Source organism: Serinus canaria, chromosome 3, assembly GCF_022539315.1.
Source record: "Serinus canaria isolate serCan28SL12 chromosome 3, serCan2020, whole genome shotgun sequence".
Lineage (NCBI taxonomy): Eukaryota > Metazoa > Chordata > Aves > Passeriformes > Fringillidae > Serinus > Serinus canaria.
In genome coordinates this window covers 7799135-8018472 of record NC_066316.1, presented here as the reverse complement: position 1 = coordinate 8018472, position 219338 = coordinate 7799135, and the positions used below count along the sequence as shown (strand labels likewise).

The 219338-nt window shown below is 45.0% G+C and overlaps 7 protein-coding genes and 2 long non-coding RNA genes across 12 annotated transcripts; 5 read left to right on the top strand and 4 right to left on the bottom strand.

The window, feature by feature from the left end:
• The first annotated feature begins 19007 nt into the window (after positions 1-19007).
• On the top strand, positions 19008-50797 carry PARP1 (poly(ADP-ribose) polymerase 1). The gene is made up of 23 exons (XM_030235904.2): positions 19008-19161; positions 23005-23167; positions 23659-23777; positions 24513-24727; positions 30044-30140; positions 31535-31651; positions 33816-33992; positions 34414-34555; positions 36056-36196; positions 36921-37163; positions 38093-38161; positions 38955-39087; positions 40265-40460; positions 41733-41861; positions 43425-43508; positions 44281-44403; positions 44890-45018; positions 45723-45821; positions 46372-46524; positions 46793-46920; positions 47290-47351; positions 48429-48543; positions 49963-50797. The coding sequence occupies exons 1-23, from the start codon at positions 19042-19044 to the stop codon at positions 50042-50044; spliced, it is 3036 nt and encodes a 1011-aa protein (XP_030091764.2). The 5' UTR covers positions 19008-19041; the 3' UTR covers positions 50045-50797.
• A 5690-nt stretch (positions 50798-56487) lies between these two features.
• On the top strand, positions 56488-94588 carry LIN9 (lin-9 DREAM MuvB core complex component). Its single transcript, XM_030235348.2, has 15 exons — positions 56488-56575; positions 66173-66205; positions 67238-67332; positions 69844-69948; positions 71787-71920; positions 75896-76021; positions 80893-81050; positions 82176-82309; positions 83522-83641; positions 83814-83915; positions 88650-88730; positions 92014-92139; positions 92463-92645; positions 92752-92849; positions 94141-94588. Exons 1-15 carry the CDS (start codon positions 56497-56499, stop codon positions 94244-94246), a joined length of 1680 nt encoding a protein of 559 aa, XP_030091208.1. The 5' UTR covers positions 56488-56496; the 3' UTR covers positions 94247-94588.
• Positions 94589-97979: 3391 nt separating this feature from the next.
• On the bottom strand, positions 97980-98763 carry MIXL1 (Mix paired-like homeobox). Its single transcript, XM_050971960.1, has 2 exons — positions 98476-98763; positions 97980-98396 (listed from the first exon to the last, which is right to left on the bottom strand). The coding sequence occupies exons 1-2, from the start codon at positions 98761-98763 to the stop codon at positions 97980-97982; spliced, it is 705 nt and encodes a 234-aa protein (XP_050827917.1).
• Positions 98401-107162, top strand: LOC127059357 (uncharacterized). The gene is made up of 3 exons (XR_007777046.1): positions 98401-98526; positions 99381-99574; positions 105932-107162. It is a non-coding gene; the product is annotated as an uncharacterized LOC127059357 (long non-coding RNA).
• Positions 107163-120556: 13394 nt separating this feature from the next.
• On the top strand, positions 120557-136607 carry ACBD3 (acyl-CoA binding domain containing 3). The gene is made up of 8 exons (XM_030235347.2): positions 120557-120831; positions 127823-127964; positions 128993-129133; positions 129853-130011; positions 131396-131570; positions 133925-134117; positions 134786-135070; positions 135913-136607. Exons 1-8 carry the CDS (start codon positions 120573-120575, stop codon positions 136122-136124), a joined length of 1566 nt encoding a protein of 521 aa, XP_030091207.1. The 5' UTR covers positions 120557-120572; the 3' UTR covers positions 136125-136607.
• A 24644-nt stretch (positions 136608-161251) lies between these two features.
• LOC103819290 (histone H3.3A) lies at positions 161252-168183 on the bottom strand. Its single transcript, XM_050971961.1, has 4 exons — positions 168033-168183; positions 166477-166631; positions 164499-164652; positions 161252-161910 (listed from the first exon to the last, which is right to left on the bottom strand). The coding sequence occupies exons 2-4, from the start codon at positions 166602-166604 to the stop codon at positions 161782-161784; spliced, it is 411 nt and encodes a 136-aa protein (XP_050827918.1). The 5' UTR covers positions 166605-166631; positions 168033-168183; the 3' UTR covers positions 161252-161781.
• A 16738-nt stretch (positions 168184-184921) lies between these two features.
• SDE2 (SDE2 telomere maintenance homolog) lies at positions 184922-191142 on the top strand. Of its 3 annotated transcripts, none has more exons than XM_050971958.1 (7): positions 184922-185088; positions 185934-186051; positions 186589-186700; positions 187378-187547; positions 188866-188977; positions 189587-189983; positions 190852-191142. In XM_050971958.1, the coding sequence occupies exons 1-7, from the start codon at positions 184963-184965 to the stop codon at positions 191068-191070; spliced, it is 1254 nt and encodes a 417-aa protein (XP_050827915.1). In that variant the 5' UTR covers positions 184922-184962; the 3' UTR covers positions 191071-191142. The 3 variants fall into 3 exon arrangements, with proteins under 3 accessions (XP_050827915.1, XP_050827914.1, XP_050827916.1); XM_050971957.1 differs by having other exon boundaries at positions 187324-187547; XM_050971959.1 differs by lacking the exons at positions 184922-185088; positions 185934-186051 and having other exon boundaries at positions 187260-187547.
• LOC127059358 (uncharacterized) lies at positions 187477-200624 on the bottom strand. 2 transcript variants are annotated; one of them, XR_007777048.1, is made up of 3 exons: positions 200240-200624; positions 198253-198403; positions 187477-187588 (listed from the first exon to the last, which is right to left on the bottom strand). It is a non-coding gene; the product is annotated as an uncharacterized LOC127059358 (long non-coding RNA). The 2 variants fall into 2 exon arrangements; XR_007777047.1 differs by lacking the exon at positions 187477-187588 and adding an exon at positions 191263-193688.
• Positions 200625-202625: 2001 nt separating this feature from the next.
• On the bottom strand, positions 202626-205637 carry LOC103819350 (left-right determination factor 2-like). The gene is made up of 4 exons (XM_030236374.2): positions 205394-205637; positions 204279-204516; positions 203276-203515; positions 202626-202965 (listed from the first exon to the last, which is right to left on the bottom strand). The coding sequence occupies exons 1-4, from the start codon at positions 205635-205637 to the stop codon at positions 202626-202628; spliced, it is 1062 nt and encodes a 353-aa protein (XP_030092234.2).
• Between the last annotated feature and the right edge of the window lie 13701 nt (positions 205638-219338).

Sequence of the window (219338 nt, the reverse complement as noted above, 5' to 3'; positions counted from 1 at the left end):
ACCAGATATTCCCCTAGATAAAAACAGAGTTTGCTGTGTTTAAAAAAAAAGAAAAAGTTAACTCAGATGGAAATCTTCACACTTCACAGTACCGATTCACACTGAGGCAGGGTTGGGAAAGGGATACAGCCTTGGGGATTCCTGTTAACATTTGTGTGCCCTCATGCTAAGAAAAACTTGACTATTCAGCTCTGCTGCCTGGCTGCTGGTGGTGTTTTGCATTACTATTGCTTCTTTCAGCTCACAATCTCAGGCCTTTCCCTCAAAAAGGTGGAGGTGGACAAGATCAGGTGAGTGGGATCTATTCCCATCTGGCAAATCCTTGCTGTTGAATGTAGTCCTCAAAAGAAATCCTGGCATGTGGCAGCCTGTGCCTTCCAATAAACAGTATTGTGATGTTAATAATAACCCTAATAGAATAATAGTGGTTTAGAAGAATGTTTCTCAGCCAGGTCTTGCATCAGCCATCAGGCTGCCATGGGGTGGCAGGAGATGGCTGAAATCTGGAGATGGCCTGGACTGCTATGGAATAGGAGCAGTGCCTCTGATGGCCCTGATCCTGCAAAGACTGGAGTTGCTTTTTCCCAAAGCATATGCTTCCACTTGAAGTCTGCAGTCGAGGAGTTTAGGCAGAGACACAAAACTAAACAAGTGTTCCACAGATTTGTTATCATTTCAAGCCCTCTGTTTCAGAGGGCCTGGCATTCAGTGCTGCCATGCAATTTTAATGCCTCTTGCTTGCTCTGTGAAGTTGGAGAATTATTTAGCTGGGGAAGAATGTCAAACATTGATTGCATGCATTGGGCAGCTTTCCCTGACTTTGGACAGGGGAGAGCCACAGGCCTGCCAGATTCAGCATTTCTTTGAGTGGAGCATGAGGATGCTGGGGGCTGTGGGTGCTGGAGGCAGCTCTCCCATCACTCAGAGTCCTTCAGGAGGGACTGGATGGGAAAAGCTCCTTTCAGTTATAAAATCACCTGTGGAATAGGTTCAAATCCTTTCTTCTGCAGGGCAGGAAAGGGAGGCACAGCCTGCCTTTTATTTCTCCTGATGAGAATCTCTGTGAGTCAAGGTTTCCTCTGCAAGCCAATATGGAAACTTTAATGCCTGACATTAAATATTCTTTTTAAAGCTGTGCTGAACTGAGAAAAATAAAAGTTAATTAGAGCTTCTTGCAAAGGAAATAAAAATGTATATTAGTTAAAGTAGTGACATTTCCTTTTGATAGAAAGCTGGTGTTTCCAAGAGTCTGAGATAAAGGCTAATAGGCAGGCTAATCAAGGAACACAGGAACAAGTCCTTATGCAATACCTCTCCCTTCTGTTCAGTACAAATCCATTTGATCTTCACCATTAAGCAAGGGAATTTAGCTTCATGTCCCAAAAAAAAAAAGAATATCTGAGAGTAGAAGAGAAGAATTTTGTCCAGGCTACAAGCTTTCTGTCTGGGCACCTTTCTCCACAGTCAAGTTGCAGTGAGATGTGGAGCTTGTTTTGACCTGCTGTAAATCCAGTCACCAGCCATAAATGTAGGTCTCAGATGCTGAGGATCTCTCAGAACTCAAGAAAGTACTAGAGCCTGAGCCCCAGACTCAAATTTATTTCTAGGATGTGGGGAAGTGCTGCTCTGCAGCCCAGCTCTGCATCTTACATTGTCCTTCCTAGTTCTCTTTTTTCTGTGTTTCTCTTCCTTTCCTTTCCTCCCTCCTCCTATTGATCCTCTTCCTTATCTGCTGCCATGTTTCTCTGCAGCATCTTGCTCTCCATATTACCAGCACCAGAGCCCCTACTTCTAGAAGCCAGAGGTGATAATTTCTTACTCCCAAAAAGCATTGCATCTGCCATAGGAGGAATGCTGTGCTAGAACTCAGCTTTGTGGACAAGATTCACCCGCTGGAGAAGTAGGAGCTCTTGTTTTTCTGCAACCAGTGGTGCTTTGACTACCCACAGAGCACAGCATCCACAGGCAGAGTGTGAAAAATGTGTATTTTATGATTGGCTTTTGGCAAATATTGAAATGAATATCACATATGTTATGTTAGAAAGTAATGCTGTATAAATTCTCTTAAGTAGTGTGCTAAATAGAGTTTTAGGTTATAACATAATGTTTAAATAGAGACTGTGCTATGTAGGATACTTTTTAACTAGCTCAAGAAAGAGATGAAATAATCAAGAAATTCTTCACACACAGATAACAGCAACAAGACACTGAGATCCCAAAGAGAAGAATTATTGCCTCCTTATTGGGAAGAACTATCTCATGTATGAGACATTTGAATATGCAACAGGCTATTGCTTTTAACAGTTAATCCTTTGTTAGTGACCCATGCTTTCAAGAGGAAAGGATCCAAACATTTGTCATTCTTTGCTTTTTTATTGTCCTTTATTGTCCAAATTCTTATTGCTCTAATTTGTATTACTATTTTTATAACCATTTTATTACTGTTAAACTTTTAAAATTTTAAAAACAAGAGATTGGTGTTTTTCACAAGAGCATCAGGGCAGGGGTCAGGCTCAGAAGGGCAGAACCATGCCTTCTGCAAGTGTGGGGATTTTTTCTTGCAAGTTCTTAAAAGATTGGAGTTCTGCTGTTTGTAAAGCAAGCTGGGGAAGCTGCTTTTAAAGGGCTTTCCTCCTCACCCAGGAAGGAGATGTCCAAAGAAGCATTTGGGAACTTCTGGGGCTGTATCATTCATGGAATGCTGGTCTGATTCTGAGTTCAGGCAATTTCTGTTTCAAATACCCGGTGGATTTTCTTTTCTAATTACACTAATTAGCCCCAATTGAGAATAAAGAATCTGATGCTTCATGTCTGGCACTGCATGTTCCTTGACAGAAGAGAGACAAGCTGGTGTTTGTGTCTTTTCCCATGAAGAAGAAAAGTTTGAACAGGTTTTGAAGCCCAGAGTGAAAATAGGTTTTGCTGCAAAAGTCACTGGAAGTCAGAAAGCCACCCAGGACAGCTGAGGCCACCAGGGAGGGAAGTGAAGGGGAATGGCTGCAATTTCAGCTTCCCTTCAGGAAGCCACAATGCCACCTTTGTGCACCTTTGGGCTTTCTGGTTTTAGCTACAGAAAGGGATGGGGTGAAGCACTCAGCACACATCTTTGTCAGACCCCACCACAATGCAGGGGCTGAGCTTGAAAATTGGGGCATTCACCCCTGCTTGCATTCACTGAGCCTGCTGGATGTTTTGCCATGCACATTAGTGTGGAAAGGATCTCATGTTGGTAAAACTGATATTACAAAAGGATGGGCAGCCTCAAATTCCATTAACCTCAAGGCATGTGCTCAGCTACTGATAGGATTTGATCTCTGAGCTCATATGTGGTTTATGTCTCTTTCTCCTTGGTGGCATATCAAATGCCATCTTACCCCCTCAGTTCTTCACCAGGAACACAAAAATTGATGCTCCATTAAAAAAAAAAAAAAAAAAAAGAAAAAAAAAAAAAAGAAAAAAAATTATCTCCAAGGATGGAGATCCCACAGCCTCTCTGTTCATCACAGTCATGATAATCCCTTTTTCCTCCTATCCAAACCACAAGCTCTTTTTTGTTTCCAATCTGTCCCCATTCATCCTTCTGCTGTACACCTCTCCAAAGGGGCTGGCTCCATCTTCTCCAAGCACTCCCAATTAACAGAGTCTGTGTCACATGAGGAAAAAAAGATGGGCAGAGTTGCAGGATGCATATCCAGACTGAGACTTCTTATATTATATTGTGACTCCAGCTGAGTGAGTCTGAGCTACTGGCTCAGATCATTGGTCCACTGAGGATCAAAAATGCACAAAAAATCATGTTTGATCTGAGAGTCAAACATGGCTCACGGCTTTGCACAGCTCAGTGAATTCAGACCAGATTTGTCACTGGGAGGAGCCAAAGGGAAACCTCTCCAGACAGGTTTCCAAGTCAATTGTCCAAATTCCTTTTGAAAAGCCCTGTAAGTGCCCCAGCACTTTGTGGTGGCCATGACTGAGATGTCCTTTTGTCCTTGCAGGTGGATTTGAGTGGGATGTTAAGTGCTGATTCCCTGAGGAATGCAGATCCCCTTGAGGACTGCCAGGTGTGATAAGTCAAAGCCAAACCCAGAATCAAGGCTGCAGTCCTGTCACTGTGCTCAGCCTTCAAGGGCAGCTCTGGGTTTGGCCAGAGCTTTGGTCACCTGATGGCAGTGGCAGCAATGTGGGATCATGAGAGACATCCATGAAACAGGAAACCTTCAGGAGCTGTGGGGAGGGGTCTCCTGGGAGCTGTACTCTGAAGAGTATCTCTGAAGAGCTGCAGGCAGTCTGTTCTCCTGCAGAATTCACACTTTGGGGTGCTGGAGTGACCTTGACAAACAGTGTGTAATGCACAGCTGGGAAGGAAATAAGTGCTGGGGGTCAGGTTTGAGGAGCCAGCAGACTTGTTAAGTGTATGTTTGACTCTGGACAGGCACGGCAGACTTGTGCACTCGAGCAAGCTCAGAAACATTGCTGCATCAGGAACTTCTGGGGCCTGTTTCAGCAGCTGAAAGTTCAGTCAGAGCTTTCCTGACACCTCAGAAGCTCTGACCTCTGAGTGTCAGGAGGCCAAAAATTGAGAAGCAGTATGAAAGCCATGCCACATGAAAGCTGGTAGAAACCAAAGTGCTGCTGTACCTTTATTTTCCTTTTTTCTGCTTTGCCCTGAGAAGCATGCAGTGGCTCACTCTGGCCTATTTTGATTCCTGGGGATGTAAATAGAAACATGATTCATGATAACTCATTAACACTAGTTGCAGAACAATTAAGCTAAACAGTATTTTCCTTTGGGAGAACCACAAGTATTTCACGCCCTGGTTAATTGATTTTGAAATGCTTCCCCTTGGCTAGGAAATGCAAGTTCCTTGATCCATATTCCCTGCTGGTTTTGGTCACTGAATTCTTGATGTTGGAAAAGGAGATTGTTGGGGAAGATGAAACAGGAAAGCCTTACAAATATGATTGCCTGGCAAAAGATTTTGAGAATATAGAAACTATAAGCGAGATTGAAATGAAAGCAAGCTTTGACATCCCTTAGTTACTGAACAACGGGAAAACAATGGTGTGGCCGGATGAAGGTAATCCCCTCTTGATGAAACAATACCCTCTGCAAGCAGGCAGGTCCAAGGGTCAGAGCAGACCCTGCCAGCTTGGCAGAAGGGGTCCGAAGAGTAGATTTAGGGTTTAAAATGTACCACAATATGGTAATGTAGTGATTCTTATAGGCTGTATGTAAATGCTATAAGATTTGTATGCTCTACTAGATTGGTTAGCAAGAATCAGAATATTCAACACAGAAGATGATTTATTGTATTGTAACGAGAACTTCGCTCTCTTGCTCTCTTGCTTTTGCTCTTGCTCTTACTTTTCTATGCTCTTATCTCTCGCCTTTTACGTTATTACCCTCTCATCCTCTCTCTTCTCTCGGGCCTGCTCCGAGCTGCAGCTGGCAGCTCCCAGCAGGGCCCTGTACCCACGCCCTTTGCAATAAACCGCAAGTTCCACGACTTGGCTTCAGAGATCTCTCGTCTCCGTCCGTCCCGGCCGTGCAACCCCCAGTCTCGCCTACAGATTGGCGCCCAGACGTGTTTAAAGGGCCAGTTCAGCTTTTCCACCTGTGGGAGACTTCTCCATGCACGGTAACTAAAGACCAGTTATAGCCGCCTTAAAAGTGTCGTGAGCACGGCGTACCGTTGCTGCGCAGCGTGAAAGCCGGAGCTCTTAAATTTTGCCGAGGCAAACCTCGAGCACGGGGAGTCGTTACTACGTAGCGATTACCTGGAGCTCTCGGAGGAAATTGCCTGGCGGTCCTCGAGCACGGGTAGCCGCTGCCGCGCAGCAGCTATCTGGAGCTCTTTGAGGAAGTTTGCCGTGGCATCCCTCGAGCACGGAGACGTTGCTGAGCAGCGCTGACCGGAGCTCTAAGGAGGGACTTTGCCACGAGCTGTGAGCTCAGGCGAGCGCTGCAAAGCACCGCCCGCACTGAAGCTGTGAGTGCAGACCTACCTGCGAGGTCCCGAGCACGGAAAGTCGTTGCCAAGCAACGCCTAAAACCGGAGCTCTGAGGAGGGACCTGAACGCAGCGTCCTGAGCCCCGACTGGAGTGCCTGGCCAGCCCCCCGCGACGGAGCTCTGATTGAGGACACTGCTTCTGCGACATCGAGGTTGGTAACACACTGGTCTAATAATGGGACAAACTCACTCTGCCCACGACAGAGATCTCTATAAGCAACTAAAGCATTTATTGAGTTCTATGCCAAGTCAATTACCGAAACAGGAGTTAAAAAACCTTTTAGAATGGACTTTAATTAATTTCCCAAATGCTGACCATTCAGCCGTCTTTACCAGAGACTTTTGGGACACAGTTGGAATTAAGCTCTTTAATAGTATTTCACGCCGGGATATGGCTGCCGCGGAGCTGGTCCCAGCTTGCAGGGCGCTGGTTGAGTTGTTTGCTGCACGGGAGATGCCCGCAGCGGTCGCCCGCCCGAGCTCTTCTCCCGCCGCGAGTCTAGAACAAGATACGACCCCCACCTCCCCGTCGGACCCCTCGGCTCCGGTACCCGCGGTCTTGCTCCCCCCTGCCTCCCCGCCCCCCGCCCTCGCGGTTCCAACACCCGTCCCCCCGGCCCCTCCCACCATCCCCGCCTTTGCCATCCCGTTGGTCCCTGCTACCGCGGTCCCCAACCCCGGTTTTGCCATCCTCGCGGCCCCGCCCCCTAACCCCGCCTCTACGAGCCCGCCCACCAGCGTCACTGCGACCCCACCCCTCCCTGCCCCCGCTGGGCCCGCCGCCTCCCCCCAGCCACCCGCGAGTGCAGCCGCTCTTCCCGCCCAAGTCCCCTTTGCCCCCGCCGACCCAGCGCCGGTGGTGGTCCAAGCCCCGTCCGCCTCCGCCGCGGACGCGCTGGCGTCCCCAGCGCCCCTTCTGCACGTTACCGCGGGAACCCTGCCCCCCTATTCTGCCGTTCAAGCGCATGCAGCACACCCCGAGCTACCCACGGTCCCCGCGGCAGAGCAGACGCCCATGGCTGACCCCGTCCCTGCCGGCGTTTCGGCGCAATGCCCCAGTCCCAGCGCAGTGCCGCTTGCGCTGGCACCGGAGCGCCCCAGTTCCCCAAGCCGTCCCGTACCGGCGCCGCGGCGGCTAAACCGGTGGCTGCAGCCCCTCCCGAACCTGCCGCCGCTCCAGCCCAGTCTCCCGTTAGCGCCGCCCCTGTCCGCCGGGGCGGCAGCTACCCCAGCCCAGCTTACGAGCTCCCAGCGGATGCACGCCGCGGTCCAGCCGCCGACTAGCCCACCGCTCGCCATGGCCCCCCCGCAGCAGATTCCTGCCGCCTCCATGCCGCTCCTCCTGTCTCCCGCCACCCAAAGATCATCTCCCGCTGACGAGGCTGCCCCGCCGCCGCCCGTGGTCGCCTTCCCGCTCCTGCCGCCTCCGCTCGCCACCGCGGCCCCTGGCCAAGCCGTGCCTTCCCCACCGCAGCCTCCCGCTTCCGAGCTGCTGCATGGCGCGGCTCCGCCGCCTACTGCAACCACTGACGGCCCATCGTTCCCTTCCACGACCGCAGTCGCAGCCCCGTCTCCCGTTTCCGCCGCTCCGCCACCTCCCGCACTCCCTGGTCCGCACGCCACCGCCATCATGACTCCCAACGCTGACCTAGTGACGCAACCTACGCTTGCGCAGTTGCTACAACACCCGCACCAGCAATATCACCCCGCGCCGCCTCATCCAAGCACAGCGCTGCTTCCGGGATCAGCCGCACGCAACATTTCCATCTCCACGGCCCCGCCGCCGCCGGATCTACAGACGGCACCACAGCAGCTTGAGTCTACGGCACCACAGCAGCTTGAGTCTGCAGCACCTTGCTTGTATCCTTCCGCGTCGCTCCCTCTGCCGGACCTTGAGGACGCGGGCACAGCCACATCACTGAGAGACCCCACCGCAGCGCGCAACCCTGCACAACCGATGCCTGATATGCCTCCGCTGCCACGTCCTGCACCTCCGCCGCCTGCCTCCCTGACTCCGCCGCCGCATCCCGCAGCCGAACAAAGCAGCACCGCATCACGACCGCGTCTCCTCGAACACCCAACTCCGTTTTCGCCTTCTACTCTCCCAGCACCGAGTGGCACTACCTTGTATCACGATTCGTGCGCACAGCCACATCCATGCACACAAACCGTGCAACGAGGAGGGGGAGGGTGGAATATGACAGCTGCTTTAATAAATCCAGGACAGACAGAAAATTATTTTGCTCCTGGAAATGTCAACTCTCTGATGGGTTCACAAAAGAATTTCGAAAAAGAACCGTTCCCAAATAGCTCCAAAGTCCCCCCAGTGTTTGGGACAGATTTCTCAACCCAAAATGAGACACTAAACCCTGAAAATCCGCTAGCATTAATCCAAAAATTAGAAAACTCACAAAAATCTTTTGATAATTTTCAACTAACAGACTGGCATGAAGTCAGACGCCAGATTTGCAAAGAAGAAAGTTTAAATCCTTTAGCTATGCCTGTGCTATTCAGCCAGCAAGCTGGTGGTCCTAGAACATGGGTGGCTATCCCACCTCATGAGATAAAAGAATTGCGAAAAGCAATAAGGGATAGTGGTATCTGCTCCCCATATTTTAAGCAACTGCTTAAAAGTACCCTGGAAGGACATACACTCACACCAAATGACTGTAAGAATCTCGCTAGTATAATTCTCACAGACTCACAATATATGCTATGGGAACTCAAATGGAAAAGACTGCTTACAGGGGTACTAGCCACTTATAGACAAAGTACGGATGCAGACCTTCGTACCCTTGTCATGTCTAAGCTGACTGGTGACCCTCCTGATGATCAGAATGATAATCAAGTGAATTTACCCAAAACAGCGTTAGATGACATTAAAAAGATGGCTCGCAGAGCCTTTTTGCAAATTCAGCCTGCAGGAAGTTTTGAAAAAGCCTATAATCTCATTAGCCAAGAGTTGTCCGAACCATTTACCACATTTGTGGACCGGGTAATCCAAGCAGCAGAAAGGCAATGTGGTGATGATATAGCTCGTCCAATAATGATACGGGACATTGTTGAAAATAATGCCAATGCAGAATGTAAAAGAGTTATCAAAGCCCTAGGAAAAGAAAAACCCACAGTGCCTGAAATGATTGATGCCTGTAATAAAATTGGAAGTCCACAGCAAGTGGCAACTATTCAGGCAAATGAACTTGGAAAAACTCTAGGAGAAAAATTGAAAGGGCTCTTACAGCTCAAACAGCGCAAGCAGCTGCACAGGCAGCACAAGCAGAAGCACGGGACCAAAAACTTACTGAAATCCTAGCTGCCTTGCATCTCAACTCTCGGCAACAAGGCAACACTATGGCTGTTATGCAGGCTGCTGTAACTTCAGGACCTTGCAACTTCTGTAAACAGCCTGGCCATTTCAGGAGGAATTGCCCAGAAGTCAAAAGGGGTGCACAAGCACTGAGTTACTGTTCTGCCTGCAAGAAAGGAGCTTGAATATTCTAATAGTAATAATTGTAGTTTTAGTAGCAGTACCCTGTATACTTCAGTGTGTGCAAAAAATTACGAGTAAGATAGTATCAAGTATTTTAGTTGTTCATCAGAACGGGGGAGATGTTGGGGAAGATGAAACAGGAAAGCCTTACAAATATGATTGCCTGGCAAAAGATTTTGAGAATATAGAAACTATAAGCGAGATTGAAATGAAAGCAAGCTTTGACATCCCTTAGTTACTGAACAACGGGAAAACAATGGTGTGGCCGGATGAAGGTAATCCCCTCTTGATGAAACAATACCCTCTGCAAGCAGGCAGGTCCAAGGGTCAGAGCAGACCCTGCCAGCTTGGCAGAAGGGGTCCGAAGAGTAGATTTAGGGTTTAAAATGTACCACAATATGGTAATGTAGTGATTCTTATAGGCTGTATGTAAATGCTATAAGATTTGTATGCTCTACTAGATTGGTTAGCAAGAATCAGAATATTCAACACAGAAGATGATTTATTGTATTGTAACGAGAACTTCGCTCTCTTGCTCTCTTGCTTTTGCTCTTGCTCTTACTTTTCTATGCTCTTATCTCTCGCCTTTTTACGTTATTACCCTCTCATCCTCTCTCTTCTCTCGGGCCTGCTCCGAGCTGCAGCTGGCAGCTCCCAGCAGGGCCCTGTACCCACGCCCTTTGCAATAAACCGCAAGTTCCACGACTTGGCTTCAGAGATCTCTCGTCTCCGTCCGTCCCGGCCGTGCAACCCCCAGTCTCGCCTACAGGAGATAATGAAAGTTATCACATCCCATTTATTCCTAGAGCCTCTCAGTTCAGTGGGGGGCCTGAGCATCTCTTGCCATCAGCAGGAACCATGGTGGGTCTGCCTTAATGAGCAGCCACTGGGACAGGCATGCACAGAACAACAAATTAGCAGCTACACTTGATAGAAGGAAGACCACAGCGCTCCAGGATCTCTCCCAGAGGCCATTGATTTGCTGGTTCTTCAGTGGAATTGGTGATTCCTGGTCCCTGCAGTGAGCTGGCACTGTACAGGGGGACAGCTCTTTCCAAAGGCAGCCTGTGAAATGGGACTGTGGAGCGTGGGGTGGGCAGAGGAGGCTGAGAACAGCAAGGAGGCCACTGCCAAAGCTGACCCTGGGGCAGGTGGGAATAACTCCCACATTCAGGCAGAGCTGCAGCAGGGATGGGACAGTAGCTGCAGACAAGACCTGCTGAGCAAACTTTGGGGAATGCCAAAGGTGCTTTGGGGAATGCCAAAGGTGCTTTGGGGAATGCCAAAGGTGCTTTCTCTGCAGCAGCAGCCAGTGCATCCAGGAGGGCAAGAGCTGCTCGTCCCCTGCATCACCCTCCACAGCACTGGAGCACAGCCAGCAGTGCTGGGGGAAGCCAGGGACATTTAAGCTCCCTGTAGGTAATTGAAAGTTGCTTGTACCTAAAATTAGCTGCCAGCAGCTGAATGTGTGCCCAGCCCTCCCCAGGTGGGTGCCTGGTCTCAGCTCTCCCACGGGCAGGGATGTTCCCCCTCTCAGCACGCCCAGCTCTGCCTGCCTGTGACCTCAGCAAAGAGCTGCATCCCCTCCTAGCCCCAGCAAGAGGTCAGTGTGCCCAGAAATAAGATGTATTAGTGGCAATACTGGCCTTGTGCTGCCCTTGTGCAGCTTTCCTCTGGGTGAAAAGAGGACTCTGGTTTTCCAGCACTGCTAATCCTCTGTAAAGTTCACTTGGTAGCTGGAGAGATTGCTGCAGCTTTACTGAAAACAGACATCTTCCTCTGAAATGTGTTGCCTTTGGGCAGGCTGATGTGTTTAACAAGCAGCTGTTATCATGGCTTGCTTTCTTTTATGCCATCTATCACCAGTGCCCTGTGTGCTTTTGTTCTGGGCTGTGTTTTAGGCACAGTTTTATTTGCAAAGTGCATAAAGTTCATCTGAGTGTAGCTGGTTTTGTTTAATGAGAGCAACACTGGAGCGTGGTTCCTCAGTGTTGACACTGTTCTCCAGGAGGAGGAGAGCAGACTCTGGGCTCCTGGGCTCTGCTGCCAGCCTTCCCTCTCTGTGCCATCCCTTGTGTAAAAAGGGTCTTCAGAATTAAAAACCTGAATAAATGAGAGCTACCCAGACTGGGACCGAATATTTTGCATGTTTGTGAATGCATCAGATGCACTTAGAAGGTGTATTTTTATTAGGACAAAGAAACCAATTATCATTTAATCAGGATCTGCCCTAGAAGTAATTAATCACCATGGAGAACTAAGATTGCCCATCATGAATACACAACTCAAAAGAAGACTGCCAATATCAAAGCCACACTCAGAGATACTTCATGTCCTGAAGCTGTGTGGTTGTAATAGAACTGAGAAATACTTCAGAAAGCAAATTATGTTAGGTGAGTGGTCAGTGCTCCTCGTGATGGCATTTACAAGCAGTTCAGGATTTTCTGAAAGCAATGGGTTACAGAGGAGCTGGATTGACTTTTTTTGCAAGTTGTGACTCAGGTAGAAATATTTAGCACTTCTAAATATTGTAACCACTGCTGAGCTCTTAGCTAAACCCAGGGGTCCATAGGCAAGCAGGACCATGCAGATTTTGGGGAATTGAGGAAAGAGGGCATTCACAGCTTCTGGGACTGGACACATTTCTGTCTGAAGGCAGCTGAGAATGAGTGAGAGAGCCTGTAAGGAGAGTGATGATGCCAGCTCTGCCTGGTGTAACAGGAAACCTTCTCAGCAAGAGGCAAGGGACATGAGTTATGGGGTGGTATAGCCTCCACTGTCACCACTCATTTGTTGCACCTAATGAATTACTGGAATCAGTCACATAATGGGTGTTCAAAGACCAGAAAAAACATCCTGGTGCTCACCTGGGCAGAGCTGCAGAGGACCCAAACAAATGCCTCAGGGACCTTGCCTGACAAAAGGAGCCAGTGTGGGCACAAGCAAAGTCTGTTTTCAGCTGCACTGGGAAAGCAAAGTCTCAGCTGCCTGTCTCCATCAAAATCAGATGGGATTTAGATTTTGGGTAAATTATGGGGACTACTGGGTCACTAAATGGACATGTTTCAATTCCCTGTGCAGTTTCACTGCTCTTTAACAGAATGCTGTAAGAAATCCCCATTTCAAAGGTGGATTTGTTTCAGAGGCTGTGGTATCTCTGCAAAGAGCCTGTGAAGCCTCAATCTACCACAGAGCAGCCACGGGACCACAGAAATGTAATTTTCCTCTTTAGCCCAATAGCACAACCCTACTGAGAGTTTCATGGGCTGCCCTGTCCCTTTTAGCCCTCTGGCTCTTCTGTTTTGCTTTCCTTTATTCATTTTCAGGGACCCAAACTGGGAACCACACACAGACTCTCCAGGTGATACCTTGTGCTGCCCAACATGTATTTTGGCAGCTCTTCTGGGCCAGAGGACACCCAGACTGATGGCACAGGTAGGGCAGGTATCTGCCACCCCAGGGATGTGGCCATCTGCCCTGGGGTGCTCTAGTCAGGAGTCACAGTCTGTGTGGAGACAACATGTGTTTGGGATTACAACTTCAGCTGGGGAAGCTGCCATCCTTAATTAAACTCCTCCATAAGGCTGGAGCTCGGGATTGGCACACACAGAGCTCTGAGAATGAACTTTCCAAATCTCTCTCCTTGTTTCTGCTCTTGAACATTTTCAGTGCTGCAGCTGCTGCCTCCTTCCTTTGGCAGCAGAGCCTGGTACAAGTGGCAGGCACACAGGCAGGATGATTAGAGCCCCACCAAGGGGAAAGATGGTGCTTGGGAACACAGGTGGGAGAACAAGCTAAGGGGCAGCACCCACACAAAAAAGGCAGCCAGGTAGCCCACGAGGGACTTTGCCATCCTTTCTCACAAGCTCTGCCAAAGGCTGACTGAATGGCTGAGGGATTGGCTCAGGGTTTTGGAGACTCTGCTTTTTCCTTGGGTGTGATTTCTTATTCTTGTTGGCAGGTAGCAGAAATCAAGAATGGACTACAGCTGGCCATGCAGCAAGTGCTCCTCTGTGCCCAGATCACTGGGCTGAGCATTTCTAGTGAAGGAGCCATGGTGAGACTGAAGATCATCTCTTCCCCAAGTTATGTCTCCTCACTGTCATCATAAATTAGGTATGGACTTTATCTCCAAAGCTCACTGTTTTATGTCCCTTTTAACATTTGCAATTAGGAGAACTCTAAACAATTCCTTTCAGCATTACTTTGCCACAACATCTGCCTTTGGCTGTAGGCTCTAGTTTAATTAACTTGCCATGAGAACAAATCTCCTATTACCCTTTTTTAATTTCCCACTCTCTAATTTCATTGCACAGTGATTTGTGTCTCAGCTGCCACATGGGGAAAGTAAAACAGGGATAATGTCAGGGTGAATAACCTCAAAGCCTGGCAAGCACCCAGGTACTAACTGTGGCAAGTGCTGTGGCTGCACTTGGCTCTACCACTGGCTTTGGAATATTATCTTGCCCAGACTCAGGATATGTAGTCACACCACTGAATTTACTGAGAGAAAGCTACTCAGTCATGTTCCCAGGCAATCTGAAATGCTGTTTCTCCTTTATCAACCCCTCCTCTTCCTACATCTAAGTTCCCAGGCATCTGGAAAGCTGGAAAAGCATGTTTATTGAAGGGACCTTTCTAAAGAAGAGAGGAACCATCAGAGCTGCTTCACACATATCTCTGTGCTGGTCTATAATGCAAAATTATTTAGGGGGACTGAGAAGGGGGCCAGCTCTGGGCACCTCTGCCCTGCAGGAGGAACACTAAATTCAGCCAAAGAGATTGCTTATGTTAATGATCATCCAGGAGAGAGGAACCAGGAGAAGTTATTAAGCTATTCAAAACATATTTTAGACCCCCCCAGACAGGCTGATAAGCTGATAAGCCCTCTGATTTATTCCATGGAAAGAAAAGGCAGTAGAATGCTCAGTCAGATGGGGGGGGTGCACGATCCCACATCCCTTTCCCACTGGTGTAGTCTCAGGGATGCCAGTGGGATGATCACTTGCATAAGCAAGAAGAAGGCACAGCTGAGCCACAGCAGGGGTTGCCTGTAGCCCCCTGCAGCCTGGATGCAAACAGGGTCACCCCAGCCACACTGATTATGTGCAGTGGCATGAAAGTGGGCCATCAATACAGACAGGGTAACCTAGCACTGAAGGGGGTTTTGTTACAAAACTCTCGAGCTATCAGATATTAAAAACCAGATAATATAAAGTCTCCTGCAGCAATAAATCCAGGCTTGAGTAAGAAGAGTTCTGACTCCCCCACAGGCTGTAAGCAATCGTGTTCCCTGAGAATGTCCAACATTTTCTCGCCCTTTGTCAGACACAGCAGGGTGGAAATCTTGCAGGGAGACATCTCAAGCATGTGTCAGAAACGGAGCCCAAAGCAAGACAGTCTGGAAGGTTTAGCACTCAGGGTTCTGTCAGCACAATCTGAGGGGAAGCATTTGGTCCTGTGACACTGAAGAGATAACTTATGTCTTCCTGGTACCAGAGTCTGACCTACTTCCCTCTGCCTTTCAGAGGAATCTAATGCAATATGGCCCAGAAAAGAAAATTTAATTCTTTGTGGTGCCCTGAAGTCACAAGCCAGGCACCTGAATGCTTGGCACTGAATTTTACAGTCTGAGACACTCAAAACTGCCAGGGCTGGGGTTCCTTGGGCCATTCTTTTCTTCTTTACCATTTCTGTGCAGTTTGACTCTGGAGAACAGAAATTGCTGGGAGTATCCTAGAGGTGAGACTGCAGAAACAGAGGCTTTAAGAGAATTCCAAATATCCTGACATTTATGCTGAAGCCTGCAAAGCAGACCTTTTGGTCACACTCTCTTCCTCACCTGCGCTCCTGTCCTCAGCACAGTGAGCTGTGGGAGCCCATGGGCATGTGTGAGATGTGGGCTGGTTTTCCTGGGAAGTGCTGCCCTGCAAGAACCAGCAGCCAGTCTGGCATCTCAGTGTCAGTCTATGGAGGTAATCAAAACACCTCTGAGGATAACTGTGGCATTCACATTCTCTGAATAAACCCCTTTGCCCAGGATTCTTCTCCTGGGAAGCCTCAGAGAAAAAGGAAAACAATTCTTATCTCATTTGCTTCTCCTGTGTTGTGCTCACATGTGGAATGTGTTTGGAGATTGTTTTCCCACAGGTGATTGTTCCATTGGATTCTGGTGTGAGTTGTTTTCACTCTTTGGCCAATTGGGGCCAAGCTGTGTTGGGGCTCTGGAGAGTCACGAGTTTTCATTATTATCTCTTTAGCCTTCTGTAAATATCCTTTGTGTATTCTTTAGTATAGTTTAGTATTCTTTAATATAATACAGTATCATAAAGTAATAAATTAGCCTTCTGAGAACATGGAGTCAGATGTGTCATTCCTGCCTTCTTTGGGGCATTCCCAGCAAATACAATATGGAAAACCATGAGTTCTACCTGGGTAGCAGAGAGGACAAACAAACCATTGGTCTCACACCTTGGTGCAGCACCTGTCATCCAACAGGATCCCAGCAGTCATCAGCCCACTGAGATGGGAATATTGTTAGAAAGGGATGTGAGGGATCACAGAGATCCTTCTCTCTTTAACTGCCCTTGCTCTTGCTGCATTCAGGCTCTGGTAAAACCCAGCAGCTAAATAGGAGGGCTCTGGGAGAACTGGATTTACTGAAAGGGATGATGATTCCCCAGAAAAGTGGCCTTGCAGATGCTACTTCTCTCAGCTGCTGCCAAAGCAATCCCTGTTTTGTAACACAACTTGGTATCTGTTTGTGTTAGCCTTGACTCATGGGTCCCCCACTGCCCAGGACAGAGGGGATGTGCTGTCATCCAAGTGTCACACTTGGGAAGACAGAGAGCAGGGCAGCTCTCTAGAGATCAATAGATTTATGGAAGGAACTACCATGATTTGGCAACTCTTGACACCACAAATCAGGATGACACTTAGCCTACAGAGGAAATCACACTGCAATAAGAAGAACCATAACAATCTAATTCCTGCTATTTAGACATTCCTGTTTCAAAGCAACACACTGGTTGTAGCCAGATAAACTCCTGTGGAATTCTCAAATAAGGCTGAAAGGGTTAAATACCCAGAGCTTTGAGCCTGATCCTTTAAAGCAGAACCACCTACCCCTTTCAAAAAAGAAAATCCACTAAACCCCATTTGGACTAGAATTTATGTAGTGTGCATTCATAACTGGGAAAAAAAAGGAGGTTCAGTTTAGAACAGCCATTTGTTACAGTCACTTTGCTTGTTTTTATGCTTACAAGTCTGTGAATGTCTGTGCACAGCTCTTCATGATATCCTACAGATCCTCTGCAAGTGTCTAGGCTGCAAGATGCACAGCAGCATTTTGGTGTTTGGGCTGCCTTTCTTAGGAGTTAAAGTGGCCCCAGCTAGAGGAAACACCACCAAGCAGTCATTGCTCTTTTGCTCAAACACTATAAATAAATGACATATAAACAAAAGAGGTTTTTTTCAGAGAAACTGGACAAATCCTTGGAAGAAAAATTCCCCCCAGGATAATGGCATGCAGGAAATCCCTGAGCCACAAATCTCGTGGGGCTGGGAAATATTTGGAAGATCAAGCAGTGGTTGGTTGGCCTTTCTTATGTCAGCTCCTCACAGAGGCAGGATCAGAGTTAAACAGTCCATTGACTTCACTTCTTCCCAGTCAACCCTTAATTGTTCGTTTGCTTTCCTGCTGGATGCCCTTGGATGGAGCAGGGTGGCAGCAGTCCTGCTGGATGGGGTGAATGCCACTCCACACCTCCCTGCTGGTCAGCTTCAAACAGGGCAAACCCCCTGGCAAAGGTGCCAGGCAGAGGGAGGGACAACCACCAGGTCATGCAGATGAACTCTCCAGATGAATGGTGTAATAGAAGCAGGCACTGGGAATAATGGGCTCTGACTCCATGATCCAGGAGGCTGAAAAATTGCTTTATTAAGCTATATTACACTAATACTATACTAAATTACAAACTAAAGAGATTACTATACTAAATAAAAACCCATGACTGTCTGAGACAGCCAGGACACAGCTTTGAGTGACTGGCTAATCACTCAAAACAACTTTCACCCCTGTCCAATTAACAAACCACTGTTGGTAAACAATCTCCATAACACATTCCACAGGTGCCAAACAACAGGAGCAGTGAATAGAAATAAGAATTGTTTTCTCTTCTTCTCTCTGTGCTTCTCCAGGAAAAATCCTGTGAGAGAGAGAATTATGTCTCTCTCTATCCAGAGAATGTGAGTGCCACAGAATGGAGTTTCCTCCCGTTTTTCCCATTTTTTGGTTGGGACCAAACGCACTGCTCTGCCTCTGAACCGCTGGTGTCTGGGCCAAGAGCTCCTGGAAGGAGTGATCAGCGAGGGCAGAGATTCCGCTGTGTGTCTGTGTGCTCGCAGCACCATCTAGTGCTTCGCAGGGATTTCTTTTCCTCCTTCCCCAAATCCTCAGTGATGGGAATACTCAGGACCTGTCCTGTCCTCCCGATAGTCCCAGGCTGGTGAGGGCTCGCTGTGAAGGCAGAGCCTGCACAGCACAGGTGTGACAGCCTGGGGAAGGGCAGCACAGGACGGAAGGTGTGTCAGCATCTCAGGTGTGCACCTCCGAGTGACACTGCGAGCTGCCTCAAGCCCAGCCGGGGCTGCACATCCTGCCTTAGCTGAACCTTCATTCCAGAATCTCTATGAAATTAATGACAAATACTTGGCAAGGGTTTTGTTCGCAGTAACTTCAGTGCTCTCCTCTTCCTTTTTCCAGGGAAGCTGCAGAGCCAATGCCCTCTGCTGATAGTGGAGGATAATTATCTACTGTGAGTAGGAAAAATAAAAACCCAGATTTAATTTATCAAGTCGCTCTTTGATTTTGTCAGCAGACCCACTGTTATCCCCAGGGGCTAGAGGACACACAGTGACAGAATTCTCAAGGTTGGCAGGGACCTTTGGAGATCACCAGTCCAGCCCATGCCCAGGCAGGGTCACCCGGGGCAGGTGACACAGGGAGGGGGTTTGAGCTGTCTCCAGAAAGGGATCCCACTACCTCCCTGCGCAGCGTTCCCAGGGCTCTGCCACCCTCGTGAAGAAATTCTTCCTCATGCCGGGGTGGGAATTCTCGTGGTTTAGAAATTCTCGTGGTTGAGTTTACGGCCATCGCTCCTCGTCCTGGAGCACCACCGGAATGCCTGCCTGGAGGTGGCATCACGAGGCCAGTATTTGTGTGCGGGAGAGCTGCTGAACCCAGGTTCTCCCCAGACGCGGGAGCCCGCTCGGTGTCCCTGGGGTGAGACAGGGATCCGGGACCGGGACCCGAACCTGCGGCCCTCAGGGCGCAGCACGAGCCGCGCCGCCGCGCCCGCCTCCCATTGATACACAGGAGGAACCTCCAGGCCTGCGCAATCGATGCCAGAGCGGCAGATCCGCCCGGCTGGTGAGGCGGGGGTGTGCGCTCGGCGCTCGGCTGGCGCTGCCGCGGGCGGGGTGGCGGCGGGCGCGCTGCGCGGGGCGGGGCGGCGGCGGCGGGCGCGGGAGCGGCGGCGATGGCGGAGCCGGCGGAGAAGCTGTACCGGGCCGAGTATGCCAAGAGCGGCCGCGCCTCCTGCAAGAAGTGCGGCGAGAGCATCGCCAAGGACTCGCTGCGCCTGGCGCTCATGGTGCAGGTACCGCGTGGCGGGGCCGCCGCGGGCGGGGCGGGCTGATCCGACCGCTCCGTTCGGTACCGCCGGCGGCGGGGCCAGCCCGGGGCTCCACTCCCTCGGCCCGCCGCGATGCTCCGGAGCCGCTCGGCCGCACCTTTCGCTGCTGCGGGGGCGAGCGCAGCCTATTTTTAACAGAGGCGCCTTCGCTCGCTGCCGTGTCCGCAGCAGCGCCGGTGCCCGGGCCAGCTCTACCCGCAGCGCTCCCGGGCGGGGGGAGCCGCTTTTCCCGCTCCCCCGGGCTGCAGGGGCGGCTGGAGCCCAAGCCGTGCAAAGTTCACCGTGCGGGGCCTGGGGGCGGCCCGTGGGCCCGTACAGAGGTGCTTTGTTGCCGTCGGGGGGGGGGCGAGGCGAGCTCCGCGGCTCGGCTTCTCCGTGCCCCGGGAAGCGGCTGCCGCTCGCAGCGCTCGGTGGCCGGGCCGGGCCGGGGAATCCCCGCTCGGTGCGCGCTTTGCATGCGAGGCTGAGGAACTGCGGCCGGAAAGCGGTGAGAGGGCTGGGGCAGCCCCGGATGAGATGAGAGGAGCGGCCGGGCCCCGGTGGTCCCTCTGAGCTGGCCGGCACACGGCAGCTGAAGCGGCTGAACCGCAGTTGGCGAGCGGGCCGCGAAGGGCGAAGGCACGGTGTGCGCCCCGCCGGCCTCACGCTGTTCTTTGCCTTTTGGGGAAGAGACTGCTCGGCTCACTTTTGGAAGGAAGGGAAGAGCCCCGTCCTGTGTTGGGGGTTGGGAGCTGTGCGCGGAGCCGGCATCCCTGCCTGCTGCGGGAGGATGCGGAGGGAATCGCCGCTCCGCAGGGAGCGCACGCCGCTGTCCCGGGAGGGGGGCTCTGTCCCCCCTGGCTGCAGCAGGACAGAGGGAGGGAGCGCCTGCAGCGTGCTGGGGGCGGGCTGAGTTTGGGGGTGTTGCTGTGGAAGGTAAGCAAAGGCTTACGTGTGTGTGTCTGCGGAAGGCGAGCAAGGACGTGGCAGCGCAAAGCCTTGCGGATGGATGGGGGGATGGATGGGTGGGTGGATGCTGTGGGTCCCGAGCAGCCGGGTCTGGAGGACGTAGCTCCACATTGCGTTATTTGTAGCTCGCTTGTGCCCCTGGGAGAGGAAGCTCCGCTGGTATGGGGTGGGGAGGAAGGGCCCGGTCCCCCCTCGCCCAGGCTGCTTGGCGGGGTTGCCGGGGTCGGAGGCAAAGCTGCTGTCCCGGAGGGGAAATACCTGCCTGTGCCTTTGTTGCCCAGAGCCTCCTCCCCCCGGGGAAGGTGCGGGGCCATGCGGTGCCGAGCTGCAGCGCTTGCTCGCACGTGTTCCCGCTGCCTGTCCTTTTGTCTCCCCTCCCGCTGCCCTCGGCCGCCCGCTGGAGCTGCTCCTCCTCCCCTGCTCCGGCTGCTGCTCCTCGGCTTCCTCACGTTTGTTACCCCTTCCTGTCTTGCCCAGCAGCTGAGGCTGATGCAGGGTGGGCTGCCCTTCATCAGTCCGGGGGGCAGGAGTTGTGTTCTGCTTCGCTGGGGTTTGCTTTATAGAGCGAGCTCCTGGGGACCGTGACATTCCTCACAGAGCCGCTGCCTTTCATTGCCAGACATCTCCCCAAAACTGCCGGTCTTACACCAAACACTTGTATTTTTATTTATTTTCCCCACAACCTCTTGAATTTGCTCGCTCTTTCCTCTGCCCTCTGCTAGTTTTTGTACCAGCAGAGCACACCCTGCTGCTGAGCATCCTGCTGTAAAGGCCTGAATTTCACCAGAGCACACAGGTCCCTTGCTTTTTCCTGGGGAAATGCCCTGCAGAGCAGCCTCTGTGCCAGCGTCAGTGCATCGAGCTCTTCTGCCAACTGTGCTGAAAAAATTAAAGGCAGATACAGACCAAGGCCGTAGTTGTGTCTGCTGTAACCTCCCTTTTGGTTTGGTTCCTCAAGTGAAGGGCTCTGAATGACAGTGGGATTCTGGGTGCTTGGCACAGGGCAAGCACCCAGGCCCTGCAGGACCAGCACAGCTTTGTCTTTTGCTTCCAGCTGGAACTGAGTGGTTTCTGTTATCTGAACCTGCACTATGAAAGTGAATCGGTCTCTTTTTTCCTTAGTTTGTTTAGGAAACTATGGCCTAGAGATAGGTGAGCTGGGAGAAGTTGTGTAAACAAGGCCCAGCTTGCCTAGAGGTTTCATTTTCCACATGGAGAAGAGTCTGAAACTCCATGTTGAGGAGATTACTCGCTGCTTGTATGGTTGTCTTTAAGACTGAGCCAGCTCTGCTCTCTTTTGTACTCCCCAGTGTCTTGTGCCCTCAAAGCTTTTGTGTTGGGAACAGCCTCGAGTCCTCCTGCACAACTCTAGACACAAGCCCAGAGTCCAGATTGCAGTGCCAAAATTGCATGTGACTTACATACACATTGAGAGCAACTGCAGGGTGGCTGCTGTGATGCTGGGTATGCAATCCTGGCTTGTGGGAAGGGCCCATCTAGAAATAGAAATGTCCTCTTACAGTTTGGGTGGATGGTTTGCTGTAGTTTGGGCTCTCAGATCTGGTTCTATGCTGTGGTCTTTGAAGCCCTTTCCTTTTCCTTCCTGCTCATGCACAAAGCTCTGCTGTTGGTTTTGGCTTGGAGATCTCCCTCCTGTTAGTGAGTGACACATGGAAGGCTTTCCTAGGTCGTTAGTTCTGTATCATCTGTAATTATAATTACACAGCACTGAGTATTATTAGTACAGCAGCTGTTTGTGTGTGTTATTTGGAGCCAAACCACTGTAAGGTTATTTTGCCTGGTGGGTAACTGGAGCGATGCCAGGATGGTACCCACCATGTCTGAGTTTTAAATAAGTGGGGTGCTTGCAAAACAAGTGCTTGGTGTGGGGCAGGGCACTCTGGAGCTGCCCTTCAGGAAGGACTTGGCTGATGCTTCTGTCCTGATCACAGGATCATGGAACAGTTTGGTTTGAAAGGGGCCCTGAAGATGATCCAGTTCCAACTCCCTGCAGTGGGCAGGGATGCCACCCACTAGATCAGGATATTCCGAGCCCCATCCAACCTGGCCTTGAACACTCCCACGGATGGGGCAGCCACAGCTTCTCTGGGCAACCTGTGCCAGTGCCTCACCACCCTATCACTACAAGCCCTTGTGACAACTCCCTCTCCAGCTTTCTTGTAGGCCCACTTCAGGTATTGGAAAGTGCTATAAGATAGCCCTGGAGCCTTCTGCAGGCTGAACACCCCAAACTCTCTCATCCTGTCTTCACAGGAGAGGTTCTTCAACCCTCTGATCATCTTTGTGGCCTGCTGTCAACTTCTGATGAAGAACTTTTATTGGGCTCTGGGTGTTCCCATTGAATTTTGTCCCTACCTCCTGCAGGCCACTCAGGCCACAATCCTTGGAGCTGCCCTTCTTATCTTGTGCCTGCCATGAGTTCTCCACTATACAGACTGTTTACTTGAGAAGTGGCTCTCAAAGGGATGGTGGAGTGAGGTCAGACTGCTGCACAGTCTCACAGGGGCTGGTGCAGCCATGCTGAGGTTGTGACTTTTTTTTTCTTTCAGTAAAACAGATGGGCTGAGCAGCAGGGTGGTGAACTGGTTAAGCTAGCTAAATGCTCCTTGCATGTCTATCTCCTTTGGGAACATCTCTCCAGCAGCTTGTCTGTCTTATTAGATTTTCTTCTTAGACTTTGTCCTAAATAGTATCCATCTCTTGATTTAAAGAAAAATAAAAAGAAGAAATTGCGTGTGTTTACCCAAATACTCCTTTTTATTTTGGGCTTTGTTTTGTTTTTCCCCTTGATTCTGCTTGAATTGTTTCATCTTGGCCTAATGTGCTTTTTTTTGCCAGTCACCCATGTTTGATGGCAAAGTCCCTCACTGGCACCACTACAGCTGCTTCTGGAAGCGGGCTCGAATTGTGTCCCACACAGACATTGACGGCTTCCCCGAGCTTCGGTGGGAAGATCAGGAGAAAATCAAGAAAGCCATTGAAACTGGAGGCCCTGGAGGAGGTAGGCAGAAGCCTCCTGGTGTTTGGAGGTTCATCTGGAGCTGTGCTGTCTGTTGTTGTGCTGTTATTATGGTGATTTGATGCCCATGTCAGAAGAATTGCTGAGATGTCTCCACTCTCCAGGGCAAGGATGCTGACAGTATCATCCAGCCTGTTAAATCAGTGAGGAGAAAAACCCAAATCACTTGGCAGATATATTGAAAAACACTTCTTGTTTTCATGGTTGGTGTATTTAATTTTCAGCTCTTTAATGTTAACAGTGCTGTTGTACTGTTTTCTTAGTGGTACCTTCAGTTCAGTGCATGGTTATGGTGGCTCTTTGGTGCTTTTGAGCATGGACTGCTTGTCTTGGTTTCTGTTCAAATTCTGGACAAATGAGTGGCTGGGATCCAGGAGGTTTATTAATGCAGACTGCTAACAATCTGGGACAGAGAATAAGAAAATAAGGGAATGCATGTTAAAGCTGAATTCTGAATTTTCTTTGTTCTCCAGGAAAAGGAGGGGAGCAGGAAGGAGGTGGTAAGGCTGAGAAGAGCCTAAATGACTTTGCTGCAGAATATGCCAAGTCTAACAGAAGTACTTGCAAAGGCTGTGAGCAGAAAATAGAAAAGGTAAAAAAGTTCTCCATCTCATCTTTTCTCCCACCAGTTTTAATTCAAACAGTGGCTTTTATAATTGCTTCCTGTCTGTCCTGCACATGGAAAGCACTTGCAGAGCTGCATTTCTAAGTCTGAGCAGCAGCTGTGTCCTGGACAGCTGACAGTAAAGGCATCCCTCAGGCATGGTAGCCTGAGCTTCCAGCCTGGTGATCCCTCCTTTCACTTGGGTCTTGGAGCAGGCTGGGAATGCTGCTCACCAACATTTCGGTGGCAAGAGAGCCACCACTAACTGCAGCTTTTCCTGCTTGTTGCTGCACTGCAAACCATCTATTTGTTGGACATCTAAAAGGCAATTTGTAGTAAAACAGGATAAGATCATATTAGCATTGGTGTTTGAGTGATAGGGGCATAAAGTTAATTTTGAGATGTGCCTTTATGAGGTTTGTTCACGTGAGTTTTACATGGTAAGCTTACTGAAAGTTGGAATAAAGACAACAGGATGACCCAGTTTGAGTGGATTTTGAACAGAAAACTGCCTTAAAAGGTGACTTTTTCAACCTAGCAAGAGTACATGAAAATGGTGGAGGAACTGTAGTGAAAGGGTTTGAACAAAAGTTACAGACTTTGATGGAGGAACTGTTTCTGCTTTACAGTTTTTTAGGAAGAACCATGTTGGTAACTTGTTAACATCCTGCACCTTCCAGAGCTGCCTAACAATTGCTCTTGTGTTACTTTCATCTCCCTCAGGGCCAGATCAGGATTTCCAAGAAGATGGTGCATCCTGAGAAGCCCCAGCTGGGAATGATTGATAACTGGTACCACCCCGACTGCTTTGTGAGCCGCCGGGCAGAGCTGGGCTTCCTCCCGGCCTACGGGGCCACCCAGCTCCTGGGCTTCAGCATCTTGAAAGCTGAAGATAAAGAAACTCTCAAGAAGCAGCTCCCAGCTACCAAGAGTGAAGGGTAGGTGGTTAGTGTAGGAAATTGTGTTTGGAGGAGCCGTTGCCTTTAAGTACATCCATGATGAATGTTGAGAGATGTTGTTGGCTCTGTTACAAGAATATTGGTCTTAGGAAGGTTTGGTCCTTCCTGTGACCTCAGGCAGGTGACAACAGACATTCCCTGTCCCTGGGAACCTGCAGTCCAGTTGCCTCCTGTGACTGCCTTGAGGCAATGCAGAGACCTGCAGCTGTGACTTGGAGGGCTGATTCAGGGCTTTCAACCATAAAATCATGCTTGCAGTACAAATGGATACTGGGCTCTGTGTCTCCTTGTGTGATACTGTTATCAGCAATGGTTTCTCTGCTCAAACCACTTGTTAGAGAATTGATTTGACATCTTTTATCTATGAGCTGCTGAACTGTGACAGGCACTGAATCTGATAATGGTGTTTATTGGCCATGTAGTGCTTACACTTGGATGCTTTTGTTTGCTGAATCTTTTATAGTATGTCTGAAATTTCATTGCCTTGCATTGAGATTTTCAGTGGAGGCTCTTGACAGAACTTGTACTGACAGAGAAGTGTTTCCAGGTGACTTGCTAGCTTTGTGGATCTTTCTTTTTCTAATGAAGGCTTTTGTTACTTGTTCTTGAAATGACTTTGCCTGGAGTCGTGCTTCATAACAGAAACCAGTGTTGTATTGTCCCCTTGAAGGAAGGAACGTGAGGTATTTTTGGATCCTGCAAATAAGGAAGATCTTGTCATTGGAAAACATTGGGCTTCTCTGTGTGCATTTTAGACTGAATTCAACTTTGCTTTTGCAAATATTTGCCATGAAAATGTCCAGTGAGGCTGATGTCTGTTCTGAGAAGCTATGGCCATGTCTCTGTCAGTATTGGTCCTTCAGGTATGCAGCTGATGTGTGTGGTGTGCAGTTCCTTGGCAAGCCACAGCTCCAGAAGCATTTGGCAGTGGTGTGGGTGCTGTGGGGAGAGTCCTGCAGCACCCCAGGATGGGGGCTTTGGCCAGAGCCCTGTCAGGTTCTGTTCTCTTCACCTAGCTCAGCTGAACTGGCAGAGGCCAAGAGGAGATGTGTGCATCTGTTGGGCAGCCTGCTGTCTTTCCATGCAGGGATTTCACCTCTGTGTGCATTGCTGAGTGTAAGCAGAAGTGCAGTGTTTTAATGCACTTGCAGGTTTTCAAGTAGTCCTTTGCTTTTTGTGCTGAGATGTGAGTTCTGCTTTGTCCTAGAACAGTGAGTTTAATAGGGTTATTTGAGGGTTATTTGTAGTTTTCTCCCATGTCCTCAGCAAAGCTCTAGAGATTTGACTGTGTAAGTGCTTCTCTTGTCTGCCCTGACTCTGCTTTTCTGGGCTACTTCTGGGATGCTGTGCAAAATATGAAGGCTTTGTAAAGAAAGGCCACACAGTAGTTTGCCAAGTCACTGTGTAAATAAAAGCCTAGAATTGCAGTGGAAAAAAGCTTGCACTGGTGATGGAGGGTAATGTGAACCAGGAGCTCATGCCAGAGAAGCAGCAGGATGTCTCATCTTTCCTGCTTTCTAAGCACTTCCTGAACAAACTCCTCAGCCTTGAAGTTGCTGGCTGGCTCTTGTGCTCCACTACCTTTGGCTCTTTGGGCTGTGCTTGAGCCAAGGGTGGTAAGGGTCAGTTGGGAAAATCCTTGCCTGTCAAATAAACAGAATGGGTGAGAATGTAAATAAACAGCATGAGTGGAGGAGGGGGGTGTGCTAACTGTCTGGTGGTTTTGCTGCCAAGAAAGCACAGGAGGAGTTATGGAGAAGTCAAAGGAAGAACACTCCAGAAACCTGAATGAGATGGAGTTACCTGGGATAATTCACCTTGTGCATTCAATCAGATAACAGAAATTACCAACAGAAATTACAGCCTCTTGCAGAAATTATATTAAAGGGTCTGTTGCAAGTGAGATTCTCAAAATTATCTTTAAAGGTATTTCTAAATATGCTGCATTAGAATTGTATCTTGACTCAGAAGCCTGTGCAATTCAGATGTGCCACATCCAAATTCAGGTGCTGCTGCTGCATGTCCAGCCCATACTTTGAGGAGAATCTCAGACCTGGGGACTGCCCTGTCAGCCCTTTGTGTAAAAGTGGCATTGAGATGTGCCTTTTTCAGATGGGAGAGGTGAGGTGTGGAGCAGGGCTACCCAGAATAAGTTGGAAAATCCTTTCTTTGTGAAGACCAAATATGGGAGGATTTACAGCAAGGATCCTGGCTCCTTTCCTCAGCCAGCTCTGGGTGAGCCATGCAGCCCTCCCTTGGGCTATGGGCTGTCCTGCCTGAGCACTAACACTTTGCAGACCTGGGAAAGGAGGATCTTGTGTCCTTGCCTGCAGCTTCTCTGTGGAAGGAGTGCCTGTATGCTGGTGTAGGAAATGCAGTAGCAGCTTGTGAGCTCCTTCTGACAGTATTCCTTTGGCAGTGTGTGTTTTGTCCTCCTGCTCTGAGCTGTAATACTTCCTGTATTTTCTGCCTCACTTGTTCAGATGGAATTGCTGCCCAGGTCAGGAGTAAAGTGTCACTCTGGAGATGTCATGCAGCACTGGATTAGCTGCAGGGGTGACCTGAGGCAAATGCTAAGTGCTCAGGTCACCAACAGTCTGGCTGTGCTTTACAGAGAGGAGGTGAAAAAAGGAGTTCTTGTTCCTCCCTGCTGGGCTGCTTGCTTTATCCAGGGCTGTTGTGACTGTCCTTTCCACCTTCTCACTGTAGGAAGGGGAAGAAGCAAATGTGAAAAATAGTGTGGATGGTCAGGAAGGGCCAGGCCACAGTGGGACAGCTCACTTCCCTCTTCATCTCCTCTGAAGCTGGAATAAATCTTATGTGGCCTCCATGAAGGTGAGAAGTGATTGGCATTGCCTGGGAAATGCCAGTCCTTCCAGGCAAGCTGTTGGGCTGTAGCTGTCAGAGATGGAGGCCTAGAGAAAGGGTGTACACAGTGGCACCCCACTGCTGTGGGCAACACATGGTTTTGTGACCCCAGGAAGGAAGATCCTTGTGTGTGTGTGTGTTCTTGTGTCAGTGAGGGTGTAGTTTACAGATTGTTTTAAAATGTGCTGCTTTGGAAAGCTGCAAGATAAAGTCAGCTTTGCCATTCCCTTCTCCAGGCTGTATAAAGTGATTGGTGTTTGCTGTAGCCTTGGGCACAAAAGAGAAGATGGTGATCCATAGCTTTGTGCCTCCCTGCAGTTGGGATGATCCCTCCCACTCCATGGTTTGTTCAGTGGCTGGAGCAGGTACTGTAACCACTCTGTACAGCAACTGCTGTCCCCTTGACTGTGAGGAGAAGCTGCCAAAAGAGTGAGTTGCTGCTGGAATTTGGCTGCATTCCCTAGGGTCACAGGTCTCTCAGCAGAGTGATCACCTTCCAGGGGCTGCTGTGCTGGATTGGCTTCTTTTGGAGACAAGTTACACTGTGGGAGTGAGTGCCAGCTTGCTGGAGGCAGCCTGGCTGTCAGCTGGCACTGCAGATACCCAGGGCAGGGCACCCCTCCTAAGCACTGACATCATTAATCCCTGGTTGGGGAAGGTGCTGCACTCTTTGCACTCAGGCTGGTAGGTTTTTCACAGATTCTGTTGTGTACCCCTGACTCTGTTAAAACTTAGGGAAGTCATTGTCCTCTTGACAGGGTTCGGTGGATGCTCTGGTCTTGCTCCCAGCAGGGGCTGCAGCCAAGGAGGAGAGAGGACTTGCTTGGCCTGGGGACTTTGTGAGGCACTGCTGTGTGTGTGCTGGAGCCTGTCCTGCCACACTGGTTGCTGCTTGCCCGATTCAGAACACAGGGTGAAGTTTTTCTCAAGCAGTGGCTGGCAGCACAGTGTGGCTGTTTCCCCCCACCAGGAGGCAGGGAGATGCAGAGCAGAGCCCCTGCCCACTGATGGCAGCTGGCAGGGGCACAGCTGGAGGATGAGATCTTCTGCCAGAGCAGTTCTCAAAGTGCTCTGAGCTGTGGTTTGGTCAGAGGTGCTGATGCTGGGCTGTTGTGGCCACTGCAAATAAAGTGAGCACTCAGCACAGTTTTAGGGCCAGGGAAGTTACTGGAACTACAGGTCTCATGCAGGAGTCTGGGAGGAGAGTACCTCCTGGCAGTCTTAGTGGGAGCAAGGTCCTAGAAAGAGAACTGTTTAAAATTGTGAGTAGGAGAGCAATCAGAAATGTCAACTTCATGGCTCAACTCTCAGCCACAGCTTACAAAGCTGAGAGAGGCTTTCTTAAAAAGAGAACTGGCTGATGTTTTGTAACAGAAAGCATCTCTGTCAAAATGGAATGTGTGACCCAGGCTGTGTTTGTGCTCTGCCTCGAGTTGCAGGCCTGTCCTATCTCAGCTGGGATAGAATTTCCCCTGGCATCCTCACAAGGAGAACACACACCCGGGCAGATGAAGGGGATGACATGACTCTGGAAACATAAATGATCTTCTTCTGAGGTCCCTTGTCACTCTGAAGCCTGCCAAAATCCCCCAGTTTTCATTTGGATTTCTAGTCTTTCTTGAGCAGTGTTTTCTGTAACTTCTCTCTTCAGCTCTAAATAGCAAATAGCAATAAATTTCCACAGATGCATCTCCCAACAGTTCATCACAAAAGCACTGTGAGCCTGGAAGCATTTTCCAATGCTTGCACCTGAAACTTGTGCTGCAATGCTTGCACTGAAATTTTCCAGAAACTTGCACCTGTTTGGTTTCAGAGGCCTGACTTAATTCCAGTCTGAAGAGAAACAAGGTGGGAAATACCCACCTAGGGAAATACTCCTAGAGAGTGGGAAATACCCAACTAGGGAAATACTTCCTAGTTTCCCAGTGTCTTAACTCATTAAAGTTACTGTGTTTGCTCTCCTTTATTTCAGTATAGACTGCTTAAGCTGGTCAAGCTGTTGATTCAGCTGAAAGACACTGTGGTCTTTTAACTTGCATTGCTACACCTCCCCAAATTTGGAGAGCTGTTCAGTGATCCTCAGGTATGCCTTTGGTGTATAAATGAATAGATGAGATGAATATAGATGAATATGCCTGAGAATGTTGCAGCTTTTCACGTGCTCTTCTCCCACACCACACAGTTACCCCATGGAAAACCTCTAAGTGTTCCTGACCTGATTGAGGCAGCTCACATTGCAGAGCCAAGTGCAGGTCTATAATCTAGCACTGAGGAATTTGAAAAATGGGTTTGCCTGCCAAAGCTTGAGGATATTCAAGCCTCTGCAGATACTGGCAGTCAGTAATCTGAGCTCTGGTAACTGCTGGACAGCCATTTCAACAACTGCCTTTCATGTGTGTGTGGTTTTGTTTTGGTTTTCCCTATTAGAAAGAGAAAAGGAGAAGAGGTAGATGGGAACGTGACTGCAAAAAAGAAGCAGAAAAAAGAAAAAGAGAAAGAATCAAAGCAGCAGAAACAGCTGAAGGTGAGTTTTGGCTGCTCACAACCTAAGAACTGCTTTGTTGGAAGAGTGCAGTGACACTGAAGAGCCTCTAGAGAAGGCAGTACCTTGTTCCCAGAGAGCAGTGGCAGCACAGACCATCCTTGTGCCCTGGCACAGGAGCTGCCCTGTCACTGAGGCTTTGCTGAAGGGAATTCACCCTGCCCCTTTCTCTCCTAAGACAGGAAGGATGTTCTCTAGGACTTGGGCTTATTGGATTTAAAGAGATTAGGTTAAATGCCTTTTTTCTGGGAGGCTGGTTCTGGGCTCCTTCTTGTATCATCTGGCTGTGGTGGCTGGAGCTTGGAGCCTGAGCACTATTGCAGAAAAGCTTGGAAAACAATAAATAGCTCACTGTAAAAATTCAACAGCTATAAAGTGTGCAACTAGATTACTGAAAATCAAATCTTTTTCACCCTCTGGGAAGATGTGTTCAGTTCGTGGGTACAAATTGTGATAGATCACAGCTTTTACCTGTCACCTTTTAGAATATTGTGGGAAGAATCCCCAGTAGAGCTTCAGGAATATTTTATTTATTAAAAGTTCCCAAGGAAAAAAAAACCTAACAATCTGTCTTTGCTCTAACTGAGGTCTTAATGGAGCTGTAGAAAAACGCTGGCTCTGGTTTTGTGCAAAAGTTTTTTTTTTATTGTTGTGTGGCAGCACCATTATTTTTTAAAAAAATTATTTTTAAGCTTTTGCTGCTGCAGTGCAGTTGTTTAGGACAAAGGAGGCACTTTGTGGATCAGGGTTAAGTTTGGGTTCACTTTTTTTAACAGCATTTCATTAAGCATGATCATTAACACTGAAAATTACACCACTTAACCCAGTAAAACACTTCTTCCAGGGCAGACTACATTTCTGACTGTAGATAACATTCAGAAACTATTTGAGATATTTTAGGATGCTTCTGTGCTTCCCAACCCTTTCAAGTTCTGTAGAAGAGCCCAAAAGAATATGCATGCTTCTCCACACTGCTGCAGGTGTCTGATCTGGGAGAAATTCCTCTAATGCTTAGTTACCTTGAAGAAAGAACAGTGGCAATCAGCATTTCTGATGTTTTATTTTTTAATAGAAGGCTCAAATGCAGTACATCCCCCTGTTCTCAGTGTCAGCTAGGTAGGTGAAATTTGTAAAGAGTGTTGAGAGCTTTCTAAGTAAGGGCACTGACATTTGGAGGATGTGACTTTAAGGGTCTGTTTTAGCTGTTTGGTAGAAGGTGTGACTTTCCCTTTTGGTGAAGTTACTGGTTCTTGGAGCTCTTAACTCACAATCTGTGTGTAAGACTTGCTAAAGCCTTGTGCACATGCTGCAGTTTGAGGAGTGTTCTTGGCTACTGGCAATGGATTGCTTTCTAAGCTGCTGGGTTTTGTCCACAGGAGCAGACAGAGCTGATCTGGGGCATCAAGGATGAGCTGAGGAAGGTCTGCTCCACCAATGACCTGAAGGAGCTGCTGATTGCCAACAAGCAGGAGGTCCCCTCAGGGGAGAATGCTGTGAGTTTGGTTGTAGTTGCTCTGTGTGTGTGCAGGGTCTTGGAATTGGTGAAGCTGACCTGACCCAATATTGCTGCAAGGTCCACAAGTCTGAAGAATGTTCCAAACATAACACTCAAGACAGAAATTTGGTGCAAAGCCCAGTCCTTCTGTCCCAGGACTCTGGTATTGCTGTCACACTTGCTTGTGAAGGGTGGTGTGGTGGTGAGTGATGCTGAATTCAGCATCTTAGTCCTGGTGTGGTGCCTTTATTCTGCTATGCTCAAAGCGGTCTGTGGGTTTTTATTTTTGGTGCTGGCTCTTCATGAGCAGGTTAGTTAAGGCACTTCACATGGCCTCCCTCAACTGTTAAATTATGCATGATGAAGCAAAAATTGTACAAATTCTTCCCCAGTTTCTTTTCTAAAACCAGTCAGTTTTGGTCTATGTCATTTGTGAAAGTCTGCTCTCTTTCAGAGCCACATACTGCTTCAAGTATTTGTATTTATCAAGACTCTTTGTGAGGAGTGTGGGCTGGCATGTGGGAAGTGTCTAGACTCAAAATGGTCATGGAATACTCTTAGGCAGGAAAACCTGGACTTGTCTGAGCCTACATCCCCACCTACCTCCTCATGTGCTCAGATGCAGTAGCTTGTCTTCTCCCTGGCTGTTCTGGCATGGCAGCCTGGTCAGGTGCTGTGTAGTAGGTGTGTTCTCCTGAACCACAGGATTGTAGAATGGGTTGGATTGGAAGGGATGTGGTATTTTTGGAGTCCCCCATCGTGGGGAGGAAAGATGAACCTGACTCCATGTTCTCAGAAGGCTAATTTATTATTTTATGATATTGTATTAAAGAATGCTATACTAAACTATACTAAAGAATAGAGAAAGGATACTTACAGAAGGCTAAAAGATAATAATTAAAAACTAATGACTCTCCTCAGAGTCTGACACAGCCTGACCCTGATTGGTCATTAAGTCAAAACAATTCACATGTTGGATAAACAATGTCCAACCACATTCCAAAGCAGGAAAACACAGGAGAAGCAAATGAGATAAGAATTGTTTTCCTTTTTCTCAGAGGCTTCTCTTTCCTGGAGAAGAATCCTGGGCAAAGAGGATTTTTCAGAAAATATGATGGTGACATTGGGACTCTAAAGATCTCTTTCCAACCCCCCTCGATCAGGTTGCTCAAAGCCCCATCCAACCCAGTCTTGAACACTACTAAGGATGGAGAATCCACAGCTCCTCTGAACGACCTGTTCCAGTGCCTCACCATCCTCAGAGTGAAGGATTTATTCCTAATATCCAATCTAAACATATCTTCTTTCAGTTTAAAGCCATTATCCTGTCACTACATGGCCTTGCAAAGTGCCTCACTGGTCTCTTGTAGATCCTGTTTGGGTTCTGGAAGGTCTTACAAGGAGACCTTGAGACCTTTTCTCCAGGCTGCACAATCCCATGTCCCAGCTTGTCTTCACAGGAGAGATGCTCAAACCCTCTGGTCATTTTTGTGGCCCTTCTTTGGCCTCACTTCTGCAGGTCTGTGTCCTTGCTCTGGTGGGAGCCCCAGATCTGAATGCAGCTCTTCAGGTGGGGTCTCTTGAGAGCAGAGCAGAGGGGGAGAATCACCTCCCCATTCCTGGAGAGGAAAGGCTGAGCCAGGGGGGTGGCACTGTTGAGTCAGGGACGGATGAAATGACTCCATGGTTCAGAAAGTGAAAAAGATACTTCATTAGGAGGTGGCATCCTTTTATAGCCAGGATTGCTAAGGTGAAACCTGATTGGTCTCCAAGTAAAAACCTTTCACCCCACTGGTGAACCATGAATAGCACACATCTATAAACAACACGAACAGAAAGCGAGATCATTGTTTTCATTCTTCCTCTCTAAGTTTCCCAGGTCTAAAGCCTGGGAGAATTCTCTTTGAACTGAGAATCTCCACAGGGGTGTGAGCAGGAGGAGCCTTGTGCCATGCCTCTGAGGCATCAAACATCCATCAGTGCAGCTGAGAGCCTTGGTTTATGTTCAGAGTGTGTGTGACATGCTGGAAGTGTCTGCTGGAAGTGTCTGTGCCAGCAGCCTGGCAGCTGTGTTCTTGTGCAGCCCAGGGTGCCACAGTGTGTGTGTGTGTGCCTCCAGCCTCCTCCTGCCATGACCTGCTCTGTGTTCTCTGGTGCTGTAGATCCTGGACCGAGTGGCAGATGGGATGGCCTTTGGAGCTCTGCTGCCCTGCGAGCAGTGCAAGGGGCAGTTTGTGTTCAAGAGTGACGCCTATTACTGTTCAGGGGACATCACTGCCTGGACCAAGTGTGTGGCTAAAACACAGACTCCCAACAGGAAGGACTGGGTAATCCCAAAGGTGAGTGTTCACTGCATATTTGATGTTCTGAAGCACATTTCTGAGCTGATTGAACAAGCAGCAGTCAGTGCAGGATGCCAGAGAGCAGAGTGTGCTGCAGCACTGAGCAGCTGTGACAGCAGGCAAAGCCTGTCACAGCCACATCCCTCCAGGAGCAGGCAGCTAATGCATAAATAAATCATATTTTTTCCAGTAACATTAAATTGAAAGAGTCGTTGTTGATTTGATTTGAAACTCATCATTTACCCTTTTCCAGCTTTGTTTTCTTAGTCAGTAAAGTGGGGTTTTGTCCACCTTAGTGTGAATCAAAATAATTTCCAGGATGTGCAATAAATGCCAACACCTGGCTAGCATTCAATTTATCCTTTAAATCTTATAATAATATTGTTGGTTTTAAATTGTTTATTCTTCCATCCCACAGGAGTTCCGGGAAATTCCTTACCTGAAGAAATTTAAGTGTAAGAAGCAGGACAGGGTGTTCCCTCCAGATGCTGCATCTGTGAACTCAGCACCTCCTCCCTCTGCATCTGCTCCTTTGTCAGAGACTGTGTCTGCACCCAGAGGTAAATGTCTGGCTGGGCATGGCTTGGTGGAGCTCAGGATGACCCCCAGCCAGATAAACATGCCACCCTGAACAGTCCCACTGTTCTCCTGCTCTCCAGCAGGTAGAGCTCTCCTGATAAACAAAGTGTCTCATGTGCTTCATCTTCCCAGCTCAGGTAGGCCCTGGTTCTCTGGGGTCATGGGCTTGAGGTTCTGTTGTTCACTCACAGATGATTTTGAGTGTTTCTTGGTTGTGAGGAAATGATGTGTTTGCAGTGAATCAGCAATGTAAAGGCTGATGCTGCACATTGGGTCTCAGGGGAGACCTGCTTCAAGGTGCCACCTCACTTGGTTTCTTAGGGACCATCCAGGGATGTTCATAATGCCAGATATTCCACATAAGTGTAGGCTTTGAGGGCAAGAGGGTTTTTCAGGGATTTGTTTTGTTTCTAAGTCATCCTCTGAGATTTGACTTTACTGATCACTGACTCCCCTTATGCAAAATAGATGTGCTGTCTCCAGCTGGCAAAAGGTTGGACTTAAGGAACTCCTTGTAGGTTGCTGGAATGAGTTGCATGCTTTGGTGATAAAGCCTGTCTGTTAAGTACTATGCTGACTTCTAGTTCTGGCCATAATTTGGGGTGCAGGGCATTATTGTAACTTGGTTAAAAAGATTTGAGTAATTCTGCACAGTTAACTTTCAGCCAGATCATGTTATTTTAGCAATGAAGACAAAGTAACCCAGGTCTTGTTTCTGATTAGCAAATTGATTCCAGCCCCAGTGTCCCCTGAAGGTAAACTCAAAAGGTTGGCCAGATTTAAAGCCAGGTTGCTTTGTTTGCTAACAACCAAACTGATCTGAGTTCAGAGGAGGAGAGGAAGCACAACTCTCAGCTGGTCAATTAGAGTTGATAGCATTTATCTTATAGCAGTGCAAATATGCTCTTAGGCACTTGCCATGTCCTGGACCAGCCTGAGTTGCAGTGTTAACACAATGGTTACCAGTTTGCTCCTGCCTTCTCATGGGGTTTGCATGGTAGAACCTTGTACTCTCTCTAAGATCAAGACTGGAACAGCGTTGCTTGAGAGAGAATTCTCTCTGCAGCCCCTCAAAAAAAGATTTCCTTTTGAAAAGGCAGGAGCTTTCATGTGACAGTGAATTTCTCCCATGCTATCTAGGCATCAAAAGAAACGGGAAGCAGAGCACAGTCCCTGGTAGCACAGTGCTGAAAGAAGGCTGGTTCTTTTTATTTAACAAAACAAACCAAGAAAAGGGCAAATATGCCTTCATACCATTTCCCTGTCTTCCATCCCTTCTGTTTGTTGGCAGCTGCTGAGCTTTGTTCCCTTTCCCCTGGGAAGGGGAACTGCCTCCTGCTTGCTTAGCACAGGTCAGACCTGCTTGGCCCCTCCTCTCCCTGCCAGCTGAGCTGATTGTGCAGAGCGGGGGGGATGCTGTCACTTTGTGCTTGCTGTTTGTCCCTGTGCCTGTGGCTAACGTGTCATTTCCAAACCTTTAGACAAACCACTGACCAGCATGAAGATCCTGGTTGTTGGGAAGCTGTCTAAGAACAAGGAGGAGGTGAAAAGCATTGTGGAGGACCTGGGAGGAAAGATGACCACAACAGCTAACAAGGCCACCCTGTGCATCAGCACCCAGAGTGAGCAGCCATGCTGTGGTTCCTGGCAGCAGTGGTAACAGAGCTGAGCAGATTACACAGGACACTTGTCCTCAGAGCTGTCTGGGGATCAGTGTTTGGATTAGGGGGAGTGTTTTGTGTGCACACATGGCCTGAGTGTGCTTGGAAAAGTAGGCAGATGTGTGCTGTGTGCTGTTTGAGTTTTGCTTACCCAGCAAGGTAACCTGGCAGGCTGAGCCTTAAGGCTCTCGTGGGTCAGTGGCAGCTGGGGTTTGTGTGCAGAGCATGGTGGTGTGCAAGCCACCTTTGTTGGGATGAGGGGTGCTGAGGGCTGTGTCCATGCTTGCCTTGGAGAATCCCCAGAGCTGACTGTGGGTGCCTGAGGGCACTGGTTTGCTCTGCTGGCAGCTTAGAGTCTGCTCTTGCTCTGTCTTGGAGCTGTGCAAACTGACTGCTGAGGTGGGAGATCTGCTCCCATCCATCAGAAAGTCCAGCTCCAGCTGAGATCTGGGAAAGGGAGAACTGGACCAGCCAGGTAGAACAGGAGTGTTCCTGCTCTAGCCCAAGCTGTATCTTTGAACCAAGGAGGAGCTTGGCTCTCCAAAGAACATGGTGAATCCAAAACATAGTGGAATTGTGTTTTCACAAAGTGTTACACAGCCCTGAATCATGGCCAGAGGGAGAGGCTGTGGTCCAAAACCTCATGGATGCATTTTTTTCACTCCTTCCTATCCTGCCTCTGCAGAGGATGTGGAGAAAATGAGCAAGAAGATGGAAGAAGTGAAGGAGGCCAAAGTCCGTGTTGTGTCCGAGGTGTTTCTTCAGGATGTGAAATCTTCCAGCAAGGACTTCCAGGAGCTCGTGGCTCTCCATGCCCTTTCACCCTGGGGTGCAGAGGTGAAAATGGAGCACGAGGAAATGGCTGTGGATGGGAAGAGCAGCAAGCCCCCAAGTACCAAGAGTGCTGGGAAGGTCAAAGAAGAACAAGGTGAGGAACAAAGAGGTTGTTTCTCCACAGCCTGTTCAGTACTGGGCATGCACAAAGCAAACCTGGGTACGGTCTGTCCTTACCCTTTCCTTGAATTTTCTGCCTTTTTTTTCACATGATTAGTTTATATAATGGTCCTCAGGGCAAGACTAGCTTTAAGGAAACATGAAACTGTCTTCTGAGCTGGCTCTTGTTTCCCCCACTTCAGTCTGCCCTGACTCCCTACCATCAATCCAGTCTCTTCCTCATAAAACATCAGCTTCACTGCAGTTTGGGTTAGTTTTGCAACTCCTAGGACAGCAAAATGATAGACACTACTCAGGGAGTGTTGGCAAGTGAGAAAATACTGAGGCCCAGAGCACTGAGTCTCTATGCTACTTGATTTAGAACATAATATTTTTGTAGCAGTGTAAAAATACTGATGGCATTGCTCACCAATGCCATTATTAGCCCTGGATGGTGAACAAAACCATCACATTTGCTCAGTTCTCTTCAGAATCTGTTTTTTGTGTCCTCTAAGTGGAGGTTTTTGTCATACAGTTGTGTGTGTTATTGCCAGACTGTCTCACCACAGTAGCATCCCCAGGGAATCCAAACACTCCCCATGCCCTGTGAGGTTTTTAAATCCCACTTCCACATTTGTGGTTGTGTTTATCTTCAGTGCAGGTAAAAAAATGACATGGTCCGCCCCTTGGGGCCAGGAGAAAAAAAAAAATAGATAGAATCTGGGGAAATGCAATTTCTCATTTAGTTGTGATTTGGCTGCTAGAGCTAAGGTTAAAAAAAAAAGCCACTGAAGTTGGTGTGCTCATACACTGGGAATCTGCTTCACCTTAGGGTGATAATTATGCAAATTGAGAATTTTAAGGTTGATTCAAGTGAGACTGTGTTGCTCACCTAAGAAAAAAATTACCTGTCTTTCACTGCAGGACCTAGCAAGTCTGAAAAGAAAATGAAGTTAACAGTGAAGGGTGGAGCAGCAGTAGATCCTGATTCTGGTGAGTGATAACAGTGCCTGTGCCTGCACCACCCACAGTCTTCAGAATGGCTGATGGTTTGCAAAAGGGTTTTTCTCTGAAAGGATGAGGATTCCATGAAGGAGCATGAATTTTTAAACCTTTAACATTGCTATCTGAGGAAGCATATTGATTGACATCCAAGGCTGAATATTCCAGGATTTTCTAGCACAGCTTTCTTCAGAAGGACCGCTTAAACTAAGGCATGCACCTTGTTCAGCTTTAGGATCTCCTGTCAGTGGAGTGAGTAAAAGCCCAGCCAGCAGAGGACACAGGTTTGACATAAGCATCTACTGATGCTACTCTCCAAACCTGTGGTGCATGGATGTTCTGACAATTTGTTCTGCATCCAAGGCCAGCCTTTGGTTTTCAGTCCATTTGCAAATGTGACACCTGCAGAGCTGCATTTCTCCTGAGGATTCCTTCAGCTGCTCACACAGTATTAGATCCTGGATTTTAGATCATCCTCTATCAAAGGTTACAGGTTTTTGTTCCTCTAGTTAGAATACTAACTAGATACTAACTCTAGTTTCTCCAGATACTGCGTGTTCCAATCCTGGATTTATCTAAAGTTTATCTAAAGGTGTAAGCTCACAATTCATTAATTAATTCATTATGCTCCAAGTGGTTTTGAATGAGCTGTGTGGTCACTGGTTTTTGAAGTATTTCTGTTAAATCACACTGCTGCAGGAAACATTTGGATGAGTGCAAATGCAGGAAGGAGAGCTAAAACAGTAACCTCCTCCTCTGTGTTCCAATTTTTTCTTCTCTGCAGGTTTGGAGGATTCTGCTCATGTCTTTGAAAAAGGTGGGAAAATTTTCAGTGCAACCCTGGGACTAGTAGATATTGTGAAAGGAACAAATTCCTATTATAAGCTCCAGCTGCTAGAGGATGACAGAGAGAACAGGTGAGTTTAGTTTTCCCTTTAAATACTTCCATTCACTTTTTTTCTAATAAATTCTGGATTTTTGACACTCCAAAAGCCAAGTGTGAGTAAAATGTCTTTGGGGAGATAACAGATTGGTGTAGTTACTTGAAGGAAAAAAAACCACTACAACACAAATGGAAAAAAAACCAAACCAAAACTAAAAGAACTCCTCCAAACCTACCAAACAAGCCACCTATAGAGAAATCTCTGCTCTGCATGGAGACATTCCTTGTGGGTGTTGACAAAATTTCAGGTGGGTTCCTCCCCCCCCCATATTCTCTAACTTAATTTTGTGTTCTAATTGCAGAGCTGTCACCTTGAGAAACTAAACCAGATTCTGTCTGTTCTACCACAGTGTTAGCCTGAACTGTGTGCCCTGAAGTATAACAAAATGCATGAAATAGTCAGGAGCTGATTGTGTGTTTAGCTTTCCAGTCTCACTGGGTGCATGGCAGAGCTGTTCAGTGGTTGCATTGCTGGTTAGATGAAGAGATTGAGAAGGTTCTTTAAAATAAAACTGCCCCTGCCAAACACAGAAGTGACACAGAAACCCAGGGTAGCAAGGACTGTGGTTCAGCTCCAGATTTATTGCACTTTACCATGTTTTTAATAAGCTTGGTTCCTGCCTCATTTGTGTGAGGTTGTATCAAGTCTGTGATTCAGTACGTGGAGGGCTTTCAGTGCCTGCATTTCATACCTGACATATTGGAAGGGCTGATTGATTGTATCCCCATAAATACTACAGAAGCTCACCCAAGGTGCTGTCAGCAGTGCAAACAAATATTTGATTTACTTCTGGTTTCTCTAAAATACTGAACTCTGGGGCCTGGGGCTTAAAGGTGCTTTGTCTTTGTTTTTCAAATATATGACCCCAATAGTCTGAAGATTTGTATTTGCAAAACATGAAGATTGAAGAGGTGTTAGCCTCTCTTTTCCTGCTGTTCACCCATTTATCCTCAGAGTTGTGGTTCTGGTGTGTTAACACTGGGCATTTTTTTATACCAGTTCTTGGACATACAGTGATTCCTCTCAATGAAAAAATTGTAGAAATTTTTTTCACACTCTGTGATGGAGGGGTTGTTCCATAAAGTTACTGGTATGCAAATAGCACTGGGGTGGCTGATGGCTGTTCTTCTGTCCCATTCCATTTCTCCAGGTACTGGGTGTTCCGATCCTGGGGCCGTGTGGGCACTGTCATTGGCAGTAACAAGCTGGAGCAGATGCCATCAAAAGAAGATGCCATTGAACACTTCCTGAATTTGTATGAAGAGAAAACTGGCAATTCTTGGCATTCTAAGAACTTCACTAAATATCCCAAGAAGTTCTACCCACTGGAAATAGATTATGGACAGGTAACCCTGAAATGCCCCTGTCCCAGGTGGAGCCTTGCTGAGGTTCCCTGTGTCACTGTTCTGTTCTGTGCTTGCCCTTGGATCTCTTGCACTTCACAAACCAGGGGAATTAAAATGCAGCTGTTGCATCTTCTCTCTGCTACAGGGGAAAGCTATAGATCAAGGAGTAGCATCCATTAAAATAGACTGTTGGGAAACTAAAGAGTTTTCTGTTATCAAATCCCTTGAATGCTTGTTCCTGTTTACTCTGTAACTTTAGGGATATTAATTTGCACTTAATCCAGCAATCAGTTCACATACATCCTTTCTGAAAACTCGATTTTTTAATATTTAAAATAGATGCTTTTCATCTGTCTTCTGCCTCCAAAATCCTCCAAATGCTGTAGCTACTCCAGTGCAGTATTCCACTTAGTGCACATACTGAGCAGGCTGAGAAAGAAATTATTCACTGCCAGTAAGATTTGGCTTTTTAGACAGCTAAGATAAATAAGGACTCTCTTCCTTCTTTCCAGTTGGGGTTTGTGTGTTTATTTAAGGACATACCTGTTACCTGAACTATTTTCAGACTAAATAGTTGAATGCTGTAAAATTGCCAGAGCACGTATTTTCAAGACATTGTGTTTTTCCCTGGCCAAATTAATGGATGTCATCTTTCAGTGCAAAGCACTCAAAACTTGGCTTTAAATCTGGAAATCTGAATATTGCAGTGGCAAAGTGTCTGTCTCAGTGTCATGTACAGTGTTACTGAAAGCATTTGGCTGATGATTTATTCGTGTGAAGCTGTCCCCATGAAGGCATTGAGATGGTATTATGGCTAATTGATGATTCCTGTACACATCTGTGGCAGTTTTTATTACAAAAACTTGGTGAAACTAGTTATTACATCTGTTTTGTCATAAAAGCAGCAAAGTAAACAGTCATTTTTTCATGTGCAAGTCTCTATGCAGCAGAAAGCTTGCAGAAAAAGTAATTAATACTTGCTTGAAGTGAAGCAGCAATGCAAAGAGAGTTCCTAGTCCCTTAATTCTACTTTCTGCTTATTTTTTACAGTGCCATCTCTTGAAATAGTATCTGCCAAATTACTGAATAGGTGTTTTTTTAAGACCATTTTGTTCCAGAATGTCAGAGCAGTGTCCCACGCTCCCCATGAACTTCAGGCTAGTCATAGTATGCACACACTAAATTGGTTTTGAGTTGTTGCCATGGCAGCCAGCCTGTTACTTTTTAATCCTTTGTGATTTTGCTAATTCTGATACTATTTTTACCTTCCAGGATGAAGAAGCTGTCAGGAAATTGACAGTAGGTGCTGGGACAAAATCAAAACTCGCTAAGCCAATCCAGGATCTTATTAAGATGATCTTTGATGTGGAGAGCATGAAGAAAGCAATGGTGGAATTTGAGGTGACTGCACACATTCATGTTTCTCCCTAACCTACCATCATGCTTGCACAAACAGAAGCAAGTTCTTAGTAAATCCAGAGTGCTTCATACTTCCCAAAAGCCAAGTGTGAGTTTTAGATCTGTCTTAAAATAAAGGCAAGAGTCTGACTGGAATTTGCCAAGCCCTGGAAGCTGTAACTTAGTTGTGGTACATGCAGTTCTTAAAACACAGGTGCATTTTTTGTCTATCAGTGTCTTCAGTTTAACAAGCCTATGAGAGAATTGTCTGTCAGTCCTGGGAGCAGTAATCATTCTGTGGTTTTGTTAGTTTGTGGTTTTTCCCAGTCACATCTGCATAGTGACTGCTGTTTGCTGAATGCTCTTAAAGTAGTAACACAGATAACCAGTGTGCTGGTCATGTGACACAGGTGACACTCCTTTTTTCTAAGCAGGGATCCACATTTTGGGGCTGGAGTACCATGGATTTTAGGTAGCAAATGAGATACACCTCACACTAGAGAAATGCTGCCAGTTAGTACATAAACTAATGGAGGTGTCTTGTCAGAGTCCAGATCCTCTTCTGCACAGGGTGGACTTGGGGTTGTTTTGGTTGTATTTCTCATTTGTTCTATTAAAATTCTTATTTTCATCCATTCTTCTTTTCTCCATACTTCTTGACCCATCCTTCTGGCAAGCTTTCAGAGAATGGTTTGGTAGCATGATATGTCTCTCCTTGCACTGTTTTACTGGTGTGCAGAAATCCTGCTGTTTGTTTTAATGCAGTCATTTGAACTAATTCTAAATAACAAATTTCAGTTTTCTTCAGCCAGCTCTAGTTATCCTGCCTAAGACTTGACATTTAAGCAGCTGTTCTTTGCCCTCTGTATCATTATTTGGAGTGTCTACCTTTCAGAATAGGCTTTGTACCATTTTCTGCAGCTTACCTGAAAGCTTTCAGATGGCTTGCCCAACATTTGGTAGTACCTTAAATTAAATTCCAGTACTCTCCCAAGATCCATCAATACACAAAGAAAACCAACATTAAAGGAAATCAGTGGATAAAAGCAAGACATTGTTTTTAACTTAGTTGAGGGGTTTTGGCTCATTTTTTATGAATGTGAAGCACCTCCTAGCATCTTTGCATTTGACCCTTGATAATTGTAGGGTAAAGTTGGAACAGGGTGTCTGGATTGTACCTAGACACAGATGAGCTTATGAACAAGAATTACTTAATTCAGTTTGCTTCTTTGCCAGCCTTAAGTATATGGTTACTTAATGGATTGAGAAATGCATCTGACACCAGGTTAATATTAAACTTCATGCCAGATAATTAATATCCTATTTCTGTGTTGCCCTAGCATGTGTGCTTAGCTTCCTATTGCAGTATTCCTTTGGTTATAGGATGTCCTCTCAATGGTGTGTCCTTCTGACATAATTCCTCAATCGTCAGAGTCTAAGATGTTTCCATTCTTTGTTGGTCAATCCTATTAGCATGGAGAAATTAGTTCTCTAGAAACCAGAGAGGGGATGCTGCAGTGGTTTGAATGTAGTGAAAGTTGGGTTTAATACTTCTGTCTTTATCAGATTGACTTGCAGAAGATGCCATTGGGAAAACTGAGCAAGCGACAGATCCAGAGTGCATACTCCATCCTGAATGAGGTTCAGCAGGTGAGCATGAAAGAGATGTTAGAGCAAAAAGGGAATTCAGAAGTTGTTTTGGGCTCAGTGGGGTCAATGTTGAAGAGGATGTGGCTTCCATGGGTAACCATTTAGTTCTCTTCGCTGTTGTACCAGTGTGGGCAGTACTTGTGTGTTCAGCAGTTTTGTAGCACAAACTTTAGGTGTGCCAAACATAAATGGAGCTGAGCAAATGAAGCTGGTGCCTTGATCTAGTAGTGAGCTGGTGTTTCCACCCCAGAGAAGTCTGTCAGAGGATTAGAATAAAGGTTGAGTTGACAGAGGAAAGGGTCTAGTTTGATAAGGTTGGTGTATTTACACATCGTGATCTGAACCATTCCACAATCACTACACAGTATTGCCTTTACAGATTGCAAAAATGTACCAGCATAACCCATGGCTTTTTGTCACAGGCTCCTTGGCAAAGCATTGACACAGGAATTTCTTCAGATTCTAGAATAGATCAGAGCCTTGACAAGGATATGCACCATTTAAATGTCCTGAAGACATTATTTTGCCCTCCAGAAACATAATCCCCGTTGAATTTTTCTCATACACAATTCCATGTATTGCTGTGCAAATACTGTGACTTGCTGCACACAAGACACTTAAATAGAATTGTTCTTTTGAGTCCTGTGAGACTAAAGCATAAGCATTATTTGCATTGCTGCTCCTGTGTTAGTCCCTAAGTATCTTTTGTGGTTTTATTGCAATGGAGACTTAGTCTTACTCAGTAATTTTCTTTGGTGCTTGTCTTGTTTAGGCAGTTTCTGACAGTGGTTCAGAATCCCAGATTTTGGACCTCTCCAACCGCTTCTATACACTGATTCCTCATGATTTTGGGATGAAGAAGCCACCTCTCCTAAATAACTTGGAATACATTCAGGTATTGATGAGAAACTGTTTTTTGCAAATGTTGGAAAGTGTTGTTTGCAGACAACAGGTCTTGATGTTAGACATCTAACATAGAGAATATGTGAGGTTTAACACTTACTTAACCTCATAAAAGCAGAGATTAAAGTAAGCATTAAAACCTCACAAGCCAAAAGATAATCTGAAGAAAAACAAGTTTAACCTCATGCTTTCATGAGGTTAAACTTGTTTTTCTTCAGATTATCTTCTTGTTTGTTTATGTGCATGTGTCTGTAAATACGTACATGCATAAGGTATTAGAAGATAGAGATGTTATGTATATATATGTATATTTTAATGTATTTGGGTATGTATATATATTTAAATACAGTATTGTTGTGTTATTAGATGGCACCATGTGGTCAGTGATTGTCAGATACTTTTTTAATTTGGGATATCCCAACATATTCTGAACATGTCAAAGGCCGAAGTAACAACATTTCCTGTTTCAATTCTTCAGGCTAAAGTGCAGATGTTGGACAACTTGCTTGATATTGAGGTTGCTTACAGCCTTCTCAGAGGTGGAAATGAAGATGGAGATAAAGACCCAATTGACATCAACTATGAAAAACTTAAAACAGATATTAAGGTAAAGGAAGTAAAAGGCAATGAGTGGCTGTGAATACAAGCTGATGTCCTGTTAGTTTGGAGTAAAATAAATCACCCAGACTATAACTGGACAGATATATGGAACTGAGGTGGGTTAAAGAACTGGAGCATGTGTTCAAAGAGATGCAGAAAGAGCTGAGCTGTTTTGACCTGGAGAAAAGAAAGCTCAAGGGATATTGTATCAATATCTAGGAAAAGGTGACTGGAGAAAGGAAGAAAGAGGACAGAGGCAGACTTTCCTCAGTGGTTTCCAGTGACAAGAGGCAGTGGGCACAAATTGAAATACAGGAATATGTGTTCAAACAAAAGAAAAAGCTTTTGTTGGTGGTGTGGTTTGGTTTGGGTTTTTTAATTTGTTTACTCTGACAGTGGTCAAACAGTGGAAAAGGTTGCCCAGAGAGGCCATGGAGGCTCTCTTCTTGGAGGTGTTGAAGCTGGACTGGACTCAGTCCTTGGCTCTCCCTTCTTCGAGTGGAATTGAACATCATCTCAATTTCCAGCACTGTCTCAGACATTCTGTGGCTGTCTGTATATCTGTGCATCTTCTCTAGCTAGGAATGTATTTCCACTTAAATGGCTGAGGAGGTTTAAAGGGTGCAGTTGCAGGCATAGGGTGCATGTTGTCATGTTATAAGATGGCTGCTAGTTTGTGTGCTGAGGAGACTTCTCATTGCTTCTTTGCAGGTTGTTGACAAAGATTCAGAAGAAGCCAAGATTATCAAACAATATGTGAAGAACACTCATGCTGCTACTCACAATGCATATGACCTCAAAGTTGTGGATGTAAGCTGGGCAATAATGGGATTTACCTTTGGGAAGATGGACTCTCCTAAGTTGCTTTGCTTGTTTGCAATTGCCTTATATTTTGGAGTAGCTTACTCAGTTTCCTCTGTTAAAGGGATGATTTGATAGAACATTTTCTTTTAATTAGAATAGCAAAAGTCTAGGCAGAGATGAATCTAATGAGGTGTTTTTGCTTTGTTGTTTTTATTTTGATTTAATTTGCCTCAAAGGGAAGGTGGAGGAGTAATCTGAAATTGAACCGTAGTTCATTGAATGATTTTTTCAGAAAAATAGAGCTCATGGAAATGCAAAAGAAAAGGTGGAAAAGTAATCAATAACAAGTGCTGCATGATTGCTGCTACCTCTGTTTTGCTAGCCTGACGCAGCCAATTACAAACACTAAAACCCATCCTGATCAATTTCCCTAGCAGATCAATGTACTTTGCAGATCGGATGATTTTTTTTTTCTTCTCCCCTCTGACGAGTTGCATTAAGTTAATGATTTATTTCCTTGGTTCTTCTTTTCCTCCTATCCTCTTGTGAACTGAAGATCTTCAGGATTGAGCGTGAGGGGGAGAGCCAGCGTTACAAGCCCTTCAGGCAGCTCCACAACCGCCAGCTGCTGTGGCACGGCTCCCGCACCACCAACTTCGCTGGCATCCTCTCGCAGGGCCTGCGGATAGCGCCGCCTGAAGCTCCCGTGGTGGGTGAAACAGCTTCTCTGGCTGCCTGCATCCCTGTGCCCAGAGATGGCCACAGGCAGAGACAGCCTAAAGAAGGGAATTTCTCTGTGGGGAGGGCCCTGTGTTATCTGCCGCCTTTTAGACAACACCGTGTCCCCGGAGTGGTTGTGCATTGCTGTCCACAAGAGTTTGAGTTGCTCTCCTGGGAGCCCAGCCAGTGGATTCAGTGCTGCCTTTGGGTTATTTTATTGCCCCAATTTTATTTATTTCTTTATTTCCTTTTTGCAGACCGGCTATATGTTTGGGAAGGGCATCTATTTTGCAGACATGGTATCCAAGAGTGCAAACTACTGTCACACATCTCAAGCTGATCCCATAGGTTTAGTACTGCTGGGAGAAGTTGCCCTTGGAAATATGTAAGTAACTTATAAAGAGTACTTGCCAAATGTGCTTAATACATCCTCATAGAAGGTGACACTACGATTGCAAGCCTTCTCTTCAGTGTGAAGAAGAAGCATGTGTTTTTTCTTCAAAAACAAGATCTGGTTTTTCTTAAAATAAGAGCTCTTGTTTCAGGTCTAGCTGAATCTTATACAAAATGCTAACATCATTAAAATTAGTAACCAAGACAAAGAAAGTTTGAGTTCCAGAAGACTAGAATTTAGATTAACTTTACATTAACTCATCATAAACTAAAGCCTGAAAATTTTGTGGTTTTTTTCTTCCCCACTAAGATAGTTTAAGACTAATGTAAAGTGCTATTTTGTGTTCTTTGTGCTGTCCAGGTATGAACTAAAGAATGCTTCCCACATCACAAAATTGCCCAAGGGAAAACACAGTGTCAAAGGTAAGCATTAGTAGTTGTCATTAGTAATCTGTAATTGATGGCAGACTTTGTTGTGGTGCTTAGCAAAGAGAGCTATAGTCACTTCTTAGCTGTACTTCCTTTAAGAAGTTGCATAATGTTGCCCTTTAGTTACATCAAGATTTGTATGGGGTGTTTTAAGATGCAAGTTAATACACTCTGAGTGTTAAGACTTAAGGTATTGAAGTTTAGGAGGAAACTTCTATTTGATGTTACACTGGAGAAAATATAAAGTACATTTTTCAACTTCTTACTTGCTTTCACCATAACAATACTGTGTATTTTAGAAGAGAGATGAATAGATCAGAAGAGTCATTGTTTAGCTTTCAAAGTGTCTTAGAAGCTTGGACAGAAGGGAAAAGCTAGGAATAAAAGTTCAGATGGAACAACTGCACTCATTACACTTCTATCTGCAAAAAGTGTCATATATTGAAAAAGAAGATGAGAGAAAAGACTTAGCTGTCTCACTCAAGCAAAAGAGATGGTAATCATGACTGAAGATGGAAGATTGAAAGTACCTTCAATCTTGGAAGAAAAGTACCTTCAGTAAGGAATGGCTTATCTTAAACTATTCATTTTGAGAGGCTTAAAAAATAGGTTGCCTAAAAGAGAATAAAAAGTGATTTTGCACCTTTTTCTATACATACTACTCATGTTGTTATGGATGTCAAATCAGATCTATATTGAAAATTTTATCGAGAATAAGAATTGGTTTGTTGTACTTGTCTGAAAATGCTGCAATGTGCATGTTTTCGTTCATGGAGTTAGGATGTGAGGGCTACAAATCTGTTCTGGTTTAGCTTTGATCATACAGATTAGACAATTAACAGTTGAAAGTCTGAAATTCTCATTTTTAATGTAGCAGAGTACAACTGTCATAAATATGGTGATGCTGAATTGAGTAAACAAACAGTATTTTTCATGTTCTGTTGAAGATACTTCTACACTTGATTTGAAAGTATATGTGAAGTAGTAGTTGGCTGGATGGATGATTTCCTTTTTGTGCAAATCTGTGTTTTCCTCCAAGATTTGTAACTAATGTTTTTTTTTCCTTTCTAGGCTTGGGCAAAACTGCTCCTGATCCCACAGCCACGACCACCCTTGGTGGTGTAGAGGTTCCCTTAGGGAATGGGATTTCCACAGGAATTAATGATACCTGTCTTCTGTATAATGAGTATCCTTTGCTGTTACCTTGGCTGTACACGGTGTTTGAGTGTCACTGCATTTGCAGGACCTCACTAAGGCCAGGTAGGAGTTTTGCCTCACTGTGTTTTGTTTGGTTTTGTTTAAATCTGCTTTGGGGAGTATTTGCAGACAATCTCTTCTGTAAGGGGGATGATTTTTACAGTTGCTGCACTTAAATTGTCATTCTGCAAAAAAAAGGAAATTATACACATTCCAGTAGCTATTCCCCAACAAGAACAGAAGTTATTGGAGTGGTCAGGCAAAACTGCTGTAGTGTTTTGCCCAGAGATGTGCCAGACAAGGGGAGGGGAATGCAGCCTGTGGTTTCTCATCACTCCAGTCTGGTTTCTCCCTCATGGTGCTATGGTATGCCAGCTTGGCCAGGAGGAGGTGGGGGAGCCAGCTCTGTGCTCTTGCACTCTCTCAGCACATCTTTTGTGTTCCCCAGACCTCTGCAAGTGTTGAAGTATGCCCCAAATGCCCAGCAGGGATGTAGCCATTAAGTCTCTTTCCAGGCAGAAGTGCCTTCAAATCATTTAGTGCTTTAAATCCACAGGAGGTCACAAGAATGTAAATAAGTGATGTCTAAGGTCCAGCTGGCTCTCTTCACTGCCAGTGAAGCAGATAACCCAGTAATGCAAACTTTGGGTTTGTAAAAACTGCCTTTGGCCTTGGTGCAACACAGCTCATGGCAATACTGGTTTTATCTTGAGTTTTCTTAAATACACCATCTGTCAGATGATGAGCTATAATACAGTTGATATTAGCTAGTTGAGATAACATGATGTGTATTTATTTTGTTTTACACTTTGAGATTAGAGGTAAGTTTGATTGTGAAACATATAGATGAGCTGGTACTGTCTCTGGAAAAATAAGACTGTGCAAACACTGACAGTCATTGTAGAGCTCTTCTCTGTGATTCCAGTTTGGGTTTTTTAGTGGAAAATTAAGGCATTAATAACTGTGCTGGAAGGTAGCAATAGAACTACAATTACAATTGCAGATGCTGGATCTGAATCTGTAGCTCTCATTTAAGCTATATGACTCTTCTGCCCAGATGTCAAGACAGATATGTGTTACTCTGACAAAAAAAAATTTTCAGGAGCCACAGCCCTGTATTTAAGTCAGTTCACCTGCCTGTCACTCAGGATTCCTGCTGCACTATTCTCCACAGAACTTAATTGCTTGTTCCTAACTATTGTATAAAACAATTTCAGATTTTTCAGATGGAAAAGTCAGATTTAAAGCTTTGTGGTTTGAGCTCTTAGAATTGGTTAATCACACAGGCACAGTGACTTAATCACACAGGTATGGTAACTTAAGTTCAAAGGTGAAGTTCACTGTGGTTTTAGGTTTTTCTGTGTCATTAATACCAACTACTATAATTATTCCTTAACATTCTTCCCAGATATATTGTGTATGATGTTGCTCAGGTAAATCTGAAGTACCTGTTGAAACTGAAATTCAACTATAAGACATCACTCTGGTGAACAGTATTTAGAAGCCCTGTTAGAGTTATACTGTAGTTACACTATAGCGTTGACTTCTGACATGCTTATGCATTGACTTCTCTTACCAAGATATCAAGAGCTAAACTGCAGAAGAAATTACTAAATCCCGTTTAGTACAACACTTAGTGAAAGTTTTATATAAAGTGTGGCAATACATGGACCTGAATTCTGATGAGAACGAGTACCTGGTTTTGTTTTATACCACTTCTAATTCTGGTGCTTTAAGTGTTTCTTTTAATTGACCAAACTGACAAGAAAGAAAAAAGGAAATTATTCTGGTGTTCTTAGCCAAACAGAGCTGGGCAAGAACAGGAGAAGGAACTTGAGCATATTTGTGGTACTTGCTCTGTTAAGGTTTCCCCCTTGTTTAAGAGACACTTTTTCAGTTTTCACTTGACTAAATGATAAATGTGCATTTATTTTGAGGTAAAAAAATAAAAGCTAATTTCATACTAACAGTTTTATGTTTCAAAACTTCCAAATTGTTTTGGTTTTGAGTCATAATTTAAATGTATTGGTAGAATGTTCTTAAACATGGTATCTCTCTCAAGGATCAAATGCCAAATATTGAAATCTGTAGTCATGTTTCAGGAAATAATGGTGAAATTAAAATTTGGACTTTCCACTGAGACTTCATCTGTCAACAGTTGGTGTGGTAAACATGGAAAATAAGCTTGTGCTGTTTGAATTTAGTATTAGCCCAAATAAACCTCCTTTAAATACCTCCTTCAACATGATGTAAGTTGGTTGTTGTAGACTCACATCCTAACAAAGCTGTAAGTTGATTTTGGGCTCAAGCTTCGTTCATCAAGGCCCGGAGTGAGGTCTGTTGCTATTTTGTTGGTGGTCTTGAAATGCCTGTCTCAAAACAGCAATACAAACTGATAAGTTCAATGTTTCATGATGTTTGTTACTTCTCACTTTTAGCCATTGAGCAATATGGGAGCACTTAACCATAGAGCAACATCAGATCATTCTCCTAAGAATTGCTTGATTTCTCTGGGGCATTAGGGAAAGTGATGGCTAATTCCCAAGACGGGGACAGTTCAAGCTGATTCTGACAGTTGTGGCTTCAGTCTTTAGTAACCTGTGTGGAAAGAGCAGATCTATTTCCTAAAATGTTGTTGTGTCCCAGGGCCTTTTGTAAAAGGAGTTAAAGCCAAAGTGTTGCTAATGGTGCAGGTCTTCCCAGGACCCCTGAATGAGAAGAGGATGAAGAGTGATAGATGAAAAATAAAGCTGCTTTCAGGGAGAGAAGGAAATGTAGAAGGACTGGGTAAGTTGTATGGCTTGAGGACAGCTCAGCAGAAAAAATTGATTGAGAATGGTGATAATGGATTTTGAGAGGAAGAGAGTAGCCTGTCTTCTGCCTCTTAAGTAGCTTAACCAGTGGCTAATCATTGTTTTGCTTCCAAAAAAACCCTTTTGGTAAGTCACTTAAGTATGATCTTGTCAGTCTCTGAAAGAGAACATGAGAACTTGTTCAATTTAGTTATAAGATAGATTATTTTTTCCCCCCTCTTAAAAGCAGTTTACAGTTCAGTTTGGAACCAGGAGTTGAAGGCAGCTGCTTTTGATGCTCCCTCAGAGGTGGCTGAAAGTTCCCTGTTGCTCCAACCCAAGCAGCACAAGGAGTGCTTTGTGCTGTATACATAGTGCTCAGTTACAAGTGCAGCACAAGGAAGTACATCCCAAGCTGTCCCTAAGTTCACAAACACAGCAGGAAAAGCTACAGGGCTTGCTGAAGAGGCAGCAGGTGCCCTTTGGGGGCTGTGGGAGAGCCCTGTCACCGTCCTGCAGGGAAATCTGATGTCAGCCCAGGCGCTGCTTCTGCTGCCAGCTTTGGGAGCGGAGCAGATCCGCCAGACCCAGCAGATGAGCAGCCTCTCCCCAGGGCCAGGCTGGCAGGAGCAGCGTGGTGACAGTCACTGAAAGCACTGCTTTGGCAGTACCAGCACAGAGCAGAGCTGGATGAACAGGCAGTCCCATTTCTGTCAGAAGCACTTGAAAAGAACAAGTTTTCAAGACATTAGGTCCCATGACATCCTGTGCTTTTTTTTTCAGGGGAGACATGTTGAGGAATGGCTTGTGATCTAAATGTTAAACTACCAAAAGCAGCAATTTATAAATATTTAACCATTTTATCTTTATTTAGCTTGGCTGCAGGCTCTGTTGTACAACAGCTCACAGACATTAAGATAGCCCGTGCAGTTAATTGAAGGAAGCCAGCTTACTGATTCACAGTCAGTGTAAATTCTTTCTGACTTGCCTGAGTTCATGAAGGAAAAAAAAAATTAAAGCACAAGTTTCCCATCCTGGTACTTTAGCCATTAAACAATGACATTCTGCCACTGCCCCCATTCAGTTTCTAATCAGAGGAAGGTGGGGGGGGGAACCCCAAAGCAAATAATTTGTATATGACAAAGACCTCTGGACACATGAAATTTTGTCAATGCCATAAATAATTGTACTCCTGTTCTTAAATGAGCCCTGAAGTGTTTGTAACTTCTGAAGTCCCTGCTTCAGCTTGCTTTCTGGGAGACTGTTACAGACCTCACTCTGTGAATTACATAATGATGTAATTGTCTGCTGAAATGTTATTGCAGCCAATTTATATCCCACTTTGTGTTTTACCTGAATTGCCTTTATGTATGTGTCGAGGCCCCTAACTTAGTCCATTATACTCACACCTCTGTTATGCCCATAAAAATAGTTTCCACTGTTGTGGACTATATGCATCTGAACAAGAACTTGTGTGTGCTTTCACTTTAAAATTAACACCAGGCTGCTTCTCCAAAAACGGTCATTTTGGAGATGAAGTGGCACCTGTGAGAAGAAATACAAATGTAGATCCCAGCTAAGATGAATTGCTGTGATGCTTTTCATTTGTTCTGGTGTAAAGGTAGCATGTGGGCCTGTTGTGGGCATTGCAGGTCACTTCTACAGAAGTGAGATATACAGGGACAGGCAAGGCGAGAAGAAGAAATGACTCCCAACAAGTCAAAAGGGAAACTACTGCTTCCTCCACACCATTAAGAAGTATGTGATTAATACTCGTTAAGAAGTATGTGATTAATGCAGCAGGACTCAGACTTCACAAGAAGGTGCTTCAGTGACTAAAGAGCACTCACTTCTGCCAGCTGTCTGTGCTTTTCTTCCTACTGCCAGGGCCTGCCTAGGGGAGATGAGAAAATGACAGGGTAGCTGTCTCCTGGACGCAGCACTACCTGCTCTGTGCTGACAGGACTCGGAATGCGTTGGTCAGTAGGTGGTGTAAGCCATGTCTTACTGTCATCTGCAGCAGCTGAGCAGCCATGGAGCAGGGCAGTGCTCTCTGCAGCAGTTCAGCACGCACCATTAGGAGCAGTTGCCTAACGTGACCCTGTCGAGATCCAATGGCAGCAGTGCAGCCATTCAGAGACCTCCCCCCAGGGTGCCAGCAGGTGAGTCAGCAGCACCTCAGGCAGGTTGTTGGCAGGGATGTTTTCAGTCACCCTGCCTGTCGGAAGAGTGGTGTCATTTCCACATCACCCAAGTGCAAACTGCAAATTTGCCAGAGTGGTAAAAGGATGCACTGAAAACATTGTGTGTTTGTGTGTACCCTGACGAATGGCCCTGGCTGGGGCTTTGTAAACAGGGTCGTGTTTGTGTGACTTGGAAACAGCGAGCACAGGACAAACGAAAACCCAGAACATGGAGATACTGCAGCACTCATTAAAGGCCAAGATGTAAAAGGTTCTTTATCCAGGAATCATAATACACTCTTGATTGTTACCCTTCTGTTAAATATTTTCCAAGTGCAGCTGTTGGAATGAAATGAAGGAATAATCATCATTGTGCTGTTGGGAGCAGAATTCTGCCTTCACACCTGTTAATTTGTGAGATGATTGGCAGGAGACATTTGGGAAGGGGGAAAATCTCTCTCACCTTTTTCATCTAGTTTTGTTTCAGTCTACAAAGACTCCCTGAAAGGCACTGAGTTTGATTCCTTTTTCCCTTGTAGAAATTCACATTCTTGAGGACTGTTGCGAAATGTGATTGTGTGGTAGAGCACTTTTCACCCCTCCTCCCTTGCAAAGCCCTTGCTCAGGGAAAGCTGTAGCACCAGGGTGGCTCTGGGCAACGCTGCTTTCAGCACAGCCAGACCTGATGACAAGGTTTACAAAGCACAGCAGTAAAAACCTCGCTGGTGATCAGTGTCCTCTGTCAGCTGTGGAAGTCTCAGTGTCTCCAGTCTTGGCTGAGCATTACCATACAGCCCTTGGAGCAAGGGGAGCACAGCTGAAACACAGAGAAATATTGGTGTTATTAACACCTTGTTTAACTGAGCCTGGAAGGTCTGGTCCGTGTCAGGCGTTTTGGGTGGTGGAAGTGTTTTATTAAAAGGGGAAAAATGTGCAGGATTTAATGTTTGGGGGAATTGGTGTTTGGAATACCACACATTACTATTGAGTTGGGTTTTGTTACTAGTTTCTTTACTTTTGTGCCTACAGTGCTTTGCAACTGCCTACTGTAGCAGCTTTCTTTGGAGCTGTGCAGTATGGAAAGCTCTGACTAAAGAGTCTTAGGCCCTTTGGGGGCTAAGGGGAGGGAAGGCTGTTTAAACAACCTTTCAAAATGTCCTGAAAAGGGGGCTGGAAATGCAAGCTAGGCTTTGTATTTTCTTTTTCCTTTTATTTTTTTCCTCATTTTTTCTTTTTTCAGCTCTGCTACAATGTACATAGAAAGCCCTGGGGGGAATTTCTAAAGCAATTCACTCAGTTTGTTTCTTCGCTTAAAAACTGGCTTTTTCCCCTTGAGCACAAGGGCAACGTTTATTTTATTTATTTATGTATTAAAATTGTTTAATAACATGACCTATATCCTGCCCCTCTCAGCCTGCTAGAGAGCCTAGTCATCTGAGTTCACTAGCAAATTAAGAACACAAATTATATTCTATTCCATGTCCCAAGATAAACATTTTCTGTGTTGTGTAGAATCTTTGGTTTAACCTAGGTGCTTTCAAAGAGCTACATACAACCAGGCATGGCATCCATTTTGCATTACACCACCCTGCTCTTGTTTAACATATGACATGGACTTCTTAGCCTTGACTAAGATATACTGTTTATTTATTTTGGGGCTCAATTTGCATTTTCATATTTATTTTTATATCTTAAAAAAAGCAATTTTGCTTGGTATAATAGCAGTAGATACTCAAAGCCAAACCTATGTAGAGAGTCTGGTCCATGAGCAATGAAGGTGCTTGTGGTTCATGGTGGTATTTCCATGCTTGTATTTCTTGCTGCAGAAGCTTTAGAATTCACTGTGGTGCCGAGACTACTAAGAAAACTACACAAAAAAACCCCACTGCTGCTGCTTGAAGAAAGCTTTTGGGGGTGAGATGGTAGAGGGCAGGCCAAGACAAGGAGCTTGTTAGGAAACAGCCACCCACTTCTGGGGTTTGTTGGCTTTCCCTGGCACTGGGTGAGAGCAGGTGAGACCTTGACCTTCAGGCCTTGGGCTGGGTGAGCATTTCAGCTGCCTCTTGGGCAAAGTGCCACAGACCGTGACAGCAGGGCCAGGGCTGGCTGGGCTGGGATTGTTGTGATCCCTTACTCCTCCTGGAGCCTCACCTCTGCAGTCCTTTATGAAAAGTGACAAGGAAAATAGGCACAGTTAAGTAAAACATTGTTACTCAGTGAAGGAGGATGGATATAATGTAGTGGGATTGTTTAAAGACTCAAAGCTAGCACAGCTAGCTTTGAGTGTGACCCTTTGTGACACCTCCACCTCCTTTCCCCAAATCCTGAACTGCCGGTCACTCATTCCCCTCATCCCACATCATAAGATTGACAGGGCACTGTTGGAGCAAGTCCAGAGGAGGACCATGATGGTGGTAAGAGGACTGGAGCACCTGCCCTATGACAACAGGCTGAGAAAGCTGGGGCTCTTCAGGCCTGGAGAGGTTTGTGTGAAGACCTCATGGCAACCTTCCAGTATCTGAAGGGAGCTCTAAGGAAGCCAGAGAGGGACTCTGTCAGGAACTGTAGTAGTGATAGGACGAGGAGTAATGGGTACAAACTGAAAGAGGGGGAAATTAGGTTAGCTATTAGGAACAAAGTCTTTACTGGGAGTGGTGAGATACTGGAACAGGTTACCCAGAGCAGCTCTGGCTAGCCCAGCCCTGGAGCCGTTCAAAGCCAGATTGGATGGGGTTCTGAGCAGCCTGGTCAAGTGAAAGGCGCCCCGGCTGTGGCAGGGAATTGGAACGAGACTGGAAGTAGTGTAGCGTCCACTCCGACTCCGGCCGGCGGTGTTCCCTGCGCTCCCGGCCGAGCCCGTTCCTGCGCCGGGAGCGGCGCGCGGGCCCGGCCCCTCACGGCCCGCGGGCGGAGGCCCCGCCCAGCGCGCGCGCCCGCCGCGCGCCCGGCCCCGTCTCCTCCCCCAGAATGCCCCGCGCCAGGCAGCCTTTGAAAAAGCGGCGCGGCTCGTTCAAGATGGCGGAGCTGGATCAGCTGCCTGACGAGAGTGAGTAGGGTCCGGTGCCCCCGCTCCCGCCGCCCCCTCGTCCTGGCAGGACACCCGCGCCGCGCCCCGCCGCCCGCCCGCCTCCTTTCTTCCCTCCTTCCCTCCCGCCGCGGGCGCTGTGCGGGGCCGGAGCCCGAGCCTCCTCCCTGGCAACCGGGCCGGCCCGGCCCCCCCACCACCACCCCCCCGCCGCCGCCCCTCCCGGGCGAGGCCCCGGCCCGAGCGGCGGGTGGAGAGCTCCGTCCCGAGGGTGCGACCCCCGCTGCCCTCGGGGGTGCCGGGGCCGGGCCCCCCGCCCCGCCCGGGCGGCACCTGCCGGGCCGGCGGGGCGGGAAGCGGGAGCCGGGCGGGGCGCAGTGACAGCCCGCCCTGCCCGCGGGGGTCGGGGCAGTGCGGGGGAAGGAGCGTCCTGGCCCGGGGAAGGGGTGAGCTGCCCGGCGCTCCGGACCCGGCTGGCGCTCGTGGGGGCAAGAAGGGCTGGTGTGTTCGTAGCCTGTGCCGTGCACGGTGCGAGCAGCTCCGCAGGGCTGAGGGTCAGGCCGTGCACACGCTGTGTCTGGGGGGCACTGATGAATGCGCAGGGAAGAGCTCAGAAACCTTGTGTTGTGTGTCAGCAGCACAAAGCTGGCTGTACAGGAAGACAGCATGTAAACATGTGTTTTCATGCATAGGGTTCTGCGTATCTGCCCCTCGAGTGCTGTGTCCAGTTCTGGGCCCCTCACTGCTAGAAGGACATTGAGGTGCTGGAGGGAGTCCAGAGAAGAGGAGTGGAGCTGGGGAAGGGGCTGGAGCATGAGTCTTTTGAAGAGTGACTGAGGGGGCTGCGGGTGTTTAGCCTAGAGGAGACTCAGGAGTGGCCTTATCACCCTCTCCAACTCCTGAAAGGAGAGTGTAGCCGGGTGGGGATTGGCCTCTTCTCCCAGGCACAAATGAGAGGGCATAATCTCAAGCTTCAGCGGGGGAAGTTAAGATTGAATGTTAGGAGGAATTTCTTCACTGAAAGGGTGATTGGACATTGGAATGGGCTTCCTAGGGAGGTAGTGGAGTCACTGTCCCTGGAGGTGTTTAAGGAAAGACTGGATGTGGCAGTTAGTGCCGTGGTTTGGTTAAAAGCTGGACTCGATGGTCTTAGAGATCTTTTTTAACCTCATTGATTCTGTGATCTCCATAGGGTTTGTGTGGATGTTGTTTTCCAAGAGCACAAGGATTTGATTAAAACTTTATGTAGCTAAAAACCAGACATGTGTTGCCATATATGTGGATTCCTGCACAAACTACTTAAGTGTTACAGAAGACGAAATTATTCAGTGTAAAATGTGTCCGGATGCCATCTTGATGTGTCCTCTTACAAACTGTGAACTCCTGCCAAGCCAAAACTAAGGCATTTACTGCTTTCAATGCATGTGCACAGAACGGGGCAGACATCTTTTGGTGACACTGTTTTGTTCAGCACCACACAAGTTCATCAAGATAGCAACTCTTTCCATATCCAAAGCCTCTCAGAGAGAGGTGACTCGGAGTGGAAATCTTGCTTCTGGCTGCTCCATGTTTGTCTTTGTTACAGCTCCAACAACTGTCAGGAGAAAGATTGGTTAATGTGCCCACATGGCCAGTGTCACTGTGTTTACCAAACAGATTTATGGAAGATCATCATAAATTATGGATGGAGCTGACACTCTCAGCTTGGTGCAGCTCAGTCATGGATGCTGTGCTGCATTTAGAGACTGATTAATACAAGTCATGGACTAGTTGATATGACTGTAATTAATAATTAGCTGTGGTTTATTGCTTATTAAATGAACTTTCCCTGTTCACTATTGCCACCAGGATGGGCAATGTTCAAGTTACTGTTCCTCCATTTGCCTTGCCCATTTTCCAGAGAAAGCATTGTGTGTTTCAAGAGGTTAATGTGAACCATGAAAAATAATTTTCTTCTCTGTCACTTTGATATTGCCTGCAGTGACATTGGGAAGGTTTGACAGGTCTGTCACTTCACCTGTGGCAGATACATAGTAGAGTGTGTGACTCAGTTTCCCTTAGGATTGGGCTATGCTGGCCACCCTTGCAGCAGTGTTAGTGTTACAATCTCTGCTTGGCAGGTGAGGCAGACACGGTGTGGTTGTTTGTAAAGGCAGTAAACTTCTGCTCTGACCTTGACGTTAGGGTTTGTATTTGCCTAAGTTTGGTGCAAGTCAGGGGTGTTTTCCATCAGACAGGGGGCTTCATGTTTTCTGTAGCATTGCTGAACTGCTGGAACTGTGAAAGTTTCAAGGTGGCTGCCTTGTGCTTCCATTCCTATTCTATCCAGTTTTGGTGATCTGGATGTTTTCAAATTACACTAGTTTGTGCCACACATAGTTATTTCATTTCCAACCCTATACTTAAAATGAAGATGTAAACTTAGTCCTGACTAATTTAGCACTGACTTCATGCAGCTTGATATATAAAGGACAATAACAGTAAGCATTGCAAAATTGGTTTTGGAGTATTCTTATGGTATGAAAAGAAGTTCCAAAAAAAGTCAGAATAGTTCTTTATTAAGAGACTTTCAGATTTATGCATCACCCCTCTGAATCTCCTCCAACATAGTTTATAGTGAAGTAGTGGACCATAACTGAGTTTTCACATAAAAATAATTGCAGGTAAACACAGCATACTTGGTGACAAGAAAGCTGACATTTTGCTGTATGGTAAGAACCACACAGTTTTACTTTCAGATTGGATGTCTGATGAAGTGGAATTTGTCCCAGAGTATTCTGATAGCACCTGCTTGCCGTCTGGCAGGTTCTGTAATGCAGCTGGGCCACGACTGTTCCTTAACCCAGGAGTGAGATGAATGTAATGCACACAGTTGTCTCTCATGACTTGTTTTACCTGCTGAAGTTACTACTCTGTTCTTCTCTAGAGCTGCTATTCTGTCCATATAAAACAGTGAGAGGCTTCATGCTGACAGCCTGAAATGATGTGTAAGTTTACATGCATTTCTTGTAGTTTGAGGCCTTTCCTGTGCTGCCAGGGGAGAGCCATGCAGTGATTTGGGATGCAGGTGAAGAAAGAACAAATCCTGTTCTTTCTTCACCTGCATCTGTGGCAAATCCTCTAGCTGAAAAAGTCCAGAATATTAAAGGTCCCAATTGCAGAAATACTTCAAATACTAATAATTTGATTTATATTTTGAAGACAAAAAAATTGTTTCTGCAGGCTGTTGGGTTGGTGCCCAATGAGTGACTAATTTTAGTCAATGCCTTTTTTTTCCTTCTTCTTATCTCCTGGTAACTTTGCAGTGGAGGTAAATTGTGGGCAGCCTTGGTGCTGCAGACCAGATGGCTTTTTCTCTGTGTCTCAAAAGAGGGAATCAGTGGATTGTATTGGAGCATACATAATGCTGCCCTGTCTCCTGCTACTGGTAATAGCAATCTGATTTGTGGGCTGGCTGGTTCTAAAGCTTGTGCAGTGCAGCTGAGGGGAGGCTCTAATGTGAAATGAACTTTCTGCTGAGGTGAGGCTCTGCTAAAACAAGCAGCACGTGCAGATGTGACCAAAGATTGTCCTGGTCCCGCTGGAGGCAGAGCTCTGCTAAGAGCAGCACAGGCAAAGCCACCTATTGGTGCATCCTTTGGCACAAGCTGCTCTGAGGAAAGAGGGTGCTGGGACCTGCTCTGTGAGAGGGAGAGGGAGGTGCCATTTTTGACAGGAGGGTGCTGATCAGGGATCAGGGGCACGGGCCGCTGCCAGCAGTGAATCCTCTGCTGCCAGCAGTGAATCCCGTGCTCCCTGCACACAAACTCCAACCAGCAGCAGGAGAATCGGAGAAAGAGGCACCCTCCTCATCCAGGGGTGATGGCTGTCAGGGTTCAGCTTTTACAGTGCAAATTCTGAAGTCAGTGTTTTGCCAAATATCATGTATTGGTAGGCATGGTTGGTGCTGTTCCTAAGGGCTTGTGTTTTAGGGCAGGCAGAAGGGAAGTGGGATAAGGATCATTCTGCATGGGTTTTTATCACATGGGGGAGGCTGCAGCATAAGGGCAGCACTTCAAGCAGAAATTGTTGTCTTTATCCCCAGCATGACCTTTTGCTGTGGTTCATGGGTCCTCTGCTCTGCTGCTGTCTTAGCGGCAGGAGGTTGTGGCACACCTCTGGCACTTCCAGTTTTCAGCCCCAAGGGCCGTGAGCCCAGCACTGCTGTGGCCTGGATGTTTGAGACAAAAATCAGCAGAACTGTGTGAGATTGCAATATGTGGGAGAAGGCTCAAGGTTTGCTTTGTGGCTGCTATACAGTACTCTCAGCTAATAGTTTTTGGGATTATTTTTGCTGCCTACCTTTAAAATTGTATGTTACCATGGTATCAGTGTATTGTCCATTATGAGAACACAGTTTCAAAAAGAGGGCTTTGTTATTGTGGTTATTGTCTACAGAAGTCCTGTAGAAGGGTTCACATGGCTGGAAAACCTACTTCCATCCAGTAGCTGAAGTATGATTTGGAAATATACATATGTCAGTTTATTAGTGGGTTTGTAACATGAGGAAAATACTGATTCATCTTGAAGTGAAAAGTTAAGTGTTTATTTATTTATTTCTTTACCTCTTCAATGAAACCAAAGTTTGGAGGAAGCTTTAAAAAGTCCCCAAAGCCAGTTTTCCCTCTTATGTGTGTGTTTTACTTTCAGAGTTTTCCTGAATAAGCTTTCCTTGCAGTGACCAATTGTTTGAGAGGCTTCCTCTTCTGAAGCAACTTGTGCCGTGCTTGTGTAGATGAATGATCTCTTGGAGGATTAATGACTCAGTCTATAATAAAGGCTCATGTTTTTCCCTTCTCCAGGAGTTTCTTCTGTCACACAATTTTTAGTGCTGGCAATGCAGACTAATTACATAGGTTTTTGAGGTAGTCATGCAACCAGTGTTAAAATAACTGCTCACCTGTGCAAATTTAGACAAAATAGTCTAACGATCTGGAGAGGAAAGGCTTTGGATAATGTAATTGCTGATCTGGATCCTAGAATTTTCTATATTGATTTAGATATGCCCCTTTGTGCTCACACATTAGTGAAATCAGTAGCTATAGAACAGCCCTGTGGTTACTTGTAACATTTATTTTCAAAATTATCAGCTGTTATAAATTTATTATTAAATTGAAAACACTTTCACAAGCCTAATATGCTTGTGTGTGTTCCTGTTTAGATTTTCAAATCAGTAGTTGGGAAGCCACTTTTAACCTGCTTTGCTCCATCTTAGTACTGAGGATGTTCATCAAGGCATTCACAGCTGCCCATATTGAATTGTGGACTCCTCCTCTTTTATTCAGTTACAGCGTTTTCAAATGAGGGGAGGTAGTAGTTTTAAACTTGATTTTAAACTTAAACCTGTCTTTTATTTTTGAAAAGAGTAAAAGCTTTTGCACTTTTCTCCCACTCCTCAAAGCCTGTCTCCACATCAGAAATACTTTCCAGAGAGTTCATAGGGCCTCGGGAGCAGATAGAGGAGGTTTTTAAGTTCTCTTTATGTGTGTCCTCCCTCCCTGGGAGCAGGAGGGGCGGGAGGAAGGATTGCTGGGGGCTGTGTGCTCAGCGGGAGCAGCAGTTCAGGACTGGAGGAGCTGTCCACGCTCAGGGAGCCGCGCTGGCCGTCGCTGCAGCCAGCCAGACACAAAAACATCAGGGCCCTTGGCATGCCAGGCTTGGCACACCTGGCATGGTTTTAACTTTGGTGGCTTTTTATCGATTTGGTTTCATCTGGACTTGCTGAAAATCATTTCTTGCAAGTGTTACAAAACACATAAATACACTTATTCCTGACTCTCGGTTACTGATGAGCTTCCTGTTATGATACTATTTAATACCTCATAATCTAGAACAGGGTTATTTTTATTGCACATCTGTGGTGTACATATTTTACAGAATCATTGGGAGTTTTTTTCAGAGCCAGGAAAGGCCATTATAATCATCTTAGATTCTTCATTAAACATGCTGGGTATACTTGTATTTGGAATTTCTGTGCATCAGTTTCCAGCTTCCTTTTTAGTTACAGTTCTCTTTAAAAATGTATTGAACATGGTTTAAGATTTTGAGTCACAGGGAGTTCAACATGCCTTTTCTTGGTATAGTTACCTGAAATCTGTTAAACTTTGTAATCATTGCTAATCTAAATTACTCAATGTGATCTTTCATTAAATAGGTCTCATTATGCCTTTCCATTAAAAAAAAAGGCTGCAGAGCTATTTTACCTATCTGAATTATCTTCATTTGCAGATACTTGTGATCAGTGTAGATCTTGACCTTCTTTGGGAAGAACAAGATTGGAGTGTCTTAATTTTCTCACAATAAGACATGTCTTTAGATCTTGAAATTTATCTCCTAGATCTCTGCTGAATCTTTTTCTAATTTTACAGACTTAGTCAAGTGTGAACACTGTGTTCAGGTAATTAATTTACTAACAGCATATGCAGAACACTACTCAGTAGGATAGTAAGACAAAGCTAAGGTAATTTACAGTTTGCACTGGAGCCGTGTGCCAGTGCCACTGCTGTGCTGAGCTGCCTGTGCTGCCTCCCTAGGTTAAGGGTTTTTTTACTCTGAGTATTAAGAAAGTCACCTTTGAGATCCTCTGAACCTGGAGGAGCTGGGAGTAGATTTTAGTTGTAATAACCTGTATGATTCACAGGCCTTATTTCTTGCTTTCCACCCATTTGGTTTTTAAGTGTTTCTGGAAATGAAGTCTGTGTCATTGTCATAATAGATATTTACATTCAAGTGTGTGTGTGTGTGTATGTATTCTACTTTAATCTCTGTTTATAATTAAAATGCAGGTTAAAAAGACTGTCTGTGATTATATATTTGTTATTCAGAACAGGAGTGTCCAAGATTACTGGCATTTAGTGTGAGGCTAATATATTATAAATCTAATAATTATTGTGAGTGAAGTTTTGTATAGTTTGAATAAACTTAACCTATCCTGCATCACTTAGCAGCTTTTATAGTTCTTGAAATGCTTCTGTCTGTATTTAGTGCTGGTTGGTTTTGATTGTAACACAGTATTGCTTAGATCATCATCCTGGTTTCTGGTTTTGTGGCCCTGGTAGTATTGACAGTACTGCCCAACTCAAAGGAAAAAGTGGGGAGATGTACCATATTCCTTGGAGTTTGGTGGTGTTGCAGGTAGCCCTAAAATCAGTATAGAAGGACTTGACAAGAAAAGCCATGTTGTGTCATATTGTTTACCTTTGAGGTAAAATGAAGCTTATGGACATCTCCATTGTCATTTTAGTATCCTACATGTATTCTACAGCTTTAAGCTACAGATGTGTTGATGTTCATGTTCTGTACTTTGCTACAGTAAAATAGTTTCATTTAACTTTTGAACTTCCACAGATCAGGAATATTTTATTTGGACACTTGTATTCCTAAATAAAGATGCCCTGGATACATTAATTACAGGTCAAGTGAAAACAAATGAGCAGCCCTCTTCTGACATGCATTTATGGAAGATTAACTATCCCATGTGGAAAACTCCTTAGCAACTAATGCTGTTTTGGAATGCTAATCTTGTAAAGCTAGGAAGTAGCACAGTAACCTTCTGCTGGCCCATCATCACCCTCACAGGTGAAGCATGTCATGGTTAGCAAAGCATCTCAGGCCCTTCAGCTGTGAGACTGACACCACCCCAGATAAAGCTTTGCTGCCTCTTGCTGAGTGTTTCTGTTCCATTGTTAACAGTGTTCATACTACCCTGGACTGGATTGATTGGACTTGATTCATATCAACAAGATAGTGAGAAAAAGAAGGAAATGCTTGTGTGTTCAAATGAAGTGCCTGAGATCTCTCAGAACAGTGATCTGCTCTGCAGAGGCAGCCTCTCCTCCTTTTGACAACCCTGGTGACCCTGCTCCTGTGTCCCCGTCCCCAGTGGTGTGTTCTTAAACTGTGTACTTACCCCTGCACACATTTCCCACCATCCTCTATATAAACTTGGGACACAGTAGTTCTTCCCTGTTCTTAATGTTACCTTTCAGAGCTGTTCATTCTTGGTTGATAGCAGACTACCCGTGTATTTATGCAAGCACAGTGTGTGGTATTGGATTTTTAGCATAAAATGTAAAAAAAAAAAAGGTGATACCTTGAACATACAGCTTTGTTTCAAAGGCTGAACTCCCTGTGACTCAGATCATCACAGAATTGTGTTCCTGTACCAGTCACTGATAGGGCTCCAACCCAACAAAGGTGATACATCAGAAAAGAAATGTGCAGGAGGTGTGACAGTGCAGCCCAGCTATGTCACCGTGGTTCTGACATGAAATCCCAGATGTGGTTGCTGTTGAAGATTTCAGTAAACCCTCAATGAGTCCAAGCTAGTTCTGTTTCATATCTTAAACCCTTTTTTTAAGCTTTTGGGGGAAAAGAAATAGAAACTTTATTTCCTTTTCCTTTCTTTTTTTATATTGAAATTTTGGTTTTTAACAGATGGCATAGTAAGATGGCAGCAAACAAAATGCTATGATGAAAACAAAAGGAATTAGGTTTTTTTTTTTTTTTTTTTTTTTTTTTGCTGTTGCTGTACCTGTATTCTCTGTGATAGTCCATGCAATGTATTCTCTTAGAGGGAAGTATCTGTGAGGTTAGTGAGGTCAGGAGCTAGATAAATGGCAGCTGCAAGGAATTTCTGGAGCTTTAGAGTCAGAAAGTTCTAGGAGCAGCAGTTTTGAAGAGAAGATGAAGGATGGAGCAGAGAAAGTGACAGGGAGAAGTGATTGTCACACAGGAACATAACTGGAAAGATAAAATTGATTTGAGAGAAAAGCATGAATCTGGGGAGGCATTGACATGCAGAAATATCTTCCCCTGTGCTAATGCAATTGCTTCAGACAGCTCTTCTTAGACATTTGAACATTTCTGAGCATGAAGGCCCACTGTAGTCAGGCCCAGTTGTGTTTTTCCTGGCCCAGGAGCATTGCAGAGGTTCTGCAGATGCAGTGGAAGGAAAGCAGTGAAATTTGCATGTGTTTATTGCACTGTTTGAACAGTTGGAGCAAAGTAACAATCCTGTCTGCATTTGAGATCAGAATCTGCTGCCTTTCTGAACAAAGAGGTACCACCAGGGGGCAACTAGCTATCCATCTTCTTCCTTTTCAGCATAAACCACTCCTTTCCTGGGAATCTTGAGCACTAAAGAATTTTGAATTGGTAGAAATAATAAAAAAAAAAAAGGAAAAAAAGAAGTGTTCTTTAGGTTTTTTGTCAGTTGTAAAATACATTTGCAACTGCATCAAACAAGCAGCCACATGGGAGAATATAGTTTGGACATAAAGCCTGTTGAGAATTTGCTGTGTTAAACCCAAGTGTTTAACATCTAAAGTTGTTTTGTAGGCATGAAACTAAAGGGAAAAACCAACAAGTGAATATGCTTTCAGGATTTGATGGTAATAAATGTATAATTCTATGCCTAGTGCCATGGAAGGTGTGCTGGGTTTGCTTATTCAGTTGTGAAAGATTTTAATATTAAATTCCACTTACTGCCTGAGAATTAATTAAGAATGAGTAGACTCTGTATAGGTTGTAGGGTTTGAAATAGCTTGTGATTTATGTGGACTTTTTACTATATTGCAGGTTCTTCAGCAAAAGCACTTGTGAGCTTGAAAGGTAAGAAATTAATATGTTATTTACTTGTACCCAGTCTGACTTTCAGGTGTATTTAGTTTATGTCTTCAGAAAGTTCAAGAAAATCATAGGCTTTTTTGTTGATATATGGTGGGGTTTATTGTAGGTATTTGTAGCTCTATAGAATAATAATCCTTGGCAGTTGAAACTACATATATTGTGGTGTATTTAGACACTGCTCTTCTGGGTGAAATTCCTGAAATGTGTTTTTTCTTCAAAAGTACTGCTTAGGCATCAAGTTTGATGAGAAGATTGGGGTAATCTTTCATCTCTTGAGCAGGAGGTACAGGAAGGATTCTTAGTGAGACCTGTACATGTGACACAATCTACATTAGGGAGGCATTTCACAATTTTATGGTGTTCTCTGTCAGCAAGTTGTGGGCTAAATCAAAAACCTACTGCTTGTATTTTTTTCTTTGAAATTGTCTTCATGAACATTCATACAAATTTTGAATACTTCTAATTTGCCCAATAATTAAAGCTTCTTTATGTATTACAAGGGCTTTGTTACACAAAGAAGGAGGCTTGGTCTGTTGAATATGTTGTCACTAATGCAGATCTGTTACAATAAAATTTTATTTACTTGTTGGTGTACGCCCACTTAATAATTTTCTAGAACTAGAAGGTGTCTGTGTCTTGTAGAGCTTTGCTTTGTCCAGATTTCAGTTACAGCCACAGTTCAACTATTGATTTATTTCAACCTGACAGTGGAAGTAACTGATTCCAGCAAAGGAAGTTTCAAGAAACCTAAATGTTGTCATAAATAAAAAATACTTGTTTCACTTGTAGTGAAAATCTCATTCAGTTTTTTTTTAATTACTGTTCAGAATTATTAAATAAAAATACTGAAATCTAAAATCTGTTTGTTACTGAATTCAAAGATGTTGCAAGTAAATATTTTAGTAGTTGATGATGTTATACTTGGTTTTGGACAAGTAGTTACATTAAAACATACACATAGATACATCCATCCATATATATATATATATTAATGATGTACTTTCTTCACAACAGAGGGAAGTTTATCCAGTTCATGGAATGAAAAATACAATTCACTGCAGAAAACACACATTTGGAAAAGCAAGAATGCTGGTTCTGCAGTGGAAATGGTAAGAAACAGTAAAAAGCTTCAGGATTAGTAAAATACCATACAGGAAGTCAAATGTGAGGATCACAAAAAAAGGCTGAGATTTGTAGTTTTGTAATGTCCAAAGGTGAAACTATATCCTTCTCAAGCACTTTGCACAGTTTGCATAAGAGATGAAAACATATTTTAAAAATGAATAATCAAACACATTAAATTGCTGACCTCATTCAAGATAGCTCAAAATAATTTCCTCTGTTTTTTTAAAAAGGTAAGTGCTGTGTGAAGTATTTGTACTGTACCTACCACCTTGAGCACAGGAATCACCAGTTCTGATCAACTATTTTTGTATCTCATGAGATATCTCACTTCTAATTATGGCTGAGAACTGAAGCGTAAAGGAAAGGAAGATATCATAATGCACTTCCATCATTGTGTCTTCTAGGGGGCAGATTTTAATAAAAGTGAAGGACTGTCAGTGAAATTTGTGCCTTCTGAGAACTTTCACAGGAGGCCTTCCATTAAAGAACAACCTTGGGGTTGTCATATGAAATGAGCCTTCAGCTTCCAATGGGGTGTCTGGTGTTTGGGTTGACCATTCAGCCTCGTGGTTTGTTTTTGCTTCACTGTTTGTTTCTTGTCCTGTGATCTCCCTGGTATTTATTTTGGTAGGATTCATACAGATGCATATATACACACACATGCTGCTATGTGTTTATGCTAGAGAGCATAAGGTCTACAAAATGCAGTTCCAGACAGAGACCAGAACTTTGTGAAGACCCTTAGTTCCTGCAGTTCATGTCACAGTATTCAGCTGCTTCCCAGGAATGCCCATCATCTCACAGAAACAAGCCTTACTGATAACTTAGAAGATCACATGTGCTAAAGACCCAAAGTGACTGACTGTAATATCTGTATAAAAACCTTGTCAGTCTTTAGGTATGGTGGCTGTGGGTGGTAAAAACACAGAGTCAAAACTTGAGTGTAGCTCAGTGTTCTGAAGAAAGCTGGGGGAAAGGTCAGAGCATAGTCTGACATGTTGGCAGTGACCCATGTTGCTAAGATGTCGTGGGATAGTTTGAGTTTACTGAATGCTGAAAGTTTTGAAGACATGTTTTACTGTTGGTTGAAAAGTCTTCCCAAAAATGCCTGACCTTTTTAGCCACTGTGGATATCTCTTTGCAACTTGTTATTTCACTCTGGTGTGAGGCACAGACAGTCCAGAGTGATGAAACACTCTTCTCATTTTAGGTAGTTCTTTGGAGTAGAGTTTGGCAGTTTCTGTTGAGGGTTGTAGACAGATTTCTTGGTCTGGCTCATGGTGATTTGGTTACCTTGACAATATACAGTTCCTCTGTCCAGTGGGTGTCTTTCCTGGTTTCTACTATCAGGAATTAATGTTTTCTTCTGTGTACTGCATGTGGTTAGATGTCTATCACATACAGAGCACTTCTGTTACTTAAATACTCTTGTGTAGTTCTTTTTATAAAATATATCTAATTTAGAGTAAGAGAGGCACATTTCCTGGGAAAAAAAAGCCCCATGTTCAGATGGCATGGGACAGACAGATTTTTAGCTACCACTGATTGCTTGAAAAGAGATATTTTCTTTTAAATTAGTCAGCCAGTCACAAATGTATTAAATGTCTTTCTAAAGTGCAAATGCTTGTAAATGAAATTTTATTTAACTGTGTTGGTTTATTTTGCCTCTGGTTCTGGGCCACAGAACCTTCATGGAAGGAAAAGGAAAAGCTGCTTCCCCTCAGTGCCAACAGCCAGTCACAGGTTGCTCTTTTGTCCTCAGTGAAAGCAGGAGTCTTTTGTCATAGGGTCAGATATTGAGGAATAACTAAATGAGTTTTTTTCATGACACATTTACAATATCATTTCTTGTTTTCAGTCAGCCTTCTAATTCTTTCTGAGCTATAGCAGCACACAAGTAAATTTCCCTTAGCATGAATTCTAAATTCTTTTTTCTGAGATTGTCACATAACTTATTCAAGATGTATTTTCTTCACACTCAATCTTCCTAGCTTTTTGCTATGCAGATACTTTCAATGAGTTAAAAAACCAGCAAACACATGTCACTTTATTAGAAAATTCTTGCTAAAATTCTATGTAGCTGAGAACATCCAAAACAAATACAGTTTGAATAAACCTTTTTTTAAATCAAAAATTCAAAACAAATTGTTTAACAGATGTACTACTTATAACCAAGGCAAGCTAAGATACACAAGTGTTTAGACACCTAACTCTAATGGAAACAAGTGGGAGTTAGGCTCTAAATACTTCTGTGAAACTGGGCCAGCAGTGTAGTAATGGTTATAGTTAGCACTGGAAAAGCCTGGAATCTTGAACTCCTTCTTCTCTCAGTCCTTAGATTTCTGAGTGCTGGGAGGCACTATTTATTGTTTACCATGGGCCTCAAAACCAACAGGGACAGGACAAGAGGCATTTCATTTCTCTCACTGTAAATTCTGTGTATGAACAGAGAAATCAGGTTTCTTGCTTGTAATTCTTAATTTTGTTCCCTACAGCCCTTCAGAAATTCAAAACGGAGTCGGCTCTTCAGTGAGGAAGATGACAGACAAATAAACACAAGGTCCCCCAAAAGAAATCAGAAGGTTGCAATGGTTCCACAGGTACCTACATACATGTATAGAGATATTTTTACCAAAAAGGGGAACAAGCCTATCTGTTCTAGTTGAAAATTTGAATATATTTGCTTTTCAAGTTGCATTTTTGGTTTATGAATCTTCTTGTGAGGAAAACTGTTGTTAGAAGTAAGCCACAATTCAAACCAGATTAATATCTTTCTTTCTTACCACTGGTTTTGTTTATGGGAGTACCTGTTCTTTGTGATCTTGAACACAGAGCTAAAAAGGATTCCAGACTCACTGCCCATCATGCTCCTGCAATCAATCACCTCCTGTAGTCAGCATAAATTTATTCAGCTTCAGTTTAAAACTGCCTAAGGTTTTTGCACTGATTATGTAACTGAGAAGGCTGCTATAGAATTTATTGTATCCCAGCAGGTTAGGGACTTGCTCTAGATCTGGCCTGGGTTCATGGCCAGCTTTACCTTCTTGATCCTGTAATGCTAAAGTCCTCAGTTCAGAGAGCTTGTTTTTCCATCCTCCACTTGCTTGTCCACTCCTTGATACAGCACAAAAAGGCAGCTGTAATTTGTCAGCCTTTATTTGTTATGATGGAAGGGGAACATCTCTCGGTCTCAGTGAGTTGGCTCTGTAGTTCTTTTGTTATCCACATCACTTCTCTGTGCCATCACCTTCTGAGGCTGAATTTACCTCACTGAAAAAGTACTGTTTGGATACTGCTCTGATTTGCCTTCTGAGCTGTGCTGTGCTGTGTCTGATGTGAAAAGCTTGGCACTCACCATTTAGCTGAGTCTGTTCTGCCAGAGCTGAGAACCATGACATTTCTCTTCATTACCATGATTTTTTAAGAGTAGAAAGACTTGGTAATGTTCTAAACCCAGTTGTTTTTTGCTTAAATGTCTGATTCTGGAGGTTCAGTGATTGCCAGATAAATATTTGCTGCAGAGACTGCAGCTGTTGTAGTTCATAGATCTTGCTGTCCCGCCAGGCTTTGTTTCCTGGAGTTCCAGTGGGAGAGAGGAACTTGTATCTAGGGCAGCAGCAGCCAACAAGGTGCCTAACTTATGCTTTATCCCATTATTGCTGCTCCTAAAGTCCAAAATATTTTGAATGTTTGGGGAAGGATAACAATTGATGATGGCATGGAGACCCTGTTAAACCTATAGTCTCAAAAAACTGTTATTTTTTGCAGAAAAGTTGTTCTTTCTGTCAGCTAAGACAGCCATCCTTGGAACAAAATTAGAGAATTTTTTTATGGTCTTGTTTAAACATGGGTCTGTCTATTATGCAATAAGTCTAAGACAGTGTCTTTTCCACGATTTATCAAACAGCTTTCATAAATGTAGTTAAAACTTGATTGCTCCTTTCACTTGCAGTTTTCTAAGCAGACACTCTGCTCAAGGCTTTGCCTGTGTTACATTCCTGTCCTAGCTTCATCCTCAACTTAAAAAGAGTGAGCAAGAGTAGAAGTTCTAGTGCAAATCAGGCAGGTGCTGTTGCTGGCATCTGAGCTGCAACACCAATTGTGCTCACCTGAGACATTCGTGGGGCCTCAAAGTTTTGAAGTCTGTATGTATTTTGGTGCCATGCTGGTGTTACCAATAATGTAGTTTTCAGTGCTGGAAAATGTTTCTATCACAAGAGCTTTGTATGGAGATAATGGTATTGATCCTGTTAAAATTTGCTGTCTGTTCTGTTTAATTGCATTGCTGATATAATGCAGTAAGGGTTGTTCTAGATCTGCAAGAAAAACATTGCTATGAAACAACATGTGCAGACTTCTGTCAGGAAAATCTGGTTTATTTGAATACTGAAAAATATTAGATTCTATTTAACAGTTTGTTTATTTTTTTACTACATAGAAGTTTAGTACAACAATGTCCACACCAGAAAAGAAAGTGTCACAGAAGATTGGTTTACGGCTTCGGAACCTGCTCAAACTGCCCAAAGCTCACAAGTGGTGCATATATGAATGGTTCTATTCAAATATAGATAAGTATGTTTGGTTTGTATAATTATCTCTTATTAGTGTAAAAACAAGTTATTTTCTAAAATTCAGGTGCATAGTTCCATATATTGGTTAGATACTCCAATTTATTCTTAAATTACTAGTTATGGAAAGCTAGTTTGTTTGGTGGTGATGGTGGTGGGTGTTTTTCTTTTTTCTAATGAGCAAGGTACGTGCTCTTGGTTCTTTGCAACTACCAACTTTAGAAAGTCTTCTATAGAAAGCCTGCCTTCATGGATGTGATTTTCTTTTTATCACCTCTGCCTCTACCAGATGCCAGATTTTATTCATAATGCTTTTAGCATCTGAAACATGAAGATACCAGAACACTTAGACTTTTCTGAGCCCTTGCATCAGTGCTTTACAGAGGAGATAGGAAGGACGCTGCTTCTTCATAAAGTGCTGCTTTCCTAAAAGGTGTAAATGTTGATATTAAATATTTTTTTCTATCATCCTGTTTTTATTGTGATCACTAACAGAGCTTCAGGCTGTGACTGTTCAACTCTTGTCCAGATATCAGCATCCTGCCTGGATCTCATAATTTCCTGGACTGTTTCTGCAGTTTGTGCCTCAGAGTTTTTGGCACTTGTTCTCTTAATGCCACTATCACAGTGGTGTGAATTGTTTAAAATAAATAATTTCATTTCTAAAATGTAAAAATCATTATTGACCAATGGAATATTAAAATCTATGGTGTTTGACTAATAGATGCAACACAAGTATTTAATATTCTAAATAATGGCTTCAGAGTTAAGCATTATTTTCCAGAATGTACAAACAAAATAATTACTGTTTTTCCTTCCTATTTTGATCACAATTGCTGTAGCTTTTTTTCCTTAACTGAGAAGGCAGTCATAGCAACAGAAAAACATTTTGGTATATATTCATCAGAAGTGGGAAAATTTCATGTCCATTTTAGTTAGTTTTAAATTCATCATCTCTAGGATTTAATTCCTTTGAAATAATTAGACTTTTCATGCTTCTTCCCCAATTACATGGAAAAAAAGGAATAACCCCAACCCTGCTTATTTCTAGGAGTAATTTTAATATGTGACATTAATTTTAATATGTGACATTTTTAATAATGATTTTTGCAACAAACCAAGAACTTTTAGTTTATTTTTAAAGAACTGTCTACAAAACTGTAGGTCTGTCAGTAGGCTAGAATTTGAGTTTAGCAGGTAATTCTGAAATCATCTTTGATAGTCATCCATATTATCCATGTATGCAGGTGTGGTGGGTTCTCCTTGGCTAGACCAGGTGCTCATCAAAGCTGTTCTATCACTCCTCAGTTGGACACAGGAGAGTAAATCTAACAAAAGGGTCAAAGGATGAGATAAGCACAGGGAGAGACCACACCACTCACTGTCATGGGCAAAACAGACTCAACTTTGGGAAATTAGCTTAATTTATTGCCAATCAGATCAAAGTAGGATAATTAGAAATAAACCCAAATCTTAAAACACCTCCCTTCTTTAACTTTATTCCCAGTTCTCGCTTCTCTCTGTCCAATCTCCCATAAGCACAGGGGGACAAAGAATGGGGGTTGTGGTCAGTTCATCACCTGTTGGCTCTCTGCTGCTCCTTCCTCCAGAGAAGGAATCCTCCCACTCCCATGGGAGCCAGTCCTTTGCAAAGTTCTCCAATGTCAGTCCTTGCCACAGGCTGCAGTTCTTCACAAACTGCTCCAGTGTGGGCCCCTTCCATGAGATTGAGGAATAGACTGCTCCAGTGTGGGGAGCACTTGACAGAAAACCTGCTCCAGTATGGGCTCTTCTCCATGGCTCCACAATCCTGCCAGAAGCTGCCCCAGCAGGGACTTCCCGTGGGTGCACAGCCTCCTTTGGCATCCACCTGCTCCACCGTGGGGCTCTCCATGCAGGGTCACAGCTGCTTCACTGTGGTCTGCAGAGCAAGCTGTGCTCTGGTGCCTGGAGCACCTCCTTCCCAAACCTTGGCTGGGTGCCTGCAGAGCTGTTGCTCTCAGACACTCTTGCAGCTTTGTCCTGCTGCAGTTGCACAGGGTTTTTTCCCCTTCCTAACTAACATTGTTTCATAGGCACAGCCACCATCACTGGTGGGTCCACCTTGGAACCAGCTGGTGGTGGTTCTGTGGGATATGGGAGAAGCTTCCAGCAGCTTCTCAAAGAAGCACCTCTGAACCCCACCTCTGCCAAAACCTTTCCTTGCAAAACAAATACAGCTTGTACTGCTCATAAGATATTAAGATAGTATAGCATAGTTTACTAAGAGACTGCATGTCTTTGGAAGGAAGACTTTGATGCATCTTGTTTGGAGTGATATGAGCCAGGCTTAATGAGAAGCTTAAAAAAGTTTAAATCATAGAGCTATCAACTGACAAAATATGGCTCACTGTACAAATCTCTGAATATTTAAATCAAATTATTGCATCCAAAATTGAAATAATCAAATAAAATGCCATGTCTGCTGTAAGTTTTTGAAATATTTTTATTTCTACAACTGTCATCTGTGGTTATTAGATAATTGAAGTTGATTCAGTTGAATTCTCTATATACTACTGCAGTGGACTGTTTTCTGTAAAATCCCATTGATTTTGGGTCACTAGAGACTTCTGAAGTGCTACTTACTACTGCAGTGATCACAGGCCCTCAGAAGCAGATGCACCTGTAACTTGCTTCCACCATTTTCCAGAGCTTCCAATCTTGTGGATGCTGTGGATTTAGAGTTTGCCAGGTTAAGGACAAGAGTTAGTAAGAATAATCAAATATAAATTATCTTTCTCAAAAAAAAAAAAAAAAAAACAAAAAAACCAAGCTAAATAGTTATTCTTTATATAGATATCTTATGTTAGCAGTAGTGAATATGCATAAAATGATATTGTTGTATACTCTTCTGTGTCTGTTTCCTGAGCCTCATTGCTCATTCTTTTTGTTTTCCTTTTCACTTCATGCCACAGCTGCAGATCCTCCTACTGCAAAACTATTCTATTCTATTCTTGCCTGGGTTTCCTTATATCTGTGCACCTTTCCTCTCTCCTGCCACCCTAGACACTCAGTTGAAAGCAGTGTTGCTTCCAAGGTCCTCTTTGTTCTGTGCTGGGCTATATTCCCCTCCAAACCCCAGTGCCCTGCACAGAGTGGAGAAAAGCAGCTTTCTCTAGGATGCAGTTATCCTTTTGTTCTTGCCAGGAGGGATTTATTTCAGTTGCACATAGTCTTTTATGATTAACCTTCTATTAGATGGGCATATCTGCTGCTGCTCCCTTTTCTCCTCAGCCTGAGAAGGATGTGGTAGTACAAAGAAAAAAGGCAGTCATAAAACAAAGATAGAGATAGGTCATAGCAACAGAGAGAAATTCCTCAGTTGTGCAGATCTGTTCTCTGAACTGTCACTTCTCTCATACTGATCCTGTGTTTCACCATGGAGTCATGGGGTGATGATACAAAGAAGTCTCACCTGTACAGATGTAGAGAATGATGAGTTGGTTCAATTTCCTGTGTTTTGGAAACTTCTGTTGAGAATCTGAGTTACAATTGAATGAATTGATGAAAAAAGGTACTTTCTGTCTGTTTCTCCGTACCATATTGTCCTTCCCTTTATTCTCAATATTTCACTCTCTGGTTTCCTTCAGTTGGTTGCAGTATCCTCGTGACACTGAGCTGACTCTGCTGAAGTTTCATTTGGTGCCTTTATATCCATTATAGACCAGGATGAATTATGTGTATTTCTCTGTAGAAACTAGAGAAAGGAGCATTTTTAAATGTCAGTGATAGTAAGAGTCAAAGAACAATAGTCCTGGAAACTTTCTGAATTTGTTTTTGTCTGAATTAAAATTGTTCTTTGAATTGAATGTGTCTTGTTCATGTGACTAATTTATAATAATTTTTTTTAATGTGTTTCTGACGATGGATGTTTTTTGGAATCTTGTGACAAAAGTTTACTTAGTGTGGTTAATACAGGACTATAATTGTGTTTCAACAGGCCACTATTTGAAGGAGATAATGATTTCTGTATATGCCTGAAAGAATCTTTTCCAACTTTGAAAACCAGAAAATTGACAAGAGTAGAATGGGGGAAAATCAGGCGATTAATGGGAAAACCACGGAGGTAATTGTTTCTTTCTTTTCTTTCAGTTATTACTTACATGTAGCTTTGATGTTACTGAAATTATTCCTTTTAAAAATTTTTGCATTCAAATAGTAGAACAAAACAATATCTTCAAAGTAGTAAAACTCATTGTATTGAGGTGTTCTCTGAGCACCTCTCTCCCTCACACACCCTATTCTTTAAATATGTCCCTGTAGCTTTCATGAGCCTATGCTTGAAATGTTCTCTTCCCACTCCAGATAACTAATTGTCCAAGCTAGGTTGTGTTAAAGTTGTTTTGTATCTTTTATACTGCAGTGCTTCCTGCCCTGGAAGAGCTGGCCAATTTTTCACTAAGGGGTTTTTTTCTGTCTGTAACCAGCTCTTCTTGGAGAAAACAAGTGTACATTTTCACCTCATTTATTTTATTGTTGTTTTTAAACCATTTTCTAGATCTCTAACTTTTCTTAGATTGGCTGTCAAGACAGAGAAAAGATAAAGTCACCCATAAAGTGTTGTCCATTGTAGAGAATAAACTAGAATTTAATGAAGGACAAGGGGTTCTTTTTCTATTTTAGAATTTTTAGTTCTTAAACCCTCTTATTAAGCTCAGGCTTTTCACAAAGCCTACACAATTTAGCCTAGAGAAGGCTAAGGGAGGATCTCATTTTTGTACATAAATATTTAAGGGAAGGTACAGAGAAGATAGGGTCAGGTTTTTTTTCCAGCATTATCTGGAGACAGGAAAAGAGGGAACAGGCACAAGTGAGGTGGTAGAATCTCCATGCTAAGATGTTCTCAAAGGCCCTCTGGATGTTGTCCTGGGAAGCCTTCTGGAGGTCATTCTGCTGGAGGGGTTGAAGGAGGTAACCTTCAGAGGTCCTTCCAAACTTGACCACCCTGTCATTGTATAAGTAGTGTTTCATAAATTAATCAGCCTTTTATTTCTGCAAATGCAAACACTAAGCACTGAGTCAATTTCTTCATATGGAAGATATGGAATATATTTCTGAGTATATTCACTGAATCCATTTCTTCAGTGATCACTGAGTCAGGTTGTATTTTGCATGATGGAGACCATTTCATCTTCTGTACCTGCAAACAACATAAGTTAAAATTGTCAGTCAAGGGAAAACAGCAGAACCAGTTTGAAAATAGCTCCTTTAGGAAAGATGTTCATGTAATTTGTGCTTAGCTTAGATAACTTTTCCATTGTTGTCATGCTTCCTACTGAGAAAGAAATGGTGTATTTGGAGGTTATCAATTTCTCTTTTGACTTTTGGCAAAAGTGTTACCTCTCTAAAAGATCAGCTTGCTTCATTCAGCAGTCTGGTGGACCATTGGTAAAACTTCAGAGTCTTGGAATGGTTTGGGTTGGAAGGGATCTTAAAGATTGGTTCCAACAGGGACTGGGGTCAGGGGATGCCCTGGGCAGGAGCCTTGTCTACATCAGATTGCAAAACCCCATCCAATCTGATGGGTTGCAAATTTTCTGTTGTTTTTCAGGGGTTCTTTGGGTTGGATTTTTACTTTTATTTTTTTAAGCCATGGGGAGAGTGGATTTGGGTTTGATTTGGGAGATTTTTGTTAACAATCATTGAGCTTTTAAAAAAGAAAGACTCATGCCAAAGGAACCAAAGGTCTAAATAGGCAGGAAATTGCTTTATCTAAATTCTGAAGTAGAAGTATTTGAGAAGCATAAAGTCTGATTGTTTGTTAATGCAAACTTTGAGTTAGTGCTTTATAGCAACATAAAATAAGCATTCCTGTTTGCTTTTTATTTCTATACTAGTATTTTTTTTTATTATGGTAGTCCCTTGCAAGATGTCAAGAGTGTTCTTTGGCCTTAGTTTTAAAATATTTTGAATTATTCTAAATCATTTAAATGCTTTTTCAAGATGATTTTAATCTACCTCTAGAGCAAAGATTTTTTTATTTTACCATTCTGTTAAAAATTTCTTCTCTCTGTCCTCATCATATGGAGGCAAGCTATATACCATGTCAATACTGTTATCTCCCCATGAGGAACTAATAATAAATAAGACATTTTGTAGCCACAATGTTGATGGCAGAGGATAATAGTGTCTCTGTGATAGTTATGCACGTTTGTCATCTTTTGTTTTGTTTTGTTCAAATACATTGTAGTATTTTCTTATGTCTGGTGCTAGCTTAAATGTCCTATCACACATCAACAGTGTGTTTGATTGGCACAGCAGTATTCTTCATGAGAGCCTGCAAAGCTTGTAAGATTCCTGTAGACTGTGGGGAAAGATATGCTCCAGGAAAAGGAAGAGGTAATAGTTAGTTTTGTGTACTCTGTGTAAACTTAATTTGGCTTGTGAAATTGCAGTGGATATGAATTAAGCTTGTCCTGCCACTCCATGATGGTGGTGATTCCTGTTAGTTCAAATTCTCACAAACAAGGTAAAAACTGAGAAGAATGTTCAACCTCTTAAGAAGTCTCTACAGAAAACTAATGAGTTTGTAGTTGTGATATGTACTGTAGTTTTAATCTTCATTTTTTCATAGGATGGCATGAAGATAACCTTTATTAAATGCATTTGGGGAATGTTGAGGTGGAGGTTTCCTTTAACAGAAGTCAGAAATATATTATAAATACTTTTTACATCCATAGTTAACAGCATTTGGGACAGAGACTTTTTAAGACCATCTGAGCTATCAGTAAAACACTATTGCTGTTGTAGAGACCTTCCAAGGTCAGTGATTAGTATATCAGCATTTGAATTTGTATTTCTAAGACTACAAGTCAAAAAACATCAGGTGATATTTGCTGTTCCTAGTGCAAGTCCCTGGACATTATTAGAAGGACTAATACAAAGTCTGTATTGCTTTTTTTCTTTTTTCTTTTTTTTTTTTTTTTCTGTTTTGTTGTCTCACTGTGGTTAGCCATTCTTCTCCTCAATGGACTTGAAAAGCTCTGACCTGCATTTTGCACTTGATATTCACAGCCCACTGCAAGCATTATTTCACACCTGTTCCTCCCCAGTAGTAAATATGAAGTCAATAACATCAATAAATGAGAATATCCAAGTAAGCTCTTCCTAAGTTTCCCAACCACTATCCCTCTCTATGTCTGCCACATCCCTTTCCAGATATTTTAATTTCCAAGAGGAGCACTGGAACAGTACATAATTCCAGGTAAACACATTCTTCTCTTCAGTGGTAAGGTGGTGAGTGGGACACACACCTACAGCCTCAATCTACAGCAGAATTTCTAGGTTATAAAACACTAGACTATACAAGTGGTGATTTTTGTCCTGATAGTGGTTGGAAAGCCTCATATGGGAGCCTTCAGTGCATTTCTGCATTACCTGACAAAAGTACCTCACAGCTTCAGTTCATTCTAGCTTATGTTTTTCTCCCATGTCTTGCTTAGGAGTAGGATCTCATTGTGTTAACACTGGGAGAAAACAGGTGGCCTATGCCCCATATAACTTAGAAAACTTGTATAAGATAAAAGGCAAGTGATGTGTGCATATAGAGTGTGAAACTGCTGGGCAGTGTGAAACAAAATGGTCTCAGCATCCTGGCACCTTGGTGCTTACAGTCTTCTTGTACACAATGCCAGGAAGAGAAATTGTGAGGAACAGTGAAAGGGCTTCATGGAACTCTCCCAGTGAGGGGTATACAGAAGAAAACCTAAGAATGTTTGTTTCAGCATATAATAGGAGAGCAGTAGAAGCAGACTTGGAAAAAGGAGCTGACTTCTTAGTAGTACTAAGTTGGAGATGGCTGAGGAACATCTTGAAGGGATTTAAGTCAGAAAATAATTTGTAGTGTAATAGAGGGAACCATCAGCAGAGTTGACAATGTTTTCTAAAATAAGTTTATAAAATAGAACTTCTTATTGATCAGTAATCAATATATAACTGTACGAGTTCCACAGAAAATGTTTAATCTGGCTTTGACTGCAGTAAAGCAATTAAGAAAGGTAGCAAATTATTTGATAAATAATGTTCTACAATCAGGCAGACTTAAAATAACATTTGTGCACCTTTTTAAAATTACTTTTTTCATTGACATAAGAATGAAGAAACTTTTTTTAGTAAGGAATGAAAGATAGGATTGAGTCCTTAATGTCTTTGTGCTTATCTCCCTCATGAATTTTGCTTATTCAGTAGGTTAGAAATGAAAATTAATACAAAGTAAGCACTTTGGGAGTGAGCCTTGCATCTTTTAGATTGCATTTTAAGAACAACCCTACCCCCCAAAATGGGGAAGGGGACTTCTACAGGTAATCTGATTTTTACACAGTAGCCCAAGATCAAATAGACTTTTACTGTGATCAATCTCAGAACAGTTAATCAGTGTAAGAGAGATTTTGGGGCTGAGCTGTGCTTTGCACAGGTGCAATGAGATGAGACAGAGAAAAGCCCTTTTATGTTCTGAGTCTGGTGCCCTTTCATACTCAGTTAGCTTAATTGAGCTAATAAGCACATGTGAAAGGAATCTCCTGTGTATCAGTAAGTGCTGGCAGCCAGGGCACTCACAGGGCACCCTCCTCAGTGCATTGAACTGGCATCCAGGGCAGACTGGGGCCAGCTTTAGCTTTGTTATGACCCTAGATGGATCCTTATAAACAGAAAAAAATCCTAAGAAGTTGTGCTCTTTAGATATACCACTGCAACAGTTACTATTCCTGAGTATTCTTTTAAAATAGCCTCTTATTTTAAGGGTGAGAATTCTGAGGAGTAAGCTTGTCTAAATGCATTAAATGAGATTTTTTTTCTCTTGAACACATCATCCCAAGCTTTTTCATTTTCTCACACTGATTTTTTAAACTGTGCCTATTTATTTGATGTGCCTTCACATATATATGTTTTGAGTGATTAATGTAAGTATAATATAAATTTTATCTAATGATATTGCAGGTGTTCCTCTGCATTCTTTGAGGAAGAGAGGTCAGCATTAAAACAGAAACGGCAGAAAATCAGACTTTTGCAGCAGCGGAAAGTTGCAGATCTTTCACAGTTCAAAGATCTTCCAGAAGAAATTCCATTACCACTTGTAATAGGAACAAAAGTTACAGGTAATTTCTTAAAAACAAATGAAATAAGCAGCCAAGTGTATTTTGCAAAGATTTTCGTAAGTCATAACCTACTTAGTACACATAATTATAATAAATGTAAAATATCAAAATTGTGTCGGTTTTTTGTTAGTTGATTGAGAAGGTGCTTGTGAAGATTAGGTGGTATTTTTAAAACAGTGGTAAGGTTTTGAGGTGCAAACTTATGCAGCAGAAACAATATGATTTATTATTTCTGCTGTTCAAATTGTAAGATTTTTTACATGTCTGGTATATCTAACACATTTTGGAGAGAGGGAGATGCTTGATTTCAAAATACTGTGTTGTCTGAGTTTAAAATCTAACCTAATATAAACTTGAGCTTTATTTTTCCATAAATAGAAAACTACCTGTTTTGAAACAGATATACAATTGATATTGCAGTGTAATTGAATGTGTATGCTGAACATGACATTGCCTTATTAAAAAACCTTACACATAGCTGAGGAAGGAATATTACTGAAAACATTCCACAGGTTTTGCCTAGTTTTATGAAAATTTGAATTCCTCCCTTCTGTCTGATTTTGGTCCAGGTGCTTTTCACTTCAGCATCTCCTATTCAAGCCATGACTGTTCATTGCATTTTTTTGTAGAACACTACTGCCCTTAGCTCTAGCTGAAGAGCACATATGCTCTATACTGCCTCTCCTCACTCTCCTAGATCTGTATCCTTCCAGTGTGGAAGGACCTGCCTTCCACACTTTTATTTGCTAAATATGCAGTCATCAGAGGAGAGGTTCAGAGAGAAGTGCTGTGCAAAATCATCTGGAAATTGGCTTTTGCCTGCAAAATCTGTCTGTCAGAACGTACTGGCTATGAAACAGTGGGAGTTTCTTAGACATAAGTGTAGTGCTAAGGATTAAATTTGGGAAATATTTGACCTTCACACTTGAATTTTGTAAAAAATTTGATAATATTTCTATTGCATACTTATTTTCTGGGTTTGCTGGGTTTTTTTTCTATTTAATATACAGCCTTTAAGTATACACATAAAGAATTACTTGCAAAAGAGGTAATAAACCTGGTTTTGTTATTTGTGTCTCAGCATTGTAATGTTTGGTTTCTTGGTTCTCCTGTTGTTCTTTTCAGCCCGTTTGCGAGGTGTCCACGATGGTCTGTTCACTGGACAAATAGATGCTGTAGACACTCTTAATGCTACCTACAGAGTGACTTTTGACAGGGCAGGTCTTGGAACACACACAGTCCCAGATTATGAAGTTCTTGTAAGTATTAATGACACATTCTAAAAGTAGCTGTAATAAGAAAATGAAATTTTAAAAATCTACAATGATATGCTTTAATCAAAAATAATAAATTACACCCAGGTGGTATTGTCATAAAGTAGAAACAAGCATAACAGATGCATGGGAAATTCCATGATAATAAAATTTTACTCTTTATGGTTTTACAGAACATGATAACCCTCTATGATTAAAGCAAAATGGCTCAGGGTGGAATCATTTACTAGACCAGCTATTGTAGGCTGTTACAGTAGCCTGAGTTCAACATGGAGAAATATAATGAGTAGTATAAGATCCCAAAGAGAATCCTTCAGTAGGATCCTGCCAGGATTTGCAGAAAATGTTCAAGAAAACCCTAGCCCTTTGTCATTTGCCAAAGTCAGGAAAGACCTGTGGGAGTTGCAAACAAGTATTGTGAGTTGATTGAACTTGATTATGAAATTTCTTGTGCTAATGAAACTACCTGGGAGGATGTTGTTTTGGTCAAACAATTGGAGATTATCTCCCAGCTCCTAGGCTTTGTTCCTGCCAGGCAGTCCAGCCTAGACTGTGAGATTTCTGGAGGACCTCACTTTCTTGTGTATCTTATGTGGTGTTGGATCTACATAATTCTTCTAGTCTCTGTCATTGTCACTATAGGACACGAAATAACATGATGCACACCCTGCTGTTCTCAAGGCAGAAAAAGGGAAGTTTATTTTCTGACTCCACCATTTAGAGATTTCCAAAAGTTACAGTGGGTTGGAGGGTGAAAGTGCCCCCTCTCCAATGACACTGGACAAACCAACAGTCCATCAAATTTCTCCTCCTCCATAAAAGAATGCAAAACAATAAGTTATTTACAGAAAGTGTGTGAGAAAGTTTGTTACAAGAATGTAAACTTCAGAAGGCTTAGAAAATCTTTAAAAAATCAGGGTGACACTGTCATGGTCTGAGTTTGGATTATCTGCTGAGTTCCCATTGTGATTTGCCTGCCAGTAGCATTTTTGGAAATGTTCATGCAGGTTTTATTTGATGTGATAACACTTTGAAAACTCCTAGACCAAAAGCAAAATGTTCATCTTTTCCTGCTGGTGGGTTGGGGTGCAGATAGGTACAACTAGTCCAGATCCCAGAAATAAATGAATTTCGTGTTCCAAAAGGGTAAAAATTGATCAGACACTGAATTATATCCTTCCTTTCCCTGTGTGGCAGAGTAACGAGCCTCATGAAACCATGCCAATCGCTGCCTTTGGACAGAAACAACGGCCATCGCGCTTCTTCATGACTCCTCCCCGATTGCCCTACACTCCTTCACTCCAGTCTCCAATCACAGTAAGTTACTTTGTACAAGTGCTGTTCATCACCAAAGTATTTTTTTTTGATACTTTAAGCTGTTACCTTAAAAAGTTTTTGAGATTAATTTTCTGACATTATTTAGCATGATCAAAATTTTAGCAAAACCCTGTGAAAAGAGGAATTCATTTAGATGTTTTATCCTTTATAGGACAGTGATCCTTTATTAGGACAATCTTCATGGAAAAACAAAATTTCAGGCACAGATAGTGAAACACTAGGAGGGTTTCCAGTAGAATTCCTCATTCAAGTGGTAAGTATTAACTGCACCTCTTAATTTTGTTGTTCATTGTCCTTTTGTGTTTATTCTGCCAATTCTTCTGTGATTCAATGACCTTCTGTTAATTTATGACAAGTATGATAATAGCCAAATTAACTTTGGAAGAGATGTTCATATTTGTTTTTCATTCCCCCCTTCTTAATTTTCTCACTTGTTTATAACCTTTGAAATATGCTGCTTTTCCAGCCACAGAGGTCCTCAAAAGTGTCTTATTTTCCCAGATCTACCATTTTATCTTTTAAAAAAAAGTATTATTTGTACATGCAGACTTTAATACTTACTTATTTATTTATTTAAAGTTTAGTTGCATTGTGCAAAGAACATTTACCTATATACATTATCATATATACTTTATATTATATAATGTTCTACCCTCTTGGAGAAGAAAAGCAACGCTCATTTCCATGCAAGCAAATATTCATTTTATAGATAAAGCTACACAGAAAGTGTTCTTTTTCTTCACCTTTATGAAATAATTTCTCAGTGGTTTTTGTGTACTAGTTCAGAAGAGCACAGACAAGTAATGTTAGGAAGCTGAGGTTCACTGAATATTAAAACACATTGAAGCATTTTCCAGGATGGTTGAGGAATGTAATTGCTCATATTGTCTTAGCTTAAGATCAGTGATTGAAGTCTTTAACAAGGAAAGCAGTTTTGAACATGCCAAAGGAGATTGGAATGATTCATGTTTAAAATATTAAGAATTGAGAAATAAAATGCCTCTCAGATTTTAAAGTCCGTGTAATTGGTCAAAAGAATAAATTTGTGTCAGAAGCTCACATGACACACTAACATTTGGGCCATTCAACATAGTGGATTTTGTTTGACAGTATCATCTATTCAGCTTTTTTAGAGGAAACTTGTATGAAGCTGATTTTGAAAAAGGTGGCATAGCATCTAGCTAAGAAAATTTAAAATAGATGTAGTTACTATAAGATTAATTATGGTAAAATTGAAATACACAAAAGATACAGTCTTTATGCAGCTAAACTGTATCTGCAGCTGTTGGAGTCACTGGGTATGATCAGTGAGACTTGGTAACTAAAGTGTATTGAGCTTTACATCTACCTAGTACATCAAATTGATCTGTTTATGATATTGTTTCTGCATTTTAAATATGAAAATGTGTGATTTGTCAGTCACATGTGGTTGTATGTTACTACTCAGTATAAGCAAATCTGAGTTTTACAAGTATAGGCCTCTTGCAAATGGTGGCATTTTACAAAGTTACCACATTAATATGTATTTTTGCTTGAAGATTTTCAAACTGCTTTGAACAAAATCAATCCACAGATTTTTGGTGTTTGTCTGTTTTGGTGTTTGTCTGTTGTTTGAGCAACAACAAAGAATCACAGGGCCTAAACATTTATTGAAGAACTCGAAGCATTGTTTTTAAGAATCAGTTTTTTAATTAGAAGTTGTAGGAGGTACTGAAATTTGGTATTGTGCAATACATGAGACTGGTGAATGCTGATTATTGATTGTGCTGTATTCACCAGTCCAGATGTATTTTTATGATAAGGGTTGCTGCTCAGGATGGTTTTTTAGCCTTTCTGATAGACTGGTACTTAAAAAAAGTCAAATCTCTTTCTCATTTAATGTTGATTCAGGAAGTAAATGGTCAAAAATGGTAAATGATCAGTTTGATTCCAAGAAAACTTTCTAAAAAACTATTGCCAGGCTTCTATAGCCTTCCTTTGCTATTTGTAAGACCACAAATAAACAATTTTGGACAAAACAGAAACTATAGAGCACACCTCAAATAAGGTTTCAACCCAGTCCTTTATTTCCCTTATCTTGAATTAATTTGGAAGAAGAGGAAGTGAATCCAAAATCACTTGCGTACAATGACAAATAAATGTTAGGGATATTCTCTCTAGTTTTAAGCAAACATTGGGACTTGTAACAACTATTATAATCATTGTTCTACACTGTCTTAGTTTTTCTAAATCTTTATATTTATTACTACATGTTACAGTTTGACATCTGAGACTGTGGACTGATGCATTAGAAGACTGGCTCAGAAATTAACATGATATTAAGAATAAAGTGAGCAATAAATGAGTAATAATTTTTTTAAGTCTTGCATTACATAATTAATTAAGCATGAATCCTTAAATATTTCATATGCTATATGACAGGTCAGAATCAATAGATTGCATTTGTACATTCTAGACATTATTTAAATTTGGAAGATGTTTTTTCCATGTATTCAGCTACAGCTTTTTTTTATTTTCCTTCCTCCCTGCTTCCTTTTTGTGTTTTGGGGTAAAGAATTCGGTTGGAAGGCAGCACTGTAGGACAAAGCACATGTTGGCAGGGTCGCTGCATGCCCGGTAGAGGGAGTGTGCTGATGCAGCACGGGCTCTGCAGTGACCTGGTGTCTGCATGTGGGGAAAGGAGGGATCTTCCCAACTTAAATGCACGAGGAACAATCTGATTTTTGGCTGTTTTCTCCTTATGAAAATTTTGAAAATATCGCATAGTAAATTAGCACACGCTGCATTTTGAAATGCTCATATTTTATGACTAACAAATGAAATCAGAAGTGAAAATCTAAACATTCTGGTAGGGTTGTCCCTTCGTTTCTTTTAAGGTGGAAAAGCATTGTACTAAAAACTTGTTTCAGTTTATTGAGAAGTATAAATTGCAGCAGTAATGGTGAAAATAGAGTTGTTAGGCAAGAATTTCTCAAGACAAATAGGGCTAGACTGAATTACAGCATTCACTGGTAGATGAAAATGGAGGTCGATGTAATAAAATGTACCCCTGAGAGAAAGTTGGTGGACATGATTGATACAGTGAAAATCCTTAGAATCAGATTATCCTGATCACTGGAATATATCTTGGAGTAGGATTAATTTAATAGAAAATCCAAGCTCATCCAATGGAGAACTAACACTGTGCATCTTCACATGTGTCTGCACATCAAAGTAGAAGTTAAGAATTAAATGCCCTCCAAATTTGGGGAACAGATTGTGTATTCTTCATTAATTTGGGGACTCATCAACCTCATGAAGGAGAAGAATGTGTTAGGCAGTTGCTGGATGGTGACGACAGCAAAGGTTGACAAGAACTTTTTGACAGTGGTGGCAGATGTTGTACAGTGCTTTTTTTCCTCACAGGTGTTTTATTGGCAACACAAACACTTGTGTGGTGTGTTAGAAACTGGATCAGAGAGGCAATCCAGCTCACAAGTAACAATTTTAAACCTTTTCTTTCTTGCCCCTTCTGAATTTGTTTTTTTGTCATTATCTCTTCTGTGATTAGGTTCTTCATGCAAAATGCAAAGAGCAAAAATGCAAGTGCTGTCACTGGGGGACAGCACAGGGACAGAAATGAGCAGCTGGAATTGGAGGCTGATAACCCACGCAATATTGCCTCTGTGCCTCTGGCCATGGCTCACCATCCATTCACAAGATGCATCTGGCAAAATATTTGGAGTAGAAAGAGAGAAATACTGATGCCATTTTACAGGTTTAGTTTCCTGGCGCGTCATTCCGAGTACTGTTACAAGCTTTCTGTGCTCACACACAGGAAAGATGGCAGTGAATGAAAAAAGATACAAAAAGGGTCACAAAAATTTTAGAGATGAAGAGCCCTTTAAGGGAGTGGAGTCTGAAAAGGCTTAGGTTGTGCTTAGTCTGGTGGAAGAACAGTGGAGAAGAGATGCTTTTATTGTCTCTGAATAAACAGGGATAAATACAGGGAGGGAACACTATATTTAGCCGAAAACCAGCTTTGGCTGTTTGGCAGTTTCAAACAAATTGCTATGAAGTGAAAAAGAATGCATTTAGCATGGAAATTCCCAGGCTATTCCTCATTAGCTGCAAGAGATCCTGGAACAATTTTCTAATTACAATTTGTGGGGGCAAGCAACCTGACTGCATTAGGACTGAACTTAAAAATCACAAAAGTGATTATATATAACTCAGATGTATGTTGAGCTAGGAGTTCCTGTTTCTCCCAGTCACATGTTTCACTGTTAGGATGCAGTTAACCCCTCTGGAATTTATAAAACCTGAAATTTTTGATCTGTTTACTCCAGTAATAAAAGTGTTGCTGGTTGTAGTGAAGCTAGGATTTCTCTCAGGGCCCTAGAGTAGAATGGTTTTGGGAGTGATGAGTATGTTGAAGGTGTTCCCAGTGTTTCCACTTCAGCCTGCTAGGTCCCCAGGGCAGGAGACACAGGGTATTCCCATCACAAAAGAGGGAAATGGAAAGCCCAGAGTTGTTCTGTATAAAATAGATCCAGTCTCTATACCAGGGTTTACTGCAGGGGTTTGCACAAAGGGCTGGTGCTCAGTGGAGGGCACAGCTGAGAGCTGTGTGGGAAAAAAGGTGCAGTAAGGTGAGTGATACTAATTGTAGTATCATGACCATAACACCCTTCACTCTCCTTCAGCCTATAAAAAAATAAAGGTTCTTCAGCCTCTAGCTGACCATAAATCATGTTAGTCTTCCTATAGGGAATTTCAGCTGATGGATTTTAGCACTCATCAATTTAGGGCTCTTGGAATCACTTTAAAAATCTCTGGAAATTCCATCATTTAATTATTTTTATTTCTGCTTCTTAACTTGATCAATGACTGAGAAATACATTTTAAATTATGAAAGAAACAGGTATGGTTTTTTATCTTGAATTTCTATGGCATTTCAAGACTGCTTAAGGACCTATTCTTTCTAAAAATAGTTCCTTTGTTTCAGACCAGGTTATCGAAAATCCTTATGATCAAGAAGGAGCACATCAAACAATTGAGAGAGATGAACACAGAAGCAGAAAAGCTGGTGAGAATGTTCTCTTTTTTGGTTATTAAAACAGGTTATGCTTTAACAGCTAATGCAAATAAGGAGTGTAGTCTAAATAAAATTGATTAAGAGTGTAGTCTAAATAAAATCTGTATTTTGTTTCTTTCTATGACATGAAATGTCTTTATTATTTTTAAAGACAAGTCAGAGAGATCAGTTGTTTCAAATACAATTCTCCTTTGAAAGAACTGTGCTTTGGAAACTGATTAATGTTAACATCAGGATGGCACATGTCAGTTAAGTCATAAAGTAAGGAAATACTCTGTACCTTGAGAATTTGGAGTACAAGTTTATATGGTAAGACATTTATGCTAAAACTGTTTTTCAGGTGGTAGATGGTTAATACTCATTTCAGAAATTTTTGTGTAAAGCTCTGAGTGCCCTTGACTGGCCTTTAAAGTTACAGTACCACAGCAGCTGCAGTGTAATTAGCAGCAGCAGCAGAATAGTTTTTCTTGCAAACTTTATTTAATCAGCAGTCAGTAAGTAAAAATTATAAGAGTGGCTCTTCTACCACCCATGGCTATAAATTAACTTGAGAAGGCTCTCAGTCTCAGCTCTCTGCCAGCATCCATCCAGGTTTCTGTCCCTGCAGTGTACAGAAGGCTAAAAGGTTTGTGAAGAAGGAAAAACAATTGGTTTATTTCTTGAAACAAAACAGTTGGGGTTTTTCTCCATGTAAAATACTTGAATGTTGAAAGATGTGATTTATTGTGGTGAGATTTATCTTTGTGCTTTCAATGATCACGTGCATGTGTGCATTCTGTTACACTGCTTCCTACTGCCCCATCTCTTGTGTCTCTGTGTATTTTCTTCTTCTGTGCCATGGTGTTGTTCTTCAAAACCTTGTTATCATTTCAGTTACTACATTATTTTTCCTGTATTTTGTGTGTTAGTAACTAAACTAGATGCAAAGAGAAGCAAGATTAAAACATGTCGTTACAACCTGCAACTCTGATTATGAAAAATTACCAACTCTTCTTAATTTTTTTTCTGAGTTATTTGTACTTTTGAATAGATAAGGAGGTCCATAGGAATGACAGTATCCTTCCTCTAGCAAGAACCTGAGTGTTAGCTCAGCTATTAAGTCATAAATTACCTGTATTGTTACTTTTCTTGGTCTCCTTTTTCCACAGAATTGAAAGAGCAAAAAAGCAACTAGGAAGGAAACACAGAATAGATGCTAAATTTGCTACATTTTAGCTCACTTGTAACCTGGCTAAGGACTTTGAGATACTTTGACATTCTTCCCTGCTCTATTTGCTTTGAAAACCAGCGGTCATAAAGCAACCCCCGCTACTGCTCAAGGCTGTCCTGATAAAAATAGAGGATGTGATACCTTCCTATTGGGCCATATTCTTAGCCCATCTTCTAATCCTCTTTGTCCCTTGGCAATCCCATCTGTGTTTGTGCCACTGAGTATGTGTTGCTTCTCCTTTAAAATATATTTTCTTTGAACAAGAATCTTTTTCTGACCCCAGTTCACTTCAATATCAATAACATACCTGAACTTGAATAAAATTGAATCCTTTGAGTTCATTCAGGTGTACCTTAATTGCCAGACTTTGGTAATAATTCATACATTTGTGTTTGATAATTGTTAAGAGTACCACTGCTGTTTGGTTTAAAGTAATCCTTTTGTGATGACTTCTGTTCAATGACTGATTCAATATAGAAATAAATGGAGCTGACCAAAATCAGAATTGGTACTGATTGTAGGCCATTCTTATCTGGCAAAAATAATAATAAATTTACACGAGTCAGGGGATGCCTTCAGAGGAGCTATTAATGTATATACAACTGTGCATTTTTTTGTCTAATTTTTCTTGACATCACTGTACTAGTCTGGCTTGCAGGCTATAAACAAATCACTGTGTACATAAACCAGTAAACGTTTGGATAAACAAGTATAAATTGAAAGGAGGTGCAATAAGAACAAGGTAAAGGTAATGCTGGTTATCTCAGAGAAGCATCTAGATCCTTGGTGACAGAGGTGTGACCTGCTTCCCTCTACTGAAAGCCATCCATCTCTTGTCAGTTTAGCTGTTCATCAGTGTTTCCAGGTCTTGGGTTGTGCCCAGGTCAGAAGTAGTGCTGCTGCTGCTGCTGAGAAATATTTCTTTTGTCACCACTAGCACAGAATGCCCTCAGCCTTTCCTCTCCAACAGGGAATTCATAATTGTCTGCAGCTTTCACAGCTAAGCTGGAGCAGTACAGTTTGCTCTAAGGGAACTGGTCACTGGATAAGGTCTGAAAGATCTGATTATTTTGTTCTACAGCTGCAGAAAGTATGCCAAATTTATGTCACTTTCCAGTGAGTTCTGAAATCATGGTGTTAGTTTAAAGCCCTGTTAAGTTGGTACTCAGATTTGTCAATCCCTGGAGAGCATCTCAGTGATTAGGTTTCATGGGGAAATTTGAACTGAACTCGTAATTGAAACCTTTTGAGGTTTTGACCAGGATTATCCTTATAGATGCTCTTGACTTTGCAATTTGCTTTATCTTGTGTGTGAAATCTATAGCTACAAGTTTTGCTTGTAGGAAGTACTTATATCTCAGTCCTATGGCTAAAACTACCTCTAGCTTCTCTTGCAAGAGGCAATTTGGAGAGGAAATTTTATAATGTATTGTATGTTTTGTTTCAATTTTATAAATATCACCCAAACAATGTCAAGCTGTATTCTGAAAAGAGTGTAAGAAAAAAGGTACTGTATTTTGGTGTTTATTCTTTTTGTGGAAAATGGTGCTTACAAAATACTGTCACCAAATATAAGCTCTAGTAACTTTCTTTTTTGGCAGAACTGTTAGCTGTAACAGCAGGTGTGTAGCACTGAGTCATCCTCAAGTGACCAATAAGTTGCTAGCCAAATGTGCCTCCCATCCTGCAGCAGAGGTGGTTGAGGCCATATTGTCCTGTGCTGTTCCTCTGCTGGCAGGATAGTTTTCTGATCAGCCAGCAGGGAGGAGCCATGCCCAGCTACTGGAGAAATAAGCAGGTCAGACCACAGTCACCTTCTGTAGGGTTTAACACCATAGATTATTGTAGCACTTCAGGAAGGGACTAAAAGCATGGTTGTTACCTACACAGTTTCATCTGGAGTTATAAATAGTCATGATGCATTTTAATATTTTGTATGTTAACATTTTTCTATTTGACACCAGGATTTCAAATATCTCAGTATTATTTTCAAATAAAAGTTCCTTTTGATGAGTTCAAAATCTGGTATTGCATTAATTTTTATGTGCTTTGTGTTTTCCACAGAAATCCTATTCCATGCCAATTGGCATTGAGTTTCAGAGGAGATATGCAACTATTGTTCTGGATCTAGAACAACTTAACAAAGACTTAAATAAAGTTTTGCATAAAGTTCAACAGTATTGCTATGAGGTAAGATTTTGCTGGAATCTCTGTGTACTTGGTGGTTTTGCTCAACCTAATTAGAAAACTGAATTTCCTGGGAATAGGGGGTGGGTGGGGGTCACACTAAAACGAAACTCTTGGTAGCTGTGTTGGATTCCTTCTCTGGAATTTGAGCTGCCTTTGAGCAACACTTGTCCTGATACCAGTGACCTGCTCTTAAGTAGACATACATAAAAAAACAACACTGTGTACTGTACACACACAAACTGTCTTTGAAATCATCTCATTTCACACATCCACCAAATGCAAAGGACATCTTCATTCTTAATTTCTCCCCTTCACACCTGCAGCTTGCTCCTGACCAGGGCCTCCAGCCTGCTGACCAGCCCACGGATCTGAGGCGCAGGTGTGAAGAGGAAGCTCAGGAGGTCGTCAGACAAGCCAATACCTTGTCAACAGGACAACTCTGTGTGGAGAGTGAAAATTTAACTGATCTTATCTCCAGACTTACAGCAATATTACTGCAAATTAAGGTTAAAAGTTTGCACAAAATTACTTCTCCTGTACAATATCTAGTATGAAAGCTCTGCCAGTTTTTGTGCTGAACTCTGAGAACATTTTTGTTTTCTTCTTCCACAGTGTCTAGCAGAAGGAGGTGATCTGAATTCCTTTGAATTTAAATCACTAACAGATTCATTAAATGACATTAAGAATTCAATAGACTCCTCAAATATCAGGTATTACTTTTGGAATATTTAATTCCTAATTGCACGCTTTGTGATAGTTCATACTGTATTTTAGAGGTGAACATTGATTATAATTAAGGGGTTCTGGTAACTTCTACTTATAGGAAGGGTCCCATCTAAAAGGGGGGCTTCCTAAAGGGATTGTGAAATGAGTTTTCTGTTTGAACCTATCAGTGAAGTAACATGATAAACATTAAAAAAAAGTTTAAAAGTGCTAAATTGATGCAGCAACAACTAGACTTTCTTGTTCTTTAGTAATTTATGACCAAAAAAAAATCTTATTTTAGAACATTGTCAGATTTTGAAATCTTACTAGTAATACAAGTGTTTTAAACTAAAGAACAGTACCATTTCAGTATTCTTTTAGCATACTCAGCCTCTAGTCTGTAAGTATCAAAAGGTGGGGTATGAGACAAGTAGAGGTTCTGAGCAGCTTCCATTGGCAAGATTTTAAGCCAGGAAACAGAAGAGCAGCCATATTGTGCCAGATCAAAGGCCAGTCTAGTCTAGATGGGCCATTTTTCAAAAGTTGTCGCAAGCAGCTGCCTGAGGAGGCATCATAAAAATAGCAAGAATGTGGTAGCAAGGGAGCAGTGATACTTGTCTGGAGTACCCTGAAGCCTCCAGCAATTTGTGACAAGTATTTTATGCTGCTAAATTATGTCATTTAGAAAATAAATCTAAATGCTACGTGGTTTTAATATCCTTACTACTTGTACTGCTACATGATAATGGGAGGCTGTACACATGAATTTTTAAATTTTTAAGTTTTTTTTCCCAAAGATAGTAGGATGGCCTTTTGATTTCAATATAGTTATTGAGAAATGCTGTTTTATAGGAATTTTCATAAGGAAAAACAAAACCAAACCTTAAACATTAGTGAAACTTCTTTATAATCAGCCCTGCAAATTGCATATTGGAATTGATTCGAGTAAAGGTTGATGTACCCAGCAAAGAAAGTGATGATGTTTCCATTTCATGGTACTTACTTTGGCCATTTTAGCATCTCTTCATAATATTTTAATTTCACTAACTCTGGTCATGTTAAAACCTTACTTTAAGTGTTTAAGTCAGTGACTCTTGATTTCTGGCAGCTGTTTGTGCAAGTTGTGTTTTCCCATATTTCTCTGTCAAGTTGCATTTGTATGTTCTGCTCTCTGATTCACCTGAATTTTTATACTGGCTAGGCTCACATCTTCATTTCTCACTGTAGAGATATTCAGACATAACTTACATATGGGGTTCAGCATTCCTTACTTTTGTTCTTTTTTTCTTCCCATAGCTGTTTTCAGAATAACGTTGAGATCCATGTTGCACATATCCAGAGTGGTCTGAGCCAGATGGGAAACTTACATGCTTTTGCAGCCAATAACACCAACAGAGACTGAAAAATTCCTTTCAAGTGTACAGCAAGTAGTTCTGGAAAATCTTGTTCCTTTCTATAGGCTTCACCAAATACCCTAACTGCCAGAAGATAAGGGAAGAGAAAATTTCTCAGAAAGGACCCTTTTAAATATATTGTATCTGCTTCTTAAGGAAACCAGCGTTCATTAGATTTCTCCATTTGTTATTCACATGCAGTAGTTTTGCTAACTGGTAATCTCTTAGTAATTGCATTGATTATAGTAAACTTGAAAGCATACTTTCATATAATTTGAACTTGGTTTTTAAAAGTTCAGATGAATTCTGCACACGTCTTGCTGTTGGATCTCCTGGTATGTTAGAAGTGCTGGAGAGGAAATGGCTGGAGTTAGTAGCCACATGGCAGGTCTTTGTTGTGTAAAGCTACACCTCTGTGTAGCTCTTCAGAGCTGCCAGCTCAGCCCTTGGGAAGCCCTGACCTAAGGAAGCAGCAGCAGGATATAGCCAGCAAACATAAGCTGTAAACTGGAGGATGCTGGGCAAGTCTATTGATCAGTCAATGTGTTGTTGGAACTCTTAATTTATCATAACTTATAGAAGGAGTCTAATGAAGGAATATAAAAATGTAACTTAACTTTCCAGAAAGAGATTGGTTATGGCTTTTTCCCTGCACACAAAAGGACAAAAGAAGTGTTTTAGGTAGTATTTTATATAAGTGACTGGTTAAACTTACTGTTTTTCCAAATTCTTGTTTGTTTTGCACAAATTTTAAATTAGATTACTGGTTATTCAACAATACCCACCATATACAAATATGAAGATTTTTATAATTAAAGATAACCAGTGAGGTAAACTGCAAAAATAAGAAGTGATAGCCTGCCTATACCTTTTGGAATGTTAATCTTGTAAAAAGTGTGTATTGGTTTGTTTAAATAGTCTTGTAAAGCTTCTGTGTAATGAATTGTTTCCAGATATGGATTTTCAGAGATAGCTGTAGAGATGTTTTTGATTCTTTTAGATGCCTCATTAAATAAGGTCTTTTATATGTTAATGTATAAAGAATATGTAAACAGGATTATTTTCAATTTTAAAATTTTGTATAGTTTAAAGATGCTTCGGTATTCTGTGTTGGTATTGTGCCACTGCAAAACTTTAGTGCAGAGTTTATATTTAGCTAAATTTGTTCTGTTAATTAAGAGAAATGCATAAATCTTTTATTCTCAATGAAATTTGTAACTGAATAAATTGACCTATGAGAGTTGATATATTTCACAAAAATGCAAAATTTTTTGCAGATGGTCTCAGGTAATTTTTTTAAGAGAAGCTAATTGCTGAAAACGAAATGTTTGAGGATGAGGTAAGTAGCTGTTTTAAAAGGTATTTTAAAAACTTACAAAGGCTACTATAGAATAATGATAGTTACCCAGGAAAACTTATCTCTCATAGTGCAGTAGAACATCACAGTGGTCCCTGCAGTTGCTTTTGTAATTATATCACTTGTTATTTTGTGGTGGTATGATCTGTTTGATAAAGAAGACAGAAAGGAGTCCTCTCCCACCACCCTTTTCATGTAAACAGAGAAAGGTGCCAAAGCCTAATTTCAGGTACATAAATTTAGTCAGGCAGGAAGGAATCTGCTCTACAGCTAACTCAGGAAGAAGGAACCATCCCTTTGCACCCCTGTACTCAGGTGCCTGCTGCTCCCTCTGCTCTGATCCCATCCTGCTGTTGGGACTCAAGCTCAGCATGTGCACTGACTGCTTTTGAGGAGCAGGACTCCAGTAGGAAACACCAGGAGGGTCATTTGACCCTGTTCACAGCAAACATCCCAAACTGAGGGGGAGACAAGTTGTAGACACTAGTAGATACCAGAGGATTTAGGAACCTACTTTTCATGACAGCCTTTTATCCTACTGGACACAGAATACATTGCAATAACCACCACACTCCAATCTTGATTCTGATTCCTTAGGTGTGATGGTTTTTACATGTGGATACTTAAATGTGCTCTCCAGCATGTTTTCTGTTGCTGTAGGGTTTTTTTTAGTTACTGGAGAGTAGTATATCATAGAAAGATCTGTCATTTGTGATTAGCCAATTCCCTTCAATGATATGTCCCATGAGTGGGACATATCATTTGTCTCAGTCATGTAGGCAATTTGAATATACACATCTTTTCTTTGAAAGGCTGCATTTCTCCTTGCTTACTGATGTGTTGGGTCAGAGTTAGTGTTGAATCTTGGTGACCGTAATAAATCCAACTGCTTTTGCTGAGTGTGCCTCAAGCATAGCAGGAGTCTCAAGAGTTCACTGCAACTACTATACATGAAATCTGCAGAACAAGTTACTTTGATTTATTATAATCAGTAAACTTGAATTTACCCTGAGCCCACAGGAAACCATGGTCTCATTTTCTGTCTCTTCCTGCAAGTGCTGCTCCCCTGGGGTTTGCCTGATCCCCAGCATAGCACCCAAGTCCACTTGGGACAGATGGTGCCTGAGGTAGGCTGGTTGGTTTTTGGTTCATGTTTTTTTCAAGGATAGCTCTGGGGTTTTTGGATGCAGAGTACTAACCAGCAACCCTGCCATGCCACTTCACCTTGCAGTCCAAGCAGCGATCAGTCCCAGATCTCACAAGCACAGGTATGTTACGGGGTGGGATTTTGTGCATTGGTAACCTTATTCTGTGGGGCATGATTCCTGGTACAGGGTATTTCTGTCACCAGTACATGGGTCATTCTTCCTGTGCTTCTGCCATTTGGGTGCTTTTCCATAACTTACAACTTGCTCTGCTAGGCTCTGAAGTACTATTTTGTAAACAGGAAGAATTGGCCCTATGCTCAAAATATGTGCTGAATAATGAGTCCTTTCTCGATAATTTGAATTAGAGGAGAGACTTCTGTTGTTACTGATTTTGCCATTCTCAGTGCAGAGCCATTCAGCCCACAAGTGATCATGTGAACAGCTCCTGCGTAGTCCCTGCCTACAGCTAAAGCACCCTTACAGTGTCCACAAAATACTCCCATTTCTCTTATTAACATTATCCTTGGCTGAAGTGGCAGACTGGAGGCCTTTGTTTCTGGGGGTTTGTATTACTTAGACCAGACATCTCTATTTTCATTTAGGGATGGGGGTGTTTGTTTAGGGCAGATTTAAGACAAACACTGTCAGAGAAAATTTAAGGCAGTTTCTGTAACCTGTCCTTTGGGCCCCTTAGGTCTGTTATCAACATCTGAACTGCAGCCGTAGCTCTCCCGGATCTGGGAGGAGAACCTGCAGCTGGTATCTACCACTTCTCTACCCCACCGTCAGCCAAGGTAAGAAACCTTGCCCCTGCACCAGGTACGCACACAAGCAGATCAAAAATGTAAACCTTTATTTTCCTTGGTCAAAAATCCCCGACAGACCATCACTTTTTTTAAGACCAGCCCCCCCCCTCCCCCCGAAACACAGTGGATTTGGGTTAGCTTTTTTTGGCTAAAGAAGGTTAAATAGATACACTAAACATGATACAAGAAAGCTTTAAATACAGTGTAAAAAGATGCCCTCAGCTGATGGAGCCGACCCGTATCTTTCTTAAATAAATAGGTACAATCAGTTACTACCGGATAAAGTGCAACAGTGGCAGAGCAGCAGTGAGGTAGCGCGGTGTGTGACTGCTCCCCGCCCGAGCACCGGGACGGGGTCCGGCGGGAAGGCTCCGCAGCCTTTAACCCGTGCGGTTAACCCCGCCCGGGCCGCGTCCCGCCGCGGCGGCGCTCAGAGGGCGCGGAAGGCGCCGAGCGCGTTCTCCTCCCACTCCGAGCCCGACTCCGAGTAGCCGCTGGTGTCCTCGGCGTCCGACACGGGCGAGTACTGCCCGCAGAAGGCGCGGGCCGGCGGGAAAGGGCCGGCGGCGCTCCCCGCGAACGGGCCGGGCTCCGCCCCGCCGGGCTGGCCGGGCGGGAACCCCTCGAAGCCGGGGCCGGGGGAGAAGCCGGCGGCCGGCGGCCACGCGTAGGGGACCGAGCCATCCTCCGTCCGGGCTGCCCCGGAGAGGGCGCAGCGGGGCCGCTGCGGGGCGCGCAGGGCGGCGAAGCGAGGCGGCCGCGGGCAGGCCGGCGGCGGCGCGGCGGGGCCGGGGCGGGGCGGGCCCCGCTGGCGGCGGGACTTGGCGCGGCGGTTCTGGAACCAAACCTGGGGAGAGAGGGCGGCCGTGAGCGCGGCAGGGCGGCCCCGGCGCGGCGGCGGGCGCGGCACGGCCGGCGCCCCTCACCTGGATGCGGGACTCGGGGATCTGCGTGGCGTCGGCCAGTTTCTCCCGCAGGTAGATGTCGGGGTACATGGTGTCCTGGAAAACCAGCTCCAGCGTCTCCAGCTGCGCCGCCGTGAAGCTGGTCCGCTTCCGACGCTGCGAGGCCGCCGGCGCCCCCTCCGACGGCTCCGCCGGGGGAAGCGCCCTGAGGGCGGGCGAGGCCGGGCCAGGCCCGCCGCCCCCCGCCCACCTGCCCGCGGGGAAGGCGGGCGGCTCCGCCGGGGGCTCCCCGAAGCGCAGCGCGGCCATGGCAGCGGCGAGGAGGGGGCTCGGACGGCCAGCCGCCCTTTATAGCCGGGGAGGGGGCTCGGCAGGGGCGGGGGTTCGAGGGGGCGGCACGGCCCCGCGGGAAGAGCTCCGGGCACCCCGCCGGGCCCCGCGCCCCAGGCTGCCGGTGGGGTGCCCGACTTGGGGCGGCCCCTGCCTTGCTCAGCCCAGAGGAGTCAGTGATGCCCTGTGCGAGCCTGACGGGGCTGGGTGATGGCTGGCAGCCCTCGACTCCCCGCCCGAAAGATAGACAGCAGGTGGGAGAAGGGAGCGGGCTTTGCATCCGCTCGCAAAACAGCTGGGTGTTGGGAGTTTGGCACCCTAGAGAGGACCGAAGCAGCGGTTGGTTTATTTCTAATACATCGTCTGGGCTGGTCGGGTTATAGAGTTCACTCCCTCCAGCTATTGGTGTGGAGGTAGACGTTCCCGAGCAGCTGTCTGCTTTGGCAAGTAATGGATCGTGCATGGTGTGAGACACAAAGCAAACAGGAGTTATCTCTTCCCGTGGTCGCGACTGCTCCACTTGCATTGCTTCACTGCCAGCTGTGCGGGTGGTGTACCGATTCCTGCTGCTGCAAAAACATCTCTTTCTTTTTAAGATGCACGTTAAATGCACCTGGAGAGCCACAGCAGAGGCAGACATTGTTGTCATCACCTTTTCCACCACTTGCTAATGCCTTTACACATCACACTGGCACATCCCGTGTGCTTCTGCCAAAACTGATTCCCAGAGGAGAGGTCTTATACTAAAACGCTGCCTGCACACCCCAACAACACCAAGGCACTTAAAATGGTTTGTCCTCGTATTACTTTTTACAAATGTCTCCCAAGAAAAATTACTTTGTACAGAAAATCATGTTAAAATTGTTAAAAGCTGTTTTTAGAAGTTTTGTTCCAAAAATATTTGTACCTTTGTGCTTTTACACGTGCAGTAGTCCAGGTGCTTTTATGACTGAAGTTTCTAGGTTGTTCCCAAAATCATGGGCTGTAGCCTGCAGACAGCAGTCAGATCCACGAGACTTGAACAGTGTTCTCAATTAGCAGCATAACGAGTGGGCAAAGTGGTGAGAAAGGGCACAGGTGAGTGGTGATCCAGAAAGCACAGACAGCATTATTTAAGGCTTTTAGTGAAAAACTCATGGAGGGTTGAATCACTCTTCAGATTGCTTGCAGATTTAGAAGATGCCACAGGTGGCAGCAAAAGAGAATTATTCCAGATTATATTTACATGAATAATGATTTATTGTATTTTACATCAAATAATATCCCATGAAACATAGCAGAGGTTTCTTTTCTGAAGGATTTAATTCTGCTTGGAATTATGCCATTATATGAATATAGTTTCTAGGATTTGGTTAAGGTTGATGAAGGCTGCCAGACAGAGAGAGCAGGTTTTTGAGGGAATGTGTTTTTTCACACACATACATGTGTTTTTCTTTCAGCAGCAGCCCAGGCTTAAGGAGCTGTTGGCACCTCAGGCCCCCCACTGTTCACCCCTGTCCTGATGCCTTCCCTTTAGCTGATCATGTGTCAGTCCACACAGTGTGCTCAGGGAATTAACCCAAGTTAAATTAACTGCAGGAACAACAGCTGGGGTGGGTTGGTTGGTTGGGTTTTTTCAATCCAGATCTGGGGTTCCTACCTGTGAGTTACCAGTACCCCCAGGATGGCTGTACAAGTGAGAGAACACTGCCAGATGGAGCAGGAGGGAAATGAGGGGACCCCATCTGGGGTGCTTCTAGGACTGCCCCAGCTGGATCTGATTCTGAGCTAGCAGAGAACAAAACTGAGACAGGCTGCCCAGGAGCATGGTGGTTTCCAGTGTCAGACTTCCCATTAAGACAGCTGTCAATGTATATTGAACAGATACTCAGGAAAGAGTGAATACTGGGAGCTAATAGACCTGTTCCCAACTCATAAATCTGGAAATGGGCTGACTCTTTGATCTCTGACTGCTGTGACATCCTTCAAACCAAAAGCCTCCTCAGTTCCCTTCCCCTTTATGGTTCCACAGGTGTTCCAACAGTGACTTGTGACGGCAGCTGATACCTTTCCTTGGTGAGGAAAAGAACAGTGAGGCTTCCCAGGCCTGAAAACTTTCATTGGGAGACACAGATGTAACAATTGTAACTTTTAAAAAGTCTACATTGTTACAATGAAAGTAAAATAACTTCCACACCCTCCGTTTTGTGGCATTCCGTGTTGTCCATGGATGCAGTGTGACCTGTGGCTCTGCCCGGTGGAATAGGAGAGACTCTGTGTGAGTGAATTGTGGGCAAAACCCTTGGTGCAGCCCAGGATTGCACACACAGGGCCCTGCATGTGGGGTTCCCACTCAGACTCTTCATTACCTTGCTGCAGACTATTGTATTTTCTGAGAGTGGATGAGACTGCTCTGAGCAGGTCAGGCTGTGCTGCCTGTCTGCAGGTGCTGACTTCTCTTTACTTCTAGTCTGCCTCAGTTTCCCTGTCTGGGCTGGCTGGCTATTACCAGCATGTTCATATATCTTGGTGATGAGTTTTCTGCAAAGCAATACTGGAGCAAGACCAGAGCCCAGGAATTATATTTTCCCTTTCCTGTTGCTCAGAGCATCACACACAAACTTTGTCAGTGGGATCCTTGTGGCCACCCTTCTGTATTGGCTTGGTTTGAAACAGGTCTAAGATTGAAAAAAAGCAAGGGGGACAGTACTGATTATAAAGGAGTGTGCTTTAGTGGACATCAGAATAGGAGGCTTCTGCCTCCTCCCAGGCAAGCAGGATGGCATGAAAGACAGCTCCTTTCTTCCTTCTGGCAGCTCTCTCCCCTTCCTTCTCCACAGCTCCCACAGAGAATCATCCCACTGATGTCCCAAAAGCTGTGCCTGGGAGGTAGTGCAGTGTGCCTCTTGCAGCAAGGGAATAGTGCTGTGTCTGGATTCAGTGGAGTTTCCTCTCCCTGACAAGTAGTTTTCCATCCTGCTGTGCCCCTTGTAGTCTGACAAAGACATTTCTGATGCCTTGTAGGTGCCAACATCTGCATGGAGTCATACCCAGGTAAGAGCTGGAAGTATTTAGAAGACATTCACATTTGTCCCTTCCTGTTTTGCAGACTTGCTTTTATTATTTACCAAGGCAAAAAGGGGGATTTTAAGTCTTCCCTCAAGAAGTAGAAGCTGTGACACAAGTCCAGAAGTGGCTTGATTTTTGAAATTAAGATGGCAAAAACTGAGAGAGCTATCTCAGAGGGAAAAGCAGACTGCCTTGTGTTGATATGAAAAATTACAGGCTGCTTCAGAAGCTCTTTACATTGATCTTCACTCTCTTTGTCAGGAGAGAAACTTCTTGTGCTTTTGTCTGTGCTGGGAGTGCCTCAGCACTGAGGCATCTGTGCTCGAGAGGGCTCACAAAATGTGCCTGTACCTGCAATAAAACAGTTTTAAACTTCAGCTGGAGAACATGCTCTCACATCACTGCTGCCAGCTCTGAGCATCCAGCAAGGGCAAGACAGGCTGTGAAACACCAAGGCTGTGGAGAAGCAGGGGGAGATAGGCCCTGTGGTGAGTTTTCCAGCTAGCTGGCTCTTCAACCTTTTACATGTCAAGCTGGGGATGTTCTCTCAGGCTCTTGGGGCTACAAAGTCATCTTTTAAATGTGCAGTTGAAGATCCTGCTTTATGTGACTTGAGGAACTGGAGCTTGGGAAGCATCCCAGAATGTAGTGTGACATGCAGTCATGGCTTTGCTGACAAGACAAACACACCCTTTGAAATAACTTAGACATGAGCAGTTCTGCTGCTCAGTCCTGGAGGGCATGGGACACCTGGGGTTTTGCCATGCAGTGGTTTGTAACCAGCTGTGCAACCTTGGCTGTGTCCAAACTCCTCTGGCTTGTCAGATGTCACATCACCCTGTTCCTTCTGGGACCCTGCAGGGACACAGTTTGTGCACTGTCTTTTGTCATTCCAGCAAGGTTTATTGTTTTTTTTCTTTTTGGTGGCTGTCTTCAACATGAATTCTCTGGTCACTAAACCCAAGAATGAGGTTTTTAGAAGTGGAGATTTAGCAGTCTCTTGTCGACCTGAGTAAATTTGCAAAGATTTGGTATCTTGGAGATCTCAATTTCTACATCAGTTTTAATTGAAATTGGCCAAAAAGTTCGAACATTATCACAGAATTATAGAAAGGTTCGTGTTGGAAAGGACCTTAAAGATCATCTTGTTCCAACCCCACAGCCATGAGCTGTGGGGTTGGAACTAGATGATCTTTAAGGTCCTTTCCACACCTTCCACCAGGCCAGGTTGCTCAGAGCCCCATCCAAATGGTCTTGAGCACTTCCAGGATGGGGCATCCACAGCTTCTCTGGGCAACCTGTGCCAGTGCCTCACCACCCTCACAGTGAAGGATTTCTTCCTAATACTTAATCTAAACCTCAGATCTCAGTTTGAAGCCATTCACCCTTGTCCTGTCATGACATGCCCTTGCAAGAAGTCCCTCTCCATGTATTAGGAGACTGACCAAGAAAAAGGGAGAGTAGTCACACAAACCTGATTTCATTTAGAGAAAGTTTAAGAAAAAATAAAACCATATTTTTGCTGTTAAGACTTAAGTTTAAGCTATCCGTGGATAGCTTGTCCCTGAAGAAGCAATCCCTGGATAATTACCCTACAAATTAAATTAATTGTAGTCCAGACACATTTTTATGGCTGCATATATAACTACATTTGCTCCAGAGTTTCTGCTGGCAGGAAAATACCGTATAATTTCCAGCTTCTCTAGCAAGGCCCTGATAGCAAAAAATTGTTAATGCATACTAGGCTCAGGTTTTGAGGTTTTTCATTCTGCCTAAGAGGAAATATTTATATGAATACCTAATTTCCCCTTGATTGTTTCTAGTCATTGTGACAAAGCTCTTTATGACCTTGAAATGCTTTTAGAGGTTTATCAGATCTTCCCAATGTGCAGACACAAGATCTATATATTGAGGCCCATCCAGGCTTTTAGGTAGAGTTGAGATCTTACAATGATGTCATGTTTTTAATTTAGAGTTGTCATTTTTCTAGTCCTCACGGCTTTAACAAGGAAGAGCTTGAGCAGGGTGGGCTATGTATAGCCCTCACTCTGGCGTGGTTTGCAGATGCCTTGAAATACATTCTTGAAAAGCCTAAGCTGCCTGTCCATTGTGGGTATTCAGCTGTGTCCCTGAGAGCCCCTCCTTGTGCAGGGAAGAGGAGGCTTGCCTTGCTGCTCAGCCCAGGGAGTGTGTTCAGCTCCAGCTGGGACACAGTGAAGAGGATACAGCCAGTGTCTCAGTGCCAGGTCAGAAATGGGACTTGGCCATGCTCCAGGCTGTTCCAGTGGGTGTCCAGGTGCCTGAGCACTGGGGAGTGAAAGGGAGATGGTGCTGTCACAGTGTCCTGAGTGTGTCCTTGACCAAGGGGCTGGGCTGAACCCCTTTCAGCACTTCTGTGCTGGTACCAAAGGTACATTGGGCACATCTCCAGTGCCATGGAGCCCGTGGCACTGGAGAACCAGAACCATGTCAGAGCCTGGTGATAGCAATCCTCAGCACAGGTTATTTCAGATCACCAGGCTTGCCCAGCAGCTCTGTGCACAGACATAAATGCAATGTGACAAGAGGTTATGTTCTCTCTGAAAGAAGCCTGCCTTGCTTGGCTCAGACCTGATACCTCTGTATAGGAACGATCTATTTTCCTTTGAACACTCAGCTGCCGTGTCCCCTTGGCTTTGGCCATGAGGAACTAATAGTATCTTGTGACTTTAGCCCTGTGCTTAGGAGGGGGATGTGACTTGGTGGGGTGAGCCATTTCCTGAGAGGTGTGAGACGTGACTTCAAGACCTGCTGGTGCCATTCGTGTATTCTGCTCCGAGGAGTTGATAAGAGCTTCAGACACACAGAGAGCCTTGAAGGAAGCCGTGGTGGAGGCGGGGAGGCGCAAAACCCCAGCAAATGCATATGAAAAGATCAAGGGGCTGTATTTGCTAAATCCCAGCAGCAACAGATTTGGGGCAAGATGCCCAGGTTCAGAGAGGACCCAGACACAGCAACAGGGCAAAAGCAGAGTATGTCTGATGGCTGGCAGCTGGCTCCCTACCATGGGAGGGAGAGGAAGATTCAGGATTTGGGAGTGGAAGGGAGATAAGAGCAAATGGTGGGGGTGGGAAGAGGGAAAGGGCAATAGGGAGAAAGCTACCTGGAGATAGGAGGGCCTGGTTGAAAGAGCATGGGATGTTTAGTGTTGAATTTAAATATACCTAAAATCTTAACTTGGGTTTTGAGATACCCTGAGAGTGGCAGGGTGAATGTACCTGACCCTCACTGATGCTTCTGTAGTGAGAGGACAGTCCCACTGAGTTTGCTGTGGCAGCAAACCCTAATCTTAAACAAATCCTTGTTGCAATTCCTCTGTGTGCCTTCTCTGATTTTACATTTATATTTAAATTGTGAGAGAACCTAAAGCTTCTATTTAATGGATTTTACTGTATTGCTTTGCCTACTTGCATGCTCTGAACAAGGTCATTCCCAGCTCTTAGAGATATTTTCCTTAAAGAAGATTTGCTAAGAACTGTTGGTGCAGGTGGTTGTGTATACAAAATTTCAACAGCATTATCCAAACTCCCAAAAATGTTTAATTAATTTACTGTGAAAGCAGAGGAATATATTTGCAGATGAACAAAAAAAAAAAAAAAAAGAAGAAGGAAGAAGATAAGAAGAGAAGAGCTAAGGAAAAAGACAGGACCATGTTTTTCTCCTTTTCATTCAGCACCTACTTAGGAGAGGCAGCCTGCCAGGGTGCAGCCAGAATATACACACAGAGTAGGGCAGGCAGGGCAAGGCAGGGTAATGGATAGCAAAGAGGCCACATTCTCCTCTAGCAGCACTGGATAACAGCATGAAAATCTCCAAACAGTCCCCTCTCTTCCCTTTTCAGACTCCTTAGCCTTAGCAAGCAGTGTTAGGGCGTTGTTTTGTCAGGCTCTTAAACCCTTATCATCATCCCCTGCATGTGGTAAGCTCTTCCTTCTACTCCAACTTAACAAATGAGTCACAAGAGTCTCTGTTTCTGTCTTGCAGTGTTTGGTATCTGAGAGCATGAGCTGCTGAAATTAATGGATTTTTATGTAAATGTTTGTTTGTTTGTTTGTTACAGCTTGTGTCTCATGGTTATTGAGAAAAGGATCCAAATGTGAAGTTTTACTCCAATGGTTCAAAACCAGAAGACAAAACACCAGAACCAGAACTGTCCTGGTATGGCTGGATGCCTGTTACAATATGAACACAAACTCATGATCTTTCTCTGCCCTTGGCTGCCCTGGTGCTATTAAAATCCACCAAGTTTTTCCTCTCTCAGTGGGACTGCCTGGAGAATCCTTCATCTGGCTTCGCAGTGCTTCCCTGCTGCTACTCAGGCACATGCCAAGGTCAGTGCTCTGGCTTCAGTCTAATCATTCATTCTAAATGAATTATTTTCTGACCAGTTCTGGAGATGGGGGACTTTTAGTCTCATGTATCATAACATTTACAACAAAACCATTTGGGTTTTGCTCTTTCATTTTTTCTGAGCTCTTCAATTTCAAAGCCTCTGTTCAAAAGTTTGGAAGATTTTCAGGTTTAACATGTGGATGGAACGTGGGAAGTTTCACCTGAGCTGGGGTTTTGCAGTTGATCATTAAATCAGCAGTACCACATGATCATAGCTGGGGAGTGCAGTGGTTACTATGCCATTTGATAAAGTCATTCCCTTCTGTGCATGAATTGACTCATATTTCTTTGTAATTTAAAGTCAAATTAAAGAGAAGTGCCACATAACACACTCAGTAGGAATTATTTACATGGGTTATCCTGACTTTTGTGAGCCCACAGCACGGATTTCTGGTGCCTGACTCACAGAGAAGCTCCTTGAATTTGCACAGATCAGCATCTCCATCCTCCCCCCACCACTGTCTTGTCCCCTGCCTCAGCCATCCCAGATAAGTTGTCCAACAGAGTCCTGTGTGGACTCTGGGAAAGGCTGTCTCTGAGGCATGTCCCTGCCTCCAGCCTGCACCACTGCCCCCCTGGGCTGCCCTGCTCATTCTCTCACTCCCATTTTACATGACAGCTGGTTTTCTTCCCCTTTTATTCAAACTCAACTCCTCTGCTTTTATTTCTGGCAGGGTTATTTTTCAATTTGACTCTGGCTCTGTTTGCCTAGGCCACACCCTTGTCACCTCCTTATTCTGATCCTCTCCTTTGTTGACTAAAGGTCTTCCTCTCCTTCCTTTTATTGGTATTTTTATCTCTTTCTCCATTATCTTTTAGTCCCCTTCATTTTTACCCCTCTCTTTTGCATATGACCAAGCTTGTTTTAGATGTTACTTGAGGAATTTAAGACTTTTCTCCTTGACAGCTTTTCTTCCCTGCCCGTGGAAGGCTCTCCATGTTGCTGGACACATGGCAAAGAGCAAATGCATTTATTGCTGCAGATGGGACAACTGTAATCCAAGGTGGAGAGTGACTCCAAGCTGAGGTGATCTCAGCAGATCTCTACTGCCATCTTAGCCACCCCCACATCTTTACAAGACCACGTTTTTCCCCTTTTGCAGTCACATCTTTGCAGCTGGGATACCTAAGATACCTATCTATTTGCAGTTCCACTGCTGCTGGCCTCTTTTGTCACTCACTGACAATGCCTGAAATATGGCTGTAGACAAAATGTTTATGACAGTGGCTGGAAATTGCAAAGCTGGGCAGGATATCACATCTTTCACAGCATCACCTGGGTGTTTTACATCCTGTGTGACCTGGTCAGTGCTAGCATAGCAGTTTTCATGGTTTTCTGGCATTTCAAAAACATTGTATTTCTCTTAAATTTTGCCAGGATAAGGGCAGAAGTGAGAAGATAATGAGTTTTCTTTGATTAATCTCACTTGGTTGAGCTCTTCTTCCTCTGTGTTTTGTATGTTTATCAACTGCTGTAGCAAGAGTCTGGCATATACAAAGCAGTTCAGGATAAACAGAGAACCTGCTGCCACTAAAAATCCTAACAGACCAAAGGCTGATCCTACCTGCCCACAGAGTTTGATTTTGCATCTCTTCAGCCAAATGGTGATCTTTCCTCTGGCTTCATGGAGCAGACTCCTGCTTTAGGGACCAGGATAATTCCTAAGAGCCACACAGGTGTCCAACCAAGCAAACCCCCCTGCATGTTGCACTCTTTACTCAACCTGACCTCCTTTATTCCAAACAAGTCTTCGCATTTCAGATTTCCACAGCAGCAAGCTGCCATTAACAGTGTATGACCAAGTCTGGGCTGTCCAAACACCCCCATCAAATGCCACTGTCACTTGCCTGTGACCCCATTGTTGAAGAGCAGCTGCATGGCACACTGGACTGCTCCTAGAAGATGCCTGTTCCAGACCTGGACTGGTACCTGCTTCCTGCTCTCCAGGTCTTTATGTAATCTTGAAGCAGTGCAGCCTCACCAGGTTCCTTTGTCTAACCAAAGTACAAAAGCTGTTTTCAGGTGGGAGTTTTACTTAGGACTATGTAAAATGTGTAGGCCCAAGTGCTGCAAAAGACCAGGTCATTCATTCCAGGTCTGAGTGAATTCATTCCCTGTTCACACTTCCCAGGGACACCTCTCATACTCTGGCACATGTTTTCAGCAGCTGAGAAACCATCAACCACACACACAAAAGTAAAGACTTGGTCAATTTTTTTTTTTTTTTCACAGTAAAAGGAGAGCCACTCCTGTGAAATCCTCTCCACATCTGTGGGTCCAGGTTGCTGGTTTTCTTTGTGTAAGCATGTAAAAATCATAAATTATGAAAAAAAAGGGTGATGAAGTGCTCTCTGGAGCACTTGCAGAATAGCCATAGTTTAGATAATGGCAATTTTTTTTCCTCTGGGTGGAGTTTGAGCCATTTGGGAAGTTGATCATTGAACATTGATATGAACAGGAAGGGGAGCATAACAGAAAGAGGACAGCAACAACCCTGAGGCTGGGGGACTTGTGTGGCTGCTGGTGTCACATGCTGAAGCAGAAATTGTTTTGAGATTTTGGAAGGGGAAGCAGTGCTGGTCAGTCCTGGCTGCTGTGCTGATTCAGTGGCCATGAGGATAATGCATTTTGCAGCAGAGAGGAGGCTCGTGTCTGTGCAGCTTTCAGGAGGAATTGTGCCATCACACCCCACAAACAGCAAACAGTGTCAGGTTGTGAAAGGGCTTGTGCCAGTAAGTCTCACCTGTGATGTTTTTGGCAGGCCATCTAACCAACACCCAGGGAAGGCTCACAGACTGTGATGCACTGTCTCCTCATGTTTTGCAGTCTTTGCTGGTAAAGGTAGGCTAGATATCCCTGGCTTGGCCCCTTAGAGGGATTTCTTGCCAGAACAGTGGGTCCCTGTAAGATGAAACAGAAGTCAGGCAAAGAGTAAGATATTGACATTTCCCCATGAGGTCATGTAGGATCCCAGAAGAAGCCATCCCTGAAAACCAAAGAGTCCTCAGTCACAGACTCAGAGAGGAGGTGCAGTGCATGTAAAGCTGTGAAAGTACCCCTGGAAACCCAGGCCATTCACATGGAGTATGTCCAGCTACAGAGTAGTAGAGATACTCAGGCACACACAAGGACAGTGTGGATTTAGACATTTTGGGGGCTAGACTTGAGTCCTGGATAAGCTTCAGCTTTGTTTCAACTAACTCAGCGTTGTTATTTTCTTAGTAGTGAGTACAGTGCAGAACTCTCTCCCGAAAGCTCTGGAAGCTGCTGGTCCAGTTCAGAAAGGGGGCTGGGTGTGTGGTGCTCCTCTCCAATGATTTTTACTGCACAATAGCTTTTATCCAGGTTCCAGCAGCATCCTGATGGCACCAGCGATAACAGTGTAAAAGCATTTGGCCTCTTTTGGTTTGGACAGTCATCCATGAGCACTAAGAGAGCTACCTAGAGTGAGCTATTACAGCTGATGGTCACTGCTGACCTGGGCCACATTTGATTGCTGATCCTGAGAGGAGAGGTTTCACTCTGTCATTCTTCTCCAGACATTTCTGCTCTTCCTGGAAAAAAATAATCAAGGGCATTTCTAATGGATGCAGAAAAAACAAGCAAACATATCCCCAGGCTTTTACTTCTGTGCTGGTATTGCATTGCTTCCTGTGACCCTCTCTCCTCCCAGCAATGCCTAGATTTCAGGTTGCATAGGCTGGGTGGAATATATTTTAGAACAAGACTCTATTTAGCTGTGATGTCAACTGCAGCCAACTATAAAAAGCTCAGTAATGCTCTTTGAAAGTGTAACAGCTGCTGCTCTACACAGTCCCTGGTGTATTACAGGTCCGCCCTACTTCATGTTCACACAACCAAAATAAAATACAATAGCAATCATTAAATAGTTCAAGGAATTTGGGACATAATCTCCCCAGAAACCAGGAGGAATTCAAGGTTAGACAAACTGAGTAATTTTGCATGGTTTGTTAACAGAAAGGGAGTTTTAGCTGGATTTGCAAAATTGACTTTTACCTCCCATTGACTATGCGCTATCAATGATCCCTACACAGTGACAACAGAGCAGCAAACCTTCCTGCTGAGTTCTTACATGGGGTAAGTCCATCAATAAGTTACCCAGCATATAAAACCCATTTTCATCCTTAACTGGATTTGGTAATCTATATTTAAAATAACACTGATCAGGCCAAAATTTCCCATAAAAACAGGAAAGGAAACGGTCGAATGAAATGTTATTTATTAATCTAGATGAACAGACAGAAGTGAATGACTGTGGAATTGTGCTAGCACTGCACATCCTCACAGTACTGGAAGAGGTGGTTTTGGCTGGGTCTCTGTTAAGGACAGCCTTGAAATGCTGGATGTTGTAGTAAAGTCTTTTTTTTTTCTTAAATCTGAGCAATAAACATTCAGGAGGGATCTCCGCATTTCACTCTGTGGACTTTCTTCTCTTGAGGACTTTGAAAAATCTTCCAGGCATATGTCTGCTTTACTAGAAAATGGGAAGGGTTGAGCAACCTGCCCACAATGATGTGAAAGTCAGTAAGTGGTAGAGGAAAAAGGTGAGCCTGGCTGTGCTTGCCCCCTTCCCTAGCTGCTGGCCTGCCATCTGGTGAGCTGACATTACCAGTGGCACATCCAATTCCATTGCCTGAAACCAACTGAGACAGCTCAAACAACATGAGTCCAGGAAGCAACAGCTACATAAAAAAGAAGGGAAGTTTCAGAAGAAAATCTCCTGAGTGCCCAGTTTGCTGCAGTAGTTGCTTGAAGTCCTGCTGTGCTGAGCTGTGGCTTGGCAGGGCCTGTGGTGGGGACAGCACCCTCCTGCCTTGCAGAGCCTCCAGCTCCTTTCTGCATCCTTGACAGGACTAAATAGTGCAAAGTGGCTGCAATGTTGCAGGCAGAGTGGTTTGGTTTGTAGTGCAGATAGGCCTTTGTAGTGTGGGTGGGGAGCAGGCTGTTCCAAGGGACGTGCCAGCTCCTGTGACACGGGTTTGGAGCAGCCCTGAGCTCACCAGTCTGCAGGAAATGTTTGGCTGCCAGACACGGCTGTTCCCAGAGGTGACAGGACAGTCAGGCAATGTGAGTAATGGTTTGGCACCAGCCAAAGCCATTGGGATGGAAACATGGACACCATGGGATGGGCTTGGCATGTCTCTGAGCACCAGCTGCACCCAGCTCCCAAGAAGGGATGCTTAATCCATGAGGGAATCAGAGGCACCCAGAAATGAAAGCAAGCAGTCTTCAGGCAGACAGAAAGCTTGGGAGGGAGCCAGGGAACAGCCCTGGTGCCTATCCTTCCCTGGCAGCTCTCTGGAAACCCCCTCGGGCTCCCCCACCTTGCCAGGGCTCCTGGCTGTTCATGGTGTGAGCAGGAAAAGGACCTGGCTGGGGAGGTGGTTTCTTCTATCCCCAGATACACATGCAAACACACAGTGTATGCTTGTTTAAACAAAGTGATGCTGAAGAAAGGTGACTTGTGTCAACACACAGAGACTAATTTACATGCCACAGTGTGCAGCAATATGGTGTCAGGTAAGAGCTGGCTCATTTTTCGTGTCCAGCCATGTACACATAATGGTATCACAGGGGGAGACAAGTTGCTGTGGAATTAAAGGTTGTGTTTTCTTTAACAGCACCTAGGAAACAGGATACTGGAAATCCTTGAACATTCAATAACTTCCCAGCCAGTGCCTCTAACAGTCTGCAGATTATTTAAGATTTTACTATATCCCTTGACAACTAAGAGCTCAGTTCTTTAGATGTTGAGCAGCCTCCATTCTAAATAGGGACAGCTGAAACTTTTTGCAAAGCTTTTCTCTACCTTTGTCTGAGGATTTGTGACAACCAAGTGGCTTCCACACTTCTAGAAGTGAGACTGGTAAATTATTGGCCATGAGCCCATTTGATTAAAGAAGAGAAAAAACAGTCCTGCAATCCTAGATGGGTGACAAGATGAAACTGTCTGTCTCATATAATAGCCATGGAAACCTCGGGCTCCTGGTCTGACTTCCTGGCTATGATTTTCCACAGTGACCAAATGATTTATTTAATCCTTTCACTATTTATTTGTAGTCTTGGATCTTTGAGGTGTCAGGAGGAATCATCAAGCCAACTCCTGCAACACATTAGAAGGGAACATCTTGTGCTGTATCACTGGGGAATAAAAAAAACCTACTTCCTTTCAAAACACATTTTTTTCCCCTGTAATATATTTTACAAGTTGAGGAAAACAAGCCCTTTCAAAAAATAAAATTAACTGAAAATTTGGACCCCTTTGCAATGAATGTGATCCCAAAGCTAACATCTTTTTTCTTTCACATGTGGTTATAACAATTTTTCTTCTTTGGATCTTCATGACTTTCCAGCCCTTCTGAAGGATTTTTCTCCTTAGATGGCAGTTCGAAAGATGAAAATTGTTAGCTATTTTGTTATGCATTGGGTTACTTGCCTCTAAGTAAGCATTATTCTCATCAAATCAGATAATATTGGATACTCTTACTTATTTCTGTGGGATTTGGGAGTCCTAATCAGGATCAGCCCCTTCTTGACATGACCACTTAAGCCAGGGGACTGGACTATTCTCTTAAAGTAATCAACAGTGAGATAATTACGTTTTTGCACCCAAAATGTAGTGAGGAGGGTTGGAACAAGTAGCCGCTGACCTGCAAGTGGCATTTCACACCACAGTGATAAGGTTCAACCCTCAAAGATTGCTACTGCCCTCTTTTTGGATAGAGAGGATCAGCAAGAACCAGCTGTCTGTCATGGCTAACAGGCTATGGGCACACAAGGAATTTCCTTCTCCAGGTTTTGATCTAGAAAGAAATGTCAGTTGATGATCCTAATATTAGAGCCCGTTCTTTAGCTGGAAAATGCCATTGTTTTGTTGTTGTTTAAAGGTTGCTGAAGAATTGCAGGGATGGGCATTCTGTGGAGGCCTGTAATAAAATCAACACCATGAGATATTCACCTATTTTGATCCTAAGGGCTTGTCTATACCAGAGATATGGTTTTTTTGCTGCATCTCAGTGATGCTAAAGATACACTCCTCATGCCTATGTGTGTATAGCTACACCTAAATGAGGGCTTTTATCAGCAAAAAGCCCGGTTCTTAACTCACATAACTGCACTGCTAAGGCTCCTTGACTGCAGCCCAGCTTATATAGATTCTGCAGGCAGAAGGACGCCAGAAAATTGCTCCTTTCATCATGACTGTGTTTTATCTCAGGGCCCAGTGCTGACATTCTGAGTGTTGTTAACCTCTGCTGCTTTAGGAGTGGTGTGTAGGAGCACATCACCACTGAGTCAGGCATTCAGATACTTCTCTCCTGGGAATGTTGTTCAGGAATCTAGCTGGTGAAATGTACTGACCTTGGTTAAGCTTTTCCTTTGAGAACTATTGCCCTGTTTTTCCCACACATGCCAGCCACCCAGACCCCACTTAACAAGGTACATTATGAGGTCCCCAGTGGATGACTTCATGATTACTTTAAATTATATGTTAATATGTTGTTCCCTTCTTCATTCAAAGGTTTCATTATCTTTTAGTAAAGCATGTGAATGGAAAATGATTCAGTATCTCTGTACTTAAGAGAAAAATGTGTGATGTCTTCAGCAGCAATTCCTCTCAGTCATCAGCAAGATAGGGACCAGAAGGTGTGCAAATAAACTACAGACAATTTTAGCTGAAGGGGCTGGGCCAGACTATGGATGTACTAAACATGACAGTGTTGAAGTCTAGGTTGCTGAAAAATAAGGGCTTGGCAGCTTAAGCAGATCCCCCCTGCAGTTCCTTTTGCCATCTCCCTCATTCCCACTCCTCTCCTTGCAGCCTTTCACCCTGACAATTGTACTGACTCAGTTTACAGGGCTGGGCTGTGAATCAGATCTGGGAATAAAGCCAGGAAAGAGAGAGGGAGAAGAGGTATAAAAGGAAGGAGGCTGCATTTCACTGCAAGCCAGTATTGCCACTGAAACCCCCTTGTACCAAACCACAGCCTTCTGCAATGATGGAGAGAGGAGCCACAGTTCTTCCAAAAGGAACATCCGTAAGCCAAGAGAAGGCAGAGTTAACCAGTGCAGCCCCTACACAAACTTAGCTTTGTGACTCTTGCACTACTGGGAAAGGGTGTTACTGCTTATTTCCCAAAAAGACAGCCTACTCACAGAGAGAATGGGAACTCCTGGCTCAGTAGTTTGTTCTGTGCTGTCCATTAGGAAACTGAACTGAAAAGGTTTTAGCTCAAAGTTCCCATTTTTGTTCGCTAGCCTTACTCTCCATAATCTGCTCTGATTTTATTATCCTCAATAGGAAATAAAAAGAAATGAGAGGAGAAAAAGGTGTCCAAAGACTATTGGCAGTCTGGTGAGTCCTATGTGATTCTCAGCAGCTCTGCTGTGCAGTACATTTCACTCTACAGTTGTTGCCACTGTGAGTAACTGCCAAGGTCCACAAAAGCCACAAAGGAACGGAAGTCAATAGATTTAGTCCTGCCAGCCTCTCCACTAGCAGTCCACAAATCAGAGGAGGTTGAAATTGCCTGCTGGAGTGCAGTACTACTCATACTGAACAAGGGAGATAAAAATACACTTCCTGTACTGAAAAGATGTTCATTAGAGCAGAAGAGCACAGGTAGGGAAGCAAGCTGTCGAGCGATCTGACTCTGGCAGAGCAGCAGGATGGCTGGATAGGCGTGGCTGCTCTTTAGGCTGCAGTTTGGTAGTGCAGCTGGGCTATGTACAAGCTGGTTTCTGTCTCTGTTTCCCATTTGCACTGCTTTCCTTATGTTGCATTTAGTGGCTGTGCAGCCACAGGGAGAATCTGTTCATCTGGCTGACAACCGGAGCAAACCAACCATGCCATAAAAATGAGGAGTTTTCAGCCATATCGGCCAGCTGGATCAACTCAGCCTGGAGCCACTCCATTGCTAGATCCAGTGCAAGGGAAAGGGCAGGGAACACAGCTGGGAGCAGCAGTGCAGTGCAACTACTGCTATTTGGCATTAGCTCATGGCTGTAACTGCTGTGCCCAAAGCTGCTCCCATCCTCACTACCCTGCTCCTGGCAGCATGCTCTTGTTGCTGCCAGTGGTTTCCCAGCCCCTTGGTGAGCCAGGCCTGCCCTCTGAGCCAGCAGAGAACTAACCCAGCTGCTTTAAAAGGTGAAAAGGATTGCTGAGAGGCCCAACTAGCTTAAGAACTGGCAACCAGGACGTTGATGGGAGTGTGTGATGTATGGCTGGGAGCAGGCCAGGGCTGCAGACATCTCATCAAACCTCATTGTCAATTTCACTCAAAGCAGGAGAAATAACCCCAAACAACAGCATAAAATAGTGAGCCGCAGCTGAGCAGCTTAGAACCAGCCACATGCTCTCCACTAAATAATCAGAGGAAGAGGGACAGGCTTACTGCATGCTTTTGAGAGGTGTGTTATCCTTCTGTTTGCTGAATAGAAGGAATGACGTGGATAGCGCCACGTGTCACACACACAGCCTTGCTTTCACCATAAGAGAGGCAGCAGGGGCAGCAGTTTTGCAGAGAAATCTTCTCTCTGCCTAGCATTTCCTGTGCCACTGGATAGCTTGGAGTCTCAAAGGTAGATACAATTAATTTGAAAGTACAGCCGAAAGAGAAAAGGACACAGGAGGGAAGAGGCTGGTACGTAGTACAGCACAGAAGAGGACGTGTCTGGAGCTTCAGAGCTAGGGTCAGCTGTGTGCCACCTCTGTCCTCTTTGGGGACATGTGCTGGTTGAGGTCATACCCTGCCACAGAGGTACAACTCACTTTCTGGACGTGTTTGAAAAGGGCATGCATAGGTGCTCTGAATTTACATGGTTAGAAATTATTCATCTGGCTCTTGGTTCACGGTTTTTTCTAGGCACATAGCGAAAATTTCAGTTGCTAATTGCATCAATTTCCCTGTTCTCTCTTCTGTAAAATCACTTCATTAGAGGAGTTGGTTAAATTCAGGAAGTGCTCCGATTCCTGGCCATATCTCATTTGGCAAAGACTTGTAGATAAAAGTGCTGTGCTGCTTCTCCCAGGTCCTGTGCCTGTGAAGGGCGTGCCTGTTTACACAGCCACACCGCAGCAGATGCAATCATATCAGCATGAGATAATGGAACAGGTATCGCTTCATTTATGAGGCTGAACTGCTCCTTTATGGTCACCAGGAGCTGGGATAGCTGCTTCCATGCTATGGGATGTTTGTTGTCTCAGAATGGGAATATTTAGTGAAGATGGACCTTAGCACGTGTATATTTCCTCAGGAGTTGCTCGAGCATGCTGCCAATAAACCTGATTTCAGCAGGATTTGCTGACATGGCTAAAAAGGCACTGCCAAGATCCTACATCCAGTTAGCTTATTCTGCACCTCATACAGTACGTGAGAGAAATTGGTGTGAAAGTCATCATAAATTACTACAGAAATGCAAGGCATTGGAGTGTGATCCTTGAGTTTAATATGTCCTGAACATCTAAAGAGTTACTGAGAACATCTGCTGTCTGTCACACAAACATTAGGGTCACCATGAGCTCCTAAACTTTAGGAAAAGCAACAAGTAGAAAAAAAAGAGCAGTTTGGTGGTAAATGAGGTTGAGTGGTCACCAAAATGGGCAACAAGGGCAGATGATAATGATGACTCTATGCTTCATTCTAAGTCTGGAAAAAGATGTTTCTCCAACATCCGAAGTCAATTTCTATGAATTGACTGTGATCAAGAGAACTATAAGGGGAAAACAAAAACATACTCTTAGTCTGGATTGTATCAGACATAAGCACAAATAAAATTTGGTTTTCTTCATGTTTCTAGCAGAGTTTCTAGCAGTCCACTACACTGTAACAATGCCTCCCTGGGTAGAGAGTGTCAGAACAGCTCCTAACCAAACAGCTTATCCTGTAAGAAAAGGCAGGCAGACAAAGAGGAAACATTTAATTAAACCAAAAGAGCTTGAACACTTTCTTCCCTCTGGTCCTGGTTCTATTCAGTCAGTACAACTCCCATGAATAGAAAGCAGAGACAGTAAGAAGAGGAATAGGATTGTCATGTTATGGAAAAAGGTCAATCCTATTAATACCCACAAAAGCAACTCAATTTCCAAACTCTGATTGAGGAATTTAATTAACCTATTAATCTGGTCACCCTCCCAGAGGCACACATAGCCTTACCTACCTGGTACTGCACTCCTTCCCAGCTATGGAAGCCCTGGGCTGCTACCATAGCACTAGGGCTGGGTGTGATGGTCCCACCCAGTTTATTGAATGTAGCCATTCCCGAGAAAGTGATAAAAATATTTCCTGAATGAGAGATTTGCATTTCTGAGCCCATAGACCCAGCTGCTCAGAGATGTTCCTTTGAGATAATCAAATATTTAGCAGCTGCTGCTGCAGCAAACACCACATTAGGCCACATCTCTCAAAGTGGGGCTCTTCCTCTGTTAGACACCACCACAGGAGTGGGACTCCTCCAAAGGACAGCCAGAGCCACAGGAAGCACATGCGTTTCATCCAGGGCTGTCTGGGAAGAAGGGCTGGTGCTCTGGTACCAGGAAGAGTGGAAGAGCTCTTTGTTTACATCAGGCCAGTGTCCTATGAATGTTTTGATTTTTTACTGTATAATTTCAGTGAGTAGGTTGGTATTTTTAACTGTCAAACAGTTGAATTAAATAATTGATTTATTCAGCAGCTTGAATTAAATAATTGATTTATTCTCTAGAAATTTTCTAGGTCTACATTCCTTACTGGAGAGCACTGTACTTAAAGGACCAGATTCCCTCTCTGGGACTTGTATTTCTTTTGTGTTTCTTTTCCCACACAGAAGCTGCTGTTCCAAGAAATGAATGAACAGTTTGCTGGCTGAACTTAGCATTTTCATCTTATCTGTGAATTAAGCTAAGGGTTTTCTCCAACACATAAATTATTGGGAACTCTTTGTCATAATCATGTGGGAAATATGTCTCCATTTACAGGACTGATGAGCAATTCACTGAAGGTGTTGCAAGTCACACTGGTTGCATGGCAGGAAACAGTCAGCTCAAATAATCATCACTACCAATTCAAAATTTTCTTCTAGAAAAATGTTTCATCATTTGTCATTATGTGATCCCAGACCAGGACTTCCTGACTCCCCCCAAGAGTTAAACTTCCATTTTTTGCTAAAATACCATCTCACAGCTACTCTCCTTCCTACACCTGAAGAACTTCAGTCAGACACAGCTCTATCAGAGACACTTTGCTCTGACTCTGCAGCTGGGACCTCTCCAAGAGTTTATGGTGCCCTTCATGGAGGAAGCTGCTCTGCTGGTGTCAGTAGAACTTCAGCTTCTCTCACTCTAAGGATGCATTTTAAGGATAAAGAATTCAGTTTCTTAAAGCAGGAACTATGGATTAAAGTGTAGAACTGATGCCAAGAGAAAATATTTATGAAGTGCTTACTCCTCAAGCCAAGAAGGAAATGTGTCAGACCAAACTTTGAAAACTCAAATTTCAATAGAAGTGATTTATAAATTAACTATCAAATGTTCAAGTGAAGCTGGCTGTGATGCTGAAGTGACAGACCTGTAAGGCAGGGTGCAGGCTTGTATGAGGAGATAAAATAATCTGTTCTGTTGTTAGACTGGTCTGTGAGGTAGCACCAAATAGCCAGTAGAGAGAACTGTGTGCTCTGGAGAGCTCCAGCCAACAAAAGGGGATGGTGCAGCCTCATTTTGCAGTCTTTGGCAGAAAAAAAAAAAAAAGCTACATGGTGTTAGGTTCATTCCTCAATAAAGAAAAATGCTAGTGAAGAGACTACAAAAGATTTCCAGTTTCCAAATTTATTTTGAAGCTTAGGTGACTCATCATCCAAACCAAATTCTGCCCCATGTGTAGTAAACAGTGCCTTGAGTGGCATTGTCTCCCAAGAAATACTAACTGGAAATGAAGTCATTTAATTTAAAGCTTTACATTTCTTGTCAAGAAATGTATTTCATTGTCCCTTTCACCCAAAGGCTTCTAAGCGCTTTGTAAGTGTGAAAATGAAATTTCTTGAATATTCCTGAGAGATCCATCAACAGATGGATCCAAAGCCACTTTGAATGGCAGATAAACTAGGCAGTGTGACAAACTTCAGAAGGGGGCACAGGCTTTGGGGAGACCCCAGAGACTCCCACCCCCTCGAGTTTCAGGAGCCTGCAGAGGTGTGGAGTTGTCTTCTTTAGCATTGGCTTCATGAACCACCAGGCAGGGATGTGCCACTTCCCAGGCGTGCAGCCTGAACCGTGGTTTGGCTGAGAAATGTGACCAGAAGCACTCCATGCTAACACAGTCTCTCTCAAAATCCTGCAAGCAAGATTGTGTGAGCTGGGAATAAACCTCTGCAGCCGTGCATGGCAGCGACTCTCAACCCTTCCACAGCACACCATAATAGTATTATTGTAAGCAGTGTTTCACGGTCACAAGGGAATGAGCTAATTGCAGACACAGCTCTTGGAGAAGTAATTGCCTTGTGCTCTTTTTACCCTTCTCTGGCTCATTTCTTTCCTCTCCTGTGTGAGTGAGGCCTGAAGGATGATTTCTGAGAGAGGAGGACAAGAGGTCAGCGTCATACCCCCACACCACCTTCCAGCTGGACCAAAAGGCTTTTACAGAATCATAGAATTGTCAAGGTTGGAAGGGACCTTGTCCAACCCCCTGCCAAAGCAGGGTCACCTGGAGCAGGTGACACGGAACTCTTCCAGGTGGGTCTGAATGTCTCCAGAGAGGGAGACTCCATGGCCTTCCTGGGCAGCTGTTCCAGTGCTCTGCCACCCTCAGTGCAAAAGGTTGAGGTGGAACTTCTTGTGTTATAATTTACGGCCATTGCCCTACATCCTGTCACAGGCACCACCCAAAGTCTCCGCAATTTCAGATATTTTTATGCATTAATGAGACTCCCTCTCAGTCTCCTCTTCTCCAGACCTATCAGGCCCATCTCCCGCAGCCTCTCCTCACGAGGGAGATACCGCTGTTGACGAACCATTATCAACCAAGCATCCCAGAAGCGCGGACAGGGCGCCCAGCGGCGGCTCCCGCGGACACTCACGGCCCCGGGACTACCGGAGTGCGGCAGCCCAGCCCCCAGAGCAGGGAGGGCCCCTGAGGGAGGGACGAGCCGGCCACCAGCCCCAACCCCTGCCCGGTGCCTGCCGTGGCCCGGCCGCCGCGGGGCGGGGCCGCGGGCGGGCCCGGAAGATCCGGGTCGGAGGGGACGGGAAGTCGGGACGTGGCCGCCGCAGCGGAGCAGGAGGCGGAGGGCGGGTGGGAGGCGGCGGAGGAGGAGGATGGCGGCGGTGCTGAGCTCGGACCGGCTCGAGGTCTCGGTGGACGGGCTGACGCTGAGCCCCAACGCCGAGATGCCGCCCTGCGAAGCGCGGCCGGCGCTGGGCGAGCCGGCGGCGGGGCGGGGCCGAGCGGGCCCCGGCTCCCCGGGCGCGGCGGAGGCCGGCGGCGAGGCGGCGGAGGAGGCGGCGCTGAGCCTGGAGCGGCGCTGGGGCTTCGCGCTGGAGGAGCTCTACGGGCTGGCGCTGCGCTTCTTCAAAGGTGAGCCCGGCCCGCACCGCCCCCCCGGAACCGGGGCAGCTACCGGTACCGGGGAGCCCCGGGCGGCATCGCCCTGCGGGGTCAGGCCGAGCCCCCGGTGCCCCGAGAGCTGCGGGAGGCGGCCGCAGGAGGGCTCGGTGTGCCGGCAGCCCGCGGGATGCGCTTTGCCTGGTGCCGGACGTGAGCCGGGCCGGGAGCAGAGGCTGCCCCGGGGCGCGGTGTGGCACGGCCGGGGGTGGGTGTGCAGCACCCCGCCTGAAACCGGAGCTCCAGAGCTCCGTGCCGGTGGCACGGCTTGGGAAAGCTCGCGGAGGTGGGCGAGGAGCGCTCGCCGTGAGCGGTACCGCGCCTGCTGCCCGCCCGCATCGTGGCCGGAGGTGCCGTGCCCTCTCCTCTGCATGCCAGCTCCAGGGCTAGCTTTGCTGCTCCAGGACCAGAGGACACAGCCTTGAGCTGTGCCAAGGGAAGGTTGGACATTACGAAGAATTTCTGCGCAAAAAGGGGGGTTTGACAGTGGAATGCGCTGCCCAGAAGGTGATGTTGTCACCGTCCGTGGAGGTGTTTAAGGAAAGAGTGGATGTGGCACTCAGTGCCATGGTCTGGTTGACACAGTGGTGTTGGGTCAGAAGTTGGACTCGATTGTCTCAGAGGTCTTTTCCAACCTCAGTGATTCCATGATTCTGTGTGCCACCATGATCCCAGCAGGCGGCTGTGAAATACCGAGGCTGTAAACCTGGAGTTCTTTTGCTAGGATCCCCTGCAGTCAGGTTTGCTTCTGTGGGCAAGTGGATGTACCTTGCCACACTCCTTTCCTCCGGAGGGAGAAGTGGGCTGTGGGGTTTTGGGGGAAGAGCTGTGCTCACTCCATTGAGCACATTTTAAGGGAAGAGCTGCCCTCACACTACATTGAGCACATGTGTCGCTCCTGTGGCTTTCAGGCAGACACTCAGGTGGAGCAGGGAGTCCAGCCTCATGCCTGCCCCAGGGAAGGCAAGCTGTGCACTTGGGAAGGTCAGTCTTGTGGCAGTCAGTTGTGAGATGACCTCCCAGGGAGGCTGCCTCTTCTAAGGGCAAGCACTTGCTGGCAGGTGGAGACGCTGCTGGAAGGACAAAGCTCTCTTTCTTCACGTTGCCTGACCTGCACCTGGTAGTTGTTAGGAGCATGTAAGGCTCTAAGCAGTTTTCTTAAGCCCTGGTTCTTTGACTCTGTTCTGATGCCCTTCCACAAAGTAGTTATTTTTGTTAGCATGCTAATATACAGAGGTGTTATTTTTTTTAAGCTGTAAAAAACATGAGGGATCATAAGATTTTATGGTTTTCTTCTTCCTGTATCAGAGCTTATCAGGTTGTGGAAGCATTGTACTCAATGTCTCTTTCTTCTTTCTGTAAAAGAAGTTGCTTGAAAGAGTTCTGGTTGTGTTTAATGATGCAGAAAGAAAGGTCTCTGCAGCAGCAAATTCCTTGTCTTGGTCAGCTGTGGTCTTTTTCTGTCTTGGGTTGAATATTCTGTGGGAACCTGTTTTCAGGGTGTGAACTTGTGTTTACAGTGCAAAAGTTACATGCTGTGAATGACTTTATCTATATTGTTGCTGTGTAGCAATAACCTCTATCTATTATATCACGTTTTAACAGAATTTATGTTCTTGCTTTATCTCCTCTCTAATGATGAAGTCTATGGGGTGTTACTTGTGTGTAGGTTCCAGTTCCTTCCCTCCTTCCCTTGTGATCTCTTAGCAATGATTTTTTTTTTTGTTGCTGTTCTTTTTAATCAAAACTTAATATCAACATGTTTCAGCTTACTCTTGCTCCTTTTTTAACCTTCTGAAATTTCTTGTAACTCGTGGTTGTGCTCATAAAATGAGAATTTCCCCCATTCAGTTGTGCTGTCATTCTTTCCAGTGAAAACCTTGTTTCTCTATCCTTGTGGCTGGAATAACTCACACAAAGTCATTGCCCATCATTTCATCTGTAGATTTTTTCCTAAAAGTGACATAACACAAAGATTTTTATTTAGAGATCTGATGGGGAGCTACAGGAGCTTGCAATACTTGGGTTACTGATTCTGCCAGCTTGTTCTATATCTGCACAGCTCCAAAAATAAGTGGTCTCCTTTCCAAATTATTTTCATGCTGTCAGAACAACTGTGGGAGTGGGCACGCTTGGTTAGCAGCCCTGTGCATGCCAAGGAGCAAACAGGGATTCCTCCTGCTTCAAGAGAAAACAGATCTGTTTGAAGGGTGGCCCATCCTAATAGGTCAGTGCTGAGATCTTGTTTCTGACCATTCTTATGAAAACTATGCTGGTAGTTAAGCAGCTTTTTTTTTTTTTGCTTCAGTGTGCAGCCCGAGCTGTCTGTAACTCTTGGGGTACTTTTGTCCAAGAGAACTTGAATCTGATCAAAATACTTTGTTTGCTTATTTTAGTGGCTGCTGACACTTGTCACTGGTGGCATACTGCAGGTAACAAGAGTTGCTCAGAGACAAGGCAGGGTGAGTGTGTATAAACAATGAGCAAAACACAACAGAAACTAGGCTAGGATATTAAAGAGGCTCAAAAGCTACTCTATTCTGTCTCTGATAAAGACAAATCTAAAGCAGATCTAAAATGCTCGACCCTGGGTCACTTCAGCTGTCAGGCCTTAGGCTGTGCAGGAGATGTGCACTATCTATTTTTTTCTTTTTTTTTAAGATTCATAATGGCTTGTGAAGAGAGCTTTTCAGAATAACAGAGGCATAGAAAATAGATGGTAACAGTGTTCCAGTCCATTTTTCTGTGGGAAACAAGAGCTTTCTTTCCCTTATGCACTCTTCCTGCTCTGTTAAGCCTAGTGCAGGTCAAGCAGCACTTTGGCTGCCCTTAAGAAGCTGCTCCACTGTGCTGGATGCTGTGTACAGTGGAGAACAGTCATGTTACAGTCATTGTGCATTTCTTTGTCTCTAGACTGCCTGTAATTGTGAGCCCTGGGGCATCTGGCACAGCAGAAGTGTCTCTGATGGCTTCCTCTGCTTGCTGAGCTGGTATGAGTTATGCCAGTGAAGGTAACCTGTTCAAGCTCTCTCCTGAAGCAGGAGAGGGTGGCTTGCATAGCTCTGCCAGCAAATCTCTCCCAGGATCAGCCTGGCTTTGTTGTTTTCCACATCCTGTCATTGAAATACCATTGCACCCAACCTTCAATATATGACAGTCCCCGAAGTGTTCATGCACTGTCTAAAGTGATTTGCAGTGCAGCACATCTGAGCAGTCAGTACACAAACCATATCATTTTGGTATCTAAAAGCTCTCCTGGAATGTTAAGTACTCTAATTTTCCTTGACTGCTCTAAGTTATTTCCTCTTATCCTAACAAGAATGCATCTTCAACCTCAGCAGAACATCTTTCTCAATTAATTGTTTGACCTCTTTTTTTGAGCACTAATTTGATGGTATGATTGTAATTCATAAGCTAAGTAGGCTCTTGTTGTCAAGAATATGAAAACCCCTATAATTCATCTACATTTCTGAAGTTGAGCTTTGATCATATTTAATTGGAAGGGCCAGTCAGTAATTCTTCTGTGGAGGCAGGACACCCTTTCAGGAGAGGAGGATTAGGAGTGTAAGAGTGAACTGGGCTCTGCAGGCAGCAGTTCAGTCCTCACACTTCTCAGTTTTGGTCTAGCTCATTAAAACGTTGCAAATGAATAGAATTAACATAAGTGACTTCTGCTTTTAAAAGCTATGAGGTGAAAAATCACCCTTCACAAATTGTTTTCTAGCTGCTTCTGGATAACTCAGTGCTATCCCAATGGAATTATGCATTTAAAGTGGGCACAGTAGGTGAAGTTGGAGTGCAAGGTGCAGCACGGCACGCTGTGTTTTAATGAGGAAAAAAATCTGAAGTTACAGAGCAGTAACAGTATCTTGCACAATGCAATCTCTTAAGCATATTTCTTAAACTCCTTTGTGTCTAAATTTGTGGGCTTTTATCAATCCATGTCAATAAGCCCCACACATTACTAGTGTCAGCTTCATCTTGCTGTTGTGCTTGAAAACCGAGCATCTTCCTGGCCGTGTTGGGTCAGGGATCCCAGTGGCATAGGGAAGGTTGTGCAGCTGCTGTATCACTGCTGTGCATTTGGATTTTTCAGTGTGTTCCCTGGAGCTCTTTGATGTTCTTCCACTTCCCCCAGCTGTGTGAGGTGTGTGGGTAATGCCTGCTCAAATGGCGCCTTCACGGATGCTTGGATACATTTGGCACTTCTGCTTGTCTAGACACACTAATGCTCTTTTTGGCATATTTGACTCTGCAGATGAATTCAGGTCCTCTGGTTCAGTAAAACACCAACAATTCCTGATCTTTGGGGGGATTATACAGTGTGGTTTATGCTGTAGAGTTGGACTGCAAAGTAGTTAGTATGAAACTTAACTTCACTGTCTGACTGTCTGCAAGGGTTTTTCTGATATTTTGCTTCTGAGCTACATTATCTACAAGTCACTGAAAGCTTGTCTTGTGTTTTTCTCCTCTGTCTTTTCCCCTCTCTTATTTAGCTTGTTTGTTGTTCTCCCCTTGGGTCACCATTCTTTGTAAATGCAGATTTTGGCTTCTCACAGTAATTAGGGCATGAGGTCTGACTTCTCTGTTCTATGAAAATGCAGATGTGCTGTGCATTGCATGGGCAATGAAGGTTTTTCCACTCCGACTCTCTTCAGGAATGAGTTCAAATACAGATGATGATACCTGGCTTAGGTAGCAGTTTAGTACAGCAAATAGCTGTGTGTTTTGCCAGAGAGATGTAGGTACACAGGCTGTGAAAAGTTAACTGTGCTGGAGGGACCCCCTTGAGAATCATGCTTTGCTCAGAAGCCTGGCAAAATTTCAGTGCAGTACCTTTGTCAATTGACTTGCTTTGTAGCACAGTGCCCCAGGATATTAAGTATTATTTCAAAGTAGTGCTGTTTACTGGGGCTAATGGAAGTCCTGGTTACCTAATAAGTAAATTCTGAGTTGAGTGTAAAGTGTGAAGAGTTGAGGAAAAGCCAAAGGGCTCTTTGGTAGGCCTGAGAGCTGAAATTGAAAGCTCACCAGAATATGGTGATTTGAATGCCTTAAGGATCACAGACTTGGGATGGGAAGGGGCTGCTGGGGATTGTCAGATTCAGCCCTCCTTTTCAGTTCAGGCTTCATGACACTGTCTCTCCTTGGGTTTTGAACATCTTCAATCATGGAGGCTTAAAAACTTCTTAGGCCCATCAGTTCCAGTGCTCAATTACTCTCAGTTTAGAAAACAAAACCAACAACAACAACAAAAAAAACCTCAACAACTTCAAGCAAGCAGACAAAACAAAACCCCATAAAAATGCTCAAGTGTTATTTCTTATACTTCAGTTTGTGTCAGCTGCCTCTTGTCCTTTCATTGTACACACTGATTAAACTCTGGTTCAGTTTTTACATCCCCCCCATTTTGTTCCCCACCAGATATTTTGGAAGTAGATATTTTTGGGGAGAAGTGCTTCTGTTTTTGAAGCTGGCAGTTATATTTGCTGCAAGGTTGTGTGACACTGGGACAAGAGCAAATACTTGAAATTCTGCAACAGTGATGTGGACTTCTAGGAATGGATAATAAGTAATTAAATATTTGCCTTCCTAATCGTTTGATTGTGGCTTCAAAATAAATGGCATGCATGTAGTAGTTCCTTTGATGTTTCAGCTGAGTAAGTCCAGCCATGTACTGAACTTTGTCTGTCAAAAATAGAATGTCTTGCTGTGACCTGCAAGCACTTTCCCACTAGGATTGTGTCTGATTTCCAGAAGTATTTGCTCTGAGTTTTTCAGTGCTGTAGCAGGGTTATTTTCCTTACTCTCTAGTTCTAAGATTCACTTCTTTTCCTGTTAAAAACTGTTCACAAGTGTCAGCCAAGCATTTTGCAGTATGTGTCAGCCTGAAATTTAGGTGTGGCCCGTTCAGTTTGGGGCTGTAAACACCTTGCTCTGAAGGAGAACTGGGAATGAGTGGCAGCTTTGTCTGCAGCTCCCAGTTACCTGGAGAGCAGTGCAGTCATGGGAAGTGACTTTTACCTCTGGTAGCAGCTTCCTCATTTCTCTTTCCAAAAGGAGATGGTGCTTATTTATTTGTTTTCCTGTTTGAGAAGAATGTCTTTTTCTTAATGAGCAGTGTAGTCACACACAGCAATGCCTGTTTCTTTGATTTGTTTTGACAATTGCAATGTGTTGAGGTAAGTCCTAGCTGCTGATTCACATATCATTTTAAATCAATCCAAGTATCTTCTTTCCAGTGAAAGCATGGTGGGATCCAACTGGGAATGCTCCAGAAGATGTTCCTGTGGAGCCACTGGAACATTTTCAGGCTTATGTTGCCTTCTTATTGTCAGAGCTCACTGTATGTGTTGGAGCTGATGGAGTCAGCTGCAAGGCTTCTCCGTGTGAGGGGCTCTTCCAGCTGCCTTGGCCAAGGGCAGCAGTTGGATTCTCTGAAGGAAAAATCTCCTTGACTCTTAATTTTTGCTCTCTGCAGCTCTCCTTGCCTTCAGCCTTGGTAGTTCTGCTTTCATCAGTGTGAAGAGCATGAAAGGAGAGCAGTTTATAAAGCTAACATCATGTCTTTCTTTGTGGAAATCCTTCCTATGCACACCAGAGTAGACTTGGCAGACACATTTTAATTCAGTTGAGGGTTTTAAATATTTTGGAGATACAGATCCATATGGTGTGATGTTCAACAAATTAATGTAAATATCTATGTGATGACTGACTGTAGATAGTGGGATGCAAAGCACTCCACTCTGAAGTTTTCATTAGCTGAAGTAGATGTGTTTGTTCTGGACAGATCTATATTTTAAATAGAACTGACTTAATTTGTCCAACCTTTTGTCATTTGACTTTTTTTTTCTTCTCTTTTTTTATGGTGGAAATCATGGTAATGATTATGAAACATACTCCTTCATATTCTGTGCTTAATTAATCACAACAGTAAAAATTTCTTTATTTTTTTCCCCTACAGAAAAAGATGGCAAAGCCTTTCATCCAACATATGAAGAAAAGCTCAAACTTGTGGCACTGCACAAGCAGGTTCTGCTGGGACCTTACAACCCTGACACTTGCCCTGAAGTTGGATTCTTTGATGTGCTGGGGAATGATAGAAGGTAAAAGAGCTGGTGCTTTTGTTGGTCTTAACTCTGCTTTTCCTGTGAGGAGATAACATCATCCAATTTCTACAAGTGTGTTGGTTATCTCAAGTGGAAAGTGAAAGTGGCCTCTTCAAATACATGTAAGAAGTGTGAGTCACAGTTCAGTACAGGAACTAACAGAAGATTATTTGGTGGGTTTTTTTTTTTTTTTCAACCACACTAGAAGCTGCTCTGCTGGCAGTCCAGTTTCTCTGCATAGCAGTTTCAGATGCAGGCCCATGTTTCATCCAAACTCCAGACCATGGCTACAGCAGGCCAAGGCTTTTGCCAGTGGTAGAGGCATTCATCACAGCTTGTCCTAACACCAAAGCTAATTTCTGAAGAAAATTAAAACCTGGTGCATTCAAACCCTGAGTAAATCTTTTATGAGACCTGGGAAGTCTCAGGTATGTCTCTTGTGTTGCTTGCAGCTCAGGCTGCACTTCTCATGTTCATTGTTGCTCTTTTGAGTGTTCTAGAGTGGAGGCAATGTGCAAGACAGCAGTTGCTTCTCTGAAGTGGATCCCGTGCACTGCTTTTGCACAAAAGGATGCAGCTTTTCTTAAAAAGAACAAGGCTGTTTCTTTCAACTAACTGAAGTGCTGTAATCAGTAGTTGTTACCATGTTTGTTCATTCAGGAAAATGTATACTTTTTTTTTCTACAAACTAGAGTAGAAGGAGGTTAAAAAAATACTTCAGGTTCACTTGTAGCTGGGAAGTTTTCAGACATAGCTCAGAATTCAAAGTAGGGTTGATGGGATGTATCTAATTTCATGTAAGAGCTGAGTTATGTCTATTTGAAAGACAGAAGAAAAGAGAACATTGTGCGGGCAGAAGAGAATATTTTACTGATTTTGGGAAGAAGTTGTTGGTTCTCTGAAACTGCAAATGATGATGTTTGGTTCCTGGTCTTCCAACTTTTTTTTATTTGCTGGCTTGTCAGTGCTCACTACTGGCTTAAAAAGAGTTGAGTCTGTTATTTCAGCTGAATTCTCTCTCTCAGGAAGGAATGGGCTGCCCTTGGAAACATGTCAAAGCAAAAAGCTATGACAGAGTTTGTCAAGCTCCTACACAGGTGCTGCCACTTGTTCTCAACGTATGTCACTTCCCACAAGATAGAGAAAGAAGAGCAAGAAAAGAAAAGGTAACATTTGGCTACTTTGGTGTTGGTATCTATGGAGTGTGTAACTCTTGGCCTGCAGACGGTATCACAGCTAGCTGAGGTTGGAGTTGTCTTGGAAGGGAAATGCTTGAAATGTAGGTGGCTGTGGTGCCATTTGATCTCTTTAAGCCTTTTTACTTTGCCAGTAATGGGTGGTTTTTTAGGAGTTTTAAGAATTTTGTTTATACTGCTCTCTGCTTAAAAAGAAATGCTTCACAAAATGTCTGTCCCAATATGTCTGTGGACTAAATATACAGAGAATATTAAATTGCCTGGTTTAAACTTCTCTTCTAATATGGGTTAGCAGCTTGATAAAGGCTGCCTTGTTATTGCTTCCAGGTGTGATTATTAAACCATAGTATCCACATCATTATTGAACATGTGTGAAAGCTTGGAAGATGTGTTTAAAGCTTCCAGGCAATTTTTCTGCAATACAGGTGGCATAGTAACAGGTTAGCATGAATATGAAATTGTAACACAGAATTTACCCTTGTCATGCTGTTGAGTGCAATAAAACTCTGCAATAATCTGATTTTTGTGTGTGTCCAGTAAGACACTTCTCCAAGCCAATTTATGTGTGAGGAGATGGTACCAGACAAAAAGCCTCTCTGGGCAGGCAAAATGCAGGTTACAGCATGTTGAAAAGAACTCATCCTAGGATTGTAGGAGTGCCGGAATGGCTGATTGAGTGGGTGTTGCAGGAGAGAAGAGGAAGAGCGGAGGCGGCGTGAGGAGGAGGAGCGGGAGCGGTTACAAAAGGAGGAAGAAAAACGGAGGCGAGAAGAGGAGGAGAGACTGAGGAGGGAGGAGGAGGAGAGGAGGAGGATAGAGGAGGAACGACTTCGGATGGAACAGCAGAAGTGAGTAGTGCAAACAACACTTAGAAGAAAATAGCTGCCTTGCATTTGAGACAATTGGAATATACAGTTTTAATTATATTTTGTTGTTCCCATCACATCCAGATGCTGAAAACACAGATCTGGCTTTGCACATGTAATATTTAAGAGAATGGTAAAGCTGTTCCACATCAGTCAGCAACTATTTTCCACCATAAAAATGTCTTTGCAGGGGGTGTCTCTGAAGTAGATTCAGTGATTGCTATGTAGTGGTTTTGAGAAGGGAGCAAATAATTAAACCACAAGTTTTGCTGCTTGTTTAACGTGGTGAGAGCCAGAGGAGTGTAAGAGACAGACATAAATTTATATATACAATAGAAAGTGTTGCACAATGCTAAGTAACAAGTGTGGTATGCCTTGAAGTTGAGAGGGTTTTTCACGTGAATGGGAGTTGTGTATTAAGTGGTCATAGCAGGTTAGAGAGATAAAGAGTTTAGACAGAAAAGGAATGTGGGTACCAAGTGTATCTAAACTGGTCATAGCTTGCTGAAAAGCAGTAAATCCTGCTCTTTGGGATATTAGACCAGTCTAATACTGATGCTTTAGAACGTGATTTTTGGGGATGGAAGAAGAGTGAGAAGGAAAGAATTTCTCTTGCAATTGTGTGATACTTCTTCCTTCCTCTGAAACACTGATAGCTGGTCACTGATGGATGTAGCATGAGACAGGCCCTTGATCTATCCTGTCATTTAGCCATAGGATTTCTGTTAGCTCTTTGGAGAGAGGAGAAAAACAGCCTGTGTATGTATAACCTGTGTGTTCCTCCTGAAGTTTCAGTAATTGAGTTACTGGAGATGCAGATGCCCCATCTGGCAGCATTTTTTTTGTTGTTGTTGTTCCTGAATGAGGCCACTGTCAGTCATGTTTTTCGTGTTTGTTTGCATACTGACCAGGAAAACTAAGATAGTTATGTGGTGTGTTTTTCTTAGATTCACCAAAAAGCATTGGTGTGCTGTGCCACAGCAGGTTTGTTCCTATAGAAGGTCTGCTGGAAGGATGGCTTCTGGAAAAAGCATATGTGGGTTTTTTTTCCTTTGCTTGTTTGAGAAATTTAGTCATGTGGGTTTTGTGTAGCACTGCCTCTTCATCAAACTACAGATTGAAATTATGGTTGTTTTAACTTCTGATGTTTCCAAACAATGGGTAGAAAACGTTGCTCCCTTCTTTAGGCAAAACTTTTTTTAGGCAAAACTCACGGCTGGGTTCCGGTCCATTAGGTAGATTCATTTTAATTGGGTTTTGCAGAATGGAATGAAGTGCTGTGAGTGGCCTCAGAGGCAGCTCAGTGCAGGGATTTCCCAGTGGCTGAGCTGTGGGTGAGGCTGTGTGTGCTCCCCGTGCTGTGCAGGCAGCAGATCATGGCAGCGCTGAACTCGCAGACGGCCGTGCAGTTCCAGCAGTACGCGGCGCAGCAGTACCCCGGCAACTACGAGCAGCAGCAGCTCCTCATCCGCCAGCTGCAGGAGCAGCACTACCAGCAGTACATGCAGCAGCTCTACCAGGTGCAGCTGGCACAGCAGCAGGTATGGCTGGGCAGCCTGGGCTCTGTGTCCCTGGGAACCTGGGCTCTGTGTCCCAGGCTGGCACAGGGATACATTAACTTGTCTGCTGTTATCTCCTTGGAAAGATAATTGGCACAGAGAGAGCTACCCTGCCAGTGACTAATGCTGCTTCAGATTCAAACACCAAAGCCCCTTTATTTGTTTCATCTTTTGGAGTGGTTTTCTGAAGCAGCTGTTAATTAAGAAAACACTAAGCATTCTTTACTAATGACTTGGTTCAATATAATTGTTAGAGATGAAATGTGAGCTGCTCTGCTGCAGCATTGGTGATGTGTGTGTGTAATTTAATGACACACCAGTGCCTCTGAGCATGAACAGATATTGTATTTGCAGGGAATGCCCTGATGAAGGCAGGAATGATGCATTTGACTCTATGTTTTTAGAAGGTTAATTTATTACTTTATAATACTATATTTTATTAAAGAATACTACACTATACTAAAGAATACAAAAAAAATACTTACTAAATGCTAAAAAGATAATAATAAAACTTGTAACTCATTTTAGAATCCTAACACAGCTTAGTACTAATTAATAACAGTTAATAACTAATAATAACTAATAACTTACAGTTAATACTTACAGTACTAATAACTTACAGTTGATGAGTTAAAACAACTCTCACTAAAAACTAATTAAACAATTTCCTGTAAGTAAACAATTTCTAAACACATCTTACACATGAACACAGCACCAAAAAAAAACAGAGATAAAAATTGTGGGTTTTTTTCTCTAAAGCTTCTCAGCTTCCCCAGAGAAAAATCCTAAACAAACAAACAAAAAAATTAAAAAAAAAAAAAACCAACCAGAAACAGACCTCTTCAGGTGACTGTCCTGAAGATCAGTGCACATGCAGCACTGTAGCATCACTGCTGGCTTGGAGGTTGCTTCTCCCTGCCAGCCTGAGCACTGCTGACTTCTCTCTCCTTCTGCTCCTATTGCCTGACTTCATCACATACTAACACCTGATGAAGTTGCTTCCCTGCATTCAGCTGCTCATGACTTGGGTGGGAGGACAGGCTGTAGCTGCCAGCCTGAGCTGTGTACTTGAGCTGAAGACCTACAGTTGAGTAACTGATTTCCTGCTAAGTCATTTGTGTTTTGTGGAGGCTGATGCTCTCAGTAATGTCCAAGGAAGGGAGCCATGTGAACCTCATGAAGTTCAACAAGTCCCTCATCCCAGGAAATGTTCATGGACAGGTTTGATGGAGCTTTGAGCAGCCTGGTCTAGTGGAAGGTGTCCATTCCTACAGCAGGGCTGTGGAACTGGATGATCTTTATATCTCCCTTCTAAGCCAAACCACAACTGGATGGAGCTGAGGTGGTGTAGGAAAGTCAGAGACTTTGTGCCCTGTTATAATTACTCTTTGGGCTTCCCTCATGTAGCTTCTGCAACACTTCTGAGGAGTGCTTTATTTGGATGCCTGTGAGTCAGGTGCCCTGGGATCTGTTAGTGCAGTTAGGAAGTGCTGATCTCCTTACAGATCAGCTTCTGGTGCAATTAATCTTGGAAAGCCTGTGTGCAATAGCTATGTAGAAAAGTTCACACCAGCTTTCTCTTAGTGCACAAAACTGCTGTAGTAGATAGTGAAATCTGAACAGCATCTGTGCAAGTGGCTTAAATTTGAAATCTTAACTGATATTTTTCTATATTGTCTTCATATTCCTGCAGGATACCTGTATTCCATTTGCTCATCAAAATCTTGTGATGATTAGACAGTGCCTTTAGAGTGGCACTGTCACTATCTGTCCCCCCCAAAAAAGCCTGTGTTGTCTCTCTAAGCAGGTAACAAGGGACAGGGAGGTTGCTCAAGAGATTTCTCTGTTTGACTCATAAATTGGCAAGTAGCTCGTAGACCTTCAGTAGTCAGCTCTTCTTAGACCTGGATGAGCTCAGGCTGGATGGAACCCTTCCAGCCAACAAAACAAAAAAAAAAAAAAAAAAAAAAACCCAGCAAACAAGTCACACTTCCAACTTGGATAGAAATATTATGGAATGAAAAACTTCCGTAGTTAAGTACAAGAGTTTGTGTGTACCATAATTAATTTGAAAGTTGAATTTTTTTTTGTTCAGGTTGTATCCACCAGCCTAGAACCAAGTGATTTCCCATCCCTTGGGACTGAGCAGATGTAATTGGTTAATGTGTACTGCTTCTGGTCTTGTGGGTCAAGCCCCTTGTAAGCTGAAGGGGGAGGTTTTTTCTTTAAATTGGAGGTTTTTTCTTTAAATTGTCTTTATACCTTCTGCTGGAAGGTATAAAACTGGCATCTTGGGAGGGTTTGGTTGTTCTTGACTTAAATTCCTGTTGTTTTAGGCAGCCTTACAGAAGCAGCAGGATGCAGTGGTGGCAGCAACAGGGACACCCCTGACTACTGCATCAAAGGTGAACAGCCCTGCCCCAGGGGACACCCCATCCATTAATGGGCAGGCCAGTGCACATGCAGACAGCCCTGAGAAAGAGCTGGATCCAGAGGTTTTGGAAGAAGCACTGGAGAATGGACCAAAAGGTGGGACTAGCTGAATTTCTTAATTAAAAATAAATAGCAAAAGCCTTTCTTAGGGTTCAGGTGTCTTAAGTAGGGTTCCTGTGGTTCTTTGTTTGGCTTCATTTGCCTATGGAAAAGCTGGGTCTGATTCCTGGGGCTGCTGTCTCTCATGGGAGGATAATATTGCATAGGCAGAGCTCAGCTGTGGGAGGGAAGAGGAAGCAGCAAAAGCATTTCAGCAAAGCTAATGGGATCCAGAACCTCCTGTCACTTTAGACTTAAAGGAAAGGGGCATAAGTTCTAGCACAAAGCTGTTCTGGGCAGAAATATGCTCAGTTTTATTTGAAGTGGGTCAGAGCTGTTTAAAGATCCTTCCAGTGGAGGGTTCTGTGCAGTATAATCCTGTCACCTGTAGCAGTACTTTTGCCTTCTGAGGGTTCTGTGCATAAGCACTGTTGCTTTAAATGTGCTGGATGAGTGAACTGGTAGCATTTAGTAGTGTTATAACTAAATTTGCACTGGTTCATACATCTTGTCAGAGCTGAAACTTGCTTCTTCTGTAAAAAAAAATCACCTGGAAGCAGCTTTAATGCTTGGGGCCCTCAAGTGTTCCTCAGGCACACAGTAAAGTATGAAGCATAAATAACTTCAACAAAGCCTAACTGGAGTATTTCCTCCCCTGTCTCCAGATTCTGTCCCAGTGATTGCTGCCCCATCCATGTGGACACGACCCCAGATCAAAGACTTCAAGGAAAAAATCCGTCAGGATGCAGACTCTGTGATCACAGTGGGCCGAGGAGAAGTGGTCACAGTCAGAGTCCCAACTCATGAAGAGGGGTCCTACCTCTTTTGGGAGTTTGCTACAGACAATTATGACATTGGTTTTGGGGTGTATTTTGAATGGACAGACTCCCCTAATACTGCAGTCAGTGTGCATGTCAGCGAGTCCAGTGATGATGAGGAGGAAGAGGAAGGTAAGCACACTAATGTCTCTGAACTGTCAGGGTTTGCTGTGAGGGAAACCCCCACTATGGTTCTTGTGTAATCTCCTGCTTTCCCTGGCTTCCATCTGGCTGCAGTCATGTTTTCAATTTTGAATAGCAACTGCAGTTCTGCAATAACTTCAGTCCCCTCCTGGGTCACAGGCAGGTTAAAGCAGCTGAGGCTGGGGAAATCCTTTCCTGAGTCAGCTCTTCAGTAAACTGAAACCCAGTGGTGTGACAGAGCACAGTAGAGCTGCACTCTGAAACCTTGGGAACAATCCTGTCCTGCTGTTCAGGAGGTGTTTCTAGGGAGGAATTTCCTTGAGGCTGCAGCAAAACAGCCTCAGAGAGCAAGTCCTGCTAGTGGCTGAGAGACAGGTCACAGCCTGTGCCTGTGCAGGAGTCCAGCATACCATCACAGAAATGTTTTGAAATGAGCATGTGATTTGCTTGGAAGGAGCTGCCCTGACCTAGGAAGCAGTGGCTTTTTGGGAGTCACTACCAAGCAATCTGTGCTGGTCAGTGTGGCACATCAGTGGTGGGTGATTGTGGGGCTGAAAACTAGACTTTGGCATCTCCACAGACTGGCCTGGCTGTGCTGGGGAGATGGGTGTGGTGAGTTTTAGTATCAAACTGCTAAAATCATGATAAAGTGAGCATACTTGCTGTTCCTCCTGCTTCTGGGTGCTTCAGCCCCAGCCTTGGTATGAATCCCCGTGACTCCTCTCATTCCTAAACTAACAAAGAGGGCTTTGTCCCCTAGAGATTAGTCTGACTTTCCTTCATAAAGCATCCACCCATGTTCACTGACACCTCTTTTTTTTCCCTTGCAGAAAATACTAGCAGTGAAGAAAAAGCCAAAAAGAATGCCAACAAGCCTCAGCTAGATGAAATAGTGCCTGTGTACAGACGAGACTGTCACGAAGAAGTGTATGCTGGCAGCCACCAGTACCCAGGGAGAGGAGTTTATCTTCTTAAATTTGACAACTCCTACTCTCTATGGAGGTCAAAAACAGTTTACTACAGAGTTTATTATACTAGATAAAGGTGTGGCTGTGTCTGAGGCTGGGCTGTGCAGAAGATGTCATTTTATCTGGAATTTTCTTCAAGCATAATGGATCCTTTTGAGTCTGTGTTTCATCCTGTCTGTATCTGTATGGTTTGTGTGAACTTTTAACAAGTAGACACTGGGATCTTCCTGCTCCATGACACTAATGCATATTGCATTGGGCTTAACACAGGATCTCCCTAACCTTTTTGGGGATTGGAGTCATTGGCTCCAGTGCTGAGGTCACATCCATTGCACTTGTTAAAGCCTCATGAAAAAGGGGGAGGGAGTTGCTGGCTCACTGGCTGGGGGATCTGATGTTTCCAGGTCTGGATGCCTTGAATAACTCGTTGATGGTTAATTTAAAGGTCCCATCAGTAACTGGTAGATTTGGATGCAGTTTGCTGTGTAGCAAGTTTCTCTTAACTGTAATTGAATGTCAGATTTTTTACACCATTAAAACTTGAAACTTTAAGTTTATGCAGTTTAGAAACAAGTTGTCTCACTTCTGTCCTCATCAAAGAAGAAACATTCAGTTCCTTAAACCAGTGTAGTGTGTAAGACCAGGATGAGCAACATCCTAAAAGTACAGCAGGTAACCTCTTCTGAAGGCATGAGCTGAGTGATGTTCAAAAGTATGTGTAACTAGAAGAACCTTAATCTCTGCCCCACTGATAACCCTGGAATAAAAGTCATATTTTGATGCAATTGACTTTGAACAGGACACAGACTACTCCTGAGTTTAATGAGGTTTTTAATGGGGTAGACTAAAAAAACTACAAGGCTACCAACTTGAAACCAGTTTTGTAAGACCTGAATACACGTGTTGTGCACCTGGAGAGCAGTCAGTCACTTTGATAGAGTATGGGAGTTAATGTTGCACTAATGATGGAAATCACTGCCACTCCTTTTTAGTCTGAACTGGTGATAGTGGGGTGCAAACTTTCTGCTTTAATTTGTAGCTATGGGCAGAAAGGCCAGGTGCACATACAGATCCTTAAGGTAGCTTTAACTTCAATTTCACATGGCTTGGTTTGGGCATTTGGTATTTCCTCAAGTGCAAAAGCAGTGCAGGTGTCCCTTGGCTTGAGGCTGCAGTAAGAATCCTCTCCCTGGGAGCCCAGGGGTGACTGTTGCAATAATGACTTGTGCAAGTGCTCTCTGCATGGGTGTGATGCACCTTGTTACTGAAGGGAAATGGTTGCTTTGGGTCTCAGACCAGCTCTTGCAGTCAGGCTCCCATTGATCAGCTGCAGCATGAGCAGTTCCATGGCAAATGATGCTGGGTTGGCAAGGTTTGTGTGAATGGTCACTTTGTACATACATGATACTTTACTTTGCTCATACCAACCATGGAGATACTTCTCCTAGAGTGCTTAACTTGTCATCTTGCTTTTTGGGTCAGCAACACCTTACCAGCTTACAGCTAGTTAGTGCTGCTTTATCCAAAAACACTGTACAATGTTCTGCTCTTGTGTACATACAGTATATAAACCATGAATTTAGAAAGTACCTTGCTTTTAAAGAAAACTGTATTTAATGTAAAAAAAAAAAGAAAAACAACAAAAAAACACAACCCTTTTAAAAAGGCAGGCACTAATATATTTCTTCTGGTCTTCAATTTTTTTCTTTTTTTTTTTTGTCCATACAAAAATGTTACAACTTCTTCCTTTAAGAATATCTGTTCTTGGGAGCGGTGTTTGTTGCTTTAAATGGCAGCACTTACTGTCATGTGTTGGATGCTAGAAATTCTACATTTTCAGACTTTTTTTTTATTGCCTCTGGCTGTTGATAGTACAGTACAAGTGCGATTTCAAGATACCTTGAGATAGTATTTAATCCTAATTAAAAGACATTTATCTGTAATGCTGTTGGCTTTTTATTAATTTGCAAACCTTGGCATTGCTGTGTATGGCTCTGGAGCTGAGATAAGCTTGTCATCATCTCTCTGATGTTCAGAGGTTCAGCACCATGCTCACACTGTGGTCAGAGGCTCTGCCCAGGAATGTCTCTGGCTCCCTGCATGGGACCATCTGTCAGTACTGGAAGAGCCCAGCCTGAACTCTAGAGTCTCTTTGGGTTTAAGGGGGCAGCAGAAGGGGTTGGATGTGGGCAGCTGAAACCTGTAAGCTCTCTCCTTCCAAAGAGTCCTGAAATTCCTCACCTGGAGGGCAAGAGACAGCACCATGCACAATTTAGAGTGAACCAGAAGAAAAGCAAGGAGCTAGAGGCAAAAAGGCAAGTTACGCTGAGCTTGTGTCAGTCACTTTTCACTGCTCAGCTGCTGCTGCTGCTGCTGGTAAGCAGCTTAGCCTGGAGCTGAGGCCAGGATGTGCCCTAATTTGGTCCCAGAGTTCACCTGGGGAGCAGAATTCTCTTCAGAGAGAGCAAAGCAAGTGCTGTGCTGCGAGAGGCAAGATGCTGAGAAGTTCAGTGTCCCATAGTCTGGGTATGCTGCAAGCTAATTTCACACAAAATGTGCAAGTGCACTGAAAACCAAAGCAATTACAGCAGCAAGCCTGCCCCAGTGGAGCCTATTTTACCTGTCATGCTTGTATAAATTCCCTTTTCCCAGTTAGAAGGGAAGCACTGTGCTCCTCACAGCTCACTTTGGGCAGCTCCCTTCCACGGGAGTCACTGTCAACACTTTGTGCAATGAATGGAGCCACTGGCACTGGCACCAGGTGACACAACATCAGCAGCTTGACAAAGCTGGTGCTTTGAGAAGAGCCAAATAATCCCAGGGAGAAAACAGTGTTAGAACAGCTTCTTGGAGGCACTTTGGTGGGATATACAGCAAGGCAGGGTATCCTTGACTCTGCTATCCCAGAAGGAGAAGCAGTGAGCTCGAAACAACTTCCTAATTAAGCCACTTGTCTGCTCTGTGACATTATCCTTGCTTGTCCCCTCTGCTGTCCTTTCCCACCCCTTGGCTTTGGGCACTCTCTGCCTTGTGCTTTGCCAGTCTCAGATGAGGGGCTGTGGGTTAGAGCAGTCTGGGGTAACTGTGGTGGGCAGGGCCATCAGACTCAGGGGTCTGCTGTCAAAGGGACAAATTTAAGGGCTGGGTCACTGCTTTATTTGCCCCAGAGATGTGCAAGTCCCTGTGCTGACTTTGGGACTGTCACCCATGCTCTGTGACAGCAGCATTCCTGCCTTGGGCTCTGCTGTGACCCACAGCTGGGTTCAGAGGGCAGGTTACAAATGTCAGCTGTACCTGCTTTAGGCCCACTGCTTTAAAAAATAAAACTTGTAAACTCACAGCACAGCTACACCCACCACCATGGACTGGAAGATTAGGCAAGGCATGAAATGGCATCCCAAATCTTTCCCCAAATACTGCTCCTCTGAGGCCTGCCCCTTGGCCATCAAAAGTTTTACTGAAACATCAGACTGGCTTAAGAAATAGATGAAACTGCTTGGATTAGTGGAGAAATGGATATGGCCATGCAATATAGATAAAAAGTTATCATCTGGTATCCTAAAAATAAGAAACTTGCAAGGAATGAGGAAGAACAAGGCAACACTGGTTCTCTATAATAAATTCTTCTCCCAGCCCTTGTAATTTTCATCTTGTGCCATCTCCATCACGAAGCTGGTGAGGAACCTGCTCCTTTTACTCAGGGGGTCAACCCTGGCATGGCTCACTGGTGGTCAGGTTTGGAGGAGTAATTCCTTATTTCAGCCTCCACTTCTCTGGAGTTTGGTGCTTTCCTCAGTGCTGGACTTCAGCTTTTGTGCACATTTGTTTTAAGGAAGCAGCAGCTGGGTGATGGGCACAGCTCTCACCTGACCTGCCAGCTGCTCTGATGTTTCATCACTGTGCATTTGAGCAAAAATTCCTCTTGGCTCTGCTCCCCTGAGTGGAAAAAGCCAATTCCCTTGGCCTGGACAGTTCCCCACTCCCCTTTCCCAGGGATGTCTGAGCTGCTGTGCCCCTCTCCAGGCCAGGCTGCAGCTCCTTTCCTGCTGTGGCTGCATCCCCTGGCTGGGCAGGAATGTCCTGGGGAAGGACATCCCAGGCTGCTGGCAATATTATTATTATTATTATTATTATTATTATTATTATTATTATTATTATTATTATTATTATTATTATTATTATTATTATTATTATTATTATTATTATTATTAATTTTTGTGACCAAACTAACCCACCCCAGCTCCTTCTGCCCATTGCAGTGGTTTGCACTGGGGGGTGTTGCAAATCCTCAGAGTTTTCAAATCCCATCTCTCAGGCTGGGAGATGCCAAACTTGGCATCTCCCAGCCTGAGAGATGGGATTTGAAAACTCTGGGAAGTTATTGGCAGTCTGTGTCAAGGCAGCCAAACCGGATCACAGAGTGAGCTCAGGGCACCTGGCAGAGTTTTGCTTGATGCTTGTTGAATTTGGCTCTGGCTTGAAGAGAACACAGGTTTTTAGTGTTTAGAAGAAAAGAAAGTGACACTAAAGCTTGGTTTGCTTCATGCCCAGGGGGAAATGACTTCATGCAGGCCTGGGGATGGGGAGAACAAGGTAGGAAGCAGAATGAGCTGCCCCCCAGGCAGTGCCCCAGGACTGGGCTTTGCCCTGGCACAGCAGAGCTCCAGGAACATCCCAGCACACAAACCAGCCCCTGCCCCGGCCAGCCACACCCCACTAATGTCCCTTTTGGCCTGATGTGTCCCTTAGAGGGGACCCACAACCTGCAGGAACACGAGGTGGGGCAGCACTGAGGAGAGGCACCAACCTTGTGCAGGAACCTCCTGGAGATAAAGCTGTGATAGAGTGAGATAGAGACAGATCTGAGATAGAGATGGATAGAGATAGAGATAGAGATAGAGATAGAGATAGAGATAGAGATAGAGATAGAGATAGAGATAGAGATAGAGATGATAGAGATAGATCTGGAGCTAAAGCTGTGCTGAGTAGGTCTGAGCAGGTTGCTCAGCCTGGCTGGGTGATTTTCCCTGGATGAGTAATCCTGTTTTCCTAAAGCCTGCTGACAATATTTCTCCCTGGCAAACGCTCTCCCCTGGGGTTCTTGTGCCAAAATTAATTTTTACAGGTAGGCTTTGGGTACTGGATAAACAGGGGCTGGGGGGGAGCTCCCCCTCCCAGCAAAAGGGACCCCACAAAGAGCCCCTTTCTGCTCCCCTGGAGCCAGCCCAGGGGGAGATGGGCCAGCCTTCCCTTCCAGCCTGGCTGGTGGAGCTTGGAGTGGCCACAAAGCAAAGGAAAACCCTGGAGGAGCAGGGAGGCACTGGCAGTGCCAGCCTGGCCAGTCCCAGCCATGGCACAGCCCCTGCCCAGCCCCAGCTGCTGGAGGATCCCCTGCCCTGGTGCCAAGGGAAGGGCCAAGACTAAAAACAGTGGGGAAAAAGAAATATCCTGAGGTTCCAGCTGGGGCTTCCTGCATTTCTGGGAGTTTTGGGATAGTGTGTAACTCGTTGCTGTGACAGAGCTGGGGCTTGCTCCCACCATGGTGCCAGAGCCAAAGGGACAATTCCTGATGACAATTCACCTCGTGTCCCCCAGGGCTCCCAAAAAGCCCCCAGATCACCATCCCCACTCAGACTGAACCAGCAGGAGGGTCTCAGGGACCAGGTCACAGGGAAATCAGGGCACAGCCTCCTGCATGGAGGAAGAGGGATGTGAAGGGAAATGCCCACAGCACTGGGAGGGGTGTGGGTTGCACAGAGGAGCTTCTTTGTCCAGCCTCAGGAGCATTTCTCTCAGCCAGGCTTGGAAAAATCCTGATCTTGGCTTTAACCTCAAGTTCTTTCCAAGGCAAGGAGCTGCAGCTGGGCTCCTGCTGGGCCTTCATCCTCCTCATTTCCCTGCTGTTGGCAGCACAGGGTCCCAGCCAAGCTCCCCCAGGCAGGGGGGGATGCACACAGGGTGCCAGGGCACACCTTGACAGGGATAATGGGACTGAAACCTGCCCAGGGCAGCACAGAGGGCTTGCCCACCTCACTCCACCCTGGGTGGGCACAGCAGAGCATCCAGCCTGCTGTTGGATCATCCCAGCCCCACAATTTGGCTTCAGAAGACAAGATCAGCCACATCTGGCACTGGGAGCTGGGTTGGAGTCAACAGCAATATTTGGAGATGTGTGTAAATGCTGTTAAAAAAGAAACCCAAAACCAAACCACCCTAGAGCAGCTCCTGACCTGGCTGCCATGCAGCTGTCCCCAGCTGTCCCCAAGGGCAGCAGGAGCAGCCCCCTCAGGCCAGGCCAGCCCCAGTGTCACCCTCCTGCAGAAGAGAGAGGGATGCTTCAGCCAGCAGGGCAGCAAGCAGAGGCAGGGACCCCTCCTCCAGGCTGAGCCATCCTGCCAAAACAATCCCCACGGGCCTGAATTCTCATGGCTTTCCTGCCTCCCTGAATTCTCATGGCTTTCCTGCCTCCCTGATTTCTCATGGCTTTTCCCACCCCAGCCTCTGACAGCACTCAAATCCAGCTGGAGCCACCCCCAGGTGACATTTCTGTGGCCCTGGGGCTCAGGGCAGGGTTCCACACAGGGCTCAGCCCAGGAGCAGAGGGTGCCTGTCCCAGCTCAGTGCCCCAGGGCCCGCCTGGGTTTGCTGGGAATTTCCCCATTATCCTGGCTGGAAAGGGCAGGGAGCCAGCCCTGGGTGTGCATGGGCACCACAGCCCCTGCAACAGCCAGGAGAGGTGGCCAGGCTGGGGTGGCCATGGCTGCTCTGTCTGTCCATGGCTGTTCTGTCTGTCCATGGTCTGTTCTGTCTATCCATGGCTGCTCTGTCTGTCCTTGGGCTGTTCTGTCTGTCCTTGGGCTGCTCTGTCTGTCCCTGGTCTGCTCTGTCTGTCCTTGGCTGCTCTGTCTGTCCATGGCTGCTCTGTCTGTCCTTGGCTGCTCTGTCTGTCCATGGCTGTTCTGTCTGTCCTTGGGCTGCTCTGTCTGTCCCTTGGTCTGCTCTGTCTGTCCCATGGCTGCTCTGTCTGTCCATGGCTGTTCTGTCTGTCCCTGGGCTGCTCTGTCTGTCCTTGGCTGCTCTGTCTGTCCATGGCTGTTCTGTCTGTCCATGGCTGCTCTGTCTGTCCCACCCCTGCTCCTGCAGTTCTCCCCAGACAGGGAATGCTGCCCAGCCTGGCTGCAGTGCCAGAGCCCCACATCCTATCAAAGCTTTTTTACGCACTAAAAAGGAGGGAACCATCCCCGTTCAGGGCCGGCAGTGTCCCCAGGGAGGTGACAGCTGTTTCTCCGTGTCCCTGATCACTCCTGGCAGGGAATGCTGCTGGAATTCTGTGCCAGCGAGGAGCCCCCAGCTCTGAGCGGGGTTTGCATCCACCCAAACTCCGGCAGGGAGCTGCTGGGATCGGGCCATTAGATGGGGCTGTGGTTAAAGAATTGGGATTTGGATGTCGGACTCCCAGCAGGACCTGCCCGGGGCCAGCGGGAAATCCTGGGCATCCCTGATTTGAGGGATGTTCTGAGCCAGGGGATGGGCTCCTGCGGGATGCAGAGGCACGGCAGGAGGGATGGAGGGATGGGAGTCCCGAGGGGTCTATGGGGAGCTTAGGTGGGAGAAGTTAGCAGATTTCCACTCCTGGTGTTGCAGTTTATCCACCCCCATTCCCCTGTGTGAAAAATGAGTATTTTATGATTGGCTTTTTGCAAATATTAAAATGTGTTGTGTTAGAAAGTTATGTTGTATTAATTCTCTTATGAAGTGTGTAAAATAGAATTTTAGGTTATAACAAAATGTTAAAATAGAAACCATGTACTTGAGACATTTTTTTAAAGAAAAGAATGGGGTACTCACACCAAGACAGCAGGCACAGGACACCTACATCTTTCAGAGAAAGAGAATTTATTGCTCCCTTATGGAGTTCTTCCCACCTTGCTCAGCCCTGAAGACGCCGTCAGGATTCAGAGGAAGAAGCTGACACTGCCCAGACAGAATCCTGTGTTTGAATGGAATTTATGCATTATGGATGAGGTGTATGAATATGCACCAGGCTGTTGCTTTAAGGGTTAATCCTCTGTTAACGTGGGTCCTTTTTTGGGCTTGTGCTGCCCAGAAAGAGGTACCCAGACTGCCTGCAACTCTTTGTTTTATTGTCTCATATTGTCCTAATCCTAATAATCCAAATTATTATTACTCTAATTGTATTATTATTTTTATAACCATTTTATTACTACTAGACTTTCAAAATATTAAAAACAAGGGATTGGCATTTTTCACAGCCTGTAACATCCCTTGGCTTTCCCTGGTGTGGCACACAGATCACAGGAATGGGAAATGATCATGGATCACAGAAATACCTGGCCAAGGCAGTGCTGATCTGCCCATGGGCTCTTTTGGCCGGCAGATTCTCAGCAGCTCCTGGCCTAAACCAGAGAACTGTCGAGGCTGCAGGTGCTGGAAAAATGTTTTTGGTGAAAATAATAAATCCAGCTGAAGACTTTAAAGCTCCAAAAACAACACCAAGCTGAGCAATCCTTGGGGGAACCAGCCCGTCCGTGGCACTGCTGGGGGGATGGAACAGGGAGCGGAGCTTGCCCAGGGATTTCCAAACCACAGTGAGATCCCTTTGCTATGGGGCCATCCCATCCCATCCCATCCCATCCCATCCCATCCCATCCCATCCCATCCCATCCCATCCCATCCCATCCCATCCCATCCCACCCTTTTGCCATGCAAGCTCAGGGTGCTGGAGGAGATTGCAGGCAGAGGAGCTGGGCTGGCCTTCATCCCAGCAGCATCAGCATCTCTGCTGCCAGGGTGGGAACTTCTGGATCCAAGACCACAGAACCAAACTGCAGGCAGGAGCATCGGCCTCCTCCCTGGCCAGGCACATTCTGTGCAGCAGAAATTCCCTTTGCAGCAGGCAGATTGCCATCCCTTCCAGGACAGGAGCACCCAGGAGCAGCTGCTGACAATGCTGCCAGAAAACACCGGGATTTTTGGCAGCTCCCACGTTTATTTGAGGGAATAAAGCCATGGATCCATGATGAGAAGAAGAAGGGGTGGCCTCAGGCTGCAGCCAAACCCATTCTGCTCTCCCAGCACCTGAGTGGGAGGACATCCAGCAGAGCAAGGGCCACCCCAGGCTCTGGGATGGATGGATCAGCCTGTGCTCCAGCAGGACAGCCAGACCAGCACCCGGCCATGCCGAGTGCAATCCCATTCCAGCCCTTCCCATCCTCTATAAATCATAGAGCAGCAGGCATGGCCCAGCAGAAGGAAGGCCAAGGCTGCTGGAGCAGGCAGCACACGTGCCTGCATGAGGGGGGAGAGCAGGAAAAGAAGGAGGAAGTGGAGACAAAGAATTTCCGCCCCATCCCTCCAAAGCGCTTCCTGCACGCCGGGAGTCAGGAAACACTCCTGGGAGAGATGCCCAGCCCAGGCTGAGCAGGGCCCCACACAGCCCCTGGGGAAAGGGGCTAAACACAGGGAATGAGGTGGGAACTCAGCCCACACCCACGGCAAAAATCCCATCTGATGTCTCGTGGATTTGGGAATGGCAGCTCGGCTCAGGACACAGTTGGACCAAACTCTCCAGGATCCACATCCACACCCCAGCTCAGCACAAAACCCCACCCAAGAGCCCAGGGAGCAGCAAAGCACCAGCAATGCCACTGATCCTCTGTGTGCCTAGAAGGGACACTCTTACTTCAACCCTTTTCTCCAGGAGAAAAGCAGGGAGACAGGCTGGTTCCTTGGGGATTGGGAAATGTCATGTTTGGATAAAAAATCTCACTCCCAACCCGAGGGGCAGGAAGGCTGGAGCCCCAGGAGAGGCTTCTAATTCCTTGGAGGAATCTGGGAGGAGCCTGGTGCAGCTCCCTGCATCCCACAGGTGACATTTCCCACTGCTGACCCTGCCCAGCTTCTCAGCCAGCTGCAGCCAGTGCTTCTCCTGCTCCCGTGGAAAGTTTTGGATTTAGCTGCATCAGGAAGCAGAGCTGCCTTTGTTTCCTGGCAAATCCAGCTCCAGAGGCAGGGAGTGACTTTTGCATGTTGGAAAGGTGAGTGGTCAGAGCATCTGTGTGACAATCTGTCTTTTATCCCTGCAGACATGAAAAATTCTGGTTTTTTGGTTTTTTTTTTTTTTTTTTCCCTTTCATTGAATTTCTCCTCATTTTGTGGGCTGCTCATTTCGCGTTCCTGCTGGGTGCTGTAGCTGGCAGCCCCCTGCTCAAGGAATCCATGGGAATTATTTAAATCACCCACATCCCAAACCCAAGGCTTGAACACCCTGACAGGCAAAGGAGCATGAATTCATCCAGCCACAACCTCCTGGCATCCTCCCAGGGCCACTGCTGCACTCCCAAATATTAACAAGCCCCACAGCAATGATGGTGAACACTTGAGCCAGTTAGAAAGGGGTGGGGGAGGGGGGTTGAGCATTAATTTGTCAGCCAGATGACAAGATTCTTTACATTGTCAGGAAAGCAGCTCATCAAAGCTGCCCTCCTGCAAATACTTGGCCATGCTTTGTGGGGAGAGCAGAAAGCAGAGGGGGCTGCTCCTGGCAGAAACCTGCAGCAGGGGAGTCACAGCTCAGCTGAGAGGGAAGGAGAAGCTAGGGGAAGGGATCTGCTTGGAAAAAGATCCAGGCACAAGGGAGAGAGGAGGCACTGCAGCTGTGTGGCTGGGTAAAGCCAGCCTGCTGGGCAGGAGGTGCCAGGTGTGAGCTGGCAGGATCTGATGGCTGTGAGATGTTCCCCTTCTCCTTCCCACAGCCAGCAGCAGCGAGGACCAGCCTGTTCCAATCCCATTTCTGTGCAGAAGGAGGCAACTCTGGATTCCCAGGTGTGGGGGTGCCCTGCAGCACCCAGCCCTGCCCTGTCACCCCCAGCACCCTGCACTCAAGTGACACCAGAACCACACCTGGAGCTGCCCAAAGGCCTCACCCACTGACCCAGGGGTTCCTCCAAGCTTCAGCTGTCAGAGACCCCTCAGAGGGTTTATTTTAAACCTTTATTACCTTAATGCACAATTCCCTGGTGCTGGGCTCCTGCAGGTCTCCAGCAGCCACCCTGCTCTCTGCTTGCACCCCAGGAATGCATTTATTTTTGAAGGAGACCACATCAGCTCTTTGGTGTTCAGTGAAAGGGCTCTGACATCCTCAGGGAAAAGAAACACAAACTTCCAGACACAAATTCCTCTGCCAAGGAAGAGGAGCAGCCCCCTGCAGCAGCCACAAAAAAATCACAGTCAGCCACAACCTGGCTGCAGACAGGACCTGGCTTTGCACTGGGGACCTGGTGCAGATGGGCACTTCCCCACCTGGTCACCTGGAGGGGGAATTGGGCATTCACTGCTTTTAAATCAAGCTGAGTCTCCCCCTCTGAGTGCTGGAGGCTCAGTGGGGTCTCTGCTGTTCCCTGGGGATCCCAGCACCGTGCCAAGGGATGGGGCAGCCAGCTGGGAACCCCCCCTGCCCCACTGCACCCCCAGATTTGTGCTGCTGGGCACAGGCTGGGCAGCAGAATCCCTCAGGAAGGCAGGCTGGGTGGGAGCAGCAGGGATGCTCCTCACACAGCAAGGAATGCTGAGCCCCTGAGGAGGAGCCCCCAGCCCCCAGTGCAGCTGCTGGCTCAGGGCTGGGCTTCCCACAGGGCACTGTGATCCTCAGGGGGAGCATCCCAGGAGGGTGAGCCTGGAAAAGCTGTGGATTTGCCCTTGTGGCTGCAGAGCTGCTGGCACCTCCCTCTGTGCACCCACTCAGCTCCCAGATCCCCTATTGCCAGCACCCTGCCAGTGTCCCTGCTCCTCCCAGAGCCTCCCCCAGCCCCCCCTGGGATGCTGAACTGCCTGGATTGGCTGGGAGCTGCTCAGGACCCAGGAGGAATAAAAGAGAGGGGGACTGTGACAAATTTGCTGGCAGCAAAGCTGCTCTGGCCACGGCACAGAGTGACTGAGGAGAGGCAGGGAGGAGTAACAACTTTTATGGGATCAGTTTCTAGCTGGGAAAGGGGATCCTGGGCACAGGAGGATGGATGGGCTTCCCCTGGGGCAGCATCCATTGAAGGGATGGGTTTGGACAGGGTGCTGAGGAACAGCAGCACAAAAATCCTAAAATTGACAGGACCCTGATCCTTTCTGTCTGGCTCAGCTTGCCCAGGAGCTTCTGCTGCTCCAAGGAGAGGGGAGCAGGGCCATGGTGCTCCAGGGGTTCCCTGCAGCACCATGGCCACCTCCAGCCCAAAGCTGGCCCAGTGGGGTGGGCTCAGGCTGCAGAGCCATTCCTGCCATCCAGGGCAGGGATCTGCCATCTCTGGAAGTTTCTCACAGACACCAAACCCCTGACACAGCTCCCACTGCCAGCCTTGATATCCAAGGGATGCCCCTGGCAGGAAATTCTGCATCCCAAGGAGCAGGGAAATGCCCAGGGAAAACCCAAATCACAAAAATTAGGGGGAGTGGGTGGGAAGGGGAGGAGATAGGTGCTGAATTCTGACTCAGGGAGTCAGAGAGACAAGGGAGTGAGCAAACACAGGTGGAGGGAAATGAGAGAGATTTTTGTCTTGTCTCTGAAATCCTGGCCTGTGCTACAGCCAGCATCAGCTGCAGCGGGGAGGTGGGATAGGGAAGGGACAGGGAAGGGACAGGGAAGGGACAGGGAAGGCAGGAGATCAGCAGTGCAGGGCAGCTGGATGTCCCCAAAGCAGGCTGCAGTCCCCTGGGGTGACATCCAGATTTTTGTTCCCACCTCTGTCCCCCTGAGCTGTACAATAAATTGTGGAGTTTTTCTTCCAATTCCAGCCCAGCATCTGTGACTTTAGGCCCATTCCTTGCTGTTGCCATCAGCCCCTGCCCACCAGGATGTGCCACTCCAACACCCTGACCCTTGGGCTCCCACATGGAATATTTGGCACTCTCCCTGCCACCCTCAGGCAAGCCAAATATTCTTTCCTTTGATTTGTGTCAGACACAGCAGCCATAAACCTCCTTCTCTGCCCTCTTGCTTGGTGTGATAAGACCAGCTCAGAGGAGGGCAGGGATCCATCCTTCCCTGTGCCAGGCAGCCTCAGCACATCTGTTGAGCAAACCCCCTCACTTTGTCCCCCCTGCTACCCAAAATCACCTCCCAGCCCTGTCACCTCCTCCTTTCCAGCCCCAGCTGCCTTTTCCTCCAGCAGTGCTGGTGCCCTGGGGGAGCTGCAGGGACCTTTGTGTCCCTCAGTGCCTCCCCCAGCCAGGTGATGGCCACTGTCCCCAAGGTGCCCCACACTGCTGGGAATGGAGCCCTGTGCTCTGCTAAATCTCTTTTTTCCTGCTCACAGGCACTCTGAGACATCTCTGAATTGACTCCAAGCCCCAGGCAGACTTTGTTCCATGGGAGCCTTTAATCCTCATTTCTTTTTGCCTTGTTGCTGGAAGAAAACTTCCCAAAGTGTCTCCATGCACACCAAACTCCTCTTCAGGAATTCTTCAGGAATTCTCCCAAAACCACTGCTCCCTGAACAGGTGCACAATAGCAGGAGCAATTTTCAATAACTCCAGAAAAGTAATGTGTGACAGAATCACCACAGAGGGGTTTGGGTTGGAAGGGACCCTAAAGAGGATCCAGGTCCAGCCCTCCACTAGAGAAGGACACCTCCCACCAGAGCAGAGCCCCATCCAATGTAGCTTTGAACACTTCCAGGGATGGGGCATCCAGAACTTCTCTGGGCAACCTGTGTCAGTGCCTCACCACCCTCACTGGGAAGAATTTCTTCCCAATATCCAACCAAAACCAAAACCAAAACTCTGTCAGTCTAAAGCCATCACCCTTTGTGCTTTCACTACAGGCCCTGCAAAAAGAAAAAAAAAAAACAAAAAAACCCAAACCAAAACAAAAAACCCACCCAAACCCTTCTCCAGCTTTTTTTTCAGGTCACCTTTAGGTACTGGAAGGTCTCCCCAGAGCCTTTTCTTCTCCAAGCTGGACAAGCAGCTCTCCTCACTCCAGCAGGTCCAGGTCCTTCCTGCTCTGGTGTTTCCTGGGTGCAGCCCACAGGAGCAGAATCCCATGATTTTGACCTACAGAAGAAATTTGTGCAGTTAAAACAGCTCAAATGGGAGCACAAGGAGTCATTTTAACAGCTGCTTGCATGGCTGGGGGCTGGAGAGTGTGGCTAACCTGGAAATGGGAAGGCTGACCTCTTATCTGGAGCAGGAGGCTGAGAACTCCTGGCTCTCCTCCTCCTGTGTCAGATGGAAAGGAGCAAACCCCCTCCCCTCGACTGTGCAGAGTGGTGTTTATGCCCTCCCCAATTAACCAGAGCACAGCTACATGTTAATTAGCTCTTTGTGCCCAGTTATTCCATTTCCACCCCTTTTTACATCCCTCTGTACTGGGACATCTCCCCATCACTGCTGCCCAGGTGTGAGGGCAAAGGTGGGAAAATGCAGCCAGGATGGCTCAGCTCCTTCCTAGGGCTGCATTTCTGCCTCAGAGGTGCTGTGTAACCTTGGAGAATAACAACAGCAGCAGCAGAACATAATCAGCCTTTCACACAGGGCAGTTATGGAAAGCTGAGCTGCTTCTGAGAGGAATAAATGGAGTGGCTGGAAGGAGGCTGAAGTGCTCAGCTCAGCTGTGACACAGCCCCAGCACCCCCAGCCTCCAGCACATCCTCCCAGCATTTCTGCAGTGCCTCCAAAGCATCCTTGCAGCCTCTGGAGCTGGGGCCAGGCTCAGATATCCTGGGAGGGAGCATCCCTGCCATCCAGCACAGCTGCCCACGCTGGCCCTGCAGCTTTGGAAATGCAGGAGCGTTGTTGGCTCTTGGGGAGGAGAGAAAATCCTCTTCTCCCTCCTCAACTCTGGAAGGAGGCCTGGAGACTGAGCATCTGCTGAATGTGCCAGCCAGGCAGGGCCAGGCTCCCCTTGTTTGTGGCAGTCCCAGAAAGCCCAGTCTCCATGTGTAGCCTGGAGTCACACACGTGGCCCTGGCTTCCCAGCTGGAGCCACGGCAGGGCAGGGGAAGGAAAGCAGCAGAAAGAAAACAATGGGGATGGAGACTGGAGCAGAGCACCCACAGAATGTCTGAAACCATCCAGCAGCCCAGGTGGCACCTGGGTGCTGCCAGTCCCAGCCTGGGGTTCAGGCTGTGCCTCTGGAATCCAAGCCTGGCATCACCAAGGCCCGGGGGGATTCATGGATGGCAGTGGGAATACAGGAGCAGAGAGCAGAGCCAAGCTCATCCAGCACAGCAGAGTGATAAACAGAGAGCAAACAGCCCACTGCATGCTGATTTCCCATGAGGATCAATTAACTGTAGTTAAAAAATATATTTTTAATGTCATGGTCTTCCACTGTCCCTGGCTGATTGCAGCCACAAAGTGGAGCCAAAATCCTCAGTCCAAAATCTTGGTTCCTCATTAAAAAATAAATAAATAAATAAAAATTTGGCTGCCAATATCAGCACCAGGCAGCCCTGAACCCAACAGAGACACAGGAGCCAGCACAGGGGACACCAAGAACAGGCCCAATGCCAAAAGAGTGTTATGACATTTCATTAAATAAAATATGCTTATTTAGCCACCTCTGAATAAGGTGGGTGTACTTCCCACTGTTTGAATCTGCTCAGCTGTGGAACAGCACCATTATTAACATCCAGGCAAGCATTTTGAGCAGCAGGGAGCTCAGCAACGTTGCTGAAAGCTGATTTCCATCAGCAGGAATGCTCTCCTCTCCCAGCTTCCCAGGAGAGACCTCCATGGTCCCACCTGAATTCCTGCTCTGCCAAGAGTGGAGCATCAGTTCCAGCTTCCAGAGGATCAGTGGTGGGAGGAGGGTGCATGCCAGGAGCTGAACCCCTCCTCTGCTGGGTGAATCTCACCTGGTGGCTCTCTGGGGTGTGCTGCAAACACAATTGTCCCATTCTATGCAGCAACCTCACGTTTAGGAGGGAAAATAAAAGATCAGAAGTGAAGTAACTTGCCCAGAAGAGTTGAGAAAGTCATTCCTGGGGCAAGGCTGGGAGGGAAATGCCCCTCCTGGGCTCCCAGAGAGAGCTGGGTGTCTGCTCCCAGCTCTGACTGCATCCCCAGCCCCCATTTTTGCTCCTTTGACTCTCCATCACATTTTGCTCCACCCTGTGGTTGTTGTACTTGGTCCTGAGTTTATTTGGTATGGAAACACTTCCAGTGTGCTCTTCCTCAGCCTGGGAAGCCCTGGTCACAAACACCAGTGGGTGTTTCACTCTTGGTTTCACTCCGGCTGCCTCCACCCCAAAGCTGCAGCTCAGCTCCTTGCAGGTTTCACCCGGGGCTGAGCTTTGGCACCCTGGCCCAGCAGCTCCCTGCAGCCGTGGGATGCAGCAGGGGGCACCCTGGGAATCCCCGCAGTGCTGGGATAAAGGCAGCACCAGCACGTCATGAGGAGGCCAGCTGGAGGAGTGCTCGGTGCCATGCTGCATCCTGAGGGCAGCAGCAGCACCAGAATAAAATATAAAATAATAAAATAAAATAAAATAAAATAAAATAAAATAAAATAAAATAAAATAAAATAAATAAGAAATATAAAGAAAAAATAAAATAAAAAAAATAAAATAAAATAAAATAAAAGATAAAATATAAAATATAAAATAAAGATATAATATAAAAATAAAATTAAATGTAAATTAAATAAAAAAATAAAATAAAATAAAGTAAAATATAAAATAAAATAAAATATAAAATAAAATAAAAAATAAAAATAAAATAAAATATAAAATATAAAATATAAAATAAAATAAATAAAATAAAATAAAATAAAATAAAAATATAAAATGAAATGAAATGAAATGAAATAAAATAAAAATATAAAATAACATTTAAAAAATAAAATAAAATAAAATAAAAAATAAAATAAAATAAAATAAGATAAAATAAAATAAAATAAATAAAATAAAATAAAATAAATAAAATAAAATAAAATATAAAATAAAATAATAAATAAAAGCAGTTCCATGTGGTGCCAGTCAGCTCACAATGGGACCTTACCTGCTACCTGCTCACTTCACTCAAAAGTGAGCTGCAGACACTGGAGCCATCTTCATCCATCTGGCAGCCAAACCCCCAACCCCACAGGATTGTGCAGCCCCAAATCCAGCCAGGAGCCTGTTGGAGCTTGAGATTTGCTCTGCCCTGGCTGTACTGCAGCCCAGCCCTCACCTCCCTCACACAGCAGCTCTGCAAAGGCAAACAGCCTGAGCCTGAGCTGCTCTGCACACCATGAGCTGGAATCCCACCAGGATGGAAAACTGCTGGAGAGACAAAATTAGTTTTCCTTTATTTAGTCAAAGAAACCCGAGAAAGAAATCATCGTTAGGCGTGTGCCATGTCTGTCTCAAGGCTGTGAAGGGGGCTCTGAGAGGAGGTGAGGAGAGGGCAGGACAGAGCAGGAGGGACAGAGATCTCTTCACAGCCCTTCACAGGCTCTGAAGAAAGTGCCTGGGCTGGCCCCTGGTGGCGGTGCCCTGGGTGATGAACGTGAGCTCCACACTTTGGTCGGTGCCATTCAAACACTGTACAGCTGTAAAAAGGTTTCTTCTTTCTGGAGAATCCACAATAACTTTTGCCATTTTTAAAAAAATACAGAAAAAACAATATTAACAAGAAAACCTAGGGCAACCTACCTTTAACAGCCCTAGAGAAAAATAAAGTTATAGAGAGTCATATGTATAAAGCTAGCAGCAAACTTCCATCATAGTACTCCATTCCTCTCCCCTTGTGACATTGGTATGAGATTGAGGAAATGTTTTTTAATATGCCTAAATATATAATTACCATAAATATATTATAATTTAAACATTAAAAAAGCATCTAACCTCACATGCTTTAATAATAACACATTATTGCTCTATATTTTAGTATGCACACATATAATTACATGCACTATATTTACAATAAATTTATGGATATATAGCCCTGTTTTTGTTGTGGGTGGGTGCAGTGGCAGGAGAGGGAGGCTGTGCATGGCCAGGACCCCCTGCTCCTTTCAGCCAGGGGATGCTGTGTCCCTCCTGTGCTCCAGGGATGGAGAGAGGGCAGAGAGGAAGGCTGATGGCAGGAAGGGAGTGCTGCCTCTCTGACATGCAGGCAGAGCACACAAGTCACCCTGACACGGAGTCTGAGCCACCCAGGCTTCCCAGGCTCCCTGGGCTCCTTCCCTGCTGCTGGGAGCACATTCCCTGGGCAGCCTCAGGGTCGGCCCTGATGTGTTCTACAGCATCTCTGGAGGCTCAGGGAAGGCAGAGCAGGGCACAGCTCAGTGCCAGCAGCAGCAGCAGAGGCAGAGCAGCTCCTCCCTGGCAGGGCAGGAGCAGACGTGTTTCTATGGAGCTGCTCCATCCCAGCTCCACGGTGCTCCTGGGTGCACTGCAAGCCCTGTGTGCCCCCACAGCCAGGGTCTGCACATGGCAAAGAGTGGGTGCTGCACTCTGTGCTCTTCCAGCAGTGCCCAGGATGGCTTAAAAATAGGCTGAGGGCTGTTGTGAACTTGGATGCTGGCCTGTTAGTGTTTATTAATTTATTGAATAAACACCAGCCAGGTTAGATGCTGTCTGTGGCTTTGGCTTCTCTTTTCCACAGCATTCAAAGCAATTACTTTCATGAGAGCAAATGGTCCATTTAGCTGGAGAGCCTATAAGGCAAAATGAGCTCAGATTCCTGAACAGATGTGCCCTCCTCTAGAGGGATTCAGTGTCTGCAAGGCTTCAAGATGACACCAGGCAGAAAACCTCTCTGAACTCCACTGTGAGTGAGCTGCACAGCAGAGCTGGAGGTTTTATCAAAGAGCCAGTTCCACCCTTCAAAACAAGGGCAAATGCCATAATTTAAAAGCATTTCATGTGCCAGGGAAGGGGAGGAAGGATTTCTTTCTCTTGGGGGGTGGGGATGGCATCACCACTAAAGCCCCCAACCCTGATCCACTAAATGAGGGACTAAATGAGTCTCTCTTCCTCAACAATGCAAAGAAAAAATGCTTCTGCTCATTTTTGGCACACACAGACCCCAAGAGGAGGCTGGAGGGAGCCCACAGCTGCTGCATGTCCCCACATTGTGTAACACTTTCCCTCGCCGGTGCTGGGCTGTCTCAGGAAACACCTGAGCTCCCCACCCAGCTCAGTTCCAGCCCAGCCAGGAGCAAGTCACAGCTCCCTTGAGTCACTCCAGAGGCTGCAAACCACGGGGCCATGCCCTGGGAATGTGGCAAAACCCTCCTGCAACAACAGACCTCAACCATGCCAGGAAAACAGTGCATCCATGCACAGCAGGATCCCCCAGACCAGCCCTGGCAGTGCTCCTGCTGCTCACATCTGCCTGCTGAAGGCCCAGCTCCCACCCTGTCCCCCAGTGCTGCCCTCAGCCTGCCCCCTGTGTGTCACTGTTAGGTTGGATGTGACACACACACGTGGTCAGGGTCTAAGAAGAAAAAGGTTTTTTCCTCTGTGTGTTCTCTAGCTTATATATTCTTAACAAAGCGTGATCTTAAGTCATTAACTGCATCACAATAATTTATAATCTTCATTGGTGCAAAGCAATTAACATCAATAGAATTGGCAAAAGTTTTACAGAAATTTAATGATTTATACATATACACATCTACCTATGCACAGAGTCCAGCTTACAAAAATGTTCATGTATCTTTTCTAATCTGTTTCTGTGCTGACAGCCTTGTCTCCTTCTTTGCTATGGATACACTCGAAAAATCATAATTGTTATTTCTTCTAGTAACCCAGCTTAGCTTGCAGGCCAGCTGTCAAACCCCTCCATACCTGTGCTCCAAATGCTGCCCACACCCCCAGGACCTGCTGGAGAAGTTTCCCCTCCTCTGAGCATCTTCCCCACCCTTGGCCCAGCAAGGTGCAGACGGCAGGAGGCAAAGGAAAAGCCTCCATTCATCCATCCATCCATCCATCCATCCATCCATCTATCCATCCATCCATCCATCCATCCATCCATCCATCCATCCAGCCATCCAGCCATCCAGCCATCCAGCCATCCATCCCTCCAGCCATCCACCCACCCGTCCAGCCATCCCCATCCAGCAGCCATCCATCCATCCAGCCACCATCCAGCCAGCCATCCATCCAGCCACCACATCCATCCACCAGCCATCCATCGAGCCATCCATCCATCCAGCCCAGCCATCCATCCACCAGCCACCATCCAGCCATCCAGCCACCATCCATCCACCTCCACCCCATCCATCCATCCATCCATCCATCCATCCATCCAGCCAGCCATCCACCCTCCATCCATCCATCCATCCATCCATCCATCATCCATCCATCCATCCATCCATCCACCCATCCATCATCCACCCATCCATCCATCCATCCATCCATCCATCCATCCATCCAGCCATCCATCCATCCATCCATCCACCCACTCCATCCATCCATCCATCCATCCATCCATCCATCCATCCATCCATCCATCCATCCATCCATCCATCCATCCATCCATCCATCCATCCATCCATCCATCCATCCATCCATCCAGCCGCAGCCCCTCCGGGCAGTTCTCAGCCCTTGTGCCGCTCCCGCCCGCTCCCTCCCCTGCTCCCCGGCCGACCCCAAGCCCGAGATCCCTGGATGTCATGCCTGAGCCTGGCAGCCCTCCCGAGCCCCTCCCGAGCTGTTGGGAGCAGCTCCAGGCTCCGGCCGCGGGCACACGCAGCCCGCAGCCTGGAGCCGCTCCCGGGGCCGCTCCCAGCCGCTCCTGCCAGGGCCGGCTCCTCTCGGCGGCATCCGCGGCCATGTGTTCGCCTGGCAGCGCTCCCAGCCGGGCCGCCTGGCAGGGCTCAGCTGCCAGGCACTGATGCAGCGGGAGAGGGAGGCTGGGCAGCTCCTTCAGGCCTCCTGCTCCTCCAGTCCCGGGAAAATAAAGGAACATCCTTCACCTGCTGATGAGTGAGGTGCTGTCTCAGCCTCGCCTCAAAGCAGGCACAAGGCAGAAGGGAGAATTTACCCCTCACCAACTCAACAAACTAAAGTTTTCCTCAATCACACCATTTCTAGTAAATCTAGGTTGGCAGGAACGGAGAGCAACTGTTCAGGAGCAAACCCAAGGGTCAGCATTTATCCCAGAGGAATGTGGGATTACCTCTGGGGTGTAGAGGCATTTTCCACAGACATTTTCCAGCTGGGTTCTGCTTGGGATGCCTCCATGGAACAGCACACACATGATCACAGAGAGGAGGTGAGGGCAGCTCCTCTCAGGGGAGCAGGGTGAGAACCCCCAGTCCTGCCACCATTGGGAGACATGAGTGGTTTCCAGAGGAAACCAGGAATTTTTTTTTTCCTTTTCCAGATTTTTTTTTTTCAACTTAAATCTTTCTGACATCACAGGAGCTTTCAGTAACATAAAGCCCTCCTGCTGCTGGAGACCCTGCTGTGTGTAATAGCCTGCCTGCAGAAGGAGATGAGGGGGATGCTGCTGGCAGGGGACAAAACAGCAGAGGATGTGAGTGCACGTCTCAAACCACGGAGAAGCCTACAAACGTGTTCTCAAGAGAGATGGGCAGAAAATCCAGGCTTATTTCCCACTGAAGAGCAACTATGATGATGACTTGGAGAGCACACACACCCTGCCTTTGACCCAGCCTCGTTTTTTGTGGGATTTTACCCCAGTAAAATCCCTGAACTTTGGTGTAAGGATCACCATCAAGGAAAAAGCAGAAAGCTTCAGCCTAGGTGTGCTGCAGCTGAGAGCATTCCTGAGCCTCAGCATTTTGCAGCCATTTCTCAGAATTAAGCAAGTCTCTTTGTTTAAAATAAGTAATTTCTTGTGTATTTATTTAGTTTTTGATCATGTAACAGGTAATATTCCCAGGAAAGCAATCAAAAAGGTAGCTTACATTAAGATCCTATAAACCCATGCAGTCCTAACAATCCCTTTTTAACACTCCTATTTACAGATGCAAAGCTCTTTACACACTCAGTTATCTTTTTGACATTGTATTACCAAGGTCTAAAGATCTAAGCCTCTTCACAGATTTAAAAAAAAAAAAGGAATACATAAACAGTGGCTTTCTGGTCACCAAAATATTTAGAGGCCAACCTGCCACAAACAGGTCTGCAACATCCACTTAGTGCAAAAACATCTCATCCCTGAGGATGAGTCATTGTACAAAGTAAAAGCTGAGCAAACAGCTCCTCCTGATCAGGGGGGAAAAAGAAGCCAACAACTATCCTGACACTAGAATTCCTCCTCTTAATTCCAGCCTTTGAAACAGAGTTATATGAAAAGTGTTATTAAGTTCTTACTCCTATGAAGGCCAAAGTCATGGGTTTTTTGGTTTTTTTTTTTTTTTTTGCCAGAGCAAGAAATAAAATCACAGTGAACAAAATATTTGACCAGAACATTGCCTGTATTTTATTAAACCTTTAATCCTAAAGTTAAGCTCCAGATCTTCAGAGCAAGTGGATATGCAGAGACCAAAAACAGTGGCACAGGAAGTATGGGTGTGAGACACACTTCTTTCAGTTAAAAAAAGTGGAATCTGGTGCCTGGATTAGGATCACCTAGGAGCTACTGCCAGGTGGGATAAAGGGCTGGAGGAATTCAGCCCAGAGATGCAGCACTAAAACATAGGTACACCAATTTAGTTACTTTACAGCCAGCAAGTTACTGTCCTAAATAAAATCTGAAATGCTGGGTTTCAGCTCCCTCGTAGTCAAGCTCTCAAGAACTGCTCATTAAATTTGATAAAGCCACATAAGAGGGACTGATCTTGTGTCTGAAATTGATCTCGTGTCTGAAATTATTTCCCACTACGTTAATTTTTGGCTCTGGTTAGCAAGTTGGCTTTTTGTGTTGCTGGTACAAAGCAACCAACTTAAAATAAGTTTTTGTTTTTACTCTGGAGGAAACAGCAAGTAAATACAGCTGCTAAAATACAAATATAAAACAGAGACCTAAAAACCAACTTATCACATACACATTTTAAAGGACTTCACCAAAATAATTCAGAAATTGGGCACTGGACATACATCCATCACTCTTTAAGAGATGCTCAACTTCTGAATATGACTGATACTAACAAGGAGCCACTTCACATCCATCCCTCCACCCAGAACAGTTAAACTCCTCCACAGAAGCACATCCACAGCACCAGAACTTGTTTCTGGTGTTCGAAATTTCAGCTGTAGCTGCATTGCCCAGGAAACAGCAGAATTGGTATGGGAGAGGAAGGAGGGGAAAAGAGGTAAACTGTTGTATTGCACTAAATAGTTTATTTAGTTGTTGTTTGCACTGGGTGATGGGAATTCTTTACTGAGTATGTTAGGTCACGTGGATGGGTTTTTTCTTTCCCTCATCACATATTTTGGAAACTGAAGTTTCTTGGCATTGCTTCAGGCACAGACAGCTCATCACTAAAAGGATTCACCTGCATCTCTAGGAGCACAACTTTCAAAAAGGCAAAGTTTATTCCTAAGCTGGAGACAAAGCACTGCACTCTAAAATGTTATCTGCTCAGATTCCTGATCCCCTCATCTTTTATTGGGACTTCCTCTGCCTTGAACAATTTAAATGCACTGTCAGTTAAACTGGGATATTCCTCACCCCAATTCTCTCAGAGAGAGAACTCAGGATGTCATTTGAGTACCAAAATTTTGAGATTTGGTTTTCTAATATTCCTAAGAAAGAAAAAAAACCCCTAAGTTCCTTATCTATACTTCAGTTTCAGAGTATTTAATTAAAAAACTCCCAGCCAAATTACCTGTTTGTGTTGCAGCACTGCTGACTGATAGGTGAAACAGAATTCAGAAGTACAGGACAAAACAAGTAGTTAATTATTTTGAAATGCATTGATAGCAAGTTTACCAGGCTTGTTACCAAGTAGACAGAAGTGACATCTTAAATCAGGTCAATCTCAGTTGCTCACCTTTTATATTTCTGTTGTTCTGGGTGCTCCAAGACAAGTCTTCCTTAATTTTTAGTTGATAGGTATGAACTGCTTGGCATCAAAAGGATGTGATCACATTTTGTCTAGCATTAGTCTTGCCTGTGACAAGCTACTCCATGTAAATAGACTTTACTTTGCACAACCCTGGCAGACAGCATTCATTACCAAAGCCGAGCAAGTTATGAATAATGTGATTTATTCTGTAATTTTTGGCTCTCTGTTCAAGATACCAAAGCAGATAATATATCTCTATTAATCCTCTTTGGAAATCTTCAGACAAATTCACTTGTGTTTAGAGCTCACTCAAAACCTCTCAAAAGAAGTTAGCAGCAAATAAGCTCTGCAGGAGCCTTAGCATGGAGGTGGAATCTGTTCACCGCCCACGGCTTTTTTTCTGTGGAGCTCATTTCATTATCTGCAAGAGCTATCAAGAACTACAGCACATAACTCGTTTCCAGCCTGGTCTGCCAGAACCCTTAAACAAATTTCAAGGGGAAAAATTAAAACCAGGTTTTCACAGGACAGGATTTCAGCAGTAATTGTAGGAGAATATAAAAACATAGTTGGCTTGAAATGTGTGATCCGGTCCGAGCACTGCTTCTGTGAAGAATTGTAACAAAAATGCTACAAAAGTGTCTTTTAGATTGGAGAGTGCAAGCTGAAACTAATCACATGTGGACTAAGCTCTCAAAAACAGTAGAGGGTATGATGGAAACAGGAAAGTAGTCAACCAAAAAGGGAACACCTACAAACCAAGAAACTAACGGAGTGAAAAAGGGTAAAAAAAAAAACAAAAAAAAAAACAAACCAAAAAACAAACAAAAAAAAAACCCAAAAAAACCCCCAAAAAAAAAAAACCAAGAAAAATAAAACCCCCAAACAGAAAAACCCAAACTTCTACATTCCACCACTTACACCATACTAAAAAAACCATGAGAAATGCTTCCAAATTCAGCACAAAATCAAGTAAGAAAGGAATCTAAATATCAAATTGCTGCTTCTTAGCAGTATAGCTTAGAGCTCATCTCACTTCCAGACTCTACCTGGTACTACACTAACTAAACTTGTTTTTATGTGGACCAGACCAATTTCATACTCTCAAAAGAACCTCACATATACACTACTTCAGCCAAGGCAGTATACCCACAGTATTTCCTAGATCTGCCCCAAGGAATTAGGCCATGCATTGAAGAGCAAAAGGGGAGGAAAGGCTGATCACTTTTGAATCAATATAGCCCATGTGTAAAATTTAAAAATCAAGACTAAAAACAGGCATCATTTAATGTATTTTAATAGCAAACTTACAGGAACAGCACAGAAGACAGACAACATTAAAAACATGTACTTGCATGTAGGACAACTCAGTTAGAAAAGTATAGTGAATGGATGGAATCTACTGTATGATAAAAATGCTACAAACACCATTTAGTTGCCATTGATAAGAAATTTACTTGTTTAAAAAAATCCAAATGCTGGCATTGTCCAGAAAAATTTGACAGGTTTATTTATAATTTTTTTTTTATAAAGTTGTTTGGGTGAACAAGTTTCAACGATTCACGCTTTTATTTTTTTTTTTTGACCGCATTGTTTGTTTTTATGTCCCCCTTGTTTATATTAAAAATCCACACACAAATGAAAATGAAAAGAAAACTTGCCAATACCCAATTCTGTCCCCTATTTTTCCACTTGCAACCATATACTTAAGGTACCTTTTAACCCCATGGAAAAAATATCTAACGTTCATTACTACCAATAACAGGAAGAAGATTTTGCTTGGAGAATGACAGACCCATGGTGGCGAGGCTTTAGGCACGCTCCCCACGTATGCGGCGTGCTAGCTGGATATCTTTTGGCATGATTGTGACACGTTTGGCATGGATAGCACACAGGTTGGTGTCTTCAAACAGCCCAACCAAGTAGGCTTCACTTGCCTCCTAGTGTGGAAGAAAAGAGGTAAGGACATTTTCAATCTCTGAGCACCAGGGAAAAAGAAAGAATTAAAAGTACAGTGTAACGTGGCATTAAGTTGAGGTTTTGATCTTTATTACTCACAAATATCAAAAGTTTTAGATTTTCAGAAATGAAAGCCCTCCACTTTCTTATAATATTCTCTGTCTAAAGTAGTGCACTGCTGCTATTTGGCAAGGACATCCTCCAGAGCACAGCAGAACTAATACTCCCATGGGACTCTCAAGAGACAGGAAGGGGTTACATTATTAGCAGGTCAGTTTGTTTAGGAAATTCTCTTCTCAAAGGCTGGGTTACACTGTTTGAGGGACTTGTTTGCTGCCTCTTCCAGAGTAGGAGCCACTGAGCATCAGGTGAAACTGGCAGGTGCCAGGGAAAAGAAAGAAGAACATGTATTCCTTCCCAACACACAGTTCAGGCATACAGCTCCTTCCACAGACACTGAAGAGGTGGCTTAAGTCAAAAAATCAGCAGAAAAAAGATGTACTGAGAACTATGAGAAATAAGAGAACTCCTTTAGTTCAGGAGCTCCTTGAACCACCAAAACCAGGACATCAGTCAGGGAATTACAGTCAGACACTTGTCCTGTTCCTGTACTTTCTTCCTGCCCATCTGGGGACACAGCACTGGCCCCAGCAGCACAGACAGCTCTCAGCTCCCACCTGAGAGAACCAGGGGCAGCACAAGAACAAAGCTGAGCACAGTGTTCTGCCTGTCACTGGACAGCTGCAGACAGGACTATCAGCTAGACAGATGCTCAGCTGGACCCAAATATTTCCCTGACTCAGATGAAAGTTAGCTGCTGCTAAGCCCAGCACAGCAATGGTAATTGCTCAAACACTTTTGGAACACATGGAATTCTAACACTCATCAATCTCCTAGGAAGCATCTCAGTGTGCCAGTGTTGGACACAGCCACACCTGGGCTGAGAAGGTGGGAATGATTGGGCTCAATTATAGAAAGGAGGGTGAGGTCACTCTTTCTACAATACACACAAGAGAACAACTTGTGTGAACCACTTGATTGCCAGGAACTCCAGGAATCAACTTATTAGGTTCAAAGATCCTGTTTAAAGACATAAGATTATCCAATATGAAATAAACCCAATATTTACTACAGCAGATGAGGACTGTGGTGTCACTAAGTCATTTAATTTGCAGGAGTATATGAGAATCCCTAGTGCAATTTTGTCAAATCACTATGTGAAAAGTTAAGACACTTCACCAAACATCCCTGCTGGCACAAACAACATGGTACCCAAGGGGTTAATTTGTTTTTAAAAATTTACTTTTTTGAGTTTGTTTGTTTTTTCAAATATGCAAGCAGAACCCACTAGGAACTGCATGTGGCCAGGCTCTATACCAACAACTCCTTAATGCAAAACCAGGAACACTCAAAGCAGGAGCTTTCTGAAAGTGTATCAGCTACTACATTTTAATAGGCAGATTGAGATAAAGAGACACAGATAAACCCCAGGATTTCAGAACTGCCACAGAGAATAACTAAAGGCAAAAGCAGCAACTCTGCAAATACACACAGGCACCTTTTGAAGCTAAGCACATGCCCAAGTTTATGAGCTCTCATGGCAAATGTCTTGGCCCCTTATCAAGTTGAAGTCATTAACTAGAAAGAGACCATTTTGTTTGCATGTCAGACAGACTACAACTACAGATGCGTTCTGGAACAATCTTTCAACAGCTATCTTTAATCAGGAGTGTCTTTTATCACAAGAGGGAGATGTCCCCATGATAAGAACTCAAGTCTTGTGGGGGGTCCTAACTTAGATTCAGGAATTTGGGCCAGAAAGAGCGATGAAGATTTTTCTCTCTGTATAATCTAAATAAGTTACATAACTAATATATTTTTAAAATGTGCTTAGCACCAAATACATCCTAGGAAAGCAGCTATTTCCTAACTGTGTTTAGATGTGGCTTATTGGGCTGTTGTTCTTTAGAGGGCATTTGAGGACACCAAGACCTCCCCATTAGGAAACCCTTGAATCTGCTTTACACAATGCTCCCTCTCCAACTGCAGAGCTCAAAGGTGGAGGAAATGTGCGTTTTCCTTGAGTATCTTAAGCACTACTCTAACAAATCCAGGGGCTACTTAAAAAAAATCCCCAAAACCACAGCACCACCCACAAAACCAGACTTTTAGGCTCTGTAAGGAGCTGCTGAGCTGCCTCTGCGCTGTTTTATTCTATAGTACCCACAGGCACTCCCAAGGTAAGGCAAGGCAAGGCTGAGGTGAGGCGAGCATCCCTCCCAGCGGTGCGGGCCACGCCCACCCCGGCAGTTCCACCAATCAGAGGGAGCCTGGAGGAAGCCTGGAAACAGCCTGGCCAATGGGGGAGCGGGGCGGGGCTCGGGGGGATCCCGGCCGGGGCTCTCTCAGCGCTGCCCCCGGCCGGGAGCCGGGACACGGGAGCCGGGACACGGGAGCCGGGACACGGGAGCCGGGACACGGGAGCCGGGACACGGGAGCCGGGACACGGGAGCCGGGACACGGGAGCCGGGACACGGGAGCCGGGACACGGGAGCCGGGCAAGGCTCACCTGCAAAGCACCGATGGCAGCGCTCTGGAAGCGCAGATCTGTCTTGAAGTCCTGAGCAATTTCACGCACCAGACGCTGGAAGGGGAGTTTGCGGATCAAAAGTTCAGTGGACTTTTGATAGCGCCTGATTTCACGCAGAGCCACGGTACCCGGCCTGTTAAAATTCAATACAGTGAAAATAAAGATAATTAGTGTTGAAAATATATTCTACATCGCCTTAAAAATAGGGGGCCATCCTCCAGACTAAACCGAGCACAACACACTTCTGTTTTCCCTAGGAGAGTCCCAGCATTCACAATACAAAATCAGTTCTGCTGGCAAAGGGTCAGTGTCTCCTCACCACCAATCTCTGCCAACTTCCACTGGCTTCAGCAGGGATCCCTCAGGCCAGGCACACTCCCAAGGCCTGACCTCACCAAGGGAGCAGTTGGCCAACACGTGCTGTCCAAGTGACAGCAACACAGCTCAGTGCAGATGTGGCAAACCACAGAGCTGCCCTGAGTTCAGCTGTACCAAAGGTACCCCCAAGGGGCCTGACAGGAACCCTGATTTTAAGGGAAATTGGTTCTTATTCTCTACTGTCAACATTCACAGAACCAACAAAATGTATATATTCTGTTTATATTGACAGTCAAAAGTATCCAGTGTATTTCCCCATGCCAGTTTTGGTGTCAGAATGACAAATGCAAAATAGCAACATATGTTTGCAAACATGATGTCCATCTGTGAAACTAATCCCATGTCTATTTCCGTGGAAGCTTTGTCTTTTCCTGCTCCAGATTTATTACTTTTCTCCCAATTGATGCATTCTGCCTCACACCTAGAGCAAGACTCACAGAGTGGGTCAGGTTAGATGGGACCACAGTGGGTCACCTGGCCCAGTCTCCCTGCTCAAACAGTGTCATCCCAGAGATTGTTTCTCAGGATTGTGTCCAGATGGCTTTTGGATATCTCCAAGGAAGATGACTGCACAACCACTCTGGGCAATCTGTTGCAATGCTCAGTCACCTTCACAGTAAAGTTCTTCCTCATGTTCAGGTGGAATTTCCTGTGTATCGGTTTCTGCCCATTGCCTCTTATCCTGTTGCTTGGCACCACTGAAAAGAGCCTAGCTCCATCCTCCTCAGACTCCTCAATATGTTAATAAATCCCCTCTTGGACTTTTAAATTAAGTCCCCTATTCAAAACCCACTTCTTCCCCATCCACATTTTCCCCAAGGGATACCTACACCTAGCCCAAAACCACCCAGCAAGCTGAAGCACGACTGCCGCCGCTCTGCACGGAGGGAGGCCTGGAGAAGCTCAGGACGGACCGGGGGGCTGTGTGACAGCTCTGCCGCCGGCTCCGCTCCGCTCCGGTCGTGCCAAGGCCGGGATCCGGGACGGCCGGGGGGCGCTGTGGGAGCCCCGCCGCATCCGCGGGTGCGCGGCTCCCTCTGGCGGCGGCTCCGCGCCCTGCAGGGCCCCGCGCCCGCCCAGCGCCGCCGCCGGGTGCAGCCCCGCGAGCGGAGCGCGGAACGCGCCGGTAACAATAAACTTGGCGGCGGCGCAGCCCTGCTGCGGCCTCCAGATAACCGCGAGCACAGAATTATAAAAATTTAAAAGAACCGCCGAGCCGCGTCCGCCGCGGGGGGAGGGGTGTCGATTTTATAGTCACCAGCACCGGAACGCCCGGAAAGGAGCGGATGACAAATGCCGGGGGTCGGTGCCGCCCTGGGAATTTCTGGTTATTTTTGCGGCTGGCGGGGACCCGCGTTTGTTTTCTTTTTGGTGGGTTGTTTTTTTGGATTTTTTTTTTTTATTATTATTCTGCCGGCAGGCGGCCAGCCTCGGGGAGCGGAGCGCGGAGGAGGCGGGGAGAAGCGCCCCCCGCCCTATCGGTCCCGCGGGGTGGGGGGGAGAAGGAGGGATTTTTTTTTTGGGGGGGGGAGGTTGCCCGGTCGCGCCCCGCAGCCGCCTCTGCGCGGCGCTGCGTTACCTGTAGCGGTGCGGCTTCTTCACCCCGCCAGTGGAGGGCGCGCTCTTGCGGGCGGCTTTGGTGGCGAGCTGCTTGCGGGGCGCCTTGCCACCGGTGGACTTGCGGGCGGTCTGCTTGGTACGGGCCATGCTCCTGCCGACGTCGCTGCCTTACACCTGCCAGGAGGAACGTGGGCAGGCGGGGCAGGGGGGAGATGGTCGCCCCGCTCGGCGTGCGCCCCCCGCGGCACCTGCCCCCGGGGCGGGCGACAGCGCGGCCCCGTCCCGCGCAACGCGTCCCTGCCCCGCCAGCCCCGAGCGCAGAGCCCGCGGCGGCCGAACGCCTCCGACGGCCAGTTGAAAAAAAAAAAACCCACACCAAAAAAGGAAAAAATTAAATTAGAAATTAAACGCTTGCCGATCGCGGAATATTAAAATACAGCTTTTTTTGCCCACGAATTCAATATCAAAGCGGCGGCGGCTGAAGCCGAGCGAGCCGCACGGCAGCAGGCGCGGAGAGGCGGCTGTCGCCTCCCCCCCGCCGGCCGTCCGTCACCTGCCAAGTGTTTGCAAATACCGCCCGGCAAACATCGGGGGGCTGGCACCGACCCGCCGCTCCCACCCGCCGGAAAACCTCCTCCGAAACTGCGGAGCGGGGGCCGGAGGAGCGGCAGCCCCCGCCGGCCCTCCCCGGGCCGCCCGGCGCCGCCTGCCCGCGCTCCCCGACCCGCCGACAACCGCAGGCAGCCCGGCGTTTATCGTGCGAAAAGGAAAGGGGCCGGATAAAGCGCGAGAAAGAGACAAACTTTGTTTTCGGGGGGTTGTTTTTTGGGTGCCGTCTTTCTCTTTCTGTGTAACTGCTTCCCCAAGAGCTGCCTCGCTCCCAAGCGCCTCTCACAGGCAAACTCAGCTCCCAGAGCCAGAACAAAATGGAAACAATCACGAAACGCAGCCCTAGTCCTTTTGCAAAGGAGGAAAAAATAAATTGCGAAAAATAACGCCAAAAATATCGCCAGGAACTCCAAACCGTGCGGGTGCAGATGCAGGGGGAGGCAGCGGAAAAGTTTGCACTCGAAAACCGAAAAATTGCGTTGCGTTTGGGTCGTTCCTTCGGCGAATTTCTTTCCCTTTTTATTGTTTTTTATGCAATAGGAAAAAAAATATGGTCGGTGACCAGAGAAAAGAGACAAGATGGTGAAGCTGAGCAACAACTGTGGGGAGCAGGGGAAGGAAGGCAGGAGAGTTACCCTGGGCTGGCGAGCGGCTCCCCTTTGCGACCGCTTCCCGGCCCCGATCCGGGGGATGTCGGGCTGAGGAGGCAGCTGAGGGGCTGGGGAGGCCACTGGTGGGGGTCTGGAGCGGGGGAGAGGGGAGCAGAGGGGGGCAACGACCGCGCGAAGCGGGGCCGGGGGCGCTGGCGGAGGGAGCCGCTCCGGCTGCGCCGGGAAGGCGGCGCGGCCGAGGGGAACGCGAGGAGCCGCCGCCTCCCGAGCGCCCCAAAAGTTTGTGGGGAGGCTCGGGGGGCAGCGGCGGTGGGTGTCGGGGCGCGGGGGGCGGCGGGCGCGGCGCCAGACTTACCCCGTCCGCTGGGCGAGCGCGGCTGCCGTGCGGGAGGGAGGGAGGGAGGGATGGAGGGCGGGCAGGCGGGCGGGCGCAGGAGGAGCCGGAGCTGCTGCGGCTGGCGCTGGCGGCGGCTCGGAGCACAATTGAAAGATGGCTGACGGGCGAGGGCCGGCCCCGCGCGGCGGGCCCGCCCCCCGCTCTCCGGCCCCGCCCCGGCCCGCGCGGCCGCCAATGGCGCACAATGGAGGGAAGGCGCGGCCCCGCCCCCGGCCCCGCCCCCGGGCCGTGTGTACAAACACAAAAGGCACGCCGCGCGCGCCCGGGGATTCCCTGTCCCCGCGTCCCCCCTCACGGCCCGGCCGCCACCCCCGCCCGGCCACCAGGCACATCCGCGTCCGCCGCAGCGGGTCCGGCTGCCGTCTGGCTCGGTTCTCTAATGTTTGGGGGTCACCCCGTGGCTGGCAGGACTAGGGGAGTGATTTGCCTCCCGGGCCACGCATCGAGTGTTGCGTCCAGTTCTGGGCCCCTCACTACAGGAAGGACGTGGAGGTGCTGGAGCGTGTCCAGAGAAAGGCAACGGAGCTGGGGAAGGGTCTGGAGCATTCATCTTCCGACGAGCTGTCGAGAGATCTGGGGTGTTTATCCCGGAGAAAAGGAGGCTCGGGAGTGACCTTGCTGCTCTCTACAAGTCCCTGAAAAGAAGTTGTAGCCAGGTGGGGATTGGCCTCCTCTCCCAGGCAACCAATGGCAGGACAAGAGGAAATGGGCTCTAACTGCACCAGGGCAGGTTTCGCTTGGACATTAGGAGGAATTTATTCATTGAAAGGCTGACTGGACATTGGAACAGGATGCCATGGGAGGTGGTGGGGTTACTGTCCCCTGGATGTATTTAAAGAAACACTGAACATGGAACTTAGTGCCATGGTCTAATGGGCAAGTGGTGTTCAGCAAAGGCTGGACTCAATGACCTCAGAGGTCTTTTCCAACCTAATTGATTCTGTGATTCTAAGTTTTTTTTATTTACACAGAAGCAAACCAAAATTTCTCCCTGTAAGCTGGCCCATCAGAGCCGACCCAGCAAGGATCTGCTGTGGCAGGGCCGTACTTGGCCTGTAAAATGAGGGCTGAGTGGCAGGAGGGGGCTGCTGGGGATACTTCTGTCTCAGAAACACACTGCAGGCACGATGGTTCACAAGGAAAACCTACTGTTGGGAAAGGAAGAGGAGCCTCATTTCCTGCATCAGTGCTGTGCCACTGTTTGGGGTTTGAGAGGCAGCTATTGCAAAAGCAACTGTAAGTTTAGCACTGTCACCACCAGCAGACCCCAGCCGGTTGTATCAGCTGCCATGATGTTTAGTGAGAAAATTTGCTCTTTATTTTCTATTGATGTCAGGATCAAAATGCCCTGGGGGAAAGTAACCTGCACTCTAATACAACTGAACAGCCACTGGCAATTGCTGTAAGTGCATTTCAACTACAGAGTCAGAGCCTCTGCTCCCACAACTGGTGCCACCATCTTGTCTGTCATTAAGGCATTAGACGGAGCCACATTTGATTTGCAAAATCTTTATTACGGATGATGATGTAATGCAGCTCTGCGTGGAGACATCCAAACTACCTCCAGCAGCAGAAGTGGTTTAGCCATGTGAGCATTCACTTGGGGCTAATCAAACCTGACAAGAAAGAGAGTGTTATCGTGGGCAGAACACTCTGCTAAAATAGATATAGTCTGCATTAGTGCTCAGATAAAAACAATGGGCTGCACTACACAGGCATGACCAGATATGCCACACACACACACACACGCACACACCTCTGACCCTACAGTGAGTTTATGAGAGGTGGTTGTCAGGAAAGAGAAACCACAGAGGATTTTATTTGTACTTACAGAAGTATCAGTGGATTGATTTATCTATTGGTAGTATTTTATGAGAGAACAGCCCCTTACTGGACAGTCCGAAGTGAACTTTGAGCTGTTCAGTATTATACAATCAGAGTATTTGCAAATGCTCAGTAAACTCTAAAAGCCAGACACCGAAAGTGGCATCAATTCCCCACACAACACACACATCCCATGAGGAGCAGCTGGAAAAGTTAGAGGAGGGCAGCAGCAGTTCCCAGCCGCAGGAAGCTGCCCGGAGGTTAACAATCCATAGGTCGCCCCTCTCAGCTTTAGCTCTGCCGCTCCATCCCGCTATTCCCGCTCCCTTCTCCCGCAGGCGGAGCTGCTCCGCCGCGCTCCCGGCTGCGGCCCTGCCTGGCGGCCGGGCGTGACCGAGCCCCGAGGTCAGCGGCGGGCCCGGACCCCCCCGCGCCGCGGCTGCCGCGGGTGGCACCGGACGTGCCCCCGCCGCCATTGGCGGGAGCGCCCTGGAATTCCATGACGCCAGGCGGGGCGGGGCCCGCGGCTGTCCCGGCCCCGGCGCTGCCCCCTCCCGCGGCCAGCCCGCGTTTGCCTCCGGGAGCTCGGCGGCCGAGCGAGCTCTCGAGTCTCCCGGAGGGCCGCAGCGCTGCTCCCGCCCTGCCGCTGGCAGCTCTGGCTGGTTTCAAACGTGTGAGGAGCAGCGCAGGCAGGACTACAGGGTATTGTCTGCCCACAGCGGAGCACAGGGAAAGCCCAGAAAAGGAAAAACGATTCCAGTATTATCAGGTTTTGCACCTTCGCTGATTAATGCCATTGAACCCGCGCTTTTCCAGGGCTGTAGGAACAGGTACGGCCCTTTGAGCTTTACCACAAATGCTATTTGAGTGCCTACAGAGCAGCACAGAAAGAGCCGGCCCAACTCTAAAAAGACTCCAGACGCTCATCTTTCACTGGCAGCACCGATAAGCCTTTGCTCCTCCTTTCCGAAGGCCTTTATCTCTGCAGACCACAGGCATCTTCCACCCTAAGGCATCCATAAGCGGCCATGAAGAAATCTACCCTAATGAGATTCCGCTGGTTTAGCCGGCAAGAACACGCCAAGGACAACTGCAGTACTTCATCCTCACCCAGCGGAACCACCGCTGCTGCAAACGTGGCCAGATTGCTACGGGAAAGAAGATTAGGGTGGAAAACAGCTGGTGCAGCTTGGAGCCAAAGAAGACTCAAATGATCATGAACAGAAAAGAGGAACACTCAAATCAGAAGTTGTTTTCAGCACCTTTCACAGAAAGTAGACAGCCCTCTTTCAGCAAAAAAGAGATGGATTTCCATGGCTTGTACTCCTTTGGGCTGTCCAAGTAGCAGACATTTTTCAAACTAATCTCTTTCACCTTTCCTTTGTTGGGAAGCTCTCATCTTGCCTGGGAGACTGAGCAGAGGAAGGCAGGCACTTTTCCCATCAGGATGCATTAATTGCAACTACTATATCAAGCTAAAAACACTGTTTCAAAATGTTACTAGGGAAAAAAAAAACAACCCCAAATCAAACAAAATGAAACACAAAACACAAAACAAAACTAACACGTTGTTGCTTTGGACCTTTCCAAATAGCTCCTAGTCAGCTTCCAGGGGGATGCGCTGGCCCAGTTGGAGGAAGAGCTACCAGATCAACCCCAGTAACATCACAGACTGCAGCAACATCTACAAACTGCAGCAGCTGCTTCCCTTTGCAGCAGCACAGATTACAAGCTAAACAAAACACAGCATAGCAGATTAACTTTGCCTTTTTTGAGGTTAACTGGATAAAAAAAGAAAAAAAAAAAAAGGGAGTCCAGAGTATGATCAGAGTATGGTTGTTTTCAAGCAACACTGCAGGTAATCTTTCAGAATCATTTGAGAAAGGCTTCCCACTACAAAAGACATTCACAGTTTGTCACCAAACTCCAAAGGGTCTCTGATCAAAGCAGAAATATTTCTTTCCTATCCCCCCAAAAACACAAACTAAACATCCAAATGACTTAGTCTAGTTCCAGCTCAACAGATAAAGGTCCTCTCCTATCACCCAGGGAAAACTGGGGTTGTTATTAGTTTTATCTAAAAGCTACTCAGACATTTTGGCGATGGAAGGAGTATAAAAGACAATCTTCATTTATCTACAGCCTTCACCAGACTTCTACTTTCTTTCACCTCCTCCCAGACCAAATTCTCCCTTCCTGTTCTCAATCTCCCTTCTTTAACTCACTGAACCTTCATCCAACCTTTGCACTCCAGATCCACAAGTTCTCCCCTATTCCCTGCCCCAGCTCCCAGCCTGGTGGCCATTTCCTTATTTCATATTCCTTACACACCTCTTTGACTCAATGTGTTTGCTCAGACAGTTGCATTTTTCTCTTCTTTCTGTTTGGTTTTTTTTCTATCTGTGTCTTTCATCCTCTTGATTCTGATGCCAAACAATTCCCACCTTCCCCTAGTTTTTCAGCCAGCCTCAGTCCCACACCTGCTGTGTTCCCTTCTGCAGCTCCCAGGCTGGACAGCCTTTCCTAGCCAATTTCTATCCCATCCTTAAAAAACACTGGACTGTGTTTTGCTTCATCCTCACCCCAGTCCTGGCAGGCCTGCCACCCAGTTTGTGGTTATGGCTGCTATGCACTTACAATTTCTCCTGGAAATTAAAGTCAAGTGTCAGTACAAAATGCTCACAAGCTTTAAAACTATCTTCCTCTTAAAATGCATTTTGACAGAATTAAAGTATTTGTAGCCTTAACTTAGCATTAACAGTACATTTCGTGCAGATTTAAACATATTCCTAAATAATCATCTACATAAAAGACAAAAATACACATTTGCTGTTTTTTCCTGGGAAGTTACTAGGGGTGGCAATCATTGGCACTTGTTAAGGAAAGTACAAGTCACCTAAAAACCCTCAAAATGAGTTACAATCATCTTGCCTCTGTGTAAATAGCTTTCTATTAGGATTTGTTTTGAAGGTTTCCATGTCATGGATTTGTAGGGCACAGAAATCACAGCACAGTACCAGCAGCCATTTTACTGCAGAGCTGTTTGATATGCTGGGTTGCCCATCACACAGGACACCTTCCTATCCTTTGGAATATTTATATTCTCTGTCAATACAGACACCAAAAGTACACTGGCCAGAACTAGCAGCTGTATAGCACACCTATCTTTAGAGATTGGCACCCACTGGAAACACAGATAAGAAGTTGTTGTGTAGTAGCAGTAGTAGTAGACACAGCTTTTCCCTCACTTTTATCATGTCTTTTGCCTTTTGCAGTTCTCTGAAATGCTTCACATATATCAGACATTATGGCCCCACTGTTCAAAGAAAACTCTTCCACAAGTGTTTACTTTTAAGCAACTCTCAAGCTCCACAGGTTCCTGGGGAGTATTCATAGTTTTTAATTTACACCTGTAAAAAGTGTATCCCTGAAAACTGAGCCCGAAGGAAAGTGTCCCTGTTTAAATAACAATGGAAGTTTACATGTGCCACACAAAAAATTTATTGGGATTCCTGGGTTCTTCAGGAAAGCTTAAAAGAGACAGCTACTTTAAAATGCAAAATCATCAGTCCTGACATCCAAAGTCCAAAGGTACTTTTCACACTTTGAGCATCACATATGGCCAGGGGATTCAGGACAACCTACTTTGGAGACAAAGTGCATTTTTCTAATGTCTCATAACCCAAACGCAGTAATTCTGGTTTTTACTTTTTTGGTAATTAACACCATTTCAATGAAAAGCTTTTCCCAAAAGGTATTTCAAGGACAAAGTTCTAAAAGAATGAAAATAAGCCTACAATAGTTCAGAGAATAAGATTCATGACTTCTGGATTTTGCTTCTCTTTTTGGAATACCACTAATTTTTAGGAGTCTTGGTGAGTTTGACTTGTAGGATCCTCTTCTATAAAGACTTACCAAGCTCCTCAAGTTTCACTGAGCATATGTCTGCTTTTATATAGGGACTCCTAGCTCTAATTCCTTAGGTATCATCCAGGATTTTCTTACTATAATCTCATTTGTATGGCCCATTATTAACACACATGCACTGCTGGAACTCATCTCTCATCCTTCTAATGGGGTCCCACAGAACATGAAAGAGTAAATAACATTACTATAGAATAGTGCTGATTCTTTTCTGTGGTCTAGTGAGTTTCTTCTGGTGGAAAGAGTCATAAAATCCTGTATGAGCACCCTATAATGACATCCTGAAACTCCATTCCTATTCCTATCTAGTTTGCTTACTTGTTTGTTCATAACAGCCTTTTAGATATGCTTAATATTTCAGTATACTTTCTAATAGAAAGTTTAAAAATCTCTATTACCTTTTGAAGACTGGAAGTTAAAAATATCTTTAATTGCCTGATCCAGAGCTAAGAACAGTTCCGGGTACATACAATGCATTGTAGCTGTAACCACAGTCTTCATTTCTTCTTATCAGCTTTGAAGGACTGGCATGCAACAGTTCAGTATCTTAAGGTGGAAACAGGACTTGCAATATCATGCCAAACAAAGCTGTATTCCTATTACACTGGCACTACAAAAAATCCTAAACAGAAACCCCTTGTCAGTAGAACTTCAGCTTCTTATTGACTTCTCTAAGCTTATGACCAATCTTTTTCCATTTCTCAGGACAGTATTGTGCTTTATTCTTGGATACTGCCAGTTTGGAGTGCACTAAAGGGTTAACTGAAACAGAAACCAAGTCCTAGCACCTGACAGGGAATAGGGCACAACAGATAATGGTGAGGTTATTGTACAGCCCTGCCAAAGCCTGGAAACTGGATGGTATGACAAGGAGTGTCTGTGATTTTTTAGATGAAGTATGATCAAATGTGATAACATATTTTGGAGATATGATGGGAACTTTAATTACAGAAATATGTTAAAGGCATTGGGTGAAAGGACTGGTGGACAAGTAAAAAGAAAAGGGAGTTTTTCCTCAGCAATGATAATGCAAGAATCTGAAATTTACTGTAGCTGCCTGAGTTAGTTTGCATTGACAGACACATTTCAAGTGGGTTTTTGCAGAATTTTCTGCAGAACAAGGAAGAACAATTGTTCTGAGGAATATTTCTTCCCAACATTACAGCAGAATAAAATTATTTAACTGATTTTAGCTTTCCTGGCTCTTCACACATGACTAAGTTATGATAACAACCTTTGCTGTCTTTTGAAGCATTGTATTGTACTGTGGAAGGAATTGGGCAGCCCATGGTTTTCTAACAGAAACTGCTGCAAAATCTTTTATTTCCAGTACTTCTGTGTAATGAGTTCATTAAAACTGCCAAGGAGAAACAACCAACACGAGCCCTAATTGGTTCCCAAATAAGACCCCTACTACAAGTACACTGATTTCCTAGGAGCTCCTGTTGTAGGAGAATTCCAGCAGGCTGATTTGCCCCAAGGCTCCCACCTGCTGGAAAACAAACCCCTGCAGGCTTGCATTAGGGAGGGGAAAAGAAGGCTCACTCTTTCCCACCACCCTTTAGGCTCCCATTGGCTTCATTCTGCAGCATTGTTCTTGTAAAGGATGCCTTTTCACACACTGATGGAGGCTCCAGCCCCTGCTGACACTGCCTTGAAAGGCTCTGAGAGCTACTATACTTGACAGAACTCAAAGATAATATTATTTATTTCATTTCATTGCTCAGTAGGGTAATCTCATGAGATATGAATCTCTTCTTCATGAGGGCCCTGGGGATAGCAGGCAGAATGAAACTCAGCTACTCTTTAGTACAATGCAGACAGCACAGACCAAAGTACTCAGGCTCCAACAGCAAACAGCAGACCAAAATACCAGCAATGACACCCTGTATCTTAATTTATTTGGAACAATATTCTGTAGGCTGCTTGCTTCAAAATAAATCTGCTTGTTCCTCGTAAAAACATAAGACTGTCTTGAAATGGCATGGATGCTTCATAAGCCTCATTTGTGATGCTTCCTCAAGCCCCAGCTGTGGAAGGGTCTCAGAAATGAAAATACTGTTCTGAGGTCTGGCTCTAAGACAGCTGAGAAATGTTCTGACATGTCCCATCTTTCTTAGCAAGTATTCCCAAATCTCAAAACCCACTTCTGGAGAAAGTGGTCTCCTGAGAGCAGAAAAGGGAGAGGGAAGATGGAGTAGCAGACATTATATTTTAAAGCATCAGCAAAGAACATGAAGTTATTTTCGGTCTTATGAGACTAGAGAGCTTTGGGGGTTTTTAAAGAAATGAAAGCTTCCTATTTTCCCAACATTCTTTGTAAGTTACACACTCTGCAGACTCTACTTTTCTGTACCATATTTTTAGGTAATTTTTCTTCATTTCTCCTCCTCTTCTTCTCAAATTCACCTCTCACAAGGCATCACAGTATAAAAACTGCAGTTGCTATTGAGAACAGCACTTTATAGTAGCACTTCTCATTAGTTTCCTAATGCTCAGAAACTTCTGCAACACACTTCATGTACAAACCTACTGAAGAACAATTTACCCTGACTACTCAATGTTCAGTGTCCACAATTCCAGCTGAGAATAAAAGGATTCACAGATATTCATTTCTGAAAATGAGGCCTAGTGTGCCCCTGACTACATACCCAGATGTGGGCACCCCAATTAGAGGCTATCTTTTGAAAACTCCTTTAAAGTGCCCAGAGAGCTGCTTTCACATCACAAGGAAGAAGGTGCCAGAGCCAGAATTAGAAGTTCCTGTCTCCCAAACAGGCTCTGACCACACATGTCTTGTGTCAGAGAAGGGGCCGGAAGCGAGGGTGCACAGAAACCATGTGGCAATAGTGGTTCCTTCTGATCAAACAGTGCCTCAAGCCTCACTTGCTCTGTGAGTGCCACAAAGCCGCTGTCATGGGGCCCAGCTGCCTTAACGGAGTCCAGGGATCATTGGTGATGAGAAGGATTTGTCAGGCAGCACCAGTTCATCATGTATGACTTGTATGTCTTAGTCAATTGCTGACAAAATTACCTCTTAAGTTTTGCAATGAGACTGGGGAGTTTTACCAAAAGTCAGTCAGGTGATAACATAAAAATATCATCTTTTGTTTTTGAAAACTAAAGAAAGTGTCAGACAGCAGTATTTGCAGGCACAAGCTTGATCCTCTAACGTCTTCAAACTCATCAAAACAAACAAGCAACAGAAGGTAAATGAGAATGCACAATTTTAGCATGTGCTAACATTGCATGATTCTGGCAAATCTTATGTTCTGTGGGGACTCACTACAACTCCTGCATGCTAAGTCCTGGCACTACAACTTACAGTGTACAAGTGATGTTAAAATCCAAGCCACAGCCTGGGCAACTAAAGTGGAGAACATCAGTTGGATTAAACATGGACTGCAGGGCATGGATCTCGGGACAGAGAAAGAAGCAGCACCACTTGAAACCTCAGCAGCAAAGAACCACAGGAAAGACTGCCAGCCTGTTTCCCCTGGGCTACAAGGCTTCCAGGCACAATTTCCATGTTGGCAATGTGTCCTACATTCAGCAGAGGGGCTGTGCTTATGCAGGATAAACCCCCACTGTGAGAGGAAGTCATTTATCAGATGCTACTGAAGTTGACATTACGCACTTCATTCCATCTTGAAGTTATGCCCTTTGGCCTAGCCCTCACCAACATGCCCTAGCCCTAGTCCAATATGCTCTTTGGCCTAGCCCTGACCAATATGCCCCAGCCCAACAGAGAGCCAGCATTCCTGGGAGTCACTGTCACTTCCCCCTGCTAAAAGCCCTCAGCACCCTTCTCCCGTGGTGCACTGAAGGACAAGCTGGCTGCCTGGCAGTGCTGAATATTGCAGATGTGGCTCAGAGGGCCTGGACGATTGCTCCTGCCACATCTGCAATATTCAAGGTTCTTGGTTCTGAGAAGCACAAGGTCACCTGTAGAACCTTTACAGGCAAGGGGACACCTGCACAAACCAGGAGCGAACACAGGTCAGAGCCATGCCCAGGTCTGCAGATGTGAGGGCTACAACTGGCACGAAGGCTTCTCCTGACAAACTGTTCCTGTAACTTCCTGATATGAAAGAACATGAGGGAGGGAAATAAAACCACAACAAAACAACCATCATCAACAAGGTTTTCCAACTGTGACTTTCACACACTGGCAAGAACTTCTTCATAGCCCTGCTTTGAGAAACAACCAATCTGGCATATTCGGACACCAACATCACTTCTAGGCCAGAGCCCAAGTCAGACAGGAACATGAAGGAATAAAGGTACAGCTGTATCATCATCATGTTTCTAATACTGAAATATAACCATGTGAGGACATGATTTTTCCAGGCCTCACATACATATGACTTAAGAAAGATCCTCAAGGGGCATAGTGAGCTGTATTACAAATTCCTCATAGATGACATATAATTACCTCTGTTTTGGAAAGGAGTAGAAGAAACACTGGAGGGGAATCCAACCAGTGGTATTCCCTGAACATCACACTAACAATTTAATTTCAGTTGCATGGGTGCAAAAAAGAAACAAAATGGCAAATTATTCCAATATCAAATCCACAAGAAACTACACATATCTGTAATCTTATAATGTCAGTATTCTCCAACTCAAACTTATGGTGTAGAACAACAACAAAAAAACCCTACACATTTTTCCTAAATGAATATTTGTATGTTTTTTTCTAAGAGAAACAAATACAAATCTGAACGGGTTATTACTAATTTGTAGGTCTTCAGCAAGCTGGCAGAACATTCTCTACACAAGAAGATAAATATTACTCCTACAAGAATGCTGTCTAAGTGGGGCTTGTATGATCCAGTCAAAAGGCAACCATGTCAAACTCAGCACCCAAAGAATGAGGCCTCTCTCCACTACAGACTGGATCCTGAACTTGGGGCATCTCTCCCTCAAGCCAGAGGAACTTTGAGAATTTATACTAGCTGAGGATCTGACTCATAACACTTGATCAAAGGTCAAATGATCAGTGTCACCATCTGCTTTAAACAGGATTTATGAACATCACCATGCCACAGACTGCCAAGCATGTGCTATCTCTGTTGAACATAACGCAAAATGAAGGCTTAGCCCTCTGCTTGAAATTTCTGTCTTTTTTGAGCACACCTGTCCTGAGTGCTCTCCCTTTTGTTGCTGTCCTCTTTTCCTCTTTCTGTTTCTTTGTAGTCTCTTCAGGTAAACCGAAAGCAGGCAGACGTGGGTGGGGTAGTATAATTTGGGAGCTCCTCCCAATTACTGGAAATGCAACTTCAGCTCTAGCAAGGAACATTTCCAAATCAATTTTCATCTCAGTTGAAAAACAAATGAGGATACCTGATCTTTTTTTTCCCCTTCAGCTGATCATTTTAAGAAGAGTGTAACTTCGGTCTAATTATTGCAGACAGTGTCATGATGGGATGAAAAGTCCACATTGCAAAACTATGCAATGTTCACTCTCTCTCTCCTGTTTCTTAAAAACTTTAAGGTAGAGGGGTCTGACAGAAAATAGAGATGTACCTTGCATATAATATACACAATTTCATGGCTTATGCTCACTCTTAGCTTTGGATTTTTATGAAGTTGTCAAACACACAGGTGATAATTAGGAAACCAGAATCCAGTCCCCACACAGAGATTTAGTAATTAAGCAGTGTCTCTGCAGTGTGTCTGCAAGCTGTAATTAAAAGCTTCATTAGAGGGAGAGCAAAAGTAAAGAGGCAGAGGCCTGGTTTTGGTATTATTTTCCTATAAAATATACTGTTCACTACAGTGACCCATTCAGCACTCTCCAGCTGTATTTGGTTAAAATTAACCACAACAGACCAAATCTAGGCATTCAGACTAGCAAAGCAGAGAAAACACAAGGTTAAGGAATTCTTAGAACCTGAAGTGTCACCTTCTACAGCATTACCTGGGTGTCTAATTAATCAATTAATTGCAAACTATTGCTGCCAAATTTCAAATTGCCATTAAAAACACTGACAAGACTGACTGGGCTGATGATATTTATGGCCAAACAAAGAGGGACCTTGGCTTCTCAGGTTCTTCACATATGTAGGTGCAGAGCAGTGCATGTTCCTCCCCTGAAAGAGCTCAAAGTTTAAATATCCCTGCATAGGATGGAGACAAAGGTGTAAAGCACAATATGAGGGTAAAACTGGGTTTAGAGTTACCTTAAAATCTTGATGATTTCTAAGTATCTGCACTAGTAACAACTATGGGCTGTAAGAATTAAAAAATCCAGCTACTCGCCCCAGACTTGAGAATATTAAACAGTTGCTGTTGCATTCATACAATGTATAATAACATTTCTATTTCTCCCCCACCTGCTCCCATCTCAGTATCAGGTATCTTAACTCCCTGTCTCTCCTCATTGCACCGACCACACAGAAAGTGAAGCAACTGACTATTAACATTTGGCAGGAAACTGCTCTTGCAAATATCAGCTTAGACTCATTACAGTTAATTACGTTTTTGTCAAACAGTATGATATGTCAAATAGTATCATATTGTCTGAAGTAAAAAGTGTTCCCTCATGTCATACAACCTCTCAGTTATTGTCCTAAGAACACACAGAGAGAGGTTTCTTTTCATCCCTTATCCTCAATTTAAAAATAATATGAAAGCATGCAACACATTTAATTGCAAATTCATTATGTGGAATTTACCCTTCGGGATACCATTAAAATGTAAAAGAAAATTACCCAGATGATCCAGTTCCATATATTTATGATAGCACATGACTGACTTCCTAGCAGACAAAATCCCCCACCCTTAAAGGACATGTTTTCAAATTTTGGAAGTGACCTCAGTAGACACAATTCACCTTAGTAAATATCTCTGCACACTTGGAATATTCTAAAAGGAACATACACATCTGTTTTATACTTTTAGTGAAGTATTCCATCCTTTCTCTTACCTGTATCTAGGAGCACTTTTAGAAGTGAAGAATACTGAATTCTTACCCGAACAACTCTTGCTAATCTGGACCCCTAGTGAACAACTAGTTTGTGTTCTTCACTGCCACAAGCATCTTTCAGGTGCAGATGAGAAGACAAGGGCCAGCAAGTACCTTACTGTGATCCTGGTCTTGACAAACCATTAAAAAACACTGGAAAGCATTGATACCACCATTAAAATGGAACACACTGGAGGAAACAATGAGGGTGAATGAATGAACAAGTGAATGAATTGCAGTGTTATGACAGTAACATGTCTGATGGTTCCAGACAGACTGAAAAATCTGTGTTCCATATCAAATCAATGAATGGATTTGAAGCAGATCACAGCCAGGCCACAGAACCCCACCTGCTATTTCCATCACATATGGATATCAGGATGAAATACAAAGAGAATTGGGTGGTATCATCTCCTAAATTATGTCAAGATAGCAGAAAGTTTTAAATTCTAGACTTGATACTTTGACTGATTTGATAAGGTAGAATAACCAGTTTGCCTGAGTGTCACCACTGAAATAGTCAGAGTACTTACTTATCCCACAAGGATACTGTCAGATTTAATTAATTATGTCTGTGAAATCCTTTCTAAATGAAAAGTGGCAAGCATGATTTATTAACTAAGTCCAAAGCACCACTGCAGAATCAGAGAGTGTTCATTGTTTTACCAAGAGAATAACACTTCTCATAAAATACATTTCAAATGGGAAATTATAATAACAGCCCTTTTGACTTATTTAGACTTTTCTGTGAGGAGCAAGGCAATAGACTTTTGATGAGTTCTAGGAATAGAAGCATAATGAAGAACAAGAGACACAGGAACACTCGCCCACTGACATGAACCAGCTAAATGGTTGCATAAATCCTGAGAGCAGGGTCTGCTGTAGGGCTGAGCTGGGAGAAAGCCACTCCTCTGTTTGTTAAATGCTGCTTGCTTGTAGTCTGACTATGTGCAAGGATCTGGGCAAGTCTCACAGGTACAATCACCCAACCACAAAGCCCAGCACTGGACAGAGAATGGCATTAGGAGCCCAAAACCACCTGTAAGGTGGTGGTGTAGGACCTGCAAAGGGCCTGATCTGTGTCAGCACCACCCCGCTGCTGTCAGCTCTCCTGCTCTCAGGGTATCCAGCTCTAGCCTGCAGGCAGAACCCAGGGGTCACAGTTAGGAATGATGGGTTTCTGTCATGGATGGACATCTCTCAGGATGCAGTGGGGTCTCTTTTTAGGTTCGCTTTTCACTGAGATGATACAAAATCCCAGAGATAAAAGAGCAGACTGAAACATTCAAACGCACTGCTCAAACAACCTGTGGGTTACACTGGTTCAGAACATCCACAGGGCAGTTCTGTGGCCCAACTCTTTCCTGGACAGCTCCACCTATTTGGCTTGTACTGGCAAGCTCCACACCCTCCAGGCCAAGAACAGGAGTTTCAGAGGAGGAAATGATTCATGCCCTCAGAATGCAAGTGAAATCCCATAGATCAGAAAAAAATACTTATTCATCTGTATAAGTATACATGCATACCTCACATTCACCAATTACATTTCAATCAGATAGCACAAATGAGTAAAAATACGCCAGATCTGGTAGAATTTAACATCAGGTGGCATGCCACAGACATGGCATGAGACAAGCAATACCACATGACTTAAAATACAATGTCAACTGAATTTGGGCCTGACCCAGCAAAAAATAACCATAGCTTTTGCAGGCTACAGACACATAGGGTTTGAATGGCTCCACTGTGTCAACGTGACACATAATTCAGAAATATCAACCTGTTGTAGCAAATAAAGACAGTAGGGGATTGTCTGGACTGGGTCAGAATCCTTTACAAAAATATTTTAGCTAAAATTATAGTGTAAGAAATGGTGGGTGATGTTTGATTTGTGAGTTGGCCAAGACAAACCCATCGGGAGATTCCCCTTAATTAAGTTATTACTCATTTGTTTACATTTTGAAGTTTCTACTTCAAGTCATCTCTCTGCCTCTTTGTTTCCCAGCTTCCTCCTTCTTTATCACATCAGCTTAAGACAGCCAGGCATGAGAACCACTTACCCATGCTGTCACAGGCCTGGCCAGGCAGCAGGGCTCTTCAGCAGGCTGAAGAAACAAATTTAAAAAAACTAAATAAAATAAAACAAATTTAAAAATTAAAAAGGTTAAATACTGAAAAATGAACCTTGTTTGTTTTTAGAGAGTGAACTTTAAAGAAAAATCATTTAATTATGAAGTGGGACAGCCACATCTTCAAACTTTTGGGAACAGCCAAGCAGCTCAGACACAACCCCCATCTTTCTAAACCAGCACCATGCTTCAGAGCTGAATTCAGCTGCAGGCTCCAGCACAGGAGCCTATCTCACTTGCTAGCAGGGATTTTCCAGGTGCCACCCTGGCAGGGAAGCTCCCACCTCAGCCGGGGACACACCTGAAGTGGGCAGATCACACTGTGAGCAACAGTCCTTGCTCATGCTGCTATGAAACAAAAGGGCACTGCAGGAAACATTGTTATTTGGAGATAAAGTGGAGATAAAATGACAGACACTGAACATCTCGGGGCAGTCCAACCACATCTTTGCTAGTGTTTGAAACAATTCCCACCAGAGACATCTGACAGCAACCTGCCTTCAAATATCCTCTGTGTGGATGGTTCTGTTGAAGATGAAGACATGGAGGAGATCTGAAACCACCAAAGAGTACAATGGTTGCACTGCCTGGATCACCATCATACCTCTGCACACATCCTTTCCTGAACAGGTAGAGGTGGGTTTTTTTCCTAACTAATTCTTCAGCCTCCTGCTTACAGGTAGTTACCACATGTCATGAATTCTAGCACAGGTAGAAGAAGGCTGCACATGCATCCCTTGCATGGGACAGCTGGGAATGGAAAAGCTCAGGGGGTGTTTAGGGGGTGAGGCATGGCAACACCTGACCTCCAATCAAGTTACAAGAAAGCAATCTCCACGGATAAATGGCAAGGAAGAGCTGACTGACAGACCTTGGGAGGGGCCAGGGTTGGCTAATGCAACCCCAGGGGTATAAGAGACTGAGCATCCATCGTGAAGAGGAGCTGGGTGTGTGGTGTGCGGTGTGCATGAGGGGCAGTTCCCAGTGCTGCAGCTTTTTCCTTATGTAGTCCTTTGTTTTACTTTTGTTAAGTTTAATAAACCATTTTAAATTTTCAAAGTGAGCAGTTGTCTCTCACAAGGGGAAAGGGGGCAAAATGCCTCCCTTGACCTGCTAGTTGTCCTTCTTGGGATGCAGCCCCGGATACGTTTGGGTTTCTGGACCAGAAGTACACACTGCTGGCTCCTGTCCTGATTTTCACCCACAAGAATCCTCAATCCTTCTCTGCAGGGCAGTTCCTAATGAATTTATCTATCTCTCACTCTGTCCTCATGTCTGGGATCACCCAGGAGTCACCAGGATCATGTCTGGGATCAGCAGGAGTCACCAGGAGTCTGTAGCATGCACCAAAGTGACTTCAGTGTTGAAATTGTGTTGAAAAGGACCTGTCACCTTAGGCTGCCAAGTTTCATTCAGTGGTCACTTAGTACAAATATTTCAGGTACAAATAGCCTGTGATGTGGGTGTGTTATGTAACCCAGGCACATCGCCCCCACATAACCAGAGTTCTGGGCCTGTTCCCACCCCTGTGCAAAACCGCGCGTGGGAGTAAACAAAGGGAAGGATCCACAGGGACGCGCTGCAAATCCTCGCGTGAAATTCGCCCCCTGTTTGGCCGCACAATGCCGCACAATGCCGGACAATGCAGGGCATTGCCGGACGATGCAGGGCTGCCCATCCCCGCTGCATTTCCTGCACTCGCGGTGCCCGGCGGTGCCACCGCGGCGCCCCCGGCCCTGAGGGGGCGCGAGCGCTCCGCCCCCGCCCGCTCTCCCGTTGCTGCCGCCGCCACAGGAGCCACGGCGAGGCTCCGCCCCTGAGGGGCTCTGGGAAGGCTGCACAACCCGCCGAGCTGCACGAACTCCGCGGATTGGAACGGCGGGGCTCCTTGGACTGGCCTTGAACCGTTCGCATAAGGAACGGCGAACTAAAAAACGCGATGAAAAGGGGCCGGGAGGCGCCGGGCGCGGCTGAGGGGGCGCGGCCGCGGCCCGATAGCCCCGCCCACTTCCGCGTCACGTGACGTGCGCAGGCCGCAGCGATGGCGGCGCCAGGGCCGGAGCCGCTGTGGGTGCGGGACCCGCTGGGGCCGCGGGCGCGGCCGCTGCCGCTGCCCCCCGGGGGCGGCTCCGTGCTCTGCCTCCGCCGTGACCGCGCCAGGGAGCTGGTGAGTGCCGCGGGAGCGGGGAGCCGGTGTGGGGCCCTCCGGCCTCGGGAGGCGCTGCGCTTCCGGGGCCGGCGGCGCTGCGCAGGCCGCCCGCGGCCTCTGCCCGCCGATACCTGCGGAAGGGCGGGCGCGATCCGCACCTGTGCGCACCTTGCTTTCGGTGCTGTCCCCTAGCTGAGCAGTAGGTTTGCTGTAAGAGAGCCCTGTGGCCTCTTCGCTACGTTATGTATATGTGTGTGTGTATATATACATACACATTGTGGTGGGTTGGCCCTGGCAGGAGTCCAGGCGCACCCCAAAGCCGCTCTCTCCTTCCTCTTCTCCTCTGGACGGGGGAGAGAAAATGTAACAAAAGGAGTCAAAGGTCGAGATAAGGACAGGAAGGTCTCTCAGCAGTCAGCATCAAGGGCAAAATAGACTTGACTTGGGGAAATGAACTTCACTTATTACCAGTCAAAGTCAGAGTAGGATTATGAGACATGAAAGAAATCCTAAAAACACCTTCCCTCCCTCTTTCTTTCTCTCCTCTTATCTCCTTCCCACTAGTGGCACTGGAGGACAGGGAATGAAGGTTATGGTCAGATCATCACAGGTTGTTTCTAAATTTTTCCCATAGTACGCTTTTTCCCTGTTCATGTTTGCAAGCTAATTTAGACTGTATTCAGTCCTTTGGTAACCAGGAATTAAAACAAGCACAGTTAGAGAATGTTTGCGCTTTTCAGATTGTCTCATTTTATTTTTCCTTCCCTGGAAGGAAGAAAACACAACTGCTTGATGATTTTCTTTGTCAGAATGTTTCATTTTTTCTGGCTCAATGATCTGACTCAATTTTGCTGCATTTTTAGAACATCCCAGAAGAAAACTTGTATGTGAAGTGTAATGGGCGCCTGGTCAGCGATGAAGATGAGTTGCAGAGTGGAGTTGTTTATAGCCTGGAGCCGAGGCTTTGTGCTGGAAAAGGAGGTTTGTTGTTTATTCTGCTTCTTGGTGATTAGATTCTTAGGTTTAAAAACTGCTGCTGTGCCATAGTCTGTACTGATAGCAGGAGTCCTCAGATACTGGCAGATCTCTTGTTGTCTCTGTGCCTGATACAAAGTCTCTGAGCTAAAACCAAAGTGTTTGTGCAAAGCTGAGGATTGACCAGGGAAGCTGAAGTCCAGATCTTCCTCACATCCCTTTTCAGCTTATCTCTGTTAGTAGGAGTCTGTAGCATGCACCAAAGTGACTGCAGAGTTGAAATTGTGTTGAAAAGGACCCGTCACCTTAGGCTGCCTAGTTTCATTCAGTGGTCACTTAGTACAAATATTTCAGATACAAATAGTCTGTGATTTGAGTGTGTTATATGACCTAATGGACTTTATCTTCTGTTATTAAATATATATGTATAAATGCCAAGATCTCAGTAGCCAAAGCACTAAAGAATTCAACCTAAGCAAGACTCCTTACATTGACAAGATGCTTCTGTTTAGCTAATTCCTGTTTCCTTTTTTCTTCTGGAAGGGTTTGGGTCGATGCTGCGAGCCCTGGGTGCTCAGATTGAGAAGACAACAAACAGAGAGGCCTGTCGGGATCTCAGTGGAAGGAGACTGAGGGATGTCAATCATGAGAAGGCGTAAGGCATTTCCTCAGAGGCTGACATGATAAAATAACCTCATCCTGTAGCTCACTGTTAACCAAAGAGATCAAGTGACTGCCTGTTGTAGCAATGAAATGGTGTTTTGAGTACTGAAAAGAGCAAAAGTGAGATCTTAAGTGCAGATGGACTGGAAGCCAACAGGGCTTTCCTGACTGTAATTCTATTATTGCAAAAGCAGATGTGATTTTACTGCAGCCTGAGTCTGAGAGACTGTTCTGCACCTCTTGGTGCAGAAATCACAATTCCTCGTGTGCAATTCTCACAGTTCTCTCTGAAGCTGCAAGACCGCAGTCCTGGGGATGTGTGACCTTACCTGCTGTTTCTGGCTTTCAGAATTAACCCTGCTCTCCTCTCTGTAGCAAAGTCTCTGTCAGTTTCCTCAGTCATTCTGCCGGGTGCTGTTGGCTTTTCCCATTGCCTCCCTAAACCCTGCTCTCCTCTCTGTAGCAGAGTCTCTGTCAGTTTCCTCAGTCATTCTGCTGGGTGCTGTTGGCTTTTCCCATTGCCTCCCTAAACCCTGCTCTCCTCTCTGTAGCAGAGTCTCTGTCAGTTTCCTGTCATTCCGCTGGCTGCCGTTGTCTTTTCCCGTTGCCTTCCAGCCAAGGAGCTGCTGTTGCAGCTGAGAGCGCTGATGTGGGGTGGTGTCGCTGCAGGATGGCGGAGTGGGTGAAGAAGCAGGCGGAGCGGGAGGCGGAGAAGGAGCAGCGGCGGCTGGAGAGGCTGCAGCGGAAGCTGGCGGAGCCGCGGCACACGTTCACCGACCCCGAGTACGAGCGGCAGTACCGCGAGATGGCCGAGCGCCAGGAGGAGTCGCTGCGCATCGGTACGGCAGCACACTGCACACTGAGAGCCTCTCTAGCCTGGCTTCAGTAGGAAAATTAAACATTAATTGTTTCTTTTCAGTTAAATGAAATCTTAAATTTCAGCGAAATTTGCTTGATTTAATTTTTTCTCATTGTCTGCAGTGTTTGTTAAATTCCACTTGTGAAAAACGCCAATCACTTGTTTTTAAAATTTTTAAAGTTTAATAGTAATAAAATGGTTATAAAAATAGTAATACAATTTGAGTAATAATAATTTGGACAATTTGAATTAGCACAAAATAAGACAATAGAAACAAAGAGTTACAGACAGTCAGTGTACCTCTTTCTGGGCAGCACAAGCCCGAAAAAGACAGAGGATTAACCCTTAAAAGCAACAGCCATTGTATATTCATGCATCCCATCCATGATGCATAAATTCCATTCAAACATAGGATTCTGTCTGGTCAGTGTCAGCTTCTTCCTCTGAATCCTGACGGTGTCTTCAGGGCTGAGCGAGGCAGGAAGAAGTTCATTTCTCCTGATAATGGAGCAATAAATTCTCTTTCTCTGAAAGATTTAAGTGTCCAGTGGCTGCTATCTCAGTGCGAGTCCTTTATTTAGAAAAAATAGTATCTTACATAGCATAGTTCCTATTTTAACATTATATTATAACCTAAATCTATATTTAACACACTACTTAAGAGAATTAATACAGCATAACTTTCTATCACAACTCATATAATATTCATTTCAATATTTGGGAAAAGCCAATCATAAAATACCCATTTTTCACACACTAAACTGCGTGACACGATACAAGCAATGCTTCATTTTGCTTAGCTAGGTCACCTAGCCAGATTCTGAGTTTAAGATTGAGATTAATTTTGAGATTAAGAGCCAGATTCTGTGAAGGTGGTGTTGCTAGTTGAGCTGTAAGAATTACCCAGTGAAACTATGAAGGGGTTGTACATAAAAACTAGATTGGATCCAACTGCAGGATACCTTGTTTCACTTCCTGGTCTTTGTTGTTACTTTATCTTTTGCTGTCAGCTAGGTAGTGAAACTTGAGGCTGAATGGGATGAAGAACCTGATAGTTCAGTTCAGGAATTCAATTTTAATTGACTCTTAGTAAATTCATATAGGAAAGCTTTTGCTGCTACTCAGTTTATGTTCAAGCTTTGAGACTATATCACCAATAGTGATTTTTTCCACTAGTGTTTTAAATTGCATCTGAAGTGAAAAGATAAATAGAATTTACACCAGACATTAATTGTGTCCTGATGAAGGGCATTCCTTGTAGTTCTGGCACTACTGAAATTTTCAAATTTGTTTTGAAGGCTTGCAGGTTATTGCCAGCAAAGCAGTGTCGTCAGAAAGTGGCAAGAGTCGGAAACGTCTGGGTGAGCCTGGGAAGAGTGAAACAAAATCGGAAAAAAGAAAATGTCCTTGGTAAGAGTTATACCTTGTTTTTATACTCCAGCCTAAAGCCTTAAAAAGGATGATACATACAAGTTAGATACATACAAGTAAGCAGAGTCTAGTCTGAGATGTAGACTGAAATAGAAATAAGAAAACTGAACTGATTAAATCAAAGAACTGAAAGTAAACATTTCTGCCTTCCTATAATTCTGTCCCAGATGGAGCAGACAAACTTCATTTGCAAAAATAGACACTTTTCCCCCCACCCCTTCTACATTATTATATCCTACTACTTCCTATTATCCTTTTCTTCATAAATTAATTATAATTTACAATGAACTTTAAAAGACTGGTTTTCTCCCCTGGCATCTTTCATCTAATGTAACATAGAAGAGAAGTTGAAGATTCCAGTCATTTATGTATTTGGAATGCTGTAATACTGTTTTTGGCATTTATAGGTTGTTTTCAATATGAACAGTTCTTGCATTAACTGAACTAGCCTAAATAGCTGTTAGAGTAGCTCCTTATATCTCTCTGAAGAGGGTTATGGAAAGAGAAATGTGGCAATTAAAAGAAATTATTTAAAAGAAAAAAAGTGAAGATAGATGCATTTTAATTGTAACATATTCCCTGTGCCAGGCCAGGGTTGGATGAGGCCACAAGCTCAGGCTGTGAGGATAACAATAAGGATGACTCCCCTTGTGCATCTGACAGAAGTTGTCCTTCAGGCAGCAGTGCTAATGGAAGTGTTGGAAATTCAGATGAGTGTTCAAGCAGCTCTGTGGCTTCAGCAGAGGACAGTCCATCTACCAGTGCAAGTGAGAAACCACTGGAGCAGACAGAAGGTCCTGGAAGAGATCTGCAAGGAGAGGTGTGCACAGGTGGGCAGGCTGAAATTCTGTCTGAAGAAAACAGCAAAATGACAGAGGCCCCAAAGGAAGACACCCAAGGAAAGAATGGAGTGACTCAAGCTCAGAAAGAAGAGCAAGAAAATGTTCCTGCTAAGGCACAGGAAACAAACCAGTCACAGAGCACAGTAAGTATGAAGCACGACAAAATGTGGTGTGTCTTCAGCTGCTTTTAGAGCTGAAGAAGCAAACAAGCTCCAGCAATGTAGCTTTTCCCACTGGATTGATAAAGCCCAACTGATAGTTGGCAGCAAAAGGTGCCAATACTTCTGCTTTATGGGTCCTTGCATAATATTACTGTTAAAGATTTGTGGGGATAATGAATCTGGGCTTACTCTAGCAATAAAATAAGTGTAGCTCTTGTTTTCAGGCTAGGAAGTCACTGGGATTTTCTGCCTTTTTTCACCTTGGGTGTAAAGTCAGCCACTGGCAACAACTGAGCTCTGAGGTGTGAAAGTTCATTACAGTTCAGTGGGGAAAAGACCAAGGATGTAATCTGATCAATTAGAGCTTTGTCATCTACTGTACTATTAGAGCTGGCAAGTTTTAAACAGGATGTTTACCATTCTTCACTGTTTACCTTTTGCTTAGTATTTGTGAGACTTTCTATTCCTAGAACAGGAAACTCCACCAATGCTGTGGCAGATTGTTATTGCAGGTGGAAATATTTTTATAGTAGTCCTTGATGAATTTTTCTGGGTTTTTTTTAGAAGTAGGGTGAGAATAATGAGGTAACCAGTTGGGGTTTTGTATGCTTAGCAGGACAAAGGTTCTGATTTTGCTGGCAAGAATTGTTTTTCCCAAGTACATAAGGGGAGTTCTCTCATTCCCACTGCTGTTATTCCTTGCTCTGGGTACAGACTGTAAGAGCAGTATGTGCATTTAAATATTGAACAACATGAGCTTAGATTTTTGATGTCCTTTGTAGTGTGTTAGTAAATTCCAGCAGTTGAATTATCCCATCCCTGTTTTTCTCAAATGTTCTTCTCTTTTCAGGAGGTAGAACCAATAGACCTGCTGGCCTTCAACTCTGCTGCTGAACTGGAAGCCCTGGGTTTAGAGAAGCTGAAGATGGGATTGATGTCTTTGGGACTGAAATGTGGAGGCACTTTGAAGGAAAGAGCAGCAAGGCTTTTTTCAGTGAGAGGTCTGTCTAGAGACCAGATCAAGCCATCCCTATTTGCAAAGCCCCCTAAAGGGAAAACCTCTGGTTAAATTTGGGAATATTTACCTTTTTTTGCATGTGTATTTGATGTTATTAAATAAAAGCTCTTGGTATCCTTTCAACTGAGTATCCCCGGCTTCTGAACTCACATCCACAAGATTCATTAGCATCCTAAGGAGTTTTGGAAAGGATGGACAGGTGGGAAGGATATCATCATAGACACAGTGCTTGGGGATCTGTTCCACAGGGTATTGGAAGGAGAAGAGAAACACTGAGGCTCTGCAAATCACATCTCATGTGACAGGACAAGTGGACTCTGTTGGAAAGGAAATGGGTGTGTTTACTGACTGTTTCATTAGGAAACTGGGATGCAGGGTGCTTGGGAGGTCACCTTAGCATGGTGAAGTTTTGCTGGTTAAATCCAGTGGGTGGGGGTGTTAGATCTGGCAGTCCCTGCCCAGGTGGCAAATTTTGATGTCACCAGCTCTCTAAAAGGCAGTGACAATGTGTGGGACAAAAGAGCCTTCAGCTCTTTGAGCACACTCAAGCTCCTCTCTAGTATGGGCAGGGGAGTGTGGGACAAAAGTGAATTATTGACCATGTTAGTGGTGTGTTTTGGCAGCACCTCTACCCAAGTTATTTCCCCTTGCTGCAGTTCTCTCTTGCTTCAGTTTTACTCATGCAGCCACTTCCAAGCCTACCCTGTGTGTCACACACTTGCCTTTAGTGTTGTGGCTTCCTGATTAAACCAAATCAGTTCCCTGATGTGGCTCTAACAAATTTGTGCCAGCCAGAAGCAGGATTACATAAAAACACTGGTTGGGATATTTTAAACCACCAGTAGCAGAAAACACTATTGACCAACTGCATCTTCAGTAGTGCCAGAATTAGAAGAAATGCCCTACATCCAACTCAGAGGGCAACAGCTGTACCTTGAACCAGCTCCACACTTTGGCAAGTTTATTTGGGAATTGTTTAGCTCCTGCTGAGTTAAAAAAGGAACAAGCACTTGCTCTAGGATCTTCCCACACGAAGGATTATCCTAGAGCATTATTGTGTCTGGAGAGCCAGAGGGGTGCTCAAAGAGTATCCTTTTGAAAACAGCTGGGTAACAACAGGACTTGGACTGATCCTTCAACAGAAGAGAAACAATCTTTCTAGTTCAGGGCAGGAGGATAATGCAGTTTGCAGTTTGTGTCTGTCTTTTCCTGAGTATTTATGTAGCTTTAGATTTCAAAGATGTTTCTGGTTGTAAATGCACCAAAACTGTGAATATCTTCCCAGAGAATAGGTTCATTCTCCTACAGAATTGCTTCCCCAGAAAGCAAGTGGTGTGACTTATAGAAGTCACACTTCTGGAGTGTCATTTTAAATGTGTTTATTTCAAACACCCCTAAGCACTGCCTCGTGTTCCACTGGCATTGCAGAGTTACTGGCTGAAAAAAGTTATGAGTGAAAACAGAGGCACAAGCCTGAGAGAGGGCTTTTCCTCACTGCATACAGATCCATCTCTTCCCTGGAAATATAGATGAGTACACCTGTTAAACAGAACAGCAGGGAACAGGACAGGTCATAGAGGGAAGGAGCTGCTGGAGGTTTAGAAGTATCACCAGCAGCAGACACAGCAAAGCTGCCAGCCTTCAACCAGAAGGCTCCATTGCATTGTCCTCACCTGCACAGTGATAAGGAACAAGTTCCTCAAAGGCCTCTCAGTGATGTTGTTAGTGTTCAGGTACACACAATCACAGGATTATTATGTGCAGGTGCTTTTATTGAAGAGCTCTGAGTGTCGGGTGCACAGACCCAAATCTGACCTGACATTGTTTCGAGCTGAACATGTTTTATATTCTATGATTATATAGCTTACATATTAATTATTAAAATTACATTGTTCTATTGTATGCACTGATTTCATCCAAGGATGGATTTCTCGTGATCCCCCTCAAATCCCTGACATAGCTTCTCATGATTCTTTAAACAATAATTATATCTAACATTTATATCATTTATCATATACTGACCACACAGGCGCAGTTTCACATGATTAGCTTGTGTGAAAAATGCCTAGTTTATGATTGTCTTTTTGCAAATATTAAAATGAATATTATATGTGTTATGTTAGAAAGTTGTGCTGTATTAATTTCCTTAAGTAGTGTGTTAAAGTGTGTTATGAGTTTCTCATGATTCTTTAAGCAATAATTATATCTAATCACATCTAACAATTATATAATTTATCATATACTGACTACACAGGTGCAGTTTCACATGATCTAGCAAATACAAGCCTAACATTTCCCAGGGCCTACCTTTAACATTTTCCCAGGGCCTACTAAGCCTAACTTTCTTTCCAGCTCCCCGAATTTTCTATGATTCTAAAACCTTTTACTATCAATGTGACCACGCCTTTGGCTGGAGCGTGCTGGAATTGCTTCCATCGGTTTACCAGTGCTGCAGCTTCTGCTCTGGCTCCTCCAAGGCCACTCAGTGATGTGAACACGCCCCTGACTGGAAGTGCTGGAATTGTTTCCATGGGTTTGCCGATGCTGCAGCTTCTGCTCTGGCTGCTGTAGGTGGCACTGGGCTGACGCGGAGGATGGGTCCGCTCCCGGCAGCGCTGCCAAAGCCGCGTTCCTCCAGCACAGGGCACCTGAGCCGAGTGCCGCGGGTGCTGCTGAGGAGCAGGGACATGGGGTCACCTTTGGGAAAAATGCCAATCGATTTTTTTTTTTTTTAATTTTAGATGTTTAATGATAATGAAATGGTTATAAAAATAGTAATATGATTAGAGTGATAAAAATTTGGACTATTAGGATTAGGACAGTATGAGACAATAAAAACAAAGAGTTACAGCCAGTCTGGGTACCTCTTTCTGGGCAAAATAAGCCCGAAAAAGGACCCACGTTAACAGAGGATTAACCCTTAAAAGCAACAGTCTGTTGCATATTCATACACCTCATCCATGATGCATAAATTCCATTCAAACACAGGATTCTGTCTGGTCAGTATCAGCTTCTTCCTATGAATCCTGACGGCGTCTTCAGGGCTGAGCAAGGTGGGAAGAAGTTCATTTCTCCTGATAATGGGGCAATAAATTCTTTTTCTCAGAAAGATTTAGGTGTCCTGTGGCTGCCATCTCAGTGCAAGTCCTTTCTTTAGAAAAAAGTATCTAACTTGGCATAGTTTCTATTTTGACATTATGTTATGACCTAAAACTCTATTTAACACACTACTTAAGAAAATTAACACAGCATAACTTTCTAACATAACACATATAGTATTCATTTCAACATTTGGGAAAAGCCAATCATAAAATACATTTTTCACACTTTTACACCATCCTGTCTGCTCCTGAAACAGCCACAATCAATCCCTCTGATCCTCCCACAACTCATTCTTAGCCAACATTTTGCTTTCTGAACAATGTTGGCATTTGAAAGGTTGGTTTGTAGCGATGCCTATTCTCAGGAAGGTGCTGTTTTTAAATCTTAAAGCTTTCTACAAGATGTCTATCTGGAGAAGGTAATGCCTGCACCCCTGTTAGCACCACCACCTCAGCTGGCTTGGCTTTGGTCTAGTGGAGAACTCAGGGTGGCTTTGCAGATGAACATGCCCAATGACACCTGAAGGAGGGAGGTGACAACTCTGACCTCAGCCAGCTGCAGAGGAGGGGCTGGTCAGGCACCACTGCTCTCCAGCTCTGCCAGAGGCTGGGCTAAGCCAGGGTAGTTAGTCTGGGTTTAGAGCCAGCAGCTGTACATGCTTGTGTGAAAAATGTGGATTTTATGATTGGCTTTTCCCAAATATTGAAATGAATATTATATGTGTTGTGATAGAAAGTTATGCTGTGTTAATTCTCTTAAGTAGTGTGTTAAATAGAGTTTTAGGTTATAACAAAATTTTAAATTAGAAACTATGCTATGTAAGATACTTTTTTAAAGAAAGGACTCGCACTGAGATGGCAGCCACAGGACACCTAAACCTTTCAGAGAAAGAGAATTTATTGCTCCATTATGAGGAGAAACAAACTTCTTCCCACCTTGCTCAGCCCTGAAGACGCCTGTCAGGATTCAGAGGAAGAAGCTGACACTGCCCAGACAGAATCCTGTGTTTGAATGGAATTTATGCATCATGGATGAGGTGTATGAATATGCACCAGGCTGTTGCTTTTAAGGGTTAATCCTCTGTTAAAGTGGGTCCTTTTTTGGGCTTATTTTGCCCAGAAAGAGGTACCCAGACTGGCTGTAACTCTTTGTTTCTATTGTCTCATATTGTCCTAATCCTAATAATCCAAATTATTATTACTCTAATTGTATTGCTATTTTTATAACCATTTTGTTACTTTTAAAATTTTAAAAACTTCAAAAGTGATTGGTGGTTTTCACACTTGGAAAGTGTCCTGGTGTCCTGAATGCAGGAGCTGCCTGGCCTGCTTCTCTAACCTGGCACAAGGAATCCCAAATTTGCACAAAACTTGCAGGGCAGAAAGGAGCAAGGAGCTCTTGAAAGACTTGTCTGGGCTCTGTGAGGAGAAGAGGAGTGTTTCTAATGAGCCAGCCAGCTTGTGAAACATCTGCTGGGAACATTACACAGTGAAAACACAAAGAGGCTGCCCAGGGGGGTGAGTGAATCACCATCCCTGGGGGTACCTGTGGGCCATGGTTTAGTGGTGGGCTTGGCAGAGCTGGTTAATGGTTGGACTCCATGATCCTGGAGGTTTTTTCCAACCTAAACAATTCTCTGAGGTCTGGTGGTTATAGATGGCACCTTATGGCCAGTGTGATTCTGTACCCAGCATCCAGCAAGCACCTGGCACCTCCCAAGGGTGACACTGACCCCTGGGCTGGAGGCTGGCAGTCACCTGGGAAGTAATGATCATGAACTGATTGCATTCATTTTCCCCAAACAGAAAACAGACCTTCAAAGAGAATACAGGCTTCCAAAGAGGCAGATTTTTTCATAACTAAAATCAGAAGGAAAAATGCAATCAGAAAACCCATAAATAAACTTTAGGATAAGCTTTAAAACAAAATTAATAAATAGCTTGGAAAAAGACCCAAACAAACAAACAAAACCCCACCCTGATTCAACAATTATCAAAAATAGAACACTGAGAGCTGTGGATTGTTTACATGACTTTCCAGTGCCCAGCATCTCCAGATAATCTACTATCTCCTGCCATGGTTAAAAACTCCTTCTTGGCCATTCTGCACCTGCTGGTTTTACCACAGGAAACCAAGGCCCCCCAGCAGCCCTGGAGTGCCTGAGCATGTCCAGAGCACAGGCCAGAGGCAGCAGTCCTGATGAGCTCTTTATTCTCTTTTATTCTGAAATGTGCTGATGTTGTTCACTCTGCTCTCCTCACCTGCTCCAGGAGTGGCCAGAGGAGCCCAAATCCTCTAAAAACATCAAAGCCCTGCAGGATCTGTCATGCTCCCTGCCACTCCTATCACCTCCCCAGCCCTGTTTGCCCTCGGTTCCCCTTTCCCAGACCCCAGCTGCTGCCAGCCCAAGCCAGAGGAGCTCCCTGATTACCACCTTGGCTGGGATGTGGATTGGGCATCCTGCCTGGCTTACACAGGCAATTAGAAGGCTGCCCTGAAAGGCAAAGTGTCAGACACCCTTGGTAGGAGTCTGTGAAGTGCAAAAGGGAAAAAACAAGAGAGGGAGAGGAAAAAAGGCCTCACCAGCTGGGAAAAGCTGCAACTTCTCACAGATTTTGAAAGGAAATGGGAAAGCAGCTTTGATTTAAATGAAACCACACAGGAAAGATCACACAGGGCAATGTAATCCAGCTAGCAGTGGCATTTAATGTGGCTTGAAACTTTTGTTCTCTCTCCTAGAGAAGAGATAATGGGTAGAGATAATGGAGAGAGAAAGTGCTGCTGGCAGGGCCAAGCCTCTCTCTTGAGGAAAGCTTTCCTGAGACTGATAGGAGCAGCTCCAGCCCCCATGTCCAGCTCCATTAAGCACTGCAGGCCCTCAAAGGTCACCCTGTGAGCACTGCCACCAGGGCCAGCCAGAGCTGGCACTCATGATAAGCTCATGCTTCTGATAAGATTCAGCTGCCACACGAGCACTCACACAAGAGCCTGACCTGGAGTGTGGGACGGACTGACTGACTGACTGACTGACTGACTGACTGACTGACTGACTGACTGACTGACTGACAGGGCTCCTGAAGTCCTCCAGGTGAGGAGCACACACCTCCTGCTCCTTGAGCAGCACCTGGGTGCTCTGTGCTTTCAGCAGTGCAGGATGTGAAAAATGTGTATTTTATGATTGGCTTTTCCCAAATATTAAAATGAATATTATATGTGTTGTGTTAGAAAGTTATGCTGTGTTAATTTTCTTAAGTCGTGTGGTAAATAGAGTTTTAGGTTGTAACAAAATGTTAAAATAGAAACTATGCTATGTAAGATATTTTTTTTAAAGAGAGGAATGAGGTACTCCCACTGAGATAGTAGCCACAGAACACCTGAATCTTTCAGAGAAAGAGAAATTATTGCTCCTCCATTATCAGAAGAAACGAACTTATTCCTGCCTCACTCAGCCCTGAAGACGCCGTCAGGATTCAGAGGAAGAAGCTGACACTGCCCAGACAGAATCCTGTGTTTGAATGGAATTTATGCATCATGGATGAGGTGTATGAATATGCAACAGGCTGTTGTTTTTAAGGGTTAATCCTCTGTTAACGTGGGTCCTTTTTTGGGCTTATTTTGCCCAGAAAGAGGTACCTGGACCATCTGTAACTTTCTGTTTCTATTGTCTCATATTGTCCTAATCCTAATAATCCAAATTATTATTACTCTCCTTATATTGCTATTTTTATAATCATTTTATTAATATTAAACTTTTAAAATTTTGAAAACAAGGGATTGACATTTTTCACAAGGAGGATACCTGTTGGTTTAACACTGGCTTTGCCTTAAGCAACCTTTCCATTTTTTAAAAATAATTTCTGGCTATATGGGGTTCATTACACCCCTGCACTGCTCTTCCCTTTTATTGTATTACAGCACAGCAACAATGCCAATGCTGAAACATGCTGCTGCCAGGTATGTGAGATGTTCTGCCTTTCCTCAGAGACTGTGCTGCTGCTCAGATGGAAAGGAGAACATGACAGCTTGGCAGCCTTCGTGTGCATTACAAGTTGTATCCCGTGCTAGTAGCACACAGAAGGTGTCACAGCAAATGCAGCCTGGATTGAAGATGACAGGCTGGGAGACAATTACCTGTGCCACGGGATGATGTCTGAAAAAGTCCCAGGTGTGGCAATATTTCATCCACAGCCTTCTGCCCAGGAGTTTGCAGTGTAGAAGTCTCCGGAGCTTTCTCCTCATCAGCCCAGCCTCCAAGTCTGCAACACTTTCATTGCAAAGCCATCTGGAGTTTAGAGGAGTAGTTTTGTTAAAAATAGGTTAGAAACTGTTATAAATAGTTGCTAATTCTCTAAGCATGTACTGTTAGTTTGGTTTTTATATTGTAAAAGGGGTTAAAGGGTAGTTGTAAGAAATAGGGTACTCAGGTACCATAACACACCTCAGTCAAATGCACCCCTCCCCAGGTGAAACGAGCCAGCCTGCACAGAACTGTCATGGGCCAATCAAGCGCCTTAAACCTCCATGCAAATGAAGGATCCAAAAAGAAACCAATCCAAAGGGACAAAAAACAGGATAAAAGGGACTTCTGACCCACTGAATTGTGCTGCTCCATCGGGAACATCGCTGCTGAGCAGCCCCAGCGCCGGCGCTGCAGCATCCTGGACGGGAACGCTCCTGCTCGGCCCGCGGGCCCCCTTGATTTGGGCCTTCCTTTTTTATCATAAAAGCTGAAAACACTTTAGTATCGAGAGCCTGCTCTCGTTTTTATCAGTGTCCTCTCCCCCCAAGAGTGGGGAGCTTCAATCCCAATGTAAGTTCTAAACCAGCCCCAGCAGAGATGCTGCGACATCCATGCAGCTGCCCTGGCGATAAATCCAAGTGTCCATGCAAGCAGCAGGGCAGGCAGGGCTTTAGCGCTCACAGATTTGCACCCTGCAATACCCACAGCTCTCCCTGTTAAAAACGAGAGCAGGCTCCCGGTACTAAAGTGATTTCAACTTTTATGATAAAAAAGGAAGGCCCAAAGCAAGGGGGCCAGCGGGCCGAGCAGGAGCGTTCCCGTCCAGGATGCTGCAGCGCCGGCGCTGGGGCTACTCAGCAGCGATGTCCCTGATGGAGCAGCACAGTTCAGTGGGTCAGAAGTCCCTTTTATCCTGTTTTTTGTCCCTTTGGATTGGTTTCTTTTTGGATCCTTCATTTGCATGAAGGTTTAAGGCGCTTGATTGGCCCATGACAGTTCTGTGCAGGCTGGCTCGTTCCGCCTGGGGAGGGGTGCACTTGACTGAGGTGTGTTATGGTACCTGAGTACCCTATTTCTTACAACTACCCTTTAACCCCTTTTACAATATAAAAACTGTGGAAAAGGCCAATCACTTGGTTTTTTAAAATTTTAAATGTTTAAGGATAATGAAATGGTTATAGAAATAGTAATATAATTAGAGTAATAAAAATTTGGGCTATTAGGATTTAGGATAATATGAGACAATAGAAACAAAGAGTTACAGACAGCCCAGGTACCTCTTTCTGGGCAAAATAAGCCCGAAAAAGGACCCACGTTAACGGATGATTAACCCTTAAAAGCAACAGCCTGTTGCATATTCATACACCTCACCCATGATGTATAAATTCCATTCAAACACAGGATTCTGTCTGGTCAGTGTCAGCTTCTTCCTCTGAATCCTGACGGCGTCGACAAGGCTGAGTGAGGCAGGAAGTTCATTTCTTCTGATAATGGAGGAGCAATAAATTCTGTTTTTCTGAAAGATTTAGGTGTCCTGTGGCTGCTATCTCAGTACGAGTCCTTTCTTTAAAAAAGTATCTTACATAGCATAGTTTCTAATTTAAAATTTTATTATAACTTAAAACTCTATTTAACACACTACTTAAGAGAATTAACACAGCATAACTTTCTAACACAACACATATAATATTCATTTTTATATTTGGGAAAAGCCAATCATAAAATCCGCATTTTTCACAATAACCAAACTAACAGTACATGCTTAACGATCTATCAACTATTTTACAACAGTTTCTAACCTATTTTTAACATTCCCCACGGTAACACCAGGTCTCCTTGACCACCGCCTCCGCTCCCCACCCTCCGGGTGTCACATACATGCTCACAGGTATCACAGGTATCCGGGTGTCACATGCTCACCCACCGCTGGCTTCTGTGTCCCTCCTGTCCGCAGGACACCCGGCAAAGCAGCCAGTCCCAAAGCAAGAGGCACCGGACACAGCGCAGGGTCCCGGTGGAGGGAGGAGCCTCGTCCACGCCGATGCTCCTGGGATGCTCTGCTCCCCATTTCCCGCAGCAGCCTGCCCCAAATTGCGCTGCACGGAATTTCCCCTGGGATGGAGGATGAATGATGGCTGAAATCCAAGTGCTGGAGGTTGGAGGGAAGCCAGAGTTAATGCTCTTCATTCTCGGGCAGCAGCCAGCTCAAACACTTTCTTCTCCAGCTCAAACACTTTCTTCCCCAGGCCAGTGTGTGGCTGGATCATCGGCTTTGTTCCTCCTGGTGAGAGCTGAGCTCCTGGCCTTCAGGCTACGCCCTGCCCCAGCTGGGTGGAGAGGACCTGGGGCTGAATGCCGATGCCATTAGGTAGATCCATAGTCATGAGAAGGGAATGCCAGAGATGGTTCTGGTTCATCCAGTTCTGACTCCAGAGACCCATGGTGCTGTAGCCCAGCGCTGGTGAATGGTGAGTCTGTGCTTTTGCCCTTGTCCCTCTTCCTAAAGCTCTTTTGCCACAGGTGTTTACACAAGTCAGAGGTGCCAGCCTACCCATGAGGTGATGGCAGAGATGCCTGGGTGACCTCAGACCCGGGGTCCTGCAGAGCAGCAGAAACACTCACATTTCCTGATGGATAGCACACAGCCACTGCAGAGCCAAACAGGTCCCTCTTTTCCCCTCATCCATGGTCACCCTGTCTAGCCAGACAAACACATGTCAGGGCCCTTGCACCAGCAGCAGGTTCAGCCAGAGCCTCAGGGACCACATCCCACCATCCAACAGAGATGGTCAGCAGCAAATGCTGCATCCCCAGAGCCACTGCCATCTCAGTGAGTTTTGAACTGAGGAGAGGAGTCTGACACAAAGGTGGAAATAATTAGCACGGGTGACACCGTGGCCAGCAGCTCAGAGCAGCTCATGAAGGGATTAAACCACATGATCACAGCGTTTCTCCAGGGTATGTCCAACAGGAAGGGTCAGGGTTAAAATGCTTCTCATGGGCAGGAAGGGGATGGGAAGCAGCTCATCCCTTCCTGCGCTACAGCTCCGGCTGACCCCTGCAGCTTCTGTCACCGCTGCGGCTCACGAGGAGAGCATCACCTCCTGCTGGTAAAGAAGACTCTCGGTCTTCTCTTTCGAAAAGTGTTGGCTTAAACTCCGCAGCAGCTCAGGATGAAGAGCTGGCAGTGTAGGCTCTGCTCTGCCTGGCGATTCAGCCCAGCCCCCGGGGGAGCAGGTAAAATCACACAAGTCGCTGAGAAGAGCTGTTGCTCTGTGCATGTTTATAGGAGCTGGGCACTGGATATTCACAGAAGCATGACAGACCTTTTCCCCTCCATTTTAGATTTAAGAATAAATATAAGCAAACACATGGTGACTTTAATACTTGTATTTTATTGTTTCCATGATTTTGAAAGCACACACAACTTGAAAAATATCCCTAAATTGAAATAACTGTAATACAGAATCAGAAAAACAAACTGTTACTCACGCAAACGAGTTCTAATGTTCCTGTTGATTCCAGAACTCTAAATTCTCCCCTAAAACTGTGTGAAGCCCGTGGTGCAGGGACCAAAAATATAAGCCTTTGAGTTTCAGATAATATTTTATGTACATGTAGATATGTATATGTACATGCAATACATATGCACATAAATATGCTCCTTTGAGCTCTAAGCAATATTTTATGTACATATATATATATATATATATATATATATGTAAGTAATCAATATGTAGCTATCTATTATGTAGACAATACACATATTTATCCATACACTCTGTACATGTCTGCATGTGTGTGTGTGTACAGTTTATATACATGTAAGTGCTTCTGCTCTCCAGCTCACCAAAAACACAGCTTGGGCAGACAAGGACAAAACCCAGCAGCCTAAGAATGAAAAGCTGAGCCCACGAATTTGTTCTTCACCTGGTGATGGTGAAGGAGTGGAATTTTGTTTTTTATCTGGAGCTGTTTGCATTACTCCAGAGTGGGGGCTGAAATAAATTCAGTGAAGCTTAGCTGGCATCAAGGAGGCCGCGAGAACACTAGGCTCCTAAGGTACCCCTCACAAAAGTGAAATGCACGCTCCTCTGAGCCCATCTACAGGGACAGCGCCACCAGGTGCACTCTCTCTGCAGGGCAGCAGGACCCCAGCGCAGGCAGGAACCCCCCAGGACCTTCATCACTCACTCGGGGCTGGGGGCCGGGGTGGTTCTTGGCAGGGCTGCAGGGAATGGACGACACCCAGGCCACCCACCGGTCACACCAGCGCCACGCCGTCCGCCACGCAGCTGCACCTCTCCACGATCATATTGGGGAACTCGGCCGCCTCAATCTCGGTGTGGTTGCCCCTCTTGACGAGGTAGATGACGGGCAGCGCCGAGCTGGCGGCCACGGCGCAGGAGCGGGGCCCGGAGTCGGGGCGGCGCGGGGCGCGGGGCGGCTGCAGGCAGCTCCCGGAGCAGCGGTACGCCTGGAACCCCGCCGGCTCCAGGATCCAGGGCTGCGCCCACGGCAGCTCCCGCAGGCTGATGTAGTGCTTCTGCCGGCAGCAGGTGGATTTCCCCAGCGCCGCCTCCTCCCTGCAGTCCCCAGAGCTCCTGGAAGCCAAGGGAGAAAGGGGAATGGATGTTGCAACTGGAAACTGCGGAACGGGACAAATGGTTCTTGCTGCTAATAGCATAGGTGGGCTCTGAGACATGGAACCTGCTCAGGGTTTGTTTGGGTATTCAGACAACAGATATGGGAGGAGGAGAGGTGAGATTCAGCAGTTGCTTTCTAACTACTCCATTCACAGCTGGTAAACACTGGTGAGGGTAAGAGCTGCCCACCCTGGGTTTGCCCTCTCCCCCCAATAATTCAGAGACAAAACTACACCAGGGACGGTGCAGATTTAGGTTTCCTACATACCCGTAGTCATCCAAGCTGAGGGTGTAAAGCACCAGCTCAGGCTTGCCCAGGGCTTTGTCCTTGGGGTCCTGCGAGGTGAAGCGCACGGCTTTGGCCATTTCCGAGGCGTAGCTGCCCAGCCTCTCCCCTTCGATCCACACCTCCAGGAACATCGGCTCCCGCCCCTTGCCTCTCAGCCAGTAATGCACGGCCTGGGTCACATCAAAGCTCTTCCAGCCCGACTCACGAATAGGAACCAGCCTGCATGACAAGAGCTTGGCATTAGAAAAGCCCATCAGATAAATCCCGGGCTCGCAGAGCTGTTGTTGCAGCAGAATAATTTATTTCCTGTAGGTTGTCACATGCCTTGATTACATGATCATTTTTGCTCTGGGCAAGCACCCGCAGCAGTTAATTGCCACCTCAAAAAGATAGTGCAGATCTAACAGACACTGAAGGGTCAGAAAAAACCCTCTCTACATGCTCATACAAAAAATTAGGTGGTGCAGGATCATGTGCAGCCTCAGTATTGGTGATGACAGCCTGGTGAACACCAGGCTTCCACCTGCTCCTGTCTGAGCTGCACTAGGGCCATCAGTTTCCAGTCCAGTCTAGTTCTGCCTTCAAGGGTTGTTAAACTTCCACAGAGCTCATCACTACAGAATCAGATTATTTTTGCATCATTTACTTGTTTAAACCCGCTAATAAAATGGCCAGTGGAAAGAAGACCAGCAGCCAGTAACCCAGTTGAATTAGTGACACAGAATTGAACCAGGTGGGGGACTTAAGAGAGAAAGATGCAGCAGTACATGACATCATTTCTTAGATTATTTCAAAGAATCATCATATATTGCCATCTCAGCATGATATCTGCTCTTAAAGGCTCATTCTGGGTTTAAAGGCCATATAACATGGTTGTGCAGATGCAAACCCCATCAGATTGAGCTGAGGCACAACCTCATAATACCCAAATGCACCTCAGAGGACCCAAACTCTGTAACTCCAGCAGGGGCCCCTTTCTTACCTGGAATCTATCAGGGAGGTGCTGTTGGTCCCATCGTGCTGCTGCTGCACCCAGTACACGCTGACTCTGGCGTTGGAGACGGGCCTGAGGGACTGCCTGGCAGGCAGCTTTGCTCTGTCCACAGGCTTTTTGAAGAGTTTCAGTTCAGCCATTGTGACTTCGCTGTTTTTAGGTATTCTGCCTTCCATGTCAAACACCAGCTTCTGGCGCGTGGTTGTGTCGGAGTAGAGGACTTCCCCTGTCATACCTGTGCAGTTGGGGACAAAAAGGATGGCCTGTCACTGCCACCCTGCTGAGAAAAGTCACCACATTTCATGCACAATTATCATCACAACACACTCCTTCCAGTGCTCCCAGTTGCAGAGACAGCCACTAAACACACCTTTTCTAATGCATACTTGAATCGATGTCTTGCAAATGCCTGAATTATTCTCCTGTGTCTGAGCCTCTGCAGCCTGCAAGAACTAAATCTCTGGCATAATATGACCCCAAATTGAGCAGACCTCAAGAAGTGTGCACCTCTGTGCCAGTGCTGGGCATGAAAGCAGCACTGCATCACTTGGAATGAAAAAGTATTTTCATTTGCTGCCCAGGGTGCTGTGTATGTCCTTTGAAAGCACAATAGGTTCTAAGTGACCTTGTACAGCCACTACTGTATCTGTATGGTTATTTTTCCTCCTTGGTCATTTTTCCTGAAAAAAAAAACCTAAACAAGAAAGAGATGAGTGAGAGTGAAACGTTCTCCAGGAGGTGTGATTCCTATTGGAGGACTTGCTGTAGATTTCACACAAAACCTTGGCTTGCACTTTTCTTCCCCCCCACCTGCCCAGACTGTTCCCAGGGTACCAAGGCTTTTATCCATCTCCAGCAGCCCCCTGTCCTTTGCAAGGACTGCAGGACTCCCTCTCCAGGTGCAAAGGGTGCTCGTTAATCTTTTCGATGCTGTTGCACGCCCCTCCTCTGCCCAGCTGAGCTCTAGAGCCGAACCCAATCCTCATTCCCCTTTCCCCTCGGGGTTTTGCCTCTCTCCATCCTGCTGCCAGCCGGGGGAGCCCTGGCAGATTCCTCTGGCGGCAGCAGGATGCCTGGGATGCTGCCAGCAGCAGAAACCTTACCTGTGTGTCCCGGGATGCCCCTGAGGATGCCAGCCAGGCTCGGCAGAGCTCGGCGCTTCACCCTCTGCCGCTTCAGCATGGACATGTACTTGTTCTTGACGTGCTCTGGGATAACCAGATTCACCAAGTCTCTCGAATGCAGTTTAGGGACCTCGGACAGCCCCAGCTGCTTCAGCACCACCTCCTTGAAGCGTTCCTGGGTAAATGCTCGGACCGTGAGGACCAGGCAGAGCACGCAGAGCATCCAGGCACACCTCAGGTCCATCCTCCTCCGTCGGAGAAGCAGCTCCCTGCCCGGCAGAGATGAAGGGGGGGATCTCCCTGGGGCTGCTCTCGGCAGAGATGTGCTGGCAGGCTGCCCGAGCTGGATGGAGGTCCCTGGTGCTGGGGTTTTATAGCCACCCTCGTCCCACTGGCACAACAAATTTCACAAGTGGGGATGAAGCAAAGGACTTAAAAGGATCACTCCCCTGTTGGTAGACACATGCCAGTTTAACACCTTCATCCACTGCAAAGTTAATACAAGAAGGTTTAGGGGGCTCCTAGATTCCGTCACAGGGAAGAAATTTCCTTTTCTTCTTTTTTAATTCCCTGTAAATATTTGCCCAGAAGCCCCTTGAGCAATGGGTGTCCCCTGCTCAGCCTTGCTAGGGAGGAAACACAACTGCAGAAAACATTGCTTTATGTACTACACCTTGTGATTCCTAAAGGCAGCATCAATCTTTGCTGCAGAGAACTTGCCAATAACAATCAGGAGAAGCTTTAGCTTTAGCTGGGAAAAAGTCCATTTTTATGGCAAGCATTGAAAAATCATTTTAATCTTTGGGGTGGGGGGGGTTAGGTTCCACTCTGATCTCTGAATATTTGTATCAAGTGTATGAATCAGGGCAGTGAGTCACAGCAGCTGAATGATTTATGGGCTTTTGTGCTGCTTCTGAATCACAGAAGGTGGAAGATGTAGGGGTGTGACATTTTAGAAAAACTCCCCATCACTCTTTATGGATTCCTGGGGGTTTCATAACACTCATGCCTAGAAGAAGAGGGTTTTATGTAAAGGCAAATCACTTCTCAGTGAACATGAGAAACCACTGCAGTATTCCCCAGCATGGATGAAGAATATCAGTATTTTGAATGCTGATAACAGCCCCAATAGAGCACTGGCTCTGGAGAGTGAAGCTGATCTGAAGGCTGGGGTGAGGAGGCTGGATGTTTACTTTGTAACATTTAAACTGGAAACTTACACCCTTTTCTTTCCCAGCCTTTGCTGGCATAAGGGATGGAAATCTATTTTTGGCACCAATCCCAGGAGAATTGAATTGAAGAAATAAAATGTGATTGATAAAACATGAAGGAGCATAGCATCTGGGGCAGATCCTCATCCTCTCCAGCAGCCACATACCTGAGCCTACATACAAATGTCTTCAGCATCAAAGGCCCTTTGGATTTCATAGGCCTCTGTAAATGATTTTAAATTGGTCCAGTTTCACCCAATGCCCAGGCTGAACGGTGTGCCCTGAGGACAGTCTGGCTGGAGGATGGATGTCATGAACTTGTACAAAATCACCCCTTTGTGGCTCATCCCTCATTAAAACAAGTGTCAGCTGAGGGAGGCAGCCTGTTTTGTACTCAGGGGAAGGCAATAAAGCCGTCTGAAAGAGCCCCACTCAACACTTCTGTTCCTGCTCACTTTGTCTTTACAGCCTTTTAAGAAACTTGTCTTCTTAAGCATGATAAAGCCTCTGTTAGATGTTAAAAGGGCACCATATTTAGCTAAATTGAGTTTTAAGAGGAAAACGGAACAGACTACAAAGTAACAGCCTGTGCATGGCCCAAGGCAGTGCATTCTTTAATCCTGCACTTTGTGCAGCATCTTTCTCCAGAGATGAATTTTAGACAAGCATTTGTATATTACTTCAAAATACATCCATTGCCAAGACACAAACACAAACAGCAGTGAAAAATATCCACTTCATCTGTTGGCTTCAAGTTCAGCTCATGTCAAACACTCCCGTGCTTGGGAATAAAAGTGAAGGTTTTTTCCTGATATCTTTGTGATTTCCCTCATCCCTTTGGGAGAGCTCCATACACCCAGCTCTTCCCTCAGGACTGTCTCTCCAGCCAAATGGCACATTACTGATTCCTAGAGGCTGGGGCAAAAGAGCTGGTCACCCAATGGGCAGTGTCAGAGGCTTGGAAACCACCTGAGCAATGTTCAGATGGCTGACAAAGCTTTCTGCACATGGGCTCTCTAAATGTTGGCCAGCTCACTTCCAGCAGGGAATTTGTTAGGTTTATATGGTCACCTGGGTAAAACTGCAGTCCATGGATTTGTAATGGTCTCTCTCTTAGGTCAGAAGACCCAATCCCATAATTATTTATCCATCCAATTAGTCTTTGCCCCAGAGAGTGGCCCTACTCTGCAGTCTGTGTTCTTCAAAAGACCATGACAACATGAACTGAAAATGTCTGATTGCTCCAGCAGCACCGAGCTTTCCTGTATCTGGATGTGATTTCTCCTGTGGCTGATGCCAAATCCACCAGGACTCTCCACTGTCCAATGTGTATTGGAAGGTGATTTATGGGCTTCACACCCAAAATAAAATTATTGACCAAACACACTTGAAGCTCAGCTAAGAAGAAAACAGAGGATGTATATTGGAGGCTTTTCACAGGAGAGTGATTATCTGGTCCAATTGGAGGATTTGCCATTCCCCTTTTGTCGTGCAAACAAGAAAAAGTCAGGAATTTTATAATAGCTCTTTCTGTGTAATGTGTATTAGAACCTGCATGGCACTTTTGGAATGTCAAACAGAGGATTCAAAGAGGCTGCAAGGGGTGAAGTATGAGCAACTCCCAGTTTTAATAAAAACCAGTACTTAGTAGAGAGAGAATCTCTATATTTAAGCTTTTAATTTTGTTACAAGCACTTCTGTAAGACATTTGCTGGGCACATCCGTGCAATGACTTTTGGTAAATAAATCCAGTGGGATCAAAGAGAAAGTGTGAAAGGCTTGCCCTAATTATGTAGCTATTATCTCGGGACACAAGAATGTTTGAAATGTATTTGCAGTATTGAGGGTCTGAATATTAAAGTTTTGAGGATTTCAATTGCCATGGACATAACCCTTTTGTATTAGAGCTGAGCCCATATTAAAACAACCCTTACTTGAGTGATGTGAAAGGTAACTTCTGTGGGCCAGTACAGCTCCCTGGAGCTAGCTCCCTATGGCCTCAGCTTGCTCTGCAGGTATCTGGCATGGAAAAGTTTCCAGAAGGTAAGGCCTGATAACACAAGACATCTGTGTGTCTCCCAGGGCTAGACTGAAAACTGCATAACCACTCAATGCAGTTGTGTTGATCTTTCTGATGGTTGGGATTTGATGTAAAAATTTGGCCTTGTTAATTTTTGTGCCAAAAGGCTTTGTGCTCAATCAGGTATTACCTGACTTACCTGCCTCTCATCCATTTCCTTCCTCCTTCCACTGGGTGCACAGTCATAAAAGGGACTTTGGATCAGTGTTGTGAGCTTTGGCTAACTTGACTCTGGGAAATAGAACTTCCTGTCCCATGTCTGAGATGAATTGTGGTTGCTCTGAGTGCACAGACCTCATTCCAAAGATGCTGCAACCTCAGCCTCAGTTCTTAGTGTTTACTCTCCTTGCAGTAGCAACTTTTGTGGTCCAAACTATCACCTGTTTGAGCTATACAGAAATTGTCCAGCTCATTTAATCCAGGCAAGGATGTAAGACTGTTTTTCCTCAACACCAGTACAGGCCAGAGTGAACTGACCATCTCCAATGGAAATATCTGAAAGATCACATCCTACTGGGTCCTTCCCTCTGGTGCTCTGTATCCCTGATTGCACTGACATAAGCACATCTTCCATAGGCAGCTTCTGCTTTTACTCATGAGCTTGTTCTGGTCACATGGCCAGGACAAAAGGCTGTCTGTCTGAAGAGGAGGAATGGATAAAATGTCCCAAGTCCCCCCATGTCCTTGGTCAGCTGATGTCAGCTGGCTCACTCGCAGTGGTTTGTGCTGGCAGCGTTTGCACAGTGCCTGTGTTCTGGCAAAAAGAAGATCTTCAAGATTTTTTTTTTTTTACAGAAAAGCAAACACAACTGTTTAAATACAGCATTTTCTATGCCTTCAGCAGTCTCCTACCCAATGCCCCAGTCTGTTCCTTGTTTGTTTGCTGAGGAAGCAGGACTCATCACCACTCTGATGGCTGCAGCATAGGCTGCTGGCAAAAACACTGACATTTAGCTAATGCAGTTGAATCAGATAAATAAGCATACAGCCCTGAATTGCTTGCTTTACACCACAGTCCACTTCATTAAGGAATGCCCTCATTACTGAGAAATAGCTGAATTCTGTAGGAGCACCACTTAATTTCTAATCAGAGCCCATTTATCAGACTAGTTAAAATGCTGCTTTTCTTTGGCAACTGTATTATAGTGAAGAAGTTTATTTATAGTATAGAAGTCTATCAGCTATTTTAAAAAAGTTTCTTCTGTCTTATTTTGCAGATCCAATGTCCCATAGTCTTTACTGATTCTATGCCAAGCTTGTGTGGCAATTGGCATTCCAAAACCTGAGCCATGTCCCCATTTTCCTGCCATGCTAATACAGTTGGAATACTCTTCATACTGCATCTGTGGCACTAAGTAACCTGGCTTAATTATGGATTGTATTTCCTCCAGTTAAATTTAGCCCTAATAAGTTTTGCTTCACTGAATAGACTGTCCTCTTTTGCTAAGAAAGAGAGAAAATGAATCACTTTACCCCAACTCAGACAGAGAAAGAATAACACTATATTCTAGCAGCTGTAATTTATTTCTATCGCCAGGAGAATCTGTAAATGCAGAAAGATTATGAAGTATGTGTTAATGCAAGTTGAATAATTTGCATTACTAACTTTGCTGGAAAATATTTTTTTTCTGCAGGCCTAAAATAAAGATGAAAGGCCAAGATGAGTGAGACCTAAAAAGCAACTTCTGAGATTTTGTGCAAAACAGTAATTTGTAAGTGGAGTGAAAGAAAACTCTAAAAAGGCCTTTTACTTGCACAGAAAATTACAAAACCCAGTGAAAGGTTGTAGAAGGCAAAATTAAGTGCTAACGCACACTCAGATGACAAGACAGAATTGACAGTTTAGACTTCTCTGATCTGGTACATCAGATAGAGGGAGGAGCAGCTGCCCAAAGCCTTCTGCTAGTCCTCACTGAGCTATTCAAAATTAGCTTGGGCAGTGCCTTAGCAAATCTACTGATTGGCAAAAAGATACCTGCAACAACAGGAAAATGAGCTAAACTACTCACATGGTTGTTTTCCATCTGTAACATCTGCTGCTGCAGTGACTCTGGGGCTATTGCATGTCAGTGGGTTTTACACCATAGGACCTAGATGTATTCAGTTTCAAAAATAATTACCTGCACATGGCTTTTGTCCTTGATGTTAACAGCACACTGGGGCTGTGATCAAAAGGATGGTGAGGTGGAATTCTGAATGGGCCCAGCAACAGAACCAGGCCTGCTTGTCTGAGCTCTGGCTGAGCTGGGCTCATACAGGGAGAACATGTCTGAGAGGTTTCCAGGAAACTGGGAGTCTCAAGAGGTACAAAACCATCTTGGAAATGATGATCTGGATCAGACTGTACTCCCTCATCCTGATGCTTGATGTTCATTCTTTTGAAACAGAAAGAGGTTGTAAGCATGGCACTGAACTTCTGCAGGAAGCTTTTCTTCATCTTCAGAGTGCTGATGCCTGTCCAGAGAATGGTCTTAAAGGCCTGTAGAATATTTGAAATGCATTTTAAAAGATTTTAGATCTGTTAATAAAATTTCAAATCATTAACTCATTTTTAAAATCTAGTCAGCTGGTTGCTGTTAGTGGTGATTTATTATTTATCCTCTTCATTCCATTTCCCTTCTGTCTAGATTGAGTAGTTTGTTACACCTTTGAGAAATGCACAGTAACAAATACCAAAATAGCCCCCTAATTTTCTTTTGTTTTCAAATAATGCTACAATGTTCAGAAAGGAGGGTTTGTGGATAAACTGCTCCTGCTCAAGCAGTTACTACAAAGCTGTTTTCACTTAAATATTTATATTGTCATGGTATTGATTTCTAACATTTTGGAATATTTAATTTAAAAGAATTCAGAAGAAAAGAACTGGAAAAATGACTGGGTTTTTTTTTGTATTTGACTCCAAAACAGAACAGTAAAGGGTATTTTACTTCATGGCACAGGAAATTATGTTATTTCCTGCCATGCGCTCATATCTATGTAAAGAAGGAATATAAGGCCTCGGATATAACATGGCCCTTAGAAGAGCAAAAAATAAAGCTCTGTGACCTGACCAGTTTTAATCCTTTTAGCATTCATACTGCAGCACCATGGGAGATGCATCATGGTCATTTGATTTTAAAAGGGAATTTAGCCCCACTTGGTCAGGTCACTTGAAGCGTGAAACACAAGCTTCAGTTGTTTGGTTTTTTTCTTTTTTTCCTTTTCTTACCTTACCATTTGCTTATTCAAAACCATTAATCCAGGAATGACCAACATTTCCACAGAGCAACCAAATGCATTTCCAAACCTTAATTTTGGCTTTGACATATGATTCTGCAGGAAATGCCATGCTTTTGAAGCTGGCATCTGTCAGCTTTCCAGGCTGAAGAACTAAAGGTATGGTGACTAAAACTTATTTCATCTATGCATCATGGCTCTTAGCTTTAGCAGTTGCCAGTGCAGAATTCAGCATCTTTTGACAAATCATACATGTGGAGAAGATTTTTTAAAAGTACAAGAAGGAATTTTGAGTCTATTTCTCATTGAGCAAAACTTGGGTGCTTAGTCCCTTTTCTCTGCTTTGATTCTAAAATAGAGCAAGGAATGTTTTACCCTGTGACAGCAAAACTAGAAATAATTACTGCAATTTGAGCAGAGACATAGCTGACCTGAGAATTAATTTGAAATGTTTGATCATTTTGACCAGATCTGTGGGAAAAGTTCTAAGGCAGACTCCAGGAAAACAATGTTCTCAAGGAAGTTCAATTTCTGCAAATCCAAAGGGAGGAATCTGAAAATCATTATGTGAAACAGACTTGGAAAATTGGCTCTTAAAACTCTTTGAAAGCTTCACTGTTTGATTTGTTTTCAGTCCCTTGTGGTAGCAGAGCTTACCTCTGCCCTTCACCATGTTCCCAGACTGGTAAACTGTTGAACACTTGCTGTCCTAAATGAGAAAATGCTGTGATTCATAATAGGACATGAAAATATACTCTTGCTTGTGTTGCCTTGAAACTGATCTAGAAACCACAGCAATAACAGAACATCATTGTCTTGTTTCCTGAGTGGATGGGAACTGGTCCCTTAACACAATTTCATGTCCACTGAGAAATGCTCTCACTATGTTCATTTGAATAATAAATTCAAGTTCTTATGTTGATATATGAAACTCTTCTAATCTTCATAGGACTATGGTTCCAAAGGAATCCCAATCACCCTGGCTCATGTTGCCCAGGGCAGTTGGCAATTTGGGGCCTTAAACCTCAGGTCTGTTCTTGCCAGGGCTCTGCATGCAGCACCTGCTCTCTCAGCTGTGCCTGTACAGCCCCAGAACTGACCCAGACAGGGTGTAAAAGAAAAGGTGCACCATGTTGTGAAGGCAGGAAAAGTTTTCCTAGGTGTTCCCATGTAACACTGATCCTTTCTTCCATCCTGGAGTTCATCTCATTCCAGAAACCATGCCACTTTGCAGGACCTGCTCTTAACTTCTCCCAGATTAATTCTGAGCACTCACTCTATCATTAACTCTATATAACCTGAATATATAAACATCTACTTCTATGAATCTAAATATAAACGTCTGCTTTACTGAAACTGTACATAACACCAGTAGGAAAGGAGGGCTGAAAACATCTGGGCTCTTTTCCCAGTTCTGTCCCTGAGTCAGGATTATGACCTTGAGCAAATTGCCTTGGCCAAAATTTTCAAGTCCGTATTTAGACACCAAAATAAATAAGCTGATTTTCAAAGGCACCACAGCTTCTACCAACAAAACTCTAATCAGCAATAGACTCTAATACTTAAAGTATCTTAGTAAAACAAGCCATCTGTTACAGGGAAGAAAGTTCTCCATTGATCCATAGATCAGCTGTGTGTCTAAGGTGCTCAGCTTGCAGTGACTACATTACTTTCCCTTTTCACACAGATTAGGCCACACTCCCACTCATGAGGCAATGTCAAACATGCCAAGTCCAGCTGAAGAGATGTGAGGAAATACCTTTATATCCTTTGCATACATTTGAAAGGAGAAAGATGAAGCAGAAAGAAAAGAAAGTGATTAAGAGAGAGTAAAATAATCACAGGAAAGGAAATACAAGAAAGGATGAATGGGGGGAAGAAATTAAATACTACACAAAGAGGAAGGAAAGAGTGGACAGGGAGGGACAAGAATAGGAAAATCAGAAAGTATGGTGATAATATGTCCAACAGGAAATCACACACTAAGGAATGGATAGATTTAAGCAACTCTGCTTCCCTAAAGTGGAGGTGCAGAAAGCACCCAGAGAGGATCCATGTGCCTGTGGTGTGCCTCAGGCAGCAGTCATGCACTTGGAACTGGCTGGATGCTGTTGCTCCCCACCACTTCCAGTCATACTCTACTAAAGCCATGCTCCCCCAGGCTCAGAAGCTTCCTTGCTGGAAAAAGCCTCACTGCCCTTGGTTGTGGCTGTTTGCCATGGCCGCAGCTCTTCACATCTTCTTGCTTAAGCCACTTTGCATCCTGACACCAAGTCACCCCAGCCACTTGCCCCTTGCATCCCTGGCACCTGACCCCCTGCTTGGGCTCACCAGGATCATCCTGCTGTCATTAGTGGCCCCCTGTGCTCTCCTACTCTGTCTGCAAAGGAGCCAAGTCACTGCTGCTGCTGTGGAAATTGTAACTCAGACCTTGCCAGTTCTTTGAAATCCTCACAGTTTGGACACTGAATTCTTTTCATCTGTAAATCCAGAAGTGGGAAGGGGAAATTCTTGGCCAAAAGAAAAAACAAAAAGACTGCTTATTATAGAAGTCCTTTAAAAAACTATTTAATCTGTAAATTTATAAATTATCAAGCAATGTGTTTGATGCTGACATTTTAAGGGAAATCAAGCCAGTACACCAGGAAGTGTTGTGCCAAGGCCTTGGAACAGGGTTCTTATGTCTAAAAGCTGGGAATCTCATTGGACTCTCTGCAGATAGAGTGTGGATACAGCAGATCAACCATGAGTAGTTTTCTTCAAAGCTGTCAAACTGAGTGGTGTTTGGAAAGAAAAAAATAAAAGGGGAAAAACTAGTGTTCTTCTTCTGACCTGTTTGGATTAAAGCCAGGATTTCAGAGTTTGCTTCACAAAAATTTTCTCTCAATCCAAGGCTGCAGCAAATCCAGCTGAATTGACCCACCAATGGTTTAGACTGCAAGATCTCCTAGAGCATTTTGTGACTCCAGCACAAACAACCACTCATCTCTGTGCTCCAGGGAAAGCAGAACCAGAGGCAAGGATATTAAATCTGTCCAGGGCTCGCCTCAGTATTGTTGCAACAGGAGTCACTGTGTACAGTGAGGACACTTTGGAGCACAGAGGCTCTTGAGGACACTGGAGTTGTTCAGGAAAACTAATGTGTGCTGTACCTGGCAATGGGAAAACTTCACAGGCTCAGAGTGGTTTGATATTTCATACTGGTAACAAGCACACCTGGTGCCTGATAAATCCAATGCCTCACGTGGCCAGGAGCTCTCCTCTTCAGTGGGACAGACCAGATTGTGCCAGATGGTTTCTCTATCTTCCTCTCTCTCTCAGGGAGCTGCCCTAATTACAGCTAGTGCTGTGCCACCTATGCATTAAGTCCCTTCAGGTTCCATCCACATGGGGTTAATGCATGGATAAGCATTAAGATAATGTGTACATTCAGGAAACAATGAAGTCACCCACGTTGCAGGCCACCCTGCCCTACTTTTGTCCCAAGGTGTGTCACACCAACACTGGTTGCATTGTGACAGGCTAACAATAAACCTAACAATCCTATATATCAGCAAGGGATTCTCCACACCTGCAACTACTCCAAAGAAACCAAGGTTTAAAACCTCACCCTGCCCAGAGGTGAGTGATGAGGAAGATCATGGATTCACCACTTCATAAATCAGGTTTATGCAAAGTGTGTTGCAATAAGCCTACTTTTCCCTCCCATACTTTTCAGCACTGCTATTTTAGATTGCAGTTTCCTGTGTGTTTTAAGAAAACTCCAGTTTTCATTCAAGTATAACTTGATGAAGATGACAAGAAAAATGAATCATGCTCAAGCATCAATACCAATGCTACATTCACCATTTCCTATCTGACATAAATTGTAAAAGAAAAGAAAAGCAAATTTCTATCACTAAATATTTGGTTAAATCCGCTGGATAATAATCTATTGTATTGATTAATAAAAACACATCCCAACTTAAATGCAAGACAATTTCTACCTTGAAAGTAAACATATTACCTATGAATGAGAAGCATCATGCCAAAAACAATTAAAAAGAATAGAGAGAAAAGAAGGGTAAATTGTCAATTAAAATAAAGACTTGCTGCTTGCTGATCTGTATTATGACATTTAAATCCCAGTATCTGTCTAGATTTTTCTACTTGTTTGTCTATATTATAAACATTTTAATGTTCAGACCTTTCAAAGGAAAATCCCATAATGCCCACACTGTGTCCTGTGGTGCATTGAGGCTCATAAACAGGTTGCCAGATGAAGGCAAAGATTAAAAGCTAGCAAAGGGCTGCCAGGCTGGAAGCCTGAATTAAGTCCATTAAGGTATATTTGAATAGGCAGATAAGTAGGGAACAGCAAGCTGGGCTGATGAGTTTCTTCAGAGAGAAGAAACCACAGCAAGGGTTGCCATGCATGGCAAAGCTCAGGCCACCTGCTACTCACCTCCAGAGACTATTGAAGTCCTCTTGGGAATTCACCCATCAAGGGACATCCTGCTGTGATAAATCAAACTAAAGTGACAAGGGAGCTCTCCAGCCATAAGGTCATTTAATAAAGCAAGGGAAGAGTCACACGTGGAAGTGTAAATACTCTGCACACTTGTTCAACCTGGTGCTAAAGAGCTGTTGAAGTGGATATAGAGGATGCAAAATAAAAGAAAGATGGAAGGATTTTAGAGTCTCTTGACCTGCTCCCTAAGTCCTGAGGGTGGTTTTCCATCTGCTCTAGCAACATAATTAGACGTTTGTGAACTAATGACAGTATGTGGCTTTTGTCACCAAAAGAACAGACAGTGGTAAACAAAACCCTATTTACAAGAGGTAGGGAGGAGGGAAATGTGACTCTGCTGTTGAAATTAGAGATAAACAAAATCACACCACTTAGCTAAAGAGCCTGTCTAGACAGAGGAAGAACAAAAACAAATGACAAAAGCTTGGTGTTATTCTTGTGAGAGAGAGAGAGGGAAAAATTATTTTGTAGCTAGGCAAAAGTCACCACATTAAAGAATGTCAAGACTACAGTGTTGAGATCACTGAATATTACCTATTTTACACTACAGAGTGAGATAATCTAACCAGAGCAAGTCCTTCCTAATTTTGAAAAACATGGCAAGAATCAAGAGTACGAGCAGCTTAGGAAATCAGTGAGAAAACCACCCAAGCAGATTTTGGTCCTAGAAGTGGAAGAGCTACAAGCACACACTGAGGCTTCACCTACACAGTAAATCTACTTAATTTAAAAGAAAGTAATTACAATTATTCCACTGGGAAATCCTGTTTTGAAATAAGTTGTCCACAGGAAGAGTTGTTCAAGAAAAGACAGGATGGAACAATAACACTACAACAGTCATGCTAAACAACTTTCCCACCAACACAGCCCTAGAGAGGAGAGTGTTTAAAGGTAAAACTAACATCCTTCAACAGCAGTGGGATTTCTTTATTCCAGCAGTGAATCTGAACTACTCTGAGCCGAGAACTTTTATGTCATTTTCTAACTAGCATAATTATTACAGCCAATTTAAAATCACAGATTATCTACAATGCATCTGCTAGGTAAGTGATGGAGTTCTGTCTTGAAAAGTCCCTCAGTGACTGCAGATAACCAGGACTTTGCCCTTTTTGTGGGATGAAGTGGGAGAAGGCAGATAGCACATGTACAGCCAGATGCTGCTCTTCACTGAGCAGGCAATCCTGAAAAGTGAAACAAGGATTTGGCAGAGCAAAACAACTGTAGGTGAATAAAGTGGCAGGGACCAGGAGAGCAGCCATGCATACAGGGCTCTAAGTCATCCATGGAGTCTGAATACATGGGAATACAAGGAGTTCAAGATGGAGAGGCAGGATCAGGACTGTCAGATGGAGCAGATAGTGGCTTCTTGGTAGCTGGGACATGAATTCCTTTTAAACATAAAAGTCAGCAGATAACCAAGGTTTTGATCAATGTAACATCAGACTAAACTCTGCAACACCCTAATTATTGTTGCTTGGTTTTAGAGTGGGTTGCTGTTCTAAGACATCACTGCTGCTTCATCCATTAGACTGCAAGTGGTCCCTGGTTCCCTCTGAACAGTCACATTTTCATCATTACCATAATCTTCTTCTTCCTTATATGCCTGCTGCTCACTGAGGTCAGTCCTGCCAGTCAGGAGCAAAGGATGAAGGCACAGGAGGATGAGGATGGTTGGCAATGGTGGGTATCAAATGGTTGTGGAAGGAACACTACAATAAAGTGCAGAGAAGAGGTGGAAGGCAGGGAGCTGCTGTACAGTGTTTCTGGCCTCTTGTCTGGAAGAAATGAACCCCTAAAAGGATAGGATGTCCTTGTGGATATCTGGTAATTGGTCTTTTCCTAGCTTTGTCCTGGACTCATTAACCTAAACTCCCTAGGTCTTGGGGTTTTTTCCAATTCACAGCATATGAGTTGTGTGTGGAGACAAGGGGCTATGCATACTTCATGGAACATTCATACTTCTACCATTAATTCGTTAATTTATTTCAGAGCTATCTGCCAAAAGAGGTTTGGCCAGCAGGTCAGCGAGGGTGATCCTCCCCCCTACTCTGCCCTTGTGAGCCCCCGCCCAGAGTGCTGAGTTGGAGTAAGTGCAAAGGAGACCATGAAGATGCTCAAAGGGCTGGAGTACCTCTCCTACAAGGACAGGCTGGGAGAGCTGGGGTGGTTCAGCCTGGAGAAAAGCTCCTGGGAGAGCTTAGAGCACCTTAGCCACCTGAAGGGGGCTACAGGAGAGCTGGAGAGAGACCTTCAACATGGGGATAGAGGGACTTTTACAAGGACATGTAGTGATAGGACAAGGGGGAATGGATTCAAATGAAAGAGGGTAGGTTTAGATTAGGTAACAGGAAAAAAGTCTTCACTCTGAGTGTGGTGAGGCACTGGCAGAGGTTGCCCAGAGAAGCTGTGGATGTCCCATCCCTGGAAGTGTTCAAGGCCAGGTTGGATGGAGCTCTGAACAACCTGCTCTCATGGAAGGTGTCCCTGCCCATGGAGGGGGTTTGGAAATGGGTGATATTTCAGGTCCCTCTCAAACCACTCTATTCCGTGATTCTATGATCTCAGTGTATGGCCTGCTCCACTTCCACCTGCGTGCTTGCTCACTTCACCAGACCTGAAATTGTGAAGTCTCTCTGGAAATCCTATCTCACATTTCTGGGGGACCGTTTTTACTTTCCCGTAAAGTAAAAACGGTCTGTTTTTACTTTACGGGAAAGTAAAAACGCTTTTACGCTCTGTTCAGTTCTGCTTTCAGACACCGGTAGGCGCTAGAAGGTCTCCCCGGAGCCTTCTCTTCTCCAGGCTGGACAATAGCAGCAGCTTTTCCTCGGTTATCTGAGGGCCCGCTCCCTCAGGGAGGCGCGGGGGCCGCACTCTCCCGGCAGGGGTGGCACTGTCCCGGCCGGA

Coding starts and splice junctions, on each gene's coding strand:
- SDE2 (XM_050971957.1), top strand. CDS start 184,963: ATGGCGGCGCCAGGGCCGGAGCCGCTGTGGGTGCGGGACCCGCTGGGG. Junction 185,089..185,933: donor GTGACCGCGCCAGGGAGCTG/GTGAGTGCCGCG, acceptor CTGCATTTTTAG/AACATCCCAGAAGAAAACTT. Junction 188,978..189,586: donor GAAAAAAGAAAATGTCCTTG/GTAAGAGTTATA, acceptor TCCCTGTGCCAG/GCCAGGGTTGGATGAGGCCA.
- ACBD3 (XM_030235347.2), top strand. CDS start 120,573: ATGGCGGCGGTGCTGAGCTCGGACCGGCTCGAGGTCTCGGTGGACGGG. Junction 131,571..133,924: donor TGCAGCTGGCACAGCAGCAG/GTATGGCTGGGC, acceptor CTGTTGTTTTAG/GCAGCCTTACAGAAGCAGCA. Junction 134,118..134,785: donor ACTGGAGAATGGACCAAAAG/GTGGGACTAGCT, acceptor CCCTGTCTCCAG/ATTCTGTCCCAGTGATTGCT.
- LIN9 (XM_030235348.2), top strand. CDS start 56,497: ATGCCCCGCGCCAGGCAGCCTTTGAAAAAGCGGCGCGGCTCGTTCAAG. Junction 56,576..66,172: donor GGATCAGCTGCCTGACGAGA/GTGAGTAGGGTC, acceptor ACTATATTGCAG/GTTCTTCAGCAAAAGCACTT. Junction 71,921..75,895: donor TTCTATTCAAATATAGATAA/GTATGTTTGGTT, acceptor GTGTTTCAACAG/GCCACTATTTGAAGGAGATA.
- MIXL1 (XM_050971960.1), bottom strand. CDS start 98,763: ATGGCCGCGCTGCGCTTCGGGGAGCCCCCGGCGGAGCCGCCCGCCTTC. Junction 98,397..98,475: donor TCCCCGAGTCCCGCATCCAG/GTGAGGGGCGCC, acceptor CTCTCTCCCCAG/GTTTGGTTCCAGAACCGCCG.
- PARP1 (XM_030235904.2), top strand. CDS start 19,042: ATGGCGGAGCCGGCGGAGAAGCTGTACCGGGCCGAGTATGCCAAGAGC. Junction 31,652..33,815: donor TCCCCTCAGGGGAGAATGCT/GTGAGTTTGGTT, acceptor CTGGTGCTGTAG/ATCCTGGACCGAGTGGCAGA. Junction 44,404..44,889: donor ATAACTTGGAATACATTCAG/GTATTGATGAGA, acceptor TCAATTCTTCAG/GCTAAAGTGCAGATGTTGGA.
- LOC103819290 (XM_050971961.1), bottom strand. CDS start 166,604: ATGGCCCGTACCAAGCAGACCGCCCGCAAGTCCACCGGTGGCAAGGCG. Junction 164,653..166,476: donor AAGAAGCCGCACCGCTACAG/GTAACGCAGCGC, acceptor GAATTTTAACAG/GCCGGGTACCGTGGCTCTGC. Junction 161,911..164,498: donor CTGCCATCGGTGCTTTGCAG/GTGAGCCTTGCC, acceptor CTTCCACACTAG/GAGGCAAGTGAAGCCTACTT.
- LOC103819350 (XM_030236374.2), bottom strand. CDS start 205,637: ATGCTCTGCGTGCTCTGCCTGGTCCTCACGGTCCGAGCATTTACCCAG. Junction 204,517..205,393: donor GGGCATCCCGGGACACACAG/GTAAGGTTTCTG, acceptor CAGGTATGACAG/GGGAAGTCCTCTACTCCGAC. Junction 202,966..203,275: donor CTCAGCTTGGATGACTACGG/GTATGTAGGAAA, acceptor CTTGGCTTCCAG/GAGCTCTGGGGACTGCAGGG.